The following is a 288,358-nucleotide window of genomic DNA, read 5'->3' as shown; positions in this document are numbered from 1 at the left end:
CCCTGCATTATCTGCTGCAGTATATAATCTGCTAGCAGGTGATTTATGTGGCCTGATTTGCTGCTGTCAGGTACCTCTGATTTGTGAACAAGTTGGAATGAGCCTAAAGGAAGGGGTGGGATGGTGAAAGAAGGATGCTTGAAGGAAAGGTTATGCATCTCTGTGCTCTAAAAGACAAAACATATAATTTTTCAAAGCAGCTCTGTAATTTTTACCTTGCCTGATCATCTAGTAGGAAGAAAAACTGCTATCTGATGACAGCCCTGAAACAGAAACATTTGAGAAGGCTTCTTTATCTGCAGGTATAAATAATGGGAAAAGTGGGGAATAAGCAAGAGGCTTGGTTGCCTCTGACATGTGGAATAGCATCATTGGCATGGCATTGTTTGAAATGTCAGGAGGAAGAGACTTGCTGACAATAAAAACAACACACAACATAAACTCAGAAAGAAACTGGCAACTTATTTATATTTTGTCTGTTCTCAGTCCTCCCCCTCCCCACTGGGTTCCAATCCACCACTGCCACTGGGACCACCAATCCTAGTCTCCCTACCCAGGGAAAGTCCCTCCTTTCTTCCATCCCCATCTATGACTTGCTCTGTGTAGCAAAGGGTCTGATCCTAGGAGATCAGTGGAAAAGTGAAGTAGGGGGTCTCATAGGTCATATTGATTGTGGGGGAGGCAGCATTGAAATCTTTCTTAAAACAGCCTCCTCCTATTTTCCCATCCCATTCTGAATCCCTCTGCTTCCCAAGCACCACCTAACTCCCCTGCAAGTCTGTCCACTCCCTCTGAAGTTTCTCTGACATTCCCTCCAACACACTTTCTCTCTCTCTCACACACACATACACACCTCATGCCATGAATTCTCTTCTCACATCAGCACTCACATAATTCTCTTTTTCTTACACTTTCTAATAGAGCAAGTCAAAACACGTGATTCAAACACTCCTGAAATATGAGCGGAGGTTTTTAAATCCTAGATCTGAATTTGGCAGTTTGAATTAACCCTAGAATGTTGGTACCCTGCCCATTCATTTTAAAGGAGACGCTGCCAGCTACTACATTTTGGACCCAAACATTCAATCCACACTTCTATAGCAAGTACCAGGTGTTATCTTATCACCTGCAGGTACTTTTGTGATATCCAGCATTTCTTCCTACACCTGTGATGTGAAGTGTGATTAACATGTATGTCATCTGTAAGCATCTTTAATCGATAGGTGCAATCAGAATTTAAGATTCCAGCATTAACAATGCACTGTACCAACAAAAATGAATGCATAACTACTCTCCATTATTTAAGAAATAGAGAAATGTGCTGAGTGATATGCTAATCTTTTAAATCACATCAGTCTACTTGAGAGTTGGAAAGCGCTATTTATTATCTATCCTGGTTTCATAGTTGTGGTTTCCAGCTTTGGTGGAAAGGTGAGGATACCAGGTTTTTACTCTGGCTTGAAGCAGCTGTTAACAACACTTCAAAAATCAATTATTTGTCCTCAAAAGTTTACACTGCATTGGCAGAGCCTGTAAATTGGTCCAAATGATTAGTTTTCAATGGTATCAATGCTCAGGAGTTTGGAGCATGTCAGAACACCATTCTGCAGAAATCTGCCTTACAGACCAAACTGGCTGTTGACGTGCCTTCTGAATGAAATTGTTGAGTGATAGAAGCACATCAGCAGTGGACGGGACAAATATAAGGAGAACATTTTGAAGCAAGAACATCCCTTGCACCACAGATCCAGGTGATAAATTTTGTTTGAATTAAAATCTCATCAGTGTAATTATCACTCTATCCTCCCTCACCCTCAGGGACAGAGCCTGCCTTCAGGTTGGTTCTACACTGGGCCCAGCTCCAGTGTAGTTTGGAGCAGCTTTAGGGGTGCTTTAAAGTGTACTAGTCATCTAGGGTCTGCAACACCCAGAATGCCAGGCAAAATTTGATTTTGTTTTGATTTGGCATGAAAATAGAAACAAAACAAAACAAAAAATAAATTTGCTGAAAGGGAATGAAGCCTTACAGGTTGCCCTGGAGTCATGCAGCTTGGAAGCCCTGGGCTTCTGAATCTGAGGCAGTCCATATGACAGGCTGCCTAGGAGCTTGTAGTCCTGGGGTTTCCAGGCTCCTGGCTGTCTATCAGCCCACCAGGCAGATTACCAAAAAGCTAGGAGCCTGGAAGCTTGGCCTCCCTGGCACGGCAGTGGGTGGATCAGCTGGCAGTAAACCAGGCAGGTGTCAAAACCTGCTCAGGAGTCCGGGTTCTGTCACAACTACACTGCAAAACATGGCCATTTTGTGAATCAGCATTCTCTGTCAGAAAGTTCCATCAGCATTAGAGCTGGTCAAAAATTCTCTAACAAATCATAATAGTAGCACTTTGCACCCATTTTTCACACGTGCAAGGCAGTGGAGAATCAGGCCCAAAGAGCGTCCTGTATAAAGAAATTTCTGCTGACCTAGTTAATAAGCTTTGCAAATAAATGTGATTGTGAGGGTCACAGTTTTAACTGGCCCTAAATTAGGATTTTTGGGACTTAATTTTTCTGAGAACATGGGCTAATGTAAAGAAAGTAATATTTTATGGATGCTTATCATGTATTTCTCTGGCATTTATAATATAGTATAATATTGTTCTATACTAATTGTATTTTTATGAAAGCAGGAACATTCTATAATACAAAAATTGTCAATTTTCACAAATTCATAACTACTGATCTACTTTCCATCCAGTTTTTCCCTTAAATCTCAGTATGATCTACAAACAAGCCAAGGTTGAACACTATTGGCTCAGCTGCTGTCAAGTAATTCACATTCGAAATAGCTGTTGGAATATGTGTGTTTGTTTTTCAACAGACTGTACTAAAATACAGCTATAGCTTATGGAAATAACACAAAAATTCACCTCTGGGCTGAGATCAAGCATAGAAAATGTCAGCCGTAATGGAATTTGCTTACTGAAGTTATGAGCAATTTAAAAAGGGAAGTTAGGACGGCAGATGCATTTCAATCTTAACTAAACTGGTCACTACTGTTACATATAAGTAGTGTGTGTGGGCACATATTTACAAGTTTCTATATACTGGTAATAAACATATTACTTGTGTGTGTGTGTGTATATATATATGTATATATATATATATATATAACATGTAAAAATGTTTAGGCCAAAACAAATGATTAAACCTCTTATTAGGGTGTACGGGGGGAGGGTTAGAATGGAAATACTGGCACCACTGTAACAAATATCCTACCATGCACAGGTAAACAAAAATCACATGATAATGTAACACATTATCAAAGAAGTGATATGTAAACACTGGATCAAAGTCCATCAAAGCTCCCAGACTGCAGGGTAGGAAATCCCTGCTTTCTCCTATTTCAAATGAACTCTAGATAAAAAAAGTTGCAATGATCTAAGTAGCTTTAAGGAGATGAGTGAGCACTTACTTAGGAAATGGCATTGTGTTAAACATACACTGTTAATTCAGGTGTTGCCTTCTGGCAATTTGTATGTTCTTAAATATTAATCTTTGAAATTTAATAGGTATAAATAGAGAGAAATGCTTTTTATGTTTAGTCTTCAGCACAACATTATTTTTCACTCTTCCTTTAGATTGTAAACCACATGGACAAAGCTGTAACCTCAGTCAGAAATGTAATACTCTATTTTTTTATACTGTGCAGCACTATTTTACCATTGAGGTAATGATCAAAGCTATAAGAATCAGAAAAACACTCCAGGCCTCAGTTCAGGTCTCTTTTAGTGATGCCTTTTGTTCAAACTATCTGGAAAGCTTTTATTGAAATAGACGCTGTTTCATAAATTGACTAATACGATAAAAGAAGGCAAATGTGGGAGATGCTATGTGCCATATAAATAGTTTAGTGAGACAAAACTCTTCTAATCAAAAAAGCAATGAGAAAAAACTATGCCTAATCCTGGAAGAAAGATTTTAGAGATATAACTGCACTATGTATCAACCTACCATTGGGTCAGGAATGAACATTGCTGACAAATCAAATCCTGAATGGAGTGCATAGCCTTATCCTGGACACAACTTTGCTAGCTATTTGCACACTTAAAATGATGGACCCAAGCCACAAAGCTCATATTTAGACTGTAACCCAGTTTGGAACTACTTTAAAGCCAGTTTATTATTTATATAGCATGAAAACTTTTCATGGTGCTTGATGGAACAAATTAAAAAAACACCAAACAAACCTGCATCCTCCATCCTGACAGGCTTACTGTCTAAGGCCTCACAATCTAAGCCTCTTAGATTTATACACATGCTTATAGGCACTCCTGTATAAAACTGTATGATTTATAACTATACCAATGGGTATAACTGTGTTAGAGGCCCAGGATCTTACTTTAGGTACATGATAATGAGTGAGAATAGGTAGAAAAGGATAAAATGCAAGGAGTATATTATTGCTTGGGTTTGATGTATGCATACCTTAATTTTGGTGGTGTTTTAGCTTTTGGTTTTGCATTTTGAAATGAACCCTGTACCCAGTCCCTTTCTCCCTCCTCCATCCCACTTCCTAATAGTGTTGGCAGGTGTTTGGAGAGGAAGCCTAGTGTCCTGCCAGCCTCCCTCCAACAAAGGGGTTTCCCTTTCAGAGGCTGACCAAGAGTTGTGCTTCTCTACCCACCCCTACCAAACTCTGGTTTCCATTGGCAATTTCTAAGGGCACTGAGCTGGCCTGCTTGCTCTTCTAAATCAACAGGCCCCAATAGCTCTTCTTTGCATCCTCTTGTTCTGTCCCCTTTAAATGTAAATTGCACTGTAGCATTTATACCTCAAAGCGCACCACATGATGGGAAATCCCCAACTATACAATAGCTTTGTTTATATTGGACTTAAAGTGAAGGCCTCTGAATTAACTATAAGGCTGGCCCTGTCTGGGTCACCATCAGGAATTGTTTCTGGGACTTCTGGATCTAAATGCATGAACCTCTTCTGTTTTTGAGCTAAGGGCTGGGTCCTTTAGCTCAGAGACAGTAGCTGACTCACAAAGAGAAACATCCCAAATTTTAATGGTGCACAGCAAAATTAGGTCTGCAATAGTCTGGATCTTTCAGACTTCCTGACATAATGCCTCTTACTTAGCTTTTCAGGGAGGGGTTCAGACCAAAAACACTAGGGAAGGAGTGAGAGTTTTATTTGGTTTATTTACTGGTTAGCGCCTAATTTTTAAGGTGAATGGGCAGTTTACCATTCAAATTACATTATCAAAATACAAATCAGTTAGTAAGTGTTCAGAGCCAAGTTTATGGTTATAAAGTAAAATAAACAATTAAAATGGGTTTTAAAAAACCCAGCCAATTCAATTAAAATTGGCTGTCTGGAGCCATCGAAAAAATGCAATATAAACAGAGCTGCATGATTTGCAGGGTGGAGCTGGCATGGCAGCAAATCATACAGGTATATACCTGTCTCCACACTTTGGCCCAAAAAGCCTACACTGTGCTCTTCTTGGGATCAGAGAACAGAAGTCAGGACTTCAGTGGTTAAATGTGGGAGTAGAGAACTTACATACAGTAAGTACCTGTTCAAACAGTCCCCGCTCTGCTTAAACATCTATTGGTCTAGACTCTAGATGATTTTAGATTCTGTGCTTCACTAAACAGCTATCATGCTGATTGACACTCATCATCACCTACCCACTCCTCTGAACTTCTGGAAATATTTTACAATTCATTGCCATCACATCAATGTTGAGCTAAATTGACAATGGGTACTGTGTGGCTAAGACTCCTTTCCCAGTAATAAAAAAGTTACCCCCTTGTGTCAGTTCCTATTAGCAAACTTCATGAAGTTGTATGGAACAGCACCATATTAGATTAGGCCAGGAGGCATGAATTTGAATGGAGAAATCTGTCTTTCGAAACAGACACAATAGCTTATTTTATACATATTTTATATATTGTTTATATAGTATTTTATATATTTTTTAAGATATTTTAAACAGCTTTTAGTTTTTGACTTCAGCTCTTGGATTTTCTCTTTTTGTCTCCATCAGGTTTTTTTTACTTCTGATTGGCTCCTGCATTTTTGGTGCTTGCACTCCAGTTCAGTAAAACACTTCTACACATACTTAACTTTAAGCATATGCTTAAGTCCCGTTAAAACCAATGGAAATTAAGCATGGCCTTAAGTACTTTGCTAAATCGGCTTAAATCTGTATCCTTCCGTCTTATTTTGGAATAGGGAGAAATTTGGGAAACAGTTTAGATCAGTTCAAAGCTCTAAAGAACGTTGTCTTTGGAGTTCAGCAATAAATAACAGCTCATCTATCCTGATTTAAAGCATATTTCAGAAAAAATATTGGCAAAGAAAATGAGCCACAAAAGAAAAGAGACTCTATACATGTGCTGAGCTAGATTCTTACCTATATGTGCAGGGATTTATCCTCTTCAAAATAGTTCACTGATTATGAATATCACTCAGGTTGAATCAGGCTGCCTGAGCCTGAAGGGGACTAAAAGCTGTTGTATTGAGTCCGCAGGCTACAAGAGGAAATACAACTTACAGAATGTTGTGTGGTTGTGTGTATTCTTTTTAAATATATGAAACAAAATAATAGTTTTCTAACTGGAGTAACCAAATTGGAGGTCACCTTTTCTGTCAGAGAAGTGCTTCAGCTGAATAGAAATGTGCCTTCAATCTTCCCAACCCAATTGTAATGATAAAATATTATTGCCAAGAATTTCCAAAGTGACTAGTGATGGGGAGTTCCTCAGATCTGGGAGACCTGCTAGACACTTTAAAGAGACCTTAATTGAGTCTCCCCAAATCACTTGTCACTTTTGAAAGTATGTGTTCCTAGGGTATTGTGGGGCCAATTCTGAACTGATGCATCTTCATATCCCCCTACCAAAGGCCGCACCTATTCTTCCTTCTTAAAAACTATCTTTGTCAGTTCTTTAATGTTTTCCTTTGAAAAATGAGAGTGCTCATTTAACAAAATCCTCCTCTAAATTGAATTTGCCATAAAAGCAACTCAGTCAACAAACAGATAAGGGCACTTAGGAAAAAAAAGTTGATGTGGTTTGGATGACGGCAAATACTTTTCGCTTTGGTAGGGCAATCTGCCAAATAGTCCTCCATTATAAGCTTTGGAGCCAGCAGTTTTTCCACACAGAGCTGAGTTGACCGGTTTCCTCCTGGGATAATTGCAAACTTCATTCTTCGGGGACACAGTTGTTTCTGACAGTATAAAACGCAGGACATCTTTGATGTAAAATCTGGCTATAACAATGAATAGTCATCCCATGCAACAGAAAGTGTTTGTCGTAGAAACTGTGCTTAGAGATGCCAGCTCAATGGAACGAGCTGGTAAATTTTGATGAGTTACCAGTCTGTAGAGCTACCTCACAAATCTGAATATGCTCCGCGTACAGCAGTGTCTTTGGATTCTTGACTAGGGGACAATTTTAGGCTCCCATGAATGGGTACACTATAGATTATGTGTTTGTATGTACAATATGCACTGGATTAAACTTTTAAATGTACGTTGTAGAAGAAAGCCACGTATTTCAACCTATCCCTCTTTGTTTCTATTTCATATTTGTGATGAGGAAGCACAACAGTGCAGTGACTTGACTCTAAAGGGCTACACTATAACTCTACCACCTGCTCTGAGCAAGAGCACTTAGCTGCACCAACTCAGGAGCAGACCAGGGAATGAGGGGCAGCTACATTGGTAGGTAGCCATCAACTGCTGGAACGGGGGCAAACTCCCAATGCACACACAGCCTTAGACACAAATATAAGCCAGGTCTCATTTTAAAAGCAATTATAGCTCTCTCTGGGGACTAGCCAGGGTATCGAGACTAGGCTATCAAAGATGACTAAATATATTTTTATTAAAATCTAGATATTATCATGATACAAAAAATAATTCATACATTAATGTATATTTTTAAACCATAGAGTGACTCTATGGATGTTGTGCTACAGAATGTGGATAGAAATGTATGTAGTATTATGTCTATACTGTCACCATCATTCACAGACATTCACTGTTCAGTTCACTTTATAAAATGATTGGGCCCCTAGTGTTGCAGGCTGTTTGAGAAGGATTTGTTTTTGGGAAGCACAGTTCCTCCTGGAAATGCCCTTGTTGTTGGCACCTCTGAATCACTGTCTGCTCAGGCCAATAGATAAATGCCACAGTTTGGCCCCTGGTGTCAAAAATAGTAATGAACCAGATTCTCAGCTAGTTCAATCAATGTAGCTTCAGTGAACTCAATGAACCCACCCAGACTTACACCTACACCTGCTGAGGATCAGTCCAACAGTATCCATCTGTACATCAAGCATAGTTCAAAGCTCAGTCTATATAAATCCTAACATTATTATGATAGTTTCACACACCTTCCTTCTCATGTTGAAGGACTGTGTGGTGTTAACAGGAACTTCGAGTCTCTCTCTCTCTCTCTCTTTCTGTGTGTGTATGTGTATTTCACTAATGCAGCCTACTGGCCAAATTCTCCTTTGAATTCAACCATGGCAACTACACTGAAATCACTGGTGTGATTCAGGGGAGAATTTGGGCACATCTATTCTTTTGGGCTTTTTAAAGTGCAATCAGAAAAAAAGATGATGTGTTTTACGTGGTAAATTTTGTCATTTCCATATCGCTGTTGAGATTGATGTATATGTCCGCTTTCATAGTACATATAATGCTGCAAAATTTAGCAGATTGTGTGGTCAATAGAGACAGAGTGACAGCAAACAAGTCGTGATGTACAGTAGGATGATCAAGAATAGGCAAATAAATTCTACAGAATACATTTGATTTATATTAGTTGGAGAAAGAATTGAATAGTTCCAAGTGAGGAACATTAAAGGAAAAGGGAAGGAAGTATGATCTTCTCTCCCAAAGATTTTAGCACAATCTACAATCCTTAAGCAGGCATAGAAGTCAATGGAAGTTTTGCTTGAATAAAGACTGCAAAATCGGATCATCGGTAGGTGACCGAGTGGGTAATCGCAAAAAGAAAAGGAGGACTTGTGGCACCTCAGAGACTAACCAGTTTATTTGAGCATGAGCTTAAGTGAGCTGTAGCTCACAAAAGCTCATGCTCCAATAAATTGGTTAGTCTCTAAGGTGCCACAAGTCCTCCTTTTCTTTTTGCGAATACAGACTAACACGGCTGGTACTCTGAAAAGAGTGGGTAATGTTATTCTTGTGAAGTACCTTTCAGTTTGTTTCCCATCACCTTACTCTGCAATAAAGAGACCTTGGTCGTTCATGTGTCAGCAGAGGGCACTAGTACTCTAATAATGAAGCGCTGTCTTGAAATGGGCTCACAATATATGTGACCTCTACACAGCTGTAAATCTTAGAACTCTCTTAAAACACACTGTTCTCTCATTTTTTAATTCTTTCATAGTATGAATTACTAAGTATGGCCATAATACCTGCCAATTAGAATATACTCTTTCTTTCAATAGCAACAACATACCAAAGCCTAATTAACTGTTTTAGGACCACAATATTGGATATCATGTTCAAACATTGTGAAATTAATGAAAATTGGGTCACTTCCCTTCCTTCCAACTTGTGTCAGAAATCAAAAGCTCTGTGTCTCACATAAATAACACACCCTGTCAGAAAACATGTTCATAGTCTCTCTCATCTTCTTTTGTTCTTTTGGCACTTGCATTTTATTTAAAAAATTTTCATGGTTGATTGTGAATAATTAAAATCACAGGCATCACCTCCATCTATGGGGAAAGCCAGTAGAATTTACTGATATCACTCAAGAATGTGCACATCTCTGTTTTAACATTAAAATATTGATAGAGGACTTGATCCCAAGAGGTGCAAAGTTCTCTCAACTCCCACAGATTTCAGTGGGAACTAAACACTTCTCAGGAGTGCTCAGCACCTTATGGGGAAAATGATGGATTCCCTGTAACCTGAAGTCTTTAAATCAAGATTTGAGGACTTCAGTAACTTGCCCAAGGCTTATTGAAGGAGTGAGTGGGTGAGTTTCTGTGGCCTGTGATGCTCAGGAAGTCAGACTAGATCAGCAGTTCTCAAACTGTGAGTCGGGACCCCAAAGTGGGTTGCGACCCCGTGTTAATGGGGTTGCCATTAGACTTGTTGGGGCCAAACCCCAAGCCCCACTACCGGGGGCTGAAGCCAAAGCCTAAGGGATTCAGCCCAAATGCAGGGCTCAGGTTACAGGCCGCCTGTCTGAAGCTGAAGCCCATAGGCTTTGGCCCTCTGCCCCGAGCTGGTGGGGCTCAGGCAGGCTCAGGCTTTGGCCCCTCCTCCTGGGGTCGTATAATAATTTTTGTTGTCAGAAAGGGGTCACGGTGCAATTAAGTTTGAGAACCCCTGAACTGGATGATCATGATGGTCCCTTCTGGCCTTAAAGTGTCTGAGTCAAGCCCACACGCTGCTTTCCCCCGACCCTTTCATAATATATAACCTGGCCTAACCAATTAGTCTGTAGCGTGGTAGTACAGAGTGCACTGGGCTGTCTATGCTAGCATTCACAGATTAGACATCAGAACGGCCATACTGGGCCAGACCAAAGGTCCATCTAGCCCAGTATCCTGTCTTCTGACAGTGGCCAATGCCAGGTGCCACAGAGGGAATGAACAGGTAATCATCAGCTGATCCAACCCCCTGTTGCCCATTCCCAACTTCTGGCAAACAGAGACTAGGGACACTATCTCTGCCTATCCTGGCTAATAGCCATTGATTTGACCTAGCCTCCATGAACGTATCTAGTTCTTTTTTGAACCGTGCTATAGTCTTGGCCTTCATAACATCCTCTGGCAAAGAGTTCCACAGGTTGACTGTGTGTTGTGTGAAGAAATACTTCCTTTTGTTTGTTTTTGAACCTGCTGCCTATTAATATCATTTGATGCCGCCTAGCTCTTGTGTTATGAGAAGGAGTAAACAACACTTCTTTATTTACTTTCTCCACACCAGTCTTGATTTTATAGACTCCTACCATATCCCCCCTTAGTCGTCTCTTTTCCAAGCTGAAAAGTCCCAGTCTTATTAATCTATCCACCTACAGAAGCCATTCCATACCCCTAATACTTTTTGTTGCCCTTTTATGAACTTTTTCCAGTTCCAATATATCTTTTTTTGAATGGGGCAACCACATCTGCATGAAATATTCAAGTTGTGGGCATACCATTGATTTATATAGAGGCAATATGATATTTTCTGTCTCATTATTTATCCCTTTCTTAATGACTCCCAACATTCTGTTCACTTTTTTGACTGCTGCTGCACATTGAGTGGACATTTTCAGAGAACTATCCACAATGACTCCAAGATCTCTTTCTTGAGTGGTAATAGCTAATTTAGACCCCATCATTTTATATGTATAGTTGGAATTATGTTTTCCAATGTGCATTACTTTACATTATCAACATTGAATCTCATCTGCCATTTTGTTGCCCGGGCACCCAGTTTTGAGAGATCCTTTGGTAGGTCTTCTCAGTCTGCCTGGGACTTAACTATCTTGAGTAGTTTTGTATCATCTGCAAATTCTGCCACCTCACTGTTTACCTCTTTTTCCAGATCATTTATGAATATGTTGAATAGGACTGGTCCCAGTGCAGACCTTCACTTTGATTCAGCAAAGCACATAAATGGGTAGTCTCCATTTCTATTCAGCAAAACAGTCACATATTTACCTTTAAATACATACTTAAATCCCATTGAAGTCAATGGGTCTTGAGAACATGCCTAAGGCTTCAATTCAGGAAATATTTAAGCAGATGCTATTCAGGACAGTGTAAGATTTAAGCATGAGTTTAAAGTTAAGCATATACTTAAGTGCTGTCCTGAATATGGATGCTTTCCTGGATCAGGGCATAATAGAAGAAGACATTGAACTGGAATGTAAAAAAAAAAAATCTGTTAAATTTCAAAAGTCAGGAATATTCCCCAAATGGCACTCAGATCTAATTCAACGCCCCCTTGATCAGAGTCCCATTGATATTGATGAGCTTTGGATTGGGTCCAACAAAGGAGAGGGAAGGAAGGAGGTGTTGTAACAATACCCTGTTGTCTGACCTCTGGAGTGACATTGATGATAGCCTGGAATGAAGCGTTGCAAGTACTACCCTTCATGGAGGAGTGAAGGTTACACAAGGCTAGCATGGTGCAAGGCAGCAACAGAAGGAAATTGTGCTGTAGATAGGGTACCTGAATATTTTGTGCACCACCCTTCCTGAAAAATGCACAGGCAGGCTTTAATAGAAGGTGTTAATTTTGTATGTACTGACTGTGTGACGTACCAGTCTGATATGTACAGTAGCATTTGCTACTGGAACCTGATAGAGCTGACTTACTGCAAACTTGAAAACAAGAAGGTGACTTTTGTGTTAGATGTTTGGAGAAGCCGGGTGCTGAGTATATAATGTGAGTCTGTTGCCATGTTCCCCCAGCATAAACATAGCTTTTGAAAAGCTTTTAGCTTTATTTTTCTTTTAAAGAAGTGGAATGGATAACATCAAATAAACAGAATTAGAACATAGTCATAAATGTGTCTAGATTTACATGCTCTAGATGATGATATACCCATTCATTTAAAAAAAATCCAGTTTATTTCCTTGGGTTTATGCTTCAGTTGGAAGGATCTGATGTGGATGCTGGAGCTGCTAAGTAGGGCTGAGTGAAAAATTCAAATTTCAATTTATTCAAATGTCACTTTTTTCAAGCAAATTGTCAGTGATTGTATTGCAAAACTCTCATATTTATTCTTGATTCAGGAATTCTTCAGTCATTATTTTCTTGGTCTGCAGACTGCTGCTGCAAATATACACAATTCACAGCATGTTGGTTAGCTTCAGAAGCCAAAGGTATGCGGGAGAGTTCCTGTTTCCTGATTAGATTATGTGTGTAACTGAATGACACAACATGAATTACAAATGTTACAACCGAATATACAGTTTGAACAGTGCAGTAATCTTGGTTCCAAAATTTGAGGAGTGGAGGGGGCAAGTTGCTGGCAGCATAAACCAACTTGATCTCATCCTGCCATGAGGTTCCCCAGTGGCATCATGCCCCCTATTTATATTTCAGAGTTGCATTTATAATACAATTAAAGTGTATGCATGTTTTATTAAAACAGACACACACACACAACTTTCCAGTCTGTTTTCCTCAAGCTTTATTTTTAATAATTTTAATAGGAGTGATAAATATTTCACTCTGATTTTATGTATACATTAATCTTGCATTTCTACCAGCTTTGGGCTATTCTGTGTTCTTTACTGTGGGAGCTCCCAGGGATAGGCACTATGCCTCTGGGAGCTTGGAGGGATGCAGACATTGCAGCACCCCTTAAAAGGGTGCAATGTTTACTCCACCTTGCCCAGGGCAACTAAGCTAGTTGATGCAAAAGGCAGCATAAGAACATGTCCTTTCCCCACTCACTTTGAGCAGGCTAGAACCACTTGTCCTGGCCTTAGGGAGGCCTCTCCTTGCTCTTGTTGCTATCCCTCCAGCTAACCTGCTTCTCCATCTTCTCCCTTCCACTGCAACCTGCATCTTGTCACAATCCCTAGCCAATTCTATACAGTTTGATTCCCAGATACTGGGTATCTGATGTTGTTAATGCCTAACATTGTTTCTGGTTCCTAATGAATTCCCTCAAAGTGGATGAATCACCCTAATGTTTCATATTTTTTACATATTCAGTTTACTTTTTTTCCTCAGACGTTTTTCATATTTATCTCTCCTCAATATACAAGACATTTTTCTTTCCCCACTCTGCCTCTATCTATAGTGTTTTCCCTTTAGTGCTTTCTCTTTCTCTAGTCTGGCCTTTCCTTTCCCCCTCCTTCTTCCACCCACATCTCTCACTACAATCTCCATATGTCATTCATTCATATTCCTCATCTTATGGTTCCTTCTCCCTCTTTGAGCAGCAATACTTCCTTCCCCTTGCCCCTCCCCCCCTTTAATCTGGGAAATTTCCAGCATCTCTCTCTTTATCCAGGGTTTGTGTTGGGCAGGTAAGGAAAGAATCTGAATATCATTCACTCCCCCAACCTGGTGCACGTAGCCAAAACCAGTGAAGTCTCCTCTCTTTGTTTTGCCCTAGACTCTAACCAGCAAGAAGGAAACAGCAACTTCTTTGCAACAGAGCTGCCTCTTCCTCTTTGCTGCTGAGGAGGTATGCTCCAACTTCAACTAGAAGTTGTTGTGGGGAACTGAGTACATCTAGACTCAGCACTTGTCCTTCTCCCTCCTCTGCTGGCCTGTCTCTTCATCCCACTATCTAAGCAGGAAATATGCGGAGAGAGGCACTGTATCATTCAATCTGCCTAAAAGTTGAGGAATCTCCAATGATACCTCTGGATACAAAAATTGCTGTTGGCAAATATTTAATCTTTTGAATTTATAATTCTGTCTGCATCTAGGCTAGCAAGGCTTGCATTGTCAAATACTTGCAGAAAATGCACACAAAACATACACCTGACCTGAAATTTGCTTTCAAACTTGAATGAATGTTGTTTGAAAAATTCTTACACTTGTATCTCATCTCTAATATTAAGTAGTGTCTTACATCACTGACCCTTACGCAAAATATGAAATGCATCTGGCACTGCGCATTATAAAGTATTAGAAATAGGCCCAGACCGGAAACCCAAATCCAAACAACACTCAACTTTCAAAAAGTTCAATACTGGGCCTAGATCCAAACTTCATGGGTCAGGCGCATCGCTATAAAGAATAAAAGACAGAAACTAAACAGTGTGTTCTTTAAACTGCCAAAGCTATTACGATATTTTGTAATCATAATGGAGTGACTGTAATGTCCAAAATGGGGCTTGACTATGCTTTATCTGAGTACATACTATAGGAAAGTACAATGTGATTAGCAGAGTTCTGAGCCATGCAACAGGTGAAGTCCTCCCCTACATGCATGGGTCCCCAAATCCTGTCCTCACACACTATTTTCACAAAAGAATTATGCTAGAGCCACTTCATGGAGGTTGGAATTCCATGCTGAATTCTTTCCTGCACAAACCAAGTAAATGGCCTGAGCTGAAAATCTTTTGGCGTCCTAATATGATACAGGCAAGGATACCCTGTATTGCCTCTATTCTTAACTCTTGTAATCAAGCCCTTAGCCTAATTGGAATATTATACAAAGATGTAACTATAGAGGTGGCGTAGAACAATATTTCTCAATAGGAAGGCAATAATCTCTTAGCTTTCTATGATTCCAGACATTTCCTTTTCAGGAGCCTTTATGTGAAATTCAGCTTAATTTCTGGTTATAAACAAATCCAAAATCAAGGTTAAGATGACATCCACAGCCAAAGAATGCAAGATCTTGAGTCCTATAAAAGGTGCAGAACGGTCTTCTCATCCCTTGAGGCAATAATACATTCAGGCACACAATTATCTCCAATTACAGTACATGAGAAAATTGGAAGTGACTTAAAAGGTTGGTATTACCTCAGACTTTAGCAGTTTGAGCTGGCATTGTACAAATGAACATCCTCCAGCCATTCCTGCTTCTGTTCCAATATCTACCCTAATATTCTCAGTAACCTTTCTTTGATCCCTTAACATACATCTTTCCAGATTTATTTGGGAAGGGGAAAGAAGAGAATTAAATATAACTTCTGTACGATAGCAAGGAAACTGTAAGACTGGCCTTCTGAAACATCACTGCATACTATCAGGCAGCCCACCTAAAATAATTCATTGAATGGATTGCTAGCTACCTACAGTGTGGTTATACATAGAAGAGCCATCGTCTCCTACTATTTCACCACGATCAGCCTTGTCAAACTTCATAAGCTTTATGCAGGACAAGTCATGCACCCAAACTAACACACAATATTGTTTTTTCACTCAGGTCTTGATTCAGCAAGGAACTTATGAAGGTGCCTAATTTTTAAACTTCTGAGCAGTTCCACTAGCTTCAGAATATGCTTAAAGTTAGAAATGTGCTTCAATACCTTGCTGAACTGGGGCCTTAATCTTGAACTAACAGAAGAACATTTTCAAACATGCTTCAACCTGATTTCCAAATATATATCTGCAATTCTGAGCATACAAAATGTGAAAATCTGATCGCTGAGATGTCTAACTGCCTGGGTTGTGGAAAAACAACTTTGGAGCATACAAAACTACAATATTTCTAGGGGCCATTTTTTTTTAAATGGCCCTTACTATTCATACATTGAGACAGGAAATGGTGAAAGAAATTACGCTGAGTTACAAAATTCCGCTGTTAGTTCCAGGCCTTGCTGTACTTTTTCAACTTCTGGCACCATAACTTTCTAAAAGTTATAAAGTAAATTCTTTCATTCTTGTGTTTCTCTCATTTGCAGTTAAGAGTTAATGTGACCCATTTCATGGGCACATCAGTGTGGGCTAGGGCATTAGGCTAAATATCAGCCATTGTCTTTTTGCTACAGTTCATAGGAAGGCAATCTTGTTCTACTAAAATTCTGTTTAGCAAATAGCTGTCCATTTTGTACACTATTCTGTTAAAAGAATGAGAACAATTCTGAGTGGCGTAAAAGAAGAGAATTATAATCCCAAATATCTGGGCCTGAGACCATCCAAACCCAACCATGGGCTGTATTTCAGATTTAACATAAGAACATAAGAATGGCCATACTGGGTCAGACCAAAGGATCCATCCAGCCCAGTATCCTATCTACCGACAGTGGCCAATGCCAGGTGCCCCAGAGGGAGTGAACCTAACAGGTAGTGATCAAGTGATCTCTCTCCTGCCCATCTCCACCCTCTGACAAACAGAGGCTAGGGACACCATTCCTTGCCCATCCTGGCTAATAGCCATTAATGGACTTAACCTCCACGAATTTATCCAGTTCTCTTTTAAACCCTGTTATAGTTCTAGCCTTCACAACCTCCTCAGGCAAGGAGTTCCACAGGTTGACTGTGCGCTGAGTGAAGAAGAACTTCCTTTTATTTGTTTTAAACCTGCTGCCCATTAATTTCATTTGGTGGCCCTTAGTTCTTATATTATGGGAACAAGTAAATAACTTTTCCTTATTCACTTTCTCCACACCTCTCCTGATTTTCTATACCTCTATCATATCCCCCCTTAGTCTCCTCTTTTCCAAGCTGAAAAGTCCTAGCCTCTTTAATCTCTCCTCATATGGAGCCCGTTCCAAACCCCTATTCATTTTAGTTGCCTTTTTCTGAACCTTTTCCAGTATATCTTTGTTGAGATGAGGGGACCACATCTGTACCAGTATTCAAGATGTGGGTGTACCATGGATTTATCTAAGGGCAATAAGATATTCTCCATCTTATTCTCTATCCCCTTTTTAATGATTCCTAACATCCCACTTGCTTTTTTTGACTGCCGCTGCACACTGCGTGGACGTCTTCAGAGAACTATCCATGATGATTCCAAGATCTTTCTCCTGATTAGTTGTAGCTAAATTAGCCCCCATCATATTGTATGTATAATTGGAGTTATTTTTTCCAACGTGCATTACTTTACATTTATCCACATTTAAATTTCATTTGCCATATTGTTGCCCAGTCACTTAGTTTTGTGAGATCTTTTTGAAGTTCTTCACAGTCTGCTTTGGTCTTAACTGCCTTAAGCAAACTGTAGGGAGAGAAGCTGCTCTCAAGGTTATTTGGGTCTACGCTGCTGTCACCATCCTGTTTTTGTGCATGTTCATGACCCTTGAGATGGCTTTGCCAGTACTACCCCTTTCGTTCAGTTCTTGCACTTTCGCTCCCATCCCTCACAGACTTTTCACTTCAGCTCCTGTGCTGTTTACACTAGAGGGTTCTGCTTCTTGTTCTTTTGCAATACTAGTAGCACTTGGTTTAAATTTAATTTTCTTCTCTCCATCATGCATTTTTGGCAGCACCTCCTTTGCCCTTCAGCTATTTTAAATGTTTGTTTCTCGTTTTGCACATGTTTGACAAAAACACCACTTACACAATTCCTCACTGAATAATTCCCCTTCTCCCTAGAGCCAATAAAAAGATTATAAAATGAGACACCGTAATTCTGTTTTATATGTCTAGGTTGCCCATGCTGATTTTCCCTTCCGTGAAGCAGGGTTATGGTACAGTAGGTGGTGATTGCATATAGTAGCATGGTAAACATCATTCAGTGCTGTGTAACCATACGCTAAGGAGGTTATTGACAACAAGTCCTTCTCAAATATTTACCTTTTCGTATTCTCATTCTTGTCATCACGCCAGTGCATGCTTTTACAGCTGTATTTTGAGACTTTCCTACTTGAGGCCTCAGTCTACCTTCTTTCTTTTTTCCTGATTTTCCCCAGGGAGCCAGGGCTAGGGAGAACGTAAAACCCAGTAAGTAGCAACATTTTTATATGAGCTACTATTATTATTATTTATTGTCTACTGTACCACAGTAAGTGGAAGCAGCTGCGGACAGTGCTTTGAGAACTGGTGGAAGGAGAATCAGGGGAGACAAGCAGCCTTGTCAGTCTCCTGAAGAACAAAAAACTGCTACATGACCACATGGGGTTACCATGAGAGTGGGGAAAGAGCAAGACCAACTGCTGCTCAGAGGGATCCAGGCGTTATAATGTCGAAGAGCAGACCAGGGAGGATTCCTCAGGACTGCATGTTCTCCTGAGAGATAAGAAGCCCTGAGTGGATGAATAAAGAATAGCTTCTCAGTCTGCCACCCATAGATAGAGCCAGTTGAATGAAGGACATGGGACCACCTCATTATCTAGCTCATAAAGGAGATTAAAAGAAGGCCATCAAATAATCACCAGGCCACCACAAGCAGGGATCAAAACCATGAGCATCAAGGCCGAAGGTCAAATATTTTGTTGTTATCTGAAAGGAAGACTAGACCTGGGTTTTCTCCATTTGTTGCATTGTATTTAGTAACCAGTTAAAGAGTAGCACTTTGGAAACTGGGTTTCTGCCACGCCCCTTGAGATAGTGCAACCTATTCAGCGATAGAGTATATCAATTGTTGGAGCTAGAAAGCTTTAAAAGCATCAGAGTGAATTGGGTACCTCTAAAAGACTAGGCTAGTTTGGGGACTTGTAGAACATGCAGCAAGCACTTGACTAAGAACATGACCTCTGTACTGGATGTCCCCTCAGAAATCACAAAGGAAACCATTAGGTGGAGCTAAATGCATTGCTGCAGAAACTAAAGACCTGGTAAACCAGCAAGAGCTGCCAGGCATGGATATACTGTATACTGTTCAGCATAGGGTAAATGCTTTAGCTCTTTAGTTGGTAAGCGTACTAAAAGATTGCATCATTAAAATGACAGGTTTCAGAGTAACAGCCGTGTTAGTCTGTATTCGCAAAAAGAAAAGGAGTACTTGTGGCACCTTAGAGACTAACCAATTTATTTGAGCATGAGCTTTCGTGAGCTAGCTCACGAAAGCTCATGCTCAAATAAATTGGTTAGTCTCTAAGGTGCCACAAGTACTCCTTTTCTTTTTATCATTAAAATGGAAATTTATACTGGGGCTGCAGTTTCTTTGACTTTGGAGAAATCCTAATACTTTACTTTTCATAGTAAGTGATTCATTAAGGTCTCCGTGTATCAAAACCTAAAAGAAAAGTAGAACAGCAAGGTAAAAAGTGTAAGATGAAGCTCAGTATAGCAAAAGGACCAGGTTCATCTTTGCTGGGTTATAGCTGGTTACATAATTCAAACTTAAACTGGTCCAGAGTAAATGAGGTATACAGATATCAGGGGGTAGCCGTGTTAGTCTGTATCCACAAAAACAACAAGGAGTCCGGTGGCACCTTAAAGACTAACAGGCTGTTAGTCTTTAAGGTGCCACCGGATTCCTTGTTGTTTCTGAGGCATACAAAGTTCTTTATACTGTATGTATTATGTGAAAAAATAAGTGGCTGTGTTTGCTCTAATGTTTGCTTTTGTGAAAGGCATGGAGGCTGAACTACATGTGGCTGTAAACATCATGCCAATATTTAACTAGACCACATCTGTACCATATACCATAAAATAGACTTGGAAAACAGCAAGTGTAATTCAGCTTATGGGCTAGATTCTTGGCCACAACTTCCCCTGCTTTGTGCTGTGTCAGCAACGCAAAATAGGTGGAAAGTTGCTAAAGGGGATTAACCTAATGGAAGGAAATCATTAGGTGGTATAGAGCTGGCACAGAGATGGTATAGAGCTCTACACTACCTGATCCCCCTTCACCACATAAAGGTGTGCCCAGGTTGTGGCGGAGTAGGGAGGGGATGTGCCTGGGGCAGCTTACACAGTGCTGATTGCTGGCCAATATATCAGTCCTGGTGGGACTGCAGTAGCTGATATAGGCTGATTTAAATTAGGCCAGGAATAGGGGCCAGTCCGGGATGAAGGGAGTAAAAGGAAGGAAATTAGAGCTGGTCTTCTCAGGTGTGCTGAGTGTCTGGCAAAGGTGTGATGTTTGCAGCACTTCTGTTTGCATTTTCCATGCACGTTTCAGCACTGCATCTTTATTAGTGAGAGTATTCATAAAAAGTTATTTTGAACTTTGAATTGTCTAACTTAGCTTTTAACTAATGTCTCTTTGATTCTTTCATTTCCCCTTTGCAGTCCACATTCTGATCACTGAAGAAATTCACAAACAATTTCAAATAATGAGGAAATCTGAAATTTCTAAATATTTTGTAAACAGGAAAACTGGAAAAAGTAATTAAATTGTTGTAATGTGAATTATTTTCTAAGCTCAGTATTCTGAAACAGACTACCTCTGTCCATATTTGCAAACTCTGAGGTAACTGAATCTCTTAGCTGGATATGAACCCAGTATTCAAACCCCAAAAGCCAGGTGCCATTTGTAAAGTTAGTAGGTGGACTGAGTTTGTTATACTAGGTTTCTTTTAAAGATGATTTGTGAAGGATTTTTAAATTGGGTTTGCGCCATTTTCTTGTTTCTTATGCAATATATAGAAGGCCTGAAAGGTTTTGTGGGAAAATTTTGTTCTGTTTCTTTTATTATTATTATTTTATTATTATTTTAAGATGTCTTCCAAGGGACACCTGAATTTTTATGTAAAAAACAAAACAAAAAAAGGTGCCATTTGCTACCATTTATATATCATAGAAATCCAAAATAAAAACTCAACAAATCCATTGTTTTTTATTCTCCACATTGCCTTTAATCTTAGCTGAAAGGTAAAACTCAAACACAAGTCTTAAGAATATCTTACTTTAAACATCCATAAGGGCTTTTTCCACTATAATAATCTTTTCTGGACAGTGGGTAGCATTACAGCCATATGTCAATGTGTGGTCAATGGATTAAGTATAAATTATACAGGATTTAAATGATGTGATCTTGTCATCTGGCAATGTAGTGTATTCAAATGATGAAACTCATAGAAGAAACCATTGGAATCTGTTAACATGGTTATAAAGGTTTGGATTACATTTGAAAAATAAGAATTGTGAGGGCTATTTTTAATCTCAGGTGACTTATTTAGATCAGATAATTGATGGGAATACTTTCACCTGGAGAAAACTATATAGCTATGGCCAAAGTAGCTGTGCCTAAGACCCTCACAGAATTGAGACCTCATTTTCTTTCTAGGTATTTATATGTCAGGGTTTTAGTCTGAAGGCTGAAACAGGACATTTGAACAGGCAAAAACATACATAAATAGCACATCACATTGCTAACTAATAGCTAATTTCTGTCTATAATCCCACCCTATTCTGAAATCTATTCCTCTTCTATTGAATACATGTATTTTGGATTCTTTTCACCCAACTTGCATTTCCCCCCCATTTTACATCCATCTTTCTAGCTCCCTTTTTATTATTTCTCTAATCTCTATCCATGTCCTCTGGAATGGTGGCCGATGCATGAAGGGGCATACGAATGTTTAGCATATCTGGCACGTAAATACCTTGCAGTGCCAGCCACAAAAGTGCCATGTGAATGCCTGTTCTCACTTTCAGGTGACATTGTAAATAAGCGGGCAGTAAATGTAAATAAACTTGTTTGTCTTAGCGATTGGCTAAACAAGAAGTAGGACTGAATGGACTTGTAGACTCTAATGTTTTATTTTGTTTTATTTTTGAATGCAGATATGCAACAAAAATCTACACTTGTAAATTGCAATGTCACAATAAAGAGATTGCACTACAGTACTTCTATGTGGTGAATTGCAAAATACTATTTCTTTTATCTTTTTTACAGTAAAAAATATAAAAATATAAAGTGAGCACTGTACATTTTGTATTCTGTGTAGTAATGGAAATCAATATATCAGAAAATGTAGAAAAACATCCAAAATATTTAATACACTTAAATTGGTTTTCTATTATTGTTTAACAGTGTGATTACAACTGTGATTAATCTGTGATAAAACTGTGAGAGAAGGCAACCTGGGCAGCAGTGACCTTGAGATGGTTGAGTTCAGGATCCTCACAAAAAGGAAGAAAGGCTAATAGCAAAATACGGACCCTGGACTTCAGAAAAGCAGACTTTGACTCCCTTAGGGAATTGATGGGCAGGATCCCCTGGGAGGCTAATATGAGGGGGAAAGGAGTCCAGGAAAGCTGGCTGTATTTTAAAGAAGCCTTATTGAGGGCGCAGGAACAAACCATCCCGATGTGCAGAAAGAATAGCAAAAATGGCAGGCTACCAGCTTGGCTTAACAGTGAAATCTTCGGTGAGCTTAAATACAAAAAGGAAGCTTATAAGAAGTGGAAACTTGGTCAGATGATTAGGGAGAAGTATAAAAATATTGCTCCAGCACGCAGGGGTGTAATCAGGAAGGTCAAAACATAACTGGAGTTGCAGCGAGGAAGGGATGTGAAGGGTAACAAGAAGGGTTTCTACAGGTATGTTAGCAACAAAAAAAAACGGTCAGGGAAAGTGTGGAACCTTAATGAATGGGGGAGGCAACTGTGACAAAGTTCCTGCTCTTCCTTAGTGGGTCTTGCACTTATTGGCGGATTTGCTTGCCTTGGAGCTTCACGGCAGCCCTCAGCTTGGCCATTTTTCCGAATTCACAGTCCAGGTCAGCTCCTCCTGTGTCTGACCAGGAGTTGGGAGGATTTGGGGGGAACCCAGGCCCGCCCTCTACACTGGGTTCCAGCCCAGGGCCCTGTGGATTGTAGCTGTCTAGAGTGCCTCCTGGAACAGCTGTGCAACAGCTACAACTCCCTGAGTTACTTCCCCATGGCCTCCTCCCAACACCTTCTTTATCCTCACCACAGGATCTTCCTCCTGGTGTCTGATAATGCTTGTACACCTCAGTCCTCCAACGGTCCACGTTCTCACTCTCAGCTCCTAGTGCCTCTTGCTCCCAGCTCCTCACATGCAGACCACAAACTGAAGTGAGCTCCTTTTTAAAACCAAGGTGCCCTGATTAGCCTGCCTTAATTGATTCTAGCAGCTTCTTGATTGGCTGCAGATGTTCTAATCAGCCTGTCTTAATTGTCTCCAGAAGGTTCCTAATTGTTCTGGAACCTTCCCTGTTACCTTACCCAGGAAAAGGGACCTACTTAGCCTGGGGCTAATATATCTGCATTCTATTACTCTCCTATAGCCATCTGGCCCCACCATGTCACATGACCTAGTGACCAAGGATATGGAAAAAGTAGAAGTACTCAATGCTTTTTTTGCCTCAGTCTTCATAGGCAAAGTCAGCTCCCACACTGCTGTCCCAGGCAACACAGTATGGGGATGGGTGAGCAGCCCTCAGTGGTGAAAGAACAGGTTAAGGACTATTTAGAAAAGCTGGACATGCACAGGTCCATGGGTCCAGATCTAATGCATCTGAGGGTGCTGAGGGAATTGGCTGATGTGACTGCAGAGCCATTGGCCTTTTTCTGTGAAAACTTGTGGCAATCAGGGGAGGTCCCAGATGACTGGAAAAAGGCAAATATAGTGTCCATGTTTTAAAAAGGGAAGAAGGAGAACCCAGGGAATTACAGACCAGTCAGCCTCACCTCAGTCCCTGGAAAAAAAACCATGAAGCAGGTCCTCAAGGAAACCATTGTGAAGCACTAGGAGGAGAGGAAGGTGATCAGGAACAGTCAACATGGATCCACCAAGGGCAAGGGCCTGACCAACCTGATTGCCTTCTATGATGAGACGACTGGCTCTGTGGATATGGGGAAAGTGGATGTGATAGATCTTGACTTTAGCAAAGCTTTTGATACGATCTCCCACAGTATTCTTGCCAGCAAGTTAAAAAGGTATGGATTGGATGAATGGACTATAAGGTGGATAGAAAGCTGGCTCGATTGTTGGTCTCAATGGGTAGTGATCAATGGCTCGATGTTAAGTTGGCAGTCGGTATTGAGCAGAGTTCCCCAGGGGTCGGTCCTGGGGCTGGTTTTGTTCAACATCTTTATTAATGATCTGGACGATGGGATAGATGCACCCTCACTAAGTTCATGGATGACACTAAGCTGGGGGGAGAGGTAAATACACTGGAGGGTAGGGATAGGGTCCAATGTGACCTAGACAAATTGGAGGATTGGGCCGAAAGAAATCTGATGAGGTTCAACAAGAACAAGTGCAGAGTCCTGCACTTAGGACAGAAGAATCCCATGCACCGCTACAGGCTGGGGACCGACTGGCTAAGCAGCAGTTCTGTAGAAAAAAACGTGGGGATTACAGTGGATGAGAAGCTGGATATGAGTCAGCAGTGTGCCCTTGTTGCCAAGAAGGCTAACAGCATATTGGGCTGCATTAGTAGGAGCATTGCTAGAAGATTGAGGGAAGTGATTATTCCCCTCTATTTGGCACTGGTGAGGCCACATCTGGAGTACTGCATTCAGTTTTAAGCCCCCCACTCCAGAAAGGATGTGGATAAATTGGAGAGAGTCCAGCAGAGGGCAATAAAAATGATTAGGGGACTGGAGCACATGACTTACGAGGAGAGGCTGAAGGAACTGGGCTTGTTTAGTCTGCAGAAGAGAAGAGTTAGGGGGGATTTGATAGCAGCCTTCAACTACCTGAAGGGGGGTTCCAAAGAGCATGGAGCTCAGCTGTTCTCAGTGGTGGCAGATGACAAAAAAAAAAAAGGAGCAATGGTCTCAAGATGCAGTGCAGGAGGTCTAGGTTGGATATTAGGAAAAACTTTTTCACTAGGAAGGTGGTGAAGCACTGGAATGGGTTACCTAGGGAAGTGGTGGAATCTCCATCCTTAGAAGTTTTTAAGGCCCAGCTTGACAAAGCACTGGCTGGGATGATTTAGTTGGTGTTGGTCCTGCTTTGAGCAGGGGGTTGGACTAGATGACCTCCTGAGGTCCCTTCCAACCCTAATCGTCTATGATTCTAAGGGGCTGTCTACCCTTGCACCTCATAAAGAGGTGTTCTTGTGGTGCTTATGGCACTGAACTGAGATTCAAAGGGGTCTGGATTTATTTCCTAGCTCTCCCACACATTTCCTGTGTAACTTTGGGCAAAGTTCCTTAGGCTTTGATCCTGTGACAAACTCCATGTGGATGGATCCATATAGCTTTGTTTCAGAGGAACAGCCGTGTTAGTCTGTATTCGCAAAAAGAAAAGGAGTACTTGTGGCACCTTAGAGACTAACCAATTTATTTGAGCATGAGCTTTCGTGAGCTACAGCTCACTTCATCAGATGTTTACCGTGGAAACTGCAGCAGACTTTATATACACACAGAAATCATGAAACAATACCTCCTCCCACCCCACTGTCCTGCTGGTAATAGCTTATCTAAAGTTGATCACTTTAGATAAGCTATTACCAGCAGGACAGTGGGGTGGGAGGAGGTATTGTTTCATGATTTCTGTGTGTATATAAAGTCTGCTGCAGTTTCCACGGTAAACATCTGATGAAGTGAGCTGTAGCTCACGAAAGCTCATGCTCAAATAAATTGGTTAGTCTCTAAGGTGCCACAAGTACTCCTTTTCATATAGCTTTGTGTAATCCCATTGACTTCACTGAAGCTCTTTGTAGGTGCAGAGGACTGTTTATGAAGAGCAGCTTGAAGGATTGGGACCATAATCAAGCTGTGCCTCAATTTCCCATCTGTAAAAGAGAAATATTAATACTTAACTCACAGAAGATTTTTAAGGACAAATTAATTAAATAGTTTTGAGATACTACAGTGATGGGAGCTATATACATTCTTTGATAAAAGGAGAAAAGGCAGTAACAAAAACACATGCAAGAAAATTAACATGGTGGTAGTTTACAGTCTGTTCCCATTCAGCCTTAGGGGAGTCTGCAATCGTGCATTTCTTCCAATGTGCGGTGCTGTGGGAGGCTCTAAAGCAGCAACACACCCCGGCCCGTGCACATCATGATTTAAAGATGGTTTTCTCCAACATGTACAGCTGGCTTCTTCTGAGTTCCTGGATCCAGAGCAAATACAGTGCCCTAAGGAACTCTTCCTCTAGGGTAAGGGTGTCTTGGTCTCTTCTAAAAAATAAGGGCTGGAGGGTGGAGAAAACTACAGAAAACACTACAGTAAGTGAGAAGGAAAGATTCATTATGGCCTTCTTGAGCAACTGACTTGCTGTTCATGCTGGGTAACTACATAAATGGCTAACAATCCTACTCCATGTGACTCATACCACCAACCAGGATGCTCCTGGTTTCTGTTCACACGTATATGGTAGAAACGGGCTGTATAGTGGATTCATAATCCCTTTCCCTCTGAGCAAATTACTCCCCACTCTTAAATCTCCTCCCCCTCACTGTGAAGGACCTGATAATCCTAGTCCTCATGGTCCTAACAAGCAGCTGCTCCTCAGCCTTACAGATTTTGTAGTTTCCTGTGGACTGCAGTGAAATGGACACAGTATGGGGAGAGCAATGGATGGCATTTTCCTTAAAACAGAGGCTTACAAAAGGCAGCCTAAGTGGAGCAGCTTGTTCTGTTAGAGGAGATGTCCTGCTGCTGTCACTGGATGAGAAAGTAGACAGTTGGCTCATTTGCTCAAGTTTCTTGCCTTGAAGGTTGGACGAGATGAGGGTATACCTTAGTGGTTCCTGCCTGGGTAGAATTGGGAAGATCGGGCATCCAGCTACTTCCAAAGCATGTGGTGGGGGAGCGGGAAGGGGGAGAAGAACAGGTTGACTGGCCTTTCTTTGAAGATGTCAAGAAGGAAGGGAGAAGTAAAAGGGCAGCATGCCTCTTTCCCCCCCTTTATGTGATCTCTTACCCCGACTAGCTGATGGTGGGGGAGGTAGGGTATTGGTGTCCACTCCACCGGGGCTGGGTAGCTGAAATCTGACTGGGGGTCGCGGATGAAAGATACTGGTGGGCCCTACTGTGATTGTGTAAGGACTGAGGAGTCTTTCCAGGGACAGATGAGGATGCTTACTATATGTGGCACAGATGTGACTGTGTGACGCAAAGTGTGGTAAGGGAGAAAACCCGCTGTTGAGACCAAGTCTGCAGTGAAGATGAGGCCGAAGAGTGTCACTAAAAAGCATCGCTCTTGGTTTGTACTATATGTCACTTTGTGCCTGCCACGCAATGTAAACATGGCATTCGGGAGTCTGTTGTGTTTCTACAGACAGAGAATGTATTTGGGAGATGAAGACTTTTTCAGATGACTAATTACTATTCTATTAAAATTCAGCATCCTCAATCTTGAGCTTGGGTCAGAAAATATTATGGCTTTATCTGGAAATTGGTCAGAGGTTTTATTGTGGCAACAGCTTAAGGTAAACCAAAGGCCTGAAGTCTGTGCCAGTTGTACAGTTTTCCCATAAAGATGGCATATCGTCCCCATATCTTTACATCAAAATACCAAAAACTTGGCTATGTTCATCATATTGGCATATATCCCCTATATGCCTTCCAAAGACTTGTAACATGAGACTATTATTTTCATATGTGAACAATCCCCTCTGCCTTCATAAAACAAGCTTTTCACCAGTGAAGTTTTGCAAAATGCTCTTCTCCTCTACCTTTTCCCTGATACCTGTTGCAACCACTCTCAACCAGGCATGGTCTTAAGAGGCTGAAAAATGGTTGTTAAATTTAAATGATCGTGTTTTTGTTGTTTGTTTTTATTTTCTAGTTCTCCATCAATCTCTTTCCAGTGTCTCACTGTGTCTTTATAATTATTTTTCCTGTCAGCTCCAGGGCTAGCCTGGAGTTCTACTAGTGGCAGTTGCTCTTAGCTCCTTTGCACATAGCCATCAAAACTACTAACCCCTATGCTGGTTTATGTGGCTGTTCTTGTTGGAACTGCTCTATGGCATTTATTCAAGGGAATAAGGAATTGCTGTTGCAATCATGGCTTGGCAAAGAGAGATCTAGGAAAGATGCCCAGACGAGAATGAATCTGTCAGAGTCATTTTCTTCTTGGTTTCAGTGATGAATTTATTTTGTCAGCTTCTTAAGGAAGTGGAACATACAGATGTTTGATACTTAGCTGGAAACTGAAATTCATTTACATTCTTGAGGTAAGAAGCAATTCAAGCAGAGTCCTGTTGTTTTGTTTTATTCTTAGCATCCCTCATTTTCTACTTTAAGTAGGTGACCAAACTGTGAGTCGGGTCAATAAAGCAAGAGATGCTGTAGTTCTGATAGTTCTCTCTAAACTTTGCTTTGGAAGGAAGGGAAAATGTGGGGGTGGGGGGAGAAGTCAGTCTGTTGAACTGAAATCAAAAATTCTAGTTCTGTGAGAAACAAGTGTTTGATATATGAGAATAAATTATTCCAGAATGGAAAAATTTAGCTCTTCCTATGTATGTTTGGTATAACTTTGTCACAGTGCTCCTCATCAATACTTAAAGAAAGGTCCTGCTTATCTCCAATAGAGTCCATGTTTAACTTTACTCATGTGAGGTGAACTTATCCCAGTGCAGAGCACCAGCACAAGCCCTATGTATCACTTATGTCTGTCTTAAACCCTCCTAATATAGCTTGTGCTGGACTTCTATAGAGGTGAATGTCATCCTTGTTTAACTGATACAAGTGTACAAATTTCCTCTCTTACCCCAGAAAGACAAGCTTATTGCCACTAAGCTTCTACATGAGCCTGTATTACTAAATCCTCTTCTCACTCTCCCTCATTTTATCTTTTTTCTTCTTATCTTGTGTTTCTTCATAGACTGTAAGCACTTTAGGGAAGAGATTGTGGCTTTTTGTCTGTATTGCTGACTAGCATACTTTAGGGATCGTAGTGAGCAAAGAGTAACAATAAATATTGTTAGGACCAGGATTTTTGCCTGAGAGGCAGGATGGAGTGGGAGTGACTAAACTGCGGGAGCGTGAGTGGATTGGAAGGGTGGGGAAGTTCATTTAATGTGTCCATGGCATCAGCTGTGATTTTTGTGTGTCATTTTAGATTGATTTTTATACATTCAACTTGAACTTTAAATAAAGTCTAAATAAGTTATGTTGAATATTTTAACTAAAATACAGTAAAACCAGATCTGCATCAAGATCTGCAGGGATCTGTACAAGCAGATTCTGAGGCAGAACTGAAACCTGTATCTGACCAAAGCAAGAAAGTAAGAGAAAAGAGTTTCTAAAGAAAGGAGGATTGTTACTACCCTGATCCTGCAAGCACATATGCAAATACTTAGTCCTGTGAATTCCATCAGACTACCCACATGCTTAAAAGTAAGCATTTGCAGGACCAGGGATGAAGCTGTTAATTGAAAACTGATAGAATAAGGCAGTAATATAGGACATTTGTAATATTCCGCTTATATGTCCCCTTAAATCATGCCAGATATGATTAGGATCCCAGAGGAAAAAAAATAGGCTTATTTCCTGACCTTATCTGAAAAGGTCTACACTGAATTACAATTACTTAAATTTCCATATGGACTCCAGGTGCTGAATGCATAACTGGAATTGAGATATAGGACATAAATAACCAGTGAGATCACTTTCCAAAATGCAAATCATTAACATCCTAAAATGGTCATGGAATAAAACCCCTAGAAAGTAAGTAACACAGGAAGTTTCAAAAACCGATTTAAGAAACAGATTCTCCAAATGCTTCTCTCTTTCTCTGTTAGTGATTTTCCAGATATGTGATGTAGGGGATTCTGGTTTGACGCAGCCTCAGGCAGGGCTTGAGTCAAGCATTTCTTCAGTGGAAGCACATTGTGTCCATTAAATTCCAAATTGGGAACTAGAGCATGTGCCATTCTTTTCTGGAAGTAGCTATCATAAAGCTCATCAGGATACAGTACGCAGTTGAAAAGTAAAAGCAAAGGGGAGCACAAACCACATTTTAGAACTGGTTTCCTTCCCCTCCTAACCCCCTCCCCCTCCTTTTTTTGTTGTTGATGAGACCAACATGTTTCCAGCCCAAAGTAACAGAACAGAACAGAACACCTCAGTAACTTCTGGTGTCTTTAACATGTACCTTTTCCTGGTGTTAGTCATGCACGCAATTCTCAGATAAATTAGTGGGAGGTGTGCAGGTAAAAGTTTGCAAAATGCTTTTGTAAAAACAAGTATTCTGTCTCAAATGCAATTTTTATCAATTAAAAAACTGAACATCAGGATCACTTTTAAAATGTAAAATTCTTAATGAAAAAAGTTGGTACCTTAAAGATGGGTATGTTTTGCAATTATATACAATCTCTTGAATCCTCACTCTGATTATTTATTGTATCATATTCATTTAGACCTTTTAACTTTTAAGCTCTCTTAGGTAGGGATTTCATTCTTCATTAGCATACTAATGATCAAATCTATTCACTTACACTACATAGATAATTCATATTTATTTTTTCCAACTTGTTAAAAGAAAGACTTTTCACAATTTTAATTCCTTTTCCTTTCAATTAAATACGTTAGTTAATTTAGTCCTTTCCAAGCCTAAGAGCATTCTACAGTGGTTGACATTTTAATTAAGTTTACCCAATAGTTACCACATAGTTCCCTGTTCTAAATGTATGTAAGTACTAAGTCCAATATCTGTGCAGTAACTGACATTGTTAATGGTGACCACGACACAGAGTACTTGGGATCTGCAAACAGCAGATGCGTTTGTTTTGAAGTAAATAGGAAATGTAGTACCTGTCAATGTGTTGCAAGCTATTCAAACAATAAATAACTTTAGACAACAATGCGTGGATTGTGTGAAAAAGTCTATACTGTTGTGAAAGAAAGAGTTACATTTCCAATGTCAATGTTTTCCCTTGGGCTCTGTACTGAACCCAGAGGAATCTTTTGTGCACACCTAGTAATTTAAAAATTGAATGAAATGTTGACAGAAAGAAATGTGCTTCTGATGCAAGCCAGTTTTACATGTCAGTTCATCTCTTTTAGGTGCATGTTACCATCAGCCTCCAATCCTCAGTTAAAGAAATCTTTACTGTCTTGTTTTTTTTTTAATTTACTCACTATTATGTTAAAAGAAAATTGGAGAACAGATTGAAGCAGATGATTAGCAAAGTTCCAGTGCCAAATTGTAAATTACTCACTAACCTGAGGGGACACACAATCTTTTCCTGTAATGGAAGAATATATACATATGAAGATACACTATATAATCTTCTGACGAAGAAGTAGCAGGATGCACTATCTCATAATTGGTGGGTTAATGTAAGAGGAAATTACCTCTTTAGTAATTCTATTAAAAAGATGAGCCTTTGGTTGGTTGAATGTGGCTGGTAAGTGAGAGAATTTGATGACAGTGTTCAAGACCATCACAAATGTGGCTACGGCCAAACTTTCCAGCACCCTAAATAGAGTAGGATTGTTCTGTTGTTTCATGATGAGGTGATAGGGTATAGTGACAAACAGAGGGCCAGATCACAATACCTTCCTCCTTGATTAGTCCCAAAGCAATCAAGAGAACACTTAAGGAGTAAGCTATTTCTGAGCATGAGGAAGGGTATAAGAATCAGCATGAAAGTGAGCAAACTGTTCATTTGTTTCAGTGGTAGAATCTTAATATACAAACACAAAAATATGTTCATTCTCATTTGTGGTAGGGGGTAAGAGTAATTAGCTACTGTTTATAAAGCTTTAGGGGGGAAAAGGGGGAAGGGCAGCCATAAAGGATGCTTTCTAGGGTATATCTTTTTTCTTTTTAGTTTCAGGATTTTTTTCATCCTGTTTCACAGAAAAGATCATACTAATCTGTAATATCATCAGAACAATGGAAATGAGTCTGGGTTATAAGGAACAAGTTCCACATGACCTGTCAGAGTTTTGCGTTGGTCTCAAAGCTGGTGGGTGTGAAAGCCTCAGGGGGAAATCTGCCCAACCACATGTGAATTGATTGACCCCTGCCCCTTCTGTCTGGAGAAAGTCAGTGAAAGTAAGTGAGCCATTGCTGATGACAGAGATTGTTAATGCCTCTGGAAGAAGAAGGTAAGCTGTCAAATCCATTTAAACATGGAGTGGCCTGCCTCTTGATCAAGAAACCATCTACAGATGTCAATAATCTTGCCATCTACTCTGATATTCAACGCTGCTGGTAGGTCACCTCTGATATGTGATCTCTCACACTCTCCTGGATCCCTTCCAGTCAGGGATGGAGATAGTACCGGTTGAATGAAGAAATGATCTACCCATGACTATGGAGAGAAGTAAAATGGTCAACCTGTTACTGTTAGGCCTCTCAGCAGCTTTCAGCTCTGTGCGTTATGATTTCCTACTGACTTACCGCTGGGTGGCCTGTGTCTGGATAAAACATCCATAGAGCCACATCCCATTTATGGTTTCTCTCTAACCAAATAATTTCTGTAAAGCACACACAGACAATTTGTGGGAGACTAAACTCAATTGAAAAACTTCTGTTCACAGGCAGGGACCTCTCACTGAGACAGCTGTCTCCCCTCATGCCTACCAGGCACGTTCTGGGCACACTCAGATACAGTGTTCCGACTGATTACAGCCGCTGTTCTGGGTGTCCGGACAGAGATGATCTGAGAGATACCTTTGATCCAAGCATTCAGGGCACCATAGATAAGGACCAGGATCTTTCACTAGATAAGTAACCAATAAAGCTGTGCAGAAAATTTTTTTGTTTGGTTGCCAAACCAAAAAATTTTATACACAAAAATTGTTTCAGGTTGAATGAAAACATTTTGTTTTCAAGTGTTTTTTTTTCTCTTTTAAACATTCTAAACAAAAAGTTTTAAATAAAAAATCAAAAGGTTTTATTTGTTTTCTTCAGAATTTTTTACAATTTTTCATGTTTTCTTAAAATGTTTCAGTCTATCTGTATCTGCTGTTTTAATCCAAAAACAGTATTCTGAAAAATTTTGCCCAGTATAAGGAACCATGTCTTATCTATATTGTGATAAATAGTTAGTATTATGATTGTTTAGCAAAAGATAGTACACCAAATTTATCCCTGGTATACGCCTATTGATTTCATGAAGTTACACTAGAAATAACTGGGTCCACTCTTCTTTATCCCCACCCTCTCTCTCTAGCTGGGGGGAGGGCAAAACTTTCCAAACTGATGAACCATTCCACTGAGAAATGGGGGAAGGTCCAAACCTGTTTTTCATTCTCTCCAGACTTGTTCTCCCATCCCTAGTTGTTATAAATATATTAGTTACAGTAGTTTGCTTTGGATGATAAACATAAATAAAACATGAAGAAAAGAGTTACACTAGTGGAAACCACAGCTATGTCTAAATCTGTCTGTGGATTCCCATAAATGTCAATATTTTCATCAGATTGCTGGTGTTCATACTGTATTGGCAGCACTGTTCCAGTAATCATTTTCCCTCTTTCTCTCATATGAAGTACCACTTGCTATTTTCACATCCAGTGAAGCACTAGCAATTGCTCTTACCATTGGAGATACTCTCCTTTAGATCAGTAAATAAAACAAATAAAAATATTCCTTCATTCACAAGATACTGTGCTGAAAAGAGATTTCCAAACAGAGCTTGCTTGTACCACCTGGAAAGAAGCCTTTTCACTAGCTTTGATTGATTGTGACAGCTTTAATCCACCAAGATCCCACCCATCGCATTCTGAATGTAGCAGAGCTGCCTGTGTTTTATATACCTCGAATTCAGCTAGATTGGATTTATATGTTTGCGTGCATAGCAGGCAGGAAACTGCTTGGACACAGGGCAGGAAGTTCTGTGAAAGGCAAATTCTAGAGCCTTTCATTCAGTCACACTGGTTTACATTCCTTTGGAAAAGGTATAATTTCAGGGTTTTTGGCATCCTGAAAATTCAAACTTAGATTAACTAAATGAATCACTGATATCAAGTACAGTATTGCTGGCGAATTCAGGAAGCACAGATTCAATTGTTCCCTGTACAAAGGGGGGCGAGAGACTGGTTCATTTGGGTTAACTTTTTCCATGGCTATCTGGGAAAAAGTTTTCCAAACATTCAAGAAATTTTGTATAAAAATATTACTATGGTAAAAAAAAATCCACTTGAAAAAAGTCACTATTGAACTAAAGGCATAATACAGTATGGAATTCCAAACCCTGTAGCTCTTAACTCAAGCAAAATTCCCATTGAAGTCAGTTAGAGCTTGTCTTGAGTGAGGATATCAGGATTTAGGCTATAGAATTTAGAAATGAAACAAATGATTGGATTAGTTAGTCCATCCCCCAGTGCAAGCTTGTCCCTTTTTGTAGATTCTTTGTGCTTTGTCCTATCTGGCTTTAAACAACTCAAGCAAACTTGCTGCATCTGTTTGAAATGAATTCCTTTAACCAAACTGCAAACCAAGTCCTAGAGTATGGTACCTGCAGGTTTAGAAGAGCCTTATGTTCATTTAGGACCAGATGCCACAAGCTGTGTCATGATTATATGATTAATTAGATGTTATTACTTTTGTATCCCATGGTCGGTGCTACAGTTTAACTTCTCAGCAAGTACATATGATGTAAATTTTCTATTTTATTAACTACTTGCTTCATGAAAGATTTAACTAACAAAATCCTCTGTTTATTACACTTTTCTTAATTTAGGAAAGCAATATTAATAAGGTTGTAAACAAACTGTTCCCTGTTTATTTAAAAAGCAGTGATATTTTCTATTAAATCAGTTTCTGAAAGCAAAAAACAAGGAGACAGACAGACAAAGATAAAAGAGGAGGCATGCGAAGAGGGGGAAAAAAGGAAAACTGTTATTCTGTTATAGTCAGATATGAATTAGATATAGCATTTTTACATCAGACTGAACGTGGCACCATCTACCATCAGGCACGAACACTTCAATGTCTTGGAGCTGAGAAATACCCTCTTTTACTTTGTACAAGAAACTATGTGATGTTTGTGTAGTTTCCCCCTTTCCCTCAGCAGCAGGAACCAGTGGAGACAATATCAGTGAGCAGGCAGAGACTACATCCAGGATGATTTAGGCTATGTTGTAAAAACCAGAGATACAATGCCCAAGACTCCGTAGATATGGCACCCATTAGACCCACAACTTAAGGTCCGTTTCAGGAAAACATCCTGATTCAGGAGAGCACTGAAACATACTTAATGGAGCTAGTGGGAAAAACCCATTTTTAAAAAAATCGAACTTTTTTTTTTCTTCAAAAAAAAAGTAGGTTTTTTTTCAAAGTTTGAAGCACACACATTTTTGCAAAAATTGTGTTTGGATTTTTTGATATTCTCATGAAAAAATGAAATTTCAATGAAAAATTTCCCTGAAAAATCAAAATTCAGAACATCTTGACCATCTCTGGTGTTTTATTTCAAGCAGGTGCTAAAGTCCCCATGAAGTCAATGGAACTTAAGCAAAATGGGTTAAAGGCAAGCATTTTCTTAAGTACTTTCCTGACACAGTAACTTAGAGCAGAAAAACACAAAAGCAAACAAATAAAGAAGACAAACTGACAAACAAATTTAGAAAAGCCAACCCTCCTGGAGTTCTTTGGGCTTGTTTATCTTTTCTACCACCTGTAATGATAATCATGTTGTGTGCCTAGTGTCCTTTTACTCTAAAACCCTAAAAAGCATCAAAGTCTTGACTATTACAAGTATATTGTTGTTTTTTATCGTCCTGATTCACTTTATATTTAAAACAGCCTGTGTACCTATGACAAATTCCAGTTCTCAAAACTTGTATGTTTTAATGTTTAGACAATAGATTGTAACAAAGGAATAGCTATACCTGTCAGATCACTTGTTCATCTAGCCCAGTATCCTAGCTCCAGTAGTGTGTGGCTAATGACCTATGTTTCATAGCATAGTACACCTGGGTAACTGTGCAATGCTATAGCATGGTAAGTGGTGGGAGAGATTCCTTTTTGACCAATCCCCCAACTGATTGATTGATTGCTATAAGACATAAAGTCAATTTCCTAGCATGTTGTTGATTTACTAAGTCTAGTAAATATTAGTACATCTAAAGCTATGTAATCCTTCTTAGAATTCTGCTTAAAATATTTGCTCCATGACTTTACGTGGCAAGGAATTATGCCACAAAAATGTATGTCTGTGTATTTCCCTTATAATTTTGTTTTTTCTTTCTGTTTTATCAAGTACTCTCTTGTTCATATATGGGAAGAGGTGAATAAGACCCTCTGAGTTTTCACTACAATGCTCCTTATTTTATATACATCTAACATTCACCTATTGCTCAACTCTTCTACCAAATGATGTGTTTTTGTAATATGTCACATATTAGACAACCCAGAAGCTTTAAGCTGTTTTTCTTACCCTTTTCTAGATATTTATATCTGCAGTTTTATTAAAGACAACCAAAATTGACATAGTATTCAAAGTGTGAGTTTATAATAATCTATTTATATACATTTCATACTTTTCTATCCGTTTGTAAAAACAATATAAAAATCAGTTATTCTGTTTACTTTTAAGTGCTGCAGCACTTTACGTCAATGCTTTAATGCCACAATCTATCCACAATGGGCCAGACTGTGAATCTGGAGTAAGTCTTTTTGCTACATTGGTGCTTAGTTACCCACTTTGAGTAGACAATGCTGGAGCCAACTCTCCAATTGTAAGTTGTTTTTAGTAGTTGAGGGTGAGTGGAAAATGTCATCAGCATTTCTTTAACTGATGGGGATTACCTGATTGCCCAATGCTGCCATTTGAAAAAAATAAGAAAAATAAAAAAAGGTAGTGAGAGGCAGAAAATGCATTTACAAGCACGCTCCACCTTTTCAAGGACTGATCTTCAGCACATTTGAGATTACTATCTACCTGCTCCTCCAGACTATTTAGACACAGACTCTTCTACAAAGATTCTTTTGTTAAAACAGCAAAGAAAGTTTGTTTCAAAAGTTGACTCAATGGTGCTGTTTCTTTCATAGAATCATAGAATATCAGGGTTGCAAGGGACCTCAGGAGATCATCTAGTCCAAGCCCCTGCTCAAAGCAGGACCAATCCCCAACTAAATCATCCCAGCCAGGGCTTTGTCAAGCCTGACCTTAAAAACCTCGAAGGAAGGAGATTCCACCACCTCCCTAGGTAACCGATTCCAGTGCTTCACCACCTTCCTAGTGAAAAAGTTTTTCCTCATCTCCAAGCTAAACCTCTTCCACTGCAACTTGAAACCATTACTCCTAGTTCTGGCATCTGCTACCACTGAGAACAGTCAAGGTCAGTGGTTCCCAAACTTGTTCCACCTCTTGTGCAGGGAAAGCCCCTGGCGGGCCGGGCCTGTTTGTTTACCTGCCACATCCGCAGGTTTGGCCGATTGCAGCTCCTGGTGGCCGCGGTTCACTACTCCAGGCCAATGGGAGCCGCTGGAACCGGTGGCCAGTACATCCCTCGGCCCGCACCGCTTCCAGCAGCTCCCGTTGGCCTGGAACAGCGAACCGCGGCCACTGGGAGCTGCGATTGGCCGAACGTGCAGATGTGGCAGGTAAAGAAACCGGCCCGGCCCACCAGGGGCTTTCTCTGCACAAGTGGCCGAATAAGTTTGGGAACCACTGGTCTAGATCCATCCTCTTTGGAACCGTCTTTCAGGTAGTTGAAAGCAGCTATCAGATCCCCTCTCATTCTTCTCTTCTGCAGACTAAATAATCCCAGTTCCCTCAGTCTCCCCTCATAAATCATGTGCTCCAGCCCCCTAATCATTTTTGTTAACCTCCACCGCACTCTTTCCAATTTTTCCCCATTCTTCTTGTAGTGTGGGGCCCAAAACTGGATACATTACTACAGATGAGGCCTCATAAATGCCGAATAGAGGGGAACGATCACGTCCCTCGATCCGCTGGCAATGATCCTATTTATACAGCCCAAAATGCCGTTAGCCTTCTTGGCAACAATGTTGACTCATATCCAGCTTCTCGTCCACTGTGACCCTTAGGTCCTTTTCTGCAGAACTGCTGCCTAGCCACTCCGTCCCTAGTCTATAGCAAAGCATGGGATTCTTTCGTCCTAAGCGCAGGACTCTGCATTTGTCATTGTTGAACCTCATCAGATTTCTTTTGGCCAAATCCTCCAATTTGTCTAGGTCCCTCTGTATCCTATCCCTACCTTCCAGCTTATCTACCACTCCTCCCAGTTTAGTGTCATCCGCAAACTTGCTGAGGGTGCAGTCCATGCTATCCTCCAGATCATTAATGAAGATACTGAACAAAACCGACCCTTGGGGCACGCTGCTTGATAGCGGCTGCCAACTAGACGTGGAGCCATTGATCACTACCCTTTGAGTCCAACGATCTAGCCAGCTTTTTATCCACCTTATAGTCCATTCATCCAGCCCATACTTCTTTAACTTGCTGGCAAGAATACTGTGGGAGACCGTATCAAAAGCTTTGCTCAAATCAAGGAATACCACGTCGACTTCTTTCCCCTCATCCACAGAGGAAGTTATCTCATCATAGAAGGCAATTAGGTTAGTCAGGCATGACTTGCCTTAATAAATCCATGCTGACTGTTCCTGATCACTCTCCTGTCCTCTTAGTGCTTCAGAATTGATTCCTTGAGGACCTGCTCCATGATTTTTCCAGGGACTGAGCTGAGGCTGACTAGCATGTAGTTCCCTGGATCCTCCTCCTTCCCTTTTTTAAAGACAGGCACTACATTAGCCTTTTTCCAGTCATCCAGACATCCTTTTTCCAGGACCTCCCCCTATCACCATGAGTTTTCAAAGATAATGTCCAATGGCTCTGCAATCACATCCGCCAACTCCTTAAGCACCCTCGGATGCAATGCATCTGGCCCCATGGACTTATGGTCGTCCAGCTTTTCTAAATAGTCCCGAACCACTTCTTTCTCCACAGAGGGCTGGTCACCTCCTCCCCATGCTGTGTTGCCCAGTGCAGTAGTCTGGGAGCTGACCTTGTTCGTGAAGACAGAGGCAAAAAAAAAGCATTGAGTACATTAGCTTTTTCCACATCCTCTGTCATTAGGGTGTCTCCCTTTTTCAGTAAGGGGCCCACACTCAGGTCTGAATTTATATCATGTGCTGATGTGGTTGCTGAGGCAACATAATAGTAGGGGTAATTACTTTAGCAAATTCTCCAGTAGTTTTCAGTGCATAAGATGTCTACCATTGGGTAGCCTGCAGCAAGTACACCTTCCTTTTCTGGAAATCCAATTTTTTTTTCAGGTTGAGGAATATATATTTACTCTTTTTTTTCTCTGTTCAGGGCACAGTACTTTTGGTTTTTTAAAAAATCATTATTTCTCTTGAGTGCCCCTCTGAGACTCATTGCCGATATAACAACCACAGGTCTAATTCTTTCCTTACATTTAAATAAACAATCCTGTCATGACTGGCTAAAACTCCCTCTCTGGTTTCGCCAGTACTTGCATATGCTGGAGCAGGGCTGTTGTACTACTGCTCATGTTGTGCTGCTGTCAGCCAAGTATACTCAGAAACACACGGAAAAAATAATAATAAAATAACTAGTTAATAGGAATAAACCACTCTTTAAACTAGCTTCTGTCCAAGAGAAAATGACCCAATTAACAGTTTGTAGCAGATATCAATTAAATACAAAGTTGGGTGTTTCACCTTAGCTATTTCACACTAAACATATGGCCTGGTACGAGTTTAGTGAGATTTAGTCTTCATGAAAACGAACAACTAATAGCATAAACTATAGCCACTCATACTGTGGACAAGCTTCCTTACATTGTAGCAGAACTGTGTATCTCTTTCCTTATCTGCAGCTCCCAACCTAATACTTGCTCTCTATTCAGCAGAGACTGTGTTCATATGGTAAATCATATATGTGGGGTTATTTTAATGTATATATTGACGGATCTTCACTGGGGCTAGCATACTCATTTCAACTGTGACCTGAGGCAAATTTGAACTTAGGTTTCCAGAAATATAAAAACAGTATAGTCAGAGTTTAATGGGCCAGACTCCAGAACCTATACATTTAACTGTTCCCATATACCCAGTGTAAGTTACAAATTGATTAAAACATGTGTGGATTGATTCTTATAGACTGATACTTCACTGGTGGCTTTGGACTGAAATATACTCAGTCTTATAAAATAAGTCTTATAAAATAACCTATGCCTCTTATGTATAGTTTGGACTCTGTTTTAAAAAAAATCGCCAACACTGCTGTTCTACTGAAGCGGTTGAGCTGATGGTCTGTTGTCTCCCAAACTAACTATTATGCTCAGTTTATTCTGGGAAGGCTATGACAAATGAAAACTAAATGTTAATAGAAAGAGAGAGAGAGCACGCCTTCAGAAAAATTGGCCTCACTCCAGTTCCTATGGACTTGAATGGACCCAAGATGTATACATCAGTATATTGTTTTAAATTTCCTAATGTTCACAGCCATCCAGAGATGAAGTAGTAGTAATGAAGATGTTGCAACTCAAGGGAAGAGGAGCTGGCATAATTATTCTCTGCTGCTAGCGTCAGTATGAGGAGTGCTGTCCTGTGGGAGAAACACAACCAATGTCCCCTTTGACTTCCAGAGTAGACTCTAGATCTTGAACATGACTTTTGCTCCCATTGAAATCAGTGAGAGTTATGTCACTGATTGCAGTGTACTCTTTAAAGTGTTTAAAGGTCAGCTTCACCTGAGGAGAAAATTACCAGTAAACACTTAGAAATAGAGGGTTCACTAACATCTTCAACAAAGTTGAGACTGAAACCATTAATGATTATTGTCCCAGAATAAATTCTGTAGGAAAGGAGCTTTTTCTTTCATCAGGGCTGACCTGGCAACTTCTTTTAATACTTATGGAAGGAATGCATGTAACTTCCTCTCACTAAATGGCAGAATATCAGTGTATCTCTGGATAGGACAGTCCATACTGCAGCCAGCATATGATGCCTTCCAGGTTCTGTACACTGCCAGAAAGCCACATGTAACTTCTTCCATGTAAAGGCATATACATATGCACTTGTTGATGTGATAGTATGAGCTTAAATAAAGCAGTTGTGTCAATGAATCCTCCTAAGGAGTTTGAAGGAGCAGATTATAGCAATCTTGGCAAGACATCATGGAGCCAACCTTGATCGTTTTTAGGGCCACCACTGGAAAACATGCATAATCTACTTCATCATTGGATGCCACATACACCAGTAAAGATGTCAGTCTGAGCTATCACCTTCTTAGTATTACCGTTTCCGAAGGAAATGGATTTGTACAGATCAGTTTCTTTAACAGCAGTTGCTAATGTTACACACATGGATTGCCGATACACTAAGTACAATTCTTATAAACTTGATTTTGATAATGGCAGCATAATTAAATGTGTATGGTTTCAGCAGATGTTTGCAGTGTGTATTTAATTATCCTTTCATAAGGGCTATTATCGTGATGTGATCTAATACCCAGCTAAGAAACAGAATCTAGTTTAGGAACGTTTTTCTCACTGTCTTCAATAGTTCATTTCAAAAGACAAAGCAGCCAATACTGTGATGTCTATATTAGGTCATATACCTGGATTCTTATGATTAAATTTGTTTTGTATTAGAAATGTACTATATTAATCCAAATACATCACCCTGTGGATTTATTTTTCAAGCCCAACATGGGTACTGTACTTTGTAAATGTCAAGTAGTGAGAATAACCATGGAAATATACAGCTGCATGATGAGTATACTGTTTTGCAATGTGGTATTATGATTCTCTCTGTAGATTTAAAGTTAAGTAGTGAAATCAGGTTTGGGAACTGAATTATAAATGTTGTGATCTGCTGCACCATGTTTACCTACTAATTAAGAGGGAAGTGTCAGTTTTTATGATCGCTCTGTGAAATGACAGGCAATTCATTCCTGCTATTTAGTTGGGAAACCAGATGAGTGTGTACTTGCCATTTGTAAATGTTATTACTAAAAGTTCCTGATTAACACACATTATCTATCTGATAATAGCTGGAATTAGTCCAGCTTGCCTGATTCAATCCTGAATGAGGTTTTGGACATTACCTAAGTTTAGACACTCAGGTTGGGTGACTAATTCCACACCTTTTCCCCATGTCAGGATGTTTGGTGTTTAGATTGGCATCTTAAGCCTTGATTTAGCAAGGTAATTAGGCATCTGCCTAGCTGTGAGCATATGAAAGTCCAATTCAAATCAGTGGACTTCTGCTGTGGTTAAAGTTTGGCACATGTTGAAGATCTTGTAGAATTGATTAGATACCATGGTGGTGCACTTTATAGACCAACCTGAGGGCGACAGAGAGAGAAGCTGCCCATGCTCAATAGGCCCATTATATAGTATCTCTGTGAACTCCATCCAGTAGAACCTAATAGATTTGTTACTAATTTACCTTTCTGATAGGGTCCGGCATTGCAAATTTCATAGCCCCAAGCTCTGAAAGCCCTCCTTCATCCCATCTAAGTTCCTTTATTTGGTTGTGGCCCTTGACACTATTATATAATAGTAATTTGCCTCTGTATTGCTATGTTGGTGAGCCCTAAAATAGATGTGGTAGATTTCTACCTCTGATGCACCGTCATCTCCTTATAAGAACAAAGACCTATCATAATTTGACAAATTATGTAATCCAGTCAACGACAGATATGTCAAAGGAAAATGTAAATGTAAACCCCCACAACTGACCTCATTATAGTGCTGAACTATAGGAGAATTCCTTCCTGACCACAAACTGAAGATTGAGGGCCCTGCAACTTTATCATGGCTAGTGGAATTTCCAGTGCTGGTATCTAGTCTTTTTTGAATTGCCTATTGTTTTCTTAATCTTACAGAAATATTTGCCTCAACTGCAGTAACATGCAGGTTAACTGTGTGTTGCATTTTTTTTCTCTTTTTCTAAATTTGTTCCCCCCTTCTTGCATGGTAGAAACAAATAGACTCACCTGATTTATCTTCTCAACACCTATCATCTATACCATAAAGAATGCAGCCCTTACTCAGTAATACAGCCTAGCTCTAAGCATCTGAGTAGTCTCATTGAAATGAATGGGACTACTCGTGTTCTTAAAATTAGGCACATGCTTAAGCACCTTGCAAAATCAGGGCCTAGAGCTGTCCCATGACTCCTTTTATTCTCCTTTTCAAATGAAATAGTCCTTGTGTAGTTTTTATTTCTCTCAATAACATATTGAATTGTCATGCACAGTGTATGAATTCTAAAATATTCAGTGTGAACAGGAAGCACTTAAAACTGATATATTTAAACTTTTATAATGCTAAAACAAACATGTAATCCCCCAATATTCAAGAATGTAAAATTGTTGCCCGATATATTGGCCAGGTATTAGTTTCCAATTCAGTATTGTTTGGTTTGACAGGGTTCATTTTTCTCTAGGCTGGTTACAGTATTACAGTTAATTTGGCAGTGAGGACCCCAGTGTATGTGGAAAGATACTCATGCTTAGGGAAGACCCCCTGAGTTTGTAATAGATTTGTTAACACAATCAGCAATATTACAAACAAAACAATTAAGCAAAGTAGATAGTGATAATATAAGCATCAGAACTTGCATGTTCACACTATCCTTTTCTAGGGAGTCTTGTAGTAGGTGAGATGACCTTTAAGTGGTCCTTGGCCAGGCAGATTCCAGGAAATCTCCCAGGTGTGCATGGGCTGAGTGCCACCATTTATCATAGATTATGCTAACGCCTAATGCATATTCAGCAGGGATTTCATCCCTCTTCCTTATCTGTATTTCCTCACTCCTCCAAATGTTGGGGTGCCCTTCTCCCATAGCTTACTAAGCCTTTTACATCAATTTTATTAGCACATACTTTGGTTAGTTACCATAGCATTCTTGTGGTTGGACATCTACTAATGTTCCGAATTTAAAATATTTAGAAGTGGTATGATCTGTCATCTTGTGATTACTTGTCAGCAGTTTAGCAACACTTGTGTGTAACAGCACTCTATCTTGTGACATAGGATCACTTACTGATTAGTTGCTTACGGCAAGTCTCTAGGTCTTAGGACTCAGTTTAGCTAAGCTTTTTTCTTATAGATCTGAGGGCAGTAGGTCATGTCTTGCAACATTAATTAATACTTATATTTCACTCTTATATCCTAATATACCTCAGATCTTTTATCCTTGGCTATAAACACAAGATTTTCATCACAGGATATAATAACAAGCCATGCAAGCTCTGTTGTTTTGGGTATGTGGTTTTAAGAAAAATAAATCTTTATTATCTAGATTAATATAATTTTTGTATTACATAAATGTTTATGTAAGATAATCCTTGGCAATGCTAGATAATGTTTAGGTAAGATAATCCTTGCCAATGGGTGTTGCTACTGTACCATACTTTGCTTTCCTTGGTATTTACATAATTTTGAATATATTGCCAAATTTCAAACAGGTGCATGCCTAAATGCATGTTCATATTGCCTCATGCTTAACTTAATAGAGCAAACCTCACAATCCCTGTGAGAAAGTTGGAGGAGTGTGGGAAAACCCAACATCCAAAGATGTACTGTGGGACTTGTGAATCTATATAAGGTGTGCACAAAAGGGTCTGATCCAAAGCCCATTAAAGTCTATGAACTAATTCCATTCACTTCTAAATGCTTTGGATTGTGCACATCCACATAGGCCTTTTTTTTCAAAATTTGAACCAAAATATAAATTTCATACTGTCTCACGAGCACCATAGATATGACACTGCAGCATGATTAAAAAAAAAAAACAGTGTTGGGGCAAATTATGTACCCTCATAGTTATACCTCCCTCCCCCCCTCCCCCCAGATTGAGGCCCCCCCCAGCCCATTGGACTTCATCTTAACCCTTTGCTGGTGCACTGGACACAGTTCAATCTTTTCAGCATTTTTCAGCAATAATTATATAGAGTTAAACCCTGAATTTAGGTCTTGCTAATAGCTCACAGTAATGGTCAGAGGGATAATATCACACACATACTTAGTATACAAATATTTATATTTAATACAACAAGTAAAGCATTTTAAACTGCATTTTAAAATATTTTTAAAAGACCTTTTTAAGCAAAGCTATTGGATAGTAAAATTATTAGAGTAAGCCTTTTTGTACCACTACTCCTCCTGCTAATACAATGTATAGTCATGGAACATAAACCTGATTTATAATATCTTCATCATAGTTGTAGAGCTGAGCTTGATAGTCGCACTCTGTCGTTTCAACAGGCGCATGTACGCAGAGAGTCTTTCCCTCTCACCCTGTCTGGCGATGACGGCCTCAATCTGTAGTGTGGCCTACCTGAAGCAATGACTTTTAGGAAGCAATGGCTGCATCTCAAGCAAATTTTTTAGAACTTTTCCAGTCTGAATGAACTCCAATACTCTGGCTGTTTCCTCAGTTTTATCCCAATCTCTCTAGCCTGGAAAAGCACTGCATCTTTAAATCTCACAAGAACAGATTTTTCTGCTGAGATTACAGGTAGGCCCTGCTAGAATTTCAAGGATTTCTCAGAGTTTTTTTTCCACGGTATTTTGGTGTTTTGCTTCTGGTCCTAGCCAGAACCAGGACGGTACCAGAGGTTTGTGAAAGTGAAAAATGAGTTTAGAATATAGTAAATCTCAATTTTACACCCCAATAAAGGTTTAATTATGATTTAATCCAAAGTGGTTCACACAAATATTTCTACCAGGTTTTACAGTTGTGGTTCATCTTCCCACAACAAACATCCACTTTCTCGCTGATTGATTGTGCCATGAACTCACATCTAGATATATATCACTCTAGCAGAAAAATGTACAATGGTTCTTTAAAACTTGACAATAGCCTGAGAGCTAAATAATGTTACCTCAGTATTTGCAGTATTCCCTAAAGTAAGTATAGGGAAATATAGGTAAGACTAAGGTAACTATATCTGTTTACTAAAATAAAATTGGCACATTTTTAAGGGTGACTCCTCCTTGTCCTGTCAAATAATACTTTATGGTTCTCACATAAATTGGGCCAGATGCGACAAGCCATTAAGGTAAGTGAAAGGCATATCATAGATAATTTCCTCCTTTTTTATGTTGTCATTCTACCCCGTTGTGAATGTGATATGTCATCTCTAATCATTCTGGCTCCATACACCATGTCTCTTTTTAACCTTAATTCAGTGGTTAGATGAGCAAGCCAAATTCCACTTAGTTGTGATTTTTGGTGGCAAAACAGTTGGTACATGTAGGGAATTTATTTCATTTTAATTGCTGTGAAATGTCAGAGAGAATGTTGCAAAGGACACAGTTCAATATGCTCCCCCACCCTAACGCTGTCTGTAACTCACTAACATCTCTAATTTGTAGAGAAGTTCAGGTGTGTGTTCTGATAGCCACATAGTCCAATTAACTCAAATCTACATTTCTTCTGCTCTCCCTCTAGTTTGGGGGCTCACAGTACATGGGCTCTTCTGCATTGGCATCTCTGCCACTGGAGCCTCTGAGGCACTGTCCCACTCAAATAAAAGAAGAAATAAAATCACAGTAAGTAAGGACTGTACCACCTAGCCTGCATCCCAAATCTCTGCACTATTCACAGCAGTTAACAAAATAGCTCTTCTAGATTAACATCCCAGGAAAAGCAACTATCGCAGTACCTCATACAGTAAAGTTCACATTCACAGAAATAATTCATTGTGTAATGAATCTATTACTAATTTATTCGCTGTGTTCATTACAACTAGTCTGTAGTTTTTCCTCTATAACCAAAGGCCCTAAGGTAAGCCTGAATTGACCTGGTGTGTCCCTTTAAAGAAAACATTCCCTTTCTATACTGAAACTCCTGTCACTGAACTCTTTCCAAAACAAGACAAAAATGTACTGTTCCAAGAGTGTGTTGCACAAGTGAATTGAGCCTCTATAGCCCACCCAGAGGCTTAAAACAGACTTGTAGGCAATTCATTTGTATCTCATATAGTAGCTAACATTTGGATGAGCATACTATTAAAAAAAAAACACCTTAATCTTATTTCTGTTAGGCCTCACTCCCAGAAAATAAACCAAACATATAATGATGCATAATAAATGCATTATAAATTATTATTTCTATATTCTAATGACGCAATATTTTGTGTGTGTATGTAATATAACATTACTATGGCAGACTTCTTTAAAAAAATGCTGTGAATAATGATTGCACAGTTTTTTAATGGTCTTCTCAGTCCATGCTCTGAGATTCTCACAAATTGAGTTCTTTCCTTCATAGGCAGTTCTGGCAGTAATATAATCAGCATCACTTCCTACATTAAGTTGCATATAAACAATGACCCTATTTATACTTCCCAGCAATCTTTCCTGTTAGTAGCAGGATTACTAATTGCTGGTTTACAACTTCTTCCTCCCAAAAGCAGTAAGACCAGTGGAATCTGGCCCTTCTCCAGATTTGTCTCAGAGGAGACAGACCTTTCCAGTTCTATGCAGCGAATATATTGCAAGGTCTGCTCCACCATTGTTGAAGCAAGGCCAACAGAAAATAGACTAGTCTTGCTGCAAAGGTACAGGCCTTTATTTACACAACTTGACTGTTGACAATCCGCTCAGGCAAGAATGGAAGTTTGCAAGGTAACTTGCCCTTGTAATCTTGATTTTTGTTCATTTAAAAGCAGAAGGATAGCTTCATATGAATTTTGGAAAAATGTGTAGTTTACACTTGAAACAGACGTGAGTTTATTACAATGCAAATTTCATTTTGGTGAGGATTTGCTAATAATACTGCACATTGGATCACAGACTCTTGCATTTTAAGACAATAGTGTCTAAGATTAGTTAAGGAAAGTAGACGTGCAAGACTTCTGCATGACTATTTCACCCTCATTTTATCTTGAGTCTGATTGTGAATTTTTAATATATTTCTTTACATTAATTATTTAAGAAAGCTACTTCCCGCAACACTCAGTAAGTAACACGTTCCTAAACCTAGTGAGCTGCTGTCCCTATTAGTTACTGCAGACAGGAAGGTTCATCATTCTGGCTTTTAAGACATACAATTCATCAAATGGGATTTATATTCTCAGTTACATCCACTTCAAGTCATTTTTTCCCTTTTCCCCATGGTTTTTTCTGTGGCTGGATTGTATAAATACCTTGACCACAGTTGCCAAATAGTAAATATTTTCCTCATGGATAATTATCTAAATAAATCACATGTCTGACCACAAGCTTCCTGGCTACAGAGGATGTTGTATATAGGCTGGTGAATGTTTTAAAGGTTTTTATAATATAAATATCTTAATTATTAGGGCCTCAACAAAGATACAGTCATTGGGTTCTTAGACATTTGGGGGCAGATGCTCAGATGATATAAATTTATCATTGCTCCATCAAAGTCAATGGAGCTATGACAATTTATACCAGCTGAGGATCTGCTCCTTGCTTTCATAACCCACTAAATCCGATATTCTATTTCCCACAGTTTGAATGGTGATGAATCCTCATCATGATGCAACGTGACAAAAGCAACAAACCACACCATCAGTATAGTAAATATACATCCAACAAGCTAGACTGCTATTTAGATTCAGCCTTACAATGGGGATGGTGTAGAGGCTTCAGCCAGGCAGAATGCCTTCTGTAACTATTGGGCATGCAAACCCCTTTCAAGAGTAAACCTGCTCTCTCCATTCTGTGAGACTGGACATGAGCCATGACTTGGGAAAGAAGGAGGCAAAGCTATAGCTGTGCCCCACCCTTCTCTGCACCATTGGGGTGCTGTGCAAACTCTAACAATTTAGAAAAAATTTGCTTCTATTGACATAAAAAAATACAGCACATTTACAGGTATGTAAACACCTTGTTCTACCAATGCCAAAAGGTGAGCCTGAATTGACCTTGTGTGTCCCTTTAAAGAAAACATTCCCTTTCTATACTGAAACACGTCACTGAACTCTTTCCAAAACAAGACAAAAATGTACTGTTCCAAGCGTGGGTTGCACAAGTGAATTCAAAACAAAGTAATCATAGAGAAATCAGGTTTGTTATAGCAAAGCTCTTATAAGGAATCACAAACCTGTTTGTTTTAATCTTCTAAAGTGTTTCTATCAGTACTTCCCTTCCTCCCAGCAATTTGGACCAGAATGACAGCAGCAATAATTGGAGGATGAGTCACTGGATATATTGTAGGGAGACATCAGCAGTGATAGGAGGCCAAGAAACAGCTTTAAAAAAATTGACTAGATTTTATGTTACCTCTGGGCTTGTACTTGTCTGTTTGGAACAGTTTATAGTGGTGTCCTGTGTGCCACTGTAGTTAAGGGTCTCAGCATTTCCATTAGCAAACCTATTTCCCCCTGTGGTTTACAGTATGGCATCAGAAATTCACTGTGAGCTGAAACTTGACATATAAATTCTTAGTCGCTGAACTATTTTTTTACATAAACATTAAGGCATGTGCTGTTTTGCATTCCTGTTACTTTCAAATATTTCTCCTTAAAATATTGTGCAAGATGTTAATTTGATGATCATTGAGACCGGGCTGTTCTGAAGTTAAGATATATAACAAATTCTATACTAACTCATTAGTAATGTTTGTGGGTTGGTAATTTTCTTCAAATGGGAAAACTTCTAATAGGCGTATCTCTAGTAACGACATAACAGCTATCACAGAATCATAGAAATGTAGGGCTGGAAAGGACCAGATAAACCTAAACCATCCCTGACAGGTGTTTGTCCAACCTGTTCTCAAAAACCTCCCACAGCCTCCCTAGAAAGCCTATTCCAGAATTTAATTACCCTTATAGTTAGAAAACTTTCCCCAATATCTAATGTAAATCTCCCTTGCTAAAGATTAACCCCCTAACTTTTTGTTTGTTCTTCAGTGGACATGGAGAATAATTGATCGTTGTCCTTTTTGTAACAGCCCTTAACACATTTGAAGGCTGCTATAGCCTCCCCCTGCCCCCACACTCAGTATTCTTTTCTCAAGACTAAAAAGGCCCAGTTTTTCAAACTTTCTTCATAGGTCAGGTTTTCTAAACTTTTATCATTTTTCTTGCTCTCCTCTGGATTCTCTCCAATTTATCCAGATATTTCCTACAGTTTGGCCCCCACCAGTGCCAAGTAGATTGGGATGATTGCCTGCCTTGTCTTCTATACAACACTCCTGTTAATACATCCCAGAAAATTAGCCTTTTTTGCAGCTGCATCACATTGTTGACTCATATTCAATTTGTGATCCACTATAAGCCCCAGATCCTTTTCAGCAGTACCACACCCTAGTTAGTTATTCCCCAGTTTATAGTTGTGCATTTGATTTTTTTCCTTCCTAAGCATAGTACTTTACACTGGTCTGTATTGAATTTTATCTTGTTGACTCCAGCCCAATTCTCCAATTTGTCAAGGTTGTTTTGAATTCTAATCCTGTCCTCCAAAGAGCTTGCCGCTACTCCCAGCTTGGTATCATCTTCACATTTTATGAACACACTCTCCATTCCATTATCCAAGTCATTAATGAAAATGTTAAATAGTACCAGACCCAGAACTGACCTGTGTGGGACACTACTAGATAGGCCCTCCCAGTTTGACAGCAAACCATTGATAACTACTCTTTGAGTCCAATCTTTCAACCAATTGTGCAGCCACCTGACAGTGATTTCATCTAGACCACATTTCCCTAGCTTGCTTCTAGGAATATCATGGGGGACTGTGTCAAAAGCCTTACTAAATTCAAGATATATGATGTCTACGGCTATGAACAGGTAAAGATGATGCAACATGTTTACCATTTATTGTACTGCATCAAAAATACAATTTCCATAACAGATTGTACTGGTTTCTGCAGAATAAATAGTAATTGACTCTAGGGAGGTGCCTGCCTGGATTCAAATGTCTAGTTTGGCCCATTATACAGACTCTTATCATGAAATTCAGATCCAGGTTTCATGTGGGTTTTGAAACACCTTTTCTGCCCACAGGATCAAATTTCTGGATTGTTCAAATTGGGATTCCAATTGAATTGTGTCACATTAAAAGTGGTCCTAAAACCCCTGTTTGATCGCTACATTACATTTTACTCAAGAAACACAAATGGACAATGCACAGATATTTTAAGGGAGCAATTTCAAAAGTGCCCAACATTGCAATTTTACCATTGATTTTAATGGGAGCAGAAGTGGTTGCTAACAATGAAGACTTTTGAAAATTCGCAGGTAGAGATGATGAGGATACAGAGAGAGAGAGAGAGAGAGAGAACATGAGGGAAAAGAGAGGACTGAAGGGAAAGAAAGAGGAGGACAAAAACTACAATGGCGTAGTAAGTTAATGTATGGACACTGGACATCATGAAAGGGGAGGATGGATTAGTGTGATATTATTAATACAGCCTTAGGCTGAGATTCAGCCACTAGTAAAAAGTTAGTGCATATCAATACTTTAAAATCTATGTGAGTTTATATTTGCAGCCTATTAAGCATTGTGCTGATGAGGCCATAAAGGAAAACAGCACATTTTTCCTTTCACCCTTCTCCCCTTGTTGTTGTTACAAGAAGCTGGCATAATTAGCACTTTTGCCTCAGAACAGGTTCAGAGTCAAACTTTTAGTGTGGAAACCAAGGGAATCCTCCTACAAGATGATGTGCAAATTTCAAAGAGCTGGGTGTGCTTGGCACTTTTGAGGATATGCACAGCACCTTTTAGGACTGGAGTCCAAGACAATCAGCTAATGAAAGGTAACATTTTTTTAAAATTAGGTGAGCGAGTTTGGAATTGGACAGATAAATGTGATTAAGAAGGGAGGGCAGGGATAGAGGAGCATACACTGACTGGCACCAAAGCACAGAAAGCCAGCTCTTGGAAGCACTTTAATAAATTTTCTTTTCGTTGAAGCATCAGTGGGAGAGAGGAGGAAAAGAGAAAAATGGAAGTGTGAATTGAGCAATAAAGATGGTTAATGTAATCTTCCAGAAGAACCAAACAACTGAATATTTCATATTTTGACCTATCCATATTTTGTGACTTCTGGAGAAGATCACTTTTAAGAGCTGGTTTCTTTCTATCTTTGTTGGCTCAAACTGAACTTGCCCTTGGCTCTGCCTAGAACTTGGAGAGTTCTGTGTCTTTAATAAATAAACTAGAGAGTTAGATTCTGCATTGCAGAGACAAGTTAGAGCCACACTGCAGCAACACACACTACAGCTGTAGCTCCACCATCCAGGGGATGAAGCCATCGGCCTGTTCCCCTTTCTTCACAGGAAGAAATCGTCTCGCCTTGCTCCTCCTCATACTGTGGTTGGCCACTGCCTGGGATATAAGAAGGGTTGCTTCTCCCTCCCTAATCCCACCTCAGTGCAAAGTGGCCAGCCATAATCCAGAGCTAAGTAAGTGCTGATTTCTGAAGCTCCGTTCCAAAATAATGCAAGTGTAACATTTATACGGAGGAACAGAGTCAAGTGCAAACTAGATACGCAAGGGAAGATAAACCTTTTAATAAGCATACTTGTTAGCATCCTCCTACTTTTTGTCTTTCTACTGTGAGATTTTGGGGTGATACCAAATACCACAGACCAGAAATAATTGATTCTTAACGTCCCCTAAATATTGAGGAATTTTTTTTATTATAAAAACACAGGCAGACGGACAATATAAATACATCCTAAACCACCAGTTAGTTATTTTATTTTATTTTTATAGTTTAAGCAAAAACTGCAAGAGGCTCCTTCTCAACCAGTAATGACAATGAACTGTCCATTAAATGTTCCATTATACATAATAACCATTAGGATGTGTTTTGCAGTTATGTAGCATCTTTCAGCCAAGGGTTTCAAAGCATTTCACAAAGGTAGGTCACTGTTACTATCCAGTTTGACAGAAGAGTACAATGAGGCAAGAGAACTTAAGGGTCACACAGCAGGCCTGATCCAAAGCCCTTGTAAATCTATGGAAAGACTCATATTGACTGCATTTGGGCTTTGGATCAGATCCTCACTCAGTGAGAGAATGGGGAACAGAAACCACATCTCTTGACTCTCAGTTCCCTGCTCCAAGCACTTGTCTCCCAGATAAAATCATCTTTGGAGGAGGGACGAAAGGCATGTTTGCCCAGTTTAGGGAAATGATTGGCTAACAGTATAAAAGCATTAGGTGCTTTATAATGATTCTAAGAAAAGCTCTGCAAAAAATATTTTGCATCTAATAAATGTATGACTAAGAACACAATAATATTCATAGTGCCATAACTCCTTCCAACAAAGACTTCAAACTCAAAACAGATCAGATGGCACAAAGACAGAGAAAAGCAATTGGTTGTTATTATACCGCCATGGTAACCTCTCGGCACTCTTTACTATAATTCCAGATGGGAAGTGGGGGGAGCAGCATAAGAAGTTATTCATATTACAGCAAAGACCTCAGTACTTATAATAGAAGTAGACGCTTATTGCAAGACCACAGTGATTTCTTGGTTTGCATTAGTGTTTCATAGATGAAAAGACAGTATTAAGTTTGTTGGAGAAAAGTAATCAGCTGACTGATTACTGACTTAAACTGACTTTCAACACATCCCAGTTTCTTGGTGTTTAAATGCAGTAGTGTTTTAGGATATTGCGAGGATTTTGCTAGAAATGAATAATTAACTCACATGCTTTATGGTCCTCCAGAGAAACCTATTCTTTTTTCAGCTGAGCCAGGGTGTTCAACCCTTGTGAGATTAGACATAGGTCTGAACTAAATATACCTGGAAAATCAATAAAGTCACTATGACAGAGAGTGAGGCAGTCAACTCCCATTGAAAGCAAATGGGAGGAAGGCATGTTGTATTAATTTAGACAGAATATATGGGCTCAAGGAGTCAAAGGTGTTAACATATGTCCAACATAAAACAGTGCTAAACAAGGTTCAGGGTTTGGTATAGAGAGACCTCAGCCTGCTTAGTATCTTTGCAAACACACCATTAAAACTCCTTTTAACCTTTTATTGTGAAGATACAGAAAAGAAACAGGTGTAAAGTATTAATTAAGGCTTTCATTTTAACAACATCACTTGTTTTGTCTCCCTTTAGCTGGAGAAAGTTTTTAGAAGGAAAAACCCGCTTGTGTGGCAGTCTTTTAGACGGTACCAAAGATGGTGATAACTGTTCTTTTGGGGGGTGGGGAAGAATAAGTTAGCTGAGATGTTCTGGAGCTGTTGTTTCTGCTGCTGTTAAAGACCAATCCCATTTCCTAGAAGACAAAAGAAAAGGCTGAAATGTTCAATAAATATTTCTTTTCTGTATATGGGGAAAACATGATATAATCGTGTCATATGATAACTGTCAGGATTGAGCACCTTCAGCTGAGATTGAGGACTAGCCAGCCCAGCCTCCAGGCAGATTAATGAGCTCAGTCAGGTGGCAGCAGGACCAAATGATTGGCCACCACCTGATTGGCTGAAGGGAATCAACAGGCCTAATTTTAAGCTCAGTGGCGACAGTGGGTCTCTAGTCGCTAGGTGCTTCTGCCCACAGCTGTGATCACTCTTGTTCCTGTCCTGCTCCAGCCCTGTTCCTGCCTCGTTCCTATCTTGCTCAATTCCTGGTTCCTGGCTCCTGACTCTAGCACTGACCCTCAGTTCTAGTCCCTGTTTCCTGACTCTGGCTTCTGGCCCCATCAGTCCTGTTATAACCACTAAGCTGGACTGTCAAAGCCTGTGCTCTTGATATTAAAACTCCTTATGTTCCATATGTTAAACAGCAGATATTGAAGTTAATCAGTAGGTTCAAATAACTTGCATCCCAGAGTTTAAAAGAGCTGGCTGAGGTGCTCGCTGGACTGTTAATTTTGATTTTTAATAAGTTTTGGAACATTGGGGAAGTTCCAGAAAATTAGAGGAAAGCTAATGTTAAGCTAATATTTTGAAAAGGTAAACGTGATGACCTAGGTAGATATAGACCTATCAATCTGACACTGATCCCAAGCAAAGATAACAGAGTGGCTGATATGGGACTTGATTAATAACGAATTAAATTGAGGTAAAGTAATGAATACCAATCAACAGAGGTTTATGGAAAATAGATCCTGTCAAAATAACCTGATATCTTTGTTTGATAAAATTACAAGTTTGGCTGATAAAGGTAATAGTGTTGATGTAATAGGTTTGAACTTCTGTAAAGCATATCACTTGGTACCACAGAGCATTTTGGTTTAAAAACTAGAAAGATACAAAATTAATATGGCATACATTAAATAGATGAAAAGCTGCCCAACTGATTGGTCTAAAAACGTAATTGTAAACAAGGAGTCATAATCAAATGACTGTTTCTAGTGCCATTCTGCATGGATCAGTTCTTGGCCCTACACTATTTAACATTTTTATTAATAATCTAGAAGAAAACATAAAATCATCATGGTAAAATTTGCAGATGATCCAGAAATTGGGGGACTGGTAAACAGTGAAGAGGACAGGTCACCAAATTAGAGTCACCTGGATCTCTTGGTAAGCAGGGCTCAAGGAAACAAATGTGTTTACATATGGCTAACTGTAAAAGTATACATTTAGGAACAAAGAATGTAGGCCATACTTATAGAATGGGTGACGCTATCCTGGGAAGCAGTGACTTGAAAAACCTTTGGGGTTCATGTTGGATGCTGTGGACAAAGGGGCTAATGTGATCCTAGGATTTATAAACAGGGGAATGTTGAGTAGGAATAGAAAGGATATTTTACCGCTGTATTTGTCATTGGGGCAACCATTGCTGGAATACTGTGTCCAGTTCCGCTGTCATCAATTCAAGGCCTTGATGAACTAGAGAGGGTTTAGAGAAAAGCAACCAGAATGATTAAAGAACTAGAAAAATGTCTTATAGTGATAGACTCAAGGAGTTCAATCCATTTAGTTCAATAAAGAGAAGATTAAGTGGCAATTTGATGACACTCTATAAGTACACTCCTGGGAAGCAAATATTTAATAATGGGCTCTTACATTTCTCTGCTAGATTGATCACATGATCCACGGAAGCTAGGTAAATTCAGACTGGAATCATCGACCATTTTGAGATCTGGCAAACTCATACCAGCATTGGGCTGTTTAGAGCATTGTTTTTAACTGCCTCATTCTGGTGAAAAGCATACAGTGGTGTTGCAAAATATCAAATAAGCCAGACTTTTATTAGAAAGAAGGAAAAAGGAGAGGGATAGGAAAGAGAGGGAATATCTGGGGAAAGAAAAGAAAACACAAGAGAGTGGTGGGTAGACAAAGTTTCACATCTCAGGTGGTATTCAGGATTTAGTTGGGGCTGGTATAGGTGGCAATGTCATTTGGTTCCCTCTCTCTGGCCTGGTCTGGTCAGAGCATCTCTCAGGATTAGGATAAAGAAGATCTGGGGTCCCAGGAAGCAGTGAGGATGGTGGCCATGATAGTGAAGCTTGCTCTGTCCCCTTCTTTCAGTCAGACAGAGTAGTGGTAGTCTCCATCCATTTGTCCCTATTTTCCCCAAAAGTCTCTTTAAAAAAAATGTCTATTTTTTAGAGCATGCTCGGCAAAATAGTTCACCCTCTCATTATTTTGTCCACCAATAGGCCTAATTTTCTACAGACCAATTTTGTTTCATTTATTTTTGGTCTTACACTGTTCCTGTTTACCAAGCATATGATCGTAAAACAGTCATTGAATTATGTCAGTAGACTTTTTTTTTTTTGGACTAATTCAGCCTCTTTCTCCTTTTGCAGCTATTCCCATCAACATTTATTATTATGGTTATTGCAACACTGTATGAAGTTTCATAACTTTTTATTGTTGAACTCACTGTTAGAATAAATTTATTGGTCCAATTATCAGAACAGGCATCTGCCAACTTATATATTATAATTACTGAACAGGGTATGACACTAGAATCTTAAGCTGTACAGATAACTGAATTTACCTGAACTTCATTAAATAAGAGATCTTGATGCTGCAGATAATGAAAGATAGTCTTTTCAATGATTATGCAGTAGTTGTTTTAACACTGAACAGAGAGGATGCTGACACAGATCACGTTGCCTGTTTTCTTCCCTTCATGTTTAGGCCATAATGTGAATAGAATAAGATACTCTAACGATAATAATGGAAAGAGAAGGTGTTTTAAAATGAGAAGATTCAGTGTATTCAATGCGGAAAACAAATTACAGCGTTTTAAAATGCAGCTTCTCTTCTCTTCGGCAGTTTTTGTTTCTCAGATAATTCAGTCTTTCTATCCTCTGACATATGACATGCTGATAGACAAATCCAGCAAGCTTAAGCAGGTGTCATTTATGAAACCGAGCAGGATTAAGTTTTACTTGTATTTTAACAAGCATCCAGCTATAACTGAATCATCTCAATGTCAACCTCTTAAAGATTTATTTAGATTAAACAAACCATAGGCTGTTGCTAAGGGAGATTTTATAACATCGTAATAATTATAACACTGAAGTGTTGTAACCTTTCTAATGAAGGCATTGTTGACATTTCAGCTTTCTCTCATGCTCTGAGCTTGTCAGGTTTATATAGATGACATTTGATGCGATTTCCTTTCATATGTGTTACAGCAACACTTATCCTTTATTTTCAAACAAAGAAGTAAAGAAACCTGTCAAATGCTATAGACCCTGGAAGCAAGAGGTACACTCAGTGTTTGTGCTAAGTCAAAGCTATAGAGACTGCATTTTGGCTATATCTGCCTACAACTTTTTGCTGTAAAACAGTGATTAAAATGGGAGATTTTTTATGATAGAATTTGGAACAAGGGTTTGTTTTTAATCACTTTTGTGTTGAGAATCATTTATATTAGGCAACTGATTGTGGTATAAAACATGTACAGCATCATCTGTGCCAATTAAAGCTAGGATCAATCTCAGTGCACTTCAGCTTTTTCTGTATTTTAACAACCCTGCTTGTCATACTTCTAAAAGGAAGTTGTATAGATTCTATAGCTTCAGAAGAATACCGTTAAAGAACATTTAATGTGCATTTATTAATAATGCAATGCACTTCCTGTACTATCCAGCCAAACCAGGCTTTCTCACTGCACAATAGTGTCATATTTATTGCATACTCTCAAGGGTAGGGATTTAACATTTGGATCGCTAACAAGAACAGAATGTTTCCTTCTATGACTAATGTAATGACTAAGTGCAGGGTTCCAAATGGAACCCAGATCTACTGGGACAGTACAGAGCAGGATATGTGAAAGATAACATCTGAAACCTTTCTTAATCCAAGCAAAAGCAAACACAACCATCTCTACAGGCTCACAGAAAATTGGTAGTGTCCTCAGATGATAAGCAAAAAGCATTGCAAGTTTCTTGCTGGGTACATGGACATCAATTTTGAACAATTCTAATAACTTAGTGGTAAATTATTTATATTTTAAATTAGTCTCCTACTTATATTATGACTGGTCATGTCTGGTTCTGACATAAAAGCATGGTACCATGACATCTGTAAGAGGCAAAACCACCTGGCCATAGAGGTACTCTTTTTCTCAATAGAGTTAAACAAACAGTGACCAAAATACCAGCAACTCTCACACTACGGGCCACCCATCTGCCATTGGATGACAGTAGTGTTGAGTTACTTCTATGTTTGAGTAAATTGGAGCTAGAAACCCTAGAAGTAAAAGGCTCCATATCCCCTCCTTACCAATATTCTGAGCTATATAGCACACCCCCAGAATTCCCTCTAACTTGTTAATATCTTTCTGGTAATATGGTGTCCAGAGCTGAATGTGATCACACAAGAGCTGTCTGTTTGTATATCTAGGTACTTTTATGGTCCCCATCACCATGTAGCCTGATCTGAAAGCCTCCAAAGAGGACCTGTTAACTCCCTGCTTTGTGATGTATAAGCAGCTCGAAATCATATTGGGCATTTTTGCTACCATATCCTATGCATACTGATGTAGAATGTACTGTCCATTATCCTTACGTTTCTTTCAGCATTATTTTTACTAGGTTTCTCCCTCCCAGTTGATGAGGGTGGGATTTTAAAAGTGTTCAACATTGGTCTAACTCTGCTCCTCCTGAAGTCAGTTGTAAAAGTCAGTTGTGAAGTCAGATGACTTCAGGAGGAGCAGAATTAGGACAATGCTGAAAAGCCTTTGAAAAGCCCACCCTACGTCCGCAGTTTTGGAGTCTGAAAACTCTACCTGTCATGCAGGCAAGGAATTTATTACTTACAGGAATTCAATGTTCTTCAATGGCTTTCTCCCTACGACAGGCAATCCCTTGCAGAATAGATGGAGTTTTGGTTCCAAGATTGGATTTAGGCATTAAGTTCCTACACACGCTTCCTTGTGAAATGTTACACTTATCAGGGTAAAAAATTAAATTAAGCCTACAAAAATATAGGCCTCGTGCTGTTTTCCCATGAGGTAGGCAAAGGATTTTGCTATCTGTGCAACAGAAAAAATCATTACTTTAATATGGGTTTTGCTTTTGTGAATTTTTTTCACAAAAATCTCCTTTTCTTACTGGAAAAACTTGACACACAAATCCTGATAGTTTTGACAAATACTGCAATTTCCTCCCATGGAATGTGAGATATGACCCTCTATTCCATCACTACCTTAGGATTGTGTAATGGTAAGAAACAACAGAAAAAAGTGCAATTGGATTTTCTTTACATTGGCCTTATTAAATACTGTATATTTGTTCAAAGGGGGAGAACACACATGCTTCAGTTGAAGGAAAGTATTTTTGTATATGTAAGGGAAATAAGCCAGTCAGGCACACTACATTTGTAGAGCTGCCAAAGTCAGTGAGACCCTGAATTATACTATCAACAACATACTCTAAGTGCTTCTGGTGTCCAGGCTCAGTATTAATTTGACACTAGACCTTTTCAGAAATGATCTAAGGATTCAGTTAATGAATTTCTATGCATTGTTCACTCAGGATGGATCCTGCCCTTCTTTTGGACTTGCACACCCTTCAGTCAGGACTGGCAGAGTTTGCTTCTTATGTGACAAATGCTCTAACCCCTGTTGATGAATATAAGACACAGTCCTATTGCCTCTGTGTTTCTGTATGCTGCTTGGCAGGCTGATCCCATGAACTTTTATTCAGACACTTCACTGGGACTACTCACGCAGGGAGTGGTTTGGAAGATCAAATGTTGTCTGGTCTGCACTAATGATTCAGCTGAGCCCTGCTACTGGAAAGCGAGCATCTGCCAGTATAGCATAGCATAGAATGTACAAAATGTACTACATCCCTGCTATAAGTGAAAGATGTTATTTGCATTGATACAATAACAACTGAAAATAACTTCTATGGTATTGCAAATAGAGCGCTTCAGAAAGATGATGTTGCCCCTCTACTTAGGGACTGACAGCTTTTTCCCTACTCAAAGTAGTTTGCAAACTACTTTGAGTTTCCCCTGTTGTTTATCACTTTGGAGACAATGTGCTATGTTGCATGATCCATTTGGCCAGAAATTAAATAGCATATACAGATCATAGATAAATGGCTTGTCGCATATATGATTAGGTTAAAAAAAATCAGAGCTTATGGTGTGACAGACAGCTGATGGATCATTCACTAGATGCTGTATATACTGTAGATTAGAGAGTCTGAAAATGGTCTCTACATAAAAAAAGAGTGATCAGATATTCTGATATGTAATCCAGATCATTTTAGGGGGAAAGGAAACAGATCTTCTTCTAGGAATCCTTTTAAGCCCCGATGGAATTAATCCCCATCCCTCCACCCTAAGAATACCACTGAGTTCCTCACAGAAAAATGTCCTTTATCAGGAAAACATGAGATAGCAGTGAAAAGCACAATGCCAAATATTTCTTCAAAACCTTGACTTTGACATTAATTTAGGACTTGGGTCATGGTCCCTACATAAGAAATTATCCCTTGATTCAGGCTAAATTTGATGAATTGCTTGGGTTTTGTTAGTATGCTCAGACTCTTCTCTCTATTTTAATAGATAATTTTCAAACAACATTGACTGAATTTAGGATTTTAATCCATATTTAGGCATCTAAATAAGTTACCTGATTTTTGAAAATGGTGAGCATCCATCACCTTCCATGCCACTTATTTAGTTGCCTAAATAGAGATGCAATCCTAAATTTAATCATCTTGTTTGAAAATTTTAGCCAGCCTTCATCCATAGCTTGAACTAAATAGGAATCAAACAATTTGGCAGTTTCAAAATACTTCATAACTTAAAAATAAAAGATTGTGAAGCCCCTTCCTGCTTTGGTTTGGAAGAAACAGTGCTTTCCATCAAGTAAAATACCATGAGAAATGTTGTATTCTTGTTATATTTCCAAACCACTCAACATCAAAGAACTTGAAATATCATGCACAAGCTTATTCTCATGAGTTTTCAAACCTCATCTTAGGGTTGTTTTTTTTCTTTTTTTTTTTTAGAGCTGGGTAAATTTGGGAAACTCATCTTGAACTGATTTACAGTTCTCTGTCAAGATTTGGAGCTGGTCTTCCTTTATCGGACTCGGTTTACAATACTGACACATCATTACATACCCTGCAGCTCTGACACACCATTATGTGTCTTGCTGCCTTTTGCCTCCCAAAGCTTTTCAAAGGAAATCTTGAAATGGACTATGGTCAATCCCTCTTCTGAAAATGGAGAAACTTCTGCTTATCCATTTTGGCATGTATCTGACACCATGGTCTCTCTTAATTAATGTGGAACTGCTATGCACAAAATAATATGGATTTATTGTATTTTGCAGTCTTTTGCATGAGCCTTTAGCAAGACTAAATAAGGATAGGTAAATGGATAGAATGAACATCACAATCATTCCCAACTCATAAGTTCAGAAATCCCAAGCCAGTCCCAAGAATGCCAAATTTAGAGATGCAGCTAATGGATGCTTTCATGTTGCTATTGGGCACTTTTTACCTGGACTTGTGTTTTAATCGTGATTAATAGAAATTAGCAGATAAACTGTGGGCCTTTGTGTAGTTAACAAAAGAGTTCAAATCCACAGCTGTGGCAGCACTAACTTTTCTTCTAATAGGAAAAAAATGTTTCTCCATGTCTGTGTATGTTTCTGCATTAATATTTCATACACCTTGATTGTCTGACTTTTCCCTATGTATAAGGCACATGGAGTCCATAACCTCCTGGCTAATTTGCCTTTTCATGTTTATCATCCAGAAGAATGGATAAAAGTGGACACACTTTTACAAAATGGTGAGTATGCACTGCAGTTAAGGAGGATGTTGATAAAAAGTGAACTAGCAGGGGCTCTACTATTATCCAGGCCTGGTATGTTGGGATGGACTTGTCTTGTGGCAGGTCCTTACTAAATCTATTTGAGATTTTTCTTTGACATTTATTACTGTGGTATCTATAAATCACAAAATAATTGAAGATGAGCCCTCTAAACCACAATGTTTTCACAGAGTCCATGTTCCCAATATGCCTATTTTGGATGTTGTATTTTGTTTCTCTCTATCATCTAAAGCATCAACTCAGAAGAATGAAGAGCCCCACTTCATCTCTAGAATTTGACTATACTCATTTATATTGTTCCAAAGTTATATACAACTAAAGAAATATACCCAGTTCTCGGCTCCTTGCTAGTTATTGCAAATGGTGATCTTTACGTGACCGAAAGAGCAGATAGAGGTTAAGGGAGATTTTATGGAGTTCTGTGATGCACTGGAATGTAGTGTGGTTACCATTCTGTCGCATTGTATCCCAGCTGATGAAGCCTACTGCCAGTTCCAAGGAGCCATTTATAAAACCACATGCTCAGCTATACCATGGAACTACTGACCAATTTACACTCCCTGCATGAGTGCCAAATTAGCCAAGCCTTGCTCAGGAAATTTGAATTACTTGGTGACCCGGACATTGCCGACCAACCGATTGAGTCTTTGGATGCCACCAGGCTCACTCGGTGGAAGAAATCTACAGAGAAACTTGACTTCACTTACTCCATCTGGAAGTGCTGGAACTTGATCCACCAGCTGGGCACTGGTCAACAACCTCCAGGTCAGAATCGCCCACTGGTTAAGCCCAGTGATGTTGAAAGTCATCTACTGAGGATAGCAAAGGTCCCACTGGAAAAACAATTCAAACACAAAATATATGACAAATGGCACCAACTTTGACATCAGAATGTAGATAGGAGTCAACCAGAGCCATTCACAGTTGATGAGCTAGATAAGCCCCTTAACTCCAACAAGCCAGGCACAGTGGCAGCCTATGATAACATCTTGCCAGAAATCTTCAAGCACCTTGACCAAAGGTGTCACAGTGATTTACTTCTACATATGGGTCATTAGTGAGAAAAAGTTACCATGCACTTGGCACCAAGCAAAGATTATTCCCATTCTTAAGCCAAGTAAGGACCCCCACAACATGTCGAGTTGCAGCCCAATATCCTTATTGTCAGTGTGTTTCAAGGTGTTTGAGCGTTTGATCCTCCAATGAATTTCTCTGGATTTGGATGATGTCTTGAAGGTGAAGCAGGCAGGGTTCAGGAAAGGATGCAGCACTTGTGATAAATTTCTGGCCTTGACATCCTTTATCAAAAATGGTTTTCAACAAAATCTAAAGACGAGAGCCATCTTCTTGAATTTGACTGCTGCCTATGACACAGTTTGGCACAGATGACTTTTTTTAAACTGTTTTGAGTTGCTCCACATTGCGTGGTCATAGTAATAGAGCTCTTTCTCCAAAACAGGAGGTTTAGAGTACACATGGGCAATTGCTGTAGCTCTTGGAAGTGTCAGATCAATGGTCTTCTTCAAGGCTCAGTTCTTTCACTGATGCTGTTCAATGTGTACAGCTACACTCTTGCTCCAGCTACACTCTTGCGCAAGTTTATCTATGCTGATGACATCTGCTGCAGCTACCAAGCTCAGTCCTTCTCACAAATTGACAGGTCTTGAATGATGATATGAAGCTCCTGGCAGAGTATTGTAGTCAATGGTGCCTGCAACCAAACTTTTTCATGACAGTTTCTAGTGTATTTCGTCTACATAATGCAAGCACAAGCCACAAGTTCAATGTTTTCTTCAATGGCCACACCTGCAGCATGATCTAAGCCTAGTTTACCTCTATGAGACATTGGATAGGTCATTAATGTACCACAATCACTTAAGGAAGATGGCAGCCAAACTCAGCACTCGGAACAACCTGTTCAGAAAATTGTCTGGTTCAATCTGGGGTGCGAGCACCCAGATGCTTAGAACATCAGCCCTTGCCCTCTACTATTCAACAGCAGAGTACTGTGCTCTTGTCTGGTGTCACTCATCTCACAAGACTGGTCAATGTACAGCTTAACAAAGCTATGCATATTGTTACCAGGACTTTACTGGCAACTCTGTTGCCATGGCTGCCATTACTCAGTAACATAGCACTGCTGCATATTCACTGTGAGAAGGACTCTGTCTTGCTGCTGGCCAAGATCTGTGAGAATAGTGAATTGTCTTTGTACACAGACCTCTTCAATCATCCATCAGTATGCCTGTCTTTTAGATGCTCTTTATGGTCATTTATGCCACCATAGGACATGACAGTGGAATCTGCTTGGTGCAATGAGTGGTCCGTGATGACAATCATTAATCACTCTCTCATCACTGACCCAAACATCTGTCCACCAGGTTTTGATCTGCCAAGGCACCTGTGGTCATCTCTGAATCAGTTTCGAACAGGACAGGGCAACTGTGTGGCCAATCTCTTTAAGTGGGGTTTTTCTAATGACCCACGATGCAGCTGCAGTCAACTGCGACTATGTTGCATATCATTGTCGAGTGCCCACTGACTTATTTTGATGGTGGGCTATCAGCTCTCCACCTGGCTCATGATGACACCATCAAATGGCTGGGCACATTGCACATACACTGATAACAATACCACATGAATGGCACTTTTAATACAGATTTTTATTCCATTATACTGATGATAATAATTTACCTCCAACACCTCCATTGTTCTCTGTGTTGGTCAATTTTAGAGTTGAATGAGTTGGGGGAGACCATCTGTGACAGGGTTTGCAAAGCCAGGAAGTGGTTAAAGAGCTACTTTGGGCCTAGGCAGCCCCATCCTGCCACACCTTCGAAGTAATCGTGGGCTGGAGGATGAACTTAAAATGGGGAGCAGAACAGCTCAGTAGCAGGCACTTTGTGGAAGTGCTTAGCTCCTCAGAGGATGAACTAGGGGCAGCCAAGCTACCTGAGGGCTTTGCCTATTGAGACTTTAACCTGACCTGTGATGTGAAATATGGTACTGGACACTTACCAGGTCTGAGATTTATCCTTTGATTTATTTTTCTTTGCCCTTCTGAATAAGGAGACTGGTAGCAAGTAATCCAGGGGAACAGTAGTAAAACATCTTTGGGATGCAAGAACCTTGCTGTCTACCATAAGGCCTTGGACTGGAACCAAGTGGAGAGGGTGGGTTTGGCTTCTTTCTACCTTCAACTCTAGACAGGGCTGAAGGTAGCCTACCCCTGATACAGAGAATCTGGAAAATGAAGACCCTATAACCAGGAGGGTCAAGACTCTGAGACATTTGTCCTGGTGAGGATTGCGGGCCCTTGGCCTGATGGAGGTCTATCCTTTGCTGGACTCCTTGTATATCTCAAAAAGGGTGGACATAATCTGTGACCTGGCTGGAGGGCTGAATCATGGAAGGAGGCAGACCATAGTAAGGCCAGAACAGCTGTCAGCCTGGGTGCCAGGAAAGAAGAAAAGAAAATGATACGCACATGCCTAGCTGTAATGGGGTGCATGTAGTGAGTTAATCCCATTCCCCTTCATCTTATTGGATGTGTTATGGTTTTATTCACTATCCTAGCTCACCTGACATGACTAAAATGAATAGTGAATGGAGATGCATAATTAAGCACCATCAAGGTGTTGATTTTGGGACTTAAAAAAAAACTGAATAAGTCAAAATAGGGTATTTGAGATTGCCTTTGGTTGTAGAATTGTAGGATATGGCTTGTTAACGTTTTCCTGTGCAAATAACTCTTCTTCCTCCCCCCTTTTTTTCTCAAAAAGAAAAATAAATTCTATTCTACTTTTCTCCCATCTCTATTGCTTGACACACCTTCTTAAGAAGGACGGGAGCAGGGAGACAAATGACCATATTTTAAACTTCTAAAATTAAAATTATTCAGGAATAATGCAGTACTTTTAAAATAAATATTTGCACTTCATATCCTTTTTTATCCTGGAATCACTTTTCTATGTTATTGAAACCAGCTGTTCCTCTAGTTAGTACACTGGATGATTATTTTCTTTTTGAAACTGTGAATGTGTCAAACTGTTTCATGAAAACACAAAGAAGGGATGGACACTCTAATCTAGAAATAATATTGTTGTAATCTATATTAATTGGCAGTTGGCTTTAATATTTTCACTATGTCAGTAAGACATTTCATATTATGACATGTGATATTATATACTACTCCTACTTTGGACACATGAAATAATATATGAAATATAAAATATGAAAATAAAACTTCAAAAAACATTTTGAAACAAAAGTTAGAAATTTTTCGAAAACAATATATTTGGAAATGAGAAACTTAATTTAAATATAATCCACAGAAAATGTAATTGAAATAAATACAATTTTCAGCAAAACAAACAAACAAAACAGCAAACCAACAACAACAACCTTGTTTTCACATAAGGACATTTTTAATAGAAAACTATTTCAGTGAATATTTTCTGACTAGCTCTATTGAGCATAGAAATTTCTTCTTCCTGATTATTCACCTCCAGTTACTTATATGTATCTGATTGATATTTATAATGGTTTATAATAAAGTGTAGCGTTTATAAGGAACATGTAATGCAGAGGATTATTGACTCTCTTTTATACTATGGATTGTCAACATGGGGCTTGATCTTTCAATCCAATATGGTTGTGCATTGGATGTAAAAGCAGTGCGATCAGGTTAAAATTATCCTCAGATTTTGAGCACAACTGGCTACTTTAGTGATGAGATCAGCACAGTTGCATAAAGATGCCTTCCTCCTTAATCTGGGCCATAAATGTAAAGTTAAATGACAATTGTGGGAATTTCTCAGAGAATTATGAGATTTTGACTACTTCTCCCCAAGTTTCCTTAACAGTCCAAAAAGACCTTTTGAAATCTCCCATATGCCACTGCTTCAGTGAATTGTGCAGTGAACTGTGAAATAAGTACCCAGAAGTCAGTGAAACTTCTGTAGCATAGAACAGCACAAATATGAAAATGGGGCAAAACTCTACCCAGTATAGCATGGCTCATGTGGCGACCCTGCACCAATGGTACTAGTCAGTGCAATCCTATCTATGTAGTTATTAATTGTTCAGTTTTCTAGAGAAACAGATATTTTCTAGAGATACAGCCTTTTAAACAGGTATCGTAGGACTTCATTTTGATGGTCTGTGCTCATAAGATTGGAGGCTAAATTTTATATTAAACCCCTGTATATAGGCAGCAGTGGATGGGGAAGCATTGTGGGGGGAATAGAAGGCAAAAGGTAAAAAAACAAACTGGTTTCCAAAGAGATTGAACACTATTTTGTTTGGCTTTCAGACATGGCAATTTAGCAACAGGAAATGTCAGCTCATTAAAGCCATCACATGGCATTGTATAATGATAGTAGTCATTCCCCTTGGCGGGGCTCCAGTGATCACACTGAGTGGGGAAGTGGTATGATTTGATATGAATGTCTCGATTTCATTTTTAAGACAGGACAGTTTAGTAGGCTAGTTGACTTGGCAGGCTGTTAACAGAATTAATTTGATTGCCTTGGCAGTGGTAAGAAGATGAATGAAGGAAACCTCCTGACTCTGCCAGTATTTAATATCAAATTATTATTATATACTGTTTAACTGGTGCTGGATGAAGCATATGTGGGGACTTGCAGCAACTTTACCAAAAATAGTAAGTGCCAATTGGCAAACATGTATGCACAAGAAAAGAGACTAGCTTTCCAGTTAAAGCCAGTCAGGGCTTCACCCCATAGGCCTGTTACTTTTCATGTTTACAGGCTGCTTCATTCCTCCTCTTCCCCTCCCCTTCCCCTCCCCTCCCCGCCCCCATGCTACACTAGTGAAAGTCCTGCTCTGTATTATCTATTCCTGAAGTATGTTACTCTGATTTGTCTGCTGCTGACTGAAACCATTTCCACTACTGGATGGATACCTCGGCTGTGTTATTGTTGTTGAACAACTTGGCACTCAAGTTACTCTTTTCCTGAAAATAACACAGGAGAGGAAATGGCATGGCACTGAACATGGAACCCTGCATTTTACATACATAGAGACAGTGTTCTAGTGTGACATGGAAGAAAAAGACATTGAGCAAATGGTTCGTTTGAATAAATAGCTGGATGTGCAGGCAGAAGTTGTGTGTCTAGGGTATGTTAACTGTTAATTAGGAGCCATCAGTGACACTATTCTCTTTACTCCATGTTTACTAATAGTGAAACAGTTTTGGTCCTTTTCTTCCAAAGGCTTGAAAGTGCTTAAGACATTCTGGAGAGATGATGATAGCCTCTTCAGATTTAAAGCTGAAACTCACAAATTTGGACTCACATCCAAAATCAACAAAAAATGGAATGCCTGTCTCAGAACTGGCACATGAAGTCTGGGTCAGAACAGATTTTCTACTAAATTTGAAGTAAATAACACAGGGTTCCAGATTTTATGACATGTAAAAAAAAAATGATGTTCACAAGAGTCCAGAAAGGTAGCCTGTTTCTTCTGCCACTTTGTAACAAAAACATAGGAAATAGAGGGAGAGAACTTAGTTTGCTGGAGTCATTTTATCAAAGTCTAGTGCACAGGACCAAAATTTAGCTGATTACACTCTACCATGTAAACTGTTAATAACATTTAAAAGTTAATATCAGAATGGGTCATCAGCTCCAACCAGATGACTGCTGGAGAGCTGAGATTTTAATTTTCTTCCATGCGTGATGGATATCAAAATAGTCCTCATGCTAGGGAGTTTCTAAGGCACTTCATGGGTGTAAGCACTTACCCTAGCATACAAGGCTCTAATATCTTGTTGTACTAACAGGTCATCAAGTGTGGTATTGACTATAGGTGCTTACGTGCTGATCTGGGGAGGTCACTATAGAGCAGCCCCATACCTCTAGGCCTGTCTAACTTGACATGCTTTACACATCCAGCTGTGGAAAGAGTTTCTTGGAAATTCCTTGGCCCAGCCAGGCAAGCTTTACATAAAATCAGAGGGGTAAAGCCCCCATGCCAAGTGTTCAAGAGTTCCCTGGCCCAACCTGGCTTGCTTTACCTTACCTCCTCGAAGGCAGGCACTAGAGGTTCATAGATCTATTCAGCCTTAACATTAGAGGGGGTAAGCATGTACTTTTTTCATTAGAATATGAAGGATACAAGATGTTAATTCATGTGTGTGTGTGTGTACCCCAGGCTGCACAATTTACTCTTCAGCATGCTGTTTTGATTGCAATTACACTGTTCAATTAACAGAATAGAGTTATATTTTCATGGAAAAGAAACTAAAGGGAAAAATCTAATTTCTAGTCATGAAGTGTGCTAGTTACTAGTAGTGTTTATAGACACTCACCCGTGTAAGGAAATAAACTATGACCTGGTTCCGAATGCACAATGACAAAATGAAAGCAAGGGATAACAGTTCCAGCAGCTACAGTGAAAAGAGGAAGGAGCCAAGAGGTATGAAAGGGATGCCAGTTGCTGCTAAGGACCAATCTGGATGACTGTTCAAAGAGGGAACTGATGCTTGTCCTGAAACAACAGCTTGGAAGGGTGGAGAGATGGCCATCATGGTCAGTGGATTTGGTTTGGGTTGTTTGGGTGGCGGGTAGAGAAGAGAGAAGGCGGGTGTCCGTAAAACGTCTGTATCTTCCCGGGAACTTCAGCGAATTGGGGAGGTAAAATGAGTTCAAATTCTAATTAGTAAAAACATCACAAAAGGAGATACTTTTCTTAAAGCATTAAGAGGAAGAAATGGAAAAAGCAAGCTCTAATAACCTTCAGATCATCTACTCTTTCTCCTGTTTAATGATGTCAGCACGTAACACAATGAAAATAGCTGTGCAGTAATTACCCACAGTTAATAATATAGCTGTTCACTTTTGAGCTTGAAGCCTCAAGGTCTTTGACTAAAAAATCACTGGATTTTGTAGACTCTCATGCAAAATTAAAAGCCATCCATTAAACTCCATGTACTCATTTTTTTCTTTTGCTGGATTTCTCAGGATTTTTCACCTCTGGGGTAGATTGAGTAGCTAGTTTTTAAATCTTTAAGGATACACTTTGAAAAGCACACTTGATTTGAGAATGTGTTGAGTATGTCAGCAAAACTAACTATGCTATCCACACATCTATGTTAAGTTGGAAGAACACAAGCAACTCTGGACTATAAGGTGGATAGAAAGCTGGCTAGATAGTCCGTAGTGATCAACAGGGAGTGATCAATGGCTCCATGTCTAGTTGGCAGCCGGTATCAAGCAGAGTGCCCCAAGGGTTGGTCCTCGGACCAGTTTTCCTCAATATATTCATTAATGATCTGTAGGATGGCGTGGACTGCACCCTCAGCAAGTTTGCAGATGACACTAAACTGGGAGGAATGGTAGATATGCTGAAGGGTGGGGATAGGATACAGAGGGACCTAGACAAATTAGAGGATTGGGCCAAAAGAAATCTGATGAGGTTCAACAAAGACAAGTGCAGAGTCCTGCACTTAGGATGGAAGAATCCCATGCACTGCTACGGACTAGGGACCGAATGGCTAAGCAGCAGTTCTGCAGAAAAGGACCTAGGGGTTACAGTGGATGAGAAGCTGGATATGAGTCAACAGTGTGCCCTTGTTGCCAAGAAGACTAATGGCATTTTGGGATGTATAAGTAGGGGCATTGCCAGCAGATCGAGGGACGTGATCGTTCCTCTCTATTCGACATTGGTGAGGCCTCATCTGGAGTACTGTGTCCAGTTTTGGACCCCACACTACAAGAAGTAAATGGAAAAATTGGAAAGCATCTAGTGGAGGGCAACAAAAGTGGTTAGGGGACTGAACACATGACTTATGAGGAGAGGCTGAGGGAACTGGGATTATTTAGTCTGCGGAAGAGAAGAATGAGGGGGGGGATATAACAGTTGCTTTCAACTACCTGAAAGGGGGTTCCAAAGAGGATGGATCTAGACTGTTCTCAGTGGTAGCAGATGACAGAACAAGGAGTAATGGTCTCAAGTTGCAGTGGAGGAGGTTTAGGTTGGATATTAGGAAAAACTTTTTCACTATGAGGGTGGTGAAGCACTGGAATGCGTTACCTAGGGAGGTGGTGGAATCTCTTTCCTTTGAGGTTTTTAAATTCAGGCTTGACAAAGCCCTGGCTGGGATGATTTAGTTGGGGATTGGTCCTGCTTTGAGCAGGGAGTTGGACTAGATGACCTCCTGAGGTCCCTTCCAACCCTGATATTCTATGATTCTATGAACTCTGAATAGAATTAAAAATGGCTTCAGATACTGCACCCTACCCCTGACTCCTTTTGCCAGTGTTTGTGTTTTTACATTAATATTTCCCTAGGTTTTTAAAAAATATTTCCTCTTATTTTTTGGTAATCTCATGCAAACAGGGTATGCTGACTAACTGGGTATACAGAGGAAACAGTCAAACTTACTAAAGTTCTGTAAATGCACAAAGTAAATAAAATGGAAATCAGAGATTCTCTTCTGTGATCTCTTTGAGTTGTAATAATCACAGGAGCTACTTGTAACAATAAAAGCTACTAGGTAAAAAAAAATAAGGACAAAAGTGATTATATATATAGATAGATATATTTTATATAATATAGATATATATATAAATTCAGTTCAGGCTTCTATTCCAATTTCACTCCTTTCATCAATGACAGACCATTAACTTTATTATATTTCAGATTGGTGTGCTTCTGTTTCTTTAGTTTCTTTAGAATTCTTGGGATGAGTTTGTGGATTCTTGGGTTGATGCTGTGTCTCCATTGCAGTGCATGACTCAGAGTCTCTGACACCAGTAGTCTCTAATGCAAAATGCTTTGTAGATGTCAGCTCACTTGATAATGATGATCTCTGACAGGATAGACTTAAAATAGTATTTTGGATTGTTATTTCTGCTTTGTGGGTTGTTTGTTTGTTTTGTTTTGTTGCGTTTTTTTTTTGTTTGTTTGTTTTGTTGTTGTTAATGCTATGGCTTTCCTGTTCGGTATAATTCCTCCACATTGGCTATGTGGGTAGGAAGGAAGGGAACAATGAAAATGTCAGTGTATTGCTGGTATTTTGGTCTACACTCTGTAGGTCTCTCTTAGAATATGACCTTTCTGTGGCTTTCTTTTGTCCCTCCCACTTGCTCTCTTTTAGAATTCTGACTACTGCTGCATCAGTCAGACATTGGCTTGGCTGGAATCAAGGTATACTGAATCATCCTTTAATTAATACGTTCTCATGTCAGAAACAAGGAAGCTTATGTGATAGACCATAGTCAGGTAACAAGAAGTTGGAATAACGTGCGCACTGGTAAATATTTTAAAAGCTGGAAGGACATCAAATATTATGAGTCTGACTTTGACAGAGAGCAAAAGCAACAGTCCAAATATCCCCTGTGTATAATATTTTGCCAACAAAAAGACAATTGATGCTTCTGATCCCAAGATTATCCACCAGTTGCCTTGCTGAAATCAAGATAGTTAGAACAAATAGAGACACAAGACAAAGCAGCTGTAACTTACCAACAACCACTTCCTTCTATTCCATGTGGTGTTTTACATTCTCAAATGTACTTTCTCTGCTTGCAATTGCAAAACACTATAACTTTAAATTAAATTAGGTGTTTTGAATAAACATTTGATTTAATAAGACAACTATTATACATTAGCTCTCACTGGTTATTAAAGCTTGTCCTCTAACTCAAAATGACATAAGCCATAAATATATAATTGTTTCCTTATTAACACATTAAGTTTGACAGGAACTACCAGGCTTAATATTAACGTTTAACAAGATAGCCTATAGCTAGTTAATTTGACATATATGAATTGATACCTTTTTCCAACATGATTTCTAATTAAACAAATACAAACTATTTCTGACCTTTTATATTTGAATTATTTTATTTCTAGTAGACTGAGACCCCTTTATCTCTGGGAAACAAAATAACACACAATACAAGTGGGAATATTTTCATGCCCCTTATATTAACCGTTCAGATCAGATCATTTCATTCTCCTTTTTAGTTGGTTGCTTTGTTTTTGGTTGTTTTAAGTCCTTCCTGTACTTTAACAAAAAGTTCCCTCAAAATGTTTTCCTCTTAGCCCATAATAAGCATTAGATAACAGTATGTGCTTGTAATGGGTGAATTTGAAATGTCATTCAGGTTTTTAAAAAAACAACAAGGAGTCCAGTGGCACCTTAAAGACTAACAGATTTATTTGGGAGTAAGCTTTCATGGGTAAAAAACTACTTCTTCAGATGCAGGAGAGACAATTACAGATGCAGGCATTGTATACTCATGCCTGCATATATTTCACTCCATGCATCTGAAAAAGTGGTTTTTTACTCTCGAAAGCTTATGCCCAAATAAATCTGTTAGTCTTTAAGGTGCAACCGGACTCCTTGTTTTTGTGGATACAGACTAACATGGCTACCCCCGATTCAGGTTTTAGTGATACTTGTTCCAGATATATTCCCTTGTCAGACTGCCAGCCAGGTAATTCCAGTTTTAGAAATATTAACATTTAAGTATGCCCCACTGTTGGAGGGATGAATGACGGGTGAAATCTGTTAATTTGTTTCCCCATTTTAATCTAACTCTTTTCTCATAACCACAACCAGTGAAGGAAACTGCACCACCTGCTGATAATGATTCAACAGTATTTGTGACAAGTATATGAATTACAGAGTCTGCTCCAACTTCCCCTGAAGTTGTTAGGATGTTTTCCATTGACTGTAATGTGAGTGAGTTGGATGAGATCTTGATCAACTTCTATAATTTGAAATGGGGAGATTTTTTTTCCAGAGTAGCCTGAGAATATCCTCTTTCCTTTGTTTTCTCCACTCCCCTCCTCCACCCACATCTTACACTTGGGGCAATTTGGCCCATTCCCAGGTCAGATGTATGTAGAGCCCTGCATGGATGCAAAATTTATATCTGCAGGCATCCACAGAGCTGCAAGGCTCCGTCAGGAGCCACAGCAGTGAAAGCAGCAGCCTGGTGTCCCGCCGCTCCCAGGAGCCAGCACCGTGCACCAGCAACTCCTCCACTGTGGCTGTACTGCCTACAGCCCTGCCCCCAGCCCTGCCCATTGCACTAGTGCAACTAGGGACACCTGTCGGTGAGCCTGGTGCCCACCCCAGTGAGCGTGGCTGAGGGCACTACAGCCATGCTGGAGGAGCTGCCAGCACAGGGTGCTGGCTCCTAGGAGCAGCAGCCCGCCAGGCTGCCTCTTTTGCTGCTCCAGTTCCTGGTAGAGCCCTGCAACTCTGTGGATACCGATTTGTATCCGCAGATATCCACATCCATAGATATAAATGTTGTGTCTGTTTAGGGCTCTAAATATATGCTCTTCCAAGAGGCAGGGGAGTTGTTTTGTTTTGTAATCCCAAGGGATACGTTATCTCTGATAGGGATTATGACAGCCTGACAATTTCCTGCGATATCCTGAATGAACTTGATTTAATTAAACTTTATTGATTTAAGTTTGACTTAACATCTTTGGAGATCACTGTATTAAAGGCAAATGATTCTGTACTATTGTGAGATTGTATAGAATTTATTTAGCGGGAAGACAAGATTAATGCAATCTCAAAAGGTATTAGGACCTTCAAAGGTCTTTTTGAAACAAGATGTGTGAAGTGGATTTCCTACAAATTACCCTGGGGTGAAGGGAATGCAAATTTTACCCTCTGAAGCCAGTCTTCTGAAGATATGCCCTGGAGAGAGAGAAAACTATTGTGTACCTATTACCTGCATCTGGGAACTCCAGATCAAAGACCCCTGATCTGTATAAAGGGCAAGCTGAACATGTTATGAGTGTCCTTGTTCTGAACTGAAGCTGTGATGGAATGGTAACCACAAGCAATCCCCTTGGGCAGGGGTTGAAGAACTGTTCCTGCCAGAATCCATGTTAGGGTTAATTTTGGTAATCTTATTAGCATGTGTGTAGATTCTTTTATTGTTTTTAATGTTTTGCTTTTTGTCTTAAGAATAAAGCAAGCCTTGCATGGGAAGTACCTTATAACTGTAGCAATTATACCTGTTATCCATCTCTAAAGAGAGAGTATTCTTGGACAACCTGTCTTGGGAAATGCAGAGTGAAGGCAGGGAACTGTGCAGCCTGGAATACCCCTATCATAAGTGTCTCCACCCATAAATGCAATTGCTGACATGGGTCTCCATCCAGAAAAGCAATGGCTGGGGAGCTGGAAGCTGAGCATGGGGGCCCTTGCTGAACCACTGAAGGGAAATACAGGTGCAGTTGCCCTCAAATGTGTCTGTCCGGGATGACTTTGCTCCTGTTTGGATACTGCTGCTCTTATCAGCGGCAGAAAATCATCTCAATGCTCCATTCAACTTGGTGGGGGAATTTTAACAAAAGATGCTGATGTCCCCTCTTGCACACCGTTACTTCTATTCCTCTTCTCTCAGCAAGTCAATAGCTGCATTTAAGGTAACTGATGGTGATGCATTAGTTGAGCAACAAGACAACTGGTTACCTGAACACAAATCACAGTTCTTTCTGTTCTATCTTGAAGTTCAATGATTCATAGGAGGGAAAGGAGTAGGGAAAAAACACCATGCTGAGGAAGCCCTGAACAGGAATAATACATAAGTTCCATCAGTCGAGGTTGCCCCTTTTCTCTTCTTCTACATAGAAGTGGTGACCTTTTATTGTTTTGGCATTTTATAGGGACTTGATGTGCTTGAAATCTGAGCCTTGACAACTGTCCATGCAAGAAGCAAAGAGGAACACTCTGTTCCATTGCATATTTTTCATATGTATTGAAAAGGCAAGTAGTACTGCAGAACACATATTAACTAATTAAACATAGCCTTAGAATGTAACGTGAGTGTTCATATTCACCATGGCTGAAGTGTAGCTGTACTTTGGAAACTGAAGATGTGAAAATGACAGGCAGGTTCCATGTTTGGTTTTTGTGGCATATTTACCAAATGCAATGACTGAACAAGAAAAGAGATTTTTATTGCTATAGCCATTCCTGCAAACACATCCTGGGAGCTGAGAAATCTTGATATATTCTTTCTGTCTCTTGTCAATAATGATTTTGCATTCAAAACATGTAATTATTCTTTTGGGTGATATGCCATAAGAATAGACTCCAGGGTACAAAGTCATTACAACTTTAGAAGGGTGATGTTAACAGGAGTAAAAAGTCTTTTAGGCTTATTTTTATTCATAAGAAAACAGATATGACTCTGAGTACACGTGGGAAGACGATCGGTAGATTTAAAGGTGCCATTTTTAATGATCGCTTTTCTGACCATAATCACACCTTAAGAGGCCAAGTTTACAGCAGCTACCTCCATATCTCTCCCCTATAATTATGGAGATAAAGTGATGTTTGCCTAGGAAATTACGATACACTAAAATAAAGTAGGAGTTAGATACACTAGTCTAAAAATTATACTTTTTCCTGTTTCTATTTAGGTACTTATGACATATGCTGCTTTTTACTTCATGAAGTCCAAGATAAGATTCTGGTGTCCTTATGGGGTTTTTTGGTTGGCTTTTGGGTGGGGAATTTATGGGTTTTTTTTGGGAGGGCACATATAGCAGAACTTTGTGAACTAATTTATTAGAGCTGTGACAGACCCAGACCAGTTGAGTGCAGGAGTCTGGTAGAAGGCAAATATACTGGCCACTGGATGAATCGTTTTCTGTTCCCTGAGTGACCAGAGCAGGGGCTGCCCTAGAGCAATCAGGAACCTGCTAGAACCAATTAAGACAGGCAAGCTAAGTAAGGCACCTGGAGCCAATTAAGAACTTATTTGAATCAATTAAGGCAGGCAGGCTAATCAGGACACCTGCTTTAAAAAGGACCTCCCCCATCAGTTAGCGAGGGGCGTGCAAGGAGCGGGGAGTGAGAAGGCATGCTGGTAGAGGACTGAGGAGTACAAGCATTATAGGCTTCAGGAGAAAGGTCCTGTGGTGAGGATAAAGAAGGTGCTGGGGGGATGCCATGGGGAAGTAGTCCAGGGAGTTGTAGCTGTCCCACAGCTGATACAGAAGACGTTGTAGACAGCTGCTGTCCACAGGGCCCTGGGGTGGAACCCAGTGTAGAGGGCAGGCCTAGGTTCCCTCCATCCCCTCAACTCCCTATATGACACAGGAGGAGTTGACGTGGTCTGTGAGACACACCAGAGGGAAAGGTCTAATTTGGAAAGGGATCTGGCCTGTCCCCAACCCACTAGGTGGGACAACAGAGATTGCGGAGATTGTTCTTCGTTTCCCCCATGCTGGCCAGTGATGAGATTAGCTAAGTGAACAGCAGGTTTGATCCTCTAGCAAAAACTGAGGGCTGCCATGAACCTCTGAGGTGAGAAAATCCACCAGAAAGCTCAGGACCCACCAAGGCAGAGGAGGAACTTTGTCACAGAACAAAGAGTTTTATTTTGCATAGTAATCTTTATGGGATTAAATATCTAGTCAGACTAATCTGAAAAAACTATAAATTGGGTCCCCCAACATACATGTACCTGCTTTGTGCATGAACTTGTAGCATCATTTATAGATTCTGTGCAAATGTACAGCCTACAGTTTTTTGAAGTTTGAAAATATAATTATCACACAAATCAATCCCAAACCTCTTATTAATGTTTTAGCAAGACTGTTTTAAAAATGAGTCATTTACCACCATATGCACTTACATAAGCCTAGAAGTGTCATTGAAACAGCTACTTCACATCCTTGCACAATAAAATTGGAGTCTTTAACAATCTGAACTCAATAATAATACCATGGAGTTGTAGTAATAATTTTGCAGCTAATCTTTATTTATGTTTCCTTTTGTAATATTGAATAAATAAGGAGAGCAGCTGGGAGGTTGGGTGTGACAGCTGGGTCTTTCCGGAATGTACCATTATTTCCAGATCAGCAGTTTTCTTTTGACCTAAACTAAACTCTGGCCTATTCAGCGGAAAAATGCCTGCAGGGGAGATACCTCCTGTACAGCTTTTAGTCCCTTTGTGATGTTTCTCCTAGATCCCTTTTTATTTTTTTAAACAAAAACTTTAGTATAGAAATGAGGCCAAGAGATTTGTGTGACAGGGTTGATTAAGTCCCAGCTGCACCATAGAATTCTGCATCCGAAAAAGTCAGCACAGTTACAGGAGGTAGGTAGTGTTTAGGCTAATTGTATTTTTGTAACACACATAAAATATCTCTGCTTTAAAGAGAGGTGTAACAAGGAGTCATGAGAAAAACATCTAAGAATTCTCCTGACATATAAACTCGGCAGGAGTCATACTTACCTGGAGTGCATAACAAATCCTTAATTGAAATTATACAGCGCTTGGAATGACATCTTTTTTTCTGTGTTAAAGCCCTAAAAGCTCATTGCAAAACAATAGTTTCATGCTACCTCCATTAATTCAATAGACATCTGGATCTTATAAAGAGTTGAGAATAAAGATTCAGTATTAAATTACTCAACAGGGCAACTGTTTAGCTTTCAAACAACTTCTTGAAACCTTTTTTAATTTGAAGTAAAATTAGATTTCATCAGGAATTGGGAAAATTAAAGTACTCATTTAATTATTTCCTATTTTTGACAAAATGATCGTAATCCCTTCTAAAGGTGTTTTCATAAGTGGTGTTTAACAGGATGCATGCCAGATCATTTTGTCTTGTGTTTCACCCAAAATAGAAACAGCACTAAAAATAACAAAAAAAGGTTTCCCTGGAAGTCAGTATGAGAGTGTGAATTATTTAGGAAGACTACTTTAAGGACCCCAATAAGTTTCTGGAGGATGAGTCAGTGAGGCAAGTGGCTTGTCACCCTACCCAGGGAGACTTACTGCTTCATATATTCCAAGGCCAGAAGGGACCATTGTGATCATCTAGACTGTACAACACAGGTCATATAACTTCTTCCCCAAAATAATTCCTAGAGTACATCTGTAAGAAAAACACCAATTTTGATTTAAAAACCGCCATGACCTTTGGTAAATTGTTCCAGTGTTTAATTACCCTCATGGTTAAAAATTATGCCTTGTTTCCAGTCTGAATTTATCTAGCTTCAACTTCCAGCCATTAGATCATGTTATGCCTTTCTCTTCTAAACTGAAGACCCCCTTTTAAAATATTTTTGTGAATACTTTTAGATTGTAATCAAGTCCCATGTTTACCTTCTCTTTGTTAAAATTGATGAAGCTCCTGAGTCTATCACTGTAAGGCATGTTTTCTAATCCGTTAATCATTTGGAGAGGACTCTTCTCTTGAACCCTCTCCAAATTAGCATTCTTGATTTGTGGAATCCAGAATTGGACACAGTATTCCAGTGGACACAACAGTGTCAAATGAAGATGTAAAATAACCTCTCTAATCTTCTCAAGAATCTTCTGTTTATGCATCCAAGGATCTCATTAGCTCTGTTAGCCACAGCATTGCACTGGGAGGGGCCCTCTAGAGGGGACAAAGGTAGCAATAAGAAGGAGCACATAGAGAGGAAATAATTGTGGGCTTTTTTCATGTTATAAACGAGCATATGTGAGGGAAGGAGTTGTGTGTGTGTTTTTTCTTCATGTTATACACCATTATGAGAGTTCTTCTCAACCTACTTCCCAGTATATGCTGTTGTGTTGGTCAGAAATAGGTCAGATAAATACAATCACTGACCAATCAGATATTAATAATTAGGGCTGGCTGAAGGTTTTTCCACCAAAACTATTTTTGACAGAAAATCAAGCTTTTGACAAAACAAAAGTTTTCACAAAATGTGTCTGTTTCCAATGGAAAATATTGACTTTGAGGGTTTTTTCAATGAAAAAGAAAAGATTGGGAAATGTTGTCAGGGTGCCTTTTGGGGTTGTAGTATGGGTACCTCATCCCCATCTTTTCCTCAATGTGCGAGGCTCTTTGGCCAGATTATATCTCCCAGGATGCACCACAGTAGTTCAGCAAGAGGAGAAACAATGTTGCTTCTTAAGAGATGCAGTCTAACAAGGGACCCTGGCCCATGGAGAATGTCAGCATGAGTTGTCGTGACATTTTCAAATAAAAAAAGTCATTTTGGGGGCTGAAACTTTTCAGTTTTGATTTTTTTCCCCCATGCAAATTTTGACTAAAACAATAGTTTTTTTTTCCTTTTCATGAATATTTTCTGCAGAAAAATAAGTCTTTTTCAGACCAACTCTACTACCAATGTCTCCTACAAAAATAAAAGATAATGATCACTGGATGAGATTTTGGGTATTATTAAGACAAAGTCTGCTCCATCTGCAGGGAGCAAGTTGCAAAGCAATCCACTGAAGAATCTATTCCTGTATAAGATGTTTCTGCTGTATTTATTTCCATTAATATTGCCATGATTTAATAGCTGTAGCAGACTAATGATATTGTGTTCCTTCCAATAATTTTCACTTGTGTGTCTACTGCACAACCTTAAGATGGTAAATATGTGTGAGACCAGGTTCTTTGACAGTAGCAGTGCACAGAACAACTTTTGAGTAAGATGTTTGTCCACCACAAACAAAATAATCTTTTACAGAAAATATAAAGCAGTGACTCTAATCCTTAATGAAAATTATAATATTAGCAATGCAAAGGATTATCCAGAGAGACTGGCATGATCTGGGAATCTAGTAAAGTAGGTTCTATTGCTGACTCTGCTGGTCATTCTGCAATACTGGGCAAATAGTGAACCATCTCTCTGCTTCCATTTCCCTGACATTACCAGATATCAATTTCCCTCTTTCTAAAGTGCTTTGACATGCTCAGTTGAAAGGTACTATACAAGTGAAAAGCACTATACAGTGAAAAATATTTGTTCTGTTGTTAGTTTACACCAAGTAACTAATGGAAAGCAACAATCCGACTCCATCTTCTGGAAGTGGGGGGGGGGGTAGAAGTTTTGTGTCTTGAACTAAGAGGGGTTTGTTTTATTTTGTTGAATTGCAGTCCTTGTGGAAAAATGATACTGAGCCTGCCTGTAAAGTGCTAATTAATGTTAGGATGTGGGGACACCATATAATAAAGACTGCTGTCGAGGAATGTGAATGAAAAAGAGATCGTTCCTGAGATATTGAAGGGTAAACAAAGCTGGTGTAGGTCTCAGTAATCTTGACTCTGCATGTTCATAGGCTTTTGCCTTGCTTTTTATCTCCTGTAGTTTATATTTTCCATTGACAGGAATCTAGGAAGAGAAATAGCTTTCTCTCAAACTAATAACATCCTACCCTCAGCTCCACCTTCCCTTTTAGAGACTGAGAATGAAGCAACACTTTCCTGACAGGGGGGTGGGGGGGAGCATCTATAAATCTGTTTTAAAATGAATCACTATCACCTTTTTAGCCTAATTATAGCCCTGCTGTTCATAATGCAAATTTGTTTGGCTCAGATTACCTATTGTGCAGAATGAAGCAACACTTTCCTGACAGGGGGGTGGGGGGGAGCATCTATAAAAAGGTGTTTTAAAATGAATCACTATCACCTTTTTAGCCTAATTATAGCCCTGCTGTTCATAATGCAAATTTGTTTGGCTCAGATTACCTATTGTGCAGAACTGCTCATAGTTTCAGCTCTGTTAATAAAAATCTTATAGTTTAGTTAAGAATCTGTCAGCGTATCCATTCTAAACCATTGCTTCCTTCAATTTTGTCATAAAACTTTTCTCCAGGCAGAAACTTGCCATACACCAATCTCAGTCAGGAACCATTTCTCCCCCCTGCCTTCCTTCTCCCTCTCTCCTCAAGTATTTAGAGTACTACAGCATTTAGGGTTATTTGTTCAGGAACTTATAGAAGTTCTGGCTTTGTTATAAAGCCTTCTTTCCTTTTGACACATGAGAGAGCACTTTTCTACTGTCTATGAAGAATGGAGTGCGGGACTTTGCAGCGGAATGCCTCTTCTATTTGAACATTTCTTTTGCACCACACTCTTGTGAGTTCACTGGAGGTGGTAGTGGCAACTCTGGAACAGTTAAAACAACAACAAACTTAAAATGGCTGCGCTCTTCTTTTTTCCATCCTCCTTTTTTTTTCTTCTCTTTCTCCTTCTACTAATTGTTTAATCACTTTTAGGGTTCTTGGGTGGGAGGAAGTTTATCAACTGGATTTTACTGACTGCATATAAAGTTTATGAGGTCTTCTAGAATCCCCTTATTTTCTCTTCTTTTTGATCCCATCTCCCCACCCCATTGGCCATCAAAAGTCTTAGATCAAAAGACACCATCACCCTTCCACCAGGTGGGGCTCCCTTTGGGTTCTGTCAGTGTTGCTTCTGAGCACTGGAATAGGTTAGTCTAGGTGATGAGACACATCTCTATCTATAAGGCTCAGCCTGGTGACTCGGCAGCCCTCGCAGATCCTGTTGGCTTGAATGGGCCAGGACCCAACTTTACACTCCCAAAGCTGACCTGCCTCTTAACTCCTGGTCGATGCCTATATATCCCTGTAAGTGATCTAAACAGAGTTCTGCTAGGCCACATTAAAAAGTATCTTAGTGTGGATTGATCCAATAAACCCAAACAGCTGGACCAGTTCTGGCATATCTAATCTGATCCAAAACACACCCCTGTGTATTAAAAAATCAAGCTGAATAATGAGGCCATGGAATAAAAAGATGCCAAATTTAACTAGACCATGTAAGCAGCTTCACAAAGTGTAGTCATCAGACTGACTGAGAGGAGTGAATCAGGAGTACAATGAGGAAAGTGGAAGATTAAAATTTAATTGCAGAGAAACTTAACCAAAGTTTGCAGAAACTACTTTTAATTTTTCTTTTTTTTAGCAACAACACCAGCACCATACAGCTCTTTATCCTGCCCTTCCCAGGCTCCTCCGTGGCAGCATTTAAAACCACAGTTTTGGGGAGGATGCATGCACAGGAGACACCATGTTGCTCTTTAGTAGCACTGTAGTATGCATACAATTAGAATATTGTATGCATACTACAGTGCTACTAAAGTGCAAGCTGTTACAGCTGGTGCTTTCATTCAGTTACTGGGAGGAAAATGTCTTACGGAAAGAACTGTGGGGAGGGTGATATTGTGACTCAGCTGAGCAGTTTTGAACTTTGTGCAATGGCAAAAGTTTGGAAAGACACAATTAAACTGTTGTGACTTCCCATTTTATTAATACACCAAGTTTTATTTTGTTCTGACAGCTCCCAAGGAAGTGAAAAGTGGACTGGCATGTACTTGTTGACACCTCTCATAAATATTTGCTCCAAAGGAGGTTAGACGGACCTGGATGCCTGCATTTACGCAATAATAGTGTGTTCTGGAGGAAAATTAAGGAAGCAGATCCTTATGGCCTGGAATACCTAAAATGTTACCCAGAAGTGAGAGAGGGAGCTGTGATACATACTATAAGCACTGAGTCCAGAGTGGGCCTGTATGTGGAATTAATTGCCAATGGTGAGTGTCATTGTGCCATCAGTAACTTTAACTGATACCATGTGCTTATGTAAGCAGGTACAGTGGGTGGTGTAACTGGGACAGTACTTTAGCGAACCCAGATATCAGGAGAGAGACAAGTAAGATTAAAAAGTTTATCACGTGGTGGTAGGGTGATCAGATGTCCCAATTTTATAGGGACAGTCCCAGTTTCTGGGTCTTTTTCTTACATAGGTTCCTATTATCCCCCCACCCCCGTCCCGATTTTTCACACTTGCTGTCTGGTCACCCTACGTGGTGGTGATCCTGCAGCCAGTAATGGATGGGCTTAACTTGGCAGGTAATGGTAGTTTTCACATAGATACAATACCAGCAGCATTGACATTGCCTTGACATCCAAACAGAATATGTGATTATTTGTGTTGGAATGGGACATCTGGAGTGTGGACTGTGGGCTCCTCAAACTAAAGTCCACAGGAACCCTATATTCAGAGACTGGGGAGGGCAACATGGTGGCCACGATGGGGAGATAACCTTCTATTGTGCGGGATAGAGACATTTTCCTGATGTGTGTTATTGATTATGAATTCTTAGGCATCACCTTGATGATGAGCGTCTTTGATTATCTGGGACCACTTTTTACTACCTTGGTTGCAGACTCTAATTAAGGGCACTAGCTTAATGGATGATTGCACTGCAAGTTATCAGTATTTTTCCTGACCTATAGGTACCTGTGAACTATCTCCCATGCCTCTTAAATCACCAGTATCCTCACTCACTGTAGCTATTTGCACATTGTCTCTGTATTCCTTGCAGTAACTTACAAGAATCCCAGTAAAGAGATGACATTCTCCAGTAGGTTAGGGTTTCGATCTTAGCTAATAACAGTATGTAAGACAAATAGTGTAAATAGACATTATTGACAATTGGGCTGCTACTTGAGTATGATACAGGAAGTGTTGTACCAGTTCATCACAGGACTTGGAACGAAGGGTTTAGTTCTGGCAATCCCTTCTGTATTATAGTGTGATGGTTTATATTACTGCAAAAGTCACCTGAGTGTGGAAATATTAGTAATTATTGAAAATATGGGACTTATCCCTTCTCTTTGCCCAGTATAGCCTCTGAGTCACCATGAAATGTATAGCCATTGCAAAACAAGTGTACTATGGAGATGGGACTTCCTGCTGGCCCATGTGAAGATCAGCATTTGCCCTCACACATGATTCACTTTAAACTTGGACAAAACTTTGTGCATGAAAAAATTTCCCATGGGAAAATGTGGTTTTGCAAAATGGAAAGTTTTCTGTGTGAAAATGTCCATTTTGATTAAATTATTTCATTTTGCAACTGGGAAAATCAAAACAAAAAAAGTCATCATTTTGACACATTGAATTTGTTCTGTTTTGAGCGAAAATGCCAAAAGAATAGGTTTTGACATTTCTGATATAAAACTTTTTGGAATTTTTGTACTATGAAATGTTTTGACATCTCAACTTTCTTTTTTGATTCAAAATGGAAATTAACTTTGAAATGTCAAACTTTCATTCATGACGAAAATTCCATTTCCCAATCAGTTCTAATTAATATGTAGCCCTTACATGGATCAAGGTAACTTATTATATATCTTCAAGTAATAAGACACAAATCTCTAATCCTATTTTGCATCGTGCCTCATCATCACTCTGCAGCTGTAAGTTCTGCAGGTTAATTATATGTTGGGCAAAAATATTTCCTTTTAAAACAAGTAGCTTATCAACTTAAGTGAGTGCATTATTTTTGTATTTTTGGAAAAGGACGGTAGAACTGCCTGTTTTGTCTACCATAGATTGAGTGAGAATCTCAAGCTTTGGACCCATCTGTGCTTGTAACTCAAGTTAATTGCAATGGGAAACACATTGTTACATAAACATGGAAAGATACTCCTAAAAGTCCTTATAATTTATTTTTAAACTACAAAAGAGAGGCTCCTTTGAGAATAAAGGAAGAATATTTGCAACTATCCTGTTTGTTTTTGTTGAGATGCCCTTCTTGGCAGTCCTAATACTTCACTGTTCTGTTATATTTAATGCAGAAAAACAAAGCTGCAGAATCTGTTCTGTCAGCAGCGCATAGGAACATCAATGCAGAATGTGAGCTTTAATGGCCACAGAGTTGGAGAGGCCCTTTTTAGACAACAGGGATCATTAGCTATTTTAGGAAATGCAGATGTCTGCACAAAACAATTTTTTTTAAATAAACCCTGGTAAGAGCTCCTCTTGTTCCCAATATCTCTTTCACTTGCCACACACATTCAGTTCATTTCAGTATATTTATTTGACAAGGAAAGAATTCTGAGATATAACTTATTTTTAAGATGGAATTGGCAAGAGTCAGTGTTTCATTCATACAATTACAAAATTGTGTATGTTAATATATACTCTACAAAAACTTCCAATGCAATAATAAAATGAACTGAAAAGACTTTTATAAAATAAACAATTTCACATGTCAATAATACAAATAATCTTACATATATACAACGCCTTTCATCTTGAGGGCTTCCAAAGCACTCCCCATCTATTTATACATACACACAGTCCCACATACAGATCTACTGAAAGGTACTGATTCTAGGATGGAAGACAGCAGCCAGTAGGCACACTGCACACAGCAATATAGTGAAGAATTGAAATTATTAGCTGAGGATAGCAGTGCAAATTCTTATTCTTGCAAAAAGAGCCATGTTATCTTTAATGTCCCCTAGATCCAGACTGGACTTCAGTTTGTAATGGCTCATCAGAAATGCCCCTGTTTAGCAAACAGGACACCTCAGTTAACCTAACTTCAGTTTATATCTGTAGACAAGACTGAGAAAAAAGACAGAGGATCATTGGTATTGGAATAAGACTGCTCAAAGTGGGTTACACATGAAAAACAATGTCCCCTAGGAATACTGTATACTCTATTTTTCAGACCATTACAGATATTCTCACTCTCTTAAAAATAAGTTAACTAGTACTCTGGCAGATAACTTTAAAGTTAACCAATCTGTCCTTTAAATGAAAAAGACACACCAATAAATTGTCCTTTTAGTCACGAGTCTGAACTATTTATAGTTCTCAATGTATATATGAGTGATAATTGTACTCAAATACTATTCCTTCACTGTGTTAAAATGGAAGAACCTACCTCATAAGACATTTGTCTCCAGAGTTTAGGGGACTGGGTGGTAGCAGGGTGAGGGCAAGCTGTGAAGATGCTTCTGTCTGCACCAGATAGCTAGGAATATAAGTAGCTTCCCGCCGAAAATCCCAGTGTATGTCAGAGAGCGTGTGAAGAATAGCCTGTTTCCAGGAAGAACCTGCTGTTTAGTCTGAGAAGTGGTCAGGCTGTGAGCAGACAGCAGAAATGATACTGGAGAGTTGGGCCCTGCTCCTGAAGATCCTGTTGATTAAGGAGGGATGTTGAATCGTGTGTAATGAGCCCACTAGTGAGTATGGAAACTCCTGGTATATGTACGACATAGGAAGAATGGACCCAGGTGTAGCTATGTGGCTTCATACCTCTTCAGATTTATATGAAAGGTTGGTGTTACCGGAGCTTATAATGGGGCACTGGGGTGAGGGCAAAATAAATTAAAGGAAGTAACGGTAAAGTTATTAAGAAGACTGCACCCTCAGAAAGTTTGCAGATGACACTAAACTGGGAGGAGTGGTAGATAGGGTGGAGGGTAGGGATAGGATACAGAGGGACCTGGACAAATTAGGGGTTTGGACCAAAAAAAATCTGATGAGGTTCAACAAGGACAAGTGCAGAGTCCTGCACTTAGGATGAAAGAATCCCATGCACCGCTACAGACTAGGGACCGAATGGCTTGGCAGCAGTTCTGCAGAAAAGGACCTAGGGCTTACAGTGGACGAGAAGCTGGATATGAGTCAACAGTGTGCCCTTGTTGCCAAGAAGGCTAATGGCATTTTGGGATGTATAAGTAGAGGCACTGCCAGCAGATCGAGGGACGTGATCGTTCCCCTCTATTCGACATTGGTGAGGCCTCATCTGGAGTACTGTGTCCAGTTTTGGGCCCCACACTACAGAAAGGATGTGGAGAAATTGGAAAGCGTCCAGCGGAGGGCAACAAAAATGATTAGGGGACATGACTTATGAGGAGAGACTGAGGGAACTGGGATTGTTTAGTCAGCTACCTGAAAGGGGGTTCCAAAAAGGATGGATCTAGACTGTCCTCAGTGGTAGCAGGTGACAGAACAAGGAGTAACAGTCTCAAGTTGCAGTGGGGGAGGTTTAGGTTTGATATTAGGAAACACTATTTTACTAGGAGGGTGGTGAAGCACTGGTATGCGTTACCTAGGGAGGTGGTGGAATCTCCTTCCTTTGAGGTTTTTAAGTTCAGGCTTGACAAAGCCCTGGCTGGGATGATTTAATTGGGGATTGGTCCTGCTTTGAGCAGGAGGTTGGACTAGATGACCTCCTGAGGTCCCTTCCAACCCTGATATTCTATGATTCTATGATAAGAGAAAGGAAGGAAGGGGGAAGAGGGATTCTGGGCCTCTTCTGGTATCTTCCCTCTTCATTTGGGCTAGAGATGGTTGACAAATGTTAATTATTTTCAATGACAGTGTTTGAAAGAAATAAAAAGTTTCTATTTGGAATTTTCCATCTTAATTTTTGTTTTTTGATTGGGGAAGAAACACACCTGGAAAAGTTTTATTTTTTGAAAACTGAACAAACCTGTGGTTTTGTTTTTCATTCACAAAAAGAGAAAAAATTGAAACAAACAAAAAAAGAAAATTCAAGAAAATTTTCATTTTGAAAAAAGGCCATTTAAAAAAACCCTGATCATTGTTTTGATCATCTCTAATTTGGGTGGCTTAAAGCAGAGCAGTTGCCTGTCTGGAGGGAGCAGAAGCCAAGGAAAAGACCCAGCTCATCTAGTTCCAGTGTTGGTATTCCCATTTAAAAGAGACTGTGGCTTATGCCTCTGATAGCAGTGGGCCCTAGCCTGTCAGCTTTGCTAATCTTGGAATGTGACTTCCTCCATCAGGATATTGTGAGTATTGGTCCATGCGGCTAGGAATTGGTGCACATACCAAACTCGGTGATGCTGAGCTCAGACAAGGAATGAGGTAAACACCAAAAGATACAAAGTGTGGTGATAGCTGTTTAATATTCCCATAATCAGAGTTAGGATTCAACATCAAGCACCTTGCCCTGCAGCAGGAGGGTCCAGGTTCAGAAACATTCTAAAGGGAACAGCTCAAGACAGTGAAACCAAAGGAAAATGAACAAAGAGAGACGATGGAGTGCTGTTCTTTGGATGGAATAAAAAGCTGGAGTAAGAGGTTGCTATTTCATCAGTTAGATCCCAATTCAGATTTAAACAAGGGGACTTGTAATGAGCGCTTGGTCGATATAGAAGGGAATGGATACCTCTGTGGTTAATTGAATATATATTGGGATAGGAAAAGTTTAGAGCTGGATCCATATGGATAGGTCTTGTCCTTTCAGCAGACTGGAAGGAGTCTGTGTGGTTCCAGGCTCAATAAATTAATATTGTTTAAATGGGCTGGTTTGTGTTAGGATCTTTTTGTCTCGTGACTTCTCCACATGGATCCTACTACCTGTGAAAAAGGATATAGGGTGGAGATTAATTTGTGAACTGTCTTCTACTGAACATCCTTCTGTCTTCATGGGTATCAGGCTGTGAGAAGTATCTACTTCACGATACCGCTAGCTATAGAAGGATCCAGATCATAATGAGCAGCCTCTCCCTCAATATCCCACTGTATCCAGAGTGGTGAAAGACAGGGGGAAATCAGGCTGTGAAAAACTTTTGTGAAAAGTCTGTTGTCTGTGGGGCAGAGGGGTATGAGGTAGGGTCATAAAATCTGTCCAGGCACTGGGATTTTTGGCATGGTCTCTGAGCAGCCTCCACTGATAATCCAGCTAAATTGTTGTGTGTAGACTGCACATTACCCCGCTAATATGGGAACACATGATTAGATTAGAAGATTAGAAAGATTAGAAAAACTGGATATTGCAAAACCAAAAAGGGATCTCAGCTGTATGCTCAGGCTGCTAGTTTATAATACAGGGCATCAACCAGTCATTTTAAAATCCTGAAGGAGTACTTGAAATTCAGCCCCCCAGCCCAAACTTCAGTCTTTCTGAACGATTATTTTTCCAGCTTTCAGGACAGGAGATACATGATTCTTTATCAGTGCCACTTCTAGAAATGATGTGATGTAACTGTAATATAAATCAGTTATATACATCATCATCAATGTAAAAAAATGAGTATATGAAAGGCCATGTTTCCTCTTTATGCTACTTCATCACTATTTACAGTTTTCCCCTTTCATTACATTAAGATAGCTTAGGTGCCCAGGTTCACATACCATCTCACAGCTACAATTGCAAAATGAGATTTAGGACTCACCAGGTCCAGCAGAAGTGGGTGACATCTGGAAAAAATTATTTAGCTCAAATCTCACCTTTCCAGTTTAAAGTACTGTTTATTTATATATATATATATATATATATTATATTTATTTATATATATATATATTATAATCCTGGGAGGGAAAAGGACCTACAGAATTAACTAAAAGATACTTTGTTAAAACAAGAAACAGATTGTCATCTTAGGCCGATGTTGGCTCCCAAGCCCAATGTCCTCTCTTGACAGATTAATTTACTGTTTTTGTGTCACTAATTTTTACTCCTCAACTCTCTCTTGCATTGAAATATCACCATCACAACTCTTTTGCTTGAGACTCATGGAGGAGAGGGCCAAATTCTACTCCGTTACACCAATATAAATCCAGAGTTTCTCCACTGGAATCCTAATATGCTGTGGGCCTAATTCTGCTTTGGTTTGCACTGATGATGATGGTAATGTTCTGGATTTACCACACTAAGCCAAAGGCTGCTCTGGGTTACATAATAGTGTGTTAGCAGCCAGTGTTTAAGGGATATCATCAATTTAATCACACTTGTGAGTGAAAATGTTTAATCTAGTACTGTTTCAAGTAACACTTTCCACTTACAATGAGAAAATAAACCATATTTTTTCTCTAATCCCTTTTGTTTACTTTGGATATTTGATGGCACTTTTCATATAGTCAATCTCAGAGTATTCATTTCCTCTTGATGTTCACTTTTGAGGGTTTTTCACACAGCAACAGAGAAGAGACATTTGAAAAAAAAAACAGTAAAAGGGAAATGGAGTTGTAAACCACAAACTCTGGTATGAAAACTCATATGTTGGAAACCGAGACTTTGGGATTTTGCTCTCATTCCTGAAACAGAACGTCCAGTTGATGGTAAGAGTAATTTAATCTTATATTTGTGTTTCTGAAATGTGCAGCACCACAGAATCTGGGTACAAGTTACTATACAATTGCCATCACTTCAGGTTAATGCCTTTTCCTGGTCTCTCTAGCCAAAGCCAACCAAAAGCTACATTTTCAAAGACATTTTTAAGTTAATTCTTGTGGCGAGCAAATTATTTCAGCCTGTTACATCCACATGATCACAAAAATGTAACTGAGAGTCTATTTATTGTTCTGTTGTAACTCTATCTGAGAAGTAGACAATTGCCCTAGGCTTAGAATTTCTAAACATTTATGTGTATCAAACATGATCTTGTACAGGCAAAAAGCAGCAAGTTGATTTCTTCCAAGAGCAACTTGCTATTTTATACAGTTGTTGGCTTAATAAGTGAAATAACTCAAGGCTATGTATATGCCATAATGATTGCTTTTTATAAGAAAAAACTGCACCTTTGGGTTTCAAAGTTTCGGTGCCAAGACTAGTCATATTGTGGTCTTTATGTCGCAACCCCAAGCTATTCTTACCACCCTAGATAAGGGGTAGCAGATCACAGAATAATACTGATTTTAAAATAACTAAACAAAACAAAATGAAAATGACATAGTCAAGCAATATAAACAGCACTTGATTGACAAGATAGATACTCCTTGAAATATACTGCTAGCAGTAAATAGCATCTTATGCCCATGAGCTGTTTTCTAAATTAATGAAGCCAGGAATAATAATCTGACATCTGCCCTTGCTGAATTAAGCCCTCACTTCTGAAAAAATGCTGCAACTCCCTCCCAATCGCCTCTGGAAATGATAGCAATAGTAATCTGATGGATTGGAGTTATATCACAGGCTTTACCCCCCCTCCCATCCCCAAAATGAAACAACTTTCTAGTGTAGACAACTACAAAAGCTTGAAGGGTTTGAAATGGAAAGCTTTGCTTTCTTACTTTTGTGTGTTGCTCGAATTGATCTTCATTTGCATTTTCTTGGGATGGGCAGAGGGAGGTTTAAATGCAAAATCTGCAGGTCCAAATTCAACTTTATCTTCCTCAGAACATGAGCAAGAGTAAGTATAGCTGGTTCACTGAGGCATAATCAAGATACCTTTGCCTAAAGTTACAAGATATCAAACAGCTCCCAAACTTTTCTGTGCTTGGCATCGAAGTAAAACTATTTATATACCATTTGGATGCTCGGATTGTATAGATGCAAAGTATATCTTGTATGTAGTGTAATACAGTGTGTGCAATATACTGTGTGTGGGATTGCGTAAAGAGTTAGTATTTTGTATTCAATCTTGTACCTTCTTCAGGATTGTTTTTGTTTCTTGATTTTCATATTTGTTCCATAACTGCCAGTTACTATCTTAATATAAAGAAGAAATGACTTCAGAAAATGTAAACTGGTAGCTATTCTTCTTTATTTATATCACAGTTGCGCTTAGAGGCCCTGGCTGAGATCAGTGTTCCATTGTGCTAGGTGTTGAAAATATTTTTTAAAAGGTTAGTGTCTACCCCCAAAAGTTCACAAGCTAAACAGACAAAGGAACCATTATCAGATGGGGAAACTGAGGCACAGTGAGATGACTGATTTGCTCAAAGTCACTCAGTAAGTCTGTGGAAGAGCCAGGAACTGAACACAGTGCTTTGGAGACCTGGTCCAGCTCCGTAACCACAATACCATTCTTCCTCATAAAGATACTTGACAGCTATTTAAGAAACAAGAATCAAGGAAACCACCAGGTCTTTACCTTATTCTTTCTTGAGTGTGTATGAATGATTAATAGAAAACTCCTGGCACAAGCCAGGTGAATTGATAGAGATGGAAATGCTCCCTCTTTGGGGGATTGGTATGTGTTAGGGTTTTTTCTTTCTTTCTGGAAGAAAAAAAGAGTTATAACTTCCTTTACACCAGTATAGTAGCATAATACCTTAATGCCTGCAGATACTGTATGTTGCTGTTATGAGTACACTTTGACATCTCTGACACTTCCAGCACTCCAAGGATCTATGACAGACCTGAATGAAAACTTTTTTTTAATTTGGCAGGAGCAGTAAGAACTCATAAAACCTGCCAGCTGTCAAGGATGTAAAGGGTGATTTTGTTTCACTCTTTTAATGAATTAAAGCAGGATTGAAACTTATCCAAAGACAGCATGTTTGGCCTTGCAAGGGAAGAAAAATGAAAGAGAGGGTTTTTTTTCTCTTTTGGCAGTTGTGCTCAGTAAGGTGTTTACTGTTGGTAGCATTGGATAGGCCAGAAGTACTTGAGCGAAAGAACCATGGCCAAGGTTTTCAGAAGTGGCACACCTTAAAGGGGCTTGGTTTTCAGAGGGTGAAAATCTGGGCCCTTTAAAGGGTCTCAATGTGAGCTCTCTAAAATGGAGGCACCCCAAATCATTAATTACTTTTGAAAATTATAGTCTAGCCTTGCATGGCTATCAGAACAGATGAGCATAATGCTTTAGTTTGTACCCTAAGTCTTTCAAGGGATTGTCTTGTTGTTTTACTGCTATTGAAAACCCAAAGGATATAAAAATGCTTGTTTAAACTGTGCATTTCTTCAGCTTCTTTCATTTGTAAGCTCAGCAGCTGAATTCTTCTGTACCTTTGAGGGAGCATTGTCATTCTCTCCAGTTTGCCATTCTCAGAAACCAAGAATGAAATGTATCGTGGAGCTGTTGGCAAACATTTTGAGTTGTCAGAATTATTATACAGAGGTTAACATCACTATTCCATGTGGGAGGGAAATTGCCAGCCATCATGCCTTTGTATTATATATACTGAAGCTACACCAGTCACTATGAAAAAGTCAGGTTATCAGTAGAGCTGCTTTGGGAAAAAGGGGGACCCATTTTTGCAAAATCAGATATATTCAAAGAAGTGTCTTTAACAAAAACAGATGCACAAAACAAGAGACACATTAACTAGGCTCTGATTATTCAAAAATGTGCACACCGTTTTAACTGTATGCCTTGTGAGCAGTGACAATGATTTCAATGGGATTACTTCTGGAGCATCAAGTTAAGCCTGTGTGTAAGTCTTCACACTTTTAGGGCCTAAAGATGCACAAGCTGTCTCAGGCAAAATAAAGCCCTATTTCAGCCCAAAATTCAAGTTGAACTGAACTGTTTTGTAATTCAAAATTTTTAACTGCCCCTCCCCCCCACATACCTTGGCACTTACTAGTTTCAGCTGGAACAGAAAAACTTTATCATATTTCCAGCCTGTGCTCAAGTAGGAAGTACAGAAAATCTTGCAGGAAAGCCTAATCTTATGAGCTTTTCAGCCTGACTTCGAGAATAAAAAGAATCAGATATATTTCAGATATTCTCTAAATCTTTTGAGAGTCTTCCACCTCCAGCTTGAATATAATCCATGAGACACAACATACAATTCCAGGATGAAAGACTACAAAACCAAAGAACCATTTGAGTAGACTTTGTAAGATTGTAGGCAATCAGCAACGTATTGGAAGTTGGAACGCTTCTTTGTTTGAAGGGAAATCTCCATTTATTGCAGCATACAACATAATTGCAACATTTATATAAAGCAAGCAAGGATTGAGAGTGCTAACTGTACAAGAAACATGAGTAATTTAACAGTTTGATATGAAAAGCAAAATTTTCCTGACAACTGTCCACTTCACAGGAATGCATCCGATGAAGTGAGCTGTAGCTCACAAAAGCTTATGCTCAAATCAATTTGTTAGTCTCTAAGGTTCCACAAGTACTCCTTTTCTTTTTGCGAAGACAGACTAACACGGCTGCTACTCTGAAACCTTTCACAGAAACTGTGAACATCCAACAGAAATCTATGATTTGAAGGGCCTGATCCAAAGCACACTCACATCACTGGACTCTGGTTCAGGCCTTCTTTGCGAATGACATTAAGTCAACAACAACAAGATCAATTCTCTCTCAAATGGGAAGAACCTGCTAATAGATATGGGCCTGATTTCTCCTAGACCTAAGGAAAGGAGCAAAAGAGAGAGAAATCTCTGCCAGAATCTTTTTGCAACATTTTCTTCCTACTCATTCTGTTGTGGGAGAGTTTACCCATGCTGCACAACAGGCTTTTGGAGCTGGTCTCCAAATCCTGCATGTCTCTTAAGAGCAGTGCAAGGCCATGGCCATTTGCATGAAGATTCCATTCTGCTGCTGATTTACAGCAATGTGTCCAGGAGTCAGCTCCAAAGAAGCTATGTTGCTATGTCTCCCACAACTAATGGTTAAGGGGAGTCCTAGCTGTGGGAGAGAGGGATGAGAGGAGGGGATATGAATATGAAAGGGGGCTATATTCTGTTTCTGCAATGAGCTCTGTAGAATTTATCGAATCATGATGTGTGTCTCTCCAAGCCCCATCCCTGGCCTGCTCCCTCCTCCTCTCGCCTGTTCCTTCCTCCGTGACTTTGGATTCAAAGGGAAATCTGCTAGAGTAATATACCAATAATGGATGTATAAAGTCTTCCTTTCACTAAGTAAAAAAATGCATCAGATGATAGTGGCTTTATATGGAATGTTATTCATATCCAAATATTTGAAAGAAGCACTGTAGTTGCCAATGCACACTGACAGTGATCGTCACTTCAATCTCCAAATGGAAAAACATTATTCTGTAACCTAGAAGAGTAGGCAAATGAGCAGAATTTCTGCTTTTTTATATATGTAATGAATAAAAGAGATCATGTAGATAGAAAAGGAACCACCAACTCAGTCTGTCTCTTTGAAGAATATTGCCAAAGAACATTGGGATATGTCCCTGAGGGAACTAGCCTTTTCCTTTTCCGCAGATGTTTCTCTTTAGAGCCAACGCCTCCCGTGCCATGCACAGGAGAAAAGGGGGAAAAAAAACAGGTTGTGCTATTGACTGAAACTGAAGGGAATTAGGTTCCCAAATCCCACTGAATATTAATTATGCCATTGAATATTAATGGGTGTCTTTGAAAAGCCTCACCTTGGGCTTCTTTGAAAATTCCAACCTGAACCTGTTAAAAAACAAAGGACTTAGCAAAACTGGAGAGAAGTCATATAGAAGTTTCTTTAAGGATGTCTTTCTCTGTTGTTTCTTGAGTTGGAAATTTCCTATTTTATGTATGGCGAATATAGGGACTAATCCTTCTCGCTAGCTTCATACACAGATCTTTCCCAGACAGAAAGAGGATCAGCAAACTTCCCCACTGAATCCCACACACTACACAGAGAACATTAACCTCCCTGCCTGTATAATGCAAACTCTTCATTACAATAACATACTTCCTCCACAAGCATTTAATGTACAACCCACACAACCTGTAGGAATATGTCAACATTGATTATTTACAATTGTTGCTGAGGTTGTAATCAAGGTTTTGCATTATATTCTGAGAGAGATTGTGTTCTGTGTCTTCTCAATAGCTAGTTGCTAGTTTTTGATTGACATTGCAAGTTTGGTTAATAAAGGTAATACTGTTGATGTAATATACTTAGACTTCTGTAAATTGTTTGACTTGGTGCCTCATGACGTGTTGATTTTTATATCATTCTACATTATTTAATTAACACGGCACTTAATAATTGGATTAAAAGCTGGCTAACTCAGAGGTTTCAAAATGTAAATGGGGAATCATGATTGATTGGCTGTTTTCAGTGGAGTTCTTGGCCTTACATTATTTAAAATTTTCATTAATGACTTTGAAGAAACTATAAAATCATCACTGATATTTTGCAGATAATGTCTGGATTGGGGGACTGTAAATAACTAAGAGGACAGGTCACTAATACCAAGAGATCCAGATAGCTCTGTAAGCAGCGTGCAAGCAAACAATATGCATTTTAATATGGCTAAATGAATACAAATAGGAACAAAGACGGTAGGCCATACTTACAGGATGGGGGACTCTATCTTGGGAAGCATTGACTCAGAAAAAAGGTTTGGGGGTCATGGTGGATAATAAACTGAACCTGCACTCCCAGTGCAACACTGTGGCCAAAAGGGCTATTGGGATGCATAAACAGGGGAATCCCAAGTAGGAGCAGAGAGGTTACTTTACCTCTGTATTTGTCACTGGTAAAACTGCTGCTGGAATGCTTTGTCCAGTTCTGATGCCCACAATTCAAGAAGCATGTTGATAAATTGGAGAGGATTCAGAGAAGAGTCATGAAAATGATTAAAGGATTAGAAGACATACCTTATAGTTATAGACTCAAGGAGCCCAATCTATTTAGCTTAACAAATAGGGTAAGGGGTGACTATAAGGCTATAAGTACCTACATGGGGAACAAATATTTGATAATGGTCTCTTCAATCTAGCAGAGAAAGCTATAACATAATCTAATGGCTGGAAGTTGAAGCTGGACAAATTCAGACCAGAAATAAGGCATTTTTAACAGCGAAGGTAATTAATCATTTGAACAATTTACCAAGGGCTATGGCGGATTCTCCATCCCTGGCAATTTTGAAATACACATTGGATGTTTTTTCTTAAAGATATACTCCAGGAATTATTTGGGGGACATTCTATGGCCTGTGCTATGGTACAGCAGCTCTCATTGGCCTGGAGCAGCGAACGTGGCTACTGGGAGCCGCGATCGGCAGAAACTGCGGATGCAGCAGGTAAACAAACCAGCCCGACCCTCCAGGGGCTTTCCCTGCACAAGCGGCGGAACAAGTTTGGGAACCACTGCCCTAGAGCTTGCTCTCTGAAGCAAAATGTTCAAAAGCCAAACACTGTTGCTTAATTGTGATTATGTATCATAAATAGAGCAGGTCAGAATATTTAAGATAAAAAGCTTTTTAATCAAACCTGAAAAATGTTGTAAAAAAATTGTTTCTGGTAAATTGTCTGGGGGAGTGGATCCCAAAACAGTTGGGAAGAATTTTTGAGAGAAAAAAACAATGTTGGGGGTATTTTTTTTAAATTTTTCATTTTGTAATTGTGGGAAAATGCTCACCTACTCTGTTTTTCCTTTTGACTTGTGGGGGGCAAATCTTTAAAATGGCTAAAAAGATAAACAGTAACACTTTGATTTTTGGTTAGTTGCTTGGTTTGGATTTTTTTTAAAGGTTGTTTTTCTTATGGGTTTTTTTTCCTCTCTCACTTTTTAATTTATCTTTAAGTGAAAGAAAGTATCACTGACTTCTTTCTAGTTCAAAAACAAAATGTGAGAAAGTCAGGGGGAAAGGGGAAAACCCTACTTTCTCACACCTTGTTACTGTTTTCCAGACAGAAAATACTGGAAAACAAGAAGTGTGGAGACATAAGTTTTTCTACACTTCCTTCACTTTTTTGAATTTTCCCATGAGAAAGCCATTATTTCCTGATGAGGAAACTCTTAATGGGTAGTTTTCCAATGAAAATTCCCATTTTTTGGTAATCTCTTAAAAATAAATCACATTGTCTTGATTCTGTTTCCTGATCTGAGGATAGCATATATGTGGCCCAATCTTGCATGGCATTTCACACAGATGGATATTTACACTTGCATGGAAATCCCCTGAAGTAAAAGTTTGCCCATCTAGATTATGTTGCATTATTGTAGCTTTAGTCAGGTTTCTGGTGAGGTGCTCACAAATAGTGAATTTTTAATTTTGTACAGTTGATTGAGCAAAAGTGCTTTCCTCAACCACTCATATTAATAAAATGTCATCATATGAATGTTTTTTCAGAGAGCAAAAAAGAAAAAGGCGGGAAATATAAAAGAAGGAAATTTGTAAAGTGAACAATTACACATTGAAAACTTCTTGCACAATTTGCCACCCTAATAGTTTCTATTGTTTTTTTTCATCTTGACTAATTAAGCCATTTTAACATACTCACAAGAGTTTTTAAAACAGACTTATTCCATAAAAATAAAACTTTCTTACCTGATGAGTTCTCCAAAGATCATCCAGTTCTAATTGATAGTTTTTACTGCTTCTTTCACTGGTAGTTAGCTTATTCAAATAATTTTGGGGACAATCTGGGGGGTTCCCAGGTTCAAATGCATTTTGCATATCCCTTTTTTCAAGCCACTGTTGGCAAATTATTGCACAAGGTGCCATGTTTTCCCTTGACTTTACTAGAATCTATTGCTTAAAGATCCAGTTTCTGTAAAAACAGCCATAGGTCAAAAACTGAGGGAGGGATGGAAAGAGTCATTTTAGTCATGTGTTTTTTGGCATGGAACTGTTGTGTGTATAATCTGTACAAATGTTAACTTTCTAAATAAACATAACCTCTGGTTGCATGAAAGCAGGGAATAAAGTTGAAACTTCTTCCATTCATTAAACAGCTTTTCAAAACTAGCATTTTTTTTGTCCCAAACAGGCATAAATCTGACAAATAAAAAAAAAGATGATGATAGAGTTGCCAGAGCAATTTTATGCCTTTGTTTTTCACAAATCAGTAGATGGATGTTGTGCCAGCTATATCTCCTAGACTACTCATTTAGATTTTAAGCAGCAATGCGGGGGTGGTAAAAGGTTGGGCCAAATGCATGTGTGGAGAGCTTGTAGGGGTGGAGTTCAGGATGGATGGAAGTTTCAGTGTTAATATTGTAATTATTGGGGCTGCTCAGTGCTGGAGCACATTCAATCCGTAAGGTGGCAGATGTGTGCCAGGTGTACCACGACGTATAGGCAAGCTCTGTAGGTGTTTCAGCAGCTAGGCTTGTAGGCGCTAGCCCTGCTGGGTCCCAATAAACACTCAGACATGTGGCTAGATGGAAGGATATTCTGCTAGGGCTGGAGGGAAGGGAAAGGTTGCAGATATTCTAGGTACGGAAGCTTAAACAATTGCAGTTGACAGAGAGCAATAGTGGTTCTGGTTTGGGCCCTTAAAGCAGTCCAGTTGAGAATTAGGGCACTTCAAGTACCCACCCCAGGTTAGTTCTATTCAAGCAAATAGGAGCTTTCCAGGGCAGGCTTAGTAGTGTCTCTCATTGGAGCCTGCTGCCCTAGTTCACTGCCCAGCCAATACTGCTTCCAATAGGTCCCACACAGACCTGCACCCAGCTGTAATATCCAGCAGCAAATGCCTGTTCCACATGTGGCTCTGTATACAGTTCTTGGGATTTTTCTCTGAAACTCCTAGCTTGATATGTGACTGCTGCTTCCCAACTAAGCCCGGCCACCACCTGGTTCAAGACCCTTCCTCTTGCCTGATTAGAGGAAAGCAGGAAATGCAATGGGGACAAAGTGAATGGGAGTTGTAGTCCCCTGCTTAGCATATCCATCACAATACCATAAACTGCATACCAACAGCATCTGTGTGTTCTGGGCAGATCTAGAATTTCATCAGTTAATACTTTTGTGGTTTTCTTCTGGTGGCATAAACATCACGCTATGGGAGCCATACAATGTTCTTTTGGCAAAAGGGAGCCTCAGGAAGTAACCACTGTCAAACAGTGGGTTAGCCAACTTTAACCTACCACAAAACTACTATAGCCTATGAGGCAATTTCCTCCAAATTCTCAATATGTTGTTGCTATTAAAATTCACCCCAGTGTCACTGAGAAGCAACAGTCTCTGTTTGCATGATCCTGCAACATAAAAGTGTGTGCGCAAACATGCACGAGACGGAAGTGTTCTTTCCAGCCCTTTAAGGGGAGTTTAAAATATAACGGAAAGTGAAGAGCAAAACCAAACCTCCATCTAAAAAGCATGTTTAGAGTAATAGTCAACATACCCTGTATGCACTGAAATGCCTTTAAAGAGAACATTATTATTAGTAGGGGATGAAAATATATAGTACTCTGTTACACGCTGAACCATTATTTCACTTTCTATATTAACAGTAGTATGTATGGGAGATGAAAATATAGGGTTGCCACCAACTCTTTCCCTAAGCCCTGTTTATTCATGAATTGTATATCTGCCAAAGTGTCCTGATTTCTTTTTATTTATTTTTTGGCAGCACAATCCCAATGTAGGGCATCACACTATTTATAATGTACTTATATAACTGACTGTGGTACCCATTCCAGCTCCTACGGCCTTTATTTATTTTTGTAGCTACTGACATTTTCTTATTGTATATGTAAAAAACAGGCCCCTCATTGGTTTGTTTTAAATATTACTCTAACCAAAAAAATATATGCCATGCTTTAATGCAATTAGTGTCTTCCGCTCTTCGACTTCTAACTCCAGCAAATCCCCCAAGAATAAAGCTCACTGTAAATGAAGGTTTACAAAGTAATATATCTTGTATAAATATAATACACAGTGTTAAGCAGAAGAACAATGTGGAAATACCTGTCATAATGTGGTAACCTGCCCATATGGGGCCAATATTTCAAGTTCTTTCTCGTTTTTTCATCAGTCGTTACTTGGGCAAAACTCCTAATTTTTACTACGTTAAGAACTAAGGACCTCCACATTTGGTTCCTCCTTTGGACTGGCTTAGCAACGTGTAATTAGGGAACAAAGAACATATATTAAGGATAATTTAAAGATACCACCCATGTAAGGTGTATGCATCCTGTTTTTTATATCACACAATTCACCATTTACCCCATTTCCTCCTCCAGAGGAAGCTTGTCCCCTTTTAGATCTCAGATGTGCCCTGCAATCCTTTCCAGTGACTGCCACAGCATTTCAGGAGGAGGAAGAAAGGAATCCAGAGTGTATTTCAACTCTGAAAGCTGAGATGTAAACCATACTGACATGACTGTGCTGCAAACAGGAACAAAAGCTCTTGTGGGAAGGTGGGACAGACAGGTAACAAGTGAAAGTCAAGAAAAGATAGACTTTGGGTGTGAGAAATGTGAAGGGTAGGAGTCAAAACACAGAATGCTGCTCTGAGGAAGTTGGCACTTGTGCTGAGGGGGAATTTCCACAGGTATCTCCACAGACACTCCTACAACTACCCAGTTTGTCACCATATATATGTATCACGATTCTGAAGCTGGCAGGTATGAAATTCCTTTGTTCCCTTCTCCAGTCCATAGGACAGGGGCACATTATGAGTTTTCACAGCTCCTCCAAATTAAGCTTAATAGAATTGATAGTGCTCCAATCGCTTTTGGGCAGATTGAACTTTTTTTCTGGGTAGAATTTAAGTCTCACAGGAGCTGACAAATCAAAAATTACAAAGAAAAAAAATATTGACACTGCTCCTTGAAACTATTGTTACGAGATGTTAGGAGGATGAATATGTGTAGAAAAATAGATTGAAAAACTCCCTTGAAAAACTCAGAACTAGTAACTGGGATTTTGAATATATGTGTTGCTTTCATTCAACATATGTAGTTCTAAAAATGCTTGCAATTTTTTCTCCTTTCTCATAATGCCAAAATAATACACAGGCACAACACAGGCACAAAAGTCTTGTATTTTTTAAAATGACTTCACCTTGGAATGGGATGCACGTTACTTGCAGTGGCATGCATATCAGCAGAACACCATACATTAGTTTTTTGCATGACATGTAAACAAAGCAGATCTAATCCGTGGTATCGGAACCTAAAGTCTCCAACTTTCAGTCCATAGTGTGCACTCACTGTCTATTAGAAGCAAAACCATGCTTCAGAAAATATCCTTTTAATGGGAAAAGTCCCTGCAATAATTATACATATTTTCTCTGCCTTTCTCAATGAGAGACCTGCAAAAAAGCCTGTATATCTTCCAGAATAAATATAAATTGCTGTGGTTACTCAAAGTGGCCACTGAAGTCACCGTTATTTCATTCTCTTTTTTAATACAGAATTGTGTCAACCTTCTCCCATTTTCATGTTTGTACGTGACCATGTAGTTTAGTCACAAACTACTGACTGACTTTCATTGTAGACTATACTCTTTTTCTTGACCACCATGCAGCCAACACAGGTTGCCAAATGTGTCTTTACTTATACCTGTGAAAGAAAGAACTGGATTATATCAGAATTTGACCCATACTCTCCTGTCACACAGAAGGAAGGAGGTGAGAATTAGCAGATACAGCCTGTTGCTCTGCTCCCATGCAGAGTTTTGTGTGAGCAGGTCTGTGCAATGCACTGACCACGGGTTTTAGCTTAGCCATGCTCACAGTCCCCCCCACACCCAACACATTCCAGCATAGGCAGCCATTGGAGAGCTCTGTTCCATGGCACACAATAAACATGGAATCCCTTTGGTAGGGGTCTCTGCAGACCCCTCTTTTCCCATGCAGCTGAAATATAGGATCTCTGCTAGATTTTGGATTCTTCCTGAGGTGCATAAACTGGGGTCAGGATTTTCCCCTCAGTGTTATTATTTTAAGTGCTGTTTATGAAGGTAGAATAAAGCAGTTGAGTCTGCAAATGGAGTGCCCTTTTCCTAAGCACCTTAGTAATGGTATAGTTTGTCATCTTATTTGGTGTGTTATGGCTAGTGAAAAATGCAATCAACACTAACTTCACTTAGTTAATAGGTTGCTCAAAATGTGTTGATAAAACTCCTTCGTAAGTACAATGTGTAAAATTCCTCATTATATAGTTTCTCTTTCCAAGGGCAATCTTTTGTAAGTATAGAGCGGATTCCCAGATGCTGAATTAAGCTTTATAATGTTTCTCTACCCTTCCCCACATTTTAAAAAATTACTCAAATTTTGTAAAATACCAGAAATCTCTAAAGACATTTCTGACATTTCAAAATTTATTGTTGGTCCCTTGTCAACATGACTGTCAAGGTTCCTCCCCCACTCTGAACTCTAGGGTACAGATGTGGGGACCTGCATGGAAAAACCTCCTAAGCTTATCTTTACCAGCTTAGGTCAAAACTTCCCCAAGGTACAAAATATTACACCCGTTGTCCTTGGACTGGCCGCTACCACCACCAAACTAATACTGGTTACTGGGGAAGAGCTGTTTGGATGCGTCCTTCCCCCCAAAATACTTCCCAAAACCTTGCACCCCACTTCCTGGACAAGGTTTGGTAAAAAGCCTCACCAATTTGCCTAGGTGACTACAGACCCAGACCCTTGGATCTTAAGAACAATGAACAATCCCCCCCAACACTTGCACCCCCCCTTTCCTGGGAAATGTTGGATAAAAAGCCTCACCAATTTGCATAGGTGACCACAGACCCAAACCCTTGGATCTGAGAACAATGAAAAAGCATTCAGTTTTTTACAAGAAGACTTTTAATAAAAAATAGAAGTAAATAGAAATAAAGAAATCCCCCCTGTAAAATCAGGATGGTAGATATCTTACAGGGTAATTAGATTCAAAAACATAGAGAACCCCTCTAGGCAAAACCTTAAGTTACAAAAAAGATACACAGACAGAAATAGTTATTCTATTCAGCACAATTCTTTTCTCAGCCATTTAAAGAAATCATAATCTAACACATACCTAGCTAGATTACTTACTAAAAGTTCTAAGACTCCATTCCTGTTCTGTCCCTGGCAAGAGCAGCATACAGACAGACACAGACCCTTTGTTTCTCTCCCTCCTCCCAGCTTTTGAAAGTATCTTGTCTCCTCATTGGTCATTTTGGTCAGGTGCCAGCGAGGTTACCTTTAGCTTCTTAACCCTTTACAGGTGAGAGGAGCTTTCTCCTGGCCAGGAGGGATTTCAAAGGGGTTTACCCTTCCCTTTATATTTATGACAATGACAGACTGCATGTTATCAATGAAGCTTCATTAACCCTAAGTTTTGTTTGTATTAGATCATGGTTTTTTATTAATGAAGTAAAAAAACCCATTAAAATTAAAAGGCTCAACACCCTAGATGGCCTGAGAGTTCAGAATTTCCCCATACACCTTGCTATGGGCCAAAGCAGATGCAATAATTAAAGTTCACTTAGAAAAATAGTTTTCTGCCTGCCAATAGAATTCCATTTTCTTCCAAGAATGTTGCTTTGGTTATCTCACCAGTCACCATAATGAGGACCCCATTTCAAACAGATGCATTTTTCATTCATTGAAAGATCTCAAGCTGTTTGTGAACTTTTTTGTGTGTTATTTCGGTATGCCAAAACCCAACAGCAACCAACCCTTAGTGTGGATTGGCTACTGACCCCTTGTGATGACTTTTTCCAAAGTTCATAAATGACAGCTTTTTCAGCTTTAGCTATTGTAACAAATCCATCGCTGATTACATAAAGCCATCTTAACTTTGTGGCTTTAATTCCATTATGACTGTGATGGTTTTGCAGCTTTTTCAGAAAATCTGTATGATGTTTACTCAAAACTGTACTAAATTTAGTAAATTTAGTAAATCCAAATCCCAAACACCTAACTCAGATTTCCTGATATTCTGAACAAGTCTCAGCTTTGTCCTAAAGTTAAACAAAACAGGTTGAATGCTTTGCACAGCTCTGTTCAACCTAACTCGTTTCTGTGAATCTTAATTCTGGTTTACACTTAAACATAACTATGTCAGAAAGGGGTGTTATTTTTTTAACTGACATAGTTATGCTAGTGTAGATGCAGTTATACTAGTATAAAACACTTTATTCCAAAAAATCTTATTTTGCTTCACCAAACTGGAATAAGTTATACAGATATAAACCCTTTGACACTGGTCTAACTATTCCTACACTAAGGAGGTTTGCCAATTTGATTATGCTGTCATAGTTGAAGCTGCAAAACTTTTAAGTGTAGACAAGGCCTTAGATTTGTATCTGCTTACTTTTTTAACAAAACCAGTTTCACTACCATCTGTGCTGCAGAGCCAAAGAGTTGGATTGTATTTTCTCATGCAGCATCAACAACATACTCAGATATGTTCTGACTATAGAATATCTATTGCCAGTGAAGATCTAGGGGGTAAGCTTGAACTTCTGAGATGTCAGGTCAAGTTTCCAGTGACGGCCGTTGCAAAAGGTATAAACTCAGGCAAATTAATTCTGGAATCACTGGGAGAGAATAAGCATGGGCCTCATGACTTCATTTTCGTAGTCATTTTTCTAACTATATAAAACTGCACTTTAAAATGTGTTCAGTCATTTACTGGACTTCAGCAGCTAATCTGGGTATTTAAACCATTACCAAAAAGGTTCATAACTTGTAGTATTTTAATTTTAAAAATCGCCAAGTGTCTGTAATGTTATCCTTCATGCTGTTATTTTTCAGTGTCAGGTAAGAGTGAGGTTTTGACGTTGTTAATATAACGTGGGGGTGTTAATCTTATAATTGCCCTGTCAGCACTTTGTGTCAGGGTGTTAATGACCAGTTTTCAGCCACTCAGAATTGTCTGCCAATAAAAATAGTGCCGGCATCTAGCCAACCAGCAGCTATTCAGCTACTTAGCTTTCTTTCCATACAGTAAATATAAAAATTCACTAGTCATGTGGCTATAAAGAACCTTTTCTCTACTCCCCACTGCCCTTTCTTTCTCCACACCCTCTTGAAATAAATAAAGCTTCTTCTATGTATTTTGGTTATTACATTTCAAAGTGTCCAAAATATATCTTAAATAAACACAACAGCAAGCAAAGCAATCATTCATATAAATTGTTATTGAACAAATATAACCCAAAAACTAAATGCTGCATTACTGTAACTAGTCAGTGACTATGACAGGTCTTTATTTTGCTCTCTGTACAGGAGAGGGGCTTTTCCAACATCCTGGCAGAAGGAATTGCATGACTTCAGCTGAGTTATTTGACATGCCTAGAGGCATATTACATATTATAGAGGGAGAGAAAGAGAAGAAAAAAGGGAGATCACTCAAAATAACACTGAATAATAAATATTCTTACAGTCATCCTTAAGGATTCCAGATGTCATTTCATCCCTCAGTCAGGCCTGAATGTGATTCACTTCAAGATGGCACTGCTTAGGTGAGTAGAGTAAGGACACACCTGATCTCTATAGGGGACCTTGTCAAAGAATTTCTAAAAAAACTGAGTACACTAGATTGAGTGGATCACCATTATCCATCCTCAAAAAATTCTAATAACTTGGTGAGGCATGACCTCCCTTTACAAAGGTGATGTTGACTCTTCCCAACAAATCATGTTTATCTATGTGTCTGATAATTCTGTTCTTTACTATAGCGTCTACCAATTTGCCTGGTGCTAAAGTTAGGCTCATCTTCCTGCAATTGCCAGAATCAACATTACATTACATTAGCTACCTTCCAGTCATCTGGTACTGAGGCTGATTTAAGAGATATTTCACAGTTAGTAGTTCTGTAGTTTCATACTGGAGTACCTTCAGAACTCTTGGGTGAATACCATCGTACCTGATAACTTATAAATGTTTAATTTATCATTTTGTTCCAAAACCACTTCTATTGATACATCAGTGTGGGACAGTACTTCAGATCTGTCGCCCAAAAAGGATAGTTCTGATGTGGGTATCTCCCCCACATCCTCTTCAGTGAAGACTGATGCAAAGAATTCATTTAGTGTCTTTGCAATTGCCTTGTCTTTCTTCAGTGTTCCTTTAACACCTGGGTTGTCTAGCGGCCCCACTGCCTGTTTTTCAGGCTGTTAGTTTTTTGCATCTGTAGCAAGTTGTTTCTCAAATTCTTTCTTGGCCAACCTTATTATACTTTCAAAGTTAACCTGCCAGAGTTTGTGCACCTTCCTATATTCTCAGTAGAATTTGACTTTCAGATTTTAAAGGATTTAAATTGTAAAGAATTGTTAGCGTTCAGTGCTATTTATTATATTCAGACTTAAACGGCTCTATTTTTCCATGGATACATGAGGATGTACATGTGTAGGTCTCATTTGCATTGTGTAAGTGAAAGATTAGATAGAAAAGGGATATAAAACAACTCAAGTTTTGCTTTGGCTATCAATTTGTTTATATTCAATCTTTGATGGTTTAATTATAGTTAGTATAAATGATGTGAGGTATCATTAGTCTTCATTAGTCTTTAAAACAATGGCACAGGATTTAGAATTTAACCACAGCACGTTGGAAAATCCATCATCGTTTTAAAGAAAACCATTCTCCCCTGAGCAGTTTCTGCTGAGATTAAGAGTTGATACTATTTGTAATGCTGAATATGCTGATGTAAACCATTGTCCACTGAGAATGTATTTAATCACCAGTTCATTTTACACAAGTCACCTATCAGCCAAATGGTGGTAATTTAAACCACAAATCTGCAAAGACAAAGTCCTAGTCTACACTAAAGAGTTAGGTTGATGAAAAGCAATGTACCTCGACCTAACTATGGAAGAGTTTATGCTACAGTCTCTCTCCTGCCGCTTTAATTCGCCCGAGGCGTAGCATTTAGATCGACATAGGGCAATTCAGTGTCATTGTAGACACTGTGTTGCTTACATTGACCTAAATGGCCTCCTGGAGGTGTCCCACAGTGCCCCACCATGACTGTTCTGGTCACTGTTCTGAATTCCACTGCCTGGTGGCCACAGGTGCACACCTCTCCCCTTTTAAAGCCATGGGAATTTTTGAACTTGCTTTTCCTGTTTGCTCAGTGTGGAGAACTAACATAGCAACTGTGCAGTCACAGCTCCAATCCAGCTGTAGGAATTTCGACATCTACAGCCAAATTGCTTGGGGCCTGGAGGAGAAGGGCTGCAATAGGGACATGCGGCAGTGCTGTGTAAAAATCAAAGAGCTTCAGCAGGCATACCAGAAGGCAAGAGAGGCAAATAGTCACATGTTGTTTCTACAAGGAATTGCATGCCATCCTCAGTGACAACCCCACCTCCACCACCAAGACCCCTATGGATACTTCGGGGAACCAAGAGTCACAGGCCATCAGAGTGAACCCTGAGGAAAATGTGCTGGACAAGGAAGAGGAGGAGGAGGATGGGGGACAGAGTACAGGGAGATCCGGTGGCGTGGTGAGCCAGAACCTCTTTTTGACCCGTGAGCAGCCTAGCCACACCCAACAGTCCAGCTCTGGCAAACCTGATGCAGGAGAGGGAAGGTCTGGTAAGTACTCAGATTTCTTCACTATTGCAGGAACACATCAGCTCATTTACTATTTTTTTCATCAGGCTAGAAGGGTAGCAAAATAACCAATAGAGGGAAGGCTAATATCTGCTTCTCATTCCACTGCAGAGCTAGGCAGAGGGGACCCTGGGGAATAGTTTGTTTGTTTATGTGCCCAGAGATGTCCTGTGAATCCTCCATAGAGATTTCTGGGAAACTTTCCTGGAGGTAATCTGCAATCCTCTGGCAAAGGTTTATTGGGAGGGCTTCCTTATTTCTTCCCCAGCCAGAGGACTGGGGTGAGCTCCACACACAGATCCAGGATGGTGGCCTTGAGCATCCAAAAGTTCTGCAGCCACTGCTCATCATTCCATACCCACATAATGATGCAATCCCACCACTCAATGTTTGTTTCTCGGGCCCAGAACCAATGGGCCACCATATGCCGCTGCTCTGTGAATGCCAACAGCAATCTTGAATTGTTTGTTTCCATGGCACGCAGCAAGACAGACACCAAGGCATCATCGTCAGACTCGCAGGTCAGGAAATGCAGCAGGATCAGGCGTGTTTGTTTGAAACGTTCAGTGCAATACTGAAGAGCAGAGCAGGATCCATACTTTCTGACAGAGATGGCTGGTGTGCAGGTTACCGGGGCAGTTGAAAAGCTGCATGAAACATACTAGGATACCCATAGAATGATGGGATTGAGAAAACTGCATCATAGGACACTGAACCTGCCCCCATGAGGGACTGCAAACCCTTCCCAAAACACCCTGCGGTAGAAGGTGACTAGTTGCACAGTGGGATAGCTACCCATGGTGCATGGCTTTGTGTCGATGCAAGAGCTGCTTCTGTGGAAATGCTCCACTGACCCAAGCAGTGTAGCGTAAACAAGCAACAGCAGTTTAATTACAGTGGTTGCTGTACATTGACATAACTTGAGTCAACTTAACTTTATAGTGTAGACAAGCCCTTACATTACTTAACTATAAGCATTTGAATAGTTTCATTGAAGTCAGTGAGGTTGCCCACATGCTTGAAGTTAAGCATGCCTGTGGGTTTCCAGAAGCATGGGCAGAGAGACTAAACTAGTGATCTCCTTCACAGAATTTTAGTTTCAGCAACTCACTTGGCTCTAGCACTTAGAAAAGCTTACATTTCCCATTGGCTCATTGGAAAGGTTTTTCACTTTGCTTTAGTTTTTCTCTTTATTTTGAGTGCAATGGATGCATTCAAGCTCACAAAAATAAACAAACCTATGTGTGGAGCTGTGCAAAATTTCCTTTCCACCAGCAAATCGTCACACTTTAACAGATTTGCAAAAAAGCGAAAAACAACTTTGGCTCACACTTTAAGAAGAACCATTCAGCAGCCTGCTACGATATAAAATCCCATGCTTATTTATCTCCCTAGGATTACTCAGCCAAGATAAAGCATACTAGAATGACAATGATCCGTACAAAACCGGTACAGAATGCATGAGGGGGCTGGAGACCTACCACTTCTAAGAGGAAAGGGCCGTTAACGGTGCACTCTGTTTTTGTTCTGGAGTCATAGACACTCTTGCCTTTGCCCAAAAGGGGGAAATTCACAACCTTCAATGTGAGAACCTGTGTCAGTCACTGGAAGTAGCAAATATTAAATCAAACTTGCATATATACAAGGAAATATCTTTTTGTCTGCAAATCCCAAGGAACTGCAAATTGGTCACTTTTCCCAGCTCTGTCTTCCAGGCAAATGTCAGATTCGACTCATGAGCTATGAGGGTCTGGTAAGACTTAGTTCAGTATAGCTCAAATGAAGAGGTCCAGAACTCCTATCCAAACAGCTGTGGTTCCTATTTTAATTTCAGCCTACAGGCTATAAAACCTCAGACCCCAAATTCCCCAAGGAAGTCTTGCATAAGCATTGTTCTCAATTAGTAGGGCTGAGAGGACAGAGAAAGCAAGACATCCAGGCTTTAGTTGACCTTGGAACATTCCAAATAAATGGTCACGTCTCCCTCAGATGTATGTGTATATATAAGCCCTATTAATGGTAATGGGAATTACATGTGCACATTGAGGGTAGAATATATCCTTAAGTAAGCAAATTAGGACGAGCCAAGAACAATCAAACTTTGTTACATTTTAGAATTTGGCCAAAACAATAGTTATTCAAAACTAATTTTATAGGATAACCAAATCTGCCCATCTGTGATGGGATTTTGGATTCCAGTAGAACTTGTGTTTTATTTTCTAAGGTTTTCACAGTTTAGTTTTGATAAGTGAAACAAGCTTCCAAAGACTCTTGTGCAAAAAGGAAGCAGCTGTGTGCAGAGAGGAGACATGGAACCCCACAGGAGAACTGTAGCAAGCACAGTACTTGTGAACTTTGGAGATGCAACAAGAAGCAGGAAATGGTATTTTACTCTGTGCTGTCTTCTGCCTAGTGAGAGAGAGCTGATGGGAAAGTGATAACTCCATATGCATTGGATTTGACAGGCCTGAAGACAGAAGTCCTCTAGTCACAGCCTGGGCAGTGGAACTGTAAACTTTCTCCCATGCTGCCTCAACCCTGGGATGAGATAATAGTTCATTCTCCTTGCCCAGTCAACTCTTGGCCTGCTATGCTGAACCTTCCAACAAGGTTATCAATTAGTGCCAATTTTGGTGGCATTTTTTGTGAGGCAGACATGTCATCAATGAATATCTGAACTGAGCCCACTAAACACATTTCCCACAACCTGACACATAGCCATCAGTTGGTAACAACTTTCAAACACTGCTGGCCTGTGTTTGATTGGCACTGGTTAAAATTCCCATTAAAATTAAGAGGGGTTGCATGGTTAATTCTCTAGTCTGCTCTGAAAATCTCAACAACAGACTCAGCATTCCATCAATAATCCCCTGAGCCACCCATTGTCCACCATTGTCGTTCCTGAAAAGATTATCAGCAACAGTGTTGCAGGACATTTGAAATTTGTATCCCTGTTTGTATCACCAATGAGAAGATATTTGTACCATTGTAGACGTTTGTTTTATGTAGGGTTTGGGGATTGTGTGGTTTGTTTGGGTTATTTTGTTTTTTGTTATAATGATTATAGAGAAAAAATATTCAAAATGGCAGAAGTTTACTAAACAGAAATATAAATCAAAAAGAAAACAGACTGTTAAACTGGGAAACAGGTTTGGACACATACTTTCAAAACCACTTAAAAGCTGTACCATCCAGTTGTGAAACCAATTAAAAAATAAAGACCCACAATAAAATAAGAAGTAGAACTGTTTTGTGGCTTGAGAAGTAAACAAAGCCTGCAATGTGCTTGTTGCCTCTAAGCTGGAGGGTAGATGTGTGGAGAGAGAAGTTGTGAACAGGTTCATCAGGCACCCGATTTCCCAGAAAGCAAAGGTGCACAATTGCAGTCAGGGATGTAGGAAATACAGCAAGTGAATCTTGGCAGCTTTGGTTTCCCTGAGTTTATGAAGTTATCCACTTTTAAATATGAAGTAGAAATTTTGATTAGAGCCAGCATTTTTAATATCCAATCAGTTGTAGGAAGGAAATCAGCAAGACCAGTTGTTGGTACAAAGTGTACCCTGAACACTGAGGCAGAAGCCGACTGGCAATGTCTGTGACATTCTTTCACCCTGGCTGTCCTTTCAATAGCAAACCAGAAATGCTTTCCACAAACGATTAAAAAAAATAGGAATTTTAATGTGAATCCCTGGGTTATATGGTTTTACATAAAGCAGAACTGAGGATCCATAAACTGGGTTGCATCACCTAGAGTAAACATGATTTGGTTTCTTTTCTTTTTTTTCCCCCAAATATATAACTGAGTTGCTATTCAGCTTCCCCTCTCAGACCTTTTTATATTTTCACAACAAAATCACCCCTTGTGGGGTAGCTACAAATGTCAGTACTTCTGACAAGTATTTATTAAAGAACAGCAAATTTTCTGGAAGCCTCAAGCCTTGATAGTCAAGTTGAGTCAAATTCAGGCAGTTATGTGTATACCTCCCAGATTAGACAAATAGTGATGGTTGTTTAGTTATTTTTATTGGTATTAGGGTAGCACCTAGATGTCCCAAATAGGATTTGAGCCCAACTGTACTATGACTGATTTTAAAAAATGAGGAAAACACAGTTCCTGCCCTAAAGAGTTTATAGTCTGACCATGTCCTTCATTTGTGAACTCAAGTGTCTGGTGTAACTCCAGTTTGCTAATTCCTGAGGATGAAACACAAGAATAAATGTTTTAACCTCTTGGGTAAGGATAATTTTTTCATGATCATCTGTACTTCAATAGCTGCTTTAATCCAGAGATCTCTATGCACTACCCCACATTACTAAGCTATATTAATTATATGAGAGGTTACCAAGATGGGTAATTTTCCATACTCTGCGTATCGCTAGACTTGCATCCTGGGGTGATTAGTACTTGTTTCCAAGAGCTCTTTTGAGACCAAGGACAAATTCATCTGCCAGTTAAATGTTGTGCAATGATATAAGTAGACCATTCTAACAATCTTGGATCCAAACCATCAGTCCCAGGAGTTTTTTTCTTAAATAAAGCAACATGTCCCTACACTTGCCTGGAAAATACTGGTCATAAAGAAAATTTAGTTCTAGAAGTGTTACAGTTAGAGCTGTTCAAACTATTGACAGTGAACAAATCGAGTCCTTTATTTTGTTTCCAAACTGAGATTTTTACAAATCTGTTTCCAACAGGACACAGAATGGCCTAGTAGGAAGGGCACTGGCATGTACTTCAGGAGACCTGGGAGCTGTTCTCCCAAGAATCTGTGTTTCCAAACCAAAGCATATGTACTCACAAATGAACAGACTTAGTTGCACAATATGAGCTTACAAGATCTAATTTATCCAAATGCTTGTGAAATGGTGAGTCCCCTCCATATGAATCCATACACTTTATTTGCATGGTCATAAATCCTTTTACAAATATTTGCCCTGATCTAACTGCATTTATTTCTTTTCTGTGAACAGTTAGTAGCCATGTTGACTTCCTCTCCCTTATACCATTGCAGTTTTGGTCATTTGCTTTTGTTGAGTAAGCACTGTGGTGTTTAATTGTTCAACATTATTTATACAGTAGCATCGATTTATTTGGGAATTTGCAAGCACATAGAAAAGCAAGATCTCTTATTGGTTATTAGCAGGTCCATGTTTATTTATTACAATTAAATATTTCAGTTAACTCAATATATTTTTCAAATCATTCAACTGTCTCCAAAATTACCTTTTTTAAAAAAAGTTTCCTGTTGAATTAGGTAATAGGCTGTTGAATTTTAGGAGGAGGAAGAAGAATCCCATAGTCTGATTATTTAGATTGTAAGATCTTTGGGGCATAGAGCATCTTTTTCTTCTGTGTTTATATAGCCCCTAACAAAACTGGAGTGCTCAGCCATGCCTGGGACATTTTGGTGCTACTGCAATACAAATAAATTATATAGAACCTTGCACAGCTCCAATCACATAATGGGCCCTAAAGTTTACTAACAAATAATTTTTCTGACACTGCTACTGAGTGCTTTATTTTCCTGTTTCTGAATCGCAAGGTGGTATTAGGAAGCACAGAACGGTTCAGAGAAGCAGGTGAGTCTGTGGGAAAGAACGACCTTGAAAAAACTAACCATGTTTCTAAGGACAAACATGGTGATTATGTTCCTGACTGATTTCCTTTCATCACTTACATGCAAGAGTGATTTCCAAATGCAGCTGGACAAAGATCACAAACCTAGTTTCCTCTCTGTTAGGCACATAAATTAAAAGTATCTCTTACCATGATTTGAAAAATACTGGGAAAATAATGATGGTCCTATTATTCTGAGCAACTGTAAAAATGGGCAGGGTTAATTTAATACTGACCATCATGGTGCATGCTGTTATTTTTTCTCATCTTTTTACACTGTTTATATATTTATTCACTATATGTTTATATTTAGAGCCTAATTTTGCCTTTTGGCACACCCTAAAGTTCCATCTACTTCAGTAGGAGTTTGGAATATACAATGAATGCCAACTCAGGCCCAGATTCTTGAGTTAAGCATTATATATTTCTTCATATCTGAATGAAAGACTGACTGTATTTCATGATCCCATCATTAGGCTGCTGGTTAATATTTATATTGGAAGCCAAAATCTTTAATCAAAATATAGTTTATAAAGAAAAGGTTACTTTGGAAATTCTGGTCTTAGTTATATAACTATTCCTCAATTCCATGCAGTTTTGAAGATCACATAACAAACCTGAGGTTTGAATCCATGCCGAGCACTATCCCTTTTGTGCATATAAGCAAGTAGCTCAAAATTAGTCATGGTGTTTTCCTTCGTATAAATTTTGCCAATCTCAGCAAGGCATGTTTATTACAACTTTTACAAATTATATGCTAACATAAACCCAGGCTAAATTCTTGTTTGAGATGAATTCCTGTGCTACTCACATTAAGTTTTCTAAAAATATATCTAATAAAAAATGTACATGATTTTAAATAGACTCAATTCCAGGGTTATTTAGGTTGATATGCATTCCAGAGACAGCCTATAAGAATGTGATCACTAAATAGGTTTGGTGTCTGGCTATCCGTTAGTCTGCTTACAACAGCTGAGACAGCCTTTGGGGATATTGTTAGTCTGAGACTAAGAATAGGGGTTATTAGATTCTGTTATTGTTGCTCCCACTGACCCTGACTGTGGGAGGAAGATGCTTAGGACCATTTTCAGTCTTGACCCCCACATATTTCAATGGAGTTATACCAAGGGTAAATTTGGACAATTATCTGTATGGCCCTCCATTTTCCCATATGTAAAATGGATATACTGTATTATTATTTACTTACCTCTTAGATAGGTAGATGTGAAGATTAATCAATTAATATTAATCAATTAAATTTTTTTGATCTTATCAAAAGCAAGGTGCCCCAAAAGAGCCCAAGATAAAAGCCCCCCCCAAAAAAATAACCATGTGAAAAAACTCAGGTTAATTGTTTGTTTGTTTTGTGTTGGTTCTTTAATGGCTAGATGCAACCTTAGAGCCCAATCTTGTTTCCGTTATAATTAATGGGAGTTTAGTCATTTTACATCCACAGGGGACAAAATTGGATGCATATTCCTTGAAATGTGATCTGATCAGTAGCACACTGAATCAGTGGAAAAACTCCTATTGGCTTCAGTGAGCTTTCGATCAGGTCCATAATGCCTTGATTGTATTTCTTTTCTCTAGCCTATCATTATTAAAAGCCCCACAGAAATACTTTTCTATTTCCCATATGTGTTATATATTTCTAATACAGCCACAAACCTCCCATTTGGGGACTTTTATAAATATAGACAGTGATATATTGTTGGTCAATAATATTAATACTGAGTAATTCAAAGTGATCATTTATGTAGGTTAGATTGAAAAAACTTCTAATTTAGATTCTTCATTACACAGTAACATTTTAAAATGGCTTGGCCAGGGGATGGGAATAAATTAAGCCTGTGGGCAGAGGTTTCCAGCCTAAGTAAATAGTCTTATTATTCAATAAACTATATCAAGTTTTCAACAGAACCCAAAGGAATAACATACAAAAGCAACATCACATTAACAACCTTTTGTTCACACCTCTCAACCCAGTGGTAGTAAATTAGAAGCATGGCAAAAATTATGGGATTAAAACAGGAATCCATAAAAAGTAAGGGGATTACTTTAATTATCAGTGTCCTCTACAAACCGGGTACTTATCCCCAGTATAAATACAAAATTCCAAGACCAAATCATCACCGAGAAATTTTTCTTCACGAAAGCTATTCATTTGGATACTTCAGTTTACCCTCTTCCAAAATACAAAAGTGAAAGGACACACAGTATAAATAAAGAGCAACAAATTAATAAAATACACCTGCTATTTAGCTTTCAAAAATTTCTAATGATATTGTTTACAACTTCTTTTGATGTTCAGACCAACTTCCAATGAAGTTGTTGAGTATCTTTCCATTTATCTCAGTGTGGGATGGATTTGGACCTTAAGTAACAGAAACTTCTTGTGATCCATCTGATCATTCAGAGTGTTTATGGATTGTCTTCTCTGTGAATGTGAATCCCGTGCAGTATACTTAGAGGAACAGGTCCTGAGCTGTGATCACTGTCACTCTGGCAAAGCAAAGGGGCTGGAAAGCAGCCTAATATTCCTAGATGTGGAGCCACCTGATGTGGGTTAGCCGCCAACTGGAGGTACAGCTGACATTACACTCCTATGCTATGTTTCCCCCCTGTATGCTGATGTCCCTGGTTCCAGCAATCTTTGGCTGATGGATTGATCTTTGAATTGATCACAGGATTACTAGCCTATGCCTTTAGAGTAGTCCAGGGCATGCAATTGGTCCCAGAATTGCAGAGATTCTTTGCAGTTTTCAGCTGTGTCAAGAGAATTTGGCCCTGCAACCATTTGTATTTTTAGATATATATTGTCAGTAACTGTCCCCATTCCATTGCTGGTTTTCACAGAAAGCAATTATTACATCAATTATTATGAATAAGCAATTATCACAGAAATGTCATTCTTATTCCTCCATAGAACTGATCATGGCATGGCCATTGTTTATGCCAATGCTTTTTTTTAAATCAATTTTGACAAATGGTTTCCATATTTCTCACTCAAAAACTATGAGTAGGCAAATCTCCACCATCGGCCTAGAATGTCTTCTTCACACTTTCAATCTCTCTAACCGCCAGGTGTAAAAAGAGACATATCTTTGACAATTCCTTTTCATGCTCCTCTGTTTTCATAGCTAGGGCATTTGAGAAATTCAAATATAAAAACAAATAGCTGACATTTATTGAAGGGAGAGGTTATGGAATCATGTCAACATAATACAAGTGGGATAAAATCTGCCAGTAAATTTAATTCTTTGTAGAGTGTTATTACTCATTTTAATTGTTAACATCTTTAGTTAGAACACTATTTGGATATAATTAAGGCATGTTAATTATCTTGGTCTGACCCTCTTCAAGTTTTTTATTTTTTTTTTTAGGTTTATGCTTTTTTCAGTCATCTGTCTAATCAATGGATCATTTTATAATGGTATATAAAGTTGAATATATTAAGCAGGCTTGGATTAGTCACTTCCTCTTGAGATACATGAATAAAATTCGACAGGTGTTTATCCCTAAATATTGGAAGTAGAAATCCAGTGTCACAAACACTTGTTTACATCTTCTTTCTATAAGGATTCAATGTGTCTTCAGTAATCTAATTTCAAAACTGAACCATGAAATAATTTACTAGAATACATTATTGGCCTGAGTCTTCTGGAACTGAAGTCAATCTCAGTGCAGACTGAAAATATGGGCAAAAAAGATTATTCTCTATAATGAATACAACATAATGATATTTAATAAATTGAATCTTTATATAGCACCTCTCTATATAGATCCTATATGCAAAGCAAAGTGTTAACATAGGGTCATATTGTTCTCTCTGTCTATATGAGTATAGACAATGTGAGTGGGTTAATAGCTTTTATTGGATCCACTTCTGTTAGTGAAAGAGACAAATTTTCGAGCCCCACAGAGCTCTTCTTGAGGTCTGGGAAAAGTAATGAATGTCGCAAGCTAAATGCAAGGTGGAACAGATTGTTAAGCATAAGGAACATGTTGCAAGAAGTCATTCAAAGTGATAGCCCTCTCAGGGTATGTCTACACTATGAAATTAGGTCAATTTTATAGAAGTCGATTTTTAGAAATTGATTTTTTACAGTCAATTGTGTATGTCCCCACTAAGCACATTAAGTCGGCGGAGTGCGTCCTCAATACTGTGGCTAGCATCGATTCACGGAGCTGTGCACTGTGGGAAGCTATCCTGCAGTTCCTGCCGTCTCCACTGCCCATTGGAATTCTGGGTTAAGCTCCCAATGCCTGATGGGGCAAAAACATTGTTGTGGGTGGTTTTGGGTACATGTTGTCAGTCTCCTTTCCCTCCGTGAAAGCAACTACAGACAATCATTTCATGCCTTTTTTTTCCTGGGTTACCTGTGCAGATGCCATAGCACGGCAAGCCTGGAGCCGACTCAGCTTAGAGCTGCTGTTGTGAGCATTGTAAACACCTCACATATTATACTGCAGTATGTGCAGAACCTGCCTAAGAGACGGCAACACGAGGACGATTGTGAGGAGGACAAGGACACAGACGTTTCTGAAAGCACGGGATGTGGCAATTAGGACATCATGGCAGCAGTGGGGCTGGTTGATACAGTGGAATGCTGATTCTGGGCCCGGCAAACAAGCAGAGACTGGTGGGACCGCATAGTCTTGCAGGTATGGGATGATTCCCAGTGGCTGCGAAACTTTTGATGCGTAAGGCCACTTTTCTGGAACTCTGTGAGTTGCTTTCTCCCACCCTGAAGTGCAGGAATACCAAGATGAGAGCTGCCCTGGCAGTTGAGAAGCAAGTGGCGATAGCCCTGTGAAAGTTTGCAAAGCCTGACTGCTACCGGTCAGTCGGGAATCAATTTGGAGTGAGCAATTCTACTTGGGGACTGGTGTGATTCAAGTAGCTAATGCAATCACTGACGTTCTGCTATCAAGGGTAGCAACTCTGGGAAATGTGCAGGTCATAGTGGATGGCTTTGCTGCAACGGGTTTTCTGAACTGTGGTAGGGCGATAGGCAGAACGCATATCCCTATCTTGGCACCGGACCACCTTGCCAACCAGTATGTAAACCACAAGGGGTACTTCTCAATGGTACTGCAAGCACTGGTGGATCACAAGGGACATTTCACTGATATCAATGGGGACGGCCAGGAAAGGTGCATGACGCTCGCATCTTTAGGAACTCCGGGCTGTTTGAGCAGCTGCAAGAAGGGACTTACTTCCCAGACCAGAAAATTACTGTTGGGGATGTTGAAATGCCAATAGTTATCCTTGGAGACCCAGCCTACCCCTTGCTCCCATGGCTCATGAAGCCATACACAGGCAGCCTGGACAGTAGTAAGAAGCAGTTCAACTATAGGCTGAGCAAGTGCAGAATTTTGACAGAATATTGGCCTTTGGATGTTTAAAATCTCAACAATGGTGCTGTTTGCTGACTAGGTTAGACCTCAGCTCAACCAATATTCCCATTGTTATTTCTGCTTGCGGTTCGCTCCATAATATCTGTGAGAGTAAGGGGGAGACATAGGCGGTTGAGGCAAATTGCCTGGCTGCCAATTTTGAACAGCCAGACACCCAGGCAATTAGAAGAGTACAGGTAGGCATGCTGTGCATCAGAGAGGCCTTGAAACCCAGTTTCATGATTGGCCAGGCTACGGTGTGATAGTTGTGTGTGTTTCTCCTTGATGCAAACCCGGCCCCTTTGTTGATTTTAATTCCCTGTAAGCAAGCCAGCCTCCCCCTTCAATCACAGCTGGCAAAGGAAATAAAGTCACTATTGTTTTGAAACCATGCTGTCTTTCTTTATTAATTAAAAAAAAGGGAGATAACTGATAAGGTAGCCTGGGTCGGGTAGGGTGGGGTGGGATGCGGGAGGAGGGGAGGACAAGGGCACATAGCTTATTGTAGCAACACTACAAATCAAAACTGTTTGCATGACAGCCTTCTATTGCTTGGGCCATCCTCTGGAGTGGAGTGGCTCGGTGCCCGGAGCCTCCCCCTCTCCCCCCGGGGCGTTCTTGGGCATCTGGGTGAGGAGGCTATGGAACATGGGGAGGAGGGTAGGCAGTTATAGAGTGGATGCAGCGGGGCTCTGTTCTGTTGTTGGCTTTCCTGCAGCTCCACTAGACACCTGAGCATGTCCATTTGCTCCCTCATTAGCCTCAGCATTGCATCCTGCCTCTTCTTAGCGTGCTCACTTTATGCTTTCCTGGAGTCTGCCACTGAATGCCTCCATGCATTAAGCTGTGCCCTATCAGTGTGGGAGGACTGCATGAGCTTGGAAAACATGTCATCACGAGTGTGGTTTTTTCGCCTTCTAATCTGCGATAACCTCAGGGACGGAGATGATAGGGGGAGCATAGAAACATTTGCACCTGGGAGGAGATAAAAAGGGAGAGTAAAATTTAAGATTTTCTGAGAACAAAAGGGAGACTCTTTCACAGTGGATCAAGCAATTCACAGCAGACAGCACATGTGCTTTAGGTACAAGGTCACATTATATTGAGCACCTGCCAGTATGGTGACACATCACACACAGCTGAGCAACAGAATTCAGTTTCCGGGCAGCCATGGTAAACCAAAGGGTACGTGGATTTCACGTCTAACGCCTTCATAACATGTGGGAATGATTTCAAACTCCAGTGTCCTCCTTTCCCATAGCAAGCAATGCCGGTTGGGTTTGCCATTTAAAAGGAGAGGCTGAGGTTTTCAGGTGGATGTGCAGCACACACCTGCCCCCCACCCCTCTGCGTGGCTATTTGGGATTATCCCTTCAACCATCCCCCGGCCAGTGGCTATGGGATGATCCCTTTTAGCCAAGCGCAAACAGTCCAGCATGAATGGGGTCCTTTTACTGTTCCCTTACAAAAATTTCCCTATTTCAACCAGGTGACCATGAATGATATCACTCTCCTGAGGCTAACACAGAAAGATAAAGACTGAATGTTGCTTGAATGCGACCAAAACCCAGGACCATTCACTGCCATGCTTTGTGCTGCAATGATTCCAAACTACTTGCTACTGGCTTGGCGTGGTAAAGTGTCCTACCGTGAAGGACGAAATAAGACAGCCCTCCCCAGAAACCTTCTGTAAAGGTTTTCAGAGTACCTCCAGGAGAGCTTCATGGAAATGTCCCTAGAGGATTCCCGCTCCATCCCCAGACACGTTAACAGACTTTTCCAGTAGCTGTAATGGCCGCAAATGCATCCCAATTCTTCAGGGCAAATCAAACATTAAACACTATTCCTTTTAAACCCTGTACTGTAGTTACAAATGTGCACTCACCAGAGGTACCTTCTCTGCCTTCAGGGTCCAGGATCCTGCCTTGGGAGGGTATTGGCTCCAGGGTGATGAAAAGGTCCTGGCTGCCGGGGAGAACGGATTCACCGCTTGCCTGCTGTGCATTCTCCTCCTCCTCCTCCTCTTCCTCCTCCACAAAATCCTCCTCCATGTTGCGTGAGACTTCCCCATTGCGGATGTCCATGGACAGTGTTCGGGTAGTGGTAGGGTCCCCCCTAGAATGGCATGCAGCTGATCGTAGAAGCGGCATGTATGGGGCTCTGACCAAGAGTGACCATTTGCCTCCTCTGTCTTTTGGTAGGCTTACCTGAGCTCCTTGACTTTCAAGCTGCACTGCTGTGTGTCCCTGTTGTAGCCTCTCTCCACCATGCCCTGTGCGATTTTGGCATATATATTAGCATTTCTTCTTTTAGATCAGAATTCTACCTGCACAGATTCTTCTCTCCATACAGCAATCAGATCCAGTGTTTCCCGTTCGCTCCATGCTGGAGCTCGTTTGCAATTCTGTGGGGACTGCATGGTCACCTGTGCTGCTGAGCTCGCCACGCTGACCAAACAGGAAATGAAATTCAAAAGTTCCTGGGGCTTTTCCTGTGTAGCTAGCTAGTACATTGGAGTTGAAAGTGCTGTCCAGAGCGATCACATTGGAGTACTCCGGGATAGCTCCCAGAGGCCAATAACGTTGATTTGTGTCTGCATTACCCCAAATTCGACCCAGCAAGGTCAATTTTAGTGCTACTCCCCTCGCCAGGGAGGAGTACAGAAGTCTATTCTAAGGGCCCTTTAGGTCGACAGAATAGGGTTGCTTGTGTAGACACATTCATAAAATCGACCTAACGCGGCTAAATTCAACCTAATCCTGTAGTGTAGACCAGGGCTCAGTCCTTGTCCTCAAAGGAACCCTGCACAACACCTTCAAGCATAGGAGCTTAAATTCATTAACTATGCTAGATGCCAAAAAATCATGGACTCAATAGTTTTGTGCCTCATTACACAGTCTACTAACTCTCTTTTGGCCTATGATTGTAGAGGTGTTAATTGGCCACTTCATTTTGAATGGTTTCTTGCAACATGTCTTTATCCACAGGAGAGGAGCCTTGCAGTCATTTTCATTCTCTCTTTATTCCATAAATGTTCTTCTTGTGGCTATTTATATGGAAGAAGGATTGATCTGGAGCAGTGTTCTTAAAGATTATCTGACCAGGAATGTTACTTAAGTTAACATAAATAAATACAAAGTCAATGCTTAAATGATATGATTGAGTGAATTCAGTGAGCAGTCCATGTGCCCCATGAGTATTTGCGTATAGATTACCTTCCAAGTGATCTCCAGAATAAGCACCATTGGTAGAGCTGAGTGTTATGGTTTTGTTACATTTGGTCTAAAAGTATCGAACTGCATGAAACAGATTATCTGCCAATGCAAACTTAGAACTGAAGCTCCCAATGGTTTAAGTCTGGAAGAAAATATATCTGCTTAACATCTTGGCTTTTCTGGAATTCTCATTGAGAATTTTTCTGATACAATGTTCCAAGAACATCCTTTCTTTGTTCAAACTTTAATCTTAAACCAGCTGTACACAAGAGCCCAGCTCCAACCCCCTCCTCCCCATACACACACACACTTTCTCTCTCACTCACTCATTAAATTATATCTTCCCTGAACAAATATTGTAGAACTATAAGTCTTTATGGAGAGAGAGAGAGAGAGAGAGAGTGTGTGTGTGTGTGTGTGGTTTAGCAATTATTCTTCACTCTGCCAGTCTGTCACAACCATACAGCCTATCGACACAGACACAACAAGCCCGTGTTGACAGGCTCTGTGCTCTGTGAGTTTTCATATGTGGCTGATTAGAAGTGCATATTATATAGGTATTTTTACATTATCCTTCTTCAGGAAGATTTTCTCATTAGATAATGGGATCTTTATGTGATTTTCCACCTTTAGTTGCTACAACAAATTTTGCAACAGCATGCACTCTATTGTTGGCAATTAGTCCTTCATCACTCCTCAGTTATTCTACTCCAAATGTTCTGAAGATGCAGAATGTTTCATTTAAATTGCACAGCTTACCTAATAGAGGCTAACCTTGCTTTTTTCAAACATAAAAGTATGGGACCGCTATGCTAGTAATAGCTGCTCTCTCTTTTTTTCTCACTGTAGAGAAAGAAAAAAATAATATAGTCTCTTTCTGTTCGTGTGTATATAGCTATATATCTAGAGAGAGAGAGCGAATATAGTCTTTCTCTCTATGTATATGTATAGAGAGAGAGAATATAGTCTCTCTCTCAAAACAAAAAAAAGTTTCTTTTAACATTTATTAGGGTCAAATGCTGGTAGACATTGCACCAGTGGGTTGGATTGAATCCCTCATGATGCACCCTGGTCTCCCTTCTTGTTGAACTGCTGAACTATATTATGGGAGTCTCATGACTGTGATGCATGATGGGAGTTCAGCCCATAAGAGGAGATTTCAGTCATAAGGCACCAGAACTACAACTTCTCTGAGACACTATGGCAGCCCAAGAGACACAATACAGTGTTGAACTAAGCCAAAGGAAATGTTTCATACTCAGAACTCTCCAGTTGGTTGAAGAAAATTGATATTTGATTGTTTTCATCCCAGTTCAGGACAAAAGAAATGTTAAAAAAAAAAAAAAAAAAAAAAAAAGGAAAGTGGGGGAGGGGGAAGCATTTCCTGCAGTATGGAAATTCTGATTTTTGATCCGCTATGATTTTAATCATTATGTCTTCAGTGTGCTATTGGGGCAATGGGCACATGCAATACAAGCCAATTTTCTCATCAAAGAAAAACAGCTATAAAATATGCTAATTAGCAAAGGCAAAAAAAGTATATGTTCATAGCTAATATATGTAGGTAGATACAGTAGAAATAGGTCTTATGAGGGATTTGAATGTGGGAGAAAAAATATCCTGATGAACCAGACTGGAAAGGATATTCTAAGCTATTGGAATACCTACTATTCACATCTACCATTATAAAACTACTCACTCCAAGTAAATCCTGGCGCCATAAGTTTTTTCAGTGACTGCAACAGGGCTTGGTCTGTGCACAGGTTTTGTATCAGTGTAACTATGCCAGTTAGTGACGTTTTAGATTTAGTTATGTTTACCAATATAATTATATAGGCACAACCTCTTAGGGTAGCTGCAGTTATACCAGTATAGATTAGCTCAGGCCTCAGACCAGGCCTCTGATACAAAGGCTTACATATTAGGCTCTCTTTCTACTACACCCACATAATACAGATGAGGGAAATATTAATTACACTCTCTACAAAATATTTTATGAGCCACAACTGGAAAAAATAAGTGAAAAGGATTAAATGTGTTTTGCCAGTTGAATTTTTTTCCTCCTCATAATTAAGTAGAGAGGGTAGCTGCTTGCACAGAAATTTTGGGAGAAAAACCTCTGAAAACATTGCTATTTGCCAGATGTGTCAAAAATCATTTTTGTTAATTTAATTCCCATTTTTAGCTTCCATTTTCAACAAATATATTTATTTATCCAGCATTTAGAAAAGTTTAGATTAAAGGTGGGATTTTCAAAAGTACTCAGTATTGGCCTAGCTCTGTTCCTATTACAATCCATAATAAAACTTCATTTTACATAGATGGCAACAGAGTGGGCACTTTTGACAAGTCCACTTAAATTCTAAGACACTGTTGTTTTGAGGAGGATTATACAGATACGTTGGTCTCAGTAAATTGTCTCCCTACATCTCATTTCATTCAGTCGTGACTGGCCGTGCAGGCATCCTCATCTCCCACTCATATTTGATTACAGAAGATTTGATATTCACCCCTCCTATGAATAAAGAGGACTTGGCTCTCAATTAGGATGTGGTGGGAGTGGTTTGGCCACTTCTTGATCTTGTGCAGATGATTTACTAACATCCTTAAAAGAACAAGGAACTTCAGTACCTGCCTCACTGGCGATCATTGACAGATACCTGATTAAAATTGAGAAACCAGGGTTAAAGCCTGTAGATTTGTAAAACCAGATTTGTCCCCATTCTGTTTAACCAAAGAGTTTATAAACCACGTTTTGGGTATGTGTGCAAATACACACCTACTTCATATACATCCAACTATAAGTGCAAGTAGAAACCATGCGCGTCTAGATAGGTGTCTCTCTAATGAGCTGTATGTTCAAGTGTGTAATTTGGGGGCATATATAAGGTTTTGCATATACAAAACAGACAGGCATCTATGTGCCTACTTTCTGATTGGAAATTAAGCCCATCATATTTGAGAATAATAATTCTACTCAATCGCTCATCAGGTTTTTGTTGCCCCTGTTCAGACTATATTGTGAAGGGAGCCCAGGCTAGTTGTTTGCACCTGCTTATCTCATTTCTGGAAAGGATATCTTGGGTCAGGAAGAACATCCTTTCCATTTACTATTCCTTCTTACTGCTTACATAATCCCTCTTAAAGACATTGATAAGACTTTAATGGAACTTACTATATATTTCAGTGTGAAGATAAATTGAGATATTTCAAGCTCATTCAGCAGCCCATGTCAGAAGGACTTTCAAATTTCCAAATGTAAGTGCCAACATGTGCCTTTAAGCCACAGCTCTTGGTTGCAGAGTAATGGCCATGTTAGTCTGTATTCGCAAAAAGAAAAGGAGTACTTGTGGCACCTTAGAGACTAACCAATTTATTTGAGCATAAGCTTTCGTGAGCTACAGCTCACTTCATCGGATGCATACTGTGGAAAGTGTAGAAGATATTTTTATACACAGAAAGCATGAAAAAATACCTCCCTCCACCCCACTCTCCTGCTGGTGCATTGGCCACTGTAGCAGGAGCTTGAAAGGCATTGTCTGATGCAGGCACAATTCCAGCAGGGGTGAAAAGGAATAGGGCCACTGACATACTCCTTGAAAGTGTGTGTCTTGTTCTTTCTTTGTGCACAGGACCATAGATCCATCTTCTTACACACACCCTCTACTTGCCTTTGAGAACTGTACTTCTGTGATAAGCAATAGCCTAGGGAAGTACTTACAGTCCCAGGGCACAGAAATTGAGATGGTTTCTAGCCCCGTCACAGTCACACAAATGAGAAGACTCTGTATGTCCCCCTTCCACTTCTTGTATACTAGTTTGGGACAAGGGCAATCTAGGTTTAACCTTGTACTTTTGGACAACTCAACTAGCAACAGCTGCCATCAGGTTATGATTGTAGCGGACTGTAAATGGATATGAAAGGATTCACACAGCAATAGAACCTTATCCTTATTCTTTACTTCATATTCAGGCTGTAATTGCATACAACAACCAGCTGGGACTATAGATAACCCAGTAATATTTATATTTTGGAGGAAATTTTAAAAATATTGTAGTACATGAAATACTATGGGTGGTACTGGTACTGTGTATCTAGCATTTCAAGCAGGAATGTTAGTACTTTATTCTGCAGCGACATGGAGAGGTAATCCAGGTTTAAAAAAAAAAACCTCCCAAATTTAAAATATATTTTAAATAAATTTTAATATATATTTTATTATCAAGACATTCTTATTAAAAATATTCTTTGGGATCACATGAAGGTGAAAATTTTATCCTTTGTGCCTTGGGAAACCATTCTTGTAAATAACTTCCCCATATAGGGGTTTGTCTCTAGAACATACGAAATATTACAAGGTGTGTGTTAACTACCTAAACAAAATTCTCAGTTGTAATCTATCATTCAAATTAGATACTGGATTAGAAAAGAAGAATATGTTTTAGTCTCAAGTAGTATGGGGGGGCAGATTATCCCATTCAAAGATTATGGGACCAAGGAAACAGCAAAATATCAGTAAAGTACTGAAAGAAAACCATGTAAAGAAAAAAATATATAGGGCAAGGTTCTCAGCTTGTGGAAACTGGCATAGTTCCTTTGGATGTCCATGTAGTGAATGTCATGCTTTTTTTTTTTTCCTGACATACTCATATCAGGCATATTATCTGAAAGAAGACCTGAACTCAAAGGTTCTTCTATTATTGAGATGAAGGAATTGTATTACTGAGATGAAGGAAGTCACGATATTTAACAGTTTGAGAGCACATGATGAACAGAAGCCATGTAAATAAATATTCGTAGCCTGTAGTATGTTAGAAATGCTGCTTGGACCACAAAGTACAGAAAAAAAGACTTTGTGCTGCTCAAGGGCAACAGAGAGCTCCTTCTTTCTACTTTGTCTCCACACACTGAACTCTAATGTATAAGGAGCACACGAGACAAACATAGCACACTTGTGGGGACCCTCAATTGAAAGACCCTCCACAGCTTCAGGTTTTGCAACCTATCAGAACTAGATACACATGCAATTACTCAGTGCATGAGGATTTAAGTATCTGCATGGGGACATGACCAGCTAGGTGCTTAAGTAGCCATTTGCTCATGCATATTGTGCATATGCACACAATACATATACAGTTGTGCATGCCTAACTCTCACAATCTGGCCCCATTCGTTTTTTTAACATTTCTATCTTTTTGGCCCTTCCCATCTGTGCCTCCGTGCTTCAGGTAAGCAAGGACAAAATTTGGAATTAAATTAGTTGAGAAAAGTGTGTTTTGTTAAATTTAATAAGCATATGTGTGATTTGTAAAAACATGTTCTTGCCTTACTACAGAGAAGAGCAATTTACCGTGTACTAAAGAGTAGTTTAGTCTACTTTAGCTTCTATTCAAACACCAAAAGTCCTCTCTTTAGTATACAGGAATGTGTGATGCAGTTATGGTCTCATCGCATAATGTAGAACATCTGGGAGAACTGCCACTTGTCAAGCCAATCAGGACCCTGCTGACAGACAGAGAGCGTGCATTATAATGAAATGCCATTCCACAGCTGTTCACAGAATTAATTTCCCGGCAGAATTTTCTAATTAGTTGGCTCTTTCCAGCCCATTCCCCACAGAGGAAACAGAAAGGAAGCAAAAGGCTAACACCTGCTCCTAAAGCTGTGGCTAGGGGAAAAAACATTTGAGGGGTGACATATACAGTAAGTACTTAGGCACTAGAATGTCTCCCATATACCCAGCTGCAGGGATGAAGTAACTCTGTTTGGAAGCTTAATGGAGATTCTTTTGGGGGGAAGAATTTCCAGTGGTTGAAATTCCAGACAGTTAACCACATTACTTGAGAGGAAAATAAAGGATTTGTTCAAGTGTTGTTAAAACATTGTTCTAACAAAAAAAAATCATGACCCACAGGGAAAGGAAGAAAGATGGATGAATCAAGACCATTAAGATGATTTTATATGCAGCTTGAGCAATTACCGGTAGATCACTTTTGATATTTTTAATTTCTTCAACGATTTTAAATGAAATAACACAAAACCACAATTTTGTTGTAATGCAGTATATGATACTTCCATAGGAGTAACAACTCGAACTGTATAATGCATGCCTAGATAAAGTGAATCACAGTAACAAAAGGAATAACTTAGGTATTTGTTGTTTACAAGTATGCACCTGTGTTCGGTACAGAAATAATTAATGCTGAATATTTTAGAAAATGTAGTATCAGTGAAAACAAAAACTCTGGCATAATTCAGAGGGTGTCCTTGAAAAACATCCATTGACTACACCTTGCAATTCAAAGTATGCATAAGGCAAACCATTAATACTAACTTTGCAAAGAAATGTTGTTACAGGGTAGACTATACTAACTTAGATTAAACTTTTTTACTACAGCTTAAAGAATAATACATGATCAATTGCAACACACTTCCACATTATCTTCATATGTAATATATAAGGAAATGTTCATTTTAAGACCTTATAAAGTGCATTCCAATAAAGCTTATTTTTATTTGTTTTTATTGAACTAAATTTGTTGGGGGAGTTTCTTTTGACCCAGTGCTATTTTTGAGTTAGGCCCTGACCCTAGAAAGACTTATGCTTTAGTTTGTAACTAAAGAGCTTCTTTTTAACCATACAAAATCACCTAAGCTTTTATACAGGTAATAGTTTATGCATCCCTGTGCAAAATGATTCCCCAATGTTGCTTTAAGGTTACTGAGTTCAAAAAGCTAACATTACCCATAACAAAAGGTAATTGTAAGATTCCAGTGCATGAAGAGTTAACATTATGCTTCAAACTGTTTCATTTCAATTATTTCTCACATTTGAGTTTGTTTTCCTGTATTTGGGAAGAGTTTAGGGTTTGGTTTTGTTTTTTTATTGGATCAATGGATTTTTTTTCTTGGTGGGAATAATAACATGTGATTGGTTTTCCAATCATTATTTCATGTACCAGGTTCTGGTTTTCTGAGTTTAGAAAATGTGCTGTAAATTGGATAGTTCAGTTTTGGATAAGCAGACACAGGGCGGGCAAAAACTGAAGGTTCTGATGCAACTATTTAAAAAAATGTGGAGATAAAAGAAAAGGCAGCTAGTAGCGCTTATAGAGAAGACTTGGCAATATTCCCTGGTATTGCAAATATCTGTTTGTGGGAAATTGGGGGATGAGTGAAGGGCAGAGGCTGTGGACGCTTACCCTCTCCCTCCTACGTAGGGGTAATGAACTGGCTTTTACAATGTGTCTCTAGTTATTTGAATTGAGTGTAATTGTCTGAATTATATTTGAGGAGAGAGTTTCACAACACCCCCCCACACACACACACAAAAGTTGGTGCCTAACTGCCATTGAAATTCAGGGGGAGTTGGGTTCCTAACTCCATTTGTGGCTTTGAAAGTCTCCACTTATTTCTGGTCTCAGCAGCACCTGTCTGTTTTGGGTTGTTTTTTTTTTTTTTTTTTGGTCTGTTTTTCTACCCCTGTTTCACTTTTAGCAGCAAGGCTTAAGGTGGAAGCGGCTAAATCTCTTATTTCTAATGAATATGGGGCTGAAATTCCTCCATGACACAGCTGAAGATATTTTATAATTATTTTGTTTCTGTAATAATACTTTGTAATGTAGGAGCATTTCTCTTTTGAATTAGAATCTATGTCCCAACCCATTTTGTATACTTTATTAGAAAGAATATTTTAAACTTCCTAAATGGTCTCTAGATAGTGGGCGTCATTTCATTACAAAAAAAAAATTCCTTAATTTTTGAAGTAATAGATATTACTTAGATGCGTTTGTCATGAAAATGTCTAGTATTATCCCATGTTATAGCAGAGCTGGAAGCATTGGCCTATGATTAAGATTGCCCAGTACTTCTGACTGTAAGATCCGTTTTCAGTTGTTTATAGTTTTGCCAGAATTTAACTGTTTGGGCTGAAATTTTCAAGCTGTGTCAGGGTGAGCCTTTTGCTTTCCCTGTTAAAATGCGCCCAAATTTCATCATTATAACCCTTTGAAAAATAGAGGTTCAAATATGCTCAGCAGAATCTTCTTCAATTTTAGCAACAAAATTATCTAAAGATTCCAGCCTCACTGAGCATGCTCGAGTTCCTGTGTGTTACAGGATGCCACATGCGCCATCCCCACAGAATGATCGATCATGTTCCCTCCAGCCAAGGGATACAGGGTTGAAGCGAGATTTACCCTGTAATGGCCGCTCTGGTGAGAATGGGACTCAGCATTGGAACTGAGAGTCGGGAGTCTGTGTCTTCCACGCTGTAAGTGACCCCCCTGCTGACACCAAGGCACTGTGGAGGAGGAAGCCATCTGATTTGAATGCAGAATGGACAAAAGACAGACCAGGGTGGAGGGTGAGAATGGGACTGGGTGGGGGAGAGAAACTAGGACTGGCACTAGGTGGGCAATTAGATTGGGACTGTTAGCCTGGATTGGGAGGGGAGTCTGGAATTGAGCACCAGGTGGGGAGGAAACGATGGGGTTGGTTGGGCAGTGAGCCTGGGATTAGACCCTGGGAAGAGAACACTGAGATTGGATGCGGAGCTCGGAGACATGGAGGAAGACTGGAACTAGCTGGACAAGAACACCAGAACAAAGAGCTAGAAGAGGTGGGGGATGCCACAGTAGGAGCTGTGAAAGGAGCCTGAGATTTGAGGAGGAGCCTGGTGAGGGAGACTAGGACTCTAGCAGTTGGGGAAGAGGAGGGATGAGACAATTTGCACAAGGATCTGGAAGGGGGAACTGGGCCTGGCTGGGCAAGGAGATGGACTAGATGTTGACAGGGAGATTGGGGGTCAGACATTAGGCCTAGAGGAGGAGACTGAGATGGGTTGAATAAGGAAACTGGGACAAAGAACCATGGATGGAGAAGAGACAGAACAGGGACAGATTTTCTTGTGTACAATACATATGTATAGTAGTTTAGTTCATTAAGGGCTGCATCCTATTAATTGAAATCAGTATCAAGACACCCATTGACTTCAATGGCACACTGTCAGGTTCTAAAATTATATTCTATAGTTTAAGCACTATTACATGTGATGATTATTTATTGTATCTATGTGAATGGATTATTATTCACAGATCCTATTAGATCAGTGGGTTTAGGGGTGTAACCATGCCCTGAATAACTAGGGTATATAAACTCCTCAGACCTCAAGCATAAACTGAGTTTATCTGAGTAACATTTAAATTACCTACTGCTTATTCAAATATAAGTGCTTGCCAGATAGGACATGAAAACAATTAGTTGACAGTAAAGGAGACATATAGCTCCTTAATGATATGGGATGTGGCTGCCAGGTCATTTACATTGATACATTGTATCTTATTTTACTTAATATTTTATGCAGTCAAAATGAATAAAAGGAGAATTTGGATTAGCCAGTGAATTATTTCTGTAGATTTGTTCATTATTTGACTGAACTGACTTATTTTAATCGTAAAACATCATTTACATTTTATCACAGGCTACAAATTATTTGAAGTGTTGTCTTGTTTTAAATTCACTTATAATAGGGATTTGGGGTGTCTTTAATCTAAAATATATGAGTAGAACAAAGGGAAAAAGGAAAAAATCAGAGAACTGATCTTTGCGAGGTATATAATTGTTGTTGTAGACAATGATTGTACTTTGTGGAATAAATTACTTAAAAGGTATTTTCCAGCTCTATTTTCTATATCAGTCACTTCTCAGCAAACACAAAAGACACGTTGCCACCTTGCAAAACAAATTGGAATCAAATTGGATAGGTCAGTAATGGTACAGTAGTGACTTACACATCAAGAATACTGATAATGGGCCCAATTTTACTACTGTCTCACAAATTGAGCAGTATTGTACTCTTCAAATAGTCCAAGTGATTTACCATCGATGGGTATTATTTATCATGTGTAAGGGTTGCAGAATCTTTTCCTCAGAAGGGAGGAATAAACTTAACAAAATCTAGGTTACAGTTTTGACAAATTTTAACCATAGGGTTGCCAACTTCCTAATTGCAGGTTACTGAACTCCCTTGCCCTGCCCCTTCGCTAAGGCCCCACCCCTACCCGCCCCACCCCTTCCCCAAGGTCCCGCCCTCACTCACTCTATCCCCCGTCTCCTGCTTGCTTGCTCATTTTCACTGCAAGGCCCAAGCAGGCACCAGGAAAAGGCCAGGAGCTGCAGTTTGAATGTGGGAGATGGAATGTATGATTCATATACCCTTCACCTCATCAGGGAGAGATTTTAAACACTATTGTAAAATTAATTGCCCCCCAAAAAGAGTCCTACTCACTCGCAATGAGTGAGACTAAAGAGATTATCGCAGGAGCTTGATTTTTCTTGCCTTCACCCAACTGTCCTGGTAGGGGATCCAGTAGTGCTGCAGCCATGGACGGACTCTTTCCATGCCTGAGAATGAACTCAGAATGTATCGTGGGGGGGGAAAGTTATGCTGTTCCATGTTTAATGACTAGTTAAATTGTTTAAATGTATGCTTTAATAGACAATATATGCAATGTGGACAAACTAATGTTATGGGAGTCTTAATGTTAACATTTCCTGACACTTATATTTAAATATATAACCTTAATATTGTGTTGATGTTATTTTATGAATTCATTATAGCTCATGAATGTTAAGAAGGTGAGGTTGCATAAAATGTAACTCATGCTGCAGAAACTGACCCCTCCCTATTTTACCGTCCTGCTAACCAATAGATTTTCTAGTGTTCTTCATTTCAAGTTTTTTCATATGCACTATGTCCCAGATTTGTCCCAAAGCAGTTTGAGAGGAAACATGTTAGAATGGTCACACGCCGCATGACCACCTGTTCTTTGTTCGATGCTCAATGGTCCACATTACACATCAAATCAATAAATATTGTATACACCAATAATCATGCAAAGGATTGAACACAGTAATATAATATGTTATTTGTATATGACTGTGTCACATTAGGGAGGTGCCCTTAAAACTAAAATTTCTCCTATAATTTCCAAGATGTCTTTTATTTGAAACATAAAGGATCTGTATATGGACGTGAGAGAGATTACCATAGCCAGGGACTAGCTCTTCTGTTTCCTGGCCACTGGGAGCTGCAGAACCGGCGCTTGGGGAGCCTCCCTGGCCACACATCCACATAGAAGCTGGAGGGACATGCCGCTACTTTCTGGGAGCCATGCGGAGCTGGGAAGGGAGCCTGCCTTAGCGCTGCTGTGACCAACCAGACTTTTAGCAGCCCAGTCAGCTGTGCTGACCAGAGCTGCCAGGGTCCCTTTTCGACTGGGTGATCTGGTCAAAAACTGGCCATCTGGCAAACCTAGATGGACATGGTATGAGAACCTGAAATCTGTATCAAGCAGTGTCCTCCTCATACCATACCAGAAGAGCCTGTGATCTTGAATCTTACCAGTAGAAGACTGGTAAAGGGAAAGGATAACAGTGACATCTCACATTCCAAGGATGGGGTCCAGAAGCATAAAGCTCCTTTATACCCAGTTCAGATGACCCTCTTCTGCTAATTGCTGTCGGAGTGGGCCGCAGCACCATGTTGTCTTCTGGATTAACATTATTAAAAAATTGTCATTTATATGAACCTCAGCATGTGGCTACAATGCTAAGCCTGCAAAATTCCCAGAAGTTTTTCTTCTGTAGTACATCCAAATAGTGCCTATTTGGGAGTCTTCTGATCTCTCCAGACTTATAGTTAAGAAGGAGAAAGTACCTTTTACAATGCTGGGCATCAACTGAAGGGGCAATAGCAAGTATCAAAACAAATATATACTGTAGAAGTGAGGAAAAAGCTATATCAGTACTGCTTATGTTCTGGGACTGCAGCAAAGTAAGACCTTGCTATACTCCCTCTAGACTGGATAATCTGGCCTGTTTGTTTCAGTTTACAATTAAAGTGATAACAGCTTGGCATAGGGGAGCATGTATTGACAGGTACTATTAGTCATGCTAATACTGTATATCTTGATCTATCTCTAATAACAATTCCCAAATACTGTAAAGAATTTGGAGAACTGGGAGACTAGTTAGTGCTACTCATCAGGCGTGATGGAATTTGGGATTCTGAAAGGTGGCGTGCTTTTGGGGATGGGAGCTGATATTTATCAGTTGAACCTTGCTCAAAATAATGATAAATTGCCTAGATAGCACTAGCAACTTTTTGGCTAGCCCACTGGGCAGGCAGTTACTTTAGTCAACTGGGGGGTCTCTCTCGCTTTCTCCTGTTGAAGCTGTTGTACTTTTTATAAAATATGTGTTGGCACAAGGAACTTAAACCCAGGGCTTCCCGCACTCCTGTGATTGCCATAACCAACAGGCTATGGAGCAATCTCTTCCTGGCTTACTGAATAAAACTACTTATTTTATAAAAAGTGAAACAGTTACATCAGGTGAGATGGCAAGAACCCAATCCCAGAGTACCCTATAATCCAGTGGTTAGAGCATTTGCCTGGGAGATCTGTGTTCAAATCTCTACTGTGCATCAGACAGAGTGTTTGAACCCCCATCTCCCACTTCCTGGGTGAGTGCTTTAAGCTCCTGACTATTGGGTAAAAAGAGGCCCTACCTCATCATTTATTTATCATGATTATTTTCCAGAAAGGACTGACTTAGCTTAGGGGCCTAAGTCCAGGAGATGTTTTACAGCTGTGAATCCCAGGTGAAGTGAAGGACCTAACTCCCTTTGAGGGGTGGGGTTAGGCCTCTCCCCTCTCCTCAGTATTTTCTATTGGCTAGTTTAGGTGGCTCCCTGTTCAACTTGCTGGCTTTTGTGAATCCCATTCTTTGGTGCCTAGCTTTCCGCATGCATTGTATAGGAACTCTGTGTACTTAACAAGGGTTGTGGATTCCAGTAGACAGCAGGGCACCTAGAAGTTAGGCATTGCAATCTTGAGTCTAAGCCCACTTTGTGGATCCAGCTGCTTATCATTTTAAGCAGTGTGATGGTTTTACATTAGGCCAGCCCCTAACTACTTTCCAGAAGGAAAGGGAGGAGAGAAAAGCAAACTTCACTAATGTCTAACATCACTGATGGGCTGGCCCATTTCTCCTTCTGTGGGAGAAGCATGGCAGTGTTTCCTATCAGGCTACTGTATTTAAGATAGAATTTCCATGGCGAAGGCAGTCTGCGTCCCTCATCCAGATATTTAATACTTGTGTAATCAAAGTGTCTCCCCAGCTTTCACATCTGTGGTTTCTGAGCCTGCTGATACTACTACTAGTGTTTAGTAGGAGATCTGCTCTCCCTTGCTTCTGGCTCCAGCACTATGCTCCTGGGCCCCAGTATCTTTGGGCAGACAGCTTATGACAGGGGTAGTTAATAGGCAGACCATGGGCCAAATCTGGACTGCCAGGCACTTTTGAATAGACCCCCAAATATTTTAGGTACTTATTACTATTATTGTTGTTTTTTTATTATTTTCTCTGGAGTCTGAACCTTGATCAATAAATTTGGACCTTGACAAAAAATAATTGGCTACCCCTGACTTATGATATGTCACTACTTTCTCTCCTCTAGTCTGTCACAACAGATCACTGCTGTGATCCCTCACGGGGACAGATTAACTCCCAGTATCCCAAACAGCTCCCTCAGTGCAGCCCTAGCCCTGTAGATAACTGGCCCCTACATTTCAGATTTTGTCCCTGTAGAAAAAGTAGGTGATTATCACAAGTATATAATAGATTTTATATAGCTTTCTGCTACTCTAAATAAGGCACTTTCATTGACATTTAGATTTTTCACCCTTGCTATTAAACCTCATATTTCACATACATACACAGAAGACCAGGTTTGGTTTCCATGAATGGGTCACAGTATGTTTTCTTATGTTATTCAATCACATACAGGCGCCCATCCAAACCAAGCACTAAAATAAAACATGGCTTCTTTCCCTGGGAAGGTTTCACAGCCCTACTATCCAACTTTCTCCCCTACCACAAACACACACGCACAATTGTGCAATAGCCTAGGAAGGAAGGGTGAGATCAGAGCTGTGACTGTGGACATCCTGACATGGGGATCTGGCAGCTATTCAAAACAAACACAATTAGAGGACTTACCCTTGCATGAAGTATTTGCTTTCTTTATAGTCACCAGCCTTAACCTCTAGGAATTCTTACGAATCAGATACAGTATTCCTTGAGGAGGGCAAACCTTCTCAAGCTTCTGCCTCTTGCATCACCCAACACAGTGAAAGGGGGGTGGGGGGAAATCACATAGTGTACAACTTCCCTAAGTGAGATAATTTCAATAGAGAGAAGCTGTGATTTTTAAAAGAAATTTTCTCAGCGGTTGGGGCTCAGAAAGCACTACCAGGATTCAACCAGCAAAGATCTCATCACATTGTATTTGAAAGTGGCTATGATGATGATCTCAGTCTCTCCTTCTCTCACTCACTCCCCGTACTCTCTTTAGCAGCAACAAAATGTAACAAAAACATCAAAATTCACAATATATGTGAAAATAGGGGAACTCTGGGGAGTTCCAGGCCCCACATTCTATCAGTCTTTTCTGACAGCTGTGAAGTCATAGAATGATAACATGGCTTTGTGAGACCTAAAAGAGAATTCTAGTATATGCCCGCATATTTTTTGAGAGGAGAATAAAAGAGCTTGGCTTGTTTAGCCTTGCGAAACAGTGGCTGAGAGAGGCTATCATTGCTTTCTGTAAATATAACAGGGGGTAGATACCAGAGAGGGAGAAAAGATATTTAAACTAAATAAAAATTTTGGCACAAGAACAATGGCTATAAACTGACCATGAATAAATTTAGGATGGAAATTAGAATGAGGTTTCCAACCATAAGAGGACTGAGGTTCTGAAACAGCCTTCCAGTAGGAATGGGGGGGGGGAGAACAAATTAACTAGTATTAAGATGGAGTTAGATAAGTCTATGTACAAGACTATATGATAGAGTTGCCTGTGGTAGCAAGAGACCAGACTCAGTGACCCAGGAGGTCCCTTCCAGTCCTTATATTCCTATGTCAGGTCAATAGACATATGCACACATGATTTTTGAAAATCTGGCCTTTTGTGCAAATGGAGTTACAATTAAATAGGGATCCAAATCCTAAATAATGAATATGCAAATACTTTAGCAGGGTTATATTACCAGCTTCTGGGCCAAGAAAAACATATTAAGCATGCAAAGGATACTGAGGGCTAGCTTCACAAAGAAACCTAGGTGTGATGATGCTCAGCATCACCATGCCTAACTTTTAGGCACATAGAAAATCACTGGGACTCTTAAAGCCTGAGTTTTTTGTGCAGGCTCTCCGTACAGTGACTGGGAAGAGAGCAGTGCCTCAGAATGGGATTCACAAAAAACAGCCGCCCAAGCCAGCTAATGGGAGATGCCAAGGCAAAGGGTGTTTCCTAACCCCGCCCCTCTCATAGAGAGAGAAACCTAAATCTAAGCTGGAAAGAGGTGATTCCCTTCGCTCAGGATTCTCAGCTGAAAATTTTCTCTTGGGGTAGATGCTTATACTGTTTTGGTTTGGGTTTTTTTCTTGTGCGGGGGAGGAAGAGAGGAAGAGCTCCTGAATAATTTTAGCCCAGTGGTTAATGTATTCCTCTGAGAGACACCCAGTGCCTAAGAAGGAGAAGGAATTTGAAGAGGGATCTGCCACCTCTCAGGTGAGTGCCCTAGTCACAGGGCTATGGGATATTTTGATGCAGTCGCTCCTGTTGAACGATTTCCACTGTGAGTCAATAAAGAGTCAGAGAGAATGATGTTGTAGCCTCGTGGTAAAAGCACACACCCAGGATGGGGAGATCCAGGATCCCATCCCCTTGCTCCAATGGCTTCTTAAAAAATGGAGTCAGAGCTGAACTTTCACAGGGAGTGATTGGCAAAGCACCACATCAGAATATCCCATAGCCCAGTGAATAAGGCACTTTACCTGAGAGATGATAGATCCCTGCTCAAATCTTTCTTCCCCCTTTGGCAGTGGGGTGACTTTAATTGGGGTTCTCCTACATCCCAGGTGAGTACCTTAACCACTGCATTAAAAATGATGAGTGAGTTCCTCCTGCTGCCATTCTGGGCAAGCTCATCTATAGAGGCCTGATCCAGTAGGCGAGCTCTGAACTTGCTTACTAGATAGTGCCTCACAGACAAGTTAGATGGAGGAATGACTATCTTCCTCTGGTTTGTGCATCTAGGGCTTCCAAGTCTGGATGCCTGGTGTAAGGCTGCAGGGCACAGGCACAGAAACAGAAAAATAGGTGCCTAGTGAACTTTTACTACAAAAAATGTGTTGAGCCAATCTGGACTCCTACAGTGGCAGCTGTGTGGGCTGCAGTAGGCCCTGATTCTGGGGTATAGGCACCTAACTGCCACTTTTAGATGCCAAAGTCCTTCTGTGAATCTAGCCCTGAATTTTTCAGAGAGGCAACTAATAAAACACTAATAATAGGCCAAGGTTAGGATTTAGTCACAGAGGTCATGGAAGTCACGGAATTTGTGACTTCCAGCCACCTCCGTGACTACAGCCTGCAGCGATTGGGAGCTGCAGGGTCTCCTGCCTCCCACGGGGGCAAGGAGGTGCAGGGTACCCACCCACAGAGTACTCCCCAGAGCTCCAAGCCACCACAGGCAGCGGGGGTACCCCCCAGCTCCTAGCCCACACAGGTGGCAGGGCACCCCGCAGCTCCCGGCTACTGTGTGTGGTGGGGAACCCCCAAGCTCCCGGCCACCCCGGGCGGCATGGGAACCCCGCAGCTCCCAGCCACTGCGGGTCCCCGGAGCTGCAGGTGGCAGGGATACCATGCAGCTCGGGGCTGCTGTGGGCGATGGGGGCACCCCACAGCTCCCAGCCTCCATGGATGGTGGGGGGACCCCCGGAGCTGCAGGCGCCAGGAATACCCCCACAGTCCCCAACTTCTGCAGGCAGCAAGGGCCTCTGCAGCTCCCAGCCATCAGTGGCAGGGGACCCTGGAGCTCCAACACCCAAACCACAGTGCAGCTGTCCTGCTTCAGGGAATGTGGGGACCTGATGATCCCCATTTTGTCACACATATTTTTAGTAAATGTCATGGACAGGTCATGGGTTCTGTGAATTTTTCTTTATTGCTCATGACCTGTCCCTGACTTTTACTAATAATATCCAAGGCAAAAACTTAGCCTTACTAATAGGTGTCTTCATCTAACCACATATAAACTAACCGGCTGTCACAAGAGAACAAGGGTTAGAAAAGCAAATTATTTATATCTTTGATGATTGTAGCTACTTCTAACATGCATACAAGGAGAGGTTATTTTCAGCTTAGTTATTTTCAACTAACACAAAGGGATTCAGTGAAGAAATACCGTGCTACCACAGGAGTAAAGGCTGGCAGAGTTTTTATGTGGACTGTACAAAAACACCTGAAGTCTTGCCAATTAATGTAGAATGAAACAAAATAGTGCACAAGGGAAAGGGTAAGACTAACTATACTATCCCGCCAAAATGTCAGACTACCTCTAGTACCACTCAGAAAGGTGGGAAAGTTTGTCTGTCTAATACCTAAGCTGCTTTTTCAACAAGAACACCAAAACACTCTTGACACATGTAAGCCACAGCTTTACAGTTGTAGGAAAAACATGACATTCATGTAGTTTTAGCAGGCTTTACAAGAGATCAGATGCATTTTTCCTTTGTTAGTAAGTCTGTAGAATGTGTAATGTACTTTGCTTAGAAAGAACAAAGGAGGGTGGTTTGGGGGTAGGCGGAAGGAGGTGTAGAGAATGCAAAAATGCAAGAAGTCTGAACCAGGTCAGAACAAGGTGCTCCTACAAATATGTGCAACGCAGTCTAGTCCTAAAAGGAAAAACTTAGCTACACATGGGTTGCCAAAATGGATATGATAATCCTCTAACCTCTATTGGTTGAAGGTGTTGCATCTTTAGCCTGAAATATAGGAAGATATTGCTCTGGAAATATTTTGTTAAAAGGTCAGACTCTCCATTTACACTGTGGTTCTGGTAGTGTACAAGGGAAATAGAGAAGTCTTAAATTCCATGGACTCCAATCTTAAAATGGTATAGAGGTAAAAAATGAATAATGCCCAAAGTGTTTCCTTTAAATGTTAATGATCACACATCTAAGCAAAGATGTTCATGTATATTATTCAACTACAACATTGCAGACATGCAGGGAGTCTGTCACTTAAGCATATGTACAGCAAAATGCCATGCTTAACTAATTTGTAAGATGGATATTAAAGCACTACATAATTAAGTAATACATGGTGGCATTGGTGGGTCAAATTTGCCCCTCACATAACTCTGTTGGTTTCAACAGACCTACACTAGTCAAGCATTTGTCCCAATGTCAAAAAATCAGCAACAAATTATAAATGGTTCCTGGTCTTGACTTATTGTATCTTCATTTCTAAAAAGCACAACATAAATCTACAGCCCTGTATCCAGCAATAATTGAAATACATTAAATAAATGCTCTTTAATACATTCCAAATGAATAAAGAGAGGTTTTTAAATCTATCAATGCTTATAAAAGAGAATGTTACTTTCCCCTTCTTATTCAGAACCACACTTAATTGAAAGGATCAGTTTCTAAATCAACTGGTGTTGCCCTGCACATGCATCCCCTTTGCACCTCTTCCTTCTTATGTCTTCAGTGCTTTTATTAACATTAGTGACTTATCTAAATATTAGAATGTTTGACTGCCAGGAAGCTTATCAACTTCAGTTTTTATGGGCTGTTTAATGATGGAAACATGAGGAGTTGGAGCTCCCTCCCCACCTCCCTCGATATGGAAGTCTTCAAGAAGCCATGGAATGTGCTCTCTGGTATTTTTGGTATCTTTAAAGTGTCAAGAGAGCAGAATTTCTCTTGTCAGTTGTCACAGTGTGACTCACAATTAGAGCCATCTGCTCTGCATTTACCTCCCTAGGGGCATCACTCATTTTTCACCAACTTCCTGTTGTTGACAGCACAGTTCCTCCCTGTATCACTCTACACCAACATCCATGCTCCGCCAAGACATTGCAACAGGCTTGAACAGATTTTCCTTGAGAAATCCTTTACTTGTTTTGCTAGTGATTTTTTTTTAAATACAGGTTGTTAAGAAACCCTTTAAACACCAGAGGCGAGGATAGTCTAAGGAACCAAATGGAACTGAGTGCCCAAACTGTACTGATTTTCAGTGGGACTTGGTTATCTATAGCCATTAGCCTCTTTTGAAAATCCCAGCCTTAATCTGTGTTCCACTAGTAAAGTGAAACACTAATTGTATTAATAATATTTTTAAACAATTGAAAAAATGGATTAATAAATTATTTTGCTAAATATTATTCAGTCATGTGCAAAGCTTGTCAAATAATGACAAAAGCAGTTGTGCATATTTTACTGGGGCAGAGGGCAGAAGAAACCCATAAAATTTGTTCAATAAATTATTCATAAATAATTCCACCAGATCTGTCCTATTGCGACTGTTCCGAGAATGTAACATTGATGGAGATATAACAGAAAATGTCTTTAAAAGATGCATTCAGGTAACCAGCTGAAATAAATGCATACAATTAGCAGCAGCCCATGGAAGCTGCATCTGAAAAACATTTGAGTTAGAACTGCAAAGGGTCACTTGCTCAGAGATGCAAATTCTCCTGCTCAAGCTATTTTACAATCATTAGAGTTTATATATAAATCCTCTCTCTTCTTATGAGCCTTAAAATATGAATTTGCTAATAGGGCTGTCATTCTGCATAGTTTAGGTGAACAGTCATAAAACAGGAAGATTTTCACTTCTTTTGCAGATTTTTCCCCCCAGTACCTTCTGGTTTCAAGTAGGCTAAGGATACTGAGTTTAGGTTAACCCCAGAGTCAATGGGGCCTGTAGGGTCCATGGGTTCTGCTCCTGTCATAATACTATACTGTTTGCAGTGTTGTTGTAGCTGTATTGGTCTAATAAAAGATATTACCTCAACTATCCTGTCTCTCTCATATCCTGGGACCAACTTCTGTTGGTGGAAGGTACAAGCTTTCAAGCTACACAGAGCTCTTCACCAGATCTGGGGAAGGAAGCAGAGCGTCTGAGCTAAATACAAGTTGAGACAAGTTGTTAAGCAGAAGGGGTAACACATTTTGGAGGTGGTCAGTAGAAGTAGGCAATTGGAGGTTAGCTCGTTATTCATAAAGGTTTTGAAGTGGGCAATTAAGGATAGCAGGGAGTGTTATGTCTTACAAATTGTTGTAATAAACACTAGTTTTATGTCTCCTGTTAAGTCCATGGTTTTTGGTGTCTAGCAGAGTTCTAAGCTTAAGTTTCCAGGCTCACCTTTTGAAAAATGTAGGTTTCCTTTGAGGGTGAGTAGTGAAAGATCAGATATGGAGCGATCACTTTGTGAAAAGTGTTCACTCATAGGTGATATGGTATTTTTTATCATTTTTCTGTGAGTTCATTCAAGAATGTTGTGATTTTCTGATTTCAACCACCACATCATTTGTATTGGTGCATTTGATGCACCAAATGAGTTACACCAGATGTTGTGGTGGGCATGTGTAAGCCCCATCAATTTTGAAAAACCTGCAGATGTCTCCAATACTATGATGAATCAATACCCTCCACAACACAACTTTCATCTGTCCAACTCAAAGTGGTACCAGACCTTTCCAAAACAACAGATGTAAAATCTGCAGACATATCTTCACTGTTACAATGATCAATACCCCCACAACACACCATTCAAGATTCATGGGTCCTACACATTCTTATTACAACATGTGGCATATCCGCAAGAGAGCTCTGTGTAGCTTGAAAGCTTATACCTTCTACCAACAGAAGTTGCTTTAATAAAAGATACTACCTCACCTACCTTGTGTCTCTCATAATACTATTCTGACCATTCTGTCATGCTGTTGCATCATGAAACACATGTGATCACATGGTGTTTTCACATTGCAAAACCATGTCATCACAACCAGTCATAATATCACAATTTAATGGCATTTTGCTTTTAAACCTCTGTGGCTTGAGGCCCCCAACTCAAGTTATTCAGCCTTTGAAAGGTAGGAACTCCAGCATACATGGACAACTGTGCAGATAACTATTTGAGAGGGTGGACTCATATTTTTTCCCTGCTGGGTTTCCTACACTAAAAGATTGCCTCTATCATTTATCCTTCATGGCAGCCGTGGTTAGCTTTTGCTTCGGGATAATTTCACCAAAATGGTTGGCAGCACTGGAACCATTTCTAGTCCTGAATTCTCAAGAAGCAATGTTGCCTTACATCTAATATTCCCCAGATGTGGCCAGGATGTTGTAAACATTCTTGTCTAGACTTTACAGTAGTAATCCACACCTTGGTCACCTCAGAGTGGCTATCCTTGAAGAAAACTTGGGACTGTAAAATCCACTGTGAGCACATAAGTCTTTGTGATGGTTTCTTGTTCACCTCTGGTACATTTCAAGAAGTTAGCAAAAACCTCTAATGTCCTCTATGGTCTGAAACATGGATACACTGAGAAACCACCTCTCACTTATACCTTGTCATGGCAGTGAAGATTAGTTGAGAAACTCTTGCAGTGATTTGCTGGGATCTTTCCAGAACAGGGTGGTTGGGTTTTCTGGGGGAAGGGCTCCCACCTACACATTCACTCCACTTCCCAACTGAACATAGGTCTAACAGGTCTCATGTCACAATACATCTGCATTAATAAAGTCATATCACATCACATCCACATGACACACAGATGCCTTCAATCCTGCATATTAAATCGTCACAACATTGCACCTGAAATTTTTCTCATTGACCCTAACCTACAATATGAAACTGAACTTTTCTTCCTTATGTCAACATTCTCTTTAGGAGGATGCTAGTGATTTGGGACCTAGATTCACACTGTTTAATTTATCACATATAAATAGATCCTTGCCAGTATAAGCAAGAAAATATGTTCCAAAGAAAAATAAGCATCCTCTATTTTAAAAAATCTTTCCATAAAGCAACTCCAAACTTGTAGTCACATAAAACTGTTATGAAATCCCTAGTGATTCCAAATATGAGGGGGAGAACTCTTTGTAAAGTAGAATATTAGCTCATTTTTTGTTGGGTAGACTACTAATCTCAGATGGAGAAAGTTGGGAAGGAGCTGGAAAGGGACAAATTGGAAGAAGAGTGGGTTTCTATTAGTTTTGCCTCAGACTGTTGAAAAAATGATAATAAGTACTTTATTTGCCAAGTTATATATCTAGGCAAGTTTTAATGAGCTCACACTGGACCATCCAGTCAGGAATACACTTTATTTATTTCAGATTTCTTCCCGGACCTCTTTCTGAAGTGGAACTGGAAACAAAATCTATGGTGATTCGCCAGCATGGTGGCTTACCTAATGACTACTGCACTATCCTACTGGATGAAATTGCTTGAGCAATTTTGTGCTCTTCATCCAAAGTGGTAGACCTCAGATCTAGTATTCTGTTTTCCCTGCAGGCAGAGATCGCCCACTGATGTCACTGTGGTATCTGCACATGTATGAAGAACAAACTATCAGAGTTGAGATCTATTCTGTGGATCAGAGAGACAATTTTGCTTTTTTTCCCCCCTTCAAAATGATACAACTAATTTTCTTTAATCAAATTATAAGGGGTATGAAAATATGGATTATAATAGAAATCTGGCTGCAGTCTTAACTCTAAAGCTACCACTACAAGGCTCCAGAAACAGCAGAAATGTTAATAACCACTAATTCAATAACAGTTTTACCCATTTTTATATGAATTGAGGTCAATTCTGCAATAATCCCTTACTATACTTCTTACACATACTCATACAGTTAGAACTAAAACCCAGGTCCTAACTCTCAAAATATCCAGGCCCCTGCATCTTAGACTGAAGGATGCTTTCTGATATCTGTTAACTATAGATGTACCCTCAAAAGGACAACATGCCCACTGTCACAATCCAACCTTACCTGTGACACACTTAACTCACTTCCCCAGTTAGCACAGCCAAATGACAGGCAGGTCCTATGCCTAAACTGGGCCTTCTGGGGTAGAGCTAAATCAGAAGCCTACAGCGAACCAAAAGAGAGCAAAAGAAGGCTCCAGGTAGGAAGACCTGGTAGATCCCAAACAGAAGAGAGAATAGGTAGTGACCTAAATGAATTCAGGAGGGACTGAGGGGAGAGACTGAGCAGAACCTGGGAAGGGCTGGAAGTTGAGCCCAGAGTGTAGGCTGATGAGTTCCTGAAACCTAAAGACAGCCAGACCCTTATACAGCTTGAGACTAGGGCGGGAGCCTCATTTATTTCAAACTTGGATACCCTGGAAGAGATGGATTTTTTTTTCTTTGATTACTTAGCTGTGGAGCTCTGACACTGCAGCAATCAAACCAGCCTGGAAGGTTAGGGGGACCAAACCGGAGTGAGGGGAAACTGAGGCAGTGATGAGGCTAAAGACAGAGCAGATAGGTGACACTGCGACAATTGGCACAGTTTACAGGCTTTGTGTGACAACCCCCTTTAGTCTGCTAGGGCAATGTCAGAAGCAAAGGTAGGCCTCTCAGCAGAAAAAACAGCAAAAACCTAGGTGCAGGTTTGAGTGCTCCAGGCGGCAGTGTGAGGACTGTGCTCAAGGAAGAGACACCCACGGAGGAAGCAGAGATACTGGAAGGCACGAACCTCAAGGGATAAGGGCTTGCCTGAATGTTTCCCCCTTACATGGGTCTTCCCCTTGAAGAACTGTGAATTTGGGGAGATAAAAGGAAATGAGTCCAGAGAGGTGGGTGAGGGGAAACTGAAGCGACAGCTAACTGAAGCCAGAATGGGTCAGTGGCAATGCAGCGTCCACTCTGAAGGAGTGGGTTCTCTATGCCATTCTCCACATAATACAAGCACAGTAGGATCTTTCCAAAACTTCCCCCACTTCCCAAGGTTTCCATTTAGTCTGTAGCTTTAGAAACATAAGTGGATAAACCTGTGAGGAAGGAGTGTACTCTAACATAAGGATCTATGGAATACTATCAGAGCTTCCTCAGGCTGCTTTATTTCCAGGGTTTCTCCCTGAAAGACTTCCTGTCCTCCTCCTACTCTCTTACTTCAGGGACCCCTTCAACACTTATCCTCTCAGCCTTGCTTTAAAAAAAAAAAGTCACCAGAATTGTTCTGCAGCTCCTCAGAGCTCAGCTAAAGCCTAACTTTCTGCAACCCGCACATGCAAATGCACAAACTGTAACCATTACAATTAGATACAATGCTCATTGAAGAAAATAAGTTGTAATTCAGCGAAGTTGTTATTAAATATACCCTGCTCATTAGATTTCAAGGAAATTTTAACGCTGTGGAAAGGTTAAATGATTGGTGCCTTTTGATAGCAGAGGGGCCCACAGAAACACACTAGCCAAAATTTCAAATCAAAGTTTTTTGTAACAATCTGTAATTCAAAAGTAGTTCAACTGATTTTCTTCAAACATGATTCTGTTCTACTCTGTGTAGGTTCTTATACCCTACCCGTGATGTGATCTTTTTCTGATTCTACCTCTACATATTCACCACGCTCATCATGATGATATCTGAGCATCTTAACTATGGAGCCATAACTGTGCTTCCATAATAAAAGTACTAATGCTTAGATAATAAAGGCACGTTTCCTACCAAAAGTCATTCCTGCTAGCACTTGAATATTTTAAAAAGGAATAAAAAACAAACACACTCTGGTTTGGGCTGGATGAATGCACTATAAGGTGGGTAGAAAGTTGGCTAGATTGTCGGGCTCAACGGGTAGTGATCAATGGCTCCATGTCTAGTTGGTAGCCGGTGTCTAGTGGAGTGCCCCAGGTGTCGGTCCTGGGGCCAGTTTTGTTCAATATCTTCATAAATGATCTGGAGGATGGTGTGGATTGCACTCTCAGCAAATTTGCGGATGATACTAAACTGGGAGGAGTGGTAGATACGCTGGAGGGCATAGGATAGGATACAGAGGGACCTAGACAAATTGGAGGATTGGGCCAAAAGAAATCTGATGAGGTTCAATAAGGATAAGTGCAGGGTCCTGCACTTAGGACGGAAGAACCCAATGCACAGCTACAGACTAGGGACCAAATGGCTAGGCAGCAGCTCTGCGGAAAAGGACCTAGGGGTGACAGTGGACGAGAAGCTGGATATGAGTCAGCAGTGTGCCCTTGTTGCCAAGAAGGCCAATGGCATTTTGGGATGTATAAGTAGGGGCATAGCGAGCAGATCGAGGGATGTGATCGTCTCCCTCTATTCGACATTGGTGAGGCCTCATCTGGAGTACTGTGTCCAGTTTTGGGCCCCACACTACAAGAAGGATGTGGATAAATTGGAAAGAGTCCAGCGAAGGGCAACAAAAATGATTAGGGGTCTGGAACACATGACTTATGAGGAAAGGCTGAGGGAACTGGGATTGTTTAGTCTGCAGAAGAGAAGAATGAGGGGGGATTTGATAGTTGCTTTCAACTACCTGAGAGGTGGTTCCAGAGAGGATGGTTCTAGACTATTCTCAGTGGTAGAAGAGGACAAGACAAGGAGTAATGGTCTCAAGTTGCAGTGGGGGAGGTTTAGGTTGGATATTAGGAAAAACTTTTTCACTAGGAGGGTGGTGAAACACTGGAATGCGTTGCCTAGGGAGGTGGTGGAATCTCCTTCCTTAGAAGTTTTTAAGGTCAGGCTTGACAAAGCCCTGGCTGGGATGATTTAATTGGGGATTGGTCCTGCTTTTGAGCAAGGGGTTGGACTAGATGACCTCCTGAGGTCCCTTCCAACCCTGATATTCTATGATTCTATGATTCTATGATTCTGGGGGCGGGGCGGTCAGGGGTCGGGGAAAGGGGGCATTGGATAGGGCGTGAGAGTCCCGGGGGGCCTGTCAGGGGGCGGTTGTGTGGATAGGGGGTTGGAGCAGTCAGGGGACAGGGAGCAGGAGGGTTGGGTAGGGGGTGAGGTCCTGGGGGTGATTAGGGATGGGGGGAGGTCTCTGGGGGGGATGGTCAGGGGACAAGGCTTAGATAGGGGGTGGGGTCTTGGGAGGGGTGGTTAGGGCGGGGAGGTCTCTGAAGGGCGTAGTCAGGGGACAAGAAGCGGGGGGGTTGGATGGGTCGGGGGTTCTGAGGGGTCAGTCGGGGGCAGGAAGTGGCTATTAATAACAGAAATACTCCAGGCCAAAGCAAGTTCGATATAACGCAGTTTCACCTATAACGTGGTAAGATATTTTGGCTCCAGAGGATCGTGTTATATCGGGGTAGAGGTGTATATAGGAGCAGTTTAAAATATGAAAATTATTGTGAATGCGAGAATCCTGTATCATAGTAACTCCTTCCCAGCTAGATTAACTGACACCTTACTATTCTGAAAAGGCAAAACATTACATCGGAGGTAATGCTGAAGCCTTGCATTTTAATAACTAATTTTATAAAAGATCCCAAGAGTAATAGAAAGGTCACAAGAGCTATTGCAGCCCCTGGGCAGTTAAGCAGGAGAATGTTTCAATGCCCTTTAGCCTTTGGGTGTGCAGCAGGGCAATGGAGTTTGGTGCTAAATGACAAATTGGGTTAGAAATATTTGAGCCATAAACCATAGTAAATCTTTTAGCAGTTGAAACACCATGGTACATTCTGAACTGAGAGCAAATGAAGTGTTAGCCTAGGCATGTTTACTGGATTATCCATTTTTTTCTCTCTGCCTGCTTTAGTAGCCTTGCATGGGGTCTTTACAACTTGATGGCCAATGTCCCATTTAAAAAAATTAAAAAATGTTGCTCTAACATGACTAAACAGAAATTAGAGAAGTGGGGGGATGCTAATATATGTGTATTAAAATTATTTCGGTCACAAAGTAAAGCATGGCTAAATTAGGAACTGTCAGGTTTATGTTTGCCTGTGCAACTTAAATTTAACCCCCTTTTATGTCCGTACTGCACCATGAATAAGGCAGGGGTCCAGTGGAAAAACTAGTATGTCATTATGTAATTAAAGACTGCATCATATGCACAAAGGTTGAGAATCAAGGTTCTGCCAGCAACCATAAATCCAGAGTTTCCTAATCTTTGAGCGCTTGACTTTGCACCCTAAATAATTTTCTTTGAACATAATTTTTGTACACAGTTTCTTAGTTTGGTGTATATTTGTTTTTTAAAAGGTGAAAACAAGTTCTGTTATGTAACTAATAACATTTCATCATGCCTCTTCGCCTGGGTTTGAAGCCTGACACTTCATTGCTGCAGCACAGCCTTCTACCATGTTAGATGTGGAAATAAGTACATTAGCTGTCAGCAAGAAAAGGCTGCTGCCCAGAGTGGGGAGGGCTGCTGCACCATGGGTTAGATCCAGAAGGTGGTCGGGGAACCTGGCCTGACCTGGTTCTCTGCCCCCACACTCCCTCTGGAGAGCTGAGGGAGTTTCTGCCCACATGGATGTGACAACAATTAAATAAAGCACATTTGCTTTGATGATTTAAATCTCAGATTGCGCACAAATGTGATTAGTCAAATAAGTGAAATTCTTGGACTGTATTCTGCCAAATTGGTACCTAGAGATGTAAATTACTCTCTCACCAACGTGAGCCCCTGCGTTCCAGGTAGGCAAGCCATTTGTCTGGTTTTGAACCAGACAGTCCTGTCTTTCCAAGGTTTGTCCACTGTCCAATATAGATGATTTTGCACACCACATGGGATGGAGGACGTCTTCTTGAAGAACATGCCACCTGCCCCCAGGACCTTGCATGCAGTGTGCATGTGAGGTCATGCTGGCTGCTGGGAGATAGGGGAGCACAGGGCCTGTCCTTCAACATGGCATCTTCTGTGCAGCATGATCTTGCATACATCTTTCAAGTGAGATCATGCTGGTGAGAGCGGTGGTCACCCTGGCAGGGGCGGCCCCACACAGCTCCTGGAAATAACAATATCCAGTGTTCTGGGTATGCAGCAGTGACTAACCTAAAGTTCCAGAAGAATAAGATTCATTTTGAAGGAGAGACTGTAGTACTACCAGGCCATGTACTTCCACTGGGGGATCTATGATAATCCTAGAAGCAGCTGCTGAGGAGAAGCATTGAATCCTCACATTCTCTGCCATGCTGGCTTTCACCGCCATAGCCGGCACTCTTCAACCTTGGCTGCTTTCCTTCTCATAATAGGGGGTTATTTAAATCTCTGTGTTCTTTGTTCTATGAAATCACTCAAGGAAATTAAATATTTAAAAGCATGTTAATGCAATGCCAGCTGAGACTGTGAAAGTGCCTAAATCAGTAAATTAAAAGTAACTTGGCCACATTGTGCATGTATATTAAGGTATAAACGTCATCACCACATGTAAACTAGAAAATACAACATAAGTCTGAGTTCGCCATGTTATGGCTGCTATGAGAGCCATAACTTTTAATTTCCAGACTTCTATGCGTCTTAGAATATCAGCCATATCTTTGCACTAATATATTTTTGTGGGATTTAGCATGAAGCATGTGTACTTTAAGTCATGTGTGAGCAATAAAAGAAACAGTGCTGGTTGCTTAGGATTTTAAATGGCAAGGAATTTCTAACTAAGAATAAATATTTACAAACAAGTTCTAAACACTTGAAAATAGGGTTTACAGAGGAAAAGTTTAGAGACCTCAGCAGCCCAGTGCTGCTCCATAACAAAATATTGTTGCGAATAACATATATACAATTAAGGCATTATTGTCTCTGAAGTATTTCTTTCATGCTTCACACCATTAACGGACTCATAAGATTAAAATAATAATACCTGTAGTCTGTATCCATCTAGCACATGTCATTCCAGGGTCCCAAAGTTCTGTGCCAAGGTTAATTAATGAAATATCTCAAGCCCCCTGTGAGACACTTTATGAATTATTTCTTCATTTAAAAAGCACAACAGTAATTGGCCAAACCACTACTGCTGTCAGAAATGATACCATATTATGTGAAGCTAGTTTTGAACACTCCTCTACTAATCTTATAAAGGTTATTTTTTAAGATGGGGCAACTGGAGTACCAGGAAAGGTTATGGCCCATTTCGACCCTCCTTACATTGCTTCACAAATGGATCGATTGACTTCCATTAGCCCTAGGGCCAGATTTTGCTCCTGCCTCAGATCGCAGGGCAGGGGACTGAGTAAGGAGTCTCCAGGGTCCAAATAAGGGCCTCCCAGAATATCACCCCCTGCATTCAAGCAAGCAGAGGGGCAGCTATAAAGTTCTACATGTGCCTTCGTAGAGCAACTTGTAAAAGAGGGGATGTGGAGAAATTGCAGGTGGAAGTATGCTGGAACCCTTAGAGGGCTGTCACAAATTCCTCACCCCACAGTGCCACTGGGAAGCTCTGAGAGGCATTTTGCCTTTTTGAGACAGAATGGCATTCCTGGGCAGCACACCTACACACTGATACTTACAAATGAGCTGTGCCTTAAAGGCACAGATTAGCCCTTAGTGACTTGCTTATGTACACAGGCCAAGTTAATGGCAGAGCCAGAAATTCAGAGTCTTGATTCCCTTTAACTACTCTGCTACTTGATCAACAGGCTGAAAATAAATTGGGAAAGTGTACTTAGGCGCACTTTAAGCCTGTAAATGTATGGCCTGATTCTGCCACCTTTGCTCATGTGGAGCATTAACTTACTCTGGGCCAGACTGTGATACCCCTATGATGAATAAGTTTCTCACTCCACAAGGGATCTTATTGACTGTGTTCAATGGACTGTTTGTAGCTGAAGTACTAGTCACTGTGAGTGAGGGTATTGCAGTCTGTCCCTCTGATGTCAAGGATCCTACTTACAGAGTAAAGTCTACTTATTGTGAGGGTGGCGGAATCATGCTTGGAATGGGTCAGCATGCTAGTGTTGGAATTCTAGCTTCAGACACTAGGGAAATTATGTTTAACAAAGTTCATGCTGATCCCTGTTTATGCATATCACCAAACCTGTCTTTGTAAAGGTAGCTCTCAGAAAAGGAGAGGAAGCATTGTCTGGCCTTTTTTGAGGGTGTATTGCTTCAGTATGCTAAAGACTTGTCTCTGAAGATGTGTGGCCTCATCAACTCTGGCATGTGCATTTCAGGCCCAGCAGGTTATTTGACACAGGCGTTGTAGCGTTCTGGAGGCTTTTCACTTCAAAAGAGAGCAGATCTCACTTGAATGCAAAGATGTATGCTGACAGGAGCGAGCCCCTTTGAGCTCCCTTTTTCCTTGTCGTTGTATTTACCTAAGAAATTTCATGCATAGAAAAGAATGAATGAAAAGGAATATGCATATACATGACAGGAATAGGATTTTTTTTTATTGTTTCCTTTTTCAGCAAATGTTTTGTTCCCTTTTAAGTACCACAGAACAGTGCCGAAAGGGAAAGCATTATGTAACAGATGGAAGTTGATCAAAATCTGCAGTCAACATTTGATTAGCATAAAAAGCTATTGTAAATGTAGACCACTAACAAACAAGCATCCTCACTGCAATGCAGCATGTTGTTATCATTACCTCATTAACCTGCAGCTTGGAAATAGTTCATTTTCATTTTCTCTGCAAGTCATTATGTAGTTTTAGTGGCAACTTTATAGATTCAGCTGTTGGGGGCCGAGCTAGTCTCACCAATCTGGAGAAACTCTGATGTGCTGCCTCTGAAACCAATAGTTATTCTGGATTTGCAGCAGTGTAACTGAGATCAGAATCTGTCTGCTAAGGATCTTTTTTTTTCTTTTTTTTTTAATTGGGAACTATATTATGGAGTCACTATACCAAAAGTTTGTTTTGTCATTGCTCCTGTTATAGTCTCTGTTTTTCAGTCATTCCCATTCCTGTGGTAACCTCAAAGGTGTCTGGCATAGAATTAGACAGGCACAGGTGGTGGGAACACCTGGTGCAAACTCTTTAGTGCTCACTGACTTTATAATGCTCCTTGGTTTGTCTGTCTCAATTCACTCACTCAGGGCTAGATTGAGCCATTGTTCAATGCCCTGGGAGGACCCCAGAGGAGGCATTGTGACTGAGTCACTCCTTCCTTGGTCCTGGGGTGGGGGAATGTAATTTGCTATCTCCCTTCACCAGTGCAGCATACTCCTCACCTTACACTGTATGGGGGTAGCCGGAAAGTCTTACTTTCCTGCTTGGCCTCATTAGGGTCAGGTAAGATCTGGCCATCAATTTATACTGGGCCCTAGCAATAGTGCAATTGTATCTTTGCATTATTCAGAGTAGAGATCAGTAGCACAGTGCTAAGGATGCACCACAAATGGGTAGAGCTTCTCTACAGATGTGCTGAGGTGAACTGCAGGATTCCCACAGCTCACTGGTTTTGTTACAAAGTTAATGGCCTGTAGCAAGAAGAGGTAGAAAATCCTGAGATGGGGCAGGGGTTGGTATTGCTTTTGCAGAGCCTCTTTGATCAGGTTTTCATTTACAAAAATAAATTTTTAAAAAAATGAGTGTTGGCTCAAACTTGGTACCATCTGCTATGGACATCATGTGTCTTGGATGGGCAGGGTTTCACTCAAAGGCGCTAGTCTAAACCCATGTATGCTAACAAGATAAGAAAATAGATTGAAAACAAATGGGTCAAAGAACAATAGATGGAGCAGAGATGTTACTAGTCATAGTAAGGGCAAAGAAGTAGTGTCTGAGCTTGCTTTAAGTTTAGCCTTACAGTCAGTGCAGAAATGCACAGTATTTTATCCAACTAAAACATTCATGTTAGGTTTGTATCTTAGGGAACACTGTAAATATTAGCATCTTACAATATGTTGTGTTTTAAATATGATTTGTTGTGTGTAGTGGTACTGCTAAGTACACTAATATTACTTTGCTTTTCACACTTGGGGCATTAAACACAAGGAGTATGAGGCTAGCATATGGCATGTATCAAGGAGTCCACAGTTCATGTTGAGTAGTACCCTAGGACAAAAACATGCTTTCATATACATTTGTTAAAAATACTTAGCGGATGCAAGCTGCCCATAAAAAGTAACAGCTTTGCAGAGTGATCGGGGACTCAGAAGACCAGAGTTCTATTCCCAGTTCTGCCGTTGACCTGCTGGGGACCTTGGGCAGAGGACTTGACTGCTATGTGCCTCAGTTTCCCCATATGTACAATAAATATGTAAAGATAATGATACTTTCTGCCTTTGTAAAACACACTGTAATCTCTACATGAAAAGGACAGAGTAATATTATTTATTTGTATTACTAAATGGTTATTCCTTCGTTTGCATTACTAATGCTATTCTGCTGATACCTTTTGGTGATGTCATATTTTGTTCCAAGCACTGAGGCAAAGCTGCACAGTTTGCATCTAGAATCTTCCAGGTCGGTTCTATATAATGTTTTTTTTAATTTACACAGGTTCTGATTCTTAAAAGATGAGAGAAAATTTGATTTCATGAGCTGATCAAAATAGACATAACCTAAAATACTTAAATTAATAAAGTATGCCAGTGATGTGAAACCTGTACCTGTGGTCATCTAAGGAATGTGTGCAGGACTTTATTCAGAAAGAAATACTGTACATGTTATTCTGCTCAAAAGTGTAGTACCTACGTGAGTGATCAGGAATGCACAGAGTTTGCATTCCTGGAGATAGATTATCTGAAAGTGTTACCCTTTGTTTGACTTAGTCTGTTATGTTCTACTAACCCCTTATTTTAAAAGAAAACTCTTTATACATTACATCTTGCATGGCAGCGCGGTCTTCTTTGGCACCTTACAATCAACCACTACTCCAGATCAGCCCAGTTTATTTACAATGCAGTGAAAGTATAACTTATGCAATTTTTAGAAACAGACTAAACAGCATATTAGCTATGCGATGATTTCATCTCTAGTTCTCCAGTACCTTTCATTATTTCAGGATTTATTCTTTTTCCTTTTTCTTTTTCCCCGAGTGGGAACAGGCACGTTCAGATGTTGTTTTCACACAAAAAAATCTGTTGAAGCGCCTCTGTGGGTTTTTTTGCTAGACTTGTCTTTCAGCATGTTTCCAAAGGCTTGTAATCAGCACATTGTGTTGTGACATGTGCATACTTGACATTGCTTTGTTCTGGGACTTCCTTTTGCTTGAGATCTTTAGGAAGTTATCTTACAATTAGCATGGAATTTTGAGTCAATGCTATTGCAGACTTGGCATATTCTCCATCTTTAAGAAAAAAGCACATCAGAGCCAATGTGAACAAAGAAAAGTTACTATTTATAACTAGCTGAACTGCATGGGATTCTGACTATAATTCACTACAAGGAGAATTATAGCAATGACTTTAGCCAATACAGAAAAAGAATGTTAATATTACACTCTATACAGGACTTAAAGGAAAATCTAGGGTATTGTGCTAACAGTACCAAGTGCTGATACTTCATTATTTTTTGATTTTGTTCAGACAATCTTTCTGTCATCATATCACAAAAAAAATAGGTATTACTTATGGAGAAGTTTATAGCTAAATTATAGGGCATTTTTCATCTTCTCATTTTAATGTAAATTAAGCTTGGTCTGTAGGGAAGTTATTGTGGTTGGTATGAACTAGAGAACAGGTTTTGTTTGCTCTCTGTAGCTAATTTATGCTGTAGCTTTAATTATATTGTATCATTTAGACTAAGCTCCTTGGAGCAAAGATTAGAGGCCAGAGCCTTGGGGCTTTCCTTTGTGTACCAGCACTGCTCAGAAAGGGTGGACAGAGCAAAGGTGACTTTAGCCCACCTTGGCACCCTTTCCTACCCTCCCCTTCCTGGGGCGATGGGGCAATCCTGAGGCACTTTTTAGAGCAGCTTAAGCAGGGCTGACTTCAGGCACCAGCGAACCGAGCAGGTGCCTGGGGTGGCAAATGTAAAGGGGGGGCAGGACGCCGGGCTCTGGGGTGGCAATTTTCCCTCGGCGGCTGCAGGAATTCAGTGTCTGCTCCATCACAGTACGTTTCGTGCTCAGCGGCAATTCAGCGGCGGGGACACGACTCTTCTTCGGTCGCCGGCAGCAATCCCGCTCGGCGGCAAGTTTTTTGTTTTTTTCCCATTTGGAGAGGCAAAAACACTGGAGCCGGCCCTGAGCTTAAGGACTGCACTAAGTTTCATGAAGCCCTGTGGCTCTGTTCTGGCATTGCTGGAAAACAGAGTGTGACACAGAGGCCCATTGGTAGGGCCCGTGTGTGTCATGGAGGTCGCGGATTCTGTCACTTTCTAAGGAACAGCCACACCAGCTGCAGCCAGCCGCTAGGGCAGCCCCACAGCCAGCTGCATCAGCCATTGCTTGGGCAACCCCGGAGAGCTGGCCCTGGGGACCGCCCGAGTAGTAGCCGATGTGGCTGGGAGCCACCCGAGCAATGGTCCCTGGGGCAGCTGACGCAGCAGCTGCTCCAGTGGCCCCTGATAGCGGTCCTCAACAGCTGGTACTGCTGGCCCTGCCCTCCCCCACAGCAGCAGCGCCCCCAACCCCAGCTTGCCCCTCATAGCAGCCCTTCCCCCTCCTCCCCCCCCCCCCCCCCCCCCGGGATTCCCCCCACAGCAGCAGCTGCCCCAAGATTTAGTCCGGGGTATTTATAACATAAGTCATGGCCAGGTCATGGGCCATGAATTTTTGTTTATTGCCTGTGACCTGTCCAACAATTCATCAGGCCTGGCATACTCACTACACCAAACACATTGTTGTCATGATATATGCCTAAAAAGTGGCATGCAATATGCTCTTTCAAAACTAATAACTCACTGATCATTTATAGTCTTGTGTGGTGTATGGTAAACCCACAAATGACTTTATAGATTATTGTGCTGCAAATGTGTTCTTAAAATGTATTTGGCAAGCAGAGCCTAGGCCACACCCTGTTCCAGACAAAAGAATTATGGTTGCACCTCCTTGAATGTGTGTCTGATATAAATTAGGCAAGGTGTGACCAAAGACAAAGAAAAGCACATTTACAGGCAAGGTAAACACAGCCATCAGGAAAGCAAAAGGGAGAAAGGTGAATAGTTCACAATCTTGAGGGGGGATGGCAACTGCACCCCACCAGGAAGCCTTCCTGCCTCTTGAAGCAGAGTCAATGAACACTGGAAAGACAGCGTGGCATCTACACCTTAGCAAGGGAGAGACGCTTTAGCTGGGCTTACTTTTCAAAGAATGCATTACAAAGGTTTACTGGATGACAGAAAGAAAGGGGAGAGAACCGCATAGTTATCCATTAAAGCAGGAGTTCTCAACCTTTTTCTATCTGAGCCCTCCCACTCACCCACAACATGCTGTGAAAACTCCATGGCCCACCTGTGCCACAACAACTGTTTTTCTGTATCTAAAAAGCCAGGGCCAGCATTAGAGGGCAGCAAGCAGGGTAGTTGCCTGGCGCCCCATGCCACAGAGGGCCCCATGAAGCTAAGCTGCTCAGGCTTTGGCTTCAGCCCCGGGTGGTGGGGTTCAGGGCGAAGGGGCTTCGGATCTCTGCCTTGAGCCCCCATGAGTCTAATGACAACCCTGCTTGGCAGACCCCCCTGAAACTTGCTCGAGACCTCGGGGGCCTCAGACCCCTGGTTAAGAATTGCTGCATTCGTGGGCACACAGAAGAGACCAGAGCTCTTGTACATCTAAGAAAAGTGAATTCTTCAACCAAGAGGGTTGAAGTTTTTGGGAACTGATATATAGGTGAGAAAGCTGCTTAGGCAAGTATTGTTTTAGAAGTATATTTTTAATCTTGTTTGTTTGTAACCATTTCTATCTTTATCCCTTATACTTGGCATCACATAAACCTATGATGTTTTGTTTAATAGACTTTCTTTTTCCTGTAAGTGTTTGTCAAACCCCAGTTAAATTAATGAGCTGCAGTGTATTGTCTCATTGAAGCAGAAATGAATTTAATAATTGCTGTAAGTTGTCAGTCAGAGGACTGGATGCTGCAGGGTGGTGGTCTGGGGAAAATTTGGGACTGGGAGGATGGTGGGGTCACCTTCCAAAGAGTAACTGGTGGTGGAAGCCTGCTTGTAGGCTGGCTGTTGGTGTCAGGGCTGTAAGCCACACCAGGATAGCACTGAAGGCACCAAGATTTGAAGGGCAGGCTGTGACACAACCCCTTACTGCTCTTGGTTCAACCCCAAGTTGTCACACAGTGACACCTGCATGGCAGGTAGAATGGGGCATGTGATAGGAGCCACTCTGAAACCAAAAGAATCCTGAAGTGGCTGGATCCACTGGCTTCAGGGCAGCTTTGTGTGAGGGACTGATGCACTGCAGACCTGATAGTGACCAGGATCATCCCCCTTCTTCCCCCCAGGTTCTTATCTAGGTCTCGTGTAGCAGTACTGAGCACAAACACAGATTCAAACATTGCAATATCAGTATCATCCTATTCAAAGGCAATAAGGGAGTTTGCTGTAGCTAATATAACACACACATTCCTACAGCTGGCCACTAAAATAAGTGTTAAGATGTCTTCTTCGTAGTTCAGTTTCAAACCCTGTTTTGACTGTACTTTTAATAAAATACAAATACATTTTTTTCAGCACCTAAAATACGTTGCCTGATGTTCAGAAGTACTGAGCACCTTCCATTCCCATTGACTTCTGAATATGTGACTATTCCTACTGAAGTGCCTAATGCCTGAATCCTGCAAAGATTTAACACACGTTTCATGACCTATTTTGAGTAGTCCACTGAAGCCAATGGGACAACCCATAATGCATATTGTTCAGCACATATGTAAGGCTTTACAGGACAGAAGTGTAAATGTGGATTCAGATGCCTGACTCTAAACACTCAAGCTAGAATATTGTGGCCATATTGTTCAAAAGACTTAAAGACACTTGTACCCTCGTGGTAAATATGAATACATTAAGCGGGGTGGGGGTGTCTTTCTGAGTTAATAGTTTGAGCCATTTTTTCTTAATGTGTCATGGAGTGTACATTAAATTAGGTGGAAGATAATATTTTGTCATCCCGGGCCTGGCCCTGCCCTGCCCCCATTGAAGTTAAGGGAATTTTGTCTGCTGACTTCAGTGAGAGCAGGCTCAGAATCCAATCAGCCCCCGTGAATACACCTGATGAAATTATGAAAGTTTTGCAATTGAATATTCCACCTGAAAGATTGAAACACGCAAATGAAGGCATATGGGCCTTTCCAGTGACATCAATGGGCATTCAAACACCTCAACCTCTAATCATCAAGTCTCTAATTCTCATTGTTCTGAGACATTACCAAGTCAACATACCTAGCAAACCAAGAGTGCTTCGAAGTGTTAGGAAGCTCTAAATAGCACTCAGTAAAAAGAGCATTAGTTAGGCCCCAAACCCGCAAAGACTTACATGTATGCTTAAAGAAAAGGAGTACTTGTGGCACCTTAGAGACTAACCAATTTATTTGAGCATGAGCTTTCGTCCCATTGAAATGAATATTCCAGTTCATAGTACATGAAGCTAGCACATGTGCAAATCTTGGAAGGATTAGGGACTTACATTGGATCAGGGAATAAAATATAAAAGTATATTGGCTAAAAATACTGTTATAATACTTACTGAATAATAAAATGGAAGGAAAAGAAATTGCACTATAAATCCTAATGGAAGAAGCTCAACAGTAACAAAATGGCTTATCTTTGGAAAGAAGGCTTTTTTAATTGATGGGTGTTCAAATGGAAAAAAATTCCTTTTACAAAACCCACAGCTCAGGGCTATAATATATGTAGATTATAACCCTCCCATGTCCGGAGCAAGTAAGAGTCATCTCTCCCAGGTAAAAGTTATGCTGGAGTCATGCCGGAAGTCCTTTTATTACTGATACTTTCCTTCTTCCTGGAAGGCAATAACTAATTGCTGTGATTCCTTCTTTGACAACTGCACAAATTAGAATTTTGTATATTGCCCTTGTGTTCCTCATGCAGTACATGCTGCATGCATGCTCACCAAAACATGTGTGTTAGTGTATTAAATAACTGTACGCTCTCAACTACATTCAAGAGTTTTTTTAAAAAAAATCCTTTTTTATATACAAAACGCATCAGGCTAATCTATCATTCTTCAGCAGCAGTGCAGTTTATTAGTGTTATCTAAGTTGTACTACTTTTCCTTGTCACATCATAAGTTAACCTTTCCTAATTGCTACTCTGGACATTTACCAGGCGTTCCCTGGGGACCTGTTTAACTAGAGACACAATTTTCCTGTTATTGCATTCTCTAGTGGTTTCAAAAACGTATGTTGCTTCTAGTCAGAGAACATAAATCTGCGCAAGTTTGATGCTAGGGATCCTACTGCATTAGATAAAGATATGGCTGGCTGAAATACCCTTCATAATTTGTTGTGTGGTGACTAATGCCCAGCTTTTTAAAGATATTTAGGAATTGCTCCAGTCAGTGTTGCATGGCCTAAGTGATTTGGAAAGCAAAATGACATTTTCTAGTGACTTAGCGTAAACCTCATTGAAAGTAAATGGGAACATGTATCCAGAAGTCAGATAGTTATGGTGACTAATTCAAAATGAAAGCCACAGAGGCCAAGAGCCACAGAAGTATTTACGTGCCTATGTCTGGGGTTGAGGCATCTAAGTCCTAGCTTTGGCACCACTGTGACCCACAACCCCCCTGCTCAGCTGCTGCCTATCCCTGGCAGGTGCCTAAACTCACTCAACACCGAGTAGGTTGTTGCTGTAAAATGTCCTTAGGTGCCTACATTTTTTTACTCTGGGCATGTGTACTGCTGCCTCACTCTAGGTGTCCAGACATCTTTCTCCAAGCCACAGTGCAATCCACAAAGCAGGGGGAGATAGGCACCCTCTGCCTATCTTACCTGTGGAGCCCAATCCAGTAGGCATGTTTGGAGGCCACCTAATAGATTAGGTCCTATTTAAAACCTGGCAAGACCAGATGGTGCCCAATTTATAACCTAGTGGTTAGATGATTCACTTGGCATGTGGGTGCCCATGGTTCAATTCCCCACCCCCCTGCCTGATGGGGAGAAATGATTTGAACAGGTGTCTCCCACATCTCTCAGGAGTGTGCTCCAATCACTGAGCAAGGGCATTGTCTGATGTAGTGTGGCCTCTATTGATGAAGCTGTTCCACTTTGGATAAATTATTAGTCATTGGGCTAGAGAGATCCTGGTGGTTAGGGCACTCACAAGTGAGAGACCCACAGTTCAGTCCCTTGACTCCAATCACTATTTATGTATGCACAATGGAATAGCTTCAACAGGAAAGTTTAAGGGAGACCCACATCAGAATATCCCATAGCTCAGTGATTACAGAACTCCTGAGAGGTATGGAAGACTACTGTTCAAATCATTTTGCCATATCCAGCAGAGGAGGAAATTAAACCTGGGTCTCCCACATCCCGGGTGAGATGTCAAATCCCTTTTCATTGTACAGTACCTAGCTGAGACTTTGTAGGGTCACACTGTTGTTCCTGTGATTTTTCTAGGTACCTCAAAGTTAGGCCTTGTGAGAATGAGTGTCCCAACAGCTCAGTCCCTTTGTGGATCCAGGCCTGTGAGTGTACATTACAAAACTATTAGAGAACTTGATACAGGCAGATTTTCCTAGCCCTTGAGTGATTTGCTTGTTTTCTAATTAAATTCTCTCTTTGGAGAGGTAACAGTAAAATCTTATATTTTTTTTTTCATTTTGCCTGGGCAGCACATAGTATATATTTTGAGGATGCAAAGGGAAATCTGGTTCCCAAAGAATGAAGCATTCAGTTGCAGGCTGACCTCCTGCCTAGAGCTGGGCAGGAAAAGGGTTTCCTGTCCCACGAAAATCTTTGAGGTTTAAAAAAATGTTCCCATTGTTCATTAGAATGAACCCAAGACCTTTCAAAACTTTTCACAGAAAAAAAGTCAGAGTGAAACTTCCATCTCAGAATAACTCATAGACTGATAGCTAGGGCAGTCAGAGAGGATGTGGAAAATCCACATTCAAGTCCCTGCTTAGCCTGACTTGAAGCAGGGACCTACGTCTCCCACAGCCCAGGTAAATGCCCTATCCTCCTGGCTATTGGATGTTCTGGGGTGGGTGTCTCTAATTATGAGCAGAAATTATATCCTGGATTTGAGACATTCTCCCAGCTGAAGTTTCATCAAAACCAACTGTTTCCTGCAAAAAGTTTTGATTTTGATGAATCAACATTTTCTGATGGAAAAACCATTTAATCAAAACATTTCCACTAGCTCTAACCTGACTGAATTAAAGGCCCACCTGCACACCCTCCATGCACAAAATTCCCATTGAAGTCAATGGGCGTTCAACACTCAAGTCTGCACAACTGCTTCCCTAGTGTGTAAACTTTATAGTGCATTACACAGAAAGCCCTTGAAATCTACACAGAACTGCCTGTTTGCAAGTAGCTCAGTGGGAATAGTGGCTTGAATTTATTAGCAGTCACTACAAAAATACTCCTAAGACTTACATCAGAGGTTCTCAATCTGTTTACCATTGTGGCCTACATCTGCAGCTCTCTGTGTTATGTGGGCCACATCCACACAATATATATACTACCTGTATGGTCCTGAGGATATCACATGGGTTGCAGCTCTGTACTGATTGGACCGCAAGTGGCCCACAGGCCACGGGTTGAGAACCACTGGCTTACACACTGGTGTAACTAACTGGTTTTCAGTGAAGTTACTACATGTTTGTACAAGCCCAAGGTTTTCATAATAACCTTCTTTCCTAGAGAAACTATGCAGGGTATAATTTTGTTATCAGACTCAACATCACTGGGAGTTGCATGCATAACTACATGAAATTCTGAGGACAGGATTAAAATCATTATATGATATATGGCATTTTACTGGTTTAAATAGCAATCCTTAATACTCCTGCAATGTGTGTACATCAGGGTTACTATGAAAAAAATTAACAGCAGCATTGCCAGACTTTGTAGTTTGAAATCGTAAACCAAATGTTATATTAATGCGTATTTTTTATACAATGTCATTGGCCCAAGTCCTACCGTTCTTACTTAGGTTTCACTCACTCTTTATTTATGCTTTACTCCAGAGAAACACATGTGATTAAGAAAAACAAAAAGGGAATTAAGGTATCGAGCTTTCTACTGATTTCTCTCTATGTCCACATGTGTCCAAAGCTTATTCAACTGCATTGAAATAATAACGTATAACCATGCCTATTTAACTAACATTGGGCCAGATTATCCACTCCCATGGCAAAACTTGTGGGAGAGAGCCATGGGGAAGGAAAACTCCATGACAATCCCTTCGCAATGTGTCCCTGGCTGTTCATTTCAGTCAGCTGGAGTTTGCCATCCTGTAGAATGGCCCACAAGACCCACCTGCAAATCCCACAGGTCCCTGGGGCCATGTACTCAGTGTCACTGTGTCCCTGGCAGCTATGTGCCCCAGCAGCTCTGGCTCCCCTTCTCACTTCAGCAACTGCTATGCTTGCAACATCCTCAGAAAAGGGGATCCCTACCACGCAAGGAGCTCTGGAGAAGAGCTGTATTGCCTTTGCCAAGCAATTCCCAGAGAGATTAGAGGGCAGGAGGCCATGTCTGTCCCCTGACCCCACACCTCCTCACAGACTACCCTTCTCCTTCCTGAGCCCACCCACTCGCTGGGGTAGGAAGGGAAAAGCAGTACTTCAGAGGCAGCTGACTCCCATGTCTGTGTAGGAGGGGTGATAGCTGTGCACGGAGGATGGCCCATCTGGGCAGTACAAACATCCCCCCAATTAAAAGATGCACTTATATTACTCCATAGTCCTATAGATTGTGGTTTACTTCTAAACATAATGAAATTTTCACCATGTGTGAATGCAAAACTAATTGTACAATTTTATATCAAGTAAATCCCATTATTTCTTTTTTCCCCTCCCACTTCCAATTTTGTCTCAGGAAGGACTAGCCACATGGAAAATGATCTTGTCAAGTAATGCCGACCACAATCATTCCTTAGTTCATGCAGTTTTTAACTAGATACAAACTAATATAAATAGAATCTTCCCTTCACCCCCTAAATAAGCTGCACATTCAGCCTCCAATCATTCAGACAGAGGTTTGATAAAGGAGATGGCTTAAACCCTTCCTTCTGTTCTCAAAAGAGCGCACACCTTTTTCTCTTCTGCATATCTTGCCTTTGAGGGGCAGTATTGTCTAGAATTTGGAGAAGGAGATTCTGTGTCGCTCCTTCAGGGTTCCATTTTTCACTCTGGCATCTATGGATAGATTGGGTCCTCCAGAAGCTAAATGAATGATTCCATCTGGACAGTGGTGGATTTTGAGTGCCTCACCATCATGACCTTGCTCTGACTCCACAGAATCAAAGAGTTTGACACTCTCCTCTTGTCATATACGTGTATAGGGGAGAGCAGGGCACTCTAATATTGTTTGCTTGACACTGACCACAGCAAGAAGCAAAATACCAATCTGGGTGCTGGAAGAGCTGCCTCGTACTGTGAAACCATCATGAAGGAATCCTTCATGCAATAGGGAAATAACTAATGTGATGGCCCATTACAATTCACTCCACAAAACTAGAGCAGTATGTTGAATACCAGAGGTTAAAAAAGGTAACCTATTTTTTTAAAGTGGTAAACTCTCATTAGTTGGCAAAGCTATTGCCTGGACAAAGTGTCAAATTATTGAATATCTATTGTTGGGGAAGGAGGCTCTTTTTTCCAACCATTAGTTAGGCTAATTGTTGTGAGTACATCTGACAACATAGACCTCTTAGTGTAGGAGAGGGAGCTCAACAAGAGAAATAAGAACAGCCATACTGGGTCAGGCCAATGGTCTATCTAGCCCAATATCCTGTCTTTCAACAGTGGCCGGTGCCAGATGCTTCACAGACATCCAGCTGTGCTGAATTAAAGGTCTGTACTTAACACATCCCATTAATCAAAGAGCAGGAGTGCGCTGACGTTATTAGTAAGAAATGTGTTATTATTCACCTGTAATTAAAAAAAAAGGGTTGATTTGGCTCCCTGTCTGGAGTTATGAACACATTTCTTTTTGCCAGGTGATGAATTTTGCCAAACTCTATCATCAGAACTCCATATTCCAAGTTCTGAGTGGAAGATGAACAAAGATGCAATATGAGACAGACTATTTTTCTTGATAAAACATTCTTTTTTCCCCACAGTCATTACTTTTGAGTCTAGTTTGTTTATTTTCACTCCCCCCTCCCCCGGCCACCTAACATTTCCCCCCTCTCTAGTGGTTCCCATTAAATCCTACAGGGAGAGTGTGAAGGCTTATGCTTGTACAGTGTGATTCCAAACATCATGTACACTTTGAGCTAGTGAAATAGGCCATTCAATGGAGAATATCATGCTGAAGGTAGGAAGGTGCACATCCTGCACCTTGACATTCCAGGATAAGTGCTTCTCATTGGTATCCAGTATGCTCTAAACCAAGGAGAGAGAAAATGTTTGGTTACCATTAGTGGAGGCAGTACGTCTCAGCAGCCATTGGCGTAGAAGGCACATTGCCCCCCAGAAGATAAAGATTTAAACAATGCTTTTTTCACCAGCGAAAGTATTGTACCACATGCAGCACTCACACCATCGGATAATGAAGCGGTGGACTGTAGGGCTGTATGATGGTGTGCCTACCCCACGCAAGGCCTGGAGGGATTGAAGTGGGTAGACCGGCCAATTAACTGACCAGGCTGCACCTGAAGAAGGAGACAGGGAGCAGGGCACTAATTGGAAATGGGCTCCGCTCAGCAGGAACAGGAGGGGCCTGTATAAATCCCAGGAGCTGTGAATGAGCAACAAGGTGGGGCAGGGGTGGGGGTTGCAATGAAGTAGTCCACAGTCACTCTCTAGGGAAAAGGAGCTTGGGCTGGCAAACCCAGAAAGAGGGGGAAGCCAAATAAGTAGGAAGAAGCCCAGAAAAACAGCAGCAAGGGGGTAGGACCAAGCAGATATTGGCTACTTGTTATAGGGTCCCTGGACTGGAACCTAGGGCACAGGGTGGGCCTGGATTCCCCACCTGCCAGTGGGAAGTGGCACAGGACTGTGAAGATGCCAGCTGGACAGCTGGTCAGGCAGGACTTTGATTTCTTTGGAAAGGGAAAACCTTAGTGACCTGGCCAAAGCGCTAAGCCACAAACAGGAAGCTGCAACTCTGGGAGCGAAAGGGGCCACCCGGTGAAAGTGACGACAGGTAGAGACCCCGCCAGAGGAAGGCAGCGCCTGGCAAGAGCTAATCCCCAGAGAAACTAGGAGGAGGCCCCACATATGCTGAGTGGACCCTGAAGGGTATATAGTGGGCCTGAAGGTTCAAGGCCATATATAGCTGAAATTTGTCATTGTTTGGGGAAATGTTGATATCACTTGACAAGTTGTTATTAGCCGAATCACTTGGTAGTAGAGTGGGAAATCAGATGGTTAAGTCTAAGGGTGTGCACCAGGCTAGGAGGAGGGTGCACTGTTGGAAAATGGAAAGAGGGAGTATTCAGTATGGGTTTGATCCAGCAGCCATTGAAGTCAGTGGCAAAACTTCCATTGATTTCAGTGGTGTAGGTTTAGACACTATTATGGCAGGGAAAAAGTGGGGTTGTTCATAAGAATGGCCATACTGGGTCAGACCAAAGGTCCATCTAGCCCAGTCTTCCAATAGTGGCCAATGCCAGGTACCCCAGAGGAAATGAACAGAACAGGTAATCATCAAGTGATCCATCCCCTGTCACCCATTCCTAGCTTCTGGCAAACAGAAGCTAGGGACACCTTCCCTGCCCATCCTGGCTAATAGCCACTGACGGACCTATCCTCCATGAATTTATTAGTAGTGCAACAGACAAGGAGCAACATTTCCCAAAGCTGAAACAAGCAGTTCATATGATGATAACCCTTTCCTTTCTTAAAGGCAGGTCAGAGGCAAGATCTGCTCAGTGAATTGGCAAAGGAGTTGAGCCTCTTAATATCTGAGTATTTGTTTAAATCCAGTCCACATTGGTAGTGACTGAAAGTTGATATATTCTGAACAATGTTCGGCAGCCAATGTGAAATATATTTAGTGGTCTCAGTGGCATAAAAAACACCATCTTTACTGACGCATTTGTTGGCACTCTGAGGAGAAGCTGAGGACTGAATGTGTATGGGGACTGATCTATTACATCAGCCCTAAAGTTGTACTTTTCAGGCCAGGGTAAAAATGACAAATTGTTGGGGCAGCATGCATGAGCCCGCATGGCTGCTATCTCTTTAATGAATAAAGAGGAATTTAGTCTCCTGGCTCTGTCTACAGGAGAAATTTTCAAACAATTCCCCATGAGAACATCTTCACTGATGGAAGAAAAGGTTAGATAAGGATCTGAATAGGTTTAGATATCATAGTGGTAAAAGCATCTGAGCCAATGTGAGCTATTTCAACTATAATCTTCCATGCCAGTGGAGTTGCGACTAGTGGGAATTATAGGTTTGAAAAAATCCTAGTGGAGACACATCCTACATCTGTCTAGCTAGAAGCTTCCATAAGCACTAACTACACACACAATTGAATATACATTTTTAAATGGAAAGTGTTTAAAAAGACAAAACAGGTAAAGGCAAACATACCACTTTATAGAAAACATGAGCTGAACCCACCATTATTTTGAAGGTTGATACTGTCTGAGTAACTATCTTTGTTTTGTTTTTCTCTAAATGTTAAATTTTCTACATCCCTCAGCAATTCCAGGTTTTATCTGGAGCTAAACACAGCAAGATACTAGAGCCTGGCAAATACTGCATGAAAACACTCACCAATAGTTCTTCAAATAAGAACTTTGGTGATGCTCAAACCTTTTACTCACTTTCCAAAATAGTTCATATGAGCTGTCTTTCTTCGCGGGAATATTCACGGGAAAAGAAAGCTCGTGCAAATAGACAGTCTTATGAGTATTCATGAAAGGAGGATTTATGAGACCAACTTGAAAGCTATTTGTTGGTTTGAGTCACTTAAGTGCTTTTGAAAATCCCACCCTAAAAAGACTGGACCTATATCACACTGCTAGCCAGTGGCACAGTCAGGATATAACCCAGTATTCCTTACTTCCAGTTCTGTGTCCTAATCGCTCAACAATACCCCCTGAAATCATTTATGAAAAGATAGAGGAGAAAATACTTAGCAAACTCAGGATGTCTATCCTTGTTTTCACTTCAACACACTGTTGAATTTTGATACAGAGCAATTGTCTTCAGAGCTTATTCCTGTACAATATCCAACGTGTGACAATGTACACTGGTGTGAGTGATACTGTTAGTAATAAGTGCTTGGCTAGTCATTTCATTCTGCTGCATTTCATTCTTCCCTAAAATAAACCCACAGAAATTCAGTGCCAGTTACAGCAACTCATCCAAGCATGTTGGTCACAAAGTTAATATTGTATTAGCCATTGTTTTGTAATGTCAAAATCTATTCCATGTTGCTTGAGGATGGTGAGGGGAGGACCACAGGATAAGAGGAAGTAACCTGTCTTTCCTGTAATAGTGAGCCAAAATGATTTGGGAGTCCTTATCTTATCTCATTTAAGGTCATATCCTGCCAATAGGCTGTTTTTAACCTCCTGCAGAATTCCCTATTGATTTCAGGAATGAGTTCCACATTCAGATCAATGCAAAGATGTAGCCTTTATTTATTTATGACACTTTCTAGTCACTTTACTCTAGACTCCTATTCCTCAAAAACACAGGGAGCTAGATGATAACACTCAATATTGTGCTGGCCTCTTTAGCTAGAGGCTTGAGTGAAGCTCTTTACTTTGGTCAACAGCATAGTTTGCAAAAAGAAAAGGAGTACTTGTGGCACCTTAGAGACTAAAGCTTATGCTCAAATAAATTTGTTAGTCTCTAAGGTGCCACAAGTACTCCTTTTCTTTTTGCAGATACAGACTAACACGGCTGCTACTCTGAAACCTAGTATAGTTTGACAATGTCTCCTTCCTGACCCAAGACTAGAATAGCTAATGTATATTGCAGGTCAAGACTGAAATAGATTAGCAGAGATATTTTGGGAAGTGGACACAGCCCTTCTCTTTGCCTTGATTAGTTAGCTAACAGTAGCTAACTGTCACAAATACCAAATTCCCAAAAGCAGTTTCAGAAAAGATATGGATCTGAAACTCTCTACAGTTGAGCCAAACCCTCAATTCTCCTAATCGAATCCATCAGAGACTCTTTTATAAATTATCCACAATTATTTACTGTAAGGGTACAATAAAAAGTACATGTTCATCTGGATGCAATTTCTTCTATTATAAATTATAATAATACATTTTAATTGTAGGGGGCAGGAAAAACAAGTCTCAAAACAAACTCAATATGACAAATACATCAAGCAGACTTGTCCCTTCATGAAGAATAGAACGCTTGCTGATCTGGAAAAAATAAATTATCTAAATATGTGCATTTGAAAATGACCTACCAGGAATAGGTAGTGGTGAAGTACAATAAAGCTTTGTAATTTTCACTAGCTCACGAACAAACGTTGGTCGTCATACTGCAACTGGATGCAAGCAGATGGATCCCTGTGCCTGCATGGAGCTGCATTCACTTTAATGAGACTGTGCCAGGGTGAGAGTCCATCTGCATAGGTGCAATGGTGGCGCTGGGCCCTAGTTTTGATGCAGACTCTTAATCACATAAAAGAGGAAGTGTCACATTGCTTTTTAAAAGAACAACATGAAATATCTTGTTCTTGGTTTCTTTGTTTTTTCTTTCGTAAACTTTCTCTGAATTATAATATCTTCTTTGCAGCTAGGGGCCTTGAGGTGTTTAAACCATGGGCATATTTAGATTTAGAGTGAATGTTTTTCTTTTATGAATAGCCTTTGCACATGCAGTACATAGGAGCTGCTTATCAACTGCTATATATACTACTGTGTATAGTTTGTTTGTTTTTAACAAAAAGGGTCACAAGAACAAACTCAGCAAAATTAAAAGATGTCAGGGAGGAAAACTCAAATATCCCCCTTACATCATTTGAGTATCTGGCCCCCATTTTAATGAGATACTGTTTCTTTTCAACAATTGAATAGTGACAAAGCCCAGGTGGCCTTAGAAACAAGGCTTATGACAAGATTGGAGACAGTAATTCATGAAGACACAGCTGTTCAGTTGATAAATGACATAGTATTAGAGACTTGGCTAGTAACGAGTTATGTGAGAACTAGGACGTTAAATAAAAACTACCTTCAAAGTAAATTTATGTGGTATGGTATACCAGTATGTTGGTCAGAGATCTATTTTTTCTGAAGGTGGATTTGATTTTGTAATTTTGATAATTTGTAATTGACTTTTGAGGAAAGTGGAGTGCATGTTCCCCAAATCCATACTAGTACATAAAAGAAACCACTTTCCTTTATGCACTTACATGTTCTAGCTTCAAGAAAAAACAAAACAACCCACAACTCTAAATTTAGTGTTGCCTGAACTTTTTTCTATACAAATTAATACATACTGCAGGTATTTGTGAACCTCTACAAAACTTTACACCTGTCCTCTACAATTCCATCTTCCTCTTGGGCTTTTTTTTAAGTTAATCAAAATGATTATTTATATGTAAAATAAGAGGAGACTTCATTCTCTACTCTCTGAGGTTCTAAAGATCCTTGAATCAGAAACCTAACAAAAATAGACTTTCAGGGACACAATACAGCAGTCCCACCCCCAGTTCAACAGCCTCTGTGCTGTTCAGGAGTATGAAAGTCTCGGGGAAGGCGAACATCAAGCTGGAGAGGGAGAAAACAATCCCATACTTTACACCCTCCTTCCAGATGATGTCCAGGTACTTCTCATACTGAGTATACCTCTTCTAGGGAGGGAACCACAGTTACTAGGAAAAGCAAGACAATAGTAATGGGAGATTCGATTATTAGAATTATAGATAGGTTTGTGATGACTGGGAGAAACACATGATAAATTGCTGGACAGGTGTGAAGGTTGTGGATCTCACAAGACATCTATTCTAGACAGATTTGAGTGCAGTGCTGCAGAGGAGCTGATGGTCGTGGTACTTCTATATATCAGTGACATAGGGAAAGGTAGGGTAAAGGTCCTGGAGACCAAATTTAGGTTGCTAGGTAAGAGATTAAGGTCAGAACCTCCATGATGGCATTCTCTGAAATGCTTCCAAATCCACGTGCAAGGCCACAAAGACAGACAACACTGCAGGGTCTCAATGTGTGGATGAGACCTTGGCATAGGGAAGAGGTCTTAGGTTTATGAGAAACTGGGTAATCTTTTGAGAAAGGAGGAGCCTATACCAGAAGGATGGGATTCACCAACGCCAAAATGGAACTAGATTGCTGGCATGTAAAATTAAAGAGGTTGTATTTTCTTTTAAACTAAGGACTGAGGGAAAGCCAACACATACAGATCAGCACACAGTTCAGGCTGAGGCATCCCCTAGAGATGAATTTATTAAAGGAGGAACTAACTCTATCCTAGTAAAGAGGATAGGAAAGAATTGGTAAAGTACAGGTAGGAGCTAGTAAGGAACAGTCAAATGTAAAAGAGTTCCTTTTACATATAACATATGAAGGCAAGCAACCGAATATTGACAAAATGTACAAGTGCTTATGTATAAATGCTAGAAATCTAATTAGTAAGATGGGTGAACTAGGTTTAAATGAGGCTATTGAGATAATAGGCATGGTGAAAACGTGGTAGAATGAGGACAATCAAAGGGACATGGTAATACCAGAGTACAAAATACACAGGAATGATAGAGTAGGTGAGAAAGTGGCACTATATGTGAAAGAAAGCATAGAGGCAAAGTAAAAAAACGTAAATTAATCAAACTATACTATAATATCTGAATAGAAATTCCATGCTTGAACAATAAGAGTATCACAGCAAAAATATACTTCTGACTACCTCACCAGAATGGTCACCGTGGTTGTAAAATGCTCAGGGAGATAGAGAGGCTACAGAGGCAGAAAACACAATAATAATGGGGAATTTCAACTATCCTTATGTTGACCGGGTACATGTCACCAGAGGAAGGATGCAGAGATAAAATTTCATAAATGACTGCTTCTTGGAGCAGCTTATCCTGGATCCCACAAAGGGAAAGGCAATTTTTGATTTAGTCCTAAGTGGACCACAGGATTTGGTCCAAGAGGTGAATATAGCTGAACTGCTCAGTAATAGTGACCATAATATAATTAAATGTAACATCATTGTAGGGGGTGAGGGAGGATATGCCAAAGAAATGCCTGAAAACTGCATGGAGACTATTTTAAAACACCATAATAGAGGCTTAAAATAACAATAAGAGAACCAAAAAATACTACTATGGCTAAACAGCAGAGTAAAAGAGGCTGTCAGAGGCAAAAGCCTCCAAAATATTTAAATAAATGGTATTCTATTATTGTTGAACAGTGCGATTTATCACGATTAATTTTTTTACCTAATTTTTACTTAAGTCTAAGACTACAAAACAGTAAGAAAAAAAAACAAAAGAAATCGGGTCTGTTGCAGAAAGATGTGATGTGTCAGCTAGCAGCTCTGCTGCATGATTCTCACATTCCTATACAGATCAGGGAGTGGTTGATGCTGAGTGTTGTTCTGATGGGATTAATAATATATTTGCTGACAGTTGTTGTAAATAATGTGTCTAAGGACAATTCCCAGAAATACAGCATAAGTGTACCCAGAATAATTGTTAACTGATAGGTTACCACACATTACAAATTAGCAGCATATGAGAAACTGATTCCATCAGGTTTCCTACTTGGAAAGCTCTAGAGGACTTTGTAATTGATATTCTGCATGTGCCATTGATTTAAATGTCTTTATATCTATCCAGAATAAAACTGTTGCTATAGCTATGTAACAGGCAAAAGAAAGCTTTTCCTTGAAATTTCATTATATATAAATAGGGCTCATATGTTGACTTAAAGGAGTTAAATGTTTTCTTGGGTTTGAATTTCGAAAGTTTCCGGGTAGATTGAAGCATGTGGTTATTATCCCATAATGAAGAAATGGAAAGTCAACTATCTTCTGCATAAAAATATTAGAAATGAGTGCAAATCAAAACCCCAGCTATGAACATCCTCAAATTTTGTGGGTGTTGAGAATCTGAAACTCAAACTACATTTAAATGTTATCATCTGGCCCTATTACCATTACAATCTGAATATTACATCTTTCCCAGTCAGTATTAATGGCCAATATTTTCCAAAATAGGTATCTGATGTTAACCTCCAAAGTCTATATTTAGACACTGAAATAAGTAGGTTGTTTTCTCAAAGGTCTGAACAGCCAAAAAGCTGTCACTGAATTTAACTGTAACCCAGCAAAGGTAAAGATTTTATATGATAAATACTCTGGTTAGATCTGAAACCCATTGAAATCACTGACCTTCTTTCTCTAAGATTAGGTACAGTGAAGGAGCCCCAAAGTAGCTCAAAGAGATTAGAGAACTACAAAGAGAACCCTTTGTAGTTCTCTAATTCATGGCCACTCAGCTGCAGTTCAAGTTATTACTGCCCTGGTGCTGGCCTAATTTATGTCACTGGAAGATCAGGAGGAGCAGCAAGCTCTGCTCTGCCACAGATCTCCAATGCGGCCCATGCCCATCACTGAAATGCCAGTCCTGCCAGCAGAGCCACCTCCTGCATGAGCTTCCTCTCATCGGAGAGTTCCCTTTCACAAGAGAGCCTATTAATGGACACCTCTGGCTGCTAAACTAACAGGCCACTTTCTGCATCCACAGTGAAAAGTACATTTTGTAGATCAGAGAATCTGACCCAAATGGGTGTCATTCTGGCCCTCTTTCCCTACTGAAGAGCTGAATTCACTCCAGCCAAATATTGTAACTCAGGCCCATCTTGAAACTGGTGGATGTGATTCTCCTCTCAGTTGCAGTGCTCTAAATTAGGAATAATCTGACTGAAGTCAACAAAGTTACACCTGTGTAAAAGTGATGAGAGAGGAATCAGGCCCAATATTTTTGGCTGGAAAAATGCACAGTATTTCCAGAGATGAGCCAACTAGCAAACACTTTACCTTTTACAAATGAATCACCTGAAATTACAGCAGGTAGCCCTCTCCAACCTGCTATGATGTCATTTCCCAAAATACTACTTCTGAAAAGCAGGCGACAAGTCTGGACATAGCACAATCTGACTAAAGCTAGTTAATTTTCAGTCCTAGGCATGGTTAATGTAGTGTTAGGACACCAGAGTTGTGGAGGTGTTGTGACAGATACAGCAATTTCCTGCAACTTCCTTGGAAGCCCTTACTGTATTAAGTTAAATATTAAAGTGAGCCAGGATTGTATACATCTTCCTGGGGGAGATGTGACAGAAGTGAGATCTGGGAAATATAAAGGGATTCCAAAGAGTATACTGAATTGTATCATACAAGTGTGGATTTGGGGTACACTAAATGTTAAGCGAATTTCCTGAGGAATCCCTAAGAAGTAGATAGAACTTGTAACCAAGGGGAAAACCCACTTGTGAGTTTTGAAGGACTAAAACCTATAAAGCTCTAGGCTGGAGTTGGGGAATGATCTCTGGGAAGCATTTAGCATGTGTGTCTGAACTTTTTATTGTTTTTTTTCTATAATTCTTTTACAACTTAAGAATTAATGTGCTTGCTTAGAAGGAATTGTGTGGTAAGTTCTAACTGCAGACAATACACTGGTCATAGCCCTCGAAGAGAAAGCAAAGAACCGACACTGGCCTTTTTAGACAGTCTGGCTTGCTGGGGATATCACAGTGTAAGGCAAGGAGCTGTGCAGCCTTAAAATCCCTGATCAGAAGACAGTGAAACCCAGGTCTCTGCCCAAGAGAGGTGATATCTGGGAGTCAGACACCTAAAGAGGCTGTGCTTGGTAGACCCTGGAACAAGGGCTGTCCATTGCAATTAACACCTGCAATTATCTGAAAACAAAATTAATGGATTAATCACATACCTCTAGGCAGGGAGGGAGGCATCAGCTGCGGAGGGACATGACAGTGTCTGATCAGGCGCAGTACCCAAGCTGCCACTGGAGGGTGAGGAGAGGAGAGGAAAGGGAAGTGGCTCCCATCCCAGCTCCAGCAGAGAGACAGGGATCCTTACCCCACAGTGCCCCCTTGTTCCGGCGACTGTCCCCTCTACCCCACCCCCACACAGTGCCCCATTGTCCCCGGCCGGCCCCTCACTCTGGGGACCAACACAGACCCCCTGCTGTCCCCGTGCCAGGTCCCAATGCCCCCGTGCAGCCCTGCACTCCAGGAGGTACAGCTAGAGAACAGGAGCCTGGTGAGCTCAATCTCCCTGTACCAGCCTCTCCTCCCCTGCAGCATGCAGAGTCCCTGAGGTAAAAACCCCCCTCCCTTGCAAACAAGGGTTTGCTCAGCTGAAGGGAGCCCACCTAGCTCCGTAAAATGAGTTTAACATGGAGTTTAATCGCACTGTTTAACAGTGTGATTAAAATTGTGATTAATTGCAATTATTTTTTTAATCTCATGATCAATTTGTTTAATCTTGACAGCTCGACCTGGAACTATGACAGGTGTCTCAAATATAGCTAGTCAGAGGTTAAAAAAAAACAGAGAAGCAAAGGAATTATGGGAAGAAAGAGGATGGGATAGAATCCGATGTGCATGCTGACTGGGGCCATTGTTTAAAATGAAAGAAAGATAATTTTATACAAATCTACCTATGTGCAGGCCCTCTTCTTCATAAAGAACTGAAAAATGGTTCAAACAAGCACATGATGTTACTCTTGCTGTTTGAAAGGATGGCAGAATACACATTTTCAGATCTACCTGCAAGGCCAGAACACACTCCGTTTTGGAGGTCCTAAACTTTTCCAAAGGCAGTTGAGTTTATTTCTACTATACTCACATCTACTTAACGGATGTCCTGGTATATATCACGCTCACTTAAATTTAGAGCAACATGCTTTTCAAAGATTGTAAATACTAGTACACCTCTTCCACTTAGCTGAATAACAGGGTTCCCCCTGCAGCCTATTCACACTTTGGCAACATACATTTTCTGCTTTGTGGCTCTTTGGTACCTTCATTCTGCTGCCTTGTCCTGTCTTGGCTGCTAACTGAATTGATCATGTCTTAATATAGTTCTCTAAAATGGCTTATACAATGCTTTGTTTATTTCAGAAAATATAAGTAAAGATTGACTAGAGTAATGAATGTATTATTAGGATTTATCAGAATTAGCCAAACTAATAATGTCATTATTTATAAATGATTCTGTGTACTGTAGATCTGTAGGAAGTTTCATCTTAAAAAAAAATCTTTCCCAGTTATAGGATGACCAATATAGTAACTTTGCTTACTGAAAGACTTACCTCTTCCCTTTTATGTATTACTTCTTCTGCATTCATTTTTAGATATGTGCAATTCTGTAATTTCTTAATTGTAGTAGTCTGATATACTGTATCCCTGCTTCATACTAGAGAAACAGGTTTTTATTTGTATGCTAACAACTTCTCTTATTTCATTACTCATACATTAGATATTGGTATCTTAAAGGATTTTCAGGTTTTCAAATAGAACTACACTCACTTTACCTCTAGTAATGGTAAACTTATGACAAGCTTACATGGAAACCCAGCTTAGTTTATGGTGATGTTGTAATGTTTCAACTCTCTAGACATTTTCATTTCTGAATGTAAACTTATCAGCTGTCCCCTAACTACAGCTCCAGCTGCCTCCTAATTTACCCCTGTGATTATCTCTCAATATTATTAATCTTAGAGTAATTATTTAAAGCTTCCATATTTTTCTTAACACACATAGAATCTTCTAACCATATTAATCTCCACTTAGGTGGGTGGGGAAGATGGTCTGTTCTCATTTGTGTATTTTTTTTAATTTATTTAGACTTAACATAAAGTGCCTATGAGAAAATGCTGGGCACCTCTGGCAAATAGTTAAAAGTGCAACAAATCAGAACAGAAACGGTAACTACATAAAATACAATAAAACTAAATTACCAAGCAATACAAAATTAAACGAAATTCCTCATTTTACCAGAACATCTCACCCAACAATACTTGTTCCTTCAGCAGCAATGTTAAGAAGATGTGTGCTCAGAATACAGAAAGAATTGGCACATGAGATTGGTAGAAATGATTTTTAATAAATCTGTGTATTTGGGGGTAGTGCCGTATGGCTGTGAAATAGCTAACGTCACACCTATATTTAAGCAAAGGGGAAAAAAAGTTATGTGGACAATTACAGACCTGTTAGTCTAACCTCAGTGGCATGCAAGGCTAACAAATTGTGAAGGAAATAATTAAATTCAATTAATGGAGCTAAATGAAAAGGTGACGTAATGCAACATAGGTTTACCAAAGGTAGATCATGCCAGACTAACCTAATTTCCTTCTTTGAAAAAAATAACTTATTTTTTTCTAGATAAGGGAAGTGCAGTAGATCTAATTTACTTGGACGTCAATAAAGTATTTGACATTGTACCACATGGGAAATTATTAGCTAAATTAGTACAAAAATGGTAAGGTGAATAAGAAACTGACTAAATAAAGCAGAGCAGACAATGGGCTGTGCTGAAAGGAGAACTATGGGACTGGAGAATGGTTATTAGTGGAATACCTCAAAGATTGGTCTTGAGACCAATGTTGTTCAATTTTTTATTCATGATCTTTGGCACAAAAAGTCAGTGTGTGCTAATGAAATTTGTTGGAGGTACTGTCAATGCAGAGGAGAATTGGAATGTTCTACAGAAAAATGTGGATGACTTTGAACATTAGAGTGACAAAAATAGATGAATTCCAATAGTACAAAGTGCAATGTCATGAACTTTGGGTCTAATAATAACTTCTACTACAACTTGGGGCTCATCAGCTGGAAGCGACAGAGGAGGAGAGAGATCTGGGTGTGTTAGTCTATCACAGCACGATGAGGAACCCCAATGTTATGAGGCTGTGAAAAAGGCAAATGCAATGGACAATGTATCAGGCAAAGCATTTCCAGTAGAGATGATAGTGAAGTATTAATGCCATTGTACTGGTAAGATCTCATTTGTCTACTTATGCTGGAAACAAGCATGTACCCAGATGAAGTGCAGACATACCCTATGATTCTGTGTCTTGCAGTCTGCATTGAAGGGTCAATAGACGTTAGATATTTCAGAACAAGTTTTAGAGTGTTAATTCAATTGGAGCATGGTCAAATCAAGAGATAATAACTATGGGACATGGTGATCCTTCCAGGATAGTTGCCTGCCAGAAGACACTCCAGGAGAATCATAGAATCATAGACTTTAAGGTCAGAAGGGACCATTATGATCTTCTAGTCTGACCTCTTGCACAAAGCAGGCCACAGAATCTCACCCAACCACTCCTGTAACAATCCCTTGACTTATGTCTGAGCTACTGAAGTCCTCAAATCGTGGTTTAAAGACTTTCCCCCCAATCATTCCATGTGAAAGCAGGCTATTCCTGAGAGATGCACAGGAAGTAAGGGTCATCTACATGGAAGCCCTGTGCTTCCACACCAGTTCAGTGACTCCTTCCCTCTTTCTCTATGGTCAGGATAGGAGGACAGTGCCATGAAAGCATTTGTAATTGATTTGCTGTAATCATGGGAACACAGAGTTATATCTCGTCCTCTATTAGCACCATTCACAACTAGAACTATTCCATCTTTGCCTTTTTGTTACATCAAATACACGCAGGTGTTTTGCTATTAAAGTAGCAACTACTCTTCTTTGTTTCTGTCACTGAAAACTCCAGATGCTTTTTAAAATATTTTCCTGCACTCTAAGAATGTATTTAAGAAAGACTTTGGGCTAGAGCCTCTGGTCTGGCTGAGCTGCATTCAGCACACAACTGGGCATTGGAAGCAAAGCTGTCTTTAGCTGGCTGAGTGCAGTCCCCTGACCAGGAATTGGTAAGTTAGAACATCCTCAGGGCTGATCATTGACCGAATGGCCTTGTCCTGCAGCCAGGGACCACTGGATTTGGAGACACCTCAGACACACCCTCCTTCTCTCTGCTATGCCCCCTGGAGGATGAGCAAGTGGGTAGATTTTACAGGAGGTTCAGCATTTGTTGATTTCCCCATACAGGGGGAATGCTCAGGTGTCTGGCTACTTTGTACTGCAGCAGACACCATAACCTACCCCTATGTATGTTTAGACAAACTCTTACCCTGCAAGTCCTTCCTTCTTTTTATATTATATTATATTATTTAGCTATTAGACATTCAGTGTAATTATTTTTACTTTGTTGACCATTTACATGTATATTCAGGTCCAGATTTGACTGTGAACCTTACAATACATGTTTACATTTTGAATAAATAGCGTGGAAGAGAATGTCTGTATTACAGTTTAATGTTACTTCAAGCGTAAGCTCTTTGGGGCAGGGATCTTTTTTGTGCTTACCTTGTACGATGGGGTTCTGATCTATGGTAATACAAATAATCATTACCCCTTCATTTCTCCTTGTGTTAAATTAGATCGTATTATGGGCTGCCCCTATGCACAATTTTTCTATACTAGAAGATAGAGTGTCTGGCATAATTTTGTGCACTGTAATATAATTTAAATTACTGATTATGTTTCTGAACTAACCTTCACTTATACCAGTTACATAACTATTTATACTAGTCCAACCTGACTGTATTTGTAATACTTAGCCCTGTAACAATTATTGGATTAAAATCTCTCTTTTGCCTTCTATATCTCTAAATTACCTTTCATTCTCTAAATAACAAATTATTAGATTAAAGACCTTTTCATCTACATTTTGGCCCACCCATCCCAGGACATAGACACTTTTTTTTAAAAGTAGGGGAGCTAGAATTAAAAAAAAAACAGTAAAATAGTTGCTGAATATCACTTTAATAAGTAGTTTTGTACCATAACTAAATTTGTCCATTTTTAAGAAAGTGAGATAAATGAGCTTCTGTTCCAGACTGTGTTTCCTGTATTTAGTAACATAATTCCTAACTTTTAGAGTTGAAGGGGAGGTTTCCCACAACCCCAGTTGTCTATGCCCAGGCATCCCTCCCCCTGTGTTCCTTCTGAACCAGCACATGAGTAGCATAAGACTACATTCTTTACCAACAATTCAGAATTTTTACTTTCCAATATAGTTGAGCCACCGATGATTTCTTCACTGAATTTTTTACTGCCACTGGAACATTGCCAACTTAGAGGATTCGACTTTTTTCCTTAATTTTCTAAAGAGTTTGGCCACTGTGGGTTGTCATGCGTCTTTTCAGGGATGAGCAAATAAAATGGATTAAATTAAGACCTGACCCAAACCTTATTTAAGGTCCAAAAAGTTATTTTTACTCTTTTTCAGCCCTGTTTTACCAAAGTATTTAAGCACATTCCACTGATACCACAGGGGACTATGCCTGTGCCTAAACTTATGCTTGGGTTTAAGTATATTTCTGAATCCGGTCCTAAAGTTGTTGTGGACATCTGCACTTCTTGTTTTCAGCTTAGACAGGAACTGAAAAGATGAGAAATCCTGTCCTTACAAAAACAGCCACTCACTTGGAAAGGGAAAGAACTGGAGTTGTTGCCAGAGAGCCTGATCCCTAAACCAAAGAGCACTGAACAAGTATCCAAACTGTAACAAACCTCTGAACTTCTTAATTGTTTGTCCATCACTATTTATTATACTTTGATTGAAGTAAATTGATAACAAGAGGGGCAGAAGGTAGTTGCTTTAGCATTTCTCAAAATGTTAAAAGGGGCTAGACTGGTTGGGAGTTACCCATCAATCTTTATAATGAACTCTAAATCATTTCCCTATGCAGCCATTTAGAACAAAGAGAACCTAATCCTCTATGGCCTTTAAAAGAGATTCAGATGATTACCTGTCAAAAACAATAACTAGTGTAGAAAAAGAATGACTATCTTCTTTTGGTCAGAGAAAAACTTTACTGCAAGGGAAAGAGACTATAACAATTTAATAGTTTTAGTGCCGTAATAAAGGAAGGTTATATTGCAGTGGTGTCTGCAACGTCTAGTAAAAACAAGCACCCCACCTACCGTGGTAGACCCCTGTCTCCACATAAATGTTTTGTAAAAAGCCAAATCACTTTAAAGGAAGGATTTTACTGTCCTCCTGCTAAAAAAGCTTTATGAGTCATTTGCTTAGCTCAGCCCTGTGTCTTGTCAGGAATATTGTGTGTATACTATACTTGTCAGTATTTGTTCTCACCTTTCATTCAGTTGTACATTTTTATACATTGACAGCTTCCATCATCAAATTTAATGACCTCTTTTAGACAAAGAAATAATTGACTAATGAGGTCGTCTTTTATTTGCAGTAACCCTAACAGACCAATTTCTCTGCAAGCCCCCAGACCATTAAAAAGCATATTCTAGTCCTATAAAATGCATGTGATGCAGATATGAGCAAAATGGCAATAGTGCAGAGGTACAAGAAGGGGACAGAGGTTACTACTTTATATAAAAAGGTCTTTATTTCAGTTTCTTTAGTTTCACCTTATGTAAATATATTTCATGCTTTTTACCGAAAACATTTTATAGTGGACAATTTTCTTCATGAGATTAATGCATGGACAAAGAATATCATAATGCATAATTATGGAAAATTATAAACAGTTGCATGCTTTCACATACACACGAGTGTGTACATTATTTATGTACATTTCTAAAACAAGACAGTTTGGAAACCCTAGAGACTCTTAAAACCAACTCTTAAAATGACATATGAAATAATATAATACCTTTAAAGCACCCCGGTCAGCCTTATCTCTTAACAAACTTCATCTGAACATCATCAGCCATTTGAGGATCGCATCAAGATGCAATGCTCTAGATCATCTTTGAGACTCATTAGGAGGTATGTCAGGCTCAACAACAAGTAGACACCCCTGAAGAGTTTAATTAATAATGATATTCTGATTCTGACATTTTCATGGAGGCTGAATTGGATTTGTCATCCATGTCACTGTGAGTATTACACAAGTGGAACTGTGGAAGGAGTCAGTGAGCTGAATCCCGAGCATGATTACAGCACCATACAACATGTAACTTTGATAAACAAAATCACTGACCAGTTAGGGCTCACCTCTGACACCCCAGGTTTCTTCATAGAAGAGGAAAGGCAATATAGTAGGGGGTAGATGATTCCTTCTGTTTCCCAGTAAGGTTTGCTGCTGCTAAGAAGACAGCTGTAACAGAAATACAGTAGATGCCAACTTTGGAGAGTATAATTTTCAGCTCAGGGATAATATCTCTAGCTCATCAAATGTCAGAAGCCATGCATTTGACAATTAGATCTCCTGTAACTGCTCCTCAGTGTGTATTGGTCATTTTCTGATATCTTTCAAAATTAAAAAATTCACTGGAGAAAGTAATGAGGCCTCTGCAATTTGCAACTCAGGATGACTTTTGTATTCTGAAATCAATAAAAAGAAACACATTTAGAAGACTCTATTAGGAATGTAATTTCCATCTTGTCAAAGATATACTGCAGTGACATGGCATGAACTTGATGCTCAGCAAGGGGCTGAGAATTCTCAGTGCTGAGATCAGTGGAAGCTGAAGGTGATCAGATGTCTACATGAGTTTGTCAGAAAATTGGTTACTTTTTGCGGAAATTTTCAAGTTTTGAGTGAAAAACTGAAAACCAAACATTTTGATTTGGGAATACTGCTACAATGACTCATGGGAGTTATAGTTCAGCTGATTTATGCTCCCACTCTCCTTTGTGGGATGGGCTTGTTGGCCAGACTACTTCTTATGTGATGCACCAGGGTCTCCCCTCTTGCTGAGACACCCTGGTTTACCATGGGAGTCACATCGTTATGGTGCATCATAGAAGATGAGCCCAGCCCATGAAGGAAAATGGGGGAATTAGTCACTCAAACTACACCTCCCATGAGACATCACAATGGCTTTTCTGAATTAAAGTATTCAGTTTTCGGCAGAAAACCAAACACATATTGTTGTTTAGGCAAAACTAGACACTGTTCCATGGACAGCATACACTTTTCATTTTAAAAAAATCCCAATTTTCAGCTGAAAAAGAGTTTTGACAGAAATTTTTCAACTCACCTTACTCAACACATTACATGATCAAGCCCTATTTCAGCAACTCCATTTCACAATGTATTACTGATTCATTATTCCAGAATACAAAACTCAGCTCATTGTATTTGTCATTGGATATTAATCTTGAATCTTCATTTTACATCTATGAAATATCATGAGGCTGAGGCCTTTACTAACCAATAAAACTTGAAAGTCAGCAAACAATGTAATACATCTGACAGCAAGGTATCTGGGGGAGGAAATCTCTAAGGATCCCCTTGAAGAGATCTTTTCTGGAAGGTGTGATTTGCCTACTAATCATACATGGAAAAGCTCAGAGAGCCCATCCCCAAACGCTTAACCTCTAGGTCCACTCTCCTCTGCCCTCCTGGTCCCTAGCAGCACAGTTCCATCAGTAACATGATACTAAGAATCCCAGGCTATGACAACAGCCATGGTCCCAGTATTCAGGAGTGCCTCAGAAAAGATGTCAGCTCAAACTGCATTAACTTATCTGGGATGTGGCTCTTGGCCAAATGGGCAAATGGGCCCTGACCCCCTCATCTTGTAGCCCCTCTACTTAGTTTCTGCTCTCTGCTGATCCCCAGACATATGGAGAAGCTTCTCTGGGAACCGGAGAAGCTTCTCTGGGAACCAGAGAAGGATGGTATCAAAGAGGCAGCTGAGCATCCCCTTCCATGCAGGATGACAAAGTTCTATGTGTGAAGGGTCCCCTCCATTCATGATTCTAAGGGACACAGTCTGGGCCCCGGTGGTTTATGATGTGACAAAAAAATAATCTTCCCACAGACCTTTTGTTAACAGAAAGAGATAAATTCACTAAGTAAGTCATTTGCTCAGCTCTAATGAACAGTTTCTGCTATTTCTGGCTGAACAAAACCGGCCAATCACACTGAATCCCACATTGGTTTTGAGATGTGAGGAAGTGGCAGTTCAAGACTATCGGGCTACAGTAGGGTGAGACTGCTTGGTCAATGTACTTGAAACATTCATTCTGTTTCCATTTTACCAAAGCAATTAGAAGAAATACCTTGGGCTTGATTAGACTTGCTTCCAAGTTTACATCAACCATTTCCAATGTTCTCTGTTTCTGCCATAATAGGTTAGCAGTTATTTCCTCATTGAACCCTTAGGTAAGATAATGCAAAGCCTGGGAACAACCCTGCACTGACATGAAGACAAAGTCAGCCTTGGACATTGTCATACTACAAGCAGGAGGCGGTGTCAATACCAAGAGAGGGAAAATTGCTTTTGTAGTGAGCCAGCCACTCCCAGTCCCTATTCAAGCCCAAATTAATGGTGTTACATTTGCAAATGAATTGTACCTCTGCAGTTTCTCTTTGAAGTCTGTTTTTGAAGGTTTTTTTGGTTTTTTGAAGAATGGCTACTTTTAAATCTGTTATTGAATGTCCAGGGAGATTGAAGTGTTCTTCTACTGGATTTTGTATATTACCATTCCTGATGTCTGATTTGTGTCCATTTATTCTTTTACGTAGGTACTGTCCAGTTTGGCCAATGTACATGGCAGAGGGGCATTGCTGGCACATGATGACATATATCACATTAATAGATGTGCAGGTGAATGAGCCCCGGATGGTGTGGCTAATCTGGTTGGGTCCTCTGATGGTGTCCCTAGAGTAGATATGGGGACAAAGTAGACAACGGGGTTTATTACAGGATTTGGTTCCTGCATTAGTGTTTCTGTGGTGTGGTATGGTGTGGTGTGGTGTGTAGTTGCTGGTATTTGCTTCAGGGTGGGGGGGCTTTCTATAAGCGAGGACTGGCCTACCTCCCAAGGTCTGTGAGAGTGATGGATCATTTTCCAGGGTAGGTTGTAGATTGTTGATAATGTGCTGGAGAGGTTTTAGCTGGGGGCTGTACATGATGGCCAGTGTTCTGTTATTTTCCTTGTTGGGCCTGTCCTGTAGTAGGTGACTTCTGGTACCCATCTCGCTCTGTCAATCTATTTCCTCACTTCCCCAGGTGGGTATTGTAGTTTTAAGAATGCTTGATAAAGATCTTGCAAGTGTTTGTCTGAGGGATTGGAGCAAATGCATTGTATCTTAGGGCTTGCCTTGTGTGATATGTACTGGATGGAAGCTGGAGACATGTAGGTAAATATAGCGGTCAGTAGGTTTCCGGTAAAGGGTGGTGTTTATGTGACCATAATTTATTTGCACTGTAGTGTCCAGGAAGTGGATCTCTTGTGTGGACTGGTCCAGGCTGAGGTTGTTGGTGGGGTGGAAATTGTTGAAATCCAGGTGGAATTCTTCAACGGCCTCCTTCCCATGGGTCCATACGATGAAGATGTCATCAATGTTGCACAATTAGAGGACGGGCACTAGGGGTCAAGAGCTGTTTTCAAGGAGCAGTTTCTTCTCTAAGAAGGTGAGAAAAAGAACACTGCTTGCAAGGATTGCTTTCAAAGAAGAGCATTTCTATTACCTGTGACTGGTGTTCACAGGGCAGAGAACACACTATGGAGCAGGACTTGACTAGACAACAAGAGGGTGTGGCAAGTTTTGTAGCAAAATAAATTCCAGCAATGAGGAATTTCCTGTGAATCACATAGCTACAGGGGAAAAAGGAAGTGGTAGGTTAAGCAGCATCTTCTTACAGGCTGGATTACCTCTTAAAAAGATGTGATGCTGCTGATTGGTTATGCAGATGGACAGAATTTTTGGCACATCACGTGATGCCATTTGAGACAGCCAACAGTTTGACTTTTGCAAAATGTCTGACTGGTTGCAAGCTACAACCACTGGCCATGCCATTAGTAATGAATTGGAGTGAGATTGTGATTTGGACCACATGCTCACATAGAAGCCTATTCAACAACAAGAAACTCTTTACACCCCCTGGGTTTGGGTGCACAATAGTAAGTTGGGGCTGGGGCAAGTAAGTGGACAGAGGCAGGGAATGGTGTGAGCCTTGGTTCAGCATTTCATGTCAAGCCCCAATGCTCCAGCCAGCACAGGTGAGCTGGCACAGCGCAGTGTTATAATTTGCCGCTGGTGTAGGCAGGGAGCAAATTCTTATCCTGGGAGAAAGCAGCTAGCAGAGAGGTAAATGTGGTGCCTGCCAGGCCCACAAATCTTTCCCTTGGATAGTGTTGTAGATATAGCAATTGTCTCCTTCTTACTATAGACTGTGTCCTTAGACTGTGTCCTATAGACTGTGGTACCCTCAAGCCCCTGATCTGAACAGTCAGGTGCAGAGTACTAAATGTATATGTCACTTTGTGGTCTATCACAGTAGAGTGAAACAGCTTGTTGGTTGCTGTGTTTCATCACTCCCACTCCAAGTCTTGTGAATTATGCAACTGTATGTGTTGCTCACACAATTTCAGTAACACTGGCTCTCTTACTTGTTCATTGGAAATTCAGCTTACTTAATTTACAGTGCAACCACAAATCATTAATAAATATGTAATCAGCACAGGAGCTACAGTAAACAAAAGCAAACAATTCAGATTTTGGGCTTCATATTTTTGTTAGTAACTTAACTTAGCACTGAAAATACAGCAAAAAAACAGATCAGTGATGGATAGCAAATACAACAACTTGTGGGAAAATATAACTCTAAAATGAACAATGTATAATAAATAAAAACCTTCTTAGAAAAAAAAACTAAATCCAGCCACTTGCCAGCTATATCATAACTAATTTCTACCACAATATCAAATACCAATTACCTGCTGGAGTCCTTGCATAGGAAAATGAATAGTGTGTGCAAGAGTGATAGGTTAGCAAAATGGAAGGAAGTGTGTTTGCTGCTGGTAAAATAAACCTGAAGAATTTTGCGCTGCTCTATATTGAGAAGTATTATTCCCTAAAAGAGTTAATGCAAGTTTCCAGACAATAAAATAGAGACTGGTATACTTTAAAATACCTGAAACCTGAATTCAGCCCAAACTTTTTCAAAGCACTAACGAAGCCTGAAGCTTGGGCTGGGTACATGGTGATCTCCATGTACTTCCAAATGCTTGTCATTAACAAGCACAGGATGTGAAAGTAATCCCTTTTTTTCCTGTTTTTGTCTCTTTTTATGACTCCTTTATTATTTCCATTTGATACTCTGCAGATTTTAAAATTAAAAAGATTTCTGGCCACAAAATGATTTTTCCAAAAATTTAATCAGGAATATGCACTTATGCCTTTCCGTGCCTTTCCTTAATCATGCAGAATGTAACTCTCTTGTATTTTGCAAGCCTCACACATGCTTATCTAGTGCATTAGATAAGCTCCTCAGGACTCCAGCTACAGTAGTTTGCTTCATCTAAATAAGAACCCAAATTCTGTCATCCTTACTCATACTAAGAAGCACTTTTAAATGGGTCTACTTTCATAGTAAAGTACTGCTCCATTTGTGTAAGGGATGCAGAATCAGACCCTTCGGATATGCCTACACAGCTGCTGGGAATGTGCTTCCCAGCATGAATAGACAAATGCAATAACCCTGCTTGAGCTAGCATGCTAAAAAATAGTGTGGCCACAGCAGTATGGGCAGCAGCTTGACCTAAACACCTGAGTATATACCCAGTGGGTAAGGCAGGCTTATATTTGGGGGGGGGGGAGTGTAGCCCAGGCTGTTAGCCATGCCGCTGTGGCCACACTTATTTTTAGCATGCTAGCTCAAGCAGTACTAGTGTGTGGTGTCTGTCTGCCCACCTTAGGAACCGTGCTCCCAGTTGCTGTGTAGATAAACCCTTAGTATCTCAACCATCTGCACCATTGTAACCTGCTGCATCTAGCTTTACCTGGGACTGTCTCTGCAAGCCATCTGAACTCTGTTCTCGGCTCTGACTGCACATTGTTTGCCAGGTGAAATTCAGAGTATTGTACTGGTTACCATGCACAGGGTCCTAAATGGACTAGGCCTAAATTACCTTAAGGGATAGCAAGTTGTTTTTCATTCCTCCCTAATGCTTTAACTCGATGTCACAAGCTAGCTAGTGGGTTTGTACTCTGGAATTTGCTCCCTAGGGAAATACACATAGAACAGATCACTTTTTAGTAAGTTGAGCAAGTCTAACTTCTTCCCACCAGACTAAGCTCCTAGTTGGCTGGTCAAATTAACGGCTATGGCCAAGAGAGTAGAATTATGTTTTATCCATAACTAAAATCAGTATGGTTTCATTTTAAACTGCGTAAAACCATCCAGGTAACACAGTGCAGGAGACCGATCAGCTTATGTAATAAAAGAAAACCATTACTAACAGTAACACCAACAATAAAGGAAATACCACTGTGTTCCATGTTTTAAAATAGCATTGTATTGTAAAGAGAAAGACAACATATATTGCTGAAAGTCATTTCCAGGGGGACACCACTGCTCAGATTCCAAACAATAGACTCCATGCAACACTGCTGCTATGTTAATTGCACGCTCTCTGCTATCAATCAGCAAGTAAGGTACACCCTGCAAAATTCAGACTTTTTTTCATTCTCTTTCTAATTCTGATTCTTTCCCCCGGCTCCATCGTAGGCTCAACCAGGTATGGGGGAATATGGCATTGAATAGGTAGATATGTAAAGGCCATGGGGCCAAGGCAAGATATACATGAATGAAATTTAATGTAATGACCAAAGCTGAGTAATAGTCTTAATGATTCACGAGAGAGAAAGCGTTCTTTCATCATAAGCTCTGGTCCACGGTCATCATCAGCATTGTAGGCCCTTTTTTCAAAGGTAAGCATTGAGAAGGGCTTTGTGGAAAACTGGATGATTTTAGTGTGTGGTGAGTAATGCAAATCATGGGTGAAATACTGGTACTATTAAAGCAATGAGAGTTTTGCCATTGACATTAATAGGGCTAGGCTTTTACTTCTCATTTTATTGTTTTAACCAGTTTTGTCTGGTTTTGGTTTGGAAGATATTTGATAGAACCATAAGCTTGTGCCTGATGTCCAGAATTGTACCTCTGTCCAGTGTCACTCAAGGTTTGGTCTCAGTTTGCATGAAACTTGACTCTAGATTTCAATTTCTGTAAAATCAGGTGAGTTTCTCTTCATCTGGGGATTCACTGTGAAAGTTGCACTCAGCTTTGGTATGTAGCTGTTTGCTTAAAAAACATTCTTTCGGAATTCCAAAGCTTTTTTTTTTCTAAAGAGTTTTAGGTCATTCTTGCTGCAGACAAGTAGATTTCATCAAGCTGTAGAACTACTCTGATGGTTTGGAGTGTATTTTACTGGGTCACAGATTTGCTACCTGCAACATTTGCTTAAGGAACATGTCATCACATTCCAAACAATAACAATCTTGTCATTTGAGCTCTTTTATCAGGCTTTGCTGTCTTGGTATGCACTGAACCGCAAAACTTGTTGTATAGACTGTTAAATTATTATATTGCTGGTGGGATTGGTTGGAGTTAAATTTGACAGATTTCTGAAAGCATTAAGAGATATATGTAATATATACCTTTCTTATTCCAATTATCTTTTAAATAGCAATGTATAAATAGTTACAATAAGCTTTATTTTTGTACATATAAATTAAGCATATATACACAGTACACTACTATATATAAATATTTATAGCATACTACACCTTTGGACAGGTATTAAGGCACAAAGATGGTTAAACAAACATTATAAACATGCAACCAACATAGTTACCCATGCTAGACTGCTCCCCCAACCTTCTAACTGAAAATTCCAGAACTTCTAACAAAAATTGTATTAATGTTGCATATGAGCTTCTTTTATATCCTGCAACTGCGTAGCTGTTGCTGTGAACTGCCAATCCCTATCTCTTGGAACCTTCTTTAACCTGAATAGTCAGCTGGATAGTCTCTTACAACTGCTGTGAGGAAAAACCTCTGAAGGAGCAAAATCCTGTTTCTGCTCTGAGGAGAGTGGACAGGATTTCAGGATCCATATAGCAACTGAAAGGGTTTCCTTGTGGAATGCCAAACAAGAAAAAAGTTAAAATATGGACATTGCTGATCACTAATGGAAGTAGAAAATTAATAAGTATGTTGATTACTGTGGGGGATTTATTATTTTGTGTGGCACTAAATTGCCTTTTGTGGGATTTTTTTTTTTGGCCAAAGATGAAAAAATCATTTGAAAATATGAAATCCCCTGCTTTTTCAGTAAAAATCAGGTTATACAGAGCATTTTACATTGCATCTTAAAGTCACCAAATTTGAGCTCAATATAGGAGCAATACAGGAGCAAGTTATAGAGATAGAGAGCACCTCTACTGCAAATGTCTTGCTGCCTTTGCCCAAAGTTCTTCTTTGGGGTAGATGGGAATATTATTCCATTCAACCATAACAATTCTGATGGGGCATATAGAGAGAGGAACTCTCAGAAATACTCAGTCTTTGGCCATTAAGGAGTTTGTAGATAATCATCAAGAACTTCAATTTCACCCTGAAGTGAACAGGGAGCCAATGAAGATTTCTGAGCTAAGAAGTTAGGTAGCTTGGAGAAGAGGAACAAGACTCTACTAACTAGATGATTATTTAGAATAATCCAAGTATCTTTGGGCATCTGGAAGCCACAATGTGTATTTTCAGAGAGCTATTAACAGGGTTGCATTCATCAGCATCCTTTTAGACTACATTAGTTCTTATAAAATACCACTTTGAAATAGCATGTATGATATAACTGGTCAACAGAATTAGTTTCAAAGTATTAGTCACAGTCATTTAATAATACTTTATTCTGGTCTTGCATGTGTGTGGTTGAATTTCTCGGGACACTCTTGCTAACAGGTCCTCTAACTGTACATTTCCAAAATACAGTATATGATTGTGGTTCTACTATGGGGCATAGAACACTTGCTGGCTTTCAGCTATAACTCTGTGGTCTCAGATATACTATTTTGCCTGGCTGTCAGTCTGAACAATGTTTCTTTCTGTCTGTCATAGTAACACTTTGTTTATTCTTTCTTTCTCCTAATTGTACTAAGTGAACATATTATTTGATTTGAATAATTCAAATCTTGTGAGAATTAATGTCCTTGCTCATTGGCACTGGAGTTGGAGAAGCTAATCCTTCCATTAGTGCATTTCTAAGATTCAGTAGGGCTGGATGCAGATCATTATTGCCATGTTTAGCTCTCTCTAAACTGTGCCCATCACACTGTCTCTATTTGCACATAGATTTTACAAACACTCATTACCTAACAAGTGTTAATACATAAAAATTGACTCACCCATACCAGCCATCATGAATACAAATCATGTCAGATTCTTCTTGCCATAATAGGCAAATGCTTGAGGAAACAAGAGCCAGAGTAAATATATAGTTGTTACAAACCCTAAGCAACCCCATTGCTCTGACTGATGTCCAATATTTCTGTCAGGACATCAGTGTTAAGTAATCTAAGATGGTTTAATCTAGAATATTCATGGGAAAATGTGTGGTTAGGAGGTGATTTTTATTGTAAGAAACTTTTGAGGGACCACCTTAGAGATCTGTACAATATTTTTTAAGGGTTCTATGCAATTTGAGAAGTAAACCTGGCCCCTATCTTATCCCTAGCTTCTAAAAACACCTTTTGGCCTTTTCCTACAATCCTGAAGATGAGAAACTGATTAGTAGTTAAAACTGAAGCAGAGGCGATAGTTGAGGTTCACAGTTTGAACATTTTAATTTCGATAAATGTAATCAATTCCTCCATGTTGCTAAGCCCTGGTCTACACAAGGAGTTGAGGTCGAATTTACCAGCATTAAATCGATTTAACCCTGCAACCGTCCACACGACAAAGCCCTTTTTTCGACTTAAAGGGCTCTTAAAATCGATTTCCTTACTCCACCCCCGACAAGGGGATTAGCGCTGAAATCGGCCTTGCTGGGTCGAATTTGGGGTACCGTGGGCACAATTAGACGGTATTGGCCTCTGGTAGCTATCCCAGAGTGCTCCATTGTGACCGCTCTAGACAGCACTCTCAACTCAGATGCACTGGCCAGGTAGACAGGAAAAGGCCCGCGAAATTTGAATTTCAATTTCCTGTTTGGCCAGCGTGGCAAGCTGCAGGTGACCATGCAGAGCTCATCAGCAGAGCTGACCAAGCAGAGCTCATCAGCAGAGGTGACCATGATGGAGTCCCAGAATCGCAAAAGAGCTCCAGCTTGGACCATGGGAGGTATGGGATCTGATCGCTGTATGGGGAGAGGAATCCGTGCTATCAGAACTACCTTCCACTTTTCGAAATGCCAAAATATTTGTCAAAATCTCCCAGGGCATGAAGGACAGAGGCCATAACAGGGACCCAAAGAAGTGCCGTGTGAAACTTAAGGAGCTGAGGCAAGCCTACCAGAAAACCAGAGAGGCAAACGGCTGCTCCAGGTCAGAGCCCAAAACATGCTGCTTCTATGATGAGCTGCATGCCATTTTAGGGGGCTCAGCCACCACTACCCCAGCCGTGTTGTTTGACTCCTTCAATGGAAATGGAGGCAACACGGAAGCAGGTTTTGGGGACAAGGAAGATGATGATGAGGAGGTTGTAGATAGCTCACAGCAAGCAAGCGGAGAAACTGGTTTTCCCAAAAGCCAGGAACTGTTTCTCACCCTGGACCTGGAGCCAATGCCCCCCGAACACACCCAAGGCTGCCTCCCGGATCCGCCAAGCGGAAAAGGGGCCTCCAGTGAGTGTACCTTTTAAAATACTATACATGGTTTCAAAGCAAGCATGTTTAATGATTAATTTTCCCTGGCATTCGCAGCTCTCCTGGATGTATTCCCAAAGCCTTTGCAAAAGGTTTCTGGGGAGGGCAGCTTTATTCCATCCACCACGGTAGGACACTTTACCACTCCAGGCTAGGAGCACATACTCGGGAATCATTGTAGAACAAAGCATTGCAGTGTATGTTTGCTGGCATTCAAACAACATCCGTTCTTTATCTCTCTGTATTATCGTCAGGAGAGTGATATCATTCATGGTCACCTGGTTGAAATAGGGTGCTTTTCTTAAGGGGACATTCAGAGGTGCCCGTTCCTGCTGGGCTGTTTCCCTGTGGCTGAACAGAAATGTTCCCTGCTGTTAGCCACGGGGAGGGGGGATGGATAAGGGGCTAGCCACACAGTGGGGGGAGGCAAAATGCGACCTTGGAACGAAAGCACATGTGCTATGTATGTAATCTTAACAGCAAGGTTTACCGTGAAAGAGTGTACCCATTCTTCTATAAAATGTGCCTTTTTAAATACCACTGTCCCTTTTTTTTTTCTCCACTAGCTGCATGTGTTTCAAGGATGACAGGATCTTCTCCTTCCCAGAGGCGAGCGAAGATTAGAAGGCGAAAAAAACGCACTCGTGATTAAATGTTCTCTGAGCTCATGCTGTCCTCCCACACTGACAGAGCACAGATGAATGCATGGAGGCAGACAATGTCAGAGTGCAGGAAAGCACAAAATGACCGGGAGGACAGGTGGTGGGCTGAAGAGAGAAGGTGGCAGGCTGAAGAGAGGGCTGAAGCTGAAAGGTGGTGGCAGCGTGATGAGAGGAGGCAGGATTCAATGCTGATGCTGCTGGAGGATCAAACTAATATGCTCCAGCGTATGGTTGAGCTGCAGGAAAGCCAGCAGGAGCACAGACCGCCGCTACAGCCCCTCTGTAACCAACCGCCCTCCTCCCCAAATTCCATAGCCTCCTCACCCAGACACCCAAGAACGCGGTGGGAGGGTCTCCGGCCACCCAGCCGCTTCACCCCAGAGGATTGCCCAAGCAACAGAAGGCTGACATTCAATAAGTTTTAAAGTTTTAAACTTTTAAAGTACTGTGTGGCCTTGTCCTTCCCTCCTCCACCATCCCTCCTGGACTACCTTGGTAGTTTTCTCCCTATTTGTGTGATGAATTAATAAAGAATGCATGAATGTGAAGCAACAATGACTTTATTGCCTCTGCAAGTGATGATCGAAGGGAGGAGGGGAGGGTGGTTAGCTTACTGGGAAGTATAGTGAACCAAGGGGCGGGGGGTTTCATCAAGGAGAAACAAACAGAACTTTCACACCGTATCCTGGCCAGTCATGAAACTGGTTTTCAAAGCTTCTCTGATGTGCACCGCGCCCTCCTGTGCTCTTCTTACCACCCTGGTGTCTGGCTGTGCATAACCAGCAGCCAGGCGATTTGCCTCAACCTCCCACCCTGCCATAAACGTCTCCCCCTTACTCTCACAGATATTGTGGAGCGCACAGCAAGCAGTAATAACAGTGGGAAGATTGTTTTCGCTGAGGTCTAACCGAGTCAGTAAACTGCGCCAGCGTGCTTTTAAATGTCCAAATGCACATTCTTCCACCATTCTGCACTTGCTCAACTACTGTCCAGGCTGCCTGTGTATGGCTTCATGAGCCGTGGCAGTAAGGGGTAGGCTGGGTCCCCAAGGATAACTATAGGCATTTCAACATCCCCAACGATTATTTTCTGGTCTGGGAATAAAGTCCCTTCCTGCAGCTTTTGAAACAGACCAGAGTTCCTGAAGACGAGAGCGTCATGTACCTTTCCCATCCATCCCACGTTGATGTTGGTGAAACGTCCATTGTGATCCACCAGTGCTTGTAGCACTATTGAAAAGTACCCCTTGCCGTTTATGTACTCGCCGGCTTGGTGCTCCGGTGCCAAGATAGGGATATGGGTTCCGTCTATGGCCCCACCACAGTTAGGGAATCCCATTGCAGCAAAGCCATCCACTATGACCTGCACATTTCCCAGGGTCACTACCCTTGATATCAGCAGATCTTTGATTGCATTGGCTACTTGCATCACAGCAGCCCCCACAGTAGATTTGCCCACTCCAAATTGATTCCCGATGGACTGGTAGCTGTCTGGTGATGCAAGCTTCCACAGGGCTATTGCCACTCACTTCTGAACTGTGAGGGCTTCTCTCATCTTGGTATTCTTGTGCCTCAGGGCAGGGGAAAGCAAGACACAAAGTTCCATGAATGTGTCCTTACACATGCAAACGTTTCGCAGCCACTGGGAATCGTCCCAGACCTGCAACACTGTGTGGTCCCACTAGTCTGTGCTTGTTTCCTGAGCCCAGAATTGGCGTTCCACCACATGAACCGGCTCCATTAGCACCATGATGCCCACATTGCCAGGGCCCATGCTTTGAGAGAAGTCTGTGTCCATGTCCTCATCACTCTCGTCACCGCGCTGACATCGTCTACTCGCCCGGTTTCGCTTTGCCAGGTTCTGGTGCTGCATATACTGCTGGATGATGCATGTGGTGTTTAATGTGCTCCTAATTGCCAAAGCTATCTGAGCGGGCTCCATGCTTGCCATGGTATGGCGTCTGCACAGAAAAAAGGCGCGGAACGATTGTCTGCCGTTGCCCTGACAGAGGGAGGGGTGACTGATGACATGGCTTACAGGGTTGGCTTATAGGGAATTAAAATCAACAAAGGGGGTGGCTTTGCGAGAAACCGAATGGCCCCCTCGAGGATAGAACTCAAAACCTCAAGGATAGAACTCAAAGCTGGGTTTAGCAGGCTGTTAATTTAACGGTGGGACGGAGGAGAAAATGAATACAAAACAAATCTGGTCTATTTCTTGTTTTGAGCCACTTCATTTATCTTTATACATCTTGCTGGCAGCAGACTGTGCAGTACGACCACTAGCCATCGTCATCTCCTGGGTGCTCAGCAGAAGACGGTGCAGTATGACTGTGGTCATCGTCTTCTGCTGGCTGCAGATTAAAAGACAGTGCACTGCCGGTAGGACTCAATCGCCATGAAATGAAACTTAAAAGGGAAATGACCTGGCTGAGTCACTCCCATGTTTGCCCAGGCGCCCCTGACCTCATCGAGGTCGGTTAAAAGAGCACCCAGGACTACGTCGATGACGGCTACTAGTCATACTGCACTGTCTGCTGCCAAAAGGCAATAAACTGCTGCTGTGTAGCAATGCAGTACTGCGTCTGCCAGCACCCAGGAGACATACGGTGACGTTTAGCTGAGCGGGCTCCATGCTTGCCGTGGTATGGCGTCTGCACAGGTAACTCAAGAAAAAAGGAGCAAAAAATTGTCTGCCTTTGCTTTCACGGAAGGAGGGAGGAAGAGGGGCCTGACGATATGTACACAGAACCATCCGTGACAATGTTTTAGCCCCATAGGCACTGGGATTTCTACCCAGAATTCAAATGGGTGGCGGAGACTGCAGGAACTGTGGGATAGCTACCCCCAATGCAACGTGCCGGAAGTCGACGGTTGCCTCGGTGCTGTGGATACACTCCGCCGACTACATGCACTTAGAGCATTTGCGTGGGGACACACACAATCGACTGTATAAAAACGCTTTCTACAAAACCGACTTCTATAAATTCCACCTAATTTCATAGTGTAGATATACCCTAAGATATTTAAAATACCAAAGTATTTAAAATACCAGAATTAATCTGTTTACATAGAAAATGAATACACAACAGCTAGCTATATTTCCAAGAGTTTCACACTTTTTTCATGAAATGGCCAAATTCCATATACTTTGTGCCTGAAACCCTGATTTTGGGCACCAGCTTCTGTCCTATTCTTCAGGTGTAGCTAGTTTGCAGTAGCACTGTAAAATCCACTGGCATGAAAGATGGACCACAGGTCTCATGTTCCACAGTTTTTCAGAAATTTGCTTGACTTATTTAATGACAGTGGAATACTTTTGTGGCCGTGGCAGTTTTACAGAACTGCAGCAGTTTGTGTTGGGCATGGGAAATGATCCAACAATGACCATTTTATGATATAAGGATGTCTAGTGTTGGTGGAAAAACTTCCCTAGATGTGGTCTAACTGGGACCTGCTCCTGGATGACAGCATGCACCATAAGGCTGGCCAGATAAACTGTAGAGTGAAATAATATTCTCATATTATAACTCACACAATAATTGCTTTGCATTAACTTCACAGCTGTTCTGCATTTGAGCACCAGTTTGTGATATAAACAGTATGCTAAGGCCAATTAATCCATAGCTTGGTTTTTAAGTTGACTTTTTTTCTAGTGACTGGACTGAGTTTTGATCCTCTGGGTCAAATTCTGCTCTCAGTGACACTGATGTAAATCAGGAGTAACTCCACTGAAGACAGTGGGGCCAACGATTTGGCACAATGCACCCTAAAGCCGGTTCAAACTGACACCCATATTTTAAAGTCTAGCATGACAAGTCATGTACACAAACAAGTCATCTTATTGTCATCAGGGTCCTAAACAGGGACTTCCAGTATATTGCTTTGAAAAAAAATATGACTCAGGGTTAGAGTCCCTTTCCAAAGCAACAAAGTACCCCTCAGCATCTCACTGAGGAGAGGCAAATCTGCTAAGGTGAAAAGGCACATCATAAAACCATTTATTACCTTTTAAAATCTATGCCTGAAGTGTTAAATATTGGGGTAGAAAGATGAAGCCAGGCTGCAAGAATCTATTAGCTCCTTCAGCATAAGTGGGAGTACTTTTACAGTGCATGTTTGTCAGTCTGTGATTTGTATTACCGTTCTGGTACAGGCGAATGATTGGTGCCCTTGAAGCAATTTTCCTTAATAAAACCCAGAGAGCAGAGCGGTGCATCTTTTGAAGTTTCTCCTGAACATGTAATATTTAGCTTGTGAAGCAAGAGTGAGGAAATGAACACGATAAGGGCTCATTTAGTAACAGCCCTAAATTGATTATTTCCTTCCTTTGTAAACTTATCAGTCAGCCCTTTGGGCTCACTTCCGAAGACCAGCTCAGCATAAGAGCCTTATCACAAGGAAACGGAATGCAAAAGCCAGACAGTTTTTGATAAGGCACGTATTATAGTTACAGTCTGTTTTGTTCTCTCTCTTTAAATAATGCAGTTCCACTAAAAAGGGACATACTAGAATTCCTCTTTCCCCTCTACTTATGTATATTTATTGATTCCTGTAGTTACATTCAGCACCAACCATGTGTATTTGGTCTGTGTTTCTCATAATATTCTTAACTAAAAGAGACATCCAAATACGTGGAATACTTATGTGCCCATTTTTCTAAGCTGGGTTCCTAAGATTAGGTGCCAAATATGTATTTATGCTCCTAAATACCTATTTTAAATAGCTAAATGTGTGAGTAGGTGCTTAACTTTAGGCACACAAGTTTGAGAATAAAGTTTAATAATAATACTGCACGTTGCACTTATGGTATATACAGTGTTCCATCCAGGGATCTTAAGCATTTTAAAAATAGTGAATTAGTTAAGTAATGTTCACAACACCGCTATGAAGAAGGTAAGTATTATTACCTAAGGGAGTAAGAGCACTTAAGTGAGCTACCCAAGTTCAAAGAGACACCACTCAGCACAGAGTACAACCCAGATCTCCCAACGCCCAGACAACCATAAAATCATAGGACTGGAAGAGACCTTGAAAGGTCATCTATTCCAGTTCCCACGCCCCTCCGCCCCAATTAACTAATTTCTTAGCTTTAAAAAGTTTTCATGATCAACTTTTAGTACATACTAGGACTGCTAACATTCTTCACAACTTGGTTCTGTTCAAAACCCAGTTGTGTCCATGAAACAACTTTGGTCATGCCCCCCTGTTGGCCACTCACCAGATTGCTATGAAAGACTCCAGGCTCTGGCCGCCTGGGTGTTTTAAGCCTCCCTGGGTCTCAGCAGGCTGCAGTGCTGTTTCTTCCTCCCTTGCCTTCTCTGGCACATTTCACAGGACCTGACTCTCAGTCTGTTACACTGCATGGAAATGGAGCCCCTCAGCCCACTTGCCTACATCCCCAATTGGCTCCAATATATACCAGTAGCTTAAACTCACCCTTTCCCAGAATACCACTAAAGATGTGAGCCTTATGGGTTACAGTTTAACTATCAGGAGACATGTGGTAGGTGCAGCAATAACACATACAGACCTTTTGCCCAGAGTTCTACAACACTGTGGTTCTTTACTCAGAAACCTGAGGATTGCACAGATCTGTACAAACATAATAAATCCTACATGCATTTTCCCTCATTCTAGCTCAGCCATCCCTGGAGAAATCATCGCTGTTCAGGTAGGCAGAGTCTCACCTCATTCGGCTCCTGCAGCAACTTTCCTCATCTTATGCTAGTCAAAAAATGACACAGAGCAACATCTTCCTGTTAGAACTGTCCAGTCCCTTCTGTCAGCTGTCACCCTGGTCAGCCTCAACAGATGACCACAGAGTCTTACTAGGTGACTTTTGTGCTAGGTAACCTCTCCCCTGACAAACCAGCTCTGCTGGTTGGGAGCCAGCCCCTTGTCTAGAGCTATTATAGTTCAGTGGTCAAGCACTTAAATCAGTGACCCTCCTTTGCTATCCCTTTGCCACCCACCTTTGGAATTTCAGTCCAACGTGGAGGGGAATGGACAATAGAGAAGCCAACATATTGCACATGCAAAATGAGGTTTGCTATGGATAACCATACATACAGAAAGTTCATAATCTCAAAACAGAATTAATTAATTCCACAGAAAGATGCTACAAATCATCGCAGCCCATGGTCCATACCAGAAGATTCACATATTTTCAAATAAAGCTGAATGGAATTTTTGTTTCCCTGAAGAAATTTCAACTTTTCATCAGAAAATCCCCCCAAAGCTAAAAAATAAACAAAAAAACTTGGCTGAAACTGCTGAAAAAGAAACACCAAACCCAAACCACAAGATTAGACCTTTTTTTTTTTTTAAGGAAAAAAAAAGACACTTCAGGCAAAACAATTTAATTTGTCAAATTCAATTTTCGCTGGCCAGGCAGACAGGAAAAGGCCCGCGAACTTTTGAATTTCAATTTCCTGTTTGGCCAGCGTGGCAAGCTGCAGGTGACCATGCAGAGCTCATCAGCAGAGGTGACCATGATGGAGTCCCAGAATAGCAAAAAAGCTCCAGTATGGACCACGGGAGGTACGGGATCTGATCACTGTATGGGGAGAGGAATCCGTGCTATCAGAACTACCTTCCACTTTTCGAAATGCCAAAATATTTGTCAAAATCTCCCAGGGCATGAAGGACAGAGGCCATAACAGGGACCCGAAGCAGTGCCACATGAAACTTAAGGAGCTGAGGCAAGCCTACCAGAAAACCAGACAGGCAAACGGCCGCTCCGGGTCAGAGCAGAAAACATGCCGCTTCTATGATGAGCTGCATGCCATTTTAGGGGGCTCAGCCACCACTACCCTGGCTGTGTTGTTTGACTCCTTCAATGGAAATGGAGGCAACACGGAAGCAGGTTTTGGGGACAAGGAAGAGGATGATGATGAGGTTGTAGATAGCTCACAGCAAGCAAGCGGAGAAACCAGTTTTCCTGACAGCCAGGAACAGTTTCTCACCCTGGACCTGGAGCCAGTACCCCCCGAACCCACCCAAGGCTGCCTCCTGGACCTGCCAGGTGGAGAAGGGAGCTCCGGTGAGTGTACCTTTTAAAATACTATACATGGTTTAAAAGCAAGCATGTTTAATGATTAATTTTCCTTGGCATTCGCGGCTCTCCTGGATGTACTCCCAAAGCCTTTGCAAAAGGTTTCTGGGGAGGACAGCCTTATTCCATCCACCATGGTAGGACACTTTACCACTCCAGGCTAGGAGCACATACTCGGGAATCATTGTAGAACAAAGCATTGCAGTGTATGTTTGCTGGTGTTCAAACAACATCTGTGCTTTATCTCTCTGTGTTATCCTCAGGAGAGTGATATCGTTCATGGTCACCTGGTTGAAATAGGGTGCTTTTCTTAAGGGGACATTCAGAGGTGCCCGTTCCTGCTGGGCTGTTTCCCTGTGGCTGAACAGAAATGTTCCCTGCTGTTAGCCACGGGGAGGGGGGATGGATGAGGGGCTAGCCACGTGGTGGGAGGAGGCAAAATGCGACTTTGGAACGAAAGCACATGTGCTATGTATGTAATCTTAACAGCAAGGTTTACCGTGAAAGAGTGTACCCATTCTTCTATAAAATGTGTCTCTTTAAATACCACTGTCCCTTTTATTTCTCCATCAGCTGCATGTGTTTCAAGGATGACAGGATCTTCTCCTTCCCAGAGGCGAGCGAAGATTAGAAGGCGAAAAAAATGCACTCGCGATTAAATGTTCTCTGAGCTCATGCTGTCCTCCCACATTGACAGAGCACAGACAAATGTGTGGAGGCAGACAATGTCAGAGTGCGGGAAAGCACAAAATAACCGGGAGGAGAGGTGGCGGGCTGAAGAGAGGGCTGAAGCTGAAAGGTGGCGGCAGCGTGATGAGAGGAGGCAGGATTCAATGCTGAGTCTGCTGGAGGATCAAACTAATATGCTCCAGCGAATGGTTGAGCTGCAGGAAAGGAAACCGCCGCTACAGACCCTGTGTCACCAACCGCCCTCCTCCCCAAGTTCCATAGCCTCATCACCCAGATGCCCAAGAATGCGGTGGGAGGGCCTCCGGCCACCCAGCCGCTTCACCCCAGAGGATTGCCCAAGCAACAGAAGGCTGACATTCAATAAGTTTTAAAGTTTTAAACTTTTAAAGTGCTGTGTGGCCTTGTCCTTCCCTCGTCCACCACCCCTCCTGGGCTACCTTGGTAGTTTTCCCCCTGTTTGTGTGATGAATTAATAAAGAATGCATGAATGTGAAGCAACAATGACTTTATTGCCTCTTCAAGTGGTGATCGAAGGGAGAAGGGGAGGGTGGTTAGCTTACTGGGAAGTATAGTGAACCAAGGGGCGGGGGGTTTCATCAAGGAGAAACAAACAGAACTTTCACACCGTATCCTGGCCAGTCATGAAACTGGTTTTCAAAGCTTCTCTGATGTGCACCACGCCCTCCTGTGCTCTTCTAAGCACTCTGGTGTCTGGCTGTGCGTAACCAGCAGCCAGGCGATTTGCCTCAACCTCCCACCCTGCCATAAACATCTCCCCCTTACTCTCACAGATATTGTGGAGCGCACAGCAAGCAGTAATAACAGTGGGAAGATTGTTTTCGCTGAGGTCTAACCGAGTCAGTAAACTGCGCCAGCGTGCTTTTAAATGTCCAAATGCACATTCTACCACCATTCTGCACTTGCTCATCCTGTAGTTGAACAGCTCCTGACTACCGTCCAGGCTGCCTGTGTATGGCCTCATGAGCCATGGCATTAAGGGGTAGGCTGGGTCCCCAAGGATAACTATAGGCATTTCAACATCCCCAATGGTTATTTTCTGGTCTGGGAATAAAGTCCCTTCCTGCAGCTTTTGAAACAGACCAGAGTTCCTGAAGATGAAAGTGTCATGTACCTTTCCCGGCCATCCCACGTTGATGATGGTGAAACGTCCATTGTGATCCACTAGTGCTTGCAGCACAATTGAAAAGTACCCCTTGCAGTTTATGTACTCGCCGGCTTGGTGCTCCGGTGCCAAGATAGGGATATGGGTTCCGTCTATGGCCCCACCACAGTTAGGGAATCCCATTGCAGCAAAGCCATCCACTATGACCTGCACATTTCCCAGGGTCACTACGCTTGATATCAGCAGATCTTTGATTGCGTTGGCTACTTGCATCACAGCAGCCCCCACAGTAGATTTGCCCACTCCAAATTGATTTCCAACGGACTGGTAGCTGTCTGGTGTTGCAAGCTTCCACAGGGCTATTGCCACTCACTTCTGAACTGTGAGGGCTTCTCTCATCTTGGTATTCTTGCGCCTCAGGGCAGGGGAAAGCAAGTCACAAAGTTCCATGAAAGTGCCCTTACGCATGTGAAAGTTTCGCAGACACTGGGAATCGTCCCAGACCTGCAACAGTATACGGTCCCACCAGTCTGTGCTTGTTTCCCAAGCCCAGAATCAGTGTTCCACCGCATGAACCTGCCCCATTAGCACCATGATGCCCACACTGCCAGGGCCCATGCTTTGAGAGAAGTCTGTGTCCATGTCCTCATCACTCTCGTCACCGCGCTGACATCGCCTACTCGCCCGGTTTCGCTTTGCCAGGTTCTGGTGCTGCATATACTGCTGGATATTGCGTGTGGTATTTAATGTGCTCCTAATTGCCAAAGCAATCTGAGCGGGCTCCATGCTTGCCGTGGGATAGCTCAGTGGTTTGAACATTGGCCTGCTAAGCCCAGGGTTGTGAGTTCAATCCTTGAGGGGGCATTTAGGGATCAGGGCAAAAATTGGGGATTGGTCCTGCTTTGAGCAGGGGGTGGGACTAGAAGACCTCCTGAGGTCCCTTCCAACCCCAATATTCTGTGATTCTGTGAGGGAAGGGGGGCCTGACAATATGCACCCAGAACCACCCATGACAATGTTTTAGCCCCATCAGGCACTGGGATTTCTATGCAGAATTCAAATGGGTGGCGGAGACTGCGGGAACTATGGGATAGCTACCCACAGTGCAACGCTCTGAAAGTCGATGGTTGCTTCGGTACTGTGGACACACTCCGCCGACTACATGCACTTAGAGCACTTGTGTGGGGACACACAATTGACTGTGTAAAAACGCTGTCTACAAAACTGACTTCTATATATTCAACCTAATTTCATAGTGTCGACATACCCTTAGTTGCATGTCATTATCTTCTCCTTATGTTATACAGTAATGCCATTAACCTTATACTTTCAATATCAACTGAATTATTTTTAAGTTGAAAAAAGTCCTAAAAAATGTAATCAGGAAAGGACAAAGTATTTATTCAATCCCATGTATTAGACTACACTGTAGGGTAGAATCTACAGGGTTGTTAAATGTGTATATGGGGCCATTAGGACTATCAATATGGAGGCCTGGTCATTGATGCCTTCTGTATGTTGATAAAGCCCAGACCTATGTCTGCATTACCTCTACATTACCTCTAACCCAGCTAGTGCAGTCTAGTGTCTTCTCTAATGTTTGGCTTAGAATCATAGAATATCAGGGTTGGAAGGGACCTCAGGAGGTCATCTTGTCCAACCCCCTGCTCAAAGCAGGACCAATCCCCAATTAAATCATCCCAGCCAGGGCTTTGTCAAGCCTGACCTTAAAAACTTAAGGAAGGAGATTCTACCACCTCCCTAGGTAACACATTCCAGTGTTTCATCACCCTCCTAGTGAAACAGTTTTTCCTAATATCCAACCTAAACCTCCCCCACTGCAACTTGAGACCATTACTCCTTGTCCTGTCCTCTTCTACCACTGAGAATAGTCTAGAACCATCCTCTCTGGAACCACTTCTCAGGTAGTTGAAAGCAGCTATCAAATCCCCCCTCATTCTTCTCTTCTGCAGACTAAACAATCCCAGCTCCCTCAGCCTCTCCTCATAAGTCATGTGTTCCAGACCCCTAATCATTTTTGTTGCCCTTTGCTGGACTCTCTCCAATTTATCCACATCCTTCTTGTAGTGTGGGGCCCAAAACTGGACACAGTACTCCAGATGAGGCCTCACCAATGTCAAATAGAGGGGAACGATCACGTCCCTCGATCTGCTCGCTATGCCCCTACTTATACACCCCAAAATGCCATTGGCCTTCTTGGCAACAAGGGCACACTGCTGACTCATATCCAGCTTCTCGTCCACTGTCACCCCTAGGTCCTTTTCCGCAGAACTGCTGCCTAGCCATTCGGTCCCTAGTCTGTAGCTGTGCATTGGGTTCTTCCGTCCTAAGTGCAGGACCCTGCACTTATCCTTATTGAACCTCATCAGATTTCTTTTGGCCCAATCCTCCAATTTGTCTAGGTCTTTCTGTATCCTATCCCTGCCCTCCAGAGTATCTACCACTCCTCCTAGTTTAGTATCATCCGCAAATTTGCTGAGAGTGCAATCCACACCATCCTCCAGATCATTTATGAAGATATTGAACAAAACCGGCCCCAGGACCAACCCCTGGGGCACTCCACTTGACACCGGCTGCCAACTAGACATGGAGCCATTGATCACTACCCGTTGAGCCCGACAATCTAGCCAACTTTCTACCCACCTTATAGTGCATTCATCCAGCCCATACTTCTTTAACTTGCTGACAAGCAAGCTTAGGCTGAACCCAAGTAACGCTGAGGTGGGTGCTGATGGATTGGGAAACATAATAGTAAGGATTAGATCTGCCCCTTTGACTGAGAAAGTGTGTCTGCTATGTCACTTGAGTTCACAGTTTGTGGATCAAGTTAAGTCCTTAGCTGCTGCTCATTGGACAGGTGGTAGAAGTAGCAGCAGCAGCCAAGACCACTTTCTTTTTTCTGATTGTGTCTTTCCAGGAAATTGTGACTATTTTTTGGTCACATGTGGAATGCAACTGCATGACTCACTGCTTTGTCACCTCAAGGTTAGACTACTGCTGTGTAGTCCACACATGGAGCTACATTTCAGATTCATGCAAAAACTCAGGCTAGTTCAGAATGCAACAAGTTGCATGTTAAGTGGTAGTTTTCAACACAACCGCATGATCACCAGTTCTCCATGATCTAAGACATCTGCTGTTTCCTGACAGAGCACAAGATGTTGGGTGTTGACCTATAAGGCCCTATCTATATGGCCTGAGACCTTCCTTTTTGTGAGGCCATCTCTGTCCCAGTGCAATACTCTAGTCCCATTTGTGATCCAAAGACATACTCAAACAGGAACTGACTAGTTTGAAAAGGAGAGAAGCTGGCAGAGGGACCTTACCCTTGAAATTCACTCCTTTCTTTAGTCCAAAATAGCTTGAATTTATTGAACTGCAGGGCACTCTCCTATTCTATTGTGAGTGGCCCCAAAACTACTGTTATACAATATAGCTTAACTCTCGTTCCAGGGCTCTTGAATCCAGAGATTTGATTCAAGCACACCTCTAATTTACAAGGAGGCAAGAATCAGAATTCTGGTTATTTATATAGCAAACCACTTCCCCAAATATATAAAGTCTTTTAACAGCTATATCATACAGTAGCTTAATTAGTTCATCAAGAGCCTGATCCAAAGCCTTAGAGTCAGTCAGAGTCTAATAGACTACTATGACATGAAAATACAAAAGGATACTCCACTGAACTGGGTATTATTGAATGCAAGAGATAATGCATCTGCATTTAACAGTTAATTTTAAGGCCTGAAAGTTTAATGTCCTCTCCCTTCCCCCCATGGTCTACAAAACCTCTAAAGCTCAGCCCAGCTTTGATCCAATTCCCCTTACCCACCCTTACTGGTACAAATACTGAAGAGCAAAAATTGTTTGAAGTGGATGCTATCTAAACAGTTTCCTATGTAACATGCAAATTAAATGGGCATCTTACTTCAGCAGACAATTTCATACATCTTTTCAAAATTGAAGTTGATGTAGAAAGAAGGCAATCGACCTGTCTGACAACCAACATGCACTAAAAAGGAGAAAATCCTTCCTCCTATACAGCATGTGAGGTAAGATGAGAAGCTCACTGAAGCAACATAGTAATGAGTAACCAATTGTTTTGTGTGAGACATCCTTTCCTACTGGGGACACACAGTTTATAAATCATTGACAGGCTTGTTATGCAAATAGTCACTTTACTACACTCTGTTCACCTTTCCAATGAAAAAGTCTGTGTTGTGGAAGTAATAACCATACAATTGTTTCAGACAATTAGAATCATCTTCAGATCTCGAAGTATAGTCACTTTCAGGCTTATGTGCCTAAAATTAGGTACCAGAATAAGTGGCCTATTTTTCCATAGTCCAGAGCACCCATCGGAATTTTGGGCCTCAGTACTCCTCACAAATAGGTCACTTATTTAAGTGTCCAACTATAGTTTTGGGAATCTAACTTTAGGCACTTAAGCTTAAAAAACAGGCCATGCCACGGTGTTTGGATGCTTGAAATGCAGATGAAAAAACAAATACAATGTTTGGTAGCACTCTGTATAGTTCATTCAAGCTTGCGAGGTAATATATGCTGTGAACAGCTTAACACAAGGCAGATTGTCTTCCTCCAGTAACTTAAGGCTATGTGGATCCTCAGCATTTGCTACCCAGACAGTCTCCTGGAGTATGAGGAGACTAACTCTTAGGGACAGGGGAATTACAATTGTCTTCTTATTTGGCAGACAACTTGATGAAAGGACATCAATTTTATAGGAACCATATGTCTCTTGCCAGTAGCTGTTCTTTCAGAAAAGGCAAGGTAAATATGGCAGCAACCTGGAAAATGAAGGAATCAGCAAAAGTTAAAAAGGCACAGTGTCATGTGTAAGCAGAAAGTTAAGCCTATTCAGAAAATGTCATCAGACTGATGTTTTATGACACAAACCCACTCTACCAGAAGCAGTTGTAGCCATTTTTCTGGCCAGGGAAGAAAACACCCCCATTTCACCCCCAGCTGCTGAGGATGAGGGAGGGGGGAGGAAACCACATAGTCAGCCAATTGGCAAATCAACCACCACACTGCTATTTTTAGAAGCTAGCCCAATCAGACTAGCATGTGCACATCTACCTGAGTTAGAAATCAACCTCACAGCTGCTTGGGAGCTACGTTGAGAGCTATGTTCACCTAAGCTCTATTCCACCTTACACTAGGAAAGTTATTTTAATCTCTCTGACCTTACTTATTAGTTATTACTAATACAATATATAGCTTATTGTCAGATCAGAAACATTTAATGTAAGGTACATTCAGGCTAAAAACCAGGCCATCTGCCAAAAATTGCGATATGTCATCAATTCATAGATAACTGTAAGGTACGGTGGTTGGTTTCTCTGAGCTTTTAGCCTTTATTAATATTATTATATTTATATTGAAGGTTTTTTACTCTGGTAATGTGGACTTTCCTATTTACAGTGAAAATACTATAAGAGCAATGACTGTACTCTGCGTTAGTGAAATGGAACACTATGTATGTTTGTAGCCTCTTGGGAATACAAAATTCAATCAGATGGTGATTGACTTAAATGGAGTACTTTTGGTTACGCTAATGTAAATGACATCAGAATGTGTCTCTAAATCTTTGCTAAATTGCTGATTTACAGTCCTAAAGGGATTTAATCCCTCCCATGAATTGCTAAGCTATTTCTTCATAGCTTATTATTAAAGTTTGACCAAAAGGACACAAGCATCACTCCCATAAGCTACACTATGGCTAACACAATCATAGCCCTCTCTTATGGAAAACTAATTTTCACTCCTGCACTCTCTTTTCTATACCTACTCCATGATTTTATTCTTTTCTCCTCCTCCTTACCCATCCCAAAGTCTTTCCCCTTCTATCTTTGCCTTCATCTTTCTTTCACATTCACTGCTATTGGATTAAAGCTGAAATGCTAATAAGCATGATACTTTCAGTATAACTTTCAAAGACCATGGGATACGATCTGCAGTCACAGTTCCAAGAGCCAGCAGGACCTTCCAGTAAGAGCCAAGGAGTCCCACACAAATGATAGAATGGCAGAAACAAGGTTGGGTATGATCCCAATGGGAAGCCTTCCTTAGATTTTTCAAAAAACATTGTTATTGATTTATGTAATACCAAAGTCTGCCTAAGGTGGCAATAAAAAATATGACTAATTCCGCATAACAAGGCTCTGCATAAAATTACAATATACAATTATTTACTTGTACTCATTTATTGTAGAAATAAAGGACTTCACTCTCATTAGCTATTAAACTGGTACCTTTCACCATCACTAAAAGAAAGAAAGAAAGAAAGAAAGAAAGAAAGAAAGAAAGAAAGAAAGAAAGAAAGAAAGAAAGAAAGAAAGAAAGAAAGAAAGAAAAATATATGTGAAGCAGCATGTAAATTTACAGCTCCATCACAAAACTGGTATCCAAGGAAAATATCCATATTTATACTCGGTCTGAATGTCAAAGAGCCCTTCCAAAGCCATTTTCTTGTATTCTTATTTTTACCAACAGTACTTGGAAATCTGTGAAGTCTGTGGTACTAAATAAAACATCTGACTTTTCTGAATGAACTCTGCACTTCAGAAGGTCACTGCAGCTAAGCTCAGAAATTTCTGTCTGCATTCAAACTTTTTCTATCAAAGTACTTAATTACAGCTGCAAGGGGTTATTTAGGTAGATCACACATGGAGTGGCAGGAAATTGTTCACAGCATGGTCCACATTTCTCCTTTTTATCACTATTTTCATTCATAGCAATGCTTTAATAATCAACAAAGGAAGAAGCTACCACAAACATTGGACTATTTTGTCTAGTATCCTGGCTCCAAGCCTTGGTTTTCTGTCACTAACCAATATGGTAACATTAACAAAAGTAACAATGAGAACAATGATACCATAAAAAATATCCAGCGGGGGAAGGGAGGACCTCTCCTTGCCTGTTCTGTAACCTCTCCTTGCCTATTCTTTCTGTTTTCTGCTCTATTACAACATGACTGCTTATCTGCTTTTCCCTCTAAGTTACATACTGAATTATGTTTATCTCTTAATAATCTTTTCAAAGGTTCTGTTGATACTATAAGCTACAGAGCACAAAGTTCTGATTATATTAGGAAATTAAACAAAAGTGTCCAATGGTATAATTGCCTTCTACATAATGTGTTATGTTTGTGGGTGTGTAATAGCAAAGAATCAACTGTTTGGTTTCTTGGTACCATTTATTGCTTCCACCTACTTCTCTCCTTTTACACCTCTACACCTGATGCTCTCTCTCATCTCTGCCTCCTTTCTTCTTAGAGCAGGGGTTCTCAAACTTCATGGCACTGTGACCCCCTTCTGACAACAAATATTGCTACATGACCCCAGGTGTGGGGCCTGTGACCTGAGCCCTGCCACGAAGGGATGAAGTCCTCAGGCTTCAGACCCAGACGGTGGGACTCAGGCTTCAGCTTTGGCCACAGGCAATGGGGCTTGGTCTTTGGCCCTGGACGGTGGGGCTTGGTCTTGGGCTTCAGCCCCCGGCCTCAGCAAGTCTAACACCATTAAAATGGAGTGCAAAACACTTTGGGGTTCCAACCCACTGTTTGAGAACCACTCTCTTAGAGAGACAAGGTAGCTGAGATAATATCTTTTATTGAACCAACTTCTGTTGGGGAGAGAGAGCTCGATCTAAGCTCAAAAGCTTATCTCTCTCCCCAACAGAAGTTGATCCAATAAAAGATGTTACCTCACCCACCTCTCTAATCTCCTGGGACAAACACAGCTACAACACTTCTTTCTTGGTGCCATTCTGCCTATTTCTCCCCATTCAGCCTCCCGCTGCTTTTTTGCCTCTCACTTCTCCTCCCCTGCAGCTACTCTCTTGTCAATTACCCTTGACTATTTCCCAGTATTTTCCCCCAAACCAGTAAAACTGTCTGTACCCGTTTAGACTGTGTGTGAGACTTATCAGGATTTGGCAAACATATATATCAAATATGTTCAAGAATGCCTTGGATTCAGCATCCAAGCAAGCAAGGAGCCATCCAGTCAGCTCTAATCAAATGCACACAACCAAGTCAAATAAAAACCACAGTGAAGAATGTATTAAAATGTCACCTATGTGCCCTTTTCACTCCCTCTCCTCTGCTCTGAACTGCTGTATAGTTCTCTGCATTTAGTGTTCACCCAGGTTTTGGTACTGAAAACCTATGATCAACACAACACAGCCTCCATCTGAATCTGTGAAATAGCCATAGTTTTCTATTGAACTTATTTCATGAATATAAATGTATAACCTTTTTTTAAAAAATCTAATTTAAACATTAATCATTTATGCATTTGTTAAAAACAAAACCTACAAGTTTAGAGCAATTCGCTTTATAGGGAAATAGAGCCCACAAGAAGTTAACAAGCTACAGACTTCTCTTCTAATAAACAGGGAGTAACTCATGAAAAAGCATCTTGCCTGCATATGTTGTTCCTTTTGCAAACCCAGCAAAATACACCTGTGTACAGCAAAATGAAACATTCACTTTTCTAAATTTGTTGTTCCCAAAACACTATCAAGTGAGCATTTCCTAGGGTTGGCCAGGAGGTCTATGGTGGCTATCATAAAGGAACATTTTCAATGCTTGAATTAGCCACCAAATTGAAACAGCAATTGTGCCATTTCCGTACTGCTGCTGAATGAAAAAGATGGACATTGGAAGACACCATTAGTTTCATGAGGAGCATGCCATTACCATTCTTTTCTGCTCCACTTTGGCTACTCACTATATTGCTTATTCATATCATTTTAACACATATACAATAGATGGATAATGCCAAATTTAGAGGGAGCCCATATGATTTTTGTTGCTGCAAACTCACCTCTATTTTTGATTCAGAAGATACTTCCTAAGCAGTTTGGGAAAGCACTTGTGAGACAACCATGAGACAATGTAAAGGTCAAAGCAATTTACAGGGATCACTGTAAACAGTCAACATCTGCTAACAATTACCATGCAGTGGGATTCCTGTGGCCGCTGTATTTACCACAATAGTATATTCAATTCCATCAGCGGTACGTTCCTCCAATACTTCTCTATACTGCCACTGTATTTCCACAGTATTCCACAGTACAGAACAGGAAAAATCTGTAGCATGGCAACTACTATGTGCTTTTAGTGGACAACAGTAAATAAGTAATCACAGAACACAAGAAACTGAAGATTTATTTATGCCAAATACCCAGACGGAAACCCCTTCATTTGAAACATAATAAAACAAGTTAAGCATAAATACTGATCGGCCTGCTGTTCCTTTTCACGGGAGTGAATTTTTTTTTTTTTAAACATTTGCCCATGTGCATCTTACTGGCTACTTGCATATGGACACAACCAATTATTGTCACAGCTTTCTGTAACTACACGTGCAGTTGCGCATATATTTTTTTAAAAATCAGGATTAAAAGTCTTATTCCATCATAAATGTCCAAGATGGTACAAATCTCTCTTCTGGTTGTGAAATGAATTTCCATATATCAGTTCTATGTAGTGTGCATTTTATAATTTGTTGAATGTAACAGTAAACAACACAGTAAACAGTTTTGCTTTAAGGATTCTACTATGATTAGCTGACATCAAGGCCACAGATTTATTTGCATTTAAAATATGGAGTCAGACTTAAACTGTTATTATGCTAAGCTTCTCCACTGAAATCCAGTTCAGACTATAATGCCTATTAAAGTTTTATTTTGGAAGTATTTTCTCACTGCTCCCAAATGACAAAAGAGAAGGCTGCATAAAAACAGTGGTGCATTCTTCTCTTGCTCTATATTTAGTGCGTGTTATGGCATGACCTTGTACTTTCACTGTTCTCTCTTTATTCTGTAAATAATAGGTAATTATACATTGTATAGAGCTATAATCATTGTTAATTTAACATTTTCAAAGGATATTTGGAAGGTTGAGCTATGTGCAAAATTTATTTAGCATTACACAATTTTATTTAATTATATGTCTCTAGAATCACCAGTGCATGAAAAAAGCCCTCATTTCCTTAGGAAAATAAAATATGCAAAAGCACCATCTTTCCGTTTCCAAGGTCTGGTAGAAGACAGATTCCTTTCCCAGCTGTGTTTCACCAATGCATGTTGAAAGTGCTTCTCTTTTCTTTCCCTGGCTAGCATATATAACTCTGACCTCCAATACAGTGACTCTTGATTTTTTTGTCTAAACGTCACAAAGTGGCCAAAAAAATACCCCAACAACCAAATCCTACAATCCTTTGTGACCACATAATAGGACTGTGGAATTTTAGTCATGGGACAGGTCTTCAGACAGTTGTGGGGAGGGTCTTACAAGATGCAGGGGTGTTGGCACTGCTGTAAGTTGACTGAAGGTGGCTCACAGTGCTTAGTTATCGGGCCATGACTCATCAAGAGGTTGAGAAGCAGAATCCTGTCCTGGAGTTGAACACTATGTGCTGCGTAGGGAAGGGTCTCATAGGGTTGTCAATCCTCCAGGATTGTTCTGGAGTCTCCATGAATTAAAGATTAAACTTTCATTAAAGATTATGTTGCGTGATGAAACCTCCAGGAATACATCCAATGAAAATACATCCTACTCATGCCTGAGAAGTGTTAGTATTGTGGTGAATGGGAAGAAGCACAGCAGGCTAGAAGAAGCAACCATATCAGCAGGGAGGGAATGTGGAGCAAGCTGCTGGGTCCCTTTGTATATTCTCATTCACTAGAATAGTGTTGGTATTTATTCTCTCTCTTGCTTTACAGAATGCCAGAAAAGGTACTGCTACAGTTCCTCTAATTAGCTACTTCTAAATAAACTGTGTCAATTTATATCAAGAGGACTAAGCTGACTTGGAAGTATTCACATTCACTTGTGGTTTAGATCCAGCTCTCAAACTGTAGTCCCAGACAACCAAACCCACACCAGCTTTTTTCAGAAACCAACCTTTCGTATCAGTCAGTATCATTCATTAGAATACATTAGGACATAAAAGGAATGCCACAAGCCAAATAGGTTTCTGAGTTCCCAGGAGATTTGTTTCAGTTTCTAATCAAATGAGTTCTGAGCCTTAATTCAAGCAGACTTTTTCCTAGAAACTGCCAGGAAAAGGCTCCTCACCCCACCCCAAAGCAATTACTGTAAATATAAATGACTAAAAACTCAGTGTATTAACAACTGTAAATCCTTTTCTTCTGCTCTTGATCATAAACATGGAAGATTTTCAAGGTGGCACTAATGCCCTCCCCCTGTTTTACCACATATGAAATATTAAGACCATCTGACCTACCATGACTGCCTTTTTATATTCATAGAGGTCAGGGTGACCCCTTCAAGTGCTGTAAATAAGTCTGAGATGCCATTCTGTCCTTTGAAATCATTCATGAGACTTCTGACAGCTTACCTTGTGCCCTAGGTCTTTTTAAGGTACCTCGCATATAGCAGCAAAGGAATGAATTGATGTTCTCCTGTTATTACTCATGTTTATTTCAACACCACTTGAAAGAAATTTGCCCAATTTGGATTGTGATGACTTGCCATATTACCATCAACAGAGAAACCAACTACATAAGTAACAGTGACTTTGACCATTGCTCTACTGCTTTAAATCTTAAACATGTGATGACATGTCATGTTTAAGTGTTGAAAAGACAGTTCCCTCATGATAATGTAAAGTGACATAGTGCAAAGAGTACCTATTTTCAGCTCGGAAAGTCATTAGTTTATATAATGGTCTTCCCAGATAAAACAGCACAGATAACTGGAATGGTATGAATAGTAGGGCAGTCAAGCAATTAAAACAATTAATTGCAATTAATCATGCTGTTAAACAATAATAGAATACCATTTATTTAAATATTTTTGGATGTTTTCTACATTCTCAAATATATTGATTTCAATTACAACATAGAATACACAGTGTATAGTGCTCACTTCATATTTATTTTTGTTACATATATTTGCACTGTAAAAAACAAAAGAAATAGTATTTTTCAATTCACCTCATAAAAATACTGTAGTGCAATCTTTTAATCATGAAAGTTGAACTTACAAATATAGAATTATTTAATGCAGTACAAAAAACTGCATTCAAAAATAAAACAATGTAAAACTTTAAGGCCTACAAGTCCACTCAGTCCTACTTCTTATTCAGCCAATCGCTCAGACAAACAAGTTTGTTTACATTTGCAGGCGATAATGCTGTCTGCTTCTGGTTTACAATGTCACCTGAAAGTGAGAACAGGCATTTGCATGGCATTATTGTAGCCATTATCACAAGATATTTATGTGCCAGACATGCTAAATATTCATATGTCCCTTCATGCTTCAACCTCCTTTCCAGAGGACATGCATCCATGCTGATGACGGATTCTACTCGATAACGATCCAAAGCAGTCAGGACAGATGCATGTTCATTTTCATCATCTGAGTCAGATGCCACCAAAAGAAGGCTGATGTTCTTTTTTGGTGGTTTGGGTTCTGTAGTTTCTGCATCAGAGTGGTGCTCTTTTAAGACTTCTGAAAACATGCTCCACACCTCATTCCTCTCAGATTTTGGAAGGCACTTCAGATTCTTAAACCTTGGGTCAAGTGCTGTAGCTATCTTCAGAAATCTGATATTGGAATCTTCTTTCTGTTTCCTCAAATCTGCAGTGAAAGTGTTCTTAAATCAAACAATATATGCTGGGTCATCATCAAGACTACCATAACACAAAATATATGGCGGAATGCGGGTAAAACTATGGAACAAGAGACATACAATTCTCCTCCAAGGAGTTCAGTCACAAACTTCATTAACGCATTTTTTTTTTTAACAAACATCACCAGCATGGAAGCATGTCCTCTGGAATGGTGATCAAAAGAAGCAGGCAGCATTATCTCATGTAAATGTAAACAAACTTGTTTCTCTTAGCAATTGGCTGAACAAGAAGTAGGACTGAGTGGAGCTGTAGGCTCTAAAGTTTTAACATTGTTTTGTTATGAAGTGCAGCTATGTAACAAAAAATCTACATTTCTAAGTTGCACTTTCATGATAAAGAGATTGCACTATAGTACTTGTATGAGGTGAATTGAAAAATACTATTTCTTTTGTCTGTTATTTTTACAGTGCAAATATTTGTAATCAAAAGTAATATAAAGTGAGCACTGTACACTTGTATTCTGTTTTGTAACTGAAATCAATATATTTGAAAATGTAGAAAAACATCCAAAAATATTTAATAAATTTCAATTGGCATTCTATAGTTTAACAGTGCAATTAAAACTGATTAATCATCATAAATTTTTTAATCATGTTTAATTTTTTTGAGTTAGTCGCGTGAGTTAACTGCGATTAATCAACAGCCCTAATGAATACATATACACATATGAAAGAAACTGGATTGCTAGGGCCAGATTCTTAGCCTCACTGAAATAAATGGAGATGCATCAGTTTACACCAGCTGAGAATCTGTCCCCTATTCTTTGAGTTAACAGTAAACAGAATGTATAAATGTGGTTGTAGGTAATATAATACTCTGACAAAGTTCCTCCTCTACCTTGGTAGGTCCTGCGCTTATTGGCAGATTTGCTTGCCTCAGAGATTCACAGCAGCCCTCAGTTTGGCCACTTTCATGGCTCAAATCTGCCACTCACTCAGATAACCTCATCACTGGCCAGCATGGGGAAAAGGAGAAAAGCCCAGAAACCTTTCCATCTAGTGGAACCCACAGTCCAGGTCAACTCCTCCTGTGTCTCATCAGGAGTTGGGAGGTTTGGGGGGAACCCGGGCCCTCCCTCTACTCCGGTTTCCAGCCCAGGGCCCTGTGGATTGTAGCTGTCTAGAGTGCCTCCTGGAACAGCTGTGCGACAGCTACAACTCCTTGGGCTACTTCCCCACGGCCTCCTCCCAACACCTTCTTTCTCCTCACCACAGGACTTTCCTCTTGGTGTCTGATAATGCTTGTACTCCTCAGTCCTCCAGCAGCACATCCTCTCACTCCCAGCTCCTTACACACCTCTCCCTAACTGAAGTGAGGTACTTTTTAAACCCAGGTGCCCTGATTAGCCAGCCTGCCCTAATTAATTCTAGCAGCTTCTTCTTAATTGGCTCCAGGTGTCCTAATTAGCCTGCCTGCCTTAACTGGTTCCAGCACATTCCTGCTTGTTCTGGAACTGCCCCTGTTACCTTAGCCAGGGAACAGGGATCTACTTAATCTGGGACTAATATATCTGCCTTCTGGTGGAGTACCTCTTTGACAAGCGCACCGTGGGGGACAGTGACAGTGAGAACTAAAGCCTCAGCATAGCCCACCCATGGGTTTCAGTAGGTCTCCGAGCTTGCTGCTCAGCAGTGCATGTATCTACTGTTGTATAATGTTATTCTGTACCAAAAAATCACACCTTTGTTTCTTTGTGTTTGTAACACCTTACATCCAATAAAGTGACTTGTTTAAAAAAATCACTCTTCTGTAGCCATCTGGCCTGACCCTGTCATAATATCTATACCTGTAATCTACTCGACTAAGCTGCCAAATTTACTAAAGGTATATTATTTCATGTTACCCATAATACCTCCAGAGCTGGTCTGATGCAAGATTGGCAAAATGCTCAGTCCATATATTAGTCCAATCAGCAGAGCTGACTGAATGGACTCTCAGATAAACTATTTTTTACTGTTGGGTTGTACCTAGCTTCAGTTATGTTGCAATATGAGCACAGTGATGACCATTCACCAAATATTTGGGCACTTAGGATTTGTAGTCCCACCTTTTTTCTTCTGATTTCCCCAGAGAAAGCATTCGTAGTATGCAAAAACAGGAGAAATATAATATAAACATATACATTGAGCACTTCTAATAAGTGATAAATATCCATTTAAGTATACAACTAGAAGCAAGCTAACTAGTGAACTAAGAGAGACAATGTCAAGGTTCCTCCCCCACTCTGAACTCTAGGGTACAGATGTGGGGACCTGCATGAAAAACCTCCTAAGCTTATCTTTACCAGCTTAGGTCAAAACTTCCCCAAGGTACAAAATATTACCCCCGTTATCCTTGGACTGGCCGCTACCACCACCAAACTAATACTGGTTACTGGGGAAGAGCTGTTTGGACGCATCCTTCCCCACAAAATACTTCCCAAAACCTTGCACCCCACTTCCTGGACAAGGTTTGGTAAAAAGCCTCACCAATTTGCCTAGGTGACTACAGACCCAGACCCTTGGATCTTAAGAACAATGAACAATCCTCCCAACACTTGCACTCCCCCTTTCCTGGGGAATGTTGGATAAAAAGCCTCACCAATTTGCATAGGTGACCACAGACCCAAACCCTTGGATCTGAAAATAATGAAAAAGCATTCAGTGTTTTACAAGAAGACTTTTAATAAAAAATAGAAGTAAATAGAAATAAAGAAATCCCCCCTGTAAAATCAGGATGGTAGATATCTTACAGGGTAATTAGATTCAAAAACATAGAGAACCCCTCTAGGCAAAACCTTAAGTTACAAAAAAGATACACAGACAGAAATAGTTATTCTATTCAGCACAATTCTTTTCTCAGCCATTTAAAGAAATCATAATCTAACACATACCTAGCTAGATTACTTACTAAAAGTTCTAAGACTCCATTCCTGTTCTGTCCCCGGCCAAGACGACTACAGACAGACACAGACCCTTTGTTTCTCTCCCTCCTCCCAGCTTTTGAAAGTATCTTGTCTCCTCATTGGTCATTTTGGTCAGGTGCCAGCGAGGTTACCTTTAGCTTCTTAACCCTTTACAGGTGAGAGGAGCTTTCCCCTGGCCAGGAGGGATTTCAAAGGGGTGTACCCTTCCCTTTATATTTATGACAGACAAATATTCCAAACAGGTCTGTCTAAGATGCCAAAACAACTTTTACAGGCAGCCTCCATTACACCAGTCAAGAGACGGGAACTGTTTAACACAGGGGTTCCCAAACTTTTTGCCTTCGTGACCGCATCTTGAGACTTACTATTTCCTGTGATCCCAGACAGCAACAAAGCAACATAGCAAACAAGGAATCCAAGGAATTTACACATTAAGTTTGTTATTTAATGCTCACTAATGTGACTTGCGTGTTGTGACAATTGCTCAAAGTCTGGCAGCATGGTAGAAATTGCACATCTAATTTCTAACCAAAAGTAGATTGATACTGATACTTGATGGGAATAAGTGTGCTGAATCCAGCTTCACACAAGTACATGCTCGCGAACAGCACCATCAGTTTTAAGGTATGTGTGTTCTTAACGGTGAACCAGAACTCCAGGAGAGAATGTTGGGCATACGATGTTCCTTGCAAGAATTGAAAGCATGGAATTTTGATGAACTATTAGATTTCAGCTGCTGGCAAACCCACTGCATCAGGCTTGAACTAAAAGGGGTTTTGCACCTAGTCATACTTTGTCATGTCCAACTTGGGAGAAAAGGATGCAAACTGTTCCTCAATCTGGCTGAGCTGCTCCACCACCACCTGTGTGGGAAGCTGAATAATTTCATGGGCAGCCACGAACTTGCAAAACCGTGGGAAGGATTAATAATTTATCTTCAATAGATTATTCTTCCAGAAAACAATTTTCTCCATGACTCCTGTGATTCAATCACTCAGTCACTGAAGGATGTGGGTGTTCTTTCCTTGCAGACCTGTATTCAAGTCATTCAGTTTCCAAGATAAGTCTGAGGCATGGCACGTCTTCCTTTGATCGCATAGAAAATCAACAAATTCACTCTGTTTGCAGTCCACTCCATAGACACACAGCTCATATGTCTCAGTTCAAAACATTCATCCCAGCACCTTTCCTCTCAAGAGCCAACGAACTTCAGTATGGAACAATAACATGTCATGACTGGACCCCATGTCTTCACACAGTTTTGCAAACGAAGAGACCCAAAGAGGCCAGGTTTTTATGTAGTTTACAGTAGACAAGACATGCTGCAAAACTTCACCTGGACTCAGAGCTTAAATGCCAGTTGTTCTCTGTGAATCATGCAGTGAGTCCACACAGCAAATGCAGCAACTTTCTTTACTGAGGCATGCAGACCTGCTTTATGGCCTGCCAGACAGAGCTCCATCAATGCAAAAGCCAACCCTGTGATCATGCAAATAGTTTTGTCTTGCATGTAGCACATTCCTTGTGCTGTCTTGTGTTCGGGAAGAAGGAGACAGAGTGGAATATCTTCGAGAATTGCACCCTCCCCTGCATATTTCACAAAAGCTAACAAATGTGTATCATGACCCTCAATGCTTACATCAACTTGAAGTGCAACAGTATATGTGTTTTCCATATGCTCTACCAGTGTGTTTTCCTGATTTGCTGCTGTCTCCTCACTCCTTTGCTTCACTGTGTTGTTGGACAGTGGAATGGCTTTGAGTTTACCTCAGTTTCCCTACATTTTATCTTCACCATATCAATTGCAGCTAGCAAAATGAAAGACACATGGTCAGAGACAGACACGGCTCTCTTGAATTGCTCTTGTTGAAGCGAAAGTTCTTTCTGGGGCTGGAAAAATGACCTTGGTTTTCCTGTGTGTTCCTTATAAAGGGTTTCCAAGTGTCATTTAAGTTTATAAGACTTCATGCTTTCGGTAGATAACACGATGTGACATATCAGGCATTTTAGCCTTTCTGTGTTCTTGACAAAAACACTTCTGAAGCCACGCTCAAAGAAACCCTCATCCTATTTGTGAGCATGTTTCTCGTACTCTTTTGGTTCATAACTGCATCACTAGACTCACTGCTGTAAGTTGAAGCAGATACTCGGCATAAAAGTGAATCCATTGTGCCTCATCACAAATCAGAAAGGAATTCAGTGGAAGGCTTTCTGTGGTGATAATAGGGTAGCACAGAGACAGTGACTTACAATGATTCTTTATCGAGTTCCAACAGGGCACTCAGGGTGGCATAAAAGTAGTTTTGGGCCCTTCCTTAAAAAGCTTACCCACAGCATTTTCCCATTTTAGAAAAGGCTTGCGCAGCCTCCCGACAGCTAAATAAGAGGGAATGTTCTGTTGATAAGGCTGCTGTCCACAGACAAAGAACTTCTGGATTCAAGTCTCTCAGCCGGATGCTTGCACAGCCAGATGGTCTGCAACCCTCAGCCCGGGAAGGAGTGTTACTCAGAGACGATTGGTCTCAACTCCCAACAACCAAAGGTCATTTCTACTTAGATTGTAAGCTCTTTAGGACAGGGGCTGTCTCTATGTTACTTGTTTGTACAGAATGTGGTTCTGGTCCATGATTGGGTCTCCCACTACAATAATAAAAATAAATAATTTCTGCTGAGGCAAAGTTTCAAGCAATTAATATCTGGTGACAGAAAGCAGGGAGGATTAAACAGCAGCACTATCTGAAGAGGCAATCTCTTCTTTCTGCCCAGCAAAGGGCCACAGTTAAAGTATCAGTAGAACAGGCCTTGACTTTCAGAGGATGTAAGAACAAAAGTAGTCATAGAAAACTTGGCTCCTTTTCTGGGTTCCAGAAACGTCTCCCTTTTTTACATTAGTATGAGTAGTATAATGCTGCAGACAAAAATTTTCTCAACTCCCTCTTAATTTTGATTGTTCTCCTTTGATTATTTTCTCCCTTTTCTATATAAATATAATGTTAAAGTAGGATCACCCCAACAGAGCATAGTATTCCAGGTACCACCACAATGTAAAGTGGTACAACAACGTCTCTCATCTTGCAATTCCTCTAATTATTCTGGTTTAACTGAGTTTAAAAAAAAGGCATTCCTGCAACATAAACCACATTAAAAGAATAACAATGTGGTAACACAAACCCTACAAAAGCAAGGACATCTCTATATAAGGATTTCATAAGCACAGCAGTACACCATGATCATTGGTACCCTACCCGATCATGTCTAGGTAGACGAGAGTTAATCCTTAAGCATAAATTTCCTTTCTTTTGTCGGTTTATGTCACAATTTATCATCTATCCGTGTAGTTTTAGTTGGATGAATAGTTTCCAATAGTTTAGTTGGATGAGTAGTTTCATTATCTTTGGAGAAGTGGATGAAATAGCCCCAATGTAATATTGAACATAAATGTGTGAACCAGATTTGGGGAGGGGGTGGGGAAATCCTTCACTGGCAAGAAAAAAGGCATAAATAATTAATTAAAAGTTCAACAAGGATCAGATCATAATATAAATGTTTATATAAATATTTCATGGTCTCCCGTGGATACCCATTATCTAGCTAAGTTTATTTCTGGTTTGCTCACTCATTAACACATGTTAATTCTCTTTTTCTTTCATTCAATGTGAAAAAGGGTGTGATCCTTACGTACATTTCATTCAATAAAATTCCTTCTGAATTAAGTCTCTGAAGTATGAGGTGCAGTTGAAGATACCTAATTCCCAAATCCTGACTGAGAAGAGACCTCAAATATTCTTAGCATTGCTGACAAGCAGATTTTGATCTTATTTATATTTATGTATTTCTGAAATAATTCTTTAGCTCAGAATTTGGCTCAGAATGTCTTCCTATTTTACTAGCATAAAGTCTACTCTTCACACTTTAGACAGAACATTTTGTTGTGTTTTAATTTTGTTAAGGCTAGACAATTTACAGTAAGTATTGATTACAACGGAAGAGAGAAATAACATGCTCTCTTACAGCTTCTGAATGGTTTTTCTGCATTGTGTTTCATGCATGCTGTGGTATGCATAAAAGGTGACATCACTCATCTGAATTATTGTGTTGTTCATTCATCAAAGTACTGATTAGAATCTAGAAGTGTTCAAATAGCAGAAGGATATAGTAATTTGTAATCAAATACATAAGAATGAACAAAAGGCAGTATCAATGCTTTCAAGGGAAGTTTTAACCTTCCTGTGAAGGTTCTGCAATAACTTTCTCTGTAGAATTTAAATTGCAACTGAATGTCAATATTAACAAAGTATCTATGCATTACAAGTGAGGGAAAGTTTTCCCAAATTTGTACAGTGTAATTACATTTTAATATTCTGCAGTAAGTTTAGGTATCACAACACATGGGAGCAAGGAGGCGTACAAGGTGTATAATATGCTAACATTGTAAAATTTTTAATTTCTTGTGGGTAACATGTCTAGTGGTGACTCTCTATTGTTTTTGTGTGTGTGTTCTTCATTAGAACTTCTATTAACATATTGCTAGATTGTGATGTCTAAGTGTACTGCTGTGTTTTTGCAATTTTTCTGCAATCTCATACCTTTCTTGGGAAATTCTAGATAAGGGGATGGTAATGGATTGGCCAGTGAGAAGTGCAGTGCTTGCTAAATTTATACATGTGTAGCTTGTGAAAGTTTCTCTCTAAAGACACATGAACAGTTGCCAAATACACAGCAATAAGAAATAAGCCAGGCATTTCATTTCACTTCCATCACAAAAAGAAATCTATCTATATGGGATATTTATCTCTCTTTAGCTTATCTGTCTCTTCTATCTTCACAAAATGCTAATAATCATAGGCATACTTGGTTATCCAAGTGCTAGGCACATCCCCCAAAAAGTTAATAACTTCAACTCAAGAAATCTTTGTCAACAGCCTCAAGGATCTCACAGATCCAGGTGGAATATACCACCCAAGTTCCGTTCTCACTTTAATCCTATCAAGCAATAATTCTTACTTTTACTAAGTTTTACTTCTACTTTTACTTACTTACTCACTAAGTCTTCATTTCTTCATTTACAAAACAAACTTTTGTTTTACTGGAAAGCAAGGGTATTTACTTTCCAGATAATTTAGCTAGATATTGTCTTTTTTTTTTTTTAATTTATCCAATAAAACATTCAGGCCCTGATCTTCACATTTGACTAAGTTGCTCTTGGTGCAGTACTCGAGTGGTTGACAAAGATAGCATTACACTACTTTTCATTTCACCCTGAGGCTACCTGGAAACCAATTTAGCCCACAGCAACACAAGACAGCCTCATAACATTTCTAAGTCACACTTGGCTGCAATATTCCCGCCCCACTCCAGGGCTGTTCAGAAGCTGGGAATTGCCAGAGTGCAGCAATAATCTACCTCTACCCTCTTCCCCCAGCCATGCCCTAGACAAACTCTCTAAGTTGGATACTGTAACAGAGGTTGGGATATACCTGACTACCTTGGTTCCACATGACAGAGGAATTCCTTCATGCAGGAGTTGTACAAAGACTGTGGTACTGAACCAAGGATCCAGCCCGCAGACTCTTTATTTCATATAGTGACATTGTAACTTGCTTGTACTGTTAAAACTTGCTTGTAATGTTAAAAGACATTTGACATTTGACTGTGGCAATGAATATTGGGAAATGTTCCCTTAAATGGACTGGGATCCAGGGAGTTTTCTGAGCTTTCAATGCTCTGGGTCCAAACAGGTCTGCATGCACAAATGACAAGCGTTCTGGCACAACAGGCGTGCACACAATATGCAGTTGTGCACTCAAAATACACAAAACTCTCCATTCAGATAGATGTCCATCAGGTAATTATGTATACACTTACACATGAATCATGCATATTTTGTGCATGCAGGGGTCATCCCGGGACTGGGTCTGTTCTTTTATTAAGGTGACTAAATATGAATTTAGAACCAAACTAGGCACCATAGTTTGAAAAATGAGGACCCTGTATTTTATGTCAGAAAATATCTTGCAACCTTGCTAAACAATATATTTTTGGAAATAAAATATAGTAGAGTACTAATGCTAGTGAAGAAAGGAAGGTCTAATAATGGCTGTATTATCAATAGCTCACTTTTTAGGCCATTGGAACCCACAATATATTTGGGCTCTCTCAGAACATGTGTTCTTCTTTACTTAGAGATCATCCAAAATATAGTTGTATGGTACACTTTAAATACTACATAGTGTATGTAATTGCAGAAAGCTTATTATAACAACAATATCTTAAGCTCATATAAAGCCTTTCAATCAAAGAACTCAAAGTACATTATTGGCATCGATGAGTAGAACCTTTGAGATGCAGGTAAGCATTAGTCTATGCATTTTCCGGTAGGAAAACTGAAGAACAGAGAGGTTAAGTGACTTGCATGTTATTTTCAAGAAATCATTGGCAAAATCACAAAGACGAAGGTCTTCTATCTCCATTGCCGTGCTTAAACAATTAAACCAGATTTCTTCCCAGTTAAACATGGATTAATATGATCTGTCCTTCAAAGATGCAATATTATTAAGGCATAGGACATGTGAAAAGTAAAAATAATATTTTGTCCTTCTGTGAGTTAGTATCAGGGGTAGGAATACATCCCAATCCCCTCCAACCAATAAGCAGACTGTCTCCCCTAAGGCTAAGTACAAAGAATAATTTCTCTTGTAGTTATGGTTGTTAACCCTCTCCTGAGTAGTATAGTCCATAGTGCAACAGCTAAAAAGAGTGCTGTAAATTTGTGAAATAATTTCCGAGTATGAGAACACTCCGAGGGAAAAGTCCTTAGGCTTTTGAGAATTCTTGAGGAAACTCATGAAAATGAATCATCATTTACTACATACACACATACCAAGTCTCTCCAGAACATAAAGAAATGTCTGTTCTACTGAAATTGTGATAATTATGTACTCATATATAATCTGAGAATAAAGATTTATCATAACTTATAAAAGAACTGAAGTCCAATAAACAAACACTTATTGGAAGTCAGCGTGGTTTTTTGCAACATTTACTCAGTGTTTTTTTGGCTGACTCAGTACAACAGGCTCATTAAGTCATTACATGCCTAATGCCAATGAAAGGTCTTCTACTATTCCTGGCACCAACTGGCACTTCATGTACACTAGGAAACCACGGGACCTTAAACCAATAATGTCTCTTTGTTTCCTTTCCAACTTGCATCCCGAAATCAGCAGCAATGGCACACCATGATGTTACACTTTGATGTACAAATACCGAATCCTGGTTCATCAATTAAACATATCAGCAATCCCATTCCCGTACAGAATCATTGTAAGGTTTCTGTGGAATTGAGAGATTTTTGTTTTCACTCTGTGCTTCACCCCTTTATTCTAATAACATGAAATTAATTGTTGACAAGTAAAATGATAAAGCATTATAGGAAGAGTCTAATTGGTTGTAACTCAATGATATCAATTCCAGCAAGCAATTGTTTGTCCACCAGCACCTCGAGGTTACTCTACATAACCTAAAGGGACCAGAGTCGTGTCCAGAGACCCCTGCCCTATGATTGGGAGACAGCAAAGGTAATGTAAAGCATTGGTTCTGCTCTCATCCCAACTCCATCAGTTGCCCAAGATCTGGCCTAAATATTCCAACTGCGTTTTAAACCTTGCACCAAGTCTTCTCCTGCTGACTCTCGCAGGGATCCAGGAACCCATGCCCTGCAAACCAGGGCCAATGAAAAGCCTCAGCTGTCACAGCACAACACCCAGATTAGAATACCTAGGGAATGCTGTGAACACTAGCTAAAGTACAAGCACTCACCTAGTTTCCAGACATACCCTAACACACTCTCACAAATCAAACAAAACAAAGGATACCTTAGACCTCAACTCCACCCAACCCCAAGGATCTCCCACACTCAAGATATTCAATCTTCCGCCAGGCAACCTCCCCAAAAAGGCATTTATTGCTCACAATTTAGTGAGTCCTTCATTCTCCTACATTAAAGGGGCCACCATCCCAACTCAGTCCAACTCCACAGACACTGAATAATTGGGCAAATTAATCCCTGGATTATTCAGTGGCATTACATTAGGAGTTGTCATAAATATAAAGGGAAGGGTAAACCCCTTTGAAATCCATCCTGGCCAGGATGACATGGTGGCATAATGGTGGGATTAACCTGAAATCAAATTGAGATCCAGTTGAGATTTTTTGAACTAGAAATACAGATTTTAAAAAGGAAATTTTTTTTTCCTTTGGAGCTGCTGGAAAAGCAGCTTGTTTTCTCTCTGCTTTGGAGCCAGAGCTGAGACAAAAGGGGATTATCTTTGTGAATTGCAGGTTTTCTTTGCCTGGAGGCAGGGTACTTATCTCCTGCAGGGAAATTCACAGTCTTCCAACCCAGAGGTTTTTTTTTTTTCCGCTAAAAGTAAATAGGGAGGGGGGTGTTCTACCCATGTGCCTGGAGACAAAAGTGGCAGGGTTTTTTTTTTAGGATTTTGATTTTTTTGTTTTACAAGGAGCACAGGTTTGAAAAGGAATTTTTTTTTTCCCATTGGGCTGCTGGTAAGCAGGTTTCCAAGTAGTTGGAGGATTTTTGCTTTGATTTGGGCCCAGAGCAGAGACAAGGGAATTGTCTTTTTCTGTAGGCTGACTATCAGAGAATAGGTATTCTATTCCAGCACAGCAAAATTTTACAGCCAAGTTTTGTTTATTTCTAAACCTTGGGTGTAAAGTTAGTTAAAACAGAGACGTTAGAATGACAAAATCCACGGCTCGACACAAGCTGGAATTAGCCAGATTTCAGGCTGCGGAAAGACAAAGGGAACATGAAAGACAGATAGAACTCATGCGGCTGAAGAAGGAACAAGCAAGAGAGGCAGAACAACACCAAGCGGCTGCTCACAGGAGAGCTATGGAAGCAAGGGACAAAGAACTGGAGGAGAAGGAAAAAGAGAGGAAGTATGTGGAGGAGATGGAGAAGATAAAGGCTCAGCAGAATATCCCAACAAACCCTAGTAATCCTTCTCCAAGTACCACTTCCCATCCCAGAAAGTTCCCCACCTACAAGGCAGGCGATGATACTGAGGCCTCGCTAGAAAACTTCAAAAGGGCCTGCCTTGGGTACAACATCTCTACTGACCAATACATGGTAGAGCTGAGGCTGCAGCTCAGTGGACCCTTAGCTGAGGTGGCAGCTGAAATGCCTAAAGAACACATGAACAAGTATGAACTGTTTAAATCCAAGGCGAGAGTCAGAATGGGGATAACACCCGAGCAGTCTCGTCGGAGGTTCAGAGCCCTAAAGTGAAAACCAGACGTGTCATTTACCCGACATGCCTACCACATTGTGAAACATTGGGATGCCTGGATATCAGGAGCAAGTGTTGAATCTCCAGTAAATTTGCCCTTCCTAATGCAAATGGAACAATTCTTAGAGGGTGTTCCTGAGGAAATAGAAAGATACATCCTAGATGGGAAACCCAAAACTGTAATTGAGGCAGGAGAGATTGGAGCCAGATGGGTGGAGGTGGCAGAGAAGAAGAAAACTGGTCGCAGTTGGAGCGGAGACCAGAAGGGACCACCCCAGACCACACCCTATTACCGGGGGCAGCCCAAGGGCCCACCTACCTCCCAAAGAACCCTCCCAAAGAACCCCACCTACCTCCCAAAGAACCCTTATCGTCCCACCACCCCATTCTCCAGCAACCCACCTCGCCCCAGTGACCCGTCAGCTGGACGATGTTTTAAATGTAACGAGCTGGGGTATGTAAAGGCCAACTGCCCCAAGAACCCCAACAGATTACAGTTCATTGCACCGGAATCACACCAGAGGTCCGCAGGCCCAGATACCTCCCAGATACCCTTGGAGCGGAGGGAAACTGTGAGTGTGGGCGGGAAGAAGGTCACCTCATGGAGGGACACCAGAGCACAAGTGTCAGCTATCCATGCTTCCTTAGTGGACCCCAATTTAATCAACCCAGAGATCCAAGTGACAATTCAACCCTTCAAGTCCAACTCTTTCAATTTGCCTACAGCCAAGTTGCCTGTCCAGTACAAGGGCTGGTCAGGAATGTGGACTTTTGCAGTCTATGATGATTATCCCATCCCCACACTGTTGGGGGAAGACTTGGCCAATCATGTGAAGCAGGCCAAGAGGGTGGGAACGGTCACCCGCAGCCAGGCTAAACAAGCCGTGAGGCCTAGCTCTGTTCCGGAAACTTCTATCAGGACCCGGTCAGAGGTGATGGACCCGGACCCCAGGCCAATGTCTGCAACAGCAGTAGTGGATCCCGTCCCAGAGACCCAGACGGAACCAGTCCCAGAACCGGAACCAGCCGAACAACCAACACCAGACCCAGTGTCAGCACTGAATCCAGTACTTGCAACCTCAACACCAGAGGGCCCCACCGAACCTGAACTGGCAGCAGCCGATAACCCTACACAAGAGGCTCAGCCGGAGCCTGAATCCCAACATAGTGCACCAGCGGAGAGCGGTTCACAGTCAACAGAAACAGCTCCATCCCCTATATCGCTTCCAGAGGGACCAAGCCTAGGTCCACAATCCCATTAGGAACTAATGTCTCCAACATCAAGGGAACAGTTCCAGACCGAACAGGAAGCAGATGAAAGCCTCCAGAGAGCTTGGACGGCGGCACAGAGCAACCCACCGCCTCTCAGCTCTTCTAATCAATCCAGGTTTGTTGTAGAAAGAGGACTTTTATACAAGGAAACTCTTTCTGGGGGACACCAGGAAGACTGGCATCCTCAGAGACAGTTGGTAGTTCCAACTAAATACCGGGCCAAGCTCTTGAACTTAGCCCATGATCACCCTAGTGGCCATGCTGGGGTGAACAGGACCAAAGACCATTTGGGGGGGTCATTCCACTGGGAGGGAATGGGCAAGGATGTTTCTACCTATGTCCAGTCTTGTGAGGTGTGCCAAAGAGTGGGAAAACCCCAAGACCAGGTCAAAGCCCCTCTCCAGCCACTCCCCATCATTGAAGTTCCATTTCAGCGAGTAGCTGTGGATATTCTGGGTCCTTTTCCGAAAAAGACACCCAGAGGAAAGCAGTACATACTGACTTTCATGGATTTTGCCACCCGATGGCCGGAAGCAGTAGCTCTAAGCAACACCAGGGTTAAAAGTGTGTGCCAGGCACTAGCAGACATTTTTGCCAGGGTAGGTTGGCCCTCTGACATCCTCACAGATGCAGGGACTAATTTCCTAGCAGGAACTATGAAAAATCTTTGGGAAGCTCATGGGGTAAATCACTTGGTTGCCACTCCTTACCACCATCAAACAAATGGCATGGTGGAGAAGTTTAATGGAACTTTGGGGGCCATGATACGTAAATTCGTAAATGAGCACTCCAATGATTGGGACCTAGTGTTGCAGCAGTTGCTCTTTGCCTACAGAGGGGCTGTACCACATCCCAGTTTAGGGTTTTCCCCATTTGAACTTGTATATGGCCGTGAGGTTAAGGGGCCATTGCAGTTGTTGAAGCAGCAATGGGAGGGATTTACACCTTCTCCAGGAACTAACATTCTGGACTTTGTAACCAACCTACAAAACACCCTCCGAACCTCTTTAGCCCTTGCTAGAGAAAACTTACAGGATGCTTGTGACGATGTGACTCAGCAGAGAGGGGGGAGTGTTGACCTGGGAATGTGCCCTGGGGATGGGAGACCTGAGAACCTGTCACCTGAGCCAGGAGGGGGAAGGGGAGGTGACACCTCTGCCCAGGAATGTGAACAGAGGCTGCAGCAGGGAACCTGCTGGGTGAGTTTAGTTTCAGTTTGGGGCTGGGGAGAGGAACACAGGGAACCCCAGGGCTGGGGTCTAAGCTCCCTGCTCCCCCAGAAGGACGTGATTGAGGGGTCCTGGTTGTACCCACAAGCTCTGTTTTTGGACTGTGTTCCTGTTGTCCAATAAACCTTCTGTTTTACTGGCTGGCTGAGAGTCTCAGTGGATCCCAGGAAGAGGGGTGCAGGGCCTGGACTCCCCCACACTCCGTGACAATGCTCAAAAAGAGCAGAAAGCCTGGTATGATAAACATGCCAGAGAGCGTTCCTTCAAAGTAGGAGACCAGGTCATGGTCTTAAAAGCGCTCCAAGCCCATAAAATGGAAGCATCGTGGGAAGGACCATTAACGGTCCAGGAGCGCCTGGGAGCTGTTAATTATCTCATAGCATTCCCCACCTCCAACCGAAAGCCTAAGGTGTACCATATTAATTCTCTAAAGCCCTTTTATTCCAGAGAATTAAAGGTTTGTCAGTTTACAGCCCAGGGAGGAGATGACGCTGAGTGGCCCGAAGGTGTCTACTACGAAGGGAAATGTGCTGGTGGTGTGGAAGAGGTGAACCTCTCCATGACCCTTGGGCGTATGCAGAGACAGCAGATCCAGGAGCTGTGCACTAGCTACGCGCCAACGTTCTCAGCCACCCCAGGACTGACTGAACGGGCATACCACTCCATTGACACAGGTAATGCTCATCCAATTAGAGTCCAACCTTACCGGGTGTCTCCTCAAGCTAAAACTGCTATAGAACGGGAGATCCAGGATATGTTACAGATGGGTGTAATCCACCCCTCTGAAAGTGCATGGGCATCTCCAGTGGTTCTAGTTCCCAAACCAGATGGGGAAATACGTTTTTGCGTGGACTACCGTAAGCTAAATGCTGTAACTCGCCCAGACAACTATCCAATGCCACGCACAGATGAACTATTAGAGAAACTGGGACGGGCCCAGTTCATCTCTACCTTGGACTTAACCAAGGGGTACTGGCAGGTACCGCTAGATGAATCTACCAAGGAAAGGTCAGCCTTCACCACACATCTCGGGCTGTATGAATTTAATGTACTCCCTTTCGGGCTTCAAAATGCACCCGCCACTTTCCAAAGACTTGTAGATGGTCTCCTAGCAGGATTAGGAGAATATGCAGTTGCCTACCTTGACGATGTGGCCATATTTTCGGATTCCTGGGCAGACCACCTGGAACATCTACAAAAAGTCCTTGAGCGCATAAGGGAGGCAGGACTAAGTGTTAAGGCTAAGAAGTGTCAAATAGAGTGACTTACCTAAACAGACTCTAAACAGAGTGACTTACCTTGGACACCAGGTAGGTCAAGGAACTATCAGCCCCCTACAGGCCAAAGTGGATGCTATCCAAAAGTGGCCTGTCCCAAAGTCAAAGAAACAGGTTCAATCCTTCTTAGGCTTGGCCGGTTATTACAGACGATTTGTACCGCACTACAGCCAAATCGCCTGACAGACCTAACCAAAAAGAAACAGCCAAATGCTGTTCAGTGGACCGAAAAGTGTCAGAAGGCCTTTAACAAGCTTAAAGCGACACTCATGTCTGACCCTGTACTAAGGGCCCCAGACTTTGACAAATCGTTCCTAGTAATCACAGATGCGTCCGAGCGTGGTGTGGGAGCAGTTTTAATGCAGAAAGGACCTAATCAAGAATTCCACCCTGTAGTGTTTCTCAGCAAAAAACTGTCTGAGAGGGAAAGCAACTGGTCAGTCACTGAAAAAGAATGTTACACCATTGTCTACGCTCTGGAAAAGCTACGCCCATATGTTTGGGGACGGTGTTTCCACCTGCAAACTGACCATGCTGCACTGAAGTGGCTTCACACCGTCAAAGAAACTAACAAAAAACTTCTTCAGTGGAGTTTAGCTCTCCAAGATTTTGATTTCGACATCCAACACATCTCAGGAGCTTCAAACAAAGTGGCTGATGCACTCTCCCGTGAAAGTTTCCCAGAATCAACTGGTTAAAATCGTCCTTGAGATGTAGAAAATATTGTTAGTCTTTATGTACTTGGTAGTATATTTAGAGATGCATGTGTCTTATTAACTCTGTTTTTCCTAGAGCTCCAGGAAGAAATCCCAGCCAGTGTTTCACCCTAGCTGAGATTTGGGGGGGCGTGTCATAAATATAAAGGGAAGGGTAAACCCCTTTGAAATCCCTCCTGGCCAGGGGAAAGCTCCTCTCACCTGTAAAGGGTTAAGAAGCTAAAGGTAACCTCGCTGGCACCTGACCAAAATGACCAATGAGGAGACAAGATACTTTCAAAAGCTGGGAGGAGGGAGAGAAACAAAGGGTCTGTGTGTCTGTCTATATTCTGTCTTTGTCGGGGATAGACCAGGAATGGAGTCTTAGAACTTTTAGTAAGTAATCTAGCTAGGTACGTGTTAGATAATGATTTCTTTAAATGGCTGAGAAAAGAATTGTGCTGAATAGAATAACTATTTCTGTCTGTGTAACTTTTTTGTAACTTAAGGTTTTGCCTAGAGGGGTTCTCTATGTTTTGAATCTAATTACCCTGTAAGGTCTCTACCATCCTGATTTTACAGGGGGGATTTCTTTATTTCTATTTACTTCTATTTTTATTAAAAGTCTTCTTGTAAGAAAACTGAATGCTTTTTCATTGTTCTCAGATCCAAGGGTTTGGGTCTGTGGTCACCTATGCAAATTGGTGAGGCTTTTTATCCAACATTTCCCTGGAAAGGGGGGGTGCAAGTGTTGGGAGGATTGTTCGTTTTTCTTAAGATCCAAGGGTCTGGGTCTGTAGTCACCTAGGCAAATTGGTGAGGCTTTTTACCAAACCTTGTCCAGGAAGTGGGGTGCAAGGTTTTGGGAAGTATTTTGGGGGGAAAGACGCGTCCAAACAGCTCTTCCCCAGTAACCAGTATTAGTTTGGTGGTGGTAACGGCCAATCCAAGGACAAAGGGTGGAATATTTTGTACCTTGGGGAAGTTTTGACCTAAGCTGGTAAAGATAAGCTTAGGAGGTTTTTCATGCAGGTCCCCACATCTGTACCCTAGAGTTCAGAGTGGGGGAGAAACCCTGACAGGAGTTAATTTAACCCAATATGACCATTAACAGAGTGAGTACAAGTAGTCAGAGCAGTGGTTGCCAACCTTTTTCCACATGGGACTCAAAAAGTAACTGCAATTACTTGCCATCAGACAATATCCCACAATCTTTTGTGGCCAGTTAGGATCCTGGGAAAGTGCAGCTTGTTTTGAGTGCTGAGTAACATTGACTGAAGGTGGTGAGGGTGTGCTATGCTTCTCCCTCCTCTTTTCCCATCACTCAGTTTGCAGCATGCTCAGCAATAGGGTAAGTGATGCTTCAAAATGTGTGGTTTTATTTTGCAAAGATGAGGGAGTAGAGACCACATGACCCCCACCTCTCTCCTAAGCATTCAAAGAACAAGCACATAAAGGCTTTGTCATTAGATTTGTTTTCTGTGGCCCATATTTAATAAACTATGAATTCAGCAGCTCTATTTTCTTTCCAAAGCACGGTGGTGCTTCTTCACATCAGATTAGACCATGATATGGAAAAGCCAGCATGCAGCTTTCCCTAAGGAGCACAATGAAAACAGCAGCAGCTTAGCAACTGGTGAATACCTGTGGCAGAAGCAGTGAAGAAAGACTGTGGTTAAAAAAAAAAGCCCTCTATGGAAACCATATGTACAGAACTAAAGACTCAGAGTTTGTTACCTTGTATTTTACATTATGGACTTGACTGTGCCTTTAAGGCACAGGACTGTGGTGCAGAGCCACAACATCCCAGGGGGAGCTTTGGAAAGCCCAGCTCCTCCCAGAGTTCCCTGGGGTGCGGAGGAAGTGCAACAGTGAACCACGCATTAGGCTTCCTCTACTCTCCGCACATCTCTATCCTCTTCACTGTGGCTAGCACCCAAAGCAGTTGTAGGCTGGAAAAGTCACGAGAATGCAATTGTTCCTGGTCCCTGCATAGGGGCACAAGAGAAGGGTCACCCAAACATGGTCCAAGCACAATCTATCCATAAGAATGTCCTGTTATTAAAATTAGATGTGGACAAGAACTACCAATTACTCTCGTATACCACTGTAATGCCCAATGACCCTCTGCAGTTTGCTTGATCCAAAAGAAAAAATATCACCACTGACTTAATTATATATTATGCCAACTACCATTTTAAGAACTAGAATTCTCATAAGTACCATCTTCCTCATGTACTCTGAAGGACGTGAAAATGCTCACAGTAATCCAATTTTATAGGGAATTATGATGTATAGACCAGCAGGTATTTTAGACACACACACAAGTGTTGGCTAGAGTTTACCTATAATATCTCTATATATGTCTTTGTGAATTTCATAGCCGTTTTGCATGGGTATTTTTACGTTCTTTCTTAGTCATTAGCCAGGAAGCTCTTTCCAGTGGAATTTTTACATCAAATGCCCGTAAAACATAGCATTAATGATTAAGATATTTCCTTTATTTACGAAGGGAAATGAAAATCCCTAGCTCTAAAGATAACCTCTTTCATTCTGGAAATATAACACTTGCATGTCAGGGCCATTTTGGGTTAGCCAGATGAACTCTGCAAAATGAAAGGCAAAGGTTATTTTTGTGTTGAATAGTGGCAGTGCTGTCAATAGGATGAAGTCATCTTGGCACTTCTGTGAAAGAATGCTGAATAACGTAATCAATTAGAGGATTAAGAGGACAGCTCTAGATGGTAAACAGCCCACACAGCTGCAAAATGAGCATCACAGCTTTACATTTTGCCTTCAAGCTGCATGTTATACATACTATGACTTATTATTATTATACTCGACAGAGTTGTTTCACCATGAGCTTATCCTCCCTGCCCCCATTCCACATTTGTATGTTGAGTCCACTTTTTGTCTCTCATCATGTGCTAAGATTGTAAGGTCTTTGGGACAAGGACTGTCTTTTTTATTATATGTATTTACATGGCCTAGCACACTGGGGCCTTGATCTCTGAGTGCAGCCTCTAGGAGCTACTGCAATACACATAAATCAAAACCAACCTCAATAATTTCATGTGGGCTAGTAAAACTTTTCACTGCAAACTGTTTATTCATTGGCTCTGGCCCTTTTTTCCATTTGAAAACTGGGAAACAATGAAACAAGTTTCCTGAATTATTTATCATTTTAACAAATATTTTCATAAATACTTGGACCTGTGGACTATTCACAAACTATTTAGAGTGAACACTCTTGCTAGTATTTGCTATTCACAATTCAAGCAACATGATTTATCACCTAAGGCACGTGTTGTGGTTTCTTTTTCCCTAACTAGATGACCTGAGATGAGCACTTACACTGTGAATACAGTAATTTGTGCCTGAATAGAAACTTCTTACCCAGCAGTCACACTAATAAAACAAAGTTTGAAGAATGGTCAAAGAAAAGCAAACAAAAAAGGACACAAACATGGATGGCTCAATTTATGATCCAGCTATTGAAATATGTTTGAATATTTTCCCCACAATTCATCCAGTATCTGATTTCTTCTCACTATTCAAAGCTACATTAACTCTGTAGAAGAGCATATTGTATATACGATACATATTTTCTAGTCTCCTACACTGAACGACATCAGGACATAAAACCATTTCATTAACCAGTGAGAGTTATACATTTTAATTTATAGGCATATAGGAATTATCATACTAGATTGTTCCAGTGACCTATCCATCTCAGTATTGTATCTTGGACAGTGGTCGGGCCATTTTCAGATGTTTCAGAGGATGGGGCAACAAACCCAGCAGTGAACAATTATGGAGTTCTCTGCCCATTTCTTTCTACTGACTACCTCCATCATTTAATGGTGTGGAATGTACTTAAGCATGAGAGTTTATTTTCTTACTAAAAATGTTGTATCCTGTCTTGGTCTAATATACCTGTAGATATTCTTCTGAATCCTTTTTCTGAATCGTCAACACTTGGCTTCAATGATGTCTTGTAGCAATGAGTTCCACAGATTTACATCTGTGGAGTGTAAATTAATTCCTTCTGTTGCTTCTCAGTTTCACTGAATGTCCCCTTGTCCTGTGCATAAATAAAACTATAATTTAAAGGAAGAGCAAAACTGTTGACTGCTAGCAAACATAGAATTCAAATTCAGAAAATAATCCCAAAAGGTAAAAATTTTGGAATATGTATCGTATGCATTAATGCATTCTCCATTAGTACTCAAGTGAGTTTTGCCATGGATAAAGAGCAGCGTGCAGCCTTCTCTAATTGAAATCCTTAATTAATTTGAAAACATGCCTCAAAAGCCAGGGGCTTAGAAGTACCCTTTCTTCCTGAAGCTGTGTAATTGTGACACTGCATAGCTGACTGCTCAACTGAGGAGATCCTCAGTCGCATTTTGGTAATTCCTCATTTGGCCAGGATCAGAGGTGGAAGTGCAGAGGCAAACGAGAAACCTATGGGAATATTATTATTCTGTATCATTGGGTTTCAGTTCTGGGTCAAATCTTTGTTGTTCCCTAAATGCTTTGGGCTCAAACATGAGGAGCCCTGCATTGCCCACAGGGGCACACAAGAGGCTCCCCCATCTTGTATGACTTTGCAAGTGCTGCTGGGTGGAGTAGGAATCATTGTGTAAGGAAGGTAGGTGAAGTTGCAGAGACCACAGGCCACCGTACATTTTTGGAAAGAGGGGTTCTGAAACGCAGGCATCGAATAAACTGTGGCAGGGTGAGGCTTACAGATGATGCTCATTGGTGTGTTATGTAATGTTTAAATAAAAGTAATTGAGTTGGCAAACACAATTTCTCCTTGCCTTCATACAAAGAACAACACAGCAGTCCCCATATTCTGTGAACTCCAGGAAGTACAGGGACTGCTCACTCCTGCTTTCCTACCCCCATGCCAGAGAACAGGAGGCTGAAAGCTGGTGGGGAGGAATGTGGGGAAGAGAGGGGAGGCATACCAGGGGGAGCAATCTGCTCCATCCTAAGTAAGGCACAATCTTTCTGGTGTTCTTTCCTAAGGTGAACAGGTCAGCTCTTTCCACTATTCAGGTCTGTGGATTTTTTAACCACAAACTACCCCTTAAATAATAAGGGGACGTAGGAGTAGACACATGCAGAATTTGCTCTTTGGAGAGTACCACTTAAGTTACACTCTTGTGGTTTTTGAAACAAGCAGAGAATAACTGTTATTCCAGTGAATAACAGCATAGTATTTACTCCCCATATCCTACATTTCAATATTTACATTTTACATAGATTGCACGTGAAATTCAGTCTGGGGATTTGGGGGAAAGGTGAAATAGTGATAGCTGGGAAGTTATGAGGCAGTATTTGGTTAACATGAAGAGCTGTTTAAATACCACTACAATATCAGCTTTAAAAGGAAACAACTGCATTTCAGTGACTGGCACAGCCCAGAATGCCGAGGTTTAAGGGGAAAATGAGATGGTAGTGCTCTTATGTTAACTCTTAAATGGAGCTGTAGCCAAGTACTGACAGGAAAAACACAAGTCAACTCAGCACTTGCAATATCAATAGAATTCCTGAAAGGGAACAAAGTTCTCTGTTTAACATTTTCCCCCCCTACAGGGGACTATGTCATACTGTTTTAGGAAGCAGTAAATTGCAGAGTTTGTAGATTCTGTTCAGACACAACAAGAAATCATTGTAATTTAAGTGACTCATTTTAAGATACAGCAATCCAGCAGAAACCTTTTCATGCTTTAAAATGTGACTAGAAATTATACATGCTCAAGTCAATGATGCTCCTATTTCCCAAGACATGACAGAATAACTTGAACCTTCCATGCATGGAATAACTTGAGCCTTCCATGTCATGCAGAGCCCAATGTCAGTTCTCCTATTTGGGGAGTTCAAGAATAAATACAACTGTATTGGGACTTGTTGAGTCACATGAATTTTCTTAGCCTTTTCATGTGATCAATGTACCAGGTAATTACTGATTTTAGAGGCAAATTTCAAATCAAAGCATGCTTGATTTCTTCTTCTTCCTCATTTTAATGCAAAGGTGAATTCACTGTTCATTCAAAACATTATGAAAGATTAAGGTTATACCTAGATAGTTATACCTAGATATCTCTCCATTTAAAACTACATTATCACAACACTGTAGTTAAAATAAAAAAATAATATTTTAATGTCAAGAAAGTTAAAGTTACTTTTTTTAAAACAAATATTTCAAAGCCAGGAAATTAAAAGGTTGTGGTTAAAGGAAAGTTAAAAAGACAGAAAGTCTGGCAGCACTTACTTAAAACTCTCCCTCCCTTATCTCTGCCCTTTTGTTCCTGTTATTTTGCTGGAAGAAAACTTGAAAGAAATTTGGATGTCCATGGTTGCGTATGACTAGAACACTTTATCCCTCAGAATGTGAACTCATTCTTGTTCCCTAGATGGTACTTCTGTGCATCAGCAATACAAAGGCCAAACAACCACAGATAGGGATAGGAAGAATGATCCTCAGATGGTCACATTATTCTCAAGTGGTGCGTACCCTGAGTCCAGGGATCTAAGCCTTTGAGGAAAAAATATAGAGCCTCACAGGGCTAGAAGCAACTCTTTTGAATCTCCTTGCAAACCTGGGAATGTCCCCTTTGCAGTAGCCTTAATTTCCCATTTTTAGCCAGCCATGCTGATGACCCATGATGTAAGCCTGTCATGGATCTAGGACTGAATCTGCACACCATTTGGGGGCAAATTCCACATTTGGAAGAAAGCAGCAAATGTCTTTATGGAGTGGTGAAGGGTTTTTTGTTTTGTTTTGTTTATTTTTCCCTTAAAACCAATTGGCAGATATTTAAAACCAGAAGGACACAGGCTCAATCCTGCCAAGTGCTGATCACATCCTGTCTTTTAGATTATCAGCTCTGTGGAGCGGGGAGTATCATTTACTATGTGTGTATAATGCCTAGCAGAATGGGGCCATAACAACAATCATTTGTTTTTAAAAGGTAGAAAGTGTCAACAATGCTTTTTGACATTAAACCAATTATGAGTGTTAGTAGTAGACCTTTATTTATGTGCTCCTGATGTAAAAATCACAGAGGAAATAAAGCAGTATGTTTATTAAACAAACCTGCCTGATTTAGAAGGATGAAGAATGACAAGAACTGGGGTTTTTTTTTAATTCTGAATACATTTCATAACATCAGTTATGTGCCATGCAAACTGCCAGGTGGATAATATCAGGCATACTTGAAGCACAAATGATCACTGCCAACAAGCATTACATGTACAGATGACAAAGAAGCCACTGCCATTAGAGGGTTCAGAGCCAAACACTTGCACTGCATAGAATCTCCTTGTTTGTATTAGTCAACACGATCTAACATACCACTGACTCAAATGGTGCATCGTTCTTCCTGCCTGCCCCTCCTCAATTACACTGCACTTGTACATTTAAAAAGCTCACCCAGAGGTCTGACAGTTGGACTTATCTAGGAATATCACTAAGTACATGGCTGACATTATCTGTGCAGGCGTCCTGTATAATTATGGCATTTAGTTGGCATTGCTGAATGGGGGCTGAAATCAATCAGTTTCTGGTTAATCTGTCTTGAGTAGCCACAGCTGGCTGGCCGGAAGAAAATGATTTTGAAATGAAGTTGTAGTGTCTTATAATAAAGATTGCTGTTATCCAGGCAGGCGCATTCCAGTGCTCGACCCACTTTACTTTCTGTAAGACTTTCAGGAAAGTGAGGGAGGAGGAGCAATACTACAGCTTTGAAGAGTCTAAGTTAAATATCTTTTAGTACTTTTCATATTTTGCTTGCTCTTCCTCTCCTTCCCCCAGCCTCTCTCTTTTCATAGCAACACAGAAATTGTGGTGAAACTTGCTTATCTATCTGGATATTTTCTAGACAAATTTGCTTAGTGATTGAATAGTTATTAGATCAGTTTCCTTGTTTTAACTTATCTTTGAGGACATCCCTGGTCAAAAGTAAAAGATATGAGTCTGCCTTGTTTTATTATATTCCCCTCCATCTGGCTAACAGTTTTTTATTTCTCAAGACAAAGATACAGAAGAGCACTACACACACACACACACAGTGCGGTATATAGGGTTAAAACCTGCACACAAGTCAGCAAAACTGGTTGTATGTGTAAGACAAAGAGGATTTGGCCTGAACTAGAACTGGGTGAAATAGTTTTTGTGAGGTTTTTTGCCAGTCTTTGTCACCTAAGAGTCCTTTAAACCTTCTTAGCATTTTAAAGTAAGTTCGTAACTCTTTTCCTTTTGACATTTAGTTTTGTTCTGAAACAAAATTACAAAAGTTTGAAATTAATTGCAAAAGGGAAGAGAGCCCTGGCTCTGGGGTAGTCCATGGTCCCTGGAAGCCCTAGGGTGCCCCATGCCAAGACATTCCAATGGCAAGTTGCCCTGGAGCCATGGACCCCAGAAACCCTGGAGTCTGATTTCAAGGCAGCCTGCCTGGTGGGTCACTCCAGAGCAAGAGACTGTTGAAGCCTTAGGAGCTGGAGCTGCTGAGGAGTCACAAGCCTCGGAGCATTTTGACTCTTCAGCCGCCCACCAGGAAGGCTGGCAAAGAGCTGGGCAGGTGAGCTGGGCAGGTGAGGAAACCAGGCAAGTTTGCATCAGAAACCTGACTGGCAAGCAGGGTTCCATGGGAATACTATTTGGGTTCCATCAGAATTTCATCAGAACTGACCCATCTCCACATACCTTTCAAGATGCAGTGAAAAACGTTTTGGTGAAATTTTTCTGACCAGCATATCCTGTCTTCTGAAATTATTCCTGAAACTTTAGCCTATATATGAATTACACAAGTCAGCTTTGATTTCGTTTTTATTATCTATTTTCTAAGTTAATTAAACATAGTTTTGTTTAAAATAATTGTGACTGGTCATGAGCCACACGGTATCAGAGATCCTTGTTTTATGTGAACCCCTCAGAAAACAACCTGTAGGGAACATAAATTGTTAGAACAAGCCTACCGTCTCTCAGTTTTTACTTCTCTTGGCCCTCCACCACACACAAAAAGAGTAAAAAAGAGTTTAAAAGTGTAACTTTGAGTGTCAGTGATGAAAGTATAATACTTAAAAGTGAAAATATTTTTTTAAATGCTCAATGTTGAAAAATGCTACTTTTAAAATGAAAACCTTTGTTCACTTTTTACCTCTCCCTCTCTTCAAGTGACAGAAAAGACCACAGAAGAACTTTGACTTTTTCCAGAGGAAAATACTAAAAAGTGAGTGAAGGTAGGTTTTCCCTCTATTGCACTTACTCCTTAATTCCCCATTTTTCCCCCAATGGGAAAAGGTGCTGGGTGAAGGAAGGCTACTAAAAAAATTGGATCCACTCCCCCATGTGGTTTCACTTTTTTGTTCCACCACCTTTTACCAATAGGGGTAGGTAAGCGGAGAAGAGGGTGGTTTAAGAAAGTTTTTAAAGTGTGATTTTTCCCACCAAAACAATAAGAATTTTTTTAAAAAATCAGAATTATCTATTGAAAAATTTAAATAAATATTCACAGAAACACAATCTTCATGTTTTAAATAAATAAATAAAAATACTCCATTTTGAACAACACTAATCATAATACATATGCATAAAGGGTCACAATTAAGGTTGAACCAGCAAAGACAAGGCTGGAAATTTAAATTCATAACCCTGCTAGGCACTAAAAACCATAGACTTAACAGACATTCATTTTATGTCCCATTACAACAACTTGTAACACATCCTGCTGCTTACTAAACTTCATTATCCTACCACTGCAGACATCTTAATTGCCCACTTCATTATAAGTGGTCTCCTACAACTTGTGTGAACCCTTTATGCTTAACAGTCTGTCCCCACGTATATTTAGCTTGGACACTGTGGTTTCTGTCTCTAGACCTGAGGAAGAGCTCTGTGTAACTTGAAAGCTTGACCCTTCCACCAATAGAAGTGGGTCCAATAAAAATATATTATCTCACCCACTTTGTGTGTCTCTTATCCTGGGGCCTACATGACTACAATAACACTGGAAACTTAAATTTTGGCATTTTCTAACTTTCAAGTTCAGACTTTGCAACCTTCTAATGCAAGGCTTTTGTATTTAATTATTTATATGTTCATATATAGGCCTTTTGAATTTAAGGATTTAATTAGCTGTTGCAGCTCTGACTGTGCAAATAAAATACTAGTGATCCTTTGGAATGCACTATTACAGTCAGTATCTGTAAATTTGATCTTAGAGGGACTAAATAACTTTATGACCAATAAAAACATTGGTAATTATGCATGTAAGATAAGGCTAATCAAATCTCATACTTCATGCCATAAGCTAATCATCACAAGCTTCACTTAGGAATTCTTCCCTCCCCACTCAAATAAAGTAAGGGAAAAAAAACGCAAAATCAGCTCCAAGCAACACGAAGTAGGCCACTGAAGGAAGCAAGATACTGACATTATAAGCTATTGTTCTGATCCAGAATGGCAGATCCTGTGCTTAGTCTGGTGTGACTATACAGAAACAGGTTTCAGAGTAACAGCCGTGTTAGTCTGTATTCGCAAAAAGAAAAGGAGTACTTGTGGCACCTTAGAGACTAACCAATTTATTTGAGCATAAGCTTTCGTGAGCTACAGCTCACTTCATCAGATGCATACTGTGGAAAGTGTAGAAGATCTTTTTATACACACAAAGCATGAAAAAATACTTCCCCCCACCCCACTCTCCTGCTGGTAATAGCTTATCTAAAGTGATCACTCTCCTTACAATGTGTATGATAATCAAGGTGGGCCATTTCCAGCACAAATCCAGGTTTTCTCCCCCCACCACCCCCCACCACCCCACTTTCCTGTTGGTAATAGCTTATCTAAAGTGATCACTCCCCTTACAATTTGTATGATAATCAAGGTGGGCCATTTCCAGCACAAATCCAGGGTTTAACAAGAACGTCTGAGGAACAGTGTGGGGGTGGGAGGAATGAATAAACAAGGGGAAATAGATTATTTTTTATAATGAATCAACCATTCCCAGTCTCTATTCAAGCCTAAATTAATTGTATCCAATTTGCAAATTAATTCCAATTCAGCAGTCTCTCGTTGGAGTCTGTTTTTGAAGTATTTTTGTTGAAGGATAGTCACTTTGAGATCAGAAATCGAGTGACCAGAGAGATTGAAGTGTTCTCCGACTGGTTTATGAATGTTATAATTCTTGACATCTGATTTGTGTCCATTTATTCTTTTACATAGAGACTGTCCAGTTTGGCCAAAGTACATGGCAGAGGGGCATTGCTGTCACATGATGGCATATATCACATTGGTGGATGTGCAGGTGAACGAGCCTCTAATAGTGTGGCTGATGTGATTAGGCCCGGTGATGGTGTCCCCTGAATAGATATGTGGGCACAGTTGGCAACGGGCTTTGTTGCAAGGATAGGTTCCTGGGTTAGTGGTTCTGTGGTGTGGTGTGTTGTCCTGGGTGTCTAGGGTCTCTTTCAAGCCACAACAGGCTTTCTTGATTCATTGCTCCAAAACAAGATGTAGGCAGGTCTCATTCACCCACCACACAAAAGATTCTTTTAAGACTGGGGAGATAGTTGAACTATAGGCAACAACCCTGCCCTCTTTTGAACGACTGGTACAAGACTGAAACCCATGGAACACAGCTCTGCAGCACCCAGTGGGGAGAGGACCACTATCAGGATGTCCTCCTCAAACTGCTTCCACCCTCCAGGCATTGCAACTGAACCAGCTTCTGTGACCTTACAGACTCACAGGTGGTTGGGGCAGGATTTGGACCTAAAGAAGGATTAAATAAATAATTAAAGAGATTAAATTCAGTGACTATTTTTTATTAGTAAGTTAGTTTATGTCATTTAATGTCCTTTCAGAAGTTCAACTTTCATAACCTCTCCTCTTAATCAAGACAGTCACCTAACTAGTTGTAACACTATGGTCCCCCAATTAAGAGGAATTTAATGTACAAGAAAGAAACATTTTGATCTGAACAAGTGACACCCTTATGTAGACAAAAGTGTTCTTAAAAATATTGACAGTTTTGCAGAATACCAGCATATAAACATACAGTATGGTGTAACCCAGGAACCTCTTTGTGCCAACTGTCTGAGGGTATGAAGGACATAGAGTTTTACAGGGATCCTGTGGGGGAAGTATATATACAATAATTCATCAAAGGGAAAGGTTTCTTCCAAGAGCCAGTAATCCCCACTGGTCATCATAATCTTTGTGAAATATATGTATGGATACTATAAAAGAAGTTATGTATCTATACTGGAAATTACTTTCTTAAGGCCTTAAAGTTAAAGGCAGATCACCAGAAGGTGACCTGCCTCAGACAAGTTCTGTTCTGGCAGAGGATAGTAGACACTTCTCTCTCTGTCTTGTCATTGTGTATCTCACAATGCAAGTCTATTTGCATATTAAGCCACCAGTTAATCAAGATTACAAAACTGACAAAAGATCACAAAATCTACAAGAAGGATCATACAACAGAAGGGTGCCTGGTTTATGAATACAGATCAAAGGACTGTTTTAATCTGTGAAACAGACACAGGATCCTTTACCTAGAGGACAAGCCGACATTCTGTTTTGTCCATTAAAAAAAAAAAAAGATCACAGCCAGGCCTGGCTGCAAAACACTGGAAGGACTTTGGGGTGACATTTGCTCTAGATGACAAGAAACTATCTAGTTAAATAAGTCTAGGTTCTAGAATGTGTTGTGATTTTGTTTTACCATGTAACCATTTGTTTCCAATATTTCTACATGCTATTATTTGAGTCTCTTCTTTGTTAAATAAACTTTTGCTTGTTTTTACTATAAACTTATCTAAGTGCTCTGTGTTAAATGGACTGGTGATCTTTAAGAGCAGTAAATCTGTGAATTCTGGATGTCCATCGGAACAGGGGCTGGACACTCTAGGGAGACGCTTGACAGGATCAGTGCAGAGGGACAGAAGAGCCTGCATAGGCTGAGAAGCAACTGCTTCTGCTGCCTGTGGCCAGTCAGGCCATTAGCTTATAATATGGACTTAGGAGCCTAAGTTTAGGCACCCTTTTTTGCTTGGCCTATGTCTTCAAAGAGCTCCTAAAGAAATGTTGAGGGAGGGGAGACCAAGTATTTTAAACTCTGGCAACAATACTATGGTTGTTATCTATAGTGATTGAGATATGCAGGAATTTAGTAATAGGTTAAGTTTAACAATACAGAGTTAAGACGACACTGTACAATAGGGGACACAATAACTCATAAGCCTCCCCCCTTTTATTGTAATTGTGTATAGTGCTACCTGTGTTCCTGTGGCATGCTTCCTACCATCTGTTTTCCATTTTTCTTTAATTTCCATTCATGACCTCTGCCTTTTCCCTGTTAGAAGAAAACACTAAATAAAACTGACATTATCTCTGCCATTTCCAGGCTAAATAAACTGAGGATTTTAGCATGTCCATATACTCTGGCTCATACTTGTTATCACAGGACCAACTGTATTGTTCTTCTGTGATTACCTTAACGCAAACAACAACCAATGATGTTGTATGCACCCAACTACTTCTTGGTAATACAGAGATGTCTGTATACTGGGATTCTCATCATTGTCCTAATACCAACATGGGCACTTAATAAATATTATGACTTATGCTAGAGTTGAGAAATGTACTTTAGACTACAATTCAATGTGAGGCTTACATTGTGGTTATGTTAGGTTAAGTTTCTCACACAATGTAAAGGAATCTGACATGATTAGGTGTAGCTCAGTGTATGTATCATATTTCCTCATGAATTGGGAGCAACTCTCATTTCGTCTGAGTATCTATAGATAGAAAGATAAGGAGTACTTGTGGCACCTTAGAGACTAACCAATTTATTTGAGCATAAGCTTTCGTAAGCTACAGCTCACTTCATCGGATGCCTACTGATGAAGTGAGCTGTAGCTCACGAAAGCTTATGCTCAAATAAATTGGTTAGTCTCTAAGGTGCCACAAGTACTCCTTTTCTTTTTGCAAATACAGACTAACACGGCTGTTACTCTGAAATCTATAGATAAAGTCATCTTGTTATTGCTTACAGGTAAAAGTAAAGTGTATGTCACTATGTGAGACCTCCAAAACACAAAACTAAATAGTAAGTGTGATTGCTTTTACTGAGTGAGTATTATGGGTCTGAACCTGCACCCATTCAAATCAATGTCCTTTTTAAGTTATAATATCCAAGTTTAAAAGAGACCTACTTTGTCCATAAGCTTGTATATACTGATCCAATGAGATATATTCCGTCATCCACAGACTATAGGAAGGAAGTACCGGGCTAAATTGTGATTTAATGCCAAAATTCACAGTGCAGAGGTGTGCTGCCTTTTTGGGAGCTCCCATGAGTAGTTTACGTGGGACAGGTGCAACACCAGCACAAGAAGAGCATAGCCACTACACAGTGCATGGACTGCCCTTCCCTGTACAGCACCAGGCCTGGAGTCCTGTAAAGGGGGTCACTGATCACAGGAGTGCCTCCTTGTGTTCAGATGTGGCTTAGTGGCTCTCTCCCCACATGACTTGCTCTCCTGATGGATGTGCCATTCCTGTGGTGGTCTCCCTTCCTGTAACTTGGCCTTCCATCAAGGTCACAATTTGATCCACCCCTTTCAGAGTTCTCTCCCCCCCCCAGCAGTCCAAACCTTGCTCTTTGTTCAGGGTATACCACAAGAGCCTGTTCTATCCCAGTGGCTGCTTTATGCCTCCTTTATGCCTCCCTCCTCTAGTCATTCTCCCATCTGGACTTCTGCTTTGCCACCTTTCTATTCCCAGAGAGATTGCAGACTCTCTCTCCTCCTTGGCAGTCTCTTCTACTCTCAGCTTTCTGACTTTATAGTCACTACCCAGTATCCACCACCCAGTTGGGCTTCATCATCTATTAAGCTTGACTTTCTTGCTCTTACAGGTGCTGCCAGGTATGTTAATTGGCCTCTCAGGCATACATTAGTTCATTCAGGACATGTATGAGGTAGACATCTGGTTTATGGCCTACCCCATACACATACCAACATCTATCTCCCTCCAGAGACGCAGAACCATGCCAGTTCTGTTGTCTAGTGGGCCATCCATGCCTGATTCTCCCCCTGCAGGTCATAATTAACTTCCATTAACTTCAAGGGAAGTCACTCATATTCTGTGAGTAAAGGGTAGGGTGTACAGCATGTGCAACACAGTAGAGTTAACCCTGGCATGTGAAGATCTGCATTACCTCAATATTTTTAATTTTTCCTCTGCAACCTTCAGATTGTACTAACACAGCTTTTACATTTAATATAAATAAATTACTGTAGGAGCCTTATTAAGGATTAGAAAGCTATCTTCCATTCCTCTTGCAGAACACCCAAAGAATTTATTCCTGGTTGGGTTTATATTATTTAAAGTCATATTTCATGGCTGTGGTGTCAAATTCATAAAATACAGTCTTTCCATGACACTGGAGTTGTGAAATATGAGAGTGTTCTAAGCTATTTGGCTGAGTTTATGGCGTCAGATCTTTACAAATGTGATTACATTGATTTACATATTATTTTAATTTAACAACTTCCCTTTCTCCAGAGGTTTCTAGTCTTCTTCCATAAATACTAGGTCTCTCTTCCCCCCTGTTCACCTCCACCGCACCCCGTTATTTATAGTTTTACTCTTCACATTCTTCACAACATATCTATATTTGCACAAGCAGTGTATTTACAGTACATGCAAAATATATGATGCGGATATGCAGTGTAAGAATTGTTAAATAACTGCCATTTTCTGAAAATCTTTGGGAGAGTAATATCATATTGATCTTAATAAAAGTTATATAGAAATCTAGATGTCCCTTACTTGTTTCTCCAATAACTATTAAAAAAAAAAACTGCCTTCTAATTCAAAGGTTACAATTTACCCAGAAAGTATTAGAAAATGTTCAAGCCCCAAACACCAACCTGAAAATTGCATTCAAGTAGCATTCAGCACCACTGTCATAGGAAAAGATAACTAAACCTAACACATAAAAAGGGAGAAAAAAAGATGGTAGGAAAGTAGTGAGAAAGAAAAAACACTGTGCAAAAGTCATCCCTAATGTAACTCCACTGACTTTAAATGAGTTGATAGAGTTACACCAAGCATTATTTCCTTATATTTTCTGTGGAGTATCTTTATGCTATGGACACCTCCTCCTGGTATCACATGGAATCTCTTATCCTCTATTAGTAAATAAAAAAATAATTAGGACATAGTTAAGACTGAAATTGTGTATCTATGGAGCCCCTCGCTGCCAACTGGCAGAGAGCACCCATATCGTATCTCAGGCCTGACATACTCATTGCCACAACCTACTGTTGTGATAATCTGTATCTTAAAGGTGTAGTGTAAGGTGTCATATGCAAAGAAGTAACGCACTGGTCATTAGTATTATTGTGTGCTATACATACAGCCAGTGTATAAAGAATTATAGATGTGTACTGGAAATACGTTTCTCAAATGTGTTCGTCAGACAGTGTCTAAGCCCAGCCTTTCCTAGACAAAGGAATGTCGCTTTGCAAGTGTGATTGTGTCTCTAACATAAATAAAGCAAAATGAGACCAAAGACAATGAAAAGCACATTTACATGCAAGTAAACAGAGCCATCAGGTGAGCAAATGGGGTAAAATGACTATTTAATAATCTCAATGGAGGATGGAGACTGCACCCCCCCACACACACACCCCCGCGAAGCCTTCCTGCCTCTTGAAACAGAGTCAGTGAACTTTGGGAAGATATAAGAAGAGGCAAAAAGGCATTTTGTCATCCATCACTGAAAAGTACAGCACACTTCAAGCTATGAAAGTTGGGTCTCCTGGTCTGGAGGACTAGGAATCCTGCTAACTTGATGTAAGTAAGGAAACTGCTTAGTCAAAGATAGTAACTGGCTAGAATCTCATTTTTATCACTAAAAAGTGTGTTGTGTTTGTTTTATTTGTAATCTTTCCTGACTCTTTCCCTCTTTCTTGTAATCACATATACCTATGTTCTTTGTTAGTAAACTCATTTTTGTTTTATTACAAAATCATCTCAAGTGCTTGGTATTAAACGGTGGTGTGAGTCTTCAGCAAACAGTCTGGTGTGTATTCTGTCATTTTGGAAGCAGCAAACCTGATGATTTCTTTGAGGGTCCAGTGAGAGGGACTGGACAATACAGACAATACGGTTTGGGGGAGACTCAGACTGTAAGGGCTGTTGGTGTCACCCTGCCAGGAGTAACCAGGGTGGTGGAAGCCAGGGTGAGGCCATTGCTGTGAGCGTGCTGCTGCTGTCAGGGCTCTGAGCCAAAGCTGTACAGCACAGAAGCCCCCAAGGTTACAGGGCAGGCAGTGATACAGCTCCTTACTGGTCTGTGTGAAACCCCAAAACATCACAATATCAATGGAGTCCAACTAGTAACCAGAAAATGTATTATAATTTCCACTGAATAGATCTTCTTCCAAAAAAACACCAACCCTTCAGACATGTAAAGGTTTGGAAACAAGTAGGGATATAGCCAGTTAATTGATGCCATATGTTCCTTCTGCTCTTATTGTTATCACACCAAGCAAGCTTAGCCTTCTCTGAATATGCCTACTATTGCCACAGACACAGATGGTGTTGCTAAGGGAGAACTCTCTCTTGTGTCCCCAACCAGTGCTTCTAGAACTGTGACTACACTAGGTCAATTTAGAAAAAAAATCCCAGCAGAATGAACTAACTATAGCAGCAGCAGGAGTCCTAGTGTAGCGAAAGCCCAGATGCGTTTGGCGTATGCACCATCTAGCCCCTACAAACCCTTTCTTGTTTCACATGCCAGCTGCTCCTGCAATGCATGTGGAGGAAGAGAAGAGGAAGTGGAGCCAAGCAGCTGTTGCACTCGGTGGAGGCCCAAAAACTACAGTAGCCTATCCCTCTCCCTGCCACTGACTACCTGTGTGCCTAGCCCCAGGTCAGATTGAAGAGCTGATACCAGAAGGAAACTTGAAGCACTGATCTTCTCACCACTCAGGGGAGTACCCCTCACACCAGCCTGTGGAGATCTGCTCTCCCACCCTGCATACAAGACTGGGAGACCACCAGAAGTCAAGAGAGGTTTGCCCACCTCAACAACCAAAGGGGATCCATTCCACACTGTCCAATTAACCCACCACCAGAGGGGATATACTCCACACCCAACCAACCACTTTTCAGCCAGAGACTGCAGGATGAAATGGCTGCCATCATTACTGGCAGCAGAGATCTCATTTACAACTATTGCTTCTGTTGTGAGAAACAGAGACCCTCAGTAAAAAGGGAGAATGAAACGTTGACAAGTAGCTGCAAAATGGATGGTGAAGAGTGACAGAGTGGGACAAGTCTGACAGTGTGATAGGCAGTTTTCAGGGACTGGGGTGTATTTTACTCAGGGAATGTCACATGTGTACAATGTATCACTGACTGAAGCAGGACATTTTTGAGGGAGTCTCTTGTCAAAATTTTGGCAACACATTGCTGTCCCTAGTAAAAGAGAAATATTAGCTGTTGGACTTGCATCTCTCATTTTACTTATTATTATTCATGCATAAAATACATCCTCAGTCAGAACACAGAAATTTGCCATTAGAAGACATGTTTTTAACTTTATGGCCAGGTATCTACAGACTGGTGTGAGGGACATTTGATAGCTTTGGTTCAGTAAATGCCTGTATACTAACCAATCACTACCCAGAAGAGACAAATGGGATTGAGGATTTAATCTTACTCTCAGGGATGATGGTTGGCCTAGGATATGTCAAAAAGTGAAACACACTATTATCCATTCTCTGCCTAAACCAAAATAAAATCTTAAATAAATTACCAAACTCCAGCAAGATTCTACATAGGTAAAGTACTCTGGAAAGTATTGATGTTATCCATGATTATTTTAATTCCTATCACATATTCTCTGATACTGTAAAGAAATTAATCTTCTTTGGTAGGAAGCCTGTAACCCTTCTCCAGTGTACTACTGGCCAAATTTTTACTTACTAGGTTTATTTCAAGATACCCCTATTTAGAAAAGAGTCTTAACTTGGACAACCCTCTTTAGAACAATTTACTTACACCAATGGAAAAACCAAGCACCTCCTCCTTTAAATTAATGAAATTGGGAATCATGCTTAGCCCTCATTATACAGGAGACTATTGCCTGCCAAGAAACAACCACCAGGATGATTTTTTTCTTGGAACCTTCCACTAGATGTATTTTAGCCCCTAATCTTACCTGCCAAGATGTATCTATGTCACCTCTCTTCTCGGGGATCCCTACCATACCTCTACTTATCCACTTTTCTCTTTTCATCACTCTCTCCTTCTCCCTCTTTCATTATCTTTCCACGGTGCTCTCCTCTCTAACCGCTCTACTTTCATTCTGCCACTTTTTTATTTGAAACCACCAGATTTCAATAAATATCACACTGAAATGGGAGTTCTACCTGTTCAACTGAAAGCAGAATCAGGTCCAGAGACATACGTTTGGTATAGAATCACATTGGTTACAATTATTTTTGCTTATGTTTGTGACTTTTTTTATCCATTTAGTATTCCATTTCTTTGCAATGGACTTTTGTAACTTATTTATTTGTAACTTATTTTGTTAATTATTTTCTTTTGCTAAAATAAAACTGGTTTGTTTTTAAAGTTAATAACTATTCACAGTTATATCTACTGGGCCATATAAAAGAGGTCAAGCTGTCCTCTGTATTTATTACACAAGGTATGATTGTGAAACTAATGTATTACTTTCAAGTCTGCTAAATTATGTTTTTGTAAAGCTTTAACTCCACATAGCCGAATCATTTTTAATGGGAAAGATGTGTAGATCACACGATGCTGCAAACAGTCTATAGATTTGTGCCTCAGTCCTTCATAAATTTGGGAAAATGCACAAGTGTAAGCGCATGAGTAGACCTAATGATGTCAAATAGGACTACTTATGTGATTAAAATTAAGCACATGCATAAATGTTTTCAGGTTCAATCACTATTACCACGGACAATCCAAGCTGACAGTCTCAGATAAAAATGAAAATGGGCATAATGATTATAAAAATCTGCCTTGATCAGTTTTCCATGTTGAAGAAAAAATGGACCTCATATCACAGCCACATATATTGCATTTGTTAATCTAATTTGATTTTGAAAAGTCACTTATCATTCACTACTTATTATGTTCGGAGATTTATTATGAAAACCCCTGAACTGAAATTTTGTTTAACTTTCCAGAAAGGTTAATAATGTGTTATTTTTCTGAAGCTCAGTCTAGCTTTTGGCTCACTGCCCTCTGATAGAAAGTGCACTTGGATGAAACCTTCAGTAAATCTTCAGAAACTTTTGTACTCACCACATAAAAGTTCTTTGCGGGGTTTTTTTTCTTTCTCCCCTTTGGCCCAAATCACTTGAAACTTTTTTAAAGTATAAAGAGAGAAAGATTTAATTACTAGAAACTATTCTCATGTTTCTACCTTCCCCACGCTTCCCAGTATCACATCCTCTGCATAATTCATCTTTCCTCCCACTTGTTTAGGAATGTGGTAAATGCTGTAGATATCTCTGTTTTGATTAAAGTGGAGTGTGGATTCCTTTCCAACATGAATTAATGCTACACTGGCTAAGGATGTATTTAACCTCTTAGAAATACACCTGTTTCTCCAATATTCATTGTGCCCAAATCAATAAATCATTTAAATCCCCTGGGGACTGAAACTTCCCGAGGTGCAGAGGTCAAGCTAGAGTGGAACTAGTCAATATCAGTTTCTTACAGACGTGCAATTAGAACATCTGTTTGTGTCCTCTATGCCTATTAAGATGTTTATTCTGGTAATTGTAGGCATAACATGGCTACCCTTTGGTATTTTCGTTTTTGTTCCTGCATCAGGAACGTAACATCGTGTATTCAACTTGAGCGAGCTGTCAGCACAGCAATTAGTCAATGTCATATTTTAAAAGCAGTATCAGGTATGGTCATTTGGCAAAAGTTAGGACTGGCTGGGGCTAGTTAATCTGTGAAAATGCTTTGCTTCTATCTCAGTGCTGGAGTAAGGAATGTATGTGCAGATTTACCCTAGTTAACATCTTAGTTCAACAAACTCCCTTCTCTTTGACAAGATCATGTCCTAAGATTATCTCTGCTCTATAGACATAAAGGGCATGTACTGGAATTTTTTTTCCTTTGGTTATATTTGAGTGAAACTAATGGGCATCATTCTGGTCTCACTTAGACTCCATCCTGCAAACTCTTATGCATGTGCTTAATTTGTTGAGCCTGTGAGTAGTCTCACTGAAGTCAACGGGCATGATTCTTTGCTACCTTATGCTTTTTTTTTTTTTAAGATCTCTTTTAGATTTTCAAGTCACTAAAGAGCTCCTGATGGGGCATTATTGGCCTTTTACTATAGTTCCTACATTTCCTTTGCATCAGGATAGTTTGCTATTGTTCCTTTAATATTGTCCCTGACAAACTGCCATACTCCTGAACTCCTTTTCCATTAGATTTTCTTCCGATGGGACCTTCCCTACCTGTTCTCTAAGTCTGTGAAAGTCCATTGCCTTATGCTGCTATCACTCCTTCCTTTCCTTAGAATCATGGAATCTATCATTTCATTATTACTTCCACCCAAATTGCCTTCAGATTTGCCACCAATTCCTCCCAGTTACTCAGAATCAAGTATAAAAGATCAGGCCCCCAATTCTCATTTATTATAGTTAACCTATTGTAAGTGTTGAGATTCTTTTCTCATTATAATACTACCTACACTATCTATAAATCAATATATCAATAAATAAATAAATAAAATATCAACACGTAAATAAAACTATAATAGATTAAAAGAAGTCTACTAGTTTAACTGGGATTTAATTCAAAACTAAAACTTGGCATCGGCATTCCTGTATGCATGGAATTGATTTACTGTCCTAAACTTTCTAAGGGCAAGAAATGATGATGGGGTACTACTCTATCAGTCTAAGGTTTCCCTGCTGCTTCAGAATGCACCATCTCTGCAGGTATGCACACAACAAATGTGGTTTCCCTAAATTTTCTGCCTCTCCACCTCCACATTTAGAAAAATAAACATTACTTTTCACCCAATTATTTCTCAAATACATAATCATTAGGAATGTCAGTAAAATAACTCAAGGGTGTTTCCTGGTAAATTTGTTAATTACGACATCCTCGACTAATAAACACATAGGCCTTTGGCCTCAAGTTATTTAGCCCAGGATATGGGTATTACCTCATTAAGAGGAAACACCCTCACATTATTATTTAAGTATCTCCAGAAGGAAAAACAGCTCACTTGAGGAGGTGCAGAGCCCAGCTTTCCAAAATCCCGCTTTATAGGATTTCTCCAGGAGTGCAAGAAACTCCTGTGCAGGCAAATCATCAAAAATTGAATGAACTTCATTAGACCATTTAGAGCAATAATAATAATTTCTTACATGACTATACTGATTTTTATCCTACAGCGTCCCAACACACTAGAGGCACATTACTTCTACCACCAAAGTGCAGTCACCTCTAGTGTCTAAAGGGCTGATCCAAAGCCCATGGAAATAAATGGAAAGACTGCCATTAGTTTCCATGGGCTTTGGCTCAAGCTCTAAGAACACACTTAAAGCTATCAATAATTGTTGACTTCTCTGTTCTTTATCCTATTGTGTTGGAAACAGTTAAAGGGCTACAGCTGTTGCACTTCACTCCCAAAGCGAGTGGCTTTTAGTGATAGGTGAAGTGATCCACCATGTAGAGTTTGCCCAATCCAGCAAACATTTATGCCTGTGCTTAACTTTAATCAGAGCTTGTCTACACAGAGACTTAGTGCGCAGTAAGTTGGAGTGTAAATCTACAGTGTACTAGCCTGCCAACCACTAAAGACCATGTTGACCCAGTTAGCTCACACTAAAATGTACATAGTGTGACAGCACTATGTCAGAATATACTATGGAACTTTTAGCGCATGATAATAGGGTCCACCTAGCCAATTAGTGGATAGCAAGATGTAGATTCACACCCTGGCTTGCCACACACTAAGTCTCTAGGGAGACAAGCTCTCAGTGAACGCAGACTACTAATATGCTTAAAATTCAGCATGTGAGTAAGTGTTTGCAGGATCCAGACCTGTGTTTGTAAAGTATTTTGGTATCCTTCTGAATGAAAGACACTATATAAATCTAAGTTATCCTTTGACATTTTAATAATATCTGCTGGCTTCTTTAAGTAGCATAGCTAGTCATCCAGACAGGCATATCGTTTTTTAAACAGCTGTTTTTGTTTACAGATTTTTCTCACTCTTCCCCCCCACAGCCATATTTAATGATGAAAGAGTTATGGATATTTGGCCAAGAGGAACGACAATTGTTAATAGTATATAGTCTGCTCAGATACAAGACACAAACCACTCATTATTCTACACCTACTCTCTCATAGACTGCGTCCTGCACAGCAATATTCATGATGTTTCCAATTTGACTGCAGTTACCAATAAAGCTGAAAACAAATACCTGTTTATTTTTAATTAAATAAGAACTTGAGAGTTAATACTGGACATATGGGAATATCCAGAATACTTCTATAATTATAGCTGGAGGAAGTGTGTGTGTGCACTCATGAGAGAGAATGAGAGAGACACACAGAGAGAGGGAGAGAGCTGTGAACAGTAAAAATGCTGAAAGTGCAGTTTCTAGGGCACCAAAACTGTGAAGTCAGGTCAAATTCAACTAATAGTTTCAAATGAAAAAGATATATATTTTTCCAAAAAAGTTGAAACAGTTCACTTAGACCATTTCAAAATGTTTTAATTTAAAAATATGTTTGTTTCAAAATTTAGCTATTAAAAAAAACGTAAAACACACCCAAAAACTAAATGAAATGAAAAACAAAATTTTCTTTTGGGTCGAACAAAACACTTTGTTCAACCCAAACAATTTTTTTTGCAGAGAGTAAAAATTAAAATTTTTAATTTCAGCTTAAACCAAAGAGAAATTTGTGGAGAGAGGAGGATAAATTCAGCCCTCAAACTGGAAAAATCAATAATTTGCTCAGCTCAATATATAACCCATTTAAATTCACAACCCAGTAAATAAAAACTATATAAAAATGCAGTTTAACTGAATACAAGGTCATTGTTTTATTGGAAACAGTTACATATCACACAACCATTTTCAAAACACAATAATAATGGGCACTATTAAATAAGTGATTGGAATAGGGCCTGATTCTCAGCTGTTTTACATCACTTGTGTATTTTGGTTTGTGAGATTTCATTCAGGTCAAAGGTGTAAAACTAGTTTAACCAAATGGAGAATAGAGCCCTATGTTTTGAATGTTATATTTCCAGCTAGGAGAATTTACTCAGTATAGTGCTTTTATTGCTTTTATGAGGATTTCAAAGTTGGTTACCACTATTAAGTCTTACAGCAGCCCTGTACAATAAAAGACTTGCTCAAGCTAAAGATAAAGTCAGTGATAGAATCAAGTATAGCATGGAGGTCTTCTGACTTATATTTCCCTGCTCTGCACACTCTACTACACATACATACTGTGACAATAAAAAGAAAAGGAGTACTTGTGGCACCTTAGAGACTAACCAATTTATTAATAGGTTACAAATACTGTAATAGGTTACAAATACTGTAACAAGAATACCCTATCATTTTATATTTAGGATAAACATGAATACTTGTAAAATAATGTGCACCCTCACCCTCATATTTCAGCTCCCTGACTTCTGCTGCCAGTATGACCAGCCTTCCCCGCACACACCCATCCTCAGGATAGACCTGGACTTGTGAAGACCCCCTCCAGGGAGTACAGGATGGGGATAATGCCACATGAGAGAAAGATATAAAACTAGATACCCATATATAGCTTTGCTGATAGCTGCAAGGCACTTGATTATTTACTAGCAGTCCAAACATTATCCTACAATTAAAGATCAGCTGACAGATCTCCAAGGACTTGTTCCCCTGGAAATAATGTCTTACAAAATCATAGAGAAAACATGGACTGTATGGAGATTGAGAGTTATTGTGTTTGTATAAAAATTCATTCATCAGTAGATCCTGGCCTTTTTCACTTTAACCATGTGGAGGTTAAAAACCTATGTCAGATGCTTCTTCATAATGTTACACAGAAAACATTTTGACTCTATTCTCTCTTTTTCTAGCAGGGGCTCTGACGTTAAACAGTGATTATATTTAGTGAAATTTAACAAAGGGGGAAGATGTTTGTAAAACATCTAAGGAATTTAGGAGCCAAAATCCCACTGACTGTTATACTCTGCCTTAATCATGTCATCATACAAAATTCAGTGGATACAGATTTTAAAAGAAAAGGTAATATTTTCAGGGCTACATTATGCTGACAGTTCTGCACAGCAAAATGGTGACATTGGATGGTGTTTAACCCTTTCATTCCTGACTTCTTAAAAAAATTGAGGGCGGGAGGAAGAGTCAATCAATAGTTCTGCATGGATACTTATTGTCCCTCCAAGATGATGTGTCTCACAAGCAGGACAATGGTGGGAGAAGGCAGTCCTGAACAGTCAGGAGAAGGAAGTTTAATATTATTATAACATGGAACAGGAGAGGTAGGCCACCTAGTTATTCTCAGCCCAGTCATTTGAAAGATACTCCAGAACGGACAGCTCATTTATGCTAGTTGGGCTAGAGAAGGAACTGCAGCTGGTGGCTGATATCACACAGTGTTGTCTGGCTAGCAGAGGAGCTGCAGTGCCAATTGAGGAAAGATGGATCTGTGGAAAGAAAAGGTTGCAGCACAAAGAGACATGTAACCCTTTGACCACTGAACTGTTCCTGACATACTACTTCAATGTCAGTGGCACTTAAGGGTCTGACAGCAGTTTCTACAGGACATTTGGTTGGTATGTTGCCATCTCCCCAAATACGGTTCTCCAGAATCACACATCATCCACACTGGTGTTGTGAGAATCCCAAAGGGAGGGAAGGATCTAACCGAAAGTGAATGGTTTTGGCCAAAACCAACACTAAGCCATAAAGGCTGAATAAACTATATTCTGCTTCATGAAGGATTCTGAGATTTCAAAATTTGTTTTCATTCCAATTCAGAAAACAATTTTTTTCAAAAGTTCCCTGAAAAAGAAAATTCTGGAAAAAAATTGTTTTGATCTATCAAAATGTTTTGTTTTAACAAAAATCTTTTCATTTTGATTTGAACTTTTAAAATCATATGATATACCAATACAAAAAAAAATCAAAATGAAGCCATTTCAAAATGAAGAATCAAAACATCACCCAGAACTACAGCATCTTCAAGATAGAAGGCTGCCTGTCTACCTTATTAGTAAAAGGACAGAATTAACAATTCTGTACCTTTTGCTCTTGAGTAAATGAAAACTGTCACACAAAGGGAAAGAGATGCGGTTCCCATTAAAGAGAGGAGAAAAAAGTAGTGTGTCACCCAGGCAGATATTTATGTTGGATGTTATTCAGATTCAAGTATGTGAATAGCATCTGAGTATTAGGAGCCTCAAAAATAAGAATTACAATTATCAGTTTGCTCACCCATCCTCATTAAGCTTTATTATTATACTCTATTAATAGTTGCAACCATTGATTGAGGACAGTATATTGCTCTAAAATTAAAACAACCCAATTTGCAGAGAGGGGCAGTGAGCAGAGTCACGTGCCCCCCCCCCCCCCCCAGGGGCCACAGGTGCGTGCTGGCCCCTTCCAGGAGCAGCATGGAGCCAGGGCCACCAGAAGGAAGTGCTGCCCCCTTCAATGGGCAGGTTCTGAAGAGCTCTTCCACCACCTTCCAGAGCCAGCTCTTACACCACCTCCTAGAGCCAGCACCCCACACCCCCACTACACCCCATGCTCCCTCCTGGAGCCAGCAACCCATATCCCCTCCTGCATCCGAACACTCCACCCAAGCCTGGAGTCCCCTCCTGCACCCAAACTCCATCCCAGAGCTGGCACCCTGCACCCCCTCCTGCACCCAAAACCCAAGCCGTGAGCCCCCTACCAGAGCCAGCCCCCCATACCTCTTCCTGCACCCCAAGCAATATTATCAATAATGGTAATATTACCATGTCAACCAACAAAGAACTTGGAGCATTCAACCATCTGTGTTGGGTATGTGTTCAACCATGTGTGTCAGGTTGATGTGGCTCTCACATTGAAGGTTTTTTGCCAAACCATTTTAACAATAGTGAAGAGCACTGATATAGAGAATCCTGTTCCACATGAAGGATTCTCCTTAGAAACTGGTGCCACTACGTGAGCACTGTGGTCTCTTTTAAATGAAATTTGAGTCTTACTATTATTTTGTCTGAAGGCAAGAACTGTTTTTATGGAGACTATTAGCTTCCCACAACCATTGGCAACAGAAACACAGGAACAGGCAAGGGACTGGGGATTTGGGGAGTTCAAATTAGGCCAAAATATGATCAAATATCTGAGCATCAGAAATGCTGACATCTGAAATCTCCTTTAGGACATTATCTTGTTTTCTTCTTCTCCTTGCAAGGAGGAGGAACTGGTTTGTTCATATGGTACAGATGTGATACTGAATCCTTACATCTGCTTTTCCAGAGGGCTTGCATGTGTCTATTTTACAAGGCCACATTTCACATACATATGGGCAGATTTCAAAAAAGGCATCATTCCCTTTGTGCAATACCAGGTTTAACTGATGTCATTAGGCATCTACATGCTGAATTTCTGGGTGCAGTTATTTAGATGTACAAATTACATCAACTATGCCCATACTCAGTTGCACTCATTAAATTATAGGTGGAATAACGGAGGCAGAGTTGAAGTTTGACTAACCCTCAGGCTCTGAGTATACAATTTTAGTCACTTAAAACCAAATTTTCAAAGGGGCTTTAATCAACCATCTAAATTTGCAGTAGTATTTGCATGCACACTTTTTGCAGAGGGGAATGGTCCATGGAAAAATTTAGGAGCAAATTTAGGTGCTAGTTTTTGGAAATGTGCTCAGTTGTGCCACTATATATATAGTATAAAGTATAAATAAAGTAAATTTATATATAAAGTAAATTTTTGAAAACAGCAGAGTGTCTGCCATGCTGAAAACACCCTGTAATGCAGTAATCTGTGTAACATTTTGAATGAAATGATTCTATTACTCCCTTAATAACTGGAATCTTTACAAGAAGCTAATTTTTTACACAATGTACAAGTTCACACTTTCAATTTTTCTGGGATAATAAAGAGGCCTGTAAAACTTAATTGTTAAGGGGTTTTAGAGATTTCTCATTTAAACATGCCTGTAGACACCTTCATTCCTTAACTTATTGACTTTCCAGAGATCTGAGGGGGTAAATGAAATCATATAGAAAATAATTAGTGCCCTAGCTTTCTGTGATACTACTGAATACAGATTTCAGAGAGATTGTAACATGGTCCGCTCATTTGAAGACTCCCACAAGAAGAGATGCCAAGGAAACCTGTAAGACTCACCTTACAGAGTTTGTAAATTATTATCCCCTTAGATAAGAGGGGATTTGGGGGACACACAGAGTGCTGAGGCTCTGTCTGCAGGACCTGTAGATTTGGGGAATCTTAAGGGAGAGCCCCTATGCTACTGAGGCAGGAAATATCTCTAAGGATGCCAGTCCCTCTCCACACTTCTGTGGGCCATAGCTACTCTACTGATTGTATTATTCAATTATCTATTTAAATAATTAAAAACATCCAATTATGTACAATTTCCCTAAGATACTACAGGATTTCCAGTCAGCTGCTCCACTACATTGCAGCAGAGTTGGGATTTGCTTGCTACAGTGTACATGGGACCTTGAGCACACTGCTGTGTTAACATACCAACTTCAGTATAGCAGTCTGAATTTTGCAGATGTATGTACTTTTTTACTCAATTTTTTAATCTCTAAGCATGTTATAATTTGATAGCAATGAAGTTATGCAATGCAAGAAGAAGCCAAACCAAACCCCATTATGAACTGGCAATCCTATGCCGGAGTGTGTTGTTACCATTGCTATGTAACTTTGATGTGACTACTCCATAGCACGATGCTATATTCTACATGTGCACAAGGCAAAACAAAATATGATAGATAATTTTAGACTCTTCTTGAAACCATATGAATCAGTCTTCATGTGGTTTTACAGAATGCACAGAGTTCAGACCAGCAGCAACAGCCTCCAAAACTAGAATCAGCTGATAGCAACTACAGCCGGTGCTCAAAGTGTGATGCGGAAAGGGGATAAAACAGGATACTCCATAGCTCAGCTCTCAACTTGAGAATTAAGCAAGTGGGATATGAGTGAGCCCTGTAGTTCTAATGATCAGACTGCTCAAATTAGCTGTTGTATTTATGTTTCCTTTGTCTCTTTCATGTTACCCTTTAAAAAAAAAACATTTACTTTCATGATTTTGGGCTTTGTAGCTTTTTGTATTCAAGTGAAACAAGAAGCAGCTTTTTAATTCCAATACAAAACAAGTGCAGAAACTCAGATCAAAAGACTAGGCAAAAGACTTCCAGAGCTGATCTCTCCCTGACTTGGGACAGATTCTGACACCCCACTGACACAGAATACCACTTTACGCGACATGTACATGAACATGGTGCTATTCAGTGTGAATAGGGTATTGGAATGTAACCCTTTAAGTATAGGTTTCTTGGAATGGACTGGTCTCTAACTGATGTCATAGAAACTGATAAGGAATGTTTGATTTTTCTAGTTGATCCCCATTTTGTGAATTAGTGTAATACTTAAAAATAAATTAGATCAGTTTCTTTCACATCCTAGATGTATTGTTCCTGCTGCTCAGAAGAGACGATGCACTTCAAGTGTGTTTACAAGTCAGCCCAACCCTACGATTTTCTACCTGTATTCATTTTTGCTTGAGTGGCACACATCTACAGCAGACTTTCAGTCGGCATTCCAGAGCCGTGAAGGAATGTCATGTTTGTAAACCAAACAGGAAGAGGAATAAGCCAGACACTTACATCACCTGACAAATGTGTTTCTCAAACATGCAAGTTTATTTAAGGCCTTTACATGGAATGTATTGACGAAAGAGAGAGAGAGAGAGAGAGAGAGAGAGAGAGAGAATTGGTGCTATGCTCAACATGTTTTGCACCCTGTAAAAAGAATTAAATGGCCTAAACTTCCCACCCACCCCTTTATGTCTGCAAGTAAACGTTTCTGAAATCTATAGCTAGTGGCAGAAAAGCAACACATAATAACATGGTAGCGACACATAAAACTGTCAGTCTTCAAGGGAAATAGATGGTTAGGCTGAGGGAGTAAACAGACTAAATCAATTTGAACATGCATGTTAAGGACTGTGAAAGGGCAGAGTTTAGTGCTGCTAGGCTGGAAAACATTTGTCTCTGTCTCGTTGTATTTCCCTACCATTCAGTGGAATCCACCCACAGACCTCTCACTTGGCTCCAGCCAGACTCCATGGCTGATTAATGGCAGCTGGAGGTGTCCACTAATTTCCTCACCTAATAATAAACTTCAACCCAAAACAGTGGGCTACCCTCAGGCCCACATTTGACATAACTATACTCAGTACCAGAAAAAAACAATGACCATGTCTCTGCTCATGTCTCAGAGATAATGCATGTTTAAGTGGGTTATTTAGCTGACTTTGGGCACACTATCTCTGTCTACTTCAGGACAAACTGCGCTCCAATAACATCTGGGTCACGTCTACAAAGCCCTAATTTTCCAAAATATTCTAACCATCCCTGAAGCACTCAGTGTAAATTGGCAAATCGTCTCACCTAGCACAGATGAAAGCTGCTTGGAGCAGCGTTACTTTAAAAACAGAATGGGGCTCTCTCTCTCTCATTCGAATCACAGGCTCACCCACCCACACAATTATGATTTCAGAGGCTGAGGTTTAAGCAATCCATACGGCTCAGCACTTCCTACCCAATGGTGCCCAATAAAATATTTTATAAGAAGACATATCCTCAACAAGAACTTTTCCAGATTTTGTTCTCAATTAAAGCAAACCTTTATTACTGAAGGAGTTGTGTGCATTTTTATATGCCGGTATTAAGCTAATAAAGACTGTATTGTTTACATGGAATATCATGTTAACCACACTATAATATTTACTACATTAGTAAGCACACACATTTAATAATTAATAATCCACACACAAAGGCCTAAATCTTTTTCACCTTACTCACGTGAGTAAGCTCCCTTTGACTTCAGTAAGACTACTTGTGTGAGCAAGGCAAGCAGACTTAGCCCTAAATGACCGATTGAGGCATTTTATACCATGAAATAAACAAATAACTGATCCTCAGAATTCATCTTCTAGATCAACAAAGAAAAGTTGTTACAAAATATGAGTCCAGTCCTGCATTCTTTGTGCACCTAAAACAGCCACTGTTTTCAAAGCATGGTCAGGTCCTACACAGATGAAAAAAGCAAAGAAAAAAAAAACAATTATGTGCCCTACAGCAGCATGTGTGTGTGTGTTATATAAACAAATATTAACATAAATACATACAGCCCACATATCTGTGCAATACACAAAATATATCAGATAAAAACTACGTTAAGAGGACATTTAAGGCTGCAAAGTCAAGTATGCAAAAGTTAGCAAATGCCAGAATTAAGGTAACTATGCAACCAGAATGCAGCCCTTATGTGTGCATGCATTATGGTATAGCCTTTAATTACATGACCACATACTATTTTTTTACAGGACCTCTGACTCATTGAGTGCAAATGTTATTCCATCATGTGTCATCATGTTGACACCTATATGGTTCATCAACAGAGTTGGAATTATTAAAATCTACCACCCAGACCTCTGCCACTTCACCTAATGGAGTAAGCCATCACAGTACTATGTTGTCATGCTCTGCATATGTCTACACTTACAGCAATGTGTAAAATCACTGCATGCCCAACTAGCATGGGTATAAATTGTGGTGTAGACAGTGAGGCACTGCTTAGGCAAGCAGAGTACAGACATACCAGAAACTTCGGGATGTAATATCCCACTGATTCTCCACTACTAGAGACTTTCCATGTGGCAGTGAAAGGCTCTGGCAGTGGGGAAAAGGCTCTGGCAGTTCCCCATTGCTGAAGCCTTTCCCCGCTGCCTCCTCCAGTCCAAACTTTTCACTGCCACATGTAGCTACACACCGCAGTGTGGACGCAGCATGCTTTTTATTGTAACATGTAGCGACCCATTGTGACAAAGTTCCTGCTCTACCTTGGTGGGTCTTGCGCTTATTGGCAGATTTGCTTGCCTTGGAGCTTCACGGCAGCCCTCAGCTTGGACATTTTTCTGAATTCACAGTCCAGGTCAGCTCCTCCTGTGTCTGACCAGGAGTTGGGAGGATTTGGGGGGAACCCGGGCCCGCCCTCTACTCGGGTTCCAGCCCAGGGCCCTGTGGAATGCAGCTGTCTAGAGTGCCTCCTGGAACAGCTGTGCGACAGCTACAACTCCCTGGGCTACTTCCCCATGGCCTCCTCCCAACACCTTCTTTATCCTCACCATAGGACCTTCCTCCTGGTGTCTGATAATGCTTGTACACCTCAGTCCTCCAATGGTCTGCATTCTGACTCTCAGCTCCTAGTGCATCTCGCTCCCAGCTCCTCACACGCACACCACAAACTGAAGTGAGCGCCTTTTTAAAACCCGGGTGCCCTGATTAGCCTGCCTTAATTGATTCTAGCAGCTTCTTGATTGGCTGCAGGTGTTCTAATCAGCCTGTCTTAATTGTCTCCAGAAGGTTTCTGATTGTTCTGGAACCTTCCCTGTTACCTTACCCAGGGAAAAGGGACCTACTTAGCCTGGGGCTAATATATCTGCCTTCTATTACTCTCCTATAGCCATCTGGCCCCACCCTGTCACACCATACATGTCACCGCAAGTTTAGACAAGTTCTCTGTGTAGACTAGTGCTAGAGCGAGATGGGGCACTTTGCCAAAGGGTTTCTGATGACAACAGAGTAATAGTGAGACTCAAGAATTTTGTGTTCCATTCAAGGCTCTGAAAAGTAGGAAAAGACTGCCCCTTTCCCCCAAGCTAGACTCTCTTTGCCCCATCTCCTCCAACCTGACCCTGTCCCAGAAGTGTCTGTTCTCTTCCTCTGGCTCCTTGTCTCAGTCCCATTCTCCTCACCTAGCCAGTCCCAGTCTCCATTCCTCTGGCTTCTCATACCTGTCTGTCTCCTTGCCCAACAAATCCTAGTTTCACCCCACCTCCAACTCCTTTTACAGTCCCAACCTCCCCGCCCCCAAGCTGCTTGTCCCATCCCTTGCACAGTCAGTCTGAGCCCGCTTCCCCTCTAGCAGCTTGTCTGATTTGTCTTTCTCCCCCCAAAATCATTTCCAATCACCCTTCTCACATTCACCATCCTTATTGGCTCTCTCAACCCTACTCTCCATCCCGCAGATCCTTGTCCAAAACCAGTGTCCCTTGGCTCCCTGTTCCAGTCTGCTTAACTAACTAGTCCCAATTTCCCCCCCTCACTCATGTCCTTATAAAAGCTGTCTCCTGGCTTCCAGTCCCAGTTCTCTTGCATCTTCCCCTATTCCAGCTCCCACTTCCAGTTTATTTCCTCTCACCAGCCTCTCACTATCCCCCTACCTACCCCTCAGGCTTTTTGTCCCAATCTACTCTCCCTACATGTACTCTTCAGGTCCAGCTCTTATTCCTACTTAATATGTATCAGGCAATTTCTTGTGACTTACCTGACCAATCACACCTAATACAATTTGTATTTCTAATATTGAAAAAAAAATTTCCATCTGTTTGTTATTAATCCACATGATTAAAAATGTACAAAAAAATCAGTTTTGGGTTCCTCAAATCTATTGAGCATCATGCAAGTAAACAGGAAATACACATTACCATAAGATATAACAAATAAAAAGACAGATCAAATAATAACGTGCTATCAACTATATTTTTAATCTTTAACAACCTACATCCTTGAAATAAGCCCCATTAAAGGAACATAAATTCCATGTGACTGTTTTCTATGTAATTGGTTTCTAAGATGCATTTTAAAAAAACCAAGATTTTAAAACAGTATTAGAGCTTTAATAGTTTGGGATGTTATCTGATATATATTTGCCCTGAAAAGGGAAAGAAAGGAAGGCTAAGTATCCCATTTTCTCAATGTCTGGGCTGTTGGACACAGATGCCAACTCCACTCCCCCACCCCACCCCCAGTTGTGCTTTCTTACTATGGAAACAGGTTATATTTGATGCCAGAAGAAAAGTAAATTGTGTTTCATATTATTTGACAGCTCCCATTAATACTTGCATTTCTTAATCACTGTAAAAATTTGAAAACACAAAAATACTTATGTGTATGCATCTGTATGTTTCTTCACAGAAGTGGATCTAATAAACACCTGGACACTGAGAAGAGATTTAAGATACAAAACCCATGGCTAGCAACATATGGTTGTACCAGCAACTGGTGGGACCAAGGGACTAAAAAGTAATATAGTGATTTCTTCAGAAGTCTTATCGTAGCTTGTGAGGAAACTGATTTTCCAGACATCTGTGCAAATGGATAGTCCATTCCCTTCAGAGGTTTTCCCATCCCTTCCTGAATCTTCCCTCCTTGGGGGAGAAATCAGCAGGAAATTGAGATCAGTTTTGCATGTGTCTTTGTTTTTTCCAGTATATTAAAAGAAATAATGGCAGTACTGCTATGGATGTCACTAGATATAGCTTTTCAATATGGAGGAGATTAAGATAAAAACTTAAGGAAGCAAACACAGGAAAATATTTTACTTTTTTTAAAAAAACATACCAAAAAAAAAAATCTAATTAGAAGTAGAGGAAAGGTTTTCTATAAGCAGAAGGCTTCTGTCCTGCTAGCAGCATCCATGTGATTTCTCATCAGCCTGTATTGAGAGTGCCGATGCTAGAAACCATTTAATCGTCTAGTCAGTAAATCATATGCTAGTTCAATTTAAAAAACCACTTTTAAAATTACAATAGAGAAGATTTATTTTGTAATAATTAATAATCCATTGTCTGCCCCGTTTTCAAAGGTGAACTGAAAGGCTTGATAACTTGCCAGCAGCTTGAATTCAGAGTTCTGTGTCTCACCTGAAATAGTAGCTAATTACATCTAAAACATTACTTCAACTGTCTCAGATCTGCAAGTAAGCATGTATTTAACCACAAAACATGCTTTGAAGTTAAGCAAATGCTTAAGTGTTTGCAAGACCAGGGTTTAGGATGGTAATGATGTCCTCGGTATTTGCAGACCTCCAGCCAGATTTAGTAATTTTCTTTATTCAAGTCCAGGTGACAGATTATGACTTCCCAAGACATTTTTTTTAAAAAATTAGTCTGTTGTTCTTCCTTACTGAAAAGGATATTACATGAAATAGTTTTTCCAGTGTGCTGTCAGCACCTTGTTGGAACACAGATGTGTGAAAGGTATTTCAAAACTTTGCCTCAAGAGCAGTCTAGTTTACCATAAATGTTGTTTTAACATCAAGCAGTTAGGATGCTTCCTCACACATAATTTAATAGCCCAGCAATTGAGAGTTACAGAAGTGACTCAAGCCTAATTAGAAAAAGAACACTATAATTGTTATTAACCATATAAGGACTGAATTTGATGAGTAGTCTGACATCAATATAGATTTATGAGTACTTGTTATTAGCATTTACTGTATTACGTTTTATATTAAGTTGTAATACATATTATTCTCTCCTTGTTAATTATATTATAGTACTTGTTTTTCATATGTTTGACATAAATGCTTTGTTTTCTCTACATGCAATATATCTGGAGAAGTGTTAATATACATTCGGCCTTTTTAATTAACTGAAATAAGAAATTTACTAATTGAGTAACTACATGTATTATGATTAGGCTCTGATACTGGAAGGTGATGAGCAAGAGTTGAGGGTGCTCAATCAGCACTTAGCAGAATTGAACACATATATTAAATTTTATTCTCAGTCTATATTATTTTGCCACTTTTAAACTCCAATCCCAGGGTCGCTGGTAGTCAATTCAAGACCCAGAGTTATACCGCTCTAGCTTAAATCAACTAGTTATAGCCCACAAAGGGCCAATCCATTAGCCAAGGATTCCCTTGGCTAATGGATTGTTCCCGAGGCATGGACTCTGATAAATCCTTCAATCCTGTCTGACGTTGAACTAGCTCTGCATCAGCTGAGGGAATTCAGCTTCTCTGTTAGGGTGGGTTTATGTCCCATTTTATGACTCAGACGTACTGCAAAGGGGTCATAGCATAGATAAGGACACAGTCCTTTGTTTTTAGAATGGACATATTCTAAGTACATTCACTAAGTTGAATGAACTTAGTTATTCCTGTTTTCTGAAATTTCTTATTTCTGTGCCCATTTATATGGGGTTAATTCCCAAGACCACCACTTCCACCACCAAAAATGTGTGTGTGTGTAGTCAACTGTGTTATACCTGTTTCTCATTGCTATGGTGTGTCCTGAGTTTGATTTTAAGGATTCTTTCCCAACTTAATGTCTCATTTACATAAGGTAGTCCATACGTATGTAAGTCTGGAGATGTTTCACACCATTCTTTTCAAGTGAGTGCTAGAGCTGAGTAAAATTTTTCAGATGAAGCTATTTTTCAACAACAAAAATGCAGACTTGGCAACACAAACTTGTCATGAATTCATGGTGTTATGCCTAATTGTTTCAGTCCAAAAAGCCTAAAATACTGAGAAAAATCAAAACCTTTTATTTTAACATTTTCAAAATGAAGTGTTTTGACTTCTTGGCTTGAAGTAACTTTTTAATCTTAATATTTGCTATAATTGTATTAAAACAAGAATATTAAATTGGTCAAAAAATTCAGTTTTGTCAAAAATAAAATCTTTTGTTTGATCCAAAACCTTTTTGAAATCACTGAACATTCTGAAAAAAAATTATTTTGTTCAACCCAAAATCAAAATGTGTTTGTTTGTTTTTGGGTTTTCGGGGGGGGCAGAGGGGGGCTGGGGTTTGTAACTGCCAGCAACCGGAAATTTGCACATTATTTGCACAACTCTAGTGAGAGCATTGATGGAATGGGAGTCTTTCATTGTTCCTGGAGACTCAAAAGATAATGGAATGGAGTTATGGTATCTCAGTTTAATATGGGATATTAAGATACTAGAGTTGTGATCAGCCTGTTAAAATAAGGTGATCAGCCTGTTAAAATAATGTACAAAATAATGGAATGGCTGATACAAGACTCAAATAATAAAGAATTTAATATATGTAATACTCCTGAATACTTTTGCATTTGGGGTTCTAATTTTTTAAAAATCTTATGTAGTGAGATAACTCCTTAACAATTAAAAAGCTGCAGATAAGGTTGACATTAATGTCTGCTCAAAACATTCTCTCCAGAATATACCATTTGCTGATTTTATAAGATTGCCACATTTCTTGTACTGACTTAATCAACACTAAGATGAAACCACAACCCCTTTGTGGTTCCGTCCAGTACAAACACAAGAGACAGATTTAGAAATTGGCTCTTTTAGAGGATGGGTGCATCCCAGGGAATCCTTAATCAGGTAAATACAGCAACTACTGTCAGGTACATGAGTGCATGAATTAAGCCAAATTTCAATCATCATCTGCCATTTGAATCTCAAAGTATCATAAGACCCTGACTATGTCAGTGTATTCATATTCTTGTTGTATATTTATATATTCTCAAAAGACTTGCAAATTGTAGAGCAGAATTCTGCAGCGCTTCTTTAAAATAACGTTTAAGTACAGTAAGAATATGCTATAGAATTTTGGACATTTTGTATACTGTTTAAAATACATTACTTCATGATTCATTCCATATTTTGATTATCCTCAGTTTGAGTGTGCCTCTTCATGTCAGTCTACTATTGTAATTTGAAAACCTACATTGTGCAGGATCTCAGGGAGAAATATAGAAACAAACAGGAAAGAATATATTCTTTGACATTCCCTTCCCTCACTTGCAGCATAATAATCTGTTTTACATGATTGTGATGGCTATATACAGTAGACACCCACCAAGATTGCTTAAATTAGTTTGTCTATGCTGCATTCTCTGCAGCAAAGTTAGGGTGTTGTTATGGAGATTCATTTCCCTCTGAACACAACGGCCCACTGAAGTCAATGAGAATCTTTCCGTTGAATTCAGTGAGCATTGGATTGGGCCCTTAGTTTTAATGGAGTTATTGAAGAACTGATAGAAAAAGTTATTTTTCATTTAATATCAGGGGATGCTGAAACTATGCAGTAACTATAATTTATCTGAAGACTGAGGAAGTTAAGTACTTGTTTATTCTTTTACCAAGGTTCTGGTCTGCAGGTCTCCTTTTGAACTTCAGGTTCTTGGAAAGATGAACAACACTTTTAAGAAGCTGGACTCTTTTAATGACCTCCCCATTCCTTTAAACACATCTCTTATCCCTCAACACTACTCCTTCTGTGCTGAGATTATGTGTTCCCATACTAGAAAAGAAGAAAACAAAGTCAGAAAGAAAAAGGAAGGCTGTTCTACTGTCAGAACCCCAGCTTATCTCAGCAGCCCCCTATTTTTAACTCGATTGCAAACGATATCTGTGATCAAAGGGCCAGAATCTCTGGAGGAGCTTAGGCGAACAGCATGGTGGCCGGAATTCTTCCTGATGATTTGTACGCAGGAAAAGACTTTTGACATGAAAGACAGCTTAAACAGCACAAGAATAGCAATAAACCAGCTGTAAAATGCTTAACATTGCCCTTGAACTAATGCAAATTGTTCCAAACAATTTTTCCTTTTTTTGCAGTCTCTGGATACCCCGCTGGGGCATTTGAACAGTCACATGCTCACCATACAAAAGCCTATATAAGTGGGGAAATACAGTGTACTAATGTGTTTAGAATAAGGGAACCAAGCAACTTCCACCATTCAGATTTGCTGCCTTCCTTTTCTTTTGTTTGAAAAAGTGTGCGTTAATGACAGGCTTGTTTTGGATACTGACTACGCTTTCAGACAGCAATGTTGAAGGGTAATTTATTGGCGGAAAAGTACTCAATTAAGCATTGACGATGTAGTTAAGAAAGTAAGTAGACCAAATGAATATTCTGAAACTGGATTAGTTGGTTCACTTTGAATATTTTATTTGCTTAAAGACTGTCAGTGTTTACTCTTTTTTATTTCTCCAAAATTAAAGAAAGTACAGCAATAAAATGTGTTTATACAAATGACATTTCAAGAAATTCTAAATACAATTGCTACCCATATAAATTATAGTACCAGAGCCTTAAAGAACCCTTTAATGTCTCCTTTCAAAGCATTCTGGATATAGAATACATTTTCATTTCAAACAATGGCACATACTCTTATCAGCCATAGTTAGTTATAATCTTTCAAAATGTTCCAACAAGGAAAAAGAAAAAAAACCTCATAGTCATTAGAGATAGGAAAGACCCCATCAGAGAATCATTTCAAATCCCCTGAAAATGTAGATTCTATCCCTTGAAAATATTTTTTTTCAGTCAGTCAGTTACAATAATCTCAATTGTAATTGGGTAACAAAAAGCTTAAAAGCAGGTAAAAATATTAGACCGATGTGTTTCTAAGTTTCCATAGATTCCACAGATTCATAGATTCCAAGGCTAGAAGGGATCATTGTGATCATCTTGTCTGACCTCCTGTATAACACAGGCCATAGAACTCCCCCAAAATAATTCCTAGAGCAGCATATCTTTTAGAAAACATCCAATCTTGATTTAAAAATGGTCAGTGATAAAAAATCCACCACAAATCCTTGATAAATTGTTCCAGTGATTAATTATTCTCAGCATTAAAAACTTACACCTTCTTCCCAGTCTGAATTGGTCGAGCTTCAACTTCCAGCTATTGGATCATCTTAGACCTCTCTCTGGTAGGTTGTCTAGCCCAGCGGTTCTCAAACTGTGGGTTGTGACCCCAGAGAGGGTCATGACCCCATTTTAATGGGGTGACCAGGGCTGGCGTTAGACTTACTGGGGCCTGGGGCTGAAGCTAATGTCCGAGCCCCACCACCCGGGGCTGAAGCCGAAGCCTGAGGGCTTCAGCTTCAGCCCTGGGCAGTGGGGCTCAGGTTGCAGCCCCCTACCACCCAGGGCTGAAGCCCTCATGCTTCAGTTTGCCCACACACACACACACACACACTAAGGCAGCGGGGCTCAGGCTTTGTTCCCCCTTCCTGGGGTCCTGTAGTATTTTTTGTTGTCAGAAGGGGGTCGTGATGCAATGAAGCTTGAGGAACCCTGGAATAGCCCATTATTAAATATTTGTTCCCCATGTAGATACTTATAATCAAGTCACCCCTTAACCTTCACTTTGTTAAGCTAAATAGATTGAACTATTGGAGACTATCACTATAGGCATGTTTTCTAATCCCTTCATCATTCTTGTGGCTCTTCTCTAAATCCTCTCCAATTTATCAACATCTTTCTTGAATTGTTGGCACCAGAACTGGGGACAGTATTCCAGCAGCGGTCGCACCAGTACCAAATATAGAGGCTATATAACCTCTCTATTCCTAATCGAGATTCCCCTGTTTTTATGCATTCCAGGATTGCATTAACTTTTTTGGCCACAGCTCCACACTTGGAGCTCGTGTTCAGCTGATTATCCGCCATGACCCCCAAATCTTTTTTAGAGTCATTATTTCCCAAGATAGAGTCCCCCATCCTGTAAGTTCTTTGTTCTATGTTCTTTGTTCCTAGACTTGCATTTAGCTGTATTAAGCTACATATTGCTTGCTTGCACCCAGTTTACTGAGCAATCTAGTTTGCTCTGAATCAGTGACCTGACCTGTCCTCTTCATTATTTACCATTCCCCCAATTTTTGTCATCTGCAAACTTAATCATGTGATTGTGCACCTTTTAGCTGATATTACATATGGGCTTACTGCAGTCCTTTCTCAAACAAACCCATTTATATAGGTGCTTATTTGATTAAGGATTATAGGATACGTCTCTTAATCAAAACTACGGGCTATGGAAATCTCAAAAGATCCATTTTTGGTGACATTTCGGCCAGACCCAAGTTATTACATGAACAACTTTTCTTGAACTATTTCAGCACTTTTTATTTTAGGTCCTGTATGAAACCAGGAAGTGAAGAGATGCACAGAAATATAAAAAAACAACCAAGGATAACTTTAATTTTTTTGGACCTCAAAAATAGTTCAAGTTAAATTTGTTGAAGTTTTAGGGGAAGGCTCAAGTCAGTGTTTATTTTAGCCAAATTACTGTACCCATGTTCAGTAAAAATGTAAGGCCTTCTCCTGTAGTCCTTACTCTAGCTTAATCTCTAGAGACTTCATTGCAAATTTTGCTTGAGAAAAGACTTCAAGATTGGGCTTCAAAATCTGTTTCCAATTTTATAATAATCAATATGATTGAAGTGACTATTAACTTTACAAAGTCCTACATTTCATACAGCTAGAAAAGAAACATAACTTCCCTACTCTGTACCTATGTTTTTCTTAAGCCTAATTTTTCAGCAGTGTTAGAGGTTAATAACACTGTTATTTCAGCCATTGCTTGGATCTAATAAAAGCAGTGGGGCATAACATTCTGTAAAACCAGGCAATAGAGGAAACAACACTAATGTTAACCTCTAACATAAATGTAATGGTAATTACCCTAGTCTACTTTTAAAATTAATGTCTTTTGTAGTCTCCCAAGTGGCACAGAAAAAAACCTCCTCTCTGTGTTCTAGGCAACTATCAGTTTCCAAGATCAAGAGCAAATTATACCATCCATTCCTGGGTTTAACACACATTTTTGTGTTATATTGCACTGGGATATATGAAGATGTCATATTAGAAAAAAGACACCATACAGATATATAAAAAAATAGCAGTTATAAATGGCTGTTTTCAATGTATGTGTTTGAAGTGCAGCTAATGTTTACTGCCAATAGAGAACATTTTGTCTACTCTTATATGTTTAAGATCTAGAGAGACAGGCAGGCAGTGAGTAAAATAAACTGAAGTCAAAATTATTCTAATTTTACACGAGTTTAACTGACCTTACATTCTGATCCTGGTACTACTTTATTTTTTTTTAAAAGGGTTCTTTTTAAGATAGCAATGGTAGCCTTAGGGCTAATCCTGCATACTCCTGAAGAGTCCCATTGACTTAAATGGGACTATGCAGGTGATTAAAGTTGCTCATGTGCTTAAATGTTGCAGGATTAGGTTTTTATGTAGCATGTTATTTTAAAAGATATTGTTTCGTGGTAATTACTTTCAACTTTCTGTTAAAATTCCTAGAATTTTTTTAAAGTACCTACTGACTTTGTTGTTCCCAATATTCTGTGTGACTGAGTTCTTAATAAAACAAATTGTTTGGCTGGTTTGTTATTGATTACTTCAGCTATAAGGCCAAGTCACACTGCTAAATGCTCTGTTTGTAACTGCTGTCAGTGTAGTTCTGGAATAACATGTGTAACTAATAGTATCGAGTCAGAAAAGAAAGCATTAAACACTATGGAACAAATTCTGTACTCAGATATGTGTACAACTTTGGTTGACTTTTACAGGAATTTCACACACAGTAGTGTCAATGCCAAACATCCAAAAATCATGAGTGAAGTCCCCCCAAAATTAGAAGATTGGCTTTAAAATGATACAATAGTTTAAAAAATAAAATGTTAGTTTCTTTCTATTTGCCTTCTGGTGTTTGAGCCTCTAGGACTCATTTTTGAGTTTTTTGCAAAGAAAGAATGAATGAATGAACGAACGAACTCCGGGAACTGGGATGGGGAGGATTAAAAATGTATTGTAAGAGTCATGATAAAAGTCATGAGAATTGCAACTCTGCACACATATTTCAGGAGCAAATTTTTGAAGACTTTGACAAGGAGAAGAATCTGGCCACCAAAGCCTGCACCACCAATGGTGGCATGGCATCAGAGACAGTGTTGCAAGCGCTGGTGAGGCTTGGGCTGGGAACATTGAGGCAGTTTTGGTGGATGGCTTATGGTTAAAGCTGGGCAAATAACAGATTTTTTGGTTCACTGGCAGTTTCATAAATAAATAAAAAACCTGGTTCAACCTGAACTGAATCAAAGAACTGTGAAAAAATTCAGCAAATTGAAAAAAAAAATGTTTTGGGGTGAATGAATTGACCTGAAATAGATTTTTTTCCACCAGTACTGGTAGTAGCAGCACATGAGAATGACAACTCCCTTATCACTTTTAGCCCAGTAGTTAGAGTACTTACCTGGAACTCAGATTCAATTCCCCTTTCTGTCTTAATGTGGAAAAGGGATCTGAACTTAGGTCTCCTATAGTACAGGAGAGAGTCCTAGCCACCGGTCTCCGGGAAATTCTAACACGTCTCTCAATCTCTGCTGCTGGAGCTGTTCCATCAAGTATAAATAAATAGTCAATAGGTTAAGGACTAAAACTTGGGTCTCTCCATATCTTGGGCCATAGAGTTTATTCTCAGTTGTTCCCTGATGCAACGACTTCATTGTCATTCATAGTGGCACTTCATAGTCACCAGCAACATGACCCCCAAGTGTTTCCTTCAGACCAGCAGCAGTCACTTAATTTCTGCAGAAACTAAACTTTAATTCCAAAAATAATTTGTAGCCCTTATCACTGGGAAGAAAATCCTGCAGACATGAACCAGTTCAGTGTTGTTTTCCTGGGACTGTAGGCAGACATTCTGGGACAACAATGCTCTGAGGTGAACCCTCTCTCAGCTTGGTGGAGTGTTTATCATGAGACTTTAGTAAGACCCTTCACTTGTCGAGATTGTGAGCTATGTAACAGAAAAATCCAGCTAACTTGCTTATCTACCATCACTGGATGTAACACAATTTTACTGAGAGATGGTAAACACCTATTAGCTTCTTCGTCTCTCTGAAGGAGTAACGAACCGGCACAAGCACAGGAGGGAGAGAAGAGGCCGAGAGGATCAAGGTTCACAGAGTCAGCTGTGAAAGCTAATGGACGAGTCATTCTTCAGTTCAGCAAGCCTTGCCACTTTCTGCAGGGTTCTACTCAGTACATCTGAAGACACTGCTTGAATGTCATCAGCCAAGAAAAAATTGTCAGGTACTTATGGTATAAAGCTGCAAAGCAGTGAAAGGACCTTCAGAGCAGAAAGGCATGGACACCTTTGTTTGCAGCTGCTTGTGGGGGGAAACTGCCCAGAGGAGTTGGAGAACCGAGTGAAGAGGAGATGTTTGCTTGCAGCTGGAAATATTTTCATGGAAAGTGTCAGTGGCAATCTTTCCCACATTCAGACTTGCCAAAAAATACTCAAAGAATGAGTGTGACAGTCTTCCCTGTGCTAACTAGACCAAAATGATTCAAGATTTGTTCAACCAATGGTTCAGACACTTTCAAATGGATTAAAAAAAATATTCCAGCTGTTTGCAGCCCATTTTCAGCTGAAGACTCCATAAAGAAAAACACTAAATATTGGATAATGCCTATGGAGTGACAGATAACCAGAGTTACAAAAGACATCCACTATTTGTGCAAGCTTCTTTGGAAGCATTTATATTTGTGAACAGACTTTTTCTTTTATGTGCCTGAGAAAATCATATCATGCTCACAAAAGATTCAAATCTGCATTCCATAATGTGTGGGGCCATCTAAAAGATAAAGCTGGCTAGCAAGAAGTTGGTTTCAGAGAAGCAGCACCAGCCTTCCCATTCAGACTGCTTTTCCTGCAGTCCTCAAAGCATATTTAATCAGTTTTTTAAAGTAATTTAAAAGCAGCACATACTGCTCCATAAAGAAAAAGTAATAAATATGCCTATTAATCACAGATTAAAATTCTATGTAAATACTTATGCAAATTAAGTGTGGCCTCAGGCTTTTGGGAGATTTCCCATACAGCCCTCAATGCTGCAAAACTTGGGCAACTACTGAGTCTGCTCCATATTATTTCTTTGTTTCATTTCCCTTCTCACTACAGCAGTTTTGCTGAACACTAACAAGATAAAACTTGATGCAACTACTTTGTAGTCATCTCCTGAGTATTTAAATGTAGGTACTTTTTTGGAGGAAGAGGAAGGAGGTGAAGGTGGGAGCTGGCATTTTATGAAGTAGCTTCTTATCTCTGTTTCAAATCTTTACAAATTTAATTACTATGCATATGCCTATGGAACAATGGAAACCTTTTTCTACCTTTAATTAAGCCAAGGAAACAGCTGTATGCCAGTGACCCAAATGAAAAGTCACAATCTTTCAGGACAATTGCTCTATCACCACTCTTATTTTGCTTTCCTCTAAATCTCTTCAGCTACATACACAAGATACAGCTACAAATTAAAAGCATTTGATGGCCAAGAGCTCACAGTCAGGTTACAGCATTTACTCTGTGGATGAACTCCAACAATATGCTAATTGCTAAGGATGATCAAGAATGCTGCAGGATATTCTTAATTGGGAACATGTACTGTGTTTCAATACCATATGGGGTTTGAATCATACACATCAGCTATTAATGAGGAAAGAACAGGTTGCAATACACAATGACAATTATTGCATTAATATTAGTTTGCTTGATGAGTTGAAGATCAAGGGGGCTAATTCTGAATGGCTAATGAAACAATATAAAACGATGCAGGGGGAGAGGGAAGAACCACAAAAGTTCTTTATTGGAAGTATCTGTAGACAAGCCAAGGATCTGAATGGGCACTGAGAAAAAGAACCATCTTCTCAGCCCTGCAGGTGGTCCCTCCAGGTCAGGCTGGATACACAATGTCAATGCGTGGGGAAGCTCTATTGCTTCTGCCCATTATGTACCTGGTTTATAAGTATACTGAAGCCTTCTGTTTCCCATGCTGTCAAGCCAATACCTTTCAGAAGCATTAAATTCACTATTTGTTTTTCCTAATAAGGAAAGGCAGCAAAATGCTTTTCTCTTGACATTTATGGTGCCTGCAAAGTGGAAACAATCAGTACTTTGTCAACACCTGACGTTCAACCTGACCTTCTATTCATACTGATATTAGAGGGCTAGACTAGAACGTGCAGAACATTTGGAAACCAGCAGGATTTATAAATTATGAAATATACTCAATCCATGAGCTGTACAGTCCTCTACTCTTGCTAGAATCAGTATGAAATTGTTCCCCCAAACCCCTGCTCACCAAAGCTCTAGCCTATAAAGATACCAGCATTACAGGACAACTTTTTAAAGAAAGGAACCCGGGATCTATGCACAAAATGCATGCACAAGTGGGGTCCCATCCACTGAAAATGTGGCCTCTATGGCATAACATCAGAACAAACTTTCATACTTGCTCAGTGATCCCAAGAGGAGGGCACAGTTACCAAACAACTTTGCAGAAGCATATGGACCCTTTTCTGGAAGTCCTTCTCCCCTGTCCCCCCCAACAAAAATTCTGAAAACGCAATTCCACTAAAGAAAAGAAAAGAAAAAGATTACTGATAAAGATAAACTTACACCAATTTCTTTTCTATTACAGCTTTAGTGTATCTGAAGGCCTCCTAGAAACTCAAGGTCTAGTTGACATTTTAGGTCTGATGTCTTCTATATACTGGACTTGATTAATTTCACTGTTTGTAAAGGATCACCTCTAACATCTTCATTTTTTTACTTTATGGAAAAGTTGGGAATTTACCCAACCCATTTGGAAGTTTATAATTTACCCATCACCACTTCAGACTTTTCGTGAATTTCATTACCTTCCAAATCAGTAACTAATCCATGTAAGACTTTACATATTTATCATTTACTTACTCACTAGGTTTGCCATTGGAACCAAGATTTTCTTTCCTTTTCATCAGTTTATTCTGACTCCTCCTACTCTAAGAGCATAGTTTTGGAGGAAGGGCATCGCATTTATTGGAAGCCTACATTTCTCTACACAATCTAGAAAGAGTCATGTCCAAACAAGTTTTTTATTGAAAATACTGCTGACAATATTATATCATCATCATTGTAATTTGGCAGCTACAAGTGAAAGTATCCCAATGTTCCCACAGTGAATACACCCCATGCTGGAATTTCTTATGCCTGCAGCTCTGTAGTAAATATTCAGTCAGCCAAAAAAAAGCTGATTTTTATATTGCTTTTGCTGCTGGTTGTTCTGAGTCTTTGACTTTGACATTTGTTCCTTATGCATATAACCCTGTTCAGCCTGGATTGAATAAGAGCAGTTAAATCTGGTGGTGTGCAGTGCTTTTAAAATTATCAACAATGTCCAGAGCCTAATCCCACCCTCATTTGCCTTCAGATTGGGAAACACTGTTATCTGACAGGTTTCAGAGTAGCTGTTAGTCTGTATTCGCAAAAAGAAAAGGAGTACTTGTCACAAGTGCTCCTTTTCTTTTTGCTGTTACCTGAGTTTTCTGATAGCTGTTAAAACCTTGTATGCACGCATCACACACTCCACAGCATGAGGAGATCTGAGCATAAGCATCTTTGAATATTACCACCATTGCCTAAATGTAGAAGAGCTGTACTACCGATCCTGGGAATGCTGCCTACAGATTTTATTTGGAGGTGAAACTTTCCTATATAATCACAATGGGAGAAAGGCTTCATTGAAATGCAAGTTCTTATGAGTTTACCTTGGAGCGATCCTGAGTTATCCATTTCAGGAAGCCTCCAGTCAAAAGGAAATATATGACTAACTCCTTGAGGCAGTGAAGAAATCCTGTACTGACAGACAAGTATCTTATGCAGGATTTCAGGTAGCAGAACAGAGCGGAACAGGAGGCGGTAATATAGAACATGTTACTCAGAGACTAATTTTATTGAAAGATTTTGATCCTAAATGTCAGCTGGATAAGGAAAACAATGGATCCATCAAGCATATTTGGCTGCTGCTATGTTGCTCAAACACATTTAAACTGCTCTAATGAAAACTGCAGACAAATACTCTAGGAAATGGGGAAACTTAAGCTATAAAATTGAAAGATATCAGCAGTAACTAAATGTCAGAGCTTAAATGACAGTGAAGTAACAAATAAGGATGTATTTGGTCTAGTTTTTATTTCCTAGGTAGACAGCTATGTTCCCAACCAAATTACAACAGATTTCCTTGTACACCGGACCCTCGCTAGAACACACATCTATATAGTGTGAATTCGCATATAACGCAGTCGTGGCCATTGATCCCAAATTTAATTACTTTAATTGGAATTCATTTTAACGTGGTCCCTGCTTTAACACTGTCCCTGTGTTAACGCAGTTCCGTGCATGGATCCCAAATCCCACGTTCTAGCGAGGGTCCAGTGTATTTATACCAGCAGCACCCTGGCCTTTCGCGGGGTTTTGCTCTGCATGCACTCCTATGACCAACCATAGAATCATAGAACTGGAAGGAACCTCAAGAGGTCATCTAATCCAGTCCCCTGCACTCAAGGCAGGACTACGTATTATCTAGACCATCCCTGACAGGTGTTTGTCCAACCTGCTCTTAAAAATCTCCAATGATGGAGATTCCACAACCTCCCTAAGCAATTTATTCTTTTACCACCCTGACAGTTAGGAAGTTTTTCCTAATGTCCAAACTAAACCTCCCTTGCAGCAATTTAAGCCCATTGCTTCTTGTCCTATCCTCAGAGGTTAAGAAGAACATTTTTTCTCCCTCCTCCTTGCTGTGGTCCCTCAGGACCTAGGACCACAACCCCAAGGACTCCAACCTCTGCTTGAACATTAATGACAAACATTGATCCACCCTGATCTTAATTTTTTCTATGTCCCGCCCAATGGCTATCTCCTCTACCCTTCTCATGACAAGCACATCTAAAGTGCCCAGCTACCTGGCTCTTTCACTCTCAAATGTGCTATACATTTCCCAGAGTGTGTGCTTGGAGTTATATGTGACTAACACAACTCATTGTGATAGTTTATGTAATTTATATTTAACTTTGTAAATAACCACCTAGTTGCTATCCTGATAAGCACACTACAAATAAAGTACATTAGTATATTAGGTTATGCATCAATATATTGAGGGAGTAACCATCCACTAAAAGAAACCCAGACATTACCTTTCAAATTGATGAACCACAGATATCATAATTGACACTAAAATATAACTCATCAATTTCTCAGTCAATCAGATTAGGAATTAGAATGTTTAAAGCTTTCTGAAGACCAAAGATAGACATTTACAGACAATTCAGTGAATTATTAGTGACATCCGTAACAATCAGTATACAACAAAATAAATTGAAGTGAATGGTAATTTTGTTCCATAAGCATTCTAAAAAATGACTGAGTCATGCACTACAAAGAACAGACCATACAGCACACTCAGTACCAGAAGGCCAGACCTAAGTCCAAGCACCATTTAAAACCTCAAAATAAGGCTTGAGTATGGAGTTTAAGTGGGTCATAGGACTAAAGTTAGACTTCAATCCATTACAAGAAGCCTAGAAAGCCCTCAAAATTTTCCTTGATGAAACTAAAAAGAGAATGAGGAATAGATTCTCTTGGGTAGACCCTTACAGATGCATGTCAAGGTACCAGGTCTACGTGCAGCAAGTTGTGGTGGTTCAAAATGGCCCAACCTCTCTTCAATGGACCAGCCAAAGAGGACCCAGTGCCATACATAATATAAAAGATACCAGTCAATATGGGGATCTCCTTGTGCCAGCTTTAGCAACTTTGGCCCTGAGTCTTTAAATAACCATATCCTATCATGTGCCAAAATGGAGGAACATTATCTAAATCTTAACAGTTAGCATTCTGGAGAAAAAACTCTGCTCTGCCTTGATCTCCCCCAGCCAAAAAACTAAGTTATTCAGCTGCCACTCGAACTTGAAGGCAGTATAGTTCTGTTACCAGATATCCTCATGCAGGAGAACTGCATATTGTCAATTCTTCTAATCTGCTGTAGACTGCACTGTTGTGTATTCTGTGGGCAGATGTTCCATAAGAATTACTGTATGTATTTAAATAACGTGTAATAAAAACCCTGTTAAAGCAAGCAGTGATACTGAAAAGCCACACGTTTTTCTACATCTGTTTTCGTTACACATGGTAACCAGGGAGACCAAAATAACTACAGTCCTTGCTTCTAATACTCATAACAAAGTGCTTCTGCTTTATACACTGAATGGCTTCATTTGGTTTTTTTAAGAGACAGAAAATAAACAAAATCTCTATGTGTAGTTTCCTCTGTTTTCAGGAACGATGACCTTTGACTCCTATAAATCTCTTCAAAGCTAATGTCTAAAATGTTGTTGTTCCAAGGATGTACAAAATATACCTAAGATTTATGGAGCAATAAACCTTTTCTTTCCTTTGTCAATTTTATTTCCTTAAGCAAACTAGTAAGCAAAAGAGCTCTACATCCTCTGGAAGCTCTTTATTAGGTTATTCAGGATTATTACAAAGGTGTTTGTATAATACATTAAGGGTAGAGGGTAGATGAAGATAGTTGGGATTTGCAGTCAACAGACAGCAAGATGCTTCAAAGTGGCACTAAAATATGAAAGTAATCATTACAGAAACCTACCTAAATATCATTAGAAGTACCCCTATTTGAACAATCCAGGTATTATGCATCTAGTAATTCATATAGCCCTAATGCACCAAATACATTCTACATGCTGGAAACTCAGAAATATAAATTATAGTATAGCCATATTTTAAAATGTCAATATCTTGTTTTTAAGTAAAGAAATGCTCTTACTTTAGATTTTTGTTTGAGTGTCTTCTATCCAAAATATAAAAAAACAGCTTAATGCTATTTTTTCCTCTTAAAGTTACTCCTAGATTGGGTCTTTTAACAGCAAGATTTATTCCAGTTCAAATGTGTGTGGGTGAGTCATGAATTCATTACAAGAGTCTGTAATGATAATGGAGAGCTGGGTAACAGACCCTCTGCTTTAGCAACACTAGTGAGTGCTGCATGATGTGTTGATAAAAAATATGCCTCTCCAAAATACCACCACATTACCAACACCAGCAGCAGCAAAACAAACAACAGTCAGAGATAAACAATGTATCAAAACCAACCAGCTTGGGACACTTTCTAACAAGTACCTCTTCACTTATAGTACATGAAAGTTATCAGTTTATCCAGAATCATTTTTGACATGCTGAGCTGACCCATTACAGAGTTTAGCCATCATGGGTAAAGTATTTGGAATAACATGTGAAAGTTAAATACTAGGTGCTTCAAATGGGCTAATTTCCTTCAGCTGAGGAAAATTATGAGAGAAATTGACTGGATGGAAAAATGTAGACAGAAAAATATGAACGAAAATTGGAAGTTGTCTAAGAATTTATTGGATGGCCAAAAAGCCACCATCGCACAATCAAGAAAGAGTATAACTTTGGTTAAAAGCCCATCCCCATTCGGTAATGAAGTGAAGACAACTATTAAAAATAAAAAAGCAATATATAACAATTGAAAAGAGGGAAAATATTTGCTAATCAATATAAATTAGGAGTTATGAAGTGTAGAAAATTGATGAGGGAAGCTAAAGACAACATGGAAGAATCCATGGCTGGCAAGGCTAAGGACAATAAGAAGTATATTAGGAATAAAATGAATCCTAGCAATGGTATACACCTATAACTAGATGGAGAGAGTAAAATTGTTAATAGTGATGCACAAAAGGCTGAACGCATTCAATAAATAATTTTGTTCTCTATTTGGAAAGAAGCAGTATGATGTGCTTGTATCACATGACGAAGATACAACTACATTAATAATTAAGAAATGTGTTAAACATCTACAAGGAATAAACTTTTTAAAACAGCAGGCCTAGATAACTTGTATCAAAGAGTCCTAAAAGAGCTGTCTATGGAAGGGTCTCTCAGGACTCTGGACCACTGATGTTAATTTTTAATAAATCTTAGAATACCTAGCTGTTTCCAGAATATAGAAAAAGTGCTGTCAATATTCAAAAAGGGCAAGCAGGATGACCCAGGTAACAACAGTCCAGTTAGCATGACATCGATCCTGGCAAAATAATGGAAAAGCTGATATGGGAATCAATTGATAAAGAATTAAATGATACGAATATAATTAATGCAGTTAAACATTATTTTATGGAAAACAGGTTGTGTTAGGTAAACTTGATTTCATTCTTTGAGATTACAAATTGGTTAATAAAGATGGTAGATATAATATGCTTAGACTTTTGTAAGGCATTTGTCTTAGTACAACACGGCATCTGATTAAAAAATTAGCACTAGACAATATCAATAAAGCACACGTCAAATTGATTAAGTACCGGATGACTTATTTTTCAGATCTGCCAGTTATCAATAGGGAGTCATGAAACTGAGATCTTTCTAGTGTGATTCCACAGGTATCAGTAGACCCTATTCAGAATTTTTATCAACAATCTCCAAGTAAACATAAAAGCACTGTGAGATTGGCAGAGTGGTAATAATGAGAAGGACAGGGCAGTCAGACAGATGGGACCTGGAGCACTGGGTAAACTGGGCCCACTTTCGGTGTTTTAATACAGCCAAAAGCAAAACTTATACATTTAGGAGCAAGGAATGCAGACCATACCTACTAAATGAGGGCCTGCATCCTAGATGCAGTGATTCTGAAAAGGATTTTAAGGTCATAGCAGACAAGCAACTCAACCTGAGCTTCCAATGCGATGCTGTTACAAAAACGGCTAATGAACTCCTTGGCTGTGTGAAGAAAGGAACAGTGAGACTGATACTGGGGGGTGGTTTTACCTTTGTTTATGGCATTGGTGAGACCAATATTGGAACACTGAAACAGTTCTGGTATGTACATTTTAAAATGGATGTTTAAAAAAATTGGAAAGAGTGCAGAAAAGAGCCTTGCAGCGAGAAACAAGGAGCTCAAACAGATTGATTTATCAAAAAGAAGGTTCAGAGGTGACTTGATCACACTGTATAAGTAGCTTCACAGGGAGAAAATATCTGGTTCTTTAATGTGAAGGATAAACGTCTAGGAACCACCAGTGGCTAGAAGCTGAAGTCAGATAACTGGAAATAAGGCACAAGGTTTTAGCAGTGAGTGTGATTAACCACTGGAGCAAAACTACTGAAGGAAGTGATGAAATCTCCATCGCCTGATGTCTTCAAATCAAGACTGGATGCACCTTTCTGGAAGATATGCTTTCAGCAAATGCAAGTTTTTGGGCTCAATACAGGTATAGCTGGATGAAATGTAAGGCCTTTATTATCAGGAGGTCAGATTAGATGATCTAATGGTCTTTTCTGCCCTTAAACTATTAATTAAGGAGTTAAAGAAAAAGTTAACAAGTTAATTACAGCCATGGGAAAGAGTTAAGTGGCAGAAGCATCAGGTTTGAACTACCGAGGCTCCCTGGAGTCATAGGTTTGAATCCCAGCAGGGCTGACTCTGCTCCACATCATGACAATATAGACAAAATTATGCCTTTTATGGTGTATATCTCTTTCAAAGAAATGTCCTGTCTTCTCTTCATGAGCATTAAAGCTCCCTTAGAATCTCCTTCCTTAGAGGTTTTTAAGGTCAGGCTTGACAAAGCCCTGGCTGGGATGATTTAACTGGGAATTGGTCCTGCTTCGAGCAGGGGGTTGGACTAGATGACCTTCTGGGGTCCCTTCCAACCCTGATATTCTATGATTCTATGATTCTCCCACTGCACTTCTCCCACTTCTCCTGAGAATCACTGCCGCTCTCCACCCCAGAGATGACTATAATTCATTTGGCCTGTTGGCATATAAAGCCACGACTTACATTTTGTGCAACACTAAAGGCCAAATTTCCCCCTCACTCCTGGAATGGGCAATGTTTGTACTGGCAGAAGCCGAGGATATGGACAAGAAATCAGGGCATCCATCATCCAGGGGTCCTATGCCTCTACTGCAGCTCTGACTGCCCTAACCCTTCCCAGCTCCCTGGGACGCTGCATCACTCTGGACAGCAGTAATCTAGAATCTCCCCATTAAGGAGAAGTTCCTAGCATGAAGGGAGACTATCCAAGTATCAGTACAGTCTCTGACTGCATTAACTTTTAGTTGGCTTTTCTGTGTCTCTACAGCTCCCACCACAGATCATCCACTCTCACAGATGGCTTTTTATGAAGTGCAGGCAGAGAGAATGATATTGCAGAGATGTGTGAGGGAATGTCTACACTGCAATAAAACACCCATGACTTGCCCATGCCAGCTCACTCGGGTTCTCAGGGACTCGGGGCTATAAAATTGCAATATAGACAAGCTGGAGCCCAATCAAATGTCTACACTAAAATTTTATAGCCCCACAGCCCAAGCCCTCAAGACCCTGAGTCAGCTGACACAGGCCACCCATGAGTATTTTATTGCAGTGTAGACACACCCACAAACAACCCCTTCCCTTTGTGTATGGAGGGAGGGATCTGCATGGAAGATCCTCTCTTTAGGCTGTAAATACTGGGGGAACATTTGGGCTTCTGATGATAAAATTCACAAGATAATGAACTTTAGCCAAACATCTGATAAGGCATTTTATGTGTATGCCAAGTCTTTTCCTTTTACCAATATTAACTGATAAAAAATCATGATGATCAATGATTGGTTTGCAGTAGTGCTTGCAATGCGATGGGTGCTTTCCAGACTTTCAAGAAGGAATTGTCCCTGTGCCAAGGACTCAAGGTCTAAGGACACACAAACAGACAGAGGATAGGGGAAGGGAATAACAAATGGATTTTTTAAAATAAAAGTCAAGAAGATTTACTGTAAGTAGGACAGCAGCAGTATGGATCTAAGAAGGACTTTTATATGGACATAAGTAAGGGCATTGCAGATAAGCTCGGGGAGGTGGCACTGCTCAAGGGGATGGGAGGAGGGTGGCACATGGAAAAAAGTGTGGAATAATTGTGTGAGAAGTGGACAGAGTTGGGAATATTGCTGGAGCAGAGCAATATTTGCTGGAGCAGAGGGGAATAGAGTGACAATGGGAAGCCTGGTGGAGAGAAAAAGCAGGGGGTGGTTTTATAGAACTTGGAAGGTGGTGACAAGGTGTTAAATTTGATGAGATAGTAGACAGAGTCAGTGGAGGATATAGAAAGAGGGGTTACATAATCAAATTGGTGGCCAAGGAAGAGGAGATCAGCAGTTGCATGTCTTTATTAATTGAATGGGGGGGGCGGTAATGTTTATTTTTGGGAGGCCAGAGAAGTGGATGATGCAGTACTCACAGAGGCATAAAATCAGAGCTTGAGAGATTTAACATTAAAATTTGGTTTAAAAAATGCCGGACTGCACCTGCATGTGTTTCTCACTGTTAGATCTTGGGATCTCAGCTGGTTTAAAAGGAAGCAGTTATAGATTTCAATGGTAATTTATGCCATCTGAGGATCTGGTCCTACATCTGATTAAATATAAAAATGGCATCTGCAAATAGTATACTCTGAGGATGAATGAAGGTCTGGCATTCTTTAAGCCATCTCAACATTTTCTGTCCAAATGTCTAGTGAAACAGGGACCACCATTTCTTCTGATTCATAACATTGCTCTCTATAGTTATAAACTATTCTTTCATTGCCTGTTTATGAAAATCAATATAAATGAATCAAAAATTGTATGTTTTGTTCATTTACAGCTGCATGGGGTTATTTCTTTACACTGGCAAAGTCATATTCTTGTCAAATGTAACAAAATCCGCTGATGTTCTGTCACTTGCACAATCCTGGTGCTGCCACTGATTACCAAGTTAAAGCCCATGGAAATGACTAATATTTGATATTTTATGGACTTTATACTATCCTTGATATTTGGCTCAAAATTTTATTTCTAAACTTACAAGATATGCTTTATTCAACTGGAGAGTGACAAGTAAGTCCCATTTAAGTTAAAAAAAAAACATGAATCAGAATGGAAGATAAACAATACAACTGAAAAGCATGATAACTGCACAGATAAAAAACAAGAAAGAAAAATGTTGGCATTCCTCAAAATAGCAAATATATGCAATTGT

This window comes from Lepidochelys kempii, chromosome 4 (assembly GCF_965140265.1).
Source record: "Lepidochelys kempii isolate rLepKem1 chromosome 4, rLepKem1.hap2, whole genome shotgun sequence".
In the NCBI taxonomy this organism is placed as follows: domain Eukaryota; kingdom Metazoa; phylum Chordata; order Testudines; family Cheloniidae; genus Lepidochelys; species Lepidochelys kempii.
Note: the sequence above shows the minus strand (reverse complement) of the source record.